Genomic DNA, 203,981 nt, shown 5'->3' on the forward strand with positions numbered 1-203,981 from the left:
AAAACAACTCTCATGGTACAAATTTGTTACCAAATTTTAATATATGTATTACCAATGCATTACTATGTGTTTTCATTGGTTAACCTAATGTTTAGTAATTATAGAACATAAAGTTTATATACGGAAATTTATATTAATGAAAAAAATATGAAATATAGTGGGCTAGAATGTGTGCATGCATATGTATATAAGGGTTCTAAGATTTTTTTACTTGAAAAAAAGGATTCCACTGCTGAAGTAGTAGTATGAAAACCACAGATAAAAACCTGTTTCTAAAATAGGAAACTACCAACAAGAGTAAGAGACTTTCTCAAGGTTACACAATCATCCAAGTGCATCTCCATGTTGATGTGATAGAGCTTCCAGTATTCTGCTTGCATAAACACCCAGTAGTGAGTGTTTAGCTATTTGATAATTAGCTGATCCTATCAGGAGTCAAGTTATTAGCCAGATATTTTTCCTTGAAATGGATTTTATTTTATTTGCATGTCCATTAATTTTTTTTTTTTTTTTGGTACTGGGGATTAAACTGAGGAGTGCTTTACCATTGAGCTACCTCCCCAATTCCTCTTACTGAGACAGGGTCTCACTAAATTGCTGAGGCTGGTCTTGAACTTGCAATCCTTCTACCTCAGCCTTCAGAGTCACTGAGATTACAATTGTGGACCACCATGCCCAGCCCTATTAAAATCTTAACGTTCAAAAATTTCTGTCATCAATAGGTAGCAACTTAAATTTTTGGTACTTAGAAAAACAGGAATATTTGTAACTTGTTAATAATAGGTCAAAATTTGCATGGAATGTTAAAATATTTTTTAAAGGAGACTTCAAGCCCTAGTTTTACTATATGATGAAATATTGTTAAAATTCATATTTCTTAAGCAAAAATCTAAAGAAATGGTTGAGGTGCTAATTAAGACCATAATTTCATCATTATTATATTCTTTGGGAGATTTTCAAAGGAAGTACAGTGAAGCAGTAAGAAAGCCAAATTATCTTCTAGTTTTCTGAGATGTTTTATGTAAATATGGTGAAAAAGCCTCATCCTATTTCCTTATTTCTTAATCTAAGAAAATCAGGGACTATGAAACCCAGAGAGATGCCTTCAAGTTAAAATAAAAGCACCATAAATGAACACTGAATGACTTATTATAATTTAGAAGTACAAAAGTTAGTATTTGTGATGAAGAAAAATTTCCTTCTGAAACTCCCCAAATGCATGAGCATTATAAAAGTCAATTAGATCAGTTATCTAGCTTTGGGAATGCATTTCCAGGACAGCCAAGAAGGTTCTCCAGCAGAAATTAATTTATAAGGCAAAGCCCCAACTTTATAGTCCTTAACTAAACTGTATCATATAACAAAAAAAAAAAATGGATTTTTAAGTAAAAAATAAAAAATACATAGTTCCAAAACACACTGAAGTTATATAAAGTTATGAAATAATTGTGGAACACTTCAAGTAAAATTGTAAAAGGAGCAATAATTCACCACAAGGGGGCATAATAAATACTCCTTAGATTCCAGCAGAAAGACGTTTTAAGTAGTAACATGCACTTTGATGTAGTCTGCATTTTTAGTCATTTAAAAATTTCTCTCAGATGGCTACAACTTTTCAACATTCAAAGTTTATAAACCTAACAAAAAAGATTCCAGAATACTCATGCCTTGAAAACCTGTAGTGTCAAAAAGCCTCTGGAAATATTGCTGTTATCTGCTAGCAAAGGATTCAAGAGCAATTAGTTCTAATACACATTAGAACAGTTAACTAATAGGGAAGTATGATCTACAATAGTAGCAAATTTTAGTTTACCAAAATGGAAGACATGGGAAGTTTATTTTAAAAAATGGGACATATTGTCACAATAGCAAAAATAAGAGGGTGGGAAAAATTGCTTTTTCTGTATCGTTGCCACAATATCCCTTCATTTGTCCTCCATGACCACTATGTATTTGTAGCCCACAATAGCAAAGGAAGATCTCCCCCCATGGAAGGTCATGACCTAAGGGGCTGGCCTGCTTCATCAGCCATGTTAAGAATATAGTTAGCCATATCATCTTCAGTAGGTGCATCTGACACCACCCAAGATTCGTTTGCTCCAGTCATCTGCAGGCGACAAATAGGGCAATTCCTGTGTCGATCACTCCTATAGGGAAGTCAAAACAAGAACAATTTGTTTTCTTTCCTTTTTTAAAAAATGGATTTGTTTGAAAAGTAATATATGCACATAAAAAAATAAACTAAATGTTTACTTGTATTTAAATGGAAGCCATTACCCTAGGAATAACTTCTTGGCAGTGGTAGGGGAATAAGGCAGAAGGAAAGGGTAGTACTAGTCATTTTTCTAAGTAATATCTTCATAACTCTCAATTAAGACATACAATTATGCTTAAAGATCTGACAGAAGGTCCTTTGGTTCATAAGCAATAAGATTTCTTAAGGAAACTATAAAAGTGGAGCATTCACATTTAAGAGATTAAATTTATATGCATTAAGATTTTTCTGATAGGCAGAGAATACATATATAATTACTTAAATAAGATTTTGTTTTCCAAAGGATTTTTTTTTTTTTTTTTGTCAAATACTATTTGGGAAACTTTTCAAATGTTACCATATTTTAGTCAGAAATATATCATACAAGGAAAAATGTTTTTCTTTTCATCTCTCTGTAAAATCTGAGACCAAAGAGTAATGAAGCTATATCAATTGCTCTTTGGCTTTTTGTTCAAAAATTTAGAAATATGCTCCAAAAACAAAATGTGAGAGCTCCAGCTGGCATATACCATTCAGGTTATTTCTAGCTCCCCAGAGATATCTTATGAGATACTTATATGTGCTCTTCTGGGCACATAACATCACAATTTAAAAACAACTTCTGATTCTGGCCAACAAGAACCAGATTTATCTTCCCACTAAAACAATTAAAACATGGGACAAAATTTATAAAGTAGTGCTACAATATAATGTTTCATATAAAGCACTGGACATTAGGCAACACGAACAGTGGTTCCTGAGAGGAGGTAAGCAAAGAAAGAGGGCCTGGACAGATCTAGATGGAACCTGACAGACACCCCAGGTTGAAGAGACAGGTCAAACTCTGCAGGCCAAGGAAGCTAGAGTTCACAGGGCAGAATACTGGAGAGGAGAGAGCTACAGAGAGAATTCTGGAGATCTACAAATAGTTTCCCCTTCAAATGAGGAAACTATGTGAGGCTGAGGATTTCAGAGAACAAAGCTTACAGAGGGCGTGGGATACTGCTTGTTGCCCACCAGTCAGACTGGAAAACCACATAATTTTTAAAGCATTGAGTAGAGTACTCTGAAAGGTCTTTTTTCACTAGTGGGGCATAACTAGCATTAAACATTGATAGGGTCCTTCCTAAAAATCACAAAAGCAAGACCCAAAAGGATCAAACTATTTCCAAGTAACCTAATTATATTCCAGAATGAAGCTCAAGAATATTTATAGTAATACAAAAATATCCAGTACCTAAAAAGGCAAAATTCACAGTATCTGGCATCCAAGAAAAACTACAAAGCATATAAAGAAAGAGCTGAAAAATATAACCCACAATGAAGAGAAAAAAACAATCAAAATAACCCAAAACTGACACAGATATTAGTGTTAACCAATAAGAAAATTTAAAAGTTATAACTATATTCCATGTATTCAAAACACTAGAGGAAAGACCAATTATATTAAGTAGTATATAGATGACTTTAACAACTCAAATCAAACTTCCAGAAATAAAAACTAAAATATTAAGGTAAACAAAATGATACTGGATGAGATTAATAGAAAGCTGGACATTGCAGGAAAAAAGGTTAGTGATCCAGGAGTCGCTTGGGAGGCTGAGGCTGAAGGATCACAAGTTCAAAGCCAGCCTCAGCAAAAGTGAGGCACTAGACAACTCAGTGAGACCCTGTCTCTAAATAAAATACGAAATAGGGCTGGGGATGTGGCTCAGTGGTTGAGTGCCCCTGAATTCAATTCCCAGTAACCCTGGCCCTCAACCAAGAAAAAAAAAAAACAAAAAAACGGTTAGTGAATTTGAAAGACATAGCAATAGCAACTATCCAAAATGAAACACAAATTCAAGTGGTCTAAAATATGGCAACTGGACTCCCAGAAGAAGGGAGAGAAAATAGTAAAAATTTTGAGAAAACAATGGCTGGAAACTTTTCCAACATTGATGAAACTACAAATTTAAGAGCTTGATAAACTCCAAGAACAAGAAACATGAGGAAAAAAAAATACATCATACTCAAATTTCTTAAAACCAGTGAAAAGATAAAAATTTTAAGGCACCAAGAGGAGAATAGAAGACAGTATCTCCAGAGGAAAAAAGGACCACAGATTTCCCATGGGAAAAGGATACAACCAAGATGAGGGTGGAACAACATCATTAAAGTACTGAAAATAAAAATATTCTCAGTCTAGAATTTTGTATTAAAAAAAACCAAACTTTGAAAAACTGTTGAGACAGTCAAAAAATTCTACAGAATCTATAAAAATACCAAAATGAACAAATGAGTGTAGTAAGAGTGCAGGACATAAGATCTGATGCACATCTATTGTCTTTTTATATGCTAGCAATAAAAAATTTAAAATGAAATGAAACCTATTTAAAAATAGCATAAAAAGGGCTGTGGCTGTGGCTCAGTGGTAGCGCACTTGCCTGGCATGTGTGGGGCACCAGGTTCGATTCTCAGCACCGCGGATAAATAAATAAAGGTCTATCAACAACTAAAAATATATTTTTTAAAAATAGCATAAAATATACAATAGGGACAATTTGTCAAAGATATGCATCACTGAAAATGTAAAAAATTGCTTAGAGAAATTAAAGAATTCTTAAGTAAATGAAGAAATACCTTGTGTATTGAAAGATTCAATATTATTAAGAAATCAATTCTCCCCAAATTGATCTGTTTATTCAACATAATCTCAATCAAAATCTTTTCAAGTTTTTTTTGTAGAAATTGATAAACTGATTCTAAGATTCATACTGAAATCCAAAAGACTATTTCCAACTTTGAGGCTTATTATAAAGCTACAATAATCAGGATAGTATAGTATTAGAATAAAATAGACAAACAGATCAATGGAACAGAAATGTTTAGGAAGAGGCCCATATTCGAACAAATGATTCCCAACAAAAATGAAGAGGCAATTTAGTGAAGAAAAAGTCTTTCAACAAAAGTTAACTCAGAATGGATTCAGATACCTAAATGTAAAATTTTTAAAAAACTATAAAACTTTTGGGAGAAGAGAGAGTATTTTTTTTTTTTTATATCCTCGGGTTAGGGAAAAGATTCCTTATATAGGACATTAAAAATCACTATAAATCACAACTGACAAATTTGACCTCATCAAAATGAAAAGCTTCTACTATTTCAAAGACATTCTTAAGAGAGTTAAAAAAAACAAAACAAAACAAAAAAAACTGGGCATGGCCGCTCACACCTGTAATCTGAGAGACTCGGGAGGCTGAGACAGGAGGATCATGAATTCAAAGCCAGGCTTAGCAACAGTGAGGCAATAAGCAACTCAGTGAGATACTGTCTATAAATAAAATACAAAAAGGGCTGGGGATACTGCCTCCCCCCATCCACCCAAAAAAGAGATTGAAAAAAGCCACAGAGGAGAAAATATGTGTAAAACATATACTGTGTCTGATAAGATATATATATCTGCTATACCTCACAAAAAAAAAAAAACATACAGATGGTAAGTAAGCATGTGAAAAGCTTCTTGATATCTTCTCTCAGTAGAGAAAGGCAAATTAGAACCATAATGAGATACTACTATATACCTGATTAGAATGGCTAAAATTAAAAAGACTGACTATAACCAGTGTTGGCAATATCTTGGAGCAACTATAACTCTTATGCAGTGCTGGTGGTAGTAAGAAAAAGTTACATTTTTGGAAAATAACTGGCAGTTCCTTAACAAGTTAACATACACACCTACTATACAATCTAGCTATTCTACTTCTATGTATTTTCCCAGGAAAAAAAATCAAAGTCCATAGAAATATTTATAATGAGCCAGGTATAGTGGCATATGGCATATACCTGTGATTCAGTGATGTAAGAGGCTAATGCAGGAGAATTTCAAAGCTGGGGCTAGTCTCAGCAATTTAGTGAGAATTAAAATAAAAAACAAGGGCTGGGGATGTAGCTCATTGGTTCAATCTCCAGTACCACACAAAAACAAAACCCAAAAAACAAAAACCCAGAACAAATGAATAAAAAAACGAAAAACTTGCCTATGAATGTACATAGGAGCTTTTATTTGTAATTTATCCAAGTGGATGTATCTAAAGATAATTATATCAAATAAAATAAGCCAGACACTCCCCCCAAAAAGTACATACTATATCATTCCAATTATAAAAATTCTATGAAATAAAAAATTACTTTTCAGCAAATGAAAGCAGATTAACAGTTGCCTGAACTAGAGGAAAGGTTGGGAGGGAGGTTTTTCAATGGGGTGTAAGGTAATTTTGGGGGGCAGTGGATTTGCTCATTATCTTGATCGTGATCATGATCATGGTTATTATGGGTCTATATGTATGTCAAAACATCAAATTGTACTTTACATACATGTAATTTATTGTATGTCATTTATAGGTCCTCCAAAATGCTTGATTCTTATTTTGTAAAATAACAAGTTTAGCTAGCTGACCTAGCTCACCAAATCCAATACACAAAGACTTACCTTCTAAGCACATATGAATATCCATTTTGAGAAAAAGAAAAACATTTGATTTTAGATTAAAATCAGGCACAAATTTCCTTATAACAAAAATGTTAAAACCAAGCTATAGTCCCACATTTTATAAAATTTATGTATAAAAATATTTTTAACTAGCAGCAGTTATATCATAAAATTCAAAATACTAAAGAATAGAAATCTCTTATACTTAACTACAATACTTTTGTACTTTTCAAAGTTTATTCATATACTATCTCATTTGACCTTTGCCTATCCCTGAAGGCAGTAGATAACTTACCATTTATCAATACACTTCTGACAAAAGCTGTGAGCACAAGGCAGGATGAGGTCAGCCCGCCCATCCATACAGATACAACACTCCTCCTCATCGGTCAGCTGCTTCACCCTGCAATGTGAAAACTGAGCTGGGACAAGGATATTCTCTGTCCATATGATTTCTACTTTGTTTTCATTGCCTTAAAAAGCATTAAAGCACATATAAAGTACAATATGACTTATGTGCAAAGTTAATATGAAACTAAAATTACCATCTTTTAGGGTAGCAAATTATATTAGGGAAGAAACTAAGGGATAAATTTCATAAAGACTAGATAAAAGATAAATTCTGTGATTATTAAAGAAAACAAAACATGGACAAAAACTGGAATTATTCATGTCTTTCTGAAAATGCCCATTTAATCTACTGAATTTATACAAATGACTTCAATCAATATATTATTTATCCATCACATAGGATACAAAACAGTAAAGTATGAACTGTGCATCAGAACCTTGCACTGCTGATACTGATAGTGGGCATATAAGTAAAAGAATAGCTTAGTCTTAAGTATCAAATGCTATGGAAAACACATAAAGGATAGAACACAAAATCTCTGTCCTCAAAAAGCCTTTTCATCTTCTTGGAAAGAAAAGAAATGTTGAAACTTCTGCCTCAGCCACAGTTCAGAGTGCCCTGAACTGCCTTTGCACATAGCAATTTCCTTTCCAGGATGCACTATGAGTTTTGTAAACTTCAACCTTAGTAATTCAACTCAAAATATCCATTGTCTCTTTCTCAAGGAAGATTAATTGGGAGTACAAAATGAGTGATGGTAGAGAAAGCAAAACCAGTTAGGACCTTATTTCAGAAATTCACTTGGGAGATAATTAGGGCCTGGTTTAAGGAGCATGATAGAAAACAAATCATTAGGATGTGGTAATAGATTAAAATTAAGTGTTATGCTTTAGTCATGGGAAAAAGAGAGCGGCCACTGAACTGAAAGGGTGAAATGGAATGAAAACCTAAATGAATATGAATCTGTTATATCTGATGATATATAGTCAGTTCAACATTCAAATGTCTTTTAGATCTATACCAGACCCTCATGAGTTAGAGTCTCTGATTCTGAGAGTATTAAAATCTTCATCTGGGATGTAGACTTGGGTGGCAGTTTCAGAGAATATAACTGAATCTACAAAGAGTGACAGAGTGTTCTGAAGATTAGATTTAAAAGTGAGGAGCACAGGGCTACAAAGAACAGTATTATAGAGATAAAACACAGGAAATACAGAAATAGCTAGTGGAACCTGTACAATGTACTTTTTTTGTTTGTTTGTTTTTTGGCCTTCCTAGCAGCACAGTGATCAGAAGAAGGAGCAGGGTCTTATTCTACTTGATCCTGTTAGACCACTTGTAAAGAATTAATTTTCTCTACTACCTCATACTCTGAACACAATATTGACCAATAAAGTATTGTCCAGGAAAACCTACAGTATGAAGAAGAGAGCCATATAAACACAGGCTAAGGAACTGGAAGTGCTTATTCTGGAGAACAGAAGATTCAGTGAGAATTTGATTCGTTTTTCAAATATCTGAGGGCTGGAAGAGAGAATAGAGTTTTTAGTGCAACCCCAGAGGGTCAGCCACTGAAAGCAAGGAATAGAATACTGCAACAATTTAATAAGAATGATAGTTAATTCTTTTAAAAATATTTTTCAGTTGTAGAGGGACACACAATATCTTTGTTTATTAACTTATTTTTTATGTGGTGCTGAGGCTTGAACCAGTGCCTCGCACATGCTAGGCAAGCCCTCTGCCACTGAGCTACAGCCCCAGCTCTGATAGTTAACTCTTATAAATATACTATGTGCAAGGCATTGAGAGATTTATATCTATTAACTCACAAAACTTTCTCAACATTCTTCTGGGACTGATACTATTATTCTTACCTCTTTTAAAAGATGAGAAAACTGATGAAAAAGTGGATCAAGGATTTGAATACACATGACTTGGTAATGGAATCTGTGCTGTGTCCAGAGAGCCAGATTTTCAATACTTTGAGGAACACAAGGCAAAAGGGAAAACTTCATAGTAATTAGAGTTGTCTGGGCATGGAAAGGCTTGCTTTTCAGAGACACTGAGTTTCACAGAACTGCAGGGTTAGCAGTTGTCCAATTTGCAAGTAAAAACTGGATTCTACTTGGTCAAGTACGATTAAATAGAATCTTTCTACTCCAAGTGTTATCTCAGGGTCAATAGCATTGGCACCACCCTGGGTCTTGACAGAACTTTAGGTCCCTCTTCAAAACCACTGAAAAGTAAAGTTGCAGAAGTGTAGTACTATAAGATCTTTGAGGTTAGAGCATGGCTGCATTGACAGGCTTAAATATGTCTCAGTGATATCAATTTCTAATCAGGCATTTATTTGTTTAAATCTTTCTTCATCTGACATAGGTCAATATTTATACTTCTATGGGGTTACTGTGGGGATTTAATGAGTTCTAATATCCTGTAAAAATAGATGTAAACCATTAATAAAATCTTGCACCAGATGTAAAACCAGACTGTATAAAGAAAGGTCCCTTAAGATCCTCTTCAACTTGGAAAGTCTTTTTCTATGAAATAGTATATCAGGGTGTCACTGTGAACCAAAAAACAAAGGAAGAAGCAGCCCTAACTAACCATTAAGCTACTGAGTTTCCCCATCTCAAGGGCACATGAAGAGATAACACTTTTACCTCTTTCATTAAGATGACTACAACAAGAAAAGAAGTATTACTTTCTTTTAATTTGCTACCATATGGCTTAAATATATAGGTAAACACCATCCTCAGCTTTCAAAACACTTAAAAAAATTTGCCACTATGAAGAGGGAGAAGAAAAAAGCAGAAAATTAGACCCCTGTCTTTGAAAAATTAACTTTATAAAGTAAAGGAAAGATAAGCCTAAATACTACCTACAACATTCTAAACCTCATTTGGCATGTCATTTGTCTAACAGCCTTAGCCATGAAAGCTACTAAAGATAAACAGGAAATGATAAATGGAAAATTTAACTGCAATGTAGCATTTGGAAACCAGTTGGTTAAGGATGGACAAGAAAATGCAAGTGCAAATAAAGCAATAAAAGAGAAATTCTTGATTATACACATTCCTAACTCTAGGAAAGGTCACTGTCAATACAGATTTCTGCTGTCTATCCAATATGACAAAAAGACAGGATGTCAACTTGTGTGGACTCATGCAACTCTTTTTCCAATGAGGTATTTATAAATTTAAATTATGGTCATGATTGTCAAATGGCAACAGGTGGGAGCTTTCACAGGCCAAAAGCATAATAGAGAAGGGAAAAAAACACTTTAGGTATAACGATAACATATTAGGCCTGAGTAAACAAGAACCATCATAGAATTCTCTGGCAGACTTCATTTCCTTCTGATAGTTCAGTACATGCAATACGTGAACCAATGACTTGTTCATTCCTGAATGGACTGCCATTATTTAAATTTTAATCCTTCAATTAGACACTTTCTGAAATGATTTGGCCAAATTCTTGAACCTAATTCCTTTAAAGGCTTTGACATCTAAGAACCCAAATTCTTATTAATATCTCCTTTATAATCAGATGCAAGCATATAGAAAGTGGATTCCTAGAGACTGGGTTGACAGAAACATTACCTGGTGTGAACCACTTTAATTTAGCTTTAATTTGGCACTGAAAAAAGAAAGGACAAAATGATCCAAAAGTGATATGGGATATAATACCAACTGAGACAAAAAGATTTAAGGTGTCAGAATGAGCACCAGCCAATATTTAATGAGATCTCAGTGGTTTGTACAAATGGAAATAAGCAAAACACAGTGATTATGCATTATATACCTTCCCATCCAAAGACTAGCCTGACATGATGTTACAGAAGATGAGTTCTCATCAGCTTCTTCAGAGGTGGAGCTCTGAGCCAACACTCCTGCTGCTTGACTTGTGATGTCCTTATAAAGCTGAATAAACTGGTATAAATTCATGATCCGTGATGCTTCCACAATGCCAGTGCTTTTGTTAATCTAAAAATACAAAGAAATGAAGGGAAAAAAAAAAGTGTGTGTGGGGGGGAACCACAAATATTTAGTCCAAATATCCTAGGAAACAGAGGTTTTTTTCTGTTTAAAAAAAATTTTTTTTTTAAATTGATTTAAAAAAAAAATGACAGTGGAATTCATTACAATTCTTATTACACATATACAGCACAATTTTTCATATCTCTGGTTGTATATAAAGTATGTCGACACCAATTCGTGTCTTCATACATGTACTTTGGATAATGATGTCCATCATTCCACCATCCTTTGCTAACACCCTGCCCCCTCTCTTTCCCTCCCACCCCTCTGCTCTATCTAGAATTCATTATTCCTCCCATGCTCCCCCTCCCTACCGCACTATGAGTCAGCCTCCTTATATCAGAGAAAACATTCAGCATTTGTTTTGGGATTGGCTAACTTCACTTAGCATTATCTTCTCTAATGCCATCCATTTACCAAAACAGAGGTTTTCGATATTTGTAAATTATTTGAGAAAGTAAGGGTCTGTGTAAATGAATAATACCATGTCTCCTTCATTTGTGGGTGTTTAAAATATATATACAAATGTATTGTATTTGATACATCTTATTTGAACACTCTTATTGTTGTAAGGACAGGCAAGGCAAAGCACCAAAGTTAGCAGCAGGAAACAGTTTTATTTGGCTGCAGCCAGGTTCAGAGGGCACAGCTTTTGCAGTAATCAATCAATCCCCTGAACCCTGAGTTCAGGTGGTTTCAGAATTTTATACCCAACATGTAAGGGGAGGGGCTCAGAAGTTCACATAAAAGAGGCTTTTTCTTTCACTGTTCTGGGCACATTAACCCTTCAAGGACAACACCTGAGAAGGGGAGAGCTTCTTCTCTCCTTTCTTTCCTCCCCCTGCTAGCTGTTACCATGGAGCCCACCTGGTAATTTCTCTTATCTTAGAAATGTAGACATCTCTGTGAAGCTCCAGCTCAAGGTCAGAGGCCTTGTTTGCACATCTACAAACTACTATACTGGATAAATGTGAAAAACTAGTAATGGGGTGTCCAACATCTGGAGTGCTGATTTCTTCCTGGCCAGTGGCCAAGTAAAATAGGGCAACACAAAAATAGGAAGTTTATCTACATTGAACTCTTTTGTAGAGACTCTTTTGCTGACAGTCCTAAAATCAGCCATGGTGAAGATTTCTGGAGAAGCCCAGTTAAGACTTTTTGTGGAGGAGAGGGTGCCACTGCATTATTATGTAAGATTGATTAGGCGATCATCTTATTAACAATTGATGAGGTTAAGTGACTTTTCCAGAGTTAAGAAATTAATTTTAGAGATTAATATTCACAATTCTTTCATTTTTATTTCTTAATTAAAGAACTTAAAATTAAGAGATTTACTTGAATCCAACAACCATATGCCATTCTACTATGACTAAAACAACTGAGTACTTAAGTTCTGCTCTGTACCCAAAGTTCTAAACTAAGGAAAACTACATTAAATACTAACAAAGAGTAGTTGAATTTTGAGCTTTAGCTCAAATGATAAATTCATCTTTACTAACTGGAAAGCTTATTGATTTTTTGGAAGGTAAGATCTATGTGGAGATGCAAATACATAATAAAAGACTGTACATGGAGAACAAATAAATAGAATTAAAAGGGACAGAAATTTATCAGTTTATAGAATAGGCCTTCACAGCTGGAGAAAGTAGGCCAGTCTTCCTTTGGAACTATAAAGTACAGAAGAAATTATGGAAAAATTTATATAAGCTTAGTACCATATTAGCAAAGTTTATCACACTAACTATTCCTATCATAGGATTCCTGCAGCCGGGTAGCTGGATGTCATGTGCCTATAATCTCAGCTGCTTAGGAAACTGAGGCAGGAGGATCATTTCAGCCCAGGAGTTTGAGATAAACACAGTGAGAACACATCAAAAAAAAAAAAAGAAAAGAAAAATATTTATATTTATTACATTTACTGATGCAGATTTTATAGTATTATGTACACCAGATACTAAAAATATAGGTATTAAAGACATAATGTGTGTAAAACAAAAAATTGCCCTCATGCAAGTTATAAGATAGGTAGGCAATACGGGCAGAATACAGATTAGGTTAGATGGACATCAATGTTGTGGATAAGATGAAACAGGGAGGAGGAATGTTGAGGGGTTGGAGGGAAGATCTCACAGTGAAGGTGACATTTAAGAACTTGAAAAAGTACAGGAATGAATCATATATGGATAGCTGTGGGTCATTTCTGGAAGTTTAAAAGCTGTTAGGCAGATGTATACCAAGCGAGGAGCACAAGGAGCCCAGAGTGCTTGAAACAGAATGAGAGGGAGGATTGGCAGAAGATAAGGTTAGAGAGTAAGGTAAGGATAGAATATATAGAACTTTGTTGACTAAAATGAATTGACTTTTATTCCACATGCATGGGAAGTACTGGAAGGCTTTGAGCCAAGAAGTAATATGATCTGCTTTACATTTTAAATTGTGATGTTTAATAGACTAGTTGTTGTGCTGAAAATGGGCACAGCAGAGAAAGAGCAGGAGCAGGGAGACCAGTTAGGAGATAAGTGGAATAATCCTGGTGAGAGGTGATGATCACTAGGGATAGAGTGGAAATAGAGTGTATATGGTAACAACTTGTTAGGTTCTGAATGTATTTTGAAGACAAAACTAACAGGACTCATTTATGAATGGACTCTGAAAATGAGTGAAAAAAAGAAAATTTAAGGACAATTAAAATTTTAGTCTAAATATCAAGAATGATGAAACATATAATTCATGAAGTTTCCTGATAGCCACTGCATCTGGATCTGCAAAAGACTTTTGATCACCCAACATATGCTGAGTTCCCATCAGATGCAAAGCACTGGATTACATCAGTAAGGCATAAAAGGATTAGTCCCTGCCCTTAGAAGCTTACTATCTAATTTTCAAGCCAAGAACCTAATTATTTTATTCTTAATGCTGAATTTAATTATGAAGTATAAATAAAGTGCTGCTGGAATTTAGAAGAGGAAAAGAATTCCTGTTAGGGAAGTTTTTATGGAAGACTTTATAAAAGATGGTGGCTAAGGTGGACCTTTAAGAGACATCAAGTTTAGACATGGAGAAACAAAAGATGTGTCAGAAACAGTTGGCTGATATCCAAGCAGCATTTCCTCTTTGCATCACTGGGAGAGCCTGATTTTATTTTGGCATTCGTAACCCCCTAAAATGACTCAGGAGTCAATACTAACTAGTATAATCTAAACTAGTCATGAGAAGCACATTCTTCCTGCTAATGTATGTGTATGAAGGGAATATGAACCCTAGGGTTCTTTATGAATTGGTCAGGAGTGGACTTAAAGGCATTTTTAATGTCCAACTTATAGTGTATATGCAAATGGACAATTTAATTGCATCTTTGTTTTAGAACAGAGGTTAGGACTTAAGGAAGACCAGTGAAATCCTTACCTTTCATTCACATGTCTATGGCTTCAAGAAGTTAAGAGTTGCCTATTCTAATCTACTCATTGACAGCTATCACTGTATTTTTAGCTGAGTTGAAATATTCAATTATCTAAAATGTAAAGACTTAACTATAGGACAGTGTATTGATGGTGAAAAATCCATTACTAAGAATTATCAAAACAAATTCATTACAAAGAATTAAAAAATAAATCAAACCTTTTAGTGAATTTTTTAAATGAACAAAACCCAATGTTTTGAAAGAAATGATCTTCTAAGATATTTTTAATTTTTAAAGTACCATCTTAGTGCTAAACAGGACTCCTCAGCCAGCTAAAACTCAAAAAAAGATAAAGGTTTACTACCATTTTCTTTGATTAGAAAAATCTCTATAATACATCAAAATTAGACAAATCAGTAAGCTGGAAGGCAATCAGTATCAAAACTATGCTTTACAAGACCACCAAATTATTAACATTTACTTCCACTATATGATGTTATACTTTAAAATGTGGTTTTAACCCCCAAATAGTTGAAGCTCAGAAACAGAAGTCTCTATCAGTCTCACCTTGGTACAGACCACGCGTACAACCACTTTCCAAAAGGCAGAAGAATCAGACCCAGGTTGTACCTCAAAGAGAAGATGTTTTTCCTGGCCAGAAGCCACTTTAGCAGTTCTGAAAAGAGACAAACATATTTATTAATTTATGAAAAGTCACATACAATACTAGAGCTATAAAACCAGATTCAAGAAACACAAACAGAGTAGAAAACAAAGAAAACACATAAAGACAAATGATAACCATGACTGTAATAATTAGATTCTTAAAACACAGGAATAGAGAATATTATGAACATAAACATACAACTTAATTTCCAAAGTTTTTAAAGCCAAGAGATTTATGGAGTAATACCTATAAATCTCTCTCTTTTTTTTCATATCTGTATCTCAATTATCTTTAAAGTCCTAAGAAAGATATTTAGGAAAAATAAGTCAAAGAAATTTAGTAACTAAAGAAATAGTCCAGTTTCACTTATCCAAAATCCAAATATTGACTGTTGAGATACATATTGAGAAATATCTTTCTGTTCATTGAGTCCTACTTAAGCAATAACATGAACTCCTCGAAAGTTTTAATTTTATAGACAATCTGGGGAGTGATCAAGTAAAACAAACCCCTTGAGAAACTAAATATGATTCTATTATCCTCTCCCAGCAGAGTAACTTTGAGAGCCCCAAAACATAACATGAAAACATAACTCTTTTAAAGAATAATTCAATATACTGTCAATACCAATTTAAATCAGTTCAAAGACATAATTAAACATTGAAGTTTCCATTTATAATTATTAACATTTCTCTCTGAGCATCAGTACGGTAAAGCACATTCAACTAAGTGACTTAGAGCTGAGTACAATGATACCATCAGAAATAAAGCAATTAGACTTAGGAAATAAAGTCTGCCAGTGAAAATAATTCTGTCCTGCTGGTTTTTAGTTCTATTTCCCAGCTACCAAGCCACACTTCTAAACAGGTTTAACTACAGTTGTCAGAGAGCACTCTAACCCACACAAATTGTTTTTTTAAACTTATAGATATACAAATAATGGGTTCATTTTGACATATTCATAAATGTATATAACATAGTTTAATCCACTTCAATCCTTAGTACTACCCCCTTCCCCACAAACTGATTTTAAGAACTAAATCCAGAGGGTGAGGTTGTAGCTCAATGATACAGTGCTTGTCCAGTAGGTTTGAGGCCCTAGGTTCAACCCCTAATACAGCAAAGCAAAAAAATATCAAATCCAGTTAGAAGTGTCCTGTGCTAAATAAAAGAAATATATTCTTTACCATTACTTTTGAATGACACAATAAAGTTGTAGGTGATTTTATAGGACGTATTTTATCCAATATCTTTAGGTCAATAGGCAAAATATTATAGAATAGACAGAGCCTGCACATATGAATTCTAAGACTGAAAAGATGGCAAGTGTTAACCAATCATTCTTAAGAGTTGAAACTAAGCAACAAACAAAAAGCACCCTCTTCTATGATACTACTAAATTCTCAATCTTACTTTATTCTTTAAAAATATGGTCACAGAAGTAATGCTTTAAACACTACCATTTGGATGATTAAAAATTTTTAAATATTAGAATTTTTTTAAACCCACAGTACATTTTTATAGTAAAAAAAAATCAGACAATACAAAAATATTAAAAAAAATACTTAGTAAAATGTAAAATCTCCCTGCACTGTTTCCTTGTTTCCTTTTCCAACCATCCCCTAATCCAGAGACAAGCACTGGAATAATTTAGTGCATATTCTTCTAGTTCATTTTTTATATATATATATATATATATATTATATTATATTATATTATATCTTTATACAAGTTTTCTTTTTCTTTTTTTATTCTTTATCACTGGCTAGGAACATCCAGCTCCAGTCATATCCATAAGGACAGTATATCATTCTTTCAATAAGTATGTCTCTTATCTAACACATAAGTATGTCTCTTATCTCACACATAAAGGGAGTAGGTTCATAAATCTAACTCTAAGCTATTTATAGTGACTAAACTACTACAAATTTATATACCAAGTGGTTCTAGACCTACAGGTAATTTTTTTCTTTTTCGGTCTCTTTTGGGTTTAAGGAAAAGTAATATGGAATAGTGGAAGGAGTTTCAGACTCAGAGCTGGATTCTCCATAATACTTGGGTAATCAATTTAGGCCTCAGTTAAAATGTCCAACCCTGAGCACAATACTTTGCATGTAATACATGGTCAGTAAATGTTGACTAAATTAAAGAGAGTAAGAGAATCTTTAAGATATTATTTAAGATATCTTATATAAGTTTTAATTATACTCCCAGGGGGATTGAAGATCAATATGTAATGTATATATAATAAAGAAAAGATATATATTAAAATACACATATAATAAAGGGCATATACGAAAAAATATATAAATATATATGCATGTGTATATGTGTATATATATACATATTTATGTGTATGTGTGTGTGTGTGTGTGTGTGTGTGTGTGTGTGTATATATATATATATATATATATATATATATATATAAATAAATGAAATAAAAAGAGGTAGAAGTGGGTGCTGGCAACAGAAAGATTTAATAGAAAGAATTGACATCTGCCTACCTGTCACTAAGGGAGAAAACAAACAAGCAGTATTTAAAAATCATAGTGGTCTGGGAACATTCAAGGATAAAAAGACCTGTGTATTTTAAGAATTTCTATACAAATACATATAAAAATTGATTAAAAAAAGAATAAACTCACAGAGAAAAGGCTAAGTTTTATTAGGTGCTTTTTAAGAAGGCAGAGACCTTTATAATCCATCTTAGATAAAAAAAATTATTCAAAAGAGCTACGTAGGGCTTTCAAGGTATTAATAATTAGAAAACATGAATAAGCAAAATTTTATTCCTAAGTGATGAAAGTTACCTATCACTATCTATGTATTTCTCTGGCAAAATAACGGCTTAGTAAACAAACACAGAAGGGATACTCTCCCTTCTCCATGCAGCAGAAGAGGCTGATGTACAGAAGACTTTTCAGAGTTACTTCTGACTATCCTAATCTTTCTTTTTAGTGGCTAAATGACATAGTTCCTTCTGTAGGGCACCCCTTTAGTGCTTTCAAACAAGTAAATTTACAGTCTTTTAGTATACAATTACTGAGATGTTAGGATGCATTATATTCTAGAAATGCTTCAATATATCTGTGGCCTGTGTTCCAAATTTCATTTTAAGTTCTTCTTTTCTATTCCCATTATCTACATAGTTATTTTAAAATAACTACACAGGAAGTCTACTTATAATAAAGTCAACAAATATTTGCTAACTGTTGCTGAAAACACTAAATCTTACCAATCAATATCTTTGGTTACTTCTTACACAGCCATGACATATGGTGCACACATGAAGAGGGAAAAAAAATAAAGTGAAAAAGAGCAAGCCTTACACATCATTTAGTTCAGCTACTCTCCCAAGAAATTCTTCATAAGTTAAGGAGCTACTTTCTCGAACCAATATGACGTGTTTTGCTACTTTTTCTGGTAACTTGCTAATAACCAACTGTGTCTGATCCGAAATTTGCTGTCCCATGATGAAATGATGTTTCTTAGAATCCAGAAAGTGTTGCTTCACATAGTTTCTGTCAAATATATAAAAAAGTTACTTTTACACACAACATAAAAATAGTGATATATCCATCCTTCAATTAAAGAAAAACTAGGAAGTAAAGAGTTCAGTAGTTTTATCTGAGTCTAATACAGAATTTTTTCAAATGACTATATTTTCAAGGTTAAGATTTATTTTATTTTTTCAGAATCACACAGGTAAATGAGAAAATGGCATTCACTTATAATTTTTATACAAGGGGGCAGTCAAGTAATTGTATTTAATAGGAAACTGTTTATCTTATTTAATTTTCCTAAGAACATTTCCTGACTGCTAACCACATGTCAGACTCCAAACTAAGTGCTTTCCATATATCATTTATTTATTACATCCTTTGAGGTAGATGTTATCATATTCCTGTTTTATAGATACAGAAATGGAGCTAAGTGTTATATAAAATGTATAGTACAGAGTGCAAGTGAACTTTGTACAGGGTGGAAGTGAACTTTGAACTCCTTTTTCATATTCTAATGCTCGAACACATTCTTAAACACTATGATACACGGGCTCCTGATAAAATTATATCAGCTTAAATCTTTTATTTATCAATATGCAACTTATTTGTAACTTAAAATACATTAAATTAAATAAGCTTTTGGCTTAAAATATTTAATAAAATGAAAATGTTAAGATAATTTAACCATCTCACAATTTCTGCTTGGGGGGGAAAAGAGAGCTCTTTTGCTCTTCAATTCTGCAAGGTATTTTTAATTTAGAATTTATGTAATTTGTTTTCTTTTTTTGAGATGTGAGAGAGAGAGAGAGAATTTTTTAATATTTATTTTTTGGTTTTCGGTGGACACAACATGGTTGTTTGTATGTGGGCTGAGGATCGAACCCGGGCCGCACGCATGCCAGGCGAGCGCGCTACCGCTTGAGCCACATCCCCAGCCCTGTAATTTGTTTTCTAAATATGAATATTTTTAGTTAAAAGGCCAGATCACTACTAATAATCTATTATAAATATTATAAATATAGAGTAATAATTCATTGAATTGGCTTTAAAATTTAACCACAAAACATTTATATAATAATCACGTACTCTAAAATCTTGAAAGATATAACCCTACGTATTGTGGCTACAGAAGAGTTGGAAGTGTTTATTCTAGAGAGTTCTTTTCCTTTGGTAAATAATGATTGAACAGAATACCAAGTTAAAATTAAGCTAAATTTTAGTATTTGTCTATGGTCATGTATTCAATAATTACATGTGATATTCCTACTCAATACAAATACTATTAATAATAGTAAAAGCAGTTCACATTTGTTGATCACTTCCATTGTATAACACATACTTCTAAACACTTTACATGTATTCATAGATTCAGTCATTTAAATTCCTAGAATAACCATTTTATGGATGAAGAAATAAGACAGTGAGGAAACAAGCGATTAAAGTAACTTGCCCAAAGTCAAAGAGCTAGTAGTAATTTTTTCTTAGTTTTTAAAAACAGATAAGAAATGAAAAATGAATAATAATTTTTAAAAATATGATCTCTGAGGAAATTCTATTTCATGTACCCATTAAAGACTATCATTTTATTTCACAAATTAACATCCATACCATATAAAGTAGATGAAACGGGAAAACTTTTCATAGGAAAAGTTTTGTCAGGAAATTTATTTCATCACTTAATGAAAATGAAGTTATAGCTTTAAATATAAAATGTAGTTTTAAAATATAAAGTAAGTAGTCCTAAGTGTGCAAAATTTGCTTCTGGTATTAAATTCTAATGCACTATATTTGAGGTTTATTCTCTAAGTTATCTTAAATATAGGAAGTGTACAGTTGTCAAAAACATACAAGTGCTATTTTGAATCTGAGCCTACTTGGCAACAATATTATAATATTAGATAGAAATGAAAAGACATTGATGAGGAAGATCCAGGTAACTAAAAACAAACAAAAAAACTCTGAAGGTAAAAATTACATTTTAAAATATGACCAACTAGATTTATAGCAACTATGTCCAAAGAGAAACAAGTAAAGACACTAACTTTGAGGGGGAATGTCTAGAGCATTCATCATCAGTGATTTCTGAGTATTACAGACTAGTATATGTACCATGGGGTCGCATAATTCTTTTTAGTCTAAGTAATCTAAATATAAACAAAAAAGAAACCTCAAAAATTGAATAGTAGGATATAACATTAGAATAAAAGTCCTTTCTAAGAAAGACAGTGACTCGGGCTGGGGATGTGGCTCAAGCGGTAGCGCGCTCGCCTGGCATGTGTGCGGCCCGGGTTCGATTCTCAGCACCACATACAAAGATGTTGTGTCTGCCGAAAACTAAAAAATAAATATTAAAAAAATTCATTCTCTCTCTCTCTCTCCTCTATCTTTAAAAAAAAAAATTTAAAAAAAAGAAAGTGACTTCACCCTAATGTTCAAAATATATATGTACACACATTAAAATGATATATTGTCCTTATTTTTCTTGTTCTAATTCAAACTTGTGAAAGCAATATCAGGAACTAATGGTTTCATACCAGCATTAGGCATCCACTGACTTACATTATCTTTTTAAAAATTAAGCTTAACAAGTACCATGTGCTTGGTGCTTATGCTCCAGGGATATGACAGAGAGCAAAAGAAACATGGTTCTTGTCATCAAGGAGCAAGAGACATTATTCACACAGGTAAGTATAAAATAACAAAAATGAGAAATACTAAGCCAAACAAGTGCAGGTGCTATGAAAGTCTATACAAGAAGGACCTGATCTAGTCCTGTGTGAGGAAAGAAGTTCCTGGGAAAATATTTTGAGTTCAGGACAGTCAGAATTAGTAAGAAAAGAGGGGTGGTGCATGGTGACAGCAGGGTATTCCAGGCTGAAGTTAAGGAAAGTGCCTGAGATAGGAAGGATCATGGGGTCTTTGAGGTAATTTTTAAAAAACCAAAGTAACTAAAGCAGAGAGACTAAGGGAAAGGGAGGCTGGCACCAAAAGATGGGCTGTTTAACATTTTTATTGATGACCCGAAGACAAGACTGCATGACTGTCTAACCTGCAGATGATCAAAATTGGAATAATATCCAAAGAATCAAGATTAGAATAGATACTGACCTGCTGAAATTAAAATTGTTTAATACAGCACAAAGTTAACTCCTGAATATGTTTTGAAATATCAACTGAAAAAAAAAATCTAGGTAAGATGCACCCAATTAAGCAGTTAAAAATATAAAAAAAAAAAGTTAATCAAAATAATCAAGAGTGTAATAGGGACACCAAAGACGCTAAAATAATCTTAAACTCTTGCTAGAAGCAGATGTCCAGAACAAGAAACCTAGTCCCATTGTGCTCTATAATGGTTTGACCACAATGAAGGTCTACATTCAGCTCTAAGTAGTCAGAGGGTACTAATAAATTAGAATATATTCAAGATGTTACAGGTCTAGAAAAGGAAACAAAATGATTTATTCTAGTATGGCTTGGTAACCCAGAGCAACATGATTGGTTTGCTCAAATATTTTAGGAGCTACCATGTAAAAGAGGAAGTAAGATTTATATTATAGTTACAAAGAGCAGAATGGTCAAAAAGTATAAATTAGAGGCAAATTTCAGTTGAGTGTAAGAATGTCTTACCATCCAGAAGTGGAAATGGTTGATGTATGTGAGCCTCTTCGCTGAAGTTTGAAGTGTTTAATTAAAATGAGAAGTTCATCTATTGACTAACAGATTCTTCTTGGGTGGGAAGTAGAGTAGGTGACCTTGAACCTAATATTGAGAGTTTTCCAAATGAAACTTAAACTTCTTCTAAATTTCCTGTACCAACTTAATAAAAATGTGATAATACTCTAATCAATCAATTGGAAACGGAGACCCAAGAAAAGCACAGACCAAAGTAGGGCTAAAAGTTTAAATGCTGCTTTGGACCAAGAGTAGTAATTTGTGAAAAATATGATGAAACAAAGGATTTGGGGCTACAGCAGCTAATTGTGGAAAAGTGAGAAAATAAGAGTTACTTTAAGGTTTGGTTGTATAGCTTTCTCTCAGCTTTGATTGCCCATGTCTGATGTTAAGAATGTCTTCCTTTCCCTGGTACAGGGAGAGTACCTTTACATTGGGTTTTATCTTCTGCTTTCAGGAAGAAAAAGGAAGGTAGAGTGCATTTCTTAAACCTCTACTTTTTAAGTGCCTATAACCCCAAATAATCCTTATACCAAAGTGGCATATTTTGCTACATTGATCACCAACATCTACTTACAAGGAAGCCTTAGTTGCTTGTTTTTTGAGTTAGAAAATGTTTCCCTTTGTTTCTTCATCTTTTCAATCTGGTGTTCTAACTTTGAATGATAAAGTTTATAATCTCAGGCAACATATTAACTTGTTTTTTTGTAATTCACTTGGTATCCAGGAAACCTCATCATTTGACTCCTTAGATTAAAATACAACAGTATTTAGCCAAGATAGCTGGAACAGTGATTCTCAATCTGGTTTAGGAGAAAGATCCTTGAATTTACAGTTTATTTTGAAAACAATAAAATATTGCTAAATATTAATGTCTAATACTAGCCTAAAAATATATCTGTTATTTCTATGTAATATAAGACTTCAACCAAGAATAAATGTTCACAAAGACAATCTGTTGAGGCCATCCTTTAGTCACTAGCCACAGCTTTTTCAGTATCTATCTTTGGTATTTTACCCATTTTTTGTCATATATCATCAGTTAAGTCACTTACCCATTCCCCTCCATGAGCTGCTTCAGGATAAGAGCTAAGTTTTCTCTTTTAGAAAATACATAGGTACATAATGTTTTCTAAATGAATGCAATAAATACTGTTGACAGCTTTTGTTTTTTTAATTATTCACTGAGTAATTCCTTTGACTTTTGTTAATTTGTCCAGTCATCTAGTAATGACTTGGAGATAAGTAGAAGTTAAAAACCCATATGGAAGAAAATAACACAAAACTGTAAAACCTTATCATTGATGTTTATATAAAATGGGAAACATTCACTATTTGAAATTAACAAAATACCTCTAAATCATTAAACAATAGTATTGCATAGGAACTTAATTTGCAAACCACTGGCATAAAATTCAGCAAAAAACCACAAACCTGTAGTCAAGATTTCTCAAAGAACTAACAACTCTCAAAACTACTTTGTCACTTTTAACATAGTCCTTTCTAGCAAGATAGAAATGTGCTTTCAGAAATATTTGAAGGTTTTTCTAGATAAAGAACTGTTATTTTGAAACTCAAAAGCTCATCAAGGATTCCAAAAATGCCATTCTCTAGTGGGTGGTACAGTTGATCACTTCTTTTTCTAACAAATGAACTGTTGTAGTTCAAATATTTCTTATAAAAATATAACAACCACATCATGGCTAATTGGCATACACACACAAAGATACCCCAGAACCAAAACCCAAATCAAAACCAAAAGTCCACAAAAACTCTCTGCAAATTTAAACCACAATCCATTCATAAAAGGATTAAAGCAAACCTGAAAGTGCAACAAAATGACTGACTAGTTGACAAGTAATGAAACATTTAGAAAACCTCTCTGAAATTTGTTCTCTATCAAATTAGCTTGCAAAAGATACTTATAATTGAAATGATCATCATCTATTTTCATGCCAACTTTAATCTCAGTAATAAGTACTAAGTACTACAAGTAGTTCCCTAAGGAAACTGACACTTATTGCTTAGTCAAACTCTACATCTCTAAGCAGGTCTCAACCACATTTCAAGATAGAAAATTAACACAGATACATAGTGGGACAATTAGCTAGTCAGAGTCATTAGAGTTTGGAATAGCTATTCTGGGATGAAAGATTTTTCCATATATTTTATTGGTGCATTACAATTATACATAATAATGGAATTTGTTACATATTTGTATATGCACACAATTCAACAACATGATTTGGTCAATATATGTCCCTAGTATTTCCCCTTTCCCTCTCCTTCTCTGGGCCCTGATGCCTTTCCTCTACTGGTCTAGGACTAACGACCTTAATCAGAAAAAAGAAAAAGAAAGAAAGAAAAATCCCCACTACCACAACAAAAACTATCTATAAAACAATCTTGAGAATTAGTGGATTTCTAATAGCATCAATGTGTTTACTAAAAACTTTTCATATTTAGAAAAACACACTACACTTGCAAGAATTCTGTGTGGATCTCCCAAGTCTTTTGGGGAAAAGGAGGAGAAAGGAAGTGTGTATTTAGATAAAAACCAAGAGGGATAGAGTGACAAAGAATTAACATATTTTTGAAAAATACAATCATATTCTGGAGGACAATATTTAGCAACTGAAGTCAGGCAGCATAAAGGAGAAAATTCCATACTATTTTTGAGTTCTGAATTCAAAAGGCACCACTTTTCTCAGAGGAATGTCTACAATATAGAGGACACTACTTCAGGATCTTTTGTAGCTCAGGCCCCAGGCAAATTCTGAACAGCTGAAGCTCACTTTACAGCCACAAGAATGCTGGGAGGTGAGTGGTAATGATAAACTTCTGCTGAGGTGTAAGAATTACAAAGAATTGGAGGTGCTACTGCGGCTTCGTAAATACACCAGAGGAAATAAATGAATGTTGGGCACTGTAAAACAGGACAGGATCAGAATATGACAGTGCCTATTTAAGGAAGTTGGGGCTATATTTCAACAATGATAGCAAATCCACATTTTATAACACGTCACAAATAACTGAAGAGGGAGTTTCAAAAACTAACAGGGGTTTCTTTCCCTTCTGTGTAATCACTACAATTATTATTAGCAAGGAAACTACCCCTCCTGCGCTGGGTCTCAAGGTAGCAGCTAGTTTGACAATCAAAGGCCTTAGGCTTTGGGTGTGCTAAGAACGACTTGGCTTTCCTGAGCTGAAGCCCCAAGTAAAGGGTTTCTCCTCAGGAGAGTGCCACTCGGCGAGGCGCAGCCCCGCGCGCCGTCCTGGTGCGGGCGCCCGCTCTCCGCCTCAGCCCCTCCTCAGTACACCTGCACTTGTAACCAACAGCTAAAACTGGAGGCCGACTGACTGCGCCGGCGGCAATATTCAAAAAAACGATTCTGGGCTCCAGGAGGAAAACCTTTTCTCCCGGACTCCCGGACCCACCTCCAAAGCGGGGCAAGCACCTCACCCAGGGCACTGGAAACGGCCGGGTGAAGATCGGAGTACACCGAAAGGCCTCCCAAGCCAGCCCCGCGCCCCAAGTCCAGGCCTGGAAAAGGCCTAGCTCCCCGAATTCCCGCTCGGCCGTCGAGGCCTTATCGGGGTTTCTACTTCCTGCTCGAGGGGCGTGGAGCAGCTAAGTTGGGGTACGGCAAGAAGACAACGCAGCGGAGCTCACCCAAGTTCAAGGCATCGCGCTCCAGGCGTGAGCGACGCCGCCTGGGTCCGGGGCTCAGACCAGCAAGCAGCGCCTCGGCGGCGGACCGGGTCGCACCTCAGTGACGCGAGGCCCCGCCCCCCGGCGCGTTGCCTGGAGACGGTGCTCCGATCTTTCCCCGCCTGGCTTTGCCCCACCTCTCCCGGCTCCCAGCCGTCAGCCCAGAGGTCTGAGCGCCGCGAACCTGCTTAAGCTTCTGCGGTTGTGACTGCCCAGGCCTAAGACTCCGAAGCACCGAAAGCCTGACAGGCTGCTCCAGGCACGGGTCCGTGGGGTAGTCTCGGGGACTGCCTGGCCGACTCTCATCTCCGCAGCGGAGGGAGGCAGCACTGCGAGTCCCGGGTTTGGTCGAGGGTTGGGTTCCAGGCTATCACTTCTCCCTGGGATCACAGGAGAAGACTCGCTTCTTGTTCCGATTACAGCTACACAAAGATCATCTCCTTCCTCCATTATGAAATGGGGTCGATCATGGTCACCTGGCTGGGTTGTTCAGCGTAAAGGAGAACGTGTGGAAAGCATCAAGCTTTATAAGGAACACATGTAGGCGATATCACTGCTTTTCAGAACATTTTAGTCAATAATTGATGTCCATTAAGCATGTGTTGTTGTGTTTCAAATACTGCACGAAGGCATTTTTACAGGCATCACTCTTGTTTAAGTAGTTTGCTCAAAGTTATACAGGCAGTAAACAGCAGAGCAAGGATTTAAACCGAAGTATGGCTGATGCTACTGTCTCTATGCCTAGCAGCTAAATTAATGTTTGGGCGCCTGAATCCTTTCATCAGTCATTTGTAGATTTACTAGGTAAGGAACTGACTCTGTTTGTCCACCATTGTTTCCCTGACAATCAGCACAGTGCCTAGCTTGCTGTTCAAAGTTTGACTACTTGATAAATATGTGAACACTGGTGCTGAGAGCCACTGCCGAGTCTGTATGGCCCCTGGCATTTTGCCAACAGTATTGATTGACAGGCGAGGCATTACTATCCGCCTCTGCCACAACTTTTGAGTTCTCGCACTATTTTGGAGTTCTCGCACTATTTTGGAGTTCTCGTGGGGATTTCAGGGGATTCCCCGAGAGTTCCCATTGGTTGGGGAAGTGCAGGAGGAGGGATTTCCCGGAGAGATATTTCCGGCTGGGGGTTCCTGGACAAGCCTCTTGGCGTTAGGGAGGATTCCCAGGGAGCTGTGTGAAGTGTTTTCCTGCAGTTTAAAAATAAAGTTTGTTCCTGCTTCAGTGGCTGGTGATTTGTGCCCAGCCAGACTGCGGCACACTGGGAAGGCAAAAAACTTAAGACTGAAATTATTAAAAATATTGAAATTAATGATTTGGTAAATAAAAAGAATATTTAATTTGCTGAGAGCCATAGCCAAGTAGGAATGATGCATGGCATTTTGGGTTGAAAGGTGACCCTGCTCAGGGATTAGGGTGGCTCGGGGTTTAGGGTGGATCCTGCTGGGAATAGGGCGCCTCAAGATTAGGACGGATCCTGTTGGGATTAGGGAGTATCCTGCTGCCTCAGGCGCCCGCTCCTTTGGAGTTCCCCTGGAGTTCTCTCCGGGTTCTGAGAGAATTGGTGCGCAGAGCAGTGTGGAGGCAGGGTGTTCATGGGTAGTGTGTGTAGAGTGTCGGTGAGAGTTCCGGAATAAAGAGTTGCTGTTTGAATCTACAAGGCTGTGTGGTGGCTCGGTTATTTTGTGCCCAGACAGACTGCAGCATTAATTGAATTCAACAAGTTCTGTATTTCAGCCAAATCTGGGCCTGGGAGTTAGAAATAATACTAAAAATTGCCTTTCATTGCCAAATGTTTTCTCTAATATGCAGATACTAATTCACAATAAGTGGGGGCACTAGGGAAGAAGAGCATTATCTTTAGGTAGAGGGAAGTGATGGGAGGGAAGGGGAGGGGATGTGGGCATAGGAAAGATATTAGAATTAAACGGACATTACTGTATGTATATATGTGACTGCATGACCATATGATTCTGCAACATGTACACTCAGAAAAATGAGAAATTATATCCTATCTATGTATGATATATCAAAGTGCATAAATGCATTCTACTATCATGTATAACTAATTAAATAAGGGGCTGGGGTTGTGGCTCAGCAGTAGAGCGCTCGCCTCGCATGTGTGAGACCCTGGGTTCGATCCTCAGCACAACATAAGAATAAGTAAGTGAAATAAAGGTGTGTGTCCAACAACAACTAAAAAATATTTTTAAAATAAATAAATTTTAAAAAATTAAAAAATAAAGACACTTAAGGGACACATAAAAAAATTGCCTTTAAACATTGCATTGTAGATTCTAGTCAGTGTAATAAAACAAGACTAAGAGATAAAAGGCATCCAGGCTTAGAAAGAAGATGTAACAATTTTCATTGGCATAAGAAAATACTATATTGGGGCTGGGGATGTGGCTATTGGGGCTGGGGATGTGGCTCAAGTGGTAGCACGCTCGCCTGGCATGCGTGCAGCCCAGGTTCGATCCTCAGCACCACATACTGTAAGGGTCCGGCGAACGTCAGAGGAAGAGACCACCAAGAGACCGGCTCATGCAAAAGCAAGTGGGGTTTATTGAGGATCCAATCCAGCGCGCTGGGGCTCTGTGCTCACTCAAGAAGGGAGAGCAGCCCAGAGCCCCGAGCAGGGGCTGAGCACTGCTTAAGTACACTTTTTGGGGAGTGCGGGGACTTCACATACATCACAGTCTCCTTCAACAAATCACCATACACCGCTGGAAAATCAAACAACAACTCCTAAACATAATTAGTTCATTCATTGGCGGGAACAGGTCGGGCGGGAGTGATAGGTCAGTTCTAAGGGGGGAGGTACATTCAAACTGATTGGTTTAGGCCCTGCTATGTCTACGTGCAAAGTCACACAGGATCCTAGGTTATCAAACAACCAGGCGATCAGGGGAAATATTTACTGGGCAGTTCCAAGTATTGTCTTAACAGCTACAGGAATTTCAGGTTTTTCGTGTAGCATAGGAACTTAACAATACCTGGTCCTTTACATTTTAACTCAGGCCTTGCAGCTTAGAAACTTTACAATGCCCGGTCTTTTACACTTTAACTTCAATTTCTTTTACCCTTACAATACAAACAAAGATGTTGTGTCCACTGAAAACTAAAAAATTCTCTCTCTCAAAAAAAAGAGGAAGAAAATACTATAGATCATGAAAATAGAAGGGAGACCATTAGAATAGATGAAAGGGACCAGGGGGAGGGAGGAGAAGAGGGAAAGGGAATGAAATTGACCAATTTATATTGTGTACATGTACAAATATGTAACAATAAATTCTAATATGTATAGTTATATACATTAATTAAAAAAAAGAAAATACTATGGAATTCTACAAAAAAAAAGCTACTAGAACTTAGCTTTTTGCTTAGTAGAAGTTGCAGGACATAAAGTCAATATATAAAATCAGTTGTTTCTATAAACTAGCAATGAGCAATTAGAAATTGAAAAATTTTTAAATGTCATTTAGTAGTAAAAATGTGATATACTTAGGGACAAATTAAGACCAAAGATGTGACATACATACTGAAAACTACAAAAACTTGCTGAGATAAATTAGAGACATAAATGAATAGAGTTACATAGTTTTTGAGTTAGAACAGTCAATATTTTAAAGATGTCATTCCTGTCCAAGTTGATCTAGAGATTCAAGGTAATTCCAGTAAAAATCCTCACAGGCTATTTTATGGAAATTACCAAGCTAATTAAACAATTTATAGGGAAATGCACAGAACTTAATATAGCCAAGACTTTGACCAAGTGTGAGGACTTACACTATCTGCTTTCAAGAGGTGTTATAAGAACTATGGCAATCAACACAATATGGTATTTGTGTAAAGATAGACAAAGAACAATGGAACAAAACAGAACCCAAGATACATCTATACATATGCAGTCAATTGATTTTCAACAAATATATCAAAGAACTTTAATGGGGAAAACGATAATCTTTTCAACAAATGAAGCTGGGAAAATTGGATAGCATATGCCAAGCTAAGGAGTCTAGATCCTTTCCTCATATCATACAAAATTAACTAAAATGTATCATAAATCTAAATATAAGAACTGAAATTACAAAACTAGAAGAAAATGTAGGAGGAAAATCTTAATGACCTTGGATTTGGCAGAGATTTCTTTTAAAAGTCACAAAGAATATAAGTTATATAAAAGAAAAAAATTGATAAATTGCACTTCATCAATATTAAACACTTCTGCTTTTCAAAAGATTGGTAAGAAAATGAAAGGGCAAGCTGAAGACTTGGAGAAGAAAGTACTTGAAAATATATATTTGACACAGGATTTCTATCTAGACTCTAAAAAGAATTTTACAAATCAATAAGCCACTCTAACTTTTTTATATGGAGGAAGATTTGAAGATCATCTAGGTTTATGACAAAAAGATAAGTGTTAGAGTCTGTAAACAAGTCAAAATAACACCTGGCATTTTGCCAGGGGAATGTTAGCGTTCATAAACAAGTCTGGATGGTGCCTGGCAAAATGCCAGAGGGAGTGGTTTGAGAAGTAACAAAAGCAAGCCATTAAGTGTGGAGATTCCTTATTGGTTGACTGATGTATCTAGTTTATGCTAATTAGATAAGCTGTGTGGAAAGTATAAATACTGCTCCTGTCCTGCAATAAACGGCTCCTACTCCTGCTGTATCAATGCACACAAGTTGTTCGTCACCCCTCGGTTATTTTGCTGCAGCTGGACTGCGGCAGATAAGTACGTGAAAAGATGCTCAACATCATTAATAATTGGGAAAGTGAAAATTAGAAGTGCAATGAAATATCACCATAAACACTAGCCAATAGAATGGTTAAAATTAAAAAGCCTGATTGTATCAAATGTTGACAAGGATGTAGAACAACTGAAATGCTAGTATATTGCATGTTGGGAATGTAACATGCTAACTGTTTTAGAAGAAAATTTGGTCGTTTAAAAAAAAAAATCTATACATACATCTACCACATGACTCAACCATTCCACTCCTAAGCATTTATCTAAGAGAAATGAAACCATGTATCTACACAAAGACTTTTACATAAATATTCATGCCTTTTTTGTTAATAGGGCTACACTAGAAACAACCCAGATGTGGAGTGTGTGTGTGTGTGTGTGTGTATGTGTGTGTAGAAAAATAGTGGAAAACCATCTCATATCTACACAATGAAATATTACTCAGCAATAAGAAAGAATGGTTATAGCAACAAAACAAACTATACTGTGTGATCCAAACTGTTAATGATAAAAACAAATCAGTGGCTGCCTAGGGATGGGGTGGGTAGGGAAAATGATGAGGAAATGGTAGGTAGAGTTGGGTGGCAGGATGGTATTATAAAGGAGGAAATTTTGGAGGGTGATGGATTTGTTCGTTTTCGTGATCATAGGTCACAGTTTCACAAATGTATATATAACATCAAGACTTTTCAAACTGTATACTTTGAGTACATTTTACAGTTATCAATAAAATTGTCAAAAAAGACTACTTAAATTTGAAAAGGTTTTGTATTTCAGTCTAATCTGAACCTACTAAGTTACAAAAATAAATCTCTGAAAGTTGCCTACAATTTCATAAAATGTCACCAGTCCTCCTTTTTGTAGTAAGTACAATAAGGATTGGACTATAAGGGAGGACTACTAGACTAAAATATTTAAAAATCAGTATTAAAATAGTATTGTCAATGATCACTCTATATAAATCCTGTAAACAAAAATAACCAACATGGTTTTGGCACCATAATGAAAATACAAAATACCAGTGTAAGGTCCTTGCTTAGCATCTGGGTGGCCATCTTAAGTGACAGCCGCCATTTTAAGGAAAGGTTTTGCTTTCTCGCTCAGGGGCCTTTCTGAGAAGGGCTCACCACTCCCTCATATCAACCCAACCCTTCACCACCTGCATTCTTTCCCGTCCAAGGGCATACCAATCCCACCCTTAATTCCCCACATTAGGACCTGCCTGGCTTTAATCTCTGAGCCACCCCCATAAAAGTCTCCAACCCCAAGTCTGTATTGCCTCTCTCCATCTATAAAGAGATGGCCTCGGTAAAAATGGGAGCTCATAACCCACTTGAATCAAAGTGTGAAATATGATATATCAAGAACTATGTAATGTTTTGAACAGCCAACAATAAAAAATTAAAAAAAACAAAAAAATAAAAGAGATGGCCTTTATTTGTCAGCTCTAACAAATAAACTCTCGTGCATCTCTGCCTGGTCTCCATCTTTCATTTCTTGCTTGCCCATCCTCAGTTCTTCGCTTTGCTTTTACCCAGGATGGAAGCAGACCTCAAATGGATCTGCAAGCTCTCCTTTATTCCAAAGCACAGTCAATCAATCAGGTGCTAAAGGGGCTGTGTGTGTGTGTGTGTGTGTGTGTGTGTAGAAAAATAGCTGCAAGCTGCAGAAGGAGTCTGAATTTATAGTTTACAATGAGGGTGAATTAATCGTTGGAGACTGAGGCAGGATGTGTTGGTTTGGGCAGTCAGGAAAAAAAGTTGTAAAAATCCTGAAACTCATTGTCACTGGGAAAAGCTCAGAACTTCGTGTTCACTGCTTCTTCCTCTGGGACCCATTGTTACCCAAGCTTCATTCACTATTTGCTTTTCTCCTTCCAGGACTCTTTTATGGGAAAGGGTAAAAGTCCAGTTTCAGTTTCAGTATAGACCACCTCCCGACTACCTCCTCTCTTCAGGACCCATTGTGGTTGGGAGGGAATGAATGTTTGCTTTTGATGGAGAGGCTGGGGATGAACCCCAGAAGGGATGAAAGTTTGCTTTTTTTGCCCTCAGGGCCCATGTTTTTGGGAAAGGATTTACTGGGAGAGGATTAATGATTGTCTTCTTCCTCCGCTTTCTTCCTCCATCTTCTTCCAGATCAGTTTTGGGGATTGTCATTTTCCATATCCTTCAGTTCCTTCTTAGTATAGCTTTTTTCTAACTTTACACAAGCATAATGAATTAACTAGGATGTAAAACAGAATAAGACACCAATACATATTTAAAACATCAGAGATTGGAAATCCTCCATGAAATAGGAATTATAAAGTTATTTTGTAGAAGGATAAGGAAATCTTTATTTTTCTTACACATAAAGTGTAGGAAAAATATTTGTAGGAAAACATAAATATAAATAATAAGAGTTATGGAAGAAGAGACCTCTAATTTAATTTTTTTAATAAGAAGGAGCCTTGGTAATGAATTTTGTAATTTGTGTATTCATAGTTTATATAGGTAGTTTCCAGTTTTTGAAAAGGTAGAGGTTTTCATAAAACTATAGTAAACATAGTCATGTAGTGAAGACCAGGATATTTTGACTTTTGAAATGGTATATTTTTTCTAGGAAGATATGTGCATGTCCAATGCCTCCTGTTTTTATAAGGTCACTAAACATCTGTGACAGGACTGTGGGAATATTAGAGAAAGACTGTGAATGGCTATGGACTGTTAACGGTTAACTTCCTGCATGTGATTCCTAAAATCATAGAGTTGAAATAACTGTCTGACAATCCTCTGGTCCAACATTCTTCTCTAATAGGTGAGGAAACTGAGATACAAAGATGGGAAATGATTAACCAAGGACTAAGCAAGTTAACTAAATTGGCTTAGAGTCCAGATTTCCTGGCTACAAAACTAGAGTGCTTTTCCTCACAATGAGCTGCAGCTTTTAATTATATCATTGCATGATACAGAGGAACAATTAGGTACCCACAACTAAGGTTAAAGCTTTATATCTTCCAGGATGTTACACTTTGAGGTTTTTATATCTTATTGGCTGCTTCTACTCAAGCTTTGTCCTCAACCCTCTGCTTTTATTTTAAGTATTTGCAGACCTCATGCATTCATAGCTTTAATTATTATGTATATTTGGATGATTTCCAAATCTACTTTGCCAGTTGTCTTTCCTTGGTATTTCAATCTTGTATTTCCATATTTACACAGACTATTTCCCGTAGGAATGATTTTACCATAGCAATGGGACCAGAACTCAATGATTTCCACAGCAAAGTGGCTTTAAGAGGGCCTCAGTGCTAATGTCAGCAACAGTAACTGCAGAGATGGCAGTGCCTGGAGAATTCTGAGGCCACTGGGTCAAAAGGCAGCAGTCATCAGTCATCAGGAGAAGTAGCATTGTTTCTTGGTAGCCACCATCTAGAATATTTCCAAGGAAGCAGCAGCAGAGTCTGGCAAAGTCGGCCTTCCTAGTATAGCAATGCCAGTTGATATAGCAGCAGTGCTTAGTAGAGTCAGTGGACCTGGGAGATACCTAGTGGAAATAGTCATGGTACTTGGAAGAAAGTAGAAAACAAATCAAACAGAAATGGTTGGGGTGCCTAGTGGAATATAGGACAGTACTCAGTGGAGTAGAATTAGACCAAATGGGAGCACATTTGAGTCACCTGCTTCGAGATGAACCTGGAGGATTGCTTTTTATTTTTCAGGGATTAGGCATCTGCTTTAACAAATCTAGAGTCATGAAGGTTACAAACCTTCTTGGAAGGAAGAATAAAGAAGATATTATAACAAGGATAATTATCTCTGCCTTCGCCCACACAATATTAATACCAGACAGTAACCCCAGCTCAGAGCCTTCTGGAGAACCTATTTTGAACATATGGCTTAACCCTGGAGGCCTAAAAAGGATAAACAACAGGGATTAGAGGTCCACTTATCCAACCATGTGTATAAAATGGCAAGGGTGGATCAAAATGACTAATCTGCTCTGAGGACCAGAAGGCTCTGCCAGGATTTGAGGCAGGGAGCAGACAATTGGGAGCCATGAATAGGTGCTGAGCTTTAAGACAAAATAATTTGACCCACCAGTAAAATTTGTCCCCCCACAGTAATTAGCCTGGTCTTTATCGTCAGATGTGCAGCTCCTCTTCCTATGAGGTGGGATTAGAAAGGGGACATAGAAGTGGGAGCAAAGATGGGAATATTTCTTTGAAGTGTCCCCAGCTCTTATTGACACCACATGACTTTTTTCCTCCATGTAGGTACAGATCCCCCACCCAGCTTACCCACTGAATTATTATTTTGTCATTTTGGCTGAGCATCTTAGTGGTCTGATCTACCTGCCCTGGGATCTCATATGGAGGGTGGAATCCCCTGCAAGCAAAACCTTGTTTCAGTCCAAACTGGAATCAGGTTTGCCTCTTGCCTCTGCCCAAATACCAGCCAATACCCATGGTGAGTTGGCGTTGTCTCTGAGGCTTACCAGGGGCATGACCCTCATCTCATCCTTCTTTTCAGATTTACTGCCCAGACATATTCTCATGCTGAATCTGCAGATATAAACATCTCCTCTCTGGTCCTATACTATATAGAAGTTTCTGTCATATGCTTTAACTTGGTACTAGATTATTTTTTTAAAAATCTACTAATGCAGAAAACTTGACATCATTTTAAGATTTTTTTCCTCAGAATACTGTAGTTTCATGAAGTTTTGCAACATTTAAATCTTTGTTACTATTATTATTATTTGCAGTGTTGATTGTTGTTGAAATAATCTGCATAGCACAGTAGAATACTCAATTAGCTATTTTGACATTTGTAAAGATTTTATTTTTAATTAATTTTGTCTCTTTTTTTTTTTTTGTCACTGAAGAATGGCAACATAGCTAAAGGCAAAAGCCGAACAAAATAAATTGAACAGTAAAAAAGGATCTGGAAGACCCTGAAAAGGGTTCTAGTTTTCAGAAAGTGATAGTGTTTAGTGCAGAATTCCAGACTTCCAAGAAAGCATAGACTTCAAAGGCTAACATAAAAATCTAGAGACCCATAAAACAAAAAATGTTTTTTTTTTAATTTTTTTTAGTTGTTGATAAACCTTTATTTATTTGCTTATTTATATGTGGTGCTGGGAATTGAACCCAGTGCCTCACATGTATGAGGCAAATGCTCTACCTCTGAGCTGCAACTCCAGCCCCACAAAAAACAAAAATTTGCCAGTATTTATTAGGTTTGTGATTACTGAGGGAGCTCAGCTTTCTCTGAATTGACCATAGTCCAAAACACACTAGTTTTCCTGTTATAAATATATGACTCAGAGAGGTAAATTAATGGCCAACTCAGTAAAGCTCAGATATATAATAGCCTTTATGCATTCTTCTGGTTTGTTTACAACTGCACTCTACACCAAGAGAAAGTCATCAAGAACAAAATTTAGGTGGGCAGGAATAGTGGGCCCTGTGTTGAATGATCTCAGCACTTAACACAGATACCTGGTACAAGATATGACTTGCAGCTCATGCGATCTCAAATATTGCTCACATTCACTGAACAACATTTACTGAGAGCTTTCTTTGTATATGCTAGCTTTGCATATACTACATGAGTGCTAAAAATGAAAGGAAAAACACATACAAAATTAACTGTAATATAATGTGGCATGTGCTAACTTGGCTATATAAACAAATCACAAAGGAAGGAACAAGAAGGATTTGGTCATGTGGTAGTAGGTAACCTCCTAAAATGATTCCCAAAACTTCCTTGATATTTATCCCTTATATGATCCCCTCTCCTTAACAGTGAGTTGGACATAAGTGACTTGCTTCCAATGAATAGAAGATGGCAAGAATAATGGGATGCCACTTCCAAGGTTAGGTCTAAAAGATTATGACTCTCATCTTTAATACTTTCTCTGGCTCTTCCGGCTTTCTGCCTCTGATAAAGCAAGCTGCCATTTTTCTGAGATGTTCCAAGGAAGATTTTACATGGGGAAGAACTAAGGGCAGTCATTGGCCCATGGCAAGCAAGAACTATGTCCATGTGAGTGAATTTGGAAGTGAATTCTACCCACCTTGAGCCTTGAGATGACTGTGACACTGGCTGACATTTGAACTGCAGCTTTGTGAGAGACCCCAAAGCAGATCTGGCTATGTGTTGTGGATTCCTAGCCCACAACACATGGAATAAGAAGTTTTGTAAGTCATTAAATTTTAAGGTGAGTTATATTGCAGCAAAAGGTAATTAGTACCATTAAGAAGAAAATCAAGGGTGATTGAAATGAAACAGTACTTTCAAAGGTGAGAAGAGGTAGTACAGATTAAACATTTCTCTCTCCTCATACATTTACCATTTCTTTATATGAAAACATTCAAAATCCTTTCTATTAGATTAAAAAAATATAGCATGTTATTGTTATCCACAGCTGCCCTGTTATTCAAATAGCACACAGAATTTCTTACTCTTATCCATCTATGACTTAATATACTCTCCCTATCCCTTCCTCCCCACCACTTTCTCCAACCTCTGGTAACCAGTATTCTATTCTCAATTTGTATAAGATCCACTTTTTTGGATTCTGCATATAAGTGAGATTATGCTGAACTTCTCTTTCTGTGTCTGGCCTATTTCACTTAACACAATAATCTCCAGTTCCAATCACATTGTTGCAAATGACAGATTTTCGTTCTTTTCTATGGCTGAGTAGTATTTCAGTGTGCATGTGTATGTGTGATATCTATATTGATATATACACACACCACAATAACTTGGGTTGTTTCCATGTTTTTACATTTGTGAATAGCACTTCAATAAACATGGGCATGCTTATATCACATAGACCTACTGCTTTTACTTTCTTTGTATACGTACCCGGTAGTGACATTGCTGGATTGTATAGAATACAGTAGCTCTATTCTTAATTGAGGTGTTTCCTCTTTCATATTTCGGTGCTTTTGCAAGACTCCCAAGCTCAGATTATTGTTCTCTTTTTTCCTATCAAAAATATTGCATATCCTTAAAAGCCTAGCTCAAATATTTACCATTTTCATGAAGCCTTTGCTGATAAAGTAAGCCAGAAGTGGTTCCTTCTCTGAGTTCCCATAGCTTAAGTTTTATAGCACTTAGTTCTGTTACGTCAAGATTATAGTGAGCTGTAAATTGTTCCTCTCCTCTTCTTAATTCTTTCCTTAATAGTGGTGCTCTCTGTATGCAGAGCACAAGGATGGGGTAGAAGGGAGGAATGTGGAAGGAGAGATGATTGAGAGAGTAGAAGGAATTGGATCATGCGTCAACATAATCCTGAATGTTTATCTTAATTGCAGGTTCAGTGAGTTGTTTCTTTTTTTCTTTTTTGATACTGGGTATTGAACCCAGGGGTGCTTTACCATTGAGCTACATTCCTAGCTGCCCCCACCTTTATTTTTGAGACAAGGTCTTGTGGTGTGCCACCTGTGAAGCTACTTGAGTGGTCTATAACTCGGTACTGAGCCATGGGGGACTTAGGTCTCCCCTTGGGAGTGATCTTGGTATTCCTGTTTATAGACTGCCCTAGGCGGAGATCTCTGCCTTCATTTTTGGGACAGCTCTCGGGTAGCTCCAGAATTGGGCGAAACCCACTGGGTTTGGTCAGCCCACTTCCTGCCTTTTTTGTGGAAGAACCTTCTGTAGAAAACCTTTGAAGTTCCCTTGTATAAATAAAAAAGCGGGCTCCCACACTGTCTTTCTCTCTCTCTCTTTCTAGTGTGGAAGCTGAACCCCTAAGGTTGTAGAGCCGTCCTGCCTTCGCTTTTCAAAATTACTTCCTGTGTATTGTGATTTCTTCTCTGCCTTTCGTTTTCTTAGCTTTATTTCACAGCCAGCCAGCATCACACAGAGGAAATCCAAATTCCATCACCCATGTTGGATGTGGGCAAGAGGGTCTCACTGAGTTGCTTAGGGCCTTGCTAAATTGCTGAGGCTGGCCTCGAACTTTCCATCCTCCTGCTTTAGCCTCCCAGGTTACTGGGATTATAGGTGTGTATTACCATGCTCAGCAGATAGTTATTTCCTTTCTAGTGGACTGAGAAATGCTAATCCTTTGGTGTTTATCATGAGTAAGTCTTCATTGGACCAGGAAAAAAAAAAGAGCAAAATTAGTTTGTGTAGTGAGTTTTTCATAAAACTAGACTTTTTAGTGACTTCTCTTTATTCTAATTTTGCATCCTTCCTCTTTGTTAGTTTTCACAATATGATGATGATTTTTAGATAGAAGTTTAATTTACAGATGTCAATACCTGAATTAAATTTGAAAGTTGGAAAGTAAGCCTGGGCTGCACCCCAGATTTCCAAAAGAATCACTGGTCTATGAAATTGGAAATACTTAGGACTCTTGTTCCCTACATTGCTTGGCAAAGGCCTAGAAGCAATGACATGCCCAGTAGCAAGAATGTGCATAGTGCCCAGATCTTGGCTTCTAATTCTAATACCATTCTAAAAAAAACAAAAACCAACCAACCAACAAACAACAAATAAGAATAGGCTCCTTGCAGAAATGAAATGGCTGATTCTAGAACTTGGCCATGAAATAGAAAAGATGAAACTGGAACATCTTATGGTGCCAGAAGTTAAGGAAGTGTCCAAGGGCAGGATTCTCTCTCTCGAGACAGCCTGCATTCTCCTTTGTGTATCTACTTTCCTAAATAAATCTCTGTCTATGCCTTTGTCTGGCTCCTGCTGAAATTCATTTCCATCACATATGCCAAGAACTCCCCTGGTCCTGAGTTCAGTTCCCCCTGTCCTCTGGGAACTCCTTGGACCCTTCTCTGGTGACATCTCTTCTCCTCTGACATCGGTGCTCAATGTGGGGCTCCAGAGACATCAACTTTGATTACAACAATTCCACATTGCCGAGACACATGACTGAATTAGTCAGGGACACTCCAGGTGAATTGGGCTGGCTACTAAATAACCACCCAGAGACAGAAAATAGCTTTTTTTTGGATTCAGTGATGGCTCCTCCACCTCAGCTCCCACAGGGAGGCCAGAGAGGCAGGAGAGAGAGAGAGAGAGAGAGAGAGAGAGAGAGAGAGAGAGAGCAAGAGAGCTTGAAACCATCCTATTTATTGGGGGGAGACATTCGAGAAAGTTCACTCAAATAAGGTAAGGGATTGGGTCTTAGGAGGTTGCTTGGTGATATCTTGGGGTCAGCAGATTGACTGACATCTTGGAAGGCCACACTCATCTCAGGTGCTGTGTGGGGATGCAGAGCGAGTGAAAAGGACACATATGTCACACAGCCCAGTCAAGAGCACCAACGTCAGTCCAGTCCCCTCAAGTACTCAAATGTGCATAGCTCACACACACATAGCCCATGGATGGCTTGCAGCATCATGTCAAGAAGATGGCAACATAAGAATATCAAACACATCCCTACGGCTGACAGTGTCTATCTCCTTTAGAATAGTAAGGATGAGACTTTGATCCCTGGCTAGGCAGGGTCATTGCCGCTTGCCAGCCTAAAGCAGCCATAGAAGACAGATCTTTACCCCTCACCAACCCTTAAGATTAAGGGATCAAAGTGTGTGGGGTGGGGAGATGAGGTAGGGATTTAGGATAAGGAGAGAGAAACACATAATCTTAAGGGAAACACCCTCAAGTCATTGAGATGCAGAAAACAGCTGCAAACCTTGGCCCATGCCTTTGGCCTGGTGCCCTTGTAAAATGAGGAAAATACACAAGTGCAGGAAACTGGCAAGAAATTGTGCAGCTCCACCCTGAATCCACCTCCAGTCCAGCCCCTGATACAGCCCTTCTATAAATATTGAACCTCTGGCCCAAGCTAGGGCTGCTTCTTACTCTCAAGAAAGCCCGCATTCTCCCTTAAATGTGCATCTATCTTCCTAAATAAAATTTTATCTATGCCTTAAAAAAGAAAGAAAGAAAGAAAAGAAAAAAACCCTTGAGGGCATGTCAAAGGGACACAGCATCAAACTGAAAGAGCTCCCAGTGATTGATGCTGGAACACACTGAACAACAAAATAAATAAAATGGTATTGAGTTATAGCCTAAAGTGGAAAAGAGATTTTCTCGAGTCTGTACTGATGCAAATAAATGATTGAATAAATAAATTAATGAGGGAGAATAGGTGACTCTACTGTGCAAGATAATTCCAAATAATTTATGTAGATTTTGCATCCTCAAGGAGGCAGGGCACTCCCTACTACCCAAGTGGGGGCTGTGCATAGGGTCTTTTTTCCAAAGAATACACTACAGGAAGGAAAAACACTCTATAGGGAAGAAACCTGGTACTCAAGGTTAACATCACATAGTGGTCAGTCATACTAATATTATGTACCCTTGATATGAAGGGATGAAAATGGCACCTTACCTCTGTGGTCTTCCTTCCCCAAACCTCTAACCCCAGTGTGCTTATGAGATGATGTCAGAGAAGTTTCATTTGAGGGACATTCTGCACAATACTTAACCAGTACACCTCAAAACCGGCCAAGTTATCAAGAACAAGGAAAATCTGAACAGCGCAAGGCTATTAGATAAAAACTAAGGAAATCAGAATAAAGAATGGATGTTGGTTAATAATAATATGTCAGTGTTGGTTCATGATTCTGACAGGGTACCATATTAACATAGATGTTAATCATTGGGGAAAGTGGGTGTGGATATATGGGAATTCTATATTATTTTTACAATTTTTGTTTCGTACATTTAAAACTATTTTGAAGTGAAAAGTTTTTTTTTTTTTTTTAAAGTAAATGTTATTCTAGATACTGAAGAAGGACATCTTCAATCACATTAGTACTATTTGAAATTTGGGGCATTTCCTGGGGTACATACAGAGGGAAGAGTACTCCCATCTGAGTACTCTCATTTGAGGCACGGTTGCCTCCATCAGGTCCTGTCCATGTCCCTCATTTGTACTACCCACCTGGCCCTTATGAGTTGGAATCTCTGGTTCTTCTGCTTTATCAGCTTTACCCAGTTCTTGGGGAGTAAAGAAGAAAAAGGAGAAAGCTTAAATACTCGCCTTCCTCTGGGTGTGTTAGCTGAAAAAACTCAGACTTTCCACACAAATGTGCGTAGTTCACACACATAGCCCGTGGCTGGCTTGCAACACTATGTCAAGAAGATGGCAACATAAGAATATCAACACATCCCTACCACTGAAACCAGTGTCTATCTCTGGTAGATTTTGCATTATAATATTGTTAAAATGCTCTTTGAACAAAAAGAAAGAAAGAAAAAGAAAACAACCCTCAGGAACAAATCTGATGGAAGAATCTGTGTTAGAATTGTTTTCTCCAGTTTTCAAAAGTGAGGATATTGAGTAATCTTTGATTTATAATAAATTTATATCCTTCTAGAGACAAATTTTCTGCATTATTCTATGATATTTCTACCACATCAGCTAAGGATGTTTAATAAATTTTAAGCAAAAGTTAAAAAAAATGCTCTTTGACTAAAACTGAGCCCACATATAAACCATTGTGGTGACAATTAAATTTTATTTATTTTCAACTAGAAGATTGGATTGACAGATAATTGAGAAGCTTAACACATTTTATTTTTGATTTGAGTGGTTGTTTCTTAGTAAGAATATATTTATTAACAGGTTGCTATCATTGTCCTTACAAACCTGTTCTTCCCTAGAATGACTGGGTTTGCTCTGGGCATTTACTGAAGGTCTACAGGCAACAAAATGTAGGATTTTTTTGGTCTGGAAATGGATGTTATTCAATTCTGTTCAAGCCCATGAACATTTATGGACTCCAACTATGTACAGCACTGTGCTGGGACTAAAATCATTGGCTTTACTCCAGTTTTCTGTCATTAGGCATCAGCTTGTCTTCATTGAACCTGTAATGATGTGTTAATATTTGACAGCAGCCTGGCCTTACACAAAACATGCAATTTTACAGAAGATTCCTTGGAACAGAATCTTTGGTCAAAGGAATGGATCTACTAAGTTTGAACCAAGGAGGCAGGCCTGAAGAAGAGGGATTTCTGGGCAGGGAGATGGACTGTAGGTTTGAACTGGGGTGATTTCTTATACTCTTCCAATTTCTTTTTATTCAGTGGAGAGTAAAGAGAACTTGACTAGGAAAAAGGAGACTTCTAGCCTCGGTTTTACCTCCAGGTATCTGTTACATTAGGCTTCGTATTTAAAAAAAAAATTTTTTTTTTGTTGTAGATGGACACAATATCTTTATTTTATTTATTTATTTATTTATTTTTATGTGGTGCTGAGGATGGAACCCAGTGCCTCATGAGTGTGAGGCAAGCACTCTACCACTGAGCCCAGGCCCAGCCCAGGCTTCGTATGTTTTACTCTGTGAAAAAGGAGTAAGAGAAGCTTGTCTCAGTTCCTTCTACCCATGCTAGCCAGGCTAAGTCGGCCCTGGTTGGTGTCTGCATCGATGAGGAAGCACTTCTCACAGTTCTTCAGTGGGTTTTCTTTTCTCCCCGTCATTGTCAATGGATTTAAGGAAGGATCTCCAGAGTTGACACTGGAGTCCTGAGTTGTTTTCCTTATTTTGCCCTGTTGTTTTTGGCAGGTGACTGATTTCAAACTTGCATGTTGGAACAATTTCCATCCATCCCTATGATGTCATTGGCAAGAAATGTTTTGTGGTTTAGGGAAAGGAGCATGGGTTCTGCAGTCACCCTTGGATCAAATCCTGCCTTTATCATTTAACTAGAGCTGTGACCTCCAAAAGTGATTTGAATCCTCTAAAAACCCAATATTCTAACTGACAAAATGTCAGTAATAGTCCTGACCTCTCAGGGAAGGTGTGGAGATTAATGACTGTCACTTTTTAAGTGCTCAATAAATACTAGTTTCCTCCCTTTCCTACCTTGCATAATGATGGGAGTTACATTTTCATTAGTGTGTTTGCAAATGACATTTGGGCTACTGAGTGATTACTATTGCTCCTTGGTACTTTCAGGGGATTGAATCCAGTCTCCCCCTCAGATGACAAAATCCACAGATGCCCAAGTCCATTATATAAAATGGCATATTCCTCCTGAATACTTTAAATCATCTCTATATTACTTATAATATTGAATGCAATGTAAATGCACAGGCACAATTTTTTTCCCAAATATTTTCAATCCACTCTTGGTTGACTGGATGTGGAACCATGGTGATGAGGAGCTATCTATATATGTGACTGTGTGGATTTTTCTCCTTCCACTTTCTCCTCCTGGGAAGAGCACACACTTGTCCAAACGAACAGAAGTAGGCGACAGCATCCTCATACATAGTAGATGCCCACAGATGGGAGATGTGTGGAAGGTCTGAGTTTTTTCAGCTAACACACCCAGAGGAAGGCCAGTGTTTAAGCTTTTTTCCTTTTCTTCTTTACTTCCCAAGAACTGGGTAAAAAAGATGATAAAGCAGAAGAACCAGAGATTCCAACTCATAAGGGCCAGGTGGGTAATACAAATGAGGGACATGGGCAGGACATGACAAAGGCAACAGTGCCGCAGGATCCTTGGGTTTGGCACCCTTCCTTTGGCATGAGGATGCAACTCAGTGATGAGGGCGGGGGAAATGAGAGCCTGCCCCCTCAAGAGGGACAGCATTGCTCTATCTCAGGTAATTATGCAGTGAGATAATATGGGTTCTCTATTCTAGATCTTTCCATTTTTTCCAAGGGAACCTAGAAATATAAACATAAGATTTCTGATTTTTAATTATTGACAATTGAATTAAGTGTCAATTGTTTAATTATAGGCCAATCCAAAAGAAGACCCCCAGGTTCTAACCTCTGGACTGCAAGGACTGGGGCTGCAGGGTCACTGGTGAGGGGAGGGAGATAGGCGTCTAGAGAGTGGGAGAGGGAAAGCTGGGGAGCCAAGACAGATGAGCTGTCCTGAATCCAGCTCCCTGTGAACCCTGTGTGGATTGGGATGTAGCACTTGAGTTGCAAGTAAAAGACTAATTAATACATGTGTGCTTGACCAACTTAACATGAGACTAACCGAAGCAAGGACGGTCCACATGGTGATTATATACTGCTGCGTTTACATGAATCTGAATTTTAGCAACCAAAGTTGTCCTTTCACTTTTGCAAACTACAGATTATAATTTGGTGCTATTTAAATTTTTCATGAAAGATATAATGCATCTATGTAAATAAGAGAGCAAATAAATTTTCTAAATGCTTTAATTTTTTTTTTTGGCACAAATAGTTCTGCACCTCTCACAAAGCTCTTGCTAGAAAAACAAGAGCTAGTGATATGTTAATGACATTTTAAAATTTGTGCTTTGGTATACAGAGGTAATAATGTTAGGTATGTTAATAATAAATTAATGTTATAATAGTTGCCATATTAAAGAAAATGAATGGATTAGTCTTAGCAAAACAAAAACAAACAAAAAGAAAAAAAAAAACACAAATCAATGCCCACAATTAGTTTGGAAGTAGGCAAGGAAGGCATATCAAAACTAGAAAAAAATTAGCTTCAGACAGCACTCAACTATATGCAATTTTTTGGTGAATAATATTCAGTTATAGAATGTAATATCTTGCACAGCACCTGATATGTACACATTGACCTATACATATATAGCATCCCTAATCCAAAAATCCAAAATCCAAAATGCTCCAAAAATCTAGAAATTCTTGAGAGTCAACATGACATCCGCAATTGGAAAATTCTACATCATGAAACTGTTTCAAGCCCCCAAAATTATTAAAAATATTGTATGAAATTACCTTCAGGCTAAGTGTATGAGGGATATATGAAACATAAAATAATTTTGTGTTCAGATTTGGAGTCCATCCCCAAGATAGTCAACATGTATATGCAAATATTAAAAAATCTAAAAAAAATCCAAAATACAAAACACTTCTGATCCCAAGCATTTCAGATAAAGGATAATCAACCTATAGTAGACATTTGACAACTAACTGTTGAATTTTATTACTTTTTAACAGTAATTGTCTTTAATAATAATTTCTTAATCCAGATAAAAACAGAAATTTGTACTTTTTTTGGGGGGTTGTTCCTTATAAAAGTCTATTCCTCTGGAGAAAATCAGAGGAATAGTAGAGAAAATAGTAGAGAGAAAAGAAAGTGTGAGAATGTTCTAAAAAGTGTTTCCAATCAATTTGCTCAGGGAAGAATACCTGGCCCTCTGTGTTTACAGTCCCTGCTGACAATGGTGCTGGCAGGATCCTGGCCTCCTTCTATCGCTCTATTTATTTTGGCTTCCCAGAGATTAGGTCTCAAACCTTTTGTGCCTGGCTCAAAGGGACCTGTCAGGTGATATAAGTGTTTCCCTTTCAGAGCTGCAGAGAGGCTCTGGGCTACGGAGCCAGCCTGGTCTCAGTGACGCGTCTGCCTGTTACTCCCTAGTCTCTGCCAACCCAGAAGCCAGTTTACAAATGTGTACAGATGAGTACTCCTGGGTCCTTGTACTTTGCAAAGCTCCTTTCTCCCAGTGGGATATTACTAGGACACAGGCAGGCTGGAGAGGTTGTGGGAAGTTTTGGAGGTAGAAAGATAGGGTCCAGAAAGGGGTGCGGTAAGAAGAGGGGGTCCCTTTGGAGAACATCATAGCCCAAAGGCAGCCTTGAGCTGATTCCCATTAGGAACCAATGGTGGACTTTCTTCTTTGGTTCTTTGGCCCTTTTAGATTCCCCACCTGGAGCTGGGATGGTTCAGGAAAGAAACTAGCCTCAGGTGTGGCTTTTCATTTCTTTTTGCATCTAAACTTCAGCTTCCAGGCATCGCACTGTGGTTTTGGGTGGACTCTTGGGCTCCTCTGGATTTTTATTTGTTTTCTTTGATTCTTCATTAGGACTGCCATCATCAGCTTTCTCCTCCTTCACTAATTTGGTTTCAATCATTTCCTTCTGTTGATTCTTGTTTGTAAACGGAAAAGCCTTCACATACCTGCAAGCATACGTAAAATTAAAGTGTGAGATTTCTATGTAACCCGCATCACAATAATCAACACCTCACCGGCAACGGTGCTTATTGGCACAGTCCACCAAATACCTTTATTTTGGAATGATGCTAAGGCACGCCCCCAAAACATTAATTTCCCCCACTTTAACGGAGTCATTTAAATCAGATGGTATGTCCATAGGCCCAGCTTTAGGCTGGACTCTCAACTCTTCCAGGAAAAACAAGAACCCGAAAATCAAATGTAGCATATAAATTTTCCCTAGATGTCAAACTTTCCTTTTTATATCCTGATTTTCAAAGGGACACCCATTGACCGGTGTCTACAGTCTGGACAACATGCCTATGCTGCAAGTGTAGGAAAGACAAGTTGGTAGGGAAGAGAGGCCAGATGAAGGAGAAAATTTATAGTAGTGCCGTCTCCGTTTTGACCAATAAAATGCCAATAACAATCCCAGAAAACACAAGGTAGGGATGTGACAAAGATGACAAGGCCAGCAATGTACCAACAATCTTACCTTTTGATGTAGCAAACTGCCAGACCAGCTGCAGCACCAAAGAAGAGAAGAGCAAGTACCAGCAGAGCCGTGGGAACACCTGGAGGAAACAGAGAAGGCCTTCAGGTCCTTCACGGAGCCTACTGCGCATCTCATGATACACATGATGTGGACAATAGGTAGTGCAGGAGAAGAGCCTTCTCTCTGACCCTCGCCACCCTCTTGGCTTCCTGCCTATAGATTCCTCAGCCTTGCCTCTCCGACTCGACTCTACGCAATTGCAGTTCAAAAGGTAGAGTTCATTTCCTAATGAACTCTAGTGACCCAATCTAGCTAACAAGTCTGCCTGACAAAGAGAGGTCAGAAATTAATTAAGTAACAGGCAGTTAAGGTGATGATTTTTGAACATATAATAACATAACAATGTATTTTTATAAATCTTGAGTTCCCAACAGTGAAACTCTTTTATACTCGTGATCTGTAGTTTAATCATTAAGGTTCTTTACGACTCTAAAGTTCTATGCCCTTATGAAAACTGAATTTGTGTTGAGTTTTCATTTTTATCTAGCAGGTGCAAAGTGCCTAATCTGAAGCAGACTGTATTCTATATTCATTGTCTGTTATACATCAGCACACATAAACACAGAACATAGACACAAAAAGCTTTTACCTCCAAACCCAGCAGCTTCATTCTTGAAAGCTTTTTCCCCTTCAATAGAGGGTTCTGTTTCTGTAGACATGAAACTAGTTTCCGTAACCAGCTCTGTGATGCAAATCAATTTTTTCCTCCGTGGAACAGAAGTGGTGGCTGGAGCAGGGGTAGTGGCAAGAACAGGTGTTGTGAATGCTTCTGAGTAGATGCCGTCACTGTCCGTGAACTCCGATGTGTATGGTGCAGTTTGAGTGTCAAACATGGGATCATCAGTGGTGATAATTTCTGGAACACACGAGTTGACCCAAATATCTGCCCAGAGAGGGAAAAATGAAACGAGAAGTAAGTATCGCAACGCATCCCAACTGTTCTTCCTCCCTCTAGTCCTATCACCCGCTAAACTGCAGCAGAAAGGTCTCACTAAAATGCAAATCTAATTATATCACTTCCTTCCTTAGCATCCTTTGGAGTCTGTCTCTACTTTGCATGGCTGTGCTTCTTGGTCTTGCCCTGCTGACATTGTAAGATTGATCTGCTCAGCTTGTCTCTCATGGCTCCTACCATACTAAAATTTCTTCAGCTCCTGACATGTTTTCTCCCACAGCCTAGCATTCCCTTGAGCTTCCTTCACCCTTAACCCAGTAAGTCCCTAATTTTCAAATCTGCAAATATTCCAATAAAATTGACACAGGTTGCAAATCATGATGTAGAGCTTATATTTATTATTATATTGATATTATAATTATTACATTATAATGTGATTATGTTCATCTTATTATTATAATATAATTATATTATATACTATGTTTGAGTTTTTATAGGTGTTCTTCATGTGGAATGATGGGACAAAATGGGTTCAGGCTCTCTGCCGGCTCTTTACTTACCTAACTCCTACCTATCCTTCAGGCCTCAGGTTGACCTTGGCTTTCTTAGGTAGACTTGGGAACTAGATTGGATCTGCAAACATTTGTTCCTGTACCTCTTCTAGTTCTCATTACACTGGTCCCCATTGGATTATGACCACCCCTGCAAGCAGGAACCCTGTCTTGCTTGGTCATCATGCTGTGTCCACTGTGCCTGGCCCAATAAATATTTGATAAAAAAGAAAGGAAAAACAACAGGAAAGAAAGAGTAGATAAGGAACCAAGACATACTTGTGATACAATTCAGGACAAGATCTGCTAAAACCAAATTTCTCTGTGCTCATAAAAAACAAAACAAAACTAAATCCCCAAATATAAAAGGCAGGGGGGAGGACCATGGGAGGCATGTGTATTTGTTTTCTAATCTGTTGAAATGGTAGAGAAGAAACTAATATTTGTTTGGTATTTGATTCCAAATCAACCATGGTACTAGGTGTTTAAATAGGTAACTCATTTAACAATTTTACCAAACCCTTATTTACACAGGAGATTACTAAAGTTGAAAGAAATTGAATAACTTGCTCAAAGTCAAGTATATGACAGAGTAAGTAGTAAATGACAGAGCCATGAAACATATTATAATATCAATTTGCATCTATTTTAAATCCCTGTTTTTTTTCCAGAAGTGGATAGCATCAGTTGGAATGTTTGTTATAGACAAAAAGTAATTCCATTAAGTTGATTTGCTTGAAAATTAAGTGAATTGCCAATCAAGTTCACGAACACAACTGATCAAACAATTTGACCACATACGCATTAAATTGTGTGCTATTTTTCTATTCTACTTTAAAAATACCTCCATTCAAATCGACATCATCCTTGACCTTCTCTGCCTTGAACTTTTAATCCCGTTTTGCATTCTTTAATCCCACTTCATTCTGAGGTTCTTTCCATGGAAAACGAACATTTCTGAATATCAGGGGGAAAACACTCAGCTCACCAGACTACGTTGGGGACTAGTATTAAATACAAACAAGGCATGGGTCTCACTTCCAGGATAAGAAAATAGGTGATCATCGAGGATTAAGGCATCTGGGCAGAGCATGGAGGATTGGTGTGTTCATAAAGCAAATATTTATGGAGCACCAACTCTGTGTTAGGTCCTGTTCTAGGTGCTAGGGACATGATGCAAATGAGACCTAGTCCCTGTTCTTTAGGGGTGTGTAGGATAATAAGTGAACAAATAAGCCAGAATTTCAGAGGATGGTCAATAGTGTAAAGAAAATGAGACAGGATGTGAATTCAACTGAGAAGGGTGGAGGAAGAGGGACAGATACTTTGGATGGAGCGATAAGAGAAGGTCTCTTGGGGAGGTGACACTCAAGCTGAGACCCAAATGATGAAAAGTGGCCAGTCATTGAAGATCTAGGGCAAAAACATTCAAAGTAAAGAGAACAGAAGGTACGAGAGCCCAGAGCTGAATGAACTCACCCATGATGTGAATAAGGCAGCCTGTAAGGCGGAAAGAGAGCACAGCTCACCTAGGATCAAAGGCAGAATCGGATATCCCAGTCAACAGGAGCAGCAAGATCCAAATATCCAGAAGCTGGACAGTATAGTCATGTTAGAAAAATAACAAGGAGTGCAGTGTGGCTAGAGTACATAGTGTGTGTGGAAGAGGGAACTTGATAGGCTAGGAGCAGGGTAGAAGACTGGGAAGATAGGTGGGGCCATGGTATCAAGATTCATAATTACCATGTTAAAGAATTTGGACTTAATTATGTAGGAGAGGGAATTTTCAACGGGGGTCTACCAACCTCCTAAATTTCATACAGAATTCTCATATATGTCCACCTTTATGTGCAAAAGCCCTCACAAATGGGAAGTCATTCAAGCCCGTGGTCAGAGAAGGAACATAGTTACCAGTGGACGTGCGTGGAGGATGAAATGTAGAGGGAGACAGCCCAATCCAGGGGCAAAGGAAGAGCTTATTGCAATTGCACAGAAAAAGGAGACTCTAGAAATACCTGGAATCCTAAAACTTAGACCTTAGGAAGACTGGAAACAGCCCAAATGTCCATCAATGGGAGAGGGGCTGAATAAGCTATGCTATAATCAGCCAGTAGACTACTATGTAGCCATTAAAATGAGAAATATCTCTATGAACAGATATGAAGTAATTTCTAGAATTTAGATGAAAAAGTTATGTGAAGAGTAGTGCATATAGTATATTGGTTTTTTGTAAGAAAGAAAGGGGAAACAAAACACACACACACACATACAAATACATGTATGCACATGCTCCCTTTATACACACAATCAGCGATAAACCAGAAACCCAAATGGTGAGTGGAAACAGTGTGGAAAGATTAGGAGGAAGAATTCTCTGACTGTACTTTTAAAAAGCATATTTTGGGCCATCGAACCATGTAAGTGTTTTATCTATTTTAAAAAACACAGGAAAAAAAGTTGAACTCTAAATGATCACAATCAGATACAAGTGAACTTAGCTTATTTAAAAATGATAATACAACCTTATAGAATAGAGATTTTTTTTCCAAGTCACCTTTGTACATAAGTCACTGATGACATTCTTTGCAAGGATTTGTTCTAAGGACTAAAAGGCTTGCAAAGAAATCTTAAATTCCACTCAGTAGGTTTGTTATTCTTGATGATATTGGTTTTATAATTTTGAAACTTGTAGGATAATAAAATATATAGTTTACAAGGAACTAAGATTTTCAATAAAGAAAAAAGAGATATAAATATTTAAAAAATAAAATAAGAAAAATAATACATTATTAAATTTGAGCTGGAATTATCAATATAAACTTATAATTTATATATGTATATTTAAAATTATGAGTCATATATATATGACATTCCTAGCTGCTCATTCAAAAAGGACCAAGAAGCAATGGAAACTTTAGTAGTAATGAGAACAACCTATATGCAGATCTTGGTTTCTAATTAACATTCTCCACTAAAAAGAACTAGGTTCTTTGTAGAAATGAGTAGCTGTTCTCTCATTTGGGACAGAGAAAGTACAAAGTGAGCCTGGGATACGTCATAGTGTCAGGGAGCAAGGAATTACTCAAAAAATAATAGGATAAGCTCGCTGCAGGGGCACATGTCTGTAATCTTAGTGACTCAGGAAGTTGAGGCAGGAGGATTGCATATTTGAGGTCAGCCTGGGCAACATAGTGAGACCCTGTTTCAAAATAAAAAGGGCTGGGCTGGGGATGTGGCTCAAGTGGTAGCACGCTCGTCTGGCATGCGTGCGGCCCGGGTTCGATCCTCAGCACCACATACCAACAAAGATGTTGTGTCTGCCAATAACTAAAAAAATAAATAAATAAATAAATATGTTTTAAAAAAAATAAAATAAAAATAAAAAGGGCTGAGGATGTAGCCCAGAGGTGGAGCACCCCTGAGTTCAATCCCCAGTATAGCAAAAAAAAAAAAAAAAAATTAAATATATTAGCAAAAATAGGATAGAGGACACAATAGTGAACTAGAATGTGCTCACACTTGCCAGAATTGGGACAATTTGAACATCCATAAGAATAATAATTGTAAGATTGACTATAACATTGAGAGCATTGTGAATAATGTGTCATGGTAGTATAAGTTGGAGAGAGAAAGTGCATTTAAGTGTCTGTGTGTGTGTGTGAGAGAGAGTTCTTCCTCTTAGGGAGTTCTCCTTTTCTTTGTGTGTGGTACTGGGAATTGAATCAAGGCGTGCTCTACCATTGAGCTATGTCCCAAGCACTTTTTTAAAACTTTAAGTTAGGTTCTCACTAAGTTGTCCAGGCTGACTTTGAACTTGCAATCCTCCTTGCCTCAGTCTCCAGAGTAGCTGGGATTATAGGCATGCATCACCACGCCCAATGAGATTCTTCTTTATCAAAGATGCCAAGCTTGGGGCTGGGGATGTGGCTCAAGCGGTAGCGCGCTTGCCTGGCGTGCGTGCGGCCCAGGTTCGATCCTCAGCACCACATACAAACAAAGATGTTGTGTCCGCCGAAGACTAAAAAAAAAATATTAAAATTCTCTCTCTCTCTCTCTCTCTTTAAAAAAAAAAAAAGATGCCAAGCTAATAAATGTAGAAGGAAGGATAGATTTAGAAAAATCATCATTTTCCAGTCCCCTACATAATAACTGATTCCAGCAAAGCTTATCAATAATTGGTTAAACTGTTAGGTAAAAGGCAGTTTGTGGGTCCACCTATTTTCATGGTGCAAAAATATCACATTATAGATTATCTATTAATTGCAAAAGGGAAGACATATCATTATAATTCCATTAGAGGGAACTGGCAGTCACCATCTTAATTAAATGATCAAAGCATAATTTAAAAATGGGACATATTTACATTAAGTGCCTTTTATTGTGATGTGATCCAAAATACACAATATGATATTATCATCTATAAAATATGTTTGCCAAAAAATATTGAATATGAGTCTAATCAAGCCTTTGGCTTAACAGATGCCAGCTAACAAATGTAGAAGGAAGGATGGATGGATGTATGCAGGAACCAAGGGGATGAGAGAACAAGTTAAAGGAAACCATGGGTAAACAGACGAATCCGAGTCAGAGGCCTGGGTTTCATACTGTCATGTTGACAGCTGGCGGGAAGGCAAGGCAGCTACAAGGCTGTTTGACAGGCATGGGCTGGATATGAGACAAGCAGGCATGTCAATGGCCAATTCCCTAGCCAACCATGACAGGCTGACGAGACAGAGGACAGAAGGACGGTGGTGAAAAAATGTTGGAAGAAGCCCTGTGCTCCAGCCGGGCTCTACCACTAACTGCAGATTTGTGCTGCCCCCAGTCTGAACCATGGTCATTTCATCCATGATGTGAGGGAACTGAACAAGGTGCCCTGAGGGCCTTTCCCAGGTTCAGGGAACTAACTGCTTGTCTTCCCTACTGCCTTTCTGGGGTTTTGCTCATGTTGGTTGGTGAACATTTATCTCATGGAACTTAGGGAATGAATTTAAAATCTATCCTGTATGGGACCACTCAGCACCTAATCTGAGGGTCAACTATCTGAGTATGTGTGAAAAGTAATGGGCCAGACAGTGGTTCCTAGGGCAATTGAGAGCAAGTAGGGATTTAAGGGAAAATGCTCTGAGAATTGACTACTAGACTGGTTGGGATTCAATTCCTTCTGTCATTAAATGGAGATTGTGTTTGTTCTTAAAAATGTCAAACGTTGCATCTGCATTTCCTCTCCTCAGGTGTGGAACAGTGAAAAGAGCAAGGTGTCAGAGTTAGACCTGAGTTTGAACCTTTATAGGGGTGAGACTGCTATAGTTTGAATGTGGTTTGAGAGAATCCCCAAAGATTCAGGTGTTGGAAGCTTGGTCTTCAGTGTGATGATGTTAAGAGGTGGTGGGTCGTTTAAGAGGCAGAGCCTGGTGGGAGGTCATTAAGGGTAACAGCCTTTTAAAGGAACAGATACAGTTCTCCTAGGAACCTGGTAGAGAGGGTTGCCATCCTGGATCAGGCTCTGGTTTGCAGGCTTGTTATTTGATCTCTCTCTCACATAAGCATTCCCACCGTTGGGATGCCATTCTCTGCAAAGAATTCCCTGAGCTGAACTGATGCTGGCAACATGTCCTTGAATCTACAGAACTGTGAGCTAAATAGCCTCCTTTCTTTATAAACTACTCAGCCTCAGGTATTTCATTACAGTAACAGAAAATTACTAATAGAGAGACTTTAGGGATGTTTTTACACCCTCTGGGTTGAATTTCTGTATCCTGTAACTGAGGATGATAAAACCTTCACAGGGCAGCTGTGGAGGTTCGGAGACAACTAACCTGCATAATGCTTCATCCACAGTGAATGGGTCACATACATGTGACATTTGGTTCCTTCCCTTCTTCCTGTTTATATTATAGGAAGCAGGGGTGGTAGAGATAATAATTGAGTCTCCTGGGATGCTCTCTTCTTAGACTGCCTTTCAGTCATTTTTCCCTAATTTTTGCTCTGGGGGGCACACTGCCCCCATGAGCTCACTCAGAGACAGTCTTAGGAGAATTGGCTGACCATTGCTATGGCTGCTTCTATTGCTGCTCAGGGTTACTCTTCCCAAACAGGCCACAGAGCTGTAGATACCCATAAAGGACATGCCACATGGAGAGGCTGCAGGGTGGACTCACCAGATGAGTTGTGACAATAGGCCCTGAACGTCTGGCTAACCGGAACTTTCCAACTCAGGACGCCTATCCCATTCTTCCCACACTTGGGGTTCGGGAGAATCCGAGGGATGACCGTGTACCCTTCTCCAATCCACCCATAACTGGAAAAGAACACACTCATTGAATGGACAAAGGATTAGAAAGCACCATGTCTAGTGCCGAATAAGAACACAGTGTCAAAGGAGCTCCAGCCGCATTAGTGAATCCAGTCATTCCTCACCTGCAGGTCTCAAAGCCAGACTTCCATGCTGCTTCCACCTGGTCTTTGCTGGCCAAAGTTAGTCCCAGCAGCCTGCAGGCCTCCTTGGCTTCTGTGAAGTTCATCTGCCGATGTACCTTTTTGTTCACGAGGGTGACCCCCAGAATTCTGCACGGCAGTGAGATGGAAAGCTCTGCAGGGAAATCACATAGGTGCTCAGTGCTTTGCCCTTGCCCCACACCTTAGGCTCTCCTTCTCGCAAGAGAATTGTTACTGTGCTGTGGCAGTAGGTCAGGGGGCTGGGATTGAATTTAGAAATAACAGGAGTTTCCTACAAGGACAGCCTGCTGGGTTAGATGGATGCTTGCTCTGGTTCAAGCTGCAAATCTCACCAGATCCAAATCCATCCTATCCATCTCTATTAAGGTACCTCATTCATTGCATGGGGACTTTGGCTGCTAGCTCCTGGGGTGTGGTCTAGGTAATAGAGCTGCTGCCAATCTTTTTGGACTCTGTAAAATGAAGCCTCTGAGGCTTTGGGAAAGACCGAATTCAGGCCTTGGGTTAATAGAATAATTATTAATATTAGCAATGCTCCCAATCAATGTAGTTGGGGACACCACTATTTCTGAAATAGACTGAAAATGTTGCATTCATTTTAACAGAATGTGGGCTCTCTCGGTTCCAGGTCTTCTCTGACCATTGGGGGGCAGGCTTACTCAGAAGTTCCTGGAGTTCCTGGGCAATAAATCTTGCATGGCAGAGAAACTAAATAAAGGAAATAGAATTTTAGAGTCAGACCTGGGCTGGAACTAGTCTAAGCTTCTTGCTAGCTCTGTGACTTCAGGCTAGTTACTTTATGTCTTCGAGCTTCAGATTCCTTATTTACAATATGGACAGTTACAGGATCTACTGGATAGGGTAGTGAGAATCACGTGAATGAATTTCTAGTAAAAATGTTTAGTGTAGTGCCTACCATAAAGTAGGTACTGATATGTAATCATAGATAACGTCACCTTTATGTCATCTTCAAAGCATTTTGGTTTTAGTCTGTTTAATAATTGATCTTCCTGGGGCAGCTGAGGCAGATGAACTGTTAAGATGTAGCTAATATTTTTACCCAAAATCTAATGGACTTGGGAACTGATTTGACCCTTTCCCTCTAGGTTCTTGGATTTATAGACCATATAAAATTACCATGTTGCACTATATTCAAGTACATTATTCCTATTGGGCTTCATCGAAAAAAAGGCATCAAAGGGCATTTTAATCTCCCAAGTAATTGGTTGTTCAGAGAGCTCTATGTGGTGGATGCAGAAATGTCTCCATCACTTTCTAGGTTGGTATTTAAAGGAAATTTCTTATTGTAAACATAGAAGGAACATCTCTAAGTCCTTTGTGTGATCTTGCTGTGTTCTGAAGCAGGGGCTAGAGGAAGGGATGTGTATTTGCAAGTGGCCTTGTTTGCATCCAGATTCTGCTGTCACCAAGAGAGACCAGAAAGTCAATACCCTAATACCAATGTTTGTGCCTGGGGCCACAAAGCGACCTATGACTGTATGCACTGATGTTCATGCCTATGCCAATGCTGATATTAATACTAAAATCAATAGTAATTCCCACACCTATCATCTGTTGATATTATTCTGTGCTAAACCCTGCTTCTTTTAAGAGAAAATTTAAAACTTGTGTAAGTGTCTTTTCTAAACCCAAGGACATAAGCAACTTGGGGGCAGATTCTGCCTTCCACTTTACTGCAGGGAGACAGACAAACACACATTCACAGACAGTTGTCCACTTGTCCTTGAATTTAGCTCCTTTGGCATATAAGCTTGCTATTGCTCAGACATCTTATCATTGCTTCTTTGGAAATTGACTTCAGAGACAGTCTTTGTTACACTATAAAGTGGTCTTGCTACTATTTAGAGTAATGCTATTATTTAGATAAATGATAGACCTATTTTGTGCGAATAGACCTGGCTTTAGAAATTTCTTCTGTTGTTAACTGGTCCTTAGGACCTTGGACAAGTTAGTGTTCTTGTCTGTAAAATGGAGATGGCTACATTATCCCAGGATTTTTATTTGGAATTAAATGAGATAACTTGTACCTCACAGAGACTGGATCCATAGAAAGCAGTCAACAAATATTAAGCAATTTCATGCTTTCCTATTTCATTTAGATATAAAAATAGGGAGCTGGAATCTAAGGGGCACTCTGCTAGCCCCTTCCTTAAATATTTCTTAGAAAACAGTAAAAATGTACCTGGAAATCAGAGCTGATTTCAACCCCAAGTTTTAGCATTTATCTCCTGCATAGCATTTGGTGGGACTGCTGTTTATTTATTCATAAAATGTGTTCTTGAGAGGATTAAATGAAGCCTTCTGTAATACATAATAGACCTTCAGAAAAGTTTTCATCACCATCACTCACCTTCATCACCTCTTGATTCCACAGTTGTTTAAGGTACTTTCAGTTGCTTCCAAACAGTTAATTTCCTTAGGAAAATTTTGTCATCACTGAGGACGGTGCACAGAGTGCAATGGAGTCATTGTTTTAGCATGATTTCCCAAATAGTTGGAATAATGGCGGCATTGAGGGGACAAGTGAAGTCTCCCCAGGGCAATTTCAAAAAGGACCAAGCTTATTTAAAAGAAACATTTCTCTAGGAGCCATGGCATATGCCTGTAATCTCAGCAGCTTGGGAGGCTGAGACAGGAGAATAGCGAGTTCAAAGCCATCCTCAGCAATAGTGAGATGCTTAGCAGCTTAGTGAGACCCTGAATCTAAAATACAAAATATGGCTAGGGATGTGGCTCAGCGGCCAGGTGCCCCTGAGCTCCATCCCCGGTACCCTCTCCCACCAAAAAAAAAGTAACATTTCTGTTGGGCTCAGTGTCACAAGCATGTAATCCCAGCGATTTGGGAGGCTGAGGTAGGAGAATCACAAGTTTGAGGCCAGCCTAGGTTACTTAGTGAGCTATAAAAAATAAAAAGGGCTGGGTATGTGGCTCAGTGATAAAGCACCTCTGGGTTCAATTCCCAGTATCTAAATTAGTAAAAGTAACTGTTCTGGTGAGGCATGATGGTGCAAGCCTGTAATCCAAGCAACTCAGGAGGCTGAGGCAGGAGGATCACAAGTTCAAGTTCAGCCTCAGCAACTTAGTAGGCCATAAGTTCCTTAGTGAGACTCTGTCTTAAAATTTTTTAAAAAAAGGGCTGAGGATGTGGCTCACTGGTAAAGCAACACTGGGTTCAATACGCAGTACAATACAAAAAGACCCCAAGTAACTGTTCTGATATTTGGGAGGCGGGGGCAAATATCAATCATAGAACTCTAAACTCCCTTATGAAATTAAAGTACAATATATGAGTCAATTCCAAGTGTCTCTCACAGTTATATTTTATATCTTGTGGCATCTTCCAACAGAGGAAAAAACTATTTTCCCTTTAATAAAAGTGCTCAGATTTTCATTTGCCCAGAGCTGTAATAAGTGATTTGTGGTTACAATTTTTTGCCTACAGTGCAGAATGAAATTTCCATTTAGACATCCCAAAAGCCCAGAAATCACTTTAAGTCATTCCTTTGGAAGGGAGCTGACGGTGAATTTTTAAACTTACATTTTCACAAATTTTTTTTCAGTTAATTTCCCGCATATTAAATTCAATGCATATTAATACATAGTATTTAATGTATAGCATGATGTACTTGGAATTAAAATAATTTTGCCAATACTTCTAAAAACACAAAATAGGACAATACTTAGTGACAGTTACCCATTTTTTAGTAATTGCTTCAAATTTTCTATAGTCATAGTTTGCTTCTTGAATGAAACACTTTTAAGAACAAATTATTTATCCTCCATGTTTTATTTATACATATTGTTATTAAAATATGCCATAACCAAAATAATATTCAAAGGGATATCAAGGCAAACACAATCATGTTGGTGAAGTTAACAATATGGTCAATTGCTCGCTTCTGGCTGAGCCATCCTATCATTAGATCTTCTGTGACCCCTGAGTGTTGCCCTCATTCCCAGTCAGTAGTCCTTAGTCAAGAGCCCAGTGGGCTTAGGACAGTTTCCAAGACCTTGCCTCGCTTCTGTTTGGAAATCTGGTAAGAAACCTACCTTGTACTCTGACAGAGCCTTGGGCCAGAAACCTCAAGGTCCAGATGGAAGCAAGAAGCAACACCAGGCTGAAGCACTTGGCCATTGTGCAAACCCCTCAGAGCCAGGGAAGCACTGCAGGTGACCACTGGCAGCAAGGGAGGCAGCAGCTCAATCACCAGGCTGGATGGAGGGTTCTGGAAATATGTTGAGGCCACTGCTCCACTTCATAGCTGAGACATCCGGATTTCCCTGCTTTCAAGCTCCTGACTTGTCAAGGCCACTGGGGGAAATGAGTGACGTCCTTTGAATGTCCAGGCTGTACTTTGTGGATGGCTTTCTGGAAAATTTAGCTAATGCTGACTCAGAAAACACACGAATGAGGAAGGCAGAGAGCACAGGGTGAGCTACCGACGGTTTTCCTAATTCCCATGTTCCCTGCCACTTGCCCTCCCCTGTGGGCTCAGTTCTCACACCATTCGTTGTTATTGCTGTGGAGCCCATTCATTCACACACTCATAGGAATGTGTCTGTCAGAAGGAGATTGAGCGTGGGTGTGCTTCTTTCCTCTCAGTGATTTTTTTTTTTTCCCCTCAGCAGCATCGCCTTATAATGTGCGGGGGAAATGATGAAAGTAAATTCCCACTTAAATCCCATGCCTTCCTTTGGGACTTCTTTTATACATTGGAAATCTCAATGCCACTACAGGGGATTCCTTTTTCAAAGAAATCAGACACACATAAAAATTCACATCTCTGAAACACAACTAGGGGGCAATTTACAAAGTTAGTCATTTTACATTTCACAAAAGAATTTTTGACTTTACAATAGTGATCACCACAGCAGTTCTTTATATAACTTCGCTTTCTCTTGAATAATTTCTATTATATACTAGTGGACCAAATTCTAATTTAGACTCTCCCTTCTCACTTGAGGAATGTGAGGGGTATTTGTTCTGTATTTAAGTGAGAGTACTCGATGTTTTCCCAGCAGTTTTCAGTGGTTTGCCCTCCATGGCAATTATGAAGTTCTGACTTGCAAGCAATGCCTTGAGCAAAAGTTCATAACTTTTCTCCAAAATGAATGTCTTTTATATGAAGGGTATGGATGACAAGTTCTTTTCTATAGAAGTGGTACTGGCCATGAAGTTAGATATCTGTGTGCAGAAAAAAAAAATAATGAAAAAAGAATCTGTTCTGCACAAATGCAGGCAACTTCCAAGAGACCAGGGAAATTGCCCCTAAATATTTGCAATATAGACTCATTCCTCAGGTGAGCACAAGTCCTAGGCTCCTAGTACCTAGAAAACATATGTTCCTCTCATTGCATTGGCAGGTAAGGTAGACAGGTAGAGAGAGAATCATGACCTCTTCAGAATTGTCCTTAACATCCAGCACCATGCCTAGAAAGATAGCTAGTTTTTAAGAATTTGTTAAACTGTTACAAAAAGGGAAAAGGAAATAAAATAGTAAGGGGGAAAAATGAATTATGCAGGGTAAGCATGGGTGAAATAGCTTATGAGAAATCAGAAGACACTTGATTCCCCCCACCCCATGTTTTATCTGTGCATTATAGTTATACATAATGATGGGATTGTTGTTAAATATTAGTATGTGCCTACAATATAACAATGTCATTTGCCTGTAGCACTCTGCGGTATTTCCCCCTTTTCTTCCCTCCTCCTGCCCCCACCCTGTTTCCTTTCCTCTACTATCTCTCTTCGATTTTCCTGAGACATCCCCCACCCCATCTTTCTTTTCCTTCCTCCTCTCTAACTTCCTCATATGAGAGGAAACATATAACCCTTAATCTTCTGAGTTTGACTTATTTTATTTAACATAATGGTCTCAAATTCTGTCCAATTTCCTGCAAATTACATAATTTCGTTTTTCTTTTTGGCTGAATAAAACTCCACTGTGTATATAAATTACATTTCCTTGACCCATTCATCTGTGGAGGGACACCTAGGCTGGTTCCATAATTTGGTTTTTGGAAGACACTTGATTTTTGAAGCAAATATACAGAAAGGGAATTATTGGATAAAGGGAGTCTGCATAATTGTGCTGATGCTTAATCATCCGTTTCTGGAAGGGAAGAAAAAAAAATATATATATATATATACCTCCTTTGAGAGAAGTTAAGCTGCCATTGGAAGGTAATTGGAAATTCTTTGTCAGAACTTGCTGCCTGTCTTGTTAAGTGAGAATATGTTCAGTCTGTTTCTAGATCTCCCACTTATGGTAAGTTCTGAAAGAATTTGTTGTCAAGAGCTAAAAAGCTCAAGTGGAGAGGCATAAAGAAAATGTTGCCAGAGAATCTCTCTTCACCATTTTGAGAGAGAGTGTTCAGGATAAGGAAATAGAACCAGCAGCACTGTCTACTTGTAGGTAGAAGTTTACACTGTCATCAAGGAGAATCCATAAAGAAGAAAGTTGCCCAATTAGATGTGCAAAATAAAGGAAAATAAAAAGGACAACCACGAAATTTCAAAGGAAAGCAGGAAATACAGAATACCCAGGCCGATTTTCTTATTCTCTGCATATGGAAAACAAGAGTAAAAGTCTGTAGGTCACCAGACCACAAAGTGCCACAGCCAGGCCTGATAGGGAAGACTGAGCCCATCCCAGAGGTCATGGACTTGGAGCCAGATGAGACCTTTGATTACCTATTTAATCTGACACATGAAAATACTAATTTAAACAGTAAAAAATGAGATGTGACACAAAGAAGTACTGGTAAGACCCAGAGTACTGGATCTAGGGTAATATCTTAATTTTAGTTTAAGTTCTAACACTCATAATCTATGTAACCTTGAGTAAGTCAATAATTTTTCTTTGTCAGTTTGTTATCTGTCAAAGAAGGAAACTGAATTATATGAATTTAGAAATAACACAATAATATAATTCTAAGGTACCTGATATTACAAGGATCATTAAAAAATGTATTAGCCAGGCACAGTCATGCACACCTGTAATCCCTGTAATTGGCTGGAGAAGCTGAGGTGGGAGGATCACAAATTCAAAGCCAGCTTCAGCAACTTAGTGCAGTCCTAAGCAACTTAGTGAGATCCTCAGTGGTTAAATGTCCCTGGGTTCAATCCCTAGTATCAAAATAAAAAGCATTAGTGTAGTCTAACTGCTATAACAAACATCCCCAAATCTCAATGGCTTAATAAATTAAGAATTTCTTTCATGTCACAATCCAATGGTGATGGTGGTAATGCTGGGTGTCTGTTTGGTGGAGAGATACTCCCACACAGTTATTTAGAGGCTGAAGGTCCTGCCACCAGTCTTTGAGTAGCTCTATTATCACCTAGTAGTACTTCTGGGTTTTCTCCAAGATCTTCACATAGAGCCAGCAACCAAAGAAAGAGAGTGCAGAGGATGGTGCTGGAAATTGTTTTAGGTCACAGGCCTGGGATATATAATTCCCACCAATAGTCCATTGGCCAGAAGTATGTAACATGTTGTACCTAACTGCAAAGGAGTTCTATCTAGCTATGTGCTCAGGAGTAAAAGGAAAAACAATTTGGTGAACAGAGAGGTCTCTGCTACAGTTGGTTCTTCCGATCACCTAATATTGGCTTTGCTGTTCCTCCCCCCATGGAGAATACGGTACTCTAGTCTCAAAGGAGGAAATCCAAGGTTATATCCTGCTCAAAGTACACGATATCTGTTATGCTCAGTCTTCCCTATCAGGTTTGGCAGTGGCACTTTGCTGTCTGGTGACCTATGAACTAAGCAAGTTATATACTACCCCCGTGCCCCAATATGATTGTAAAACAGGATGGCCTCAATAAAATTTCCCAGGGGTGAAGGGAAGAATGGGAGTCACAGCAGTCAGCAGGCCATAGTATTCTGGACTACCAATGAAGGTATACTATCAAGGTCACTTTTATAGGCTGGATGTGATTTGAATGTTCCCCAAGGATCCATTGTGATTAAAGGCTTGGTCTCCAGGATGTACTATTTTGGGAAGTAGTGAGTCCCTTGGGAGGTCCTTAGGACATTGGGTATGTAAGGTATTTCTCATGCAACGCCTTTGGGTAGTTCTCCTGAGCGGGTTGTTACGTAAGACGCAAGCCTGGCCCTGCCGTTCTTTCTCTCTGCTTCTTGGACAGACATGCTCCAACACACACTCTTGCCATTGCCACCTGCCATTCACCAAGAGGTCTCCACCAGAAATAGGCTTACGTAGGCACCATGCCCTTAAACCTCCAGCACTGTGAGCAAAATAAACTTTCTTCATAAGTAGTCTGTGTCAGATTTTTCATTATGATGGTGAAAAGTACATTAACACAGTCATATCAGTTTTCTATTGCTGCATAACAAATCACTACAGATTTAGAAGCTTAAAGCAACACCCAGTTATTATCTCATAGTTCCTATGGCTCAGAGTCTGGGTGGGCTGTAGCTGAGCTCTGCTCTGGTTCTCACCAGACTGAAATCAAGATATCAGCTGGGGTAGGCTCTTACTGGAGATGCTGGGGAAGAATCCACTTCTAAATTCATTCAAGTTGATGGAAGAATTCATTTCTTTGAGTTTATAGAAATAAGATCCTGATTTCCCAGAGGCCCTTCAGTTTCAAAACAGTGATTTTTTTAGCTTGCAGAATTGAAGGAGTTTTTCAGTCCTTCTCATCTCTCCAATTTCCACTCCTAAACAGAGCAAGCTCTCTGCTTTGAAAGGCTCATGTAACTACACTGAGCTCACCTGGATAATCTTCTATGTTAAGTTCAACTTACCATATAATGTGAAAGTTACGACATGACTTAAAGAGTTATATCTCATTTTCAAATGCTCTAGGGATTGGGGTGGGGCATCTTTGGGAACCCATTTTAGAAATTCTGCCTACCACCGTGACCTGCCCTTGATTAGCTCGCGATTCTACTTTGAAACTCCAGTGTCCACTGATCTCTGTGGCCCTTGTTTTCTTTCTAGGAGGCCTTTCATCATATATTTTTATTGGCCTTATTTGAAGCAACTATTATGGAGCACACCTTCTCACTGGCCTAAGCGCTGGATCTCAATGGTGGTTTTCTGAAGAGGTTTTCAGTTCTGGCTTATGTTTCTTTGTAAATATGATTCCCTCACAAATATAGATTTATGATCTATTTGCTTCCATGTGCCAATAATCATAGCCCAAATCCTCTGTCAGGATTATTTTCTAAATCTGTTTCTGCTTTACCTGTCCCAATACTTTCTTGTGGCTAACCTAACTTCGTTTGGAACCACTAATGGGAGAGCCACATCCTGCATCTATTCTTTTCCATAAGGCTAAGTTGGTCTGTTCAACTGAGACATTTTAGTGGTTCTTTTTCTCTCTAACTTGTATTTAGTTTGTTTGAGATATAGAAGGAATCAGGTTTTCTAACCCTTAAGTCCCTACAAGTTCTCTATATTGTTTTTTATTTCTGCTTCAAAATAGGCAATTCTTTCCTAAGTGCTTCTCTTTCTTTCTTTTATTTCTTTTTTTTTTTAAGTTACTTTTTTAGTTGTTGATGGGCCTTTTAAAAAATTTATTTACATGTGGTGCTGAGAATTGAACCCAGTGCCTCACAAATGCTAGGCAAGTGCTCTACCACTGAACCACAATCCCAGCACCGCAAATGCTACCTTTTCTTGAAATAGCTTGTCAAAGGCAGACAATAGAGGCTCACATATTCCAATGCTTCTGTTCTTCCACTCACTTCTTCTAGAATTATAAGGTACCCATGGAATGGCTTTCAAATTATCATGGGTAGGACTTCACCAAATGTTTTTGTTTTATTCACAACATGGGCCATTATCTTTCCAGCTCCCCAAATTAGCTTGTTGTTTAATACTTGACTGTTAAACCACTTTCTCAAATTTTAAAATTTTATTATTAAACCACCCCTATTTCAGTTACAAATATATACATTCTTCAGGATAGGTAAGTTGCTGTAACAAACTTTCTTGATTTTTAGTGGCTTAACACACTAAACTTTTACTTCTTACTCTTGTCACAGTTTGATGTTGTAAGTACGCATCAGAGACCTGCTCCATTCAGGGGTTCTGTTTATCTTATCAGGCTTCAGACGCCTCCTCAGAATCCTCTGATTTTGAGCAGTAGAAAAGAGAATGAACAAAGTGTGGAATATTAGGCAGAAAAGTTTGTTTTTAGGACACTAGATCCACATGGTCCACATTCCCCTGAGAGGGGTTGGAGGGATAGGGAAGGGGCATGGGGTTAGAAATGATGGTGGAATGTGATGGTCATTATTATCTAAAGTACATGTATGAAAACATGAATTGGCGTGAATATACTTTGTATACAACCAGAGTTACGAAAATTGTGCTCTATATGGGTAATAAGAATTGTAATGCATTCCGCTGTCATATATAAATTTAAAAAAAGAAAAATGGAAATAGGGTTGGTGAAAACTTTTTCTATCACATAGTAAAATATATTAATGAAAAAAATCATATACGAGGAAGAAACAGGAAACTAGAACCAGGAATGGGCAAAGAATGAAGGACAGGAACTGATCCAGCCCCTGTGAGGTAAACTCATATTACAATGACCCAATGGTTGCCTTAATGGTTTGGATATGAGATGTTCTTCAATTAGCTTATGTGATAGATAATGCAGGAATCTTCAGAGGTGAAATGAATATGAGAATTGTGACCTAATCAATTGATGAATTATTGATAGATTAATAATTTGAAAGAATTATTCTACAGGGTGGTAACTGTAGGCAGGTGGGGTGTGGCTGGAGGAAGTAAGTCTCTGGGAGTGTGCCCTTGGGGATTATATCTTGCTCCCCTGACTTCTCCCCTCTCTCTGTTTCTTGGGCGCCCTGAGCTGAGTAGCTTTTCTCCATCACACTCTTCTGTCATGATGTTCTGCCTCACCTCAGGCTCAGAGCAGTGGAGTTGCTGACCATGTACTGAGCCTCTGAAACTGTAAGCTGAAAATAAAACTTTCCTCCTTTAAATCCTTTAAGTTGCTACTGTCAGGTATTTTAGTCACAGTGATAAAAAAGCTGACTAACACAGCTGGGGACCTCTGGCTTGGTTCTGGGAGGAACTCATATCCAAAGGAATCCTGTTCAGGTTTGGAATAAGATTGTGGCTCCACTCCATAAAATGAAGAGGCATTTGGCTGCTGCCAAAGGTTTAGAAATGTGCTTTTATTTTTCAAACTCAGGTATGTGACACTTTATAGTTCAATGCTAGCACACCTGTGTGAGGCTTAACAACATTAGCAACTGACAGCCAGTGATACACAAATCCAGCGTCTCCCTTCCCATTTGACTCTGCCAGGCTGTTCATGGGGAGCAGCACTCACGACTTTGCGGCAGCCAGAAAGTGAAGGACTTTCAGGAGGTGAGGTCAACAATGATGCAAACCACACATCACTTTGTAACTGAAGGTAGGCAACCAGACATCTAAGGCTCCAGCAGCAATGTCAGAGGCATTTTGAGGGGAACTTTATTTCAGATCAATGTCATATTAGAAATACAGGTCTTCTTCCCTTTCACACCTGCTTTGGCAGCAGATACAACTACTTCAGGTTGATCTTTGCTTCCAGAAAAAAACAGACTGATGAGTACTTTTTCAGCCATACCTATGTAAATATGGCTACTCTTATGCTCCCTTTTGGAGCGTCCTCTTCCTCAACTTTCCTTACTCACAAATGGAGTATTGTGGGCGAGGGCTTGTGTCTGAAGTTCTCTGAGGGCCTTTCTGTAGGGGAAGCTGGAGGTGCAGAAGCTATCAGCACCAGCTCTCCTTGCCTTATCTCACCTGGAAACAGGGATGGGAACCTTATGCCAAGTGGGCAATGGGCCAACTCAGCCTAGTCCTTTTTTATGGGGGGCTGAGATTGGATGTTGGCCATTTAGAGTCTTGTTCTACAGCTGTTCTCTCTGGATTCTACAGCTGTTCTCCATTCACAGCCTGCCTTTGGCTCTGAGGGCCTTGTGTAACTAAAGCTTCTTCAGTTGTATCTGTGCCTGTTGGAAGAGGCCAGGTAAACCATCCACCCATGTCTCCAAAGTCCCTCCACTTTGTCTGTACCTCTTTACCTTAATGGCACATCCTTGGTCAACCCTGGTTTGGGCTTCTCTCTCAGTCATTTTCCAGCCACTATAAAGGACACCCCCTTCAATAAACATGCAGTTTTAAAGTGGGGTCTAAACTAAAGGTGACTATTTGAAGGGAGTGATTGTGTTGAGCCCATCCTTGAACTTGGAAACAGTGTTGCTGCTAGCCTGATTGCATTCCTGCTCTTCACAGAATAGCCTGAGAAATATTAAAACAAGCTCAGGTCAACAAAAATATGACTCTTCTCGTAGAGATGGAGGTGGTGCTGATGCTGGTACTGGGAAAAATGCAAAAATCTCAGCAGTCCCAGGGTGCTCTCCACCACCTTAAATGTTCCACTTCTTCTTTTGACCAAAATTTAATGACCCCCTCCCAAGCATCAGCCACCATGTTAGGTACCTACCCAACAGATGGGTAAGACATGGTTCTTGTCTTTGAGGAAAAATGCTTGGAGGAACAGATAATAGAAATAAATTATGGTGATAGATGGTGGGTATAGGTAAATAATGAAAATACTTAAGAGCCAGAAAGCACAGAGGGTATGAACCATTATTTTGGGTGTAGGGAGAGTGTGGGAAAAAGGTCATTAAAGCCTGTATGGAGGGGCGATTTTTGCACTTGGCCCTAAAGAGTGAACAAAAGAAAATAACAGCAAGAGAAAAACTAATCACTGAAGGTCTAGAACAGCATAATTTGGGAAGCAATAGTTTGGGAAACAGCCATAGTTTGGGAAGCAGAGGTGCCTTGGAAGAGCTGAAGGACCAATTGGGTGAGTGAGATTGGAAGGACAGGCATCTAGCTAGGAGACCACTGGAGAAGCAATATAGTGCGGGGGATTAAGGGTACAGTCCCTGGAAACAGTCCACCCTGTTTGGAGAGCTAGCTCCATGATTTACTGTTTGTTCTTAACAAGTTATTTACCTTTTTTGTGCTTTAGTTTCCTTATCTGAAAATGGAAAGAATAATATCCATCTCAGAGGGTTTTTTTCCCCTTGAGGACTAAACGAATTAATATTCTCAAATAATACTGAGAATAGTTCTTGGCTCAGAGTAAGTTCTATATGAATGTTGGCTGCAAAAGTAAATATAGCAAACAAAACCTAAGGCAACCACATAGAACCCATACTGAAGCCAACACCCACCACTACCACCAAACTAATGAGGGCTGATGAAGGCAGTGGCTGAAAAGGGGGGGAGTGACATCAAATTGGAGATTTGCTCCTTCAGCTCTGTGCTGAACAATTGGGAATGCTCTGGAGCGTATGCGAGGTTTGGAAATCCTGTTGCAACAGAAGCCCAAAAGTGCAATTTCCCCCTTGCATGTGGCCCCCCTAGAGCGAAAGCTTGAAGCTAAAAGCACACCATTTCTCCTTGCTCACTTGAGAGGTGGGTTAACTACTTTCAAAGGGAGAGAACAAATAGGAAACAGACTGTGCTGTACAGCAGCTTAGAGTTGGCATCTGACATGGAGACCAGCAAGTCTGCCATAGAAGCCACAAGTTTTCAGTGTTTTTCAAACATCTTCATTCTGTGTGGATAGTTCACTGTACAGGTGCTGTGACTGCCCCACACTGAGTGAAAATCTATGGGTTGGCTTGACACGCATCGTATTTCTTTAGAGCACACTTTTGGAGGGTTGTTGGCTTCGTGCACACGCGTGTTGTGGGTGTTGTGTTTGTGTACAGATGCACAGACCTTGATTTGCATCTTCCCATATTTCATTTCAAGCACTGAGCTAAATCCGGCCTGTCCATTTTTCTGAGAAACCTTTCCTATTCTGTGAAAAGAAACTGATTCTGAAGGGGAGAAGGAGAGGCCAAAGGAGTGTTATGGAAAATGAGATGGGAATTGGGAAGATATTCACGTGTGACTGGGAATTCTAGGTCTGACTCTTAGGGCCACTGTTAGCTATTCAGCACAATTCTTCCTGGTACCCAACTGTTGAGAGGAAAAGGGGAGAGTGAGCTTCTTACTGTCCCCCAGTGAAGGTGTATTAATTCTCCCTAGCCATCTGAGCTAGGATCAGGAGACCTTCCCTTTGCCTAGACTTCCTTGGTGACAGTCACTTTTTCATCCACCAGATGCTTTTCCAAGCAGGTTTGTTGATCCTCCAAGAACATCAAGTTACTGTGGTCTGAATAATTCCCACAGTGGTGCCAAGTGTGAAGAGAAGCCCTCCTCATCCCCCAACGGGAGGGGTGGCAGGACGTCCATGGACCTGAACCTGATGCACTAGACTTGGGGACAAGGTGGTGGCTGATGTCCTGGAGCAGGGCATTGGCTAGGAATCAGGTTTCCTACTGCTCTGTAGGCTGCTCATGCTGGAGTCCTGAGCTCCACCAGGAGTCCCTTTGGGCTGCTGAGCAAGTGGATCTTCCAAGGGGCCCATCAGCCTGCTCCACACAAGAGTTATAGGAATTGTAGAGTCCCAGCACAACAGTCAAGACCAGCATCACTGCAGCCATCATCCAGATCACTTGCCAGTGCTGACACAGTTTGGGATACATGACTTGTAAGAAATGGACCAATTCTTCAAGTTTGCTGTCAATGAAAAAACAGGTAGAGGGCTTAGTATATTGGGCCAATGTATGATGCCCAGACCCATGCTCTCTGTCTGGGGATTCCTCCTATGCTATCCAGAGCAGTGGTTCTCAGCTATGCATGGATCTTGGCAGCAATTTTTCAAAATATCTCAGGCCTACTGAATGAGAATCTCCAGAGTTATGGTCTAGGAATCTATAGTCACATTTCCCTAGATGGTTTTTTTTTTTTTGTAAAGATATTTATTCAAATGCATAATTTAAAATAGACATAATCATATGAATGTTTCAATATGTATGTTTCAAAGTTAAGTGAGCTATTTCTTCCCTAGATGGTTTTGACACCACTGGTCTATAGCATTGATGGTGAGAGCTACTGGTCAGGAACATTCTATTACTTGTTTGATCATTCACCCATTCACACATGCTCTCATCTATTCATGGGATGATCACTGATATCTGCACTCTCTTGAGCCCCAGAGTGCAAGGTTGGCTGATCCATACTCCCATGGATCAGATAGCACCAGCATGCCACTGCTCTTAGCTTTATTAGCTATCCGTTCCAAGTTCTAACCTGTACCCTGCATCAGTGCTAAGAAGCATAACTCATTGTTCTCAGTTCCATCTCCAACTGTGTCCAGAGAGGAAGAACTGTGCTAAGCTCTCAAAAGCAGCTTGATTTTCCACCAGAAGGCCTGTTGCTGAGAAGAAGGGAGCTCTCAGGCAGAGTTAGTAGAGAGTGGAAAACTTGCCATGAATTGAAAAACTCAACTCCTTAGAAAGGGGCCAAATGCTCAGAATGTTTGCCTCCCATATTAAGGCCTTAGGGAACAGTGAGTTGTTTCTTGTACATGTGAGAACCCCATCAGATCATTTCAGGCACAATTTAGCAATAAAAAAAAGAGCATGCTGGCTGATATGAAAACTACTAGCTATTTTCACAATTATTGAGAAGGTAGAGCTTGGAAATGCAAGCCTTATTTCCTTTCAGTCCTATTTAGATTCTTTTGATCCTTTTAAGATATGACTGGATGCCAAAATGCAGTCACTCTTTGGAGCTATATTTTCATGCCCCCAAACAGGTTACTAGAGTGGGAAGAATCCCACCCTAACCCTACGTTAAAGTGAGACTACAAAGGAGGTTAAGTCCTGGCTTTGGTGGTGCACACCTGTAATCCCAGCAATTCAGGAGCCTGAGGCAGGAAGACCACAAGTTCAAGGCCAGCCTCAGTAACTTAGAGAGGCTCTAAGCAACTAGTGAGATCCAAAAATAAGGCATAAAAAGGACTGGTGATGTAGCTCCGTGGTAAAGCACAACTGGGTTCAATCCCCAGTAGCAAAAAAAAGACCTCACTTTGTGACCCTTAGGTAGTTATCCATTTCTGGTCTATAAGAGAAGTCAGAGATTAAATTAGGTTAGCATGATCAAATTGTATTTTCATGTATGTATGAATATGCCACAATAAATTACCCATCATCCTGCACAATTGAGATGCAACAATAAAGAGTTAGATTAGAAAAAGAATTTCTATGGAAGTCAATTTTTTGGTTGTTGTAAATAAACTTGTTTTCTTAGAGTTAAGAGTAAAATAAAGGAACCTGTCTAAATATCATTTTAACCTTGTAGAGTGACTTGAAAAAATGTCAGGAAAAAGACAAAGTTTCATGTCACACATCATAAGTCTCAATTGTTCAATGTCTTATCAATGCCAGATGTATTCTCTGTTTGAATATTGTTAACATGTTGGATTGACTCACCCACACTTCTTTTAAACCAATCCTCCAGAAAGCAATGCTTATAACAGATTACATTATGGCATATAACAGAGTAGAAACTCAGGAAAAAAAAGACACTTGTGTTTCATGTTGAATCTCTATAAGGGGCCAGCTGCTGGACTTAGCTTTTATGTTTTTAAAATGCACTAAAATAGGACGTGGAATTTTTAATAACTTCTGACCTGGCTTGTTAGTGAGGTACCAAAGTTTCATGGCCACCGGATCATGTTTGAGAGCAGGTGTCTGCAGGCAACTGTGTGTCTAAGAGGCTCAGGTGGACAAGGATCACCTGGCATTGAAGACAACAGCTCTTGAGGCTAATATGATAGCAACCTCAGCCCTTATGGAGAAGATGACACCACACTGCTAGGCCTGAAAAGCTGAAGCTACATCCTTGTGCTGAAGGACGTAGACCCTTCTGAGGGCTGTGCTCACGCCTGGTATCTGTCACCTGATGAAGAGGTCTTTTCTCAAAACCAAAAAGCAAATCCAAGGGGGAGCAGAAGTTGGGAGACAGAACAAGCTCTCTCAGGATCAGAATGATCAAGAGGACACTCTTGAGTGATGGATGCTACAGGTGGTCATTGCCAAGTACTTATAACCAGCTGGCAGAAATGGACTCCAGGCAAAGCCTTATTTCCCCTGTTATGAAATGGAAGGGGGTGACAATTGCCTGAGATCAAAATAAGCTAGATAAATACTGCCTGTGCTTTGTAAACCAGACTGTTTATATTCCTTGTACTCTCTCTGTTTATTTCTCTCTCTCTTTTTTTTTTTCTCAGTGTTTGGTAGCGTTAGAAGTTCTAGCCTGTCTTCACTGTATTCAGGATGCCAAAGGAAGGGCTTGTCTGGACTTGGGCTTGATGACATTAAAGAGAAGAAAGGCAGTGTGATGGCCTAAAAGATAAAATCAGAGGACCCCCAAGAAGGAGGAGCCATAAGGAGAACAGCATCTAGCTGCTTGAGGTTCCTTCAGGAGAGGCCATGTGTCCCAGCATTGGGGAAGCACTTCCCCAGCTCTCCTAGATGCCATTTCCCTTGAGCAATGAGGTTGACTCAGGCAGGCTGAACCCTCTTGGTTGAATCTTTCCTTGGTTTTGGATTGTTCCTGAGTCAGGCTGAAAAATGAGCTGATCATGACTAGGCTGGGAGGGAGTCTATTCAGGATCCTTTACTCTCTCTCAGCTTATAAGAGCTCTTGATTGCTGTCTGTCCTGCCCATGACCACCTCTGACCCCTCAATTCTTGCAAATATTCCATTGTGAACTATTTTTTGCACTTAATTTCCTCTACAACCTCTCCATTTTAAGTGCCCTCTTGGTCTCTCTGTTGGCCATACTGGGGCCCCAGACCTACTACTACCCTGGACTGACATTTCCAGAGATTTTGTGCAATTCAGCAAATAAATGAAGCATAATCCATTTTCAGTAATCTCAGGTCTCCACACATAGCTTCCCACCTGCTTCTCGGGTCCTTTTCCTCTTCCTCAGTTTCTTCTACCTCCTCAGGTTCCTCAGGACTCTCACTCTTCTGTTCTTCTTCTTCTTCCTTCAGGCCTTGAAGTTCTTTGGTCTGCTTTAGACCTTCCTGATATCTGGAAGGCAAAAAGGAACAACTGGATCTGGAAGGGCCAGGCATGGAGGAGCATCCTTTCCTGAGTTCCTAGGGGAGGGGACTTGAGCACCTCCATTAATGATGCACTTCCTGTGATTCCACACAACAGGAAAAAGCTGGGAAGCTTCACTGAACCCCAACATGGCTCATGTCAGTACCATTTCCCCTCACTCCTCAGTCATCCTTCCTGTTTATGTGACACTGTGACAAACTGACAGGGAAAAAAATGCGGGCACAGGGTCTCCTGGATTCTTATCCTACAAAACATACTGTAGAGATAAGATTGCATTTGTTCTCTGTGTAACCCTTGGAACTTCATCTTCTCATTGGTAAAACAGAGAGGGTGAATCCCCATCTCAGAGGGCACAGGACAGTTTTCAGAAGTGCCAGGGCTCAGCCTAGAGGGGTAGTCGGTAAATATTCACAAAACAATGGAGGAGTTTGCCCCCACACATTCTGAGGGTAGGTAACAGTTGTAGGTGAAAAGATAGGCTTTCCCAAGAGAACCTTCTGATTTCCTTCTCCCAGGATCAGTATTGTCCTGAACATATGTTTACTTGTCCTATAGCATGGTGCTTAACTTAGTGATTTGGCTGGAACAGTCCCCCCACTATGTGTGACTGCCACACAGATGCTCCGGGGTTCTGATGGGCAGGAAGCTGTATCTCCCTCAGGAGCTGTGGGGGGGGGGGGGCATCAAGCCAGGTTGGAGGTGATTCTCTATCTTGGGGTCTGGGCCTGCTCAGTGCCATCTCCCCAGTGACTAACAGTCAGCCTTAGGTGCTCCTGCAGCTCAGTTAGAGAAGGGGATGGTTGGAAGCTGGAGGGGACTCTAGTTTAGAGGAGGAGGGGATGACAGGGCAGTTCTAGGAAGCAGAGTTGCAGCTGCCCCTGGGTAATGGTTGGCAGCAACATGGCTGCTTCTTGCATGTGTTGGGAAACCTCAAGCACCACCAAGAGGAACCTACCCTGAGCCCCTGATTTCCAGATCATTCCCAGCAGTAGTATTCAAGCCTAAAAAGAGAGCAGTCTATTATTGCCTAACCACACCCTCCTTCCCAGCTTCCTTCTGTTCTTCCTGTGGAATAGTCTTACACTTTTCCTATGGGGGTCAGGAGGCCCTGGGATCACTGGTTGCCTCCCCAAAACCTCTTAGGAAAAGAAAAGGCCCGTGGGAAGGTATCTTCTGAGATCTGCCAGGTGCCCCCGGGCTGGCCGAGGTCTGACTCACCCCTTGTTGTAGGCTTCTTCCTCCACCCTGGCCTTGGTCTCTTGGCTAATCTCCTCCAGACAGCTCGGGGGTGGCACAGGAGCAGAGGCTTCACAATCTGGCTCCCCATTTGTCTTTCCACTAGAGGGAAGGGGGAAGCACAGGGTATCATTTTAGGGAAAGGTTGAGCATCTGCAAACAAAGCCATGTCTTTGGCCTGATTCCTGATTATAAGTAAGAAAATCAGCTCTTTCTTCAGCTTTTAGATTTTTTAAAAATCCTTCTGCTCTGAGAAAAGATTTTATGAAGTTCTACTCTATGAATCTTTCCTAGACCATCAAAAACTGTACCAGCTTCTCTTCTCATGTGCCCAAATCCACTTTAATTCTTATTCCAGGGGATGCTATAAGTGGACAGATTCAGAGCTTCAAGGCACTGAGATGAGGAAAGTGAGGGTGAATCAAAATATTCTCATGACCTTATTTACTCTTTCAAACAGCTACTGAATTAATTATCTTAGTTATCTAAGCTGCAGGCAATTGCAATGTGCTTAGAACACATTAGGAAATAACAAAAGGAGAGCTGGTTGTGGTGATGTATGCCTGTAATCCCAGTGACTTGGGAGGCTGAGGCAGGAGGATCACAAGTTCAAGGCCAGCCTCAGCAATTCAGCAAGACCCTGTCTCAAAAGAAAAAAGGCTGGAGATGTAGCCTAGTGGTAAAGTGCCCCTGTGTTCAATCCCCACTAACAAAAAAGAAAATAACAAGATGGTTTTTGCTATTGAGGAGCTTCTCAGAAGAGAAAGACTCCCATCCCCATCCCCTCTCCCCCAAAAAAGGAAAGAAAAAATTTGTAATTTACTACATTATGATACTTATGAAAAAAACTATGTAGTGACAGAAAATAATGAGAGAATGTGTTTAGAGTGAATGGTCAGAAAAGGCCTCTCTGAAGTGCTGAAATCGAAGCACAGGCCTAAAAGATAAAAGTGCAGCTGTGTCTATGGCACACAAAAATCATCCCAGGTAGAGGATACAGGATATATAAAGACTGAAAGCACAAAGGTGCTGGGACATTGGAGTTGCGCAAAGAGTCATCATGGTGGGAGTTAACTTTTGGAAAAGATAAAGTTGCTGTGAATGTGAGGTATTCAAATGGAGAGGTCAAGAGGATAATTGTTCATGCCCAAGTGAGGCAGAGAAGAATTCTCAGCTGGAGATGTACATTGACATCATCAGAATATAGATTATACTTAAACCTATGGGATTGGTTAAGATTGCCTGGAGATAGCATGAGGAAAGATAAGAAAGGACCTGTGGACCAAATCTCTAGTATCTCCTCACTTAGGTGGAGAAGGAGGAACCTCCAGAGGCAATTCAGAAGTAGTTACTGGAAAGGCAAGAGAGAGCAGAAGAGTATGGAGCCTTGGGCACTAGGAATGGAGAGAGTGTTGCAAGGGAGAGTTCACTGTATCTCCCTGTATCTTCAGAGAGTCTGAAGGAACAAGTGACTATAGATATGATAATACAGAGGTCAAGAGGAGCCTTGAGGTACGGGTGGGAGCCAAGGACAGATCGAGTGGATTTAGGAAGGAAAGGGAGGTGAGACAGGCAGAGACACAGGCATTTAACTCGGTTGAGGACCGAGGAGTATTTTGGAGGAAGCAGTTAGCCAAAGAAGTGGCCAAGAATCGATATCACATTTGAACATCAAAAATCCAGGAGAGGGATTTTTTTTTTTTTTTTAAAAAGGGATGACCAAAGGAGCAAAGTCTTTGACTAAAGTAATGAAGACTTCTCCTCCAGGCAGCTCAGGGGTGGCTCAGGAGCAGAGGCTTCACAATCTGGATCCCTTGGTCACAACAGAGGAAAGAAGAAGATGGAGACATCTTGGGGGTCTGGTGAGGGAAGATGAGAGGGCTCCTACTGACAGGCAGCTTAAATGTCTCATAAAATGGGAGGTTATTTACTGAGAGGGAGAGATAGAGGGCCCTAAAAAAGTTGGAGGAAGCAGAAAGTATAAGAGTCATGTGGGAAAGTAGGAAAATAAACATATTAGAAAACCACAGCAGGTCGGCTGAGCAGTGCTGGGTCTTTATTTGAAGTATGGAGAGATCAGGTTTCAAGGCCAGGCCTTCCCTACACATCCTGCAGCCCACTGAGGCATCCAGGATCCCGATGGGAGGAATGTTGTCATGGAGGAACCGTCAAACAAGGCAAAACTGGGAGCAGGGCTTTCCAGCCAGGACTCTGAGAGATCGCAGCTGCCATCCCTCCCTGACCTCAGGCAGGGTTTATGAGTGAGCTTTGTATCTGCTCCTCATTCTTGGCATCAGTTTCCCATCTCTTAGTTTTTCCCTTAGACCTTGTAGGATTTACATTTCATCAGACTGGAAACCAAAACCCATTGTGGACAAGAAAGATAACACTCTAAAAATACCAGTTATTCATAACATTTCTCCTTTTGCAAATTACATTATCCACTCCCTTCCATGTGACCTTTGCCTAATGTGCAGTTTCCTATTTGTCCAAATGACTGGAGCAAGAGAAGAAAAACATAGCTACAGCCAAGGGCAGGGACAGTAATTCTTTTAAGAAATATATTTATATATTAGATATTTGCTATCACGCTTTTTCTTTTCTCTACAGCTACCAACCTTAGAGGTTTAGTAAAGTTAAGAAAGTTTGAAGGAGGACAGGTGAAAAGAAGGCACGAGGCAAGCCTGGGTCCAGATCCCAGCTCCAACACATGTGAGTTACTTAGCCTTCCTGAACTGCAGATCCTCAGCTGTAAAATGGGGGCAATAATACATACTTGATGGTGGTGGTGTTAGAGTTAATGGAGAAACATAAATATACTTTCTGGAATATGGCACTGGACAAATGATATCTATTAGTATTATTGTTACTGTTATTCAGTTGATGTATCGGTAAATGTTGGGAGCAAGCTGAGCTTCCTTCAAACCTCATCCAGTAAAAGAAAATAAAAGCTGATAAATTACCAGGTGATTATTTTTACATCTTCAAGGGAGAACTTGATATAGGTTACTCTGACAACTCAAAGTCATGGAACTCTAAATGTGAACTAATGTTAGGTATGGTATAATTTACATGAAATTTACCTAAGATTGCTTTAAATTTTTCTCAGTGCATGACTCACGTACCATAGCATACACAGGCACCTTCTAGTTTTGCTGACCACATGACCTTAAACAAATCTTAAGTCCTTGGGCCACCACTGCTCTCTAGAGACAAACTTCCTTGGTAGAGCCCAGAAGTCTATTTTATTCACCCTTCAACATGGACCTTCTGTCCTTCTGTCCATTTCAGCTCCCTTATGGGACTTTCACATATGTTCTCTCCCTTGATTTTCCCAATGACAAGAAGAGCTAACACTATACCAGGCTCTGTTCTAGGAGCTCACTTAGGACTTATGGATGACCCTATAAGGAATTACTGTTCTCAGTTTTATAGGTGAAGAAACCAAGTCTCAGAGAAGTTAAATGACCAGCTCCAAATCAAACTGGACCCTGTGTAGCCCAACACCTGCCCATGCTTTTGATTGCACCATCTGCCACCAGGCAAGACATGATCCCACCTGACAGACAACAAACCCAAGCTTGGGTTGAGTATGTGACTTGCCTACAAGTCACATTATTGCTGCTGGGACTCTCACTTTGGTCTTCTAAATTTGTGTCAAGACGCATTTCCTAGTCTCCCTAAGCCTCTCTTTCAGTAGAAGTCTTTCCCTGGAGCTCTGAGTAGTGTGTGGGCTTGTAAGAGTAAAAGAAATTGAAGTTAAAGTGTAAAAGACCGGGTATCGTAAAGTTTCTAAGCTGCAAAGCCTGAGTTAAAATGTAAAGGACCAGGTATTGTTAAGTTCCTATGCTACACCCAAAACCTGAAATTCCTGTAGCTGTTAGGACAATTCCCGGGACTGCTCAGTAGATATTCCCCCTGACCATTTAGTTGTTTAATAACCTAGGACCCTGTGCAGCTTGGCACGTAGGCATCTCAGGGCCCAAACCAATCAGTTTGAATGTACCCCCCTTCTTAGGATTGACCTATCACTCCCGCCTGACCTGTTCCCACCAATGAATGTACTAATCATGTTTAAGAATTGTTGTTTGATTTTCCCGTGCCTCATGATGATTTGCTCTGATGTATGCAAAGCCCCCGCCCTCCCCCAAAAGTGTACTTAAGCACTGCTCAACCCCTGCTCGGGGCTCTGGGCCGTTCTCCCTTGTTGAGAGCACTGGATTCTTCAATAAACCCCCTTTTGTGGTTGCATGAGTCGGTCTCTTGGTGGTCTCTTCCTCCGACGTTTGCCGGACACTTACAGGCTCCCAGGTACCTGCTGAGTTAAGCCATCCCCACCTGCAGGCTGGAGCACAGCCAGCGATGCTGTGCTTCTTTCACAGGCTGCAGATTTGGAGTGTGGAGGGCCTTTGCTTCAAGTGGGACAGGATCAATAGGATTGGAGGTGGGGCAGACACACAGTACGCAAGCTGTTCACTGTCATCTCCTAACCTCTAGACTGAGCTTGCAGTTCCCTACATATCTTCTCCAATTCCCTAGACATTTATCCTTACATATCTTTACGACTCAGTTCAAAACCTCCTTTATGAAGCTTTTGCTGATGTTCTCCCTTCCCCCACAAGCTCTGGTTAAAGTTGATCTCTCCCTCTCCCTCTGCTTTCTCACCCCTCCCATGACACCATGACACCATGGCTAAGACAGAGGGCATTTTTATATTCCTGTGCATTCTTCTGTATGACTGTTGCCACAGGGGGAGGGACTGTGTTTGAGTAAAAATGATGCTTGGCATACAGCAGGTACTTTTGGGAGTTTGTTGAGTTGCCCTGTCTTCTTCAAGATGTATCTATCCAGTCTCTGTCTACCAATCTTGTGAAATGGGCGGGTTCTCTCTGTGTTTGCTGAGAACCCAGTGTTTGGGTTGGGCTAAAGGAATCTTTCCATGTCTATAAATGAGTGCTGAGCACAGCCTGTGCCTACCACAGGGATTTTCTGGGCCAAATACTTACAGATCTTGGCATCCATCCCCAGCCTGAAATCCTATGTACCTTCTTTCTGGGGTGATTCATTAAAATGAAGCTCATTGTTCTCACATGTCCACCAGGTCAAAGTGCTTGTCAGTATCCTGAGCTCTTAGTAAAGTGAGGAGCTGTTTAGTCAAAATGTGCTGTTAGGCAGGTTTATTACATTCAGTTTTCTCCACATATTAAACAATATTTGAAAGTGACTACAATCCTTTCCAAAGGACAGATGTTATCTCCCTGGGCTCAGCAATATTTCTAAGCTACCACCATTGCCCTGGCTCACTCTGACAAGACCAGCCCAGATGACTGGAGTTAGTGGAACTAACTGTTATTTGGTCCCAGATTCCTGGGTCCAGAGTCCAACAAGTTTATTGGAGGACAATTTACTCCAGAATACTATCAGCAAGGGGGAGGGGTGCTTACTGTACAAATTCAATGGCATATGAAATATTTAAGTGGTTTACCCTAGTGTTTATCCTAGCTACTGCAAAAGTGTTAGAAGATTATGATTTTAGAGATTTTGCTTAACACTCTACCATGGTACATAGTATAAAGGCCCCTTTGAGCAACTAGCCTTGTGTATCATCCACATCATGTCTCTGCTAATCCCCTAGTGATTAATTCCACACATGCCATGCTCCCCACCCCTCCTCTGTGCGTCCGTCCAATCACAAGTTTCTTTAAAAAAAACAAAAAAGCTCTTAAATCCATCCTCTACCCAATAGTCACACTAAACTTCCCCTGTTTTTCTAGTGGGAGGGTCTATTAAGATGTTATGTCACATGAGCTCAGGTAAGTGATGATTTCTCTGAGCATCAGTTTCCTCACCTATAAAATATGTATGGGATTGTTGTAAGGATTAAATAAGATTCTCATGTAAAGCAATTAATAAAACACTTGGCACACAAAAAATATGCAGTAAATAAAATTATCATCATTATCTCATCATCATCATCATCATCATCATCATCATCATCATTCCTTAAACACTCCACACCTTTTTGCCTCAGAACCTCCTTCCTGTACTCCTTGCTAATTATATAACCTGTAGGTTTCACTTGAAAAGTAATATTCCCCCTCAGATGCACATTAAAAGTAAGTTCCTAGGGGGATTTTTTTTCTAAGCCCCTCCTTCCCGCTATCCTATACCAACACTGGGTTAGCTGCTCATTTTCTTGTGTGTTGCTCCCTTAGCAACCTGAACTTCCTTCCAGTAACACCCAGCACACTGGTGAAATAATAGGCTGTTTCCGATCTGCCTTTCCCACTGACTGAAGCTCCTTGAGAGCCTTCTATGTGCCTGGCCCTCTGTGATTAAATGTTACAGGAATGAAAGAATAAAAGGCTACAAATATTCAGCTCTTCTGAGGTGTGGAACTACTCTTGAGCTTTGTTGTTTTTATTTTTTAAAATATTTTTTAAGTTTTTGATGGACCTTTATTTTATGTATTTGTATGTGGTGCTGAGAATTGAACCCGTGCCTCACACATGCTAGGCAAGCGCTCTACCACTGAGTCACAACCCCAACCCAAGCTTTGTTCTTTTTAATCTCTAACTTTGAATACAACTCTCTACCTGTGTTTAAGTCCGCGCATTCCTAGGCCTAGTTGAATGAAGAAGAGTTTATCACCAGATGACTTACAAGACACAAGGCCCAGAATTCTCTCAAACCACTTTGTGCAGTGCAGTCAGCTCTCAAGAATTTGTGAACTAGCCACAGGCTATTCGATCTTCAACATGAAGTTGAATACGACAATCTAGAAAGCACTGGCTACTAAATTATACCACATTATTTTTCTTTAACAGTTTGGACAGGGTAGCTAGAATGGACTGCATCTGTGTCTAGAACAGAAGGTGTGAATTCATTTTCACTCACCAACTATCTCCATATTAGTCTAAAATGTTTCCAGTTTCATGAATTCAGATGGAAATCACTTAGCACCTTTTATAAATCTGGAGGGAAAAGCTGTTATTAGTCCCGACCCTCTCCTTTGACTCCTCCCTCCCCTCTTCACAGCATCCTTGCAGGACGGGTTCCCAACAGGGGAGTCAGCCTGCAGCATACATGGCGAGTGGCCATCTCTCTGGTCAGCCCTGGGAGGGAACTTCAGATACCTTCCTGGGAACCTCTTACTTACCTTACCTTGATTTTCACTCTGGCTCTTTCTCTCCTGATTCTAAAGTGTTGCAAAGCTGACACCATCATTGATCTTCACTCATTGACATTCTAGATATGGGGCTGTTGCCTGCCATCCCCGACTTTGTACCCCAGTTTCTCCTACCATCTTGTTCTTGATCTCCACTGCTTTGGACAGAAGCTCTCAGCTGCACATTAGTTTTACAGAGTTCAGGTCCTGCTCCATGCTGATCAGAGTGTGGGGGAACATGGGGACTCCCATCTGCCCTGACTGGCTCCATAGGTCTAGACTTGGGAATTAAGTGGAACTGGTGAAGGGAGGGTTGACAGAGGTTTATGTAACTCCTTATTCAGAGCCTCAAGGGACCATATCGGAGAGATTCAGAGACCATGGGCTAGGCACTATGACTCCAGGGACTTGGTAAGATTCTGTATCCTTGGTTATTTCACATGGTAGTTAATTTGTCATTTCTTTACAACTTCTCTACAGAGATGGAGAAGAAAGAGGAGGGGGAGGATGCCCTGCATACCAAGAAGGACCTGAAAGCTCATGGGGATGACATGGCAAAGGCGGGAATGCTGGGCAATCTGGGAGACTAACCCAGCGGGGTGTCAGTGCATGAGAAGGTGGTGACTGCACAGGCCAAGTCTGAGGGTGGAGAGCTTGGGGACTTGTCTGTACCTGAAAAGGGGCCCAACGTACACATTCCTTGCCAAGTCAAGCAAAACTTTTCTAACAGCAATGGAAAATGAAGGACTAAAGCTGTCTCAGGGCAAGGAACGAGAAAGAATAAGAGAAAGACGCAAGGGAAAGTTCTGAGAGGTGCCAGCTGTGATCCAGATGTTTTCCACCAAGCAAATGGAAGAATTAGAAAAGTAAGTTATAAACTCCCCTGAGTACATAGAAACAGCCTGTCTCGCTCTGGCTGAGGATGAAAAGACCTGCGAATTGCATAGGCGCCTAGAGAAGTCAGACAAAACAGACCCCCAGGCTACCAATGCAGCCCTTCTCTTCCTTCCTCCTAAGAGCAACACGATTCTGTTCAGGAATTTACTCCTCTTCACTGAGTCCTTGTGCTTCAGAGGAAGTTGACTGTCTCCCCAACTCCAAGGAATAGTTTAAGCCCACAATGGCGAGCTCAGTCCCAAAGCCTATAATTGGTTTAGAAAGGGACCATGTTCCCAATTTGCCAATGAGATAAGAGGGAAGACTAAGAAAATTTTCAGGTTCATTCTTTTTTTTTTTTTTTTTTTTTTAACAGTAAGACCCTCTCTTTTTTTTTTTTTTAAATTTTAATATTTTATTTTTAGTTCTCGGCGGACACAACATCTTTGTTTGTACGTGGTGCTGAGGATCGAACCCGGGCCGCACGCATGCCAGGCGAGCGCGCTACCGCTTGAGCCACATCCCCAGCCCTCAGGTTCATTCTTAAGAATGAAATAGGGAAGAAATGGTGCCTGCATTTCCCCAGATAGTGTCCTGTCTGGATGGGATGCCTGGACTTAGCATAACCATAATCATAAGCCTGATGATGAAGTAGCCAGAAGCAAGGAAACTGTAGATCCCTACCTCTGGACTTATATTTTAAGCCCTGCTGACTTGTGGCTTTCTTGTATCTATAGCCCAAGAATCCTAACCAGCAGCAGAGACTTCCGTTTCTCCTGGGCTCTTAGATTGGGTGCACTTGGCCTCAGCCATAGCATCTTCCTGGCCCAAGAATTTTACAAAGTGGATTGGAAATCTTTGTGGATCTCAGAGTCCCATTGATTACCCCTAGAACTTAATTTTCTTTTCACTGAATTTTGGGGTTGAGAACGGGAGGAAAGAAGGTAAGCTGGGGAAACTTTCCTTAGGGATCCCCAACATTAAGAGGAAAATCAACAAACTTACTTTTCCAAAAGTGCAGGCAGTGCTGGGACGACAGGTGGGTTGCCCTTCCCATTGGGTGATTCCGACTGGATGGGAAACAGGAGACAGAGGATTGAGGATGAGCCACAGAAGTCAGGGCTGCTGAGCCTCTGCTGACACTGGGGAGGGGCTGTTTCTCTCCCTTCCTCACTCCCTCCCCAACTTGCCAACCTGCATGGGAGTGCAGGTGTTTACCCTTTCCCTTGGGGCCTTCCCTGAGACATCTGAAACTTGCTCTTTTTCTTCTCTTTGTTTCCTTAAGACTTTACATTTTAAGGCTCCATTCTAGAGGGCAGCCCTCGGTTTTCCTTTGTCCCATTTCCTGACTGTGACTGAATGCCAGTAGGCAATGCTGGTCCTTTGTTCCCCGGGATGGGCTCACACAAGCCCACCACTGCCCCTAAATTTACAGCTCCAAGCTTGACTCTCAGGAGATGCCTGCCATTACTGCAGGCACCCACCAGCAGGAACACCTTTGTATGAACCATTCCCAAGGAGTCCCACCTTGCTTTGTCCCAGAGGGTATGGGCTGCACATTAGGACCACCTGGAAGACAAATGGCCTGGAGAGAGATTTAAAAGTATGGATCCACCCCATGGTCTTGGGGAAGGGGCCTGGGCATTCAATGGTTTCAAAGTCCCCTTATGATTTTAATGTACAGCCCTGGTTGGTAACCACTAGTCTAAAGAAATATATATTTGGAAACCACATTTGCTCCTTTAGGTAGAGTATGGGAAGAAATAGGTCTGTTAAATGTACTAACCAATCCTTCCCAACCTTTAAAACACCTTTTTTTAGGTTGCTTTGTGTTAGTGAAATTGAGGATCATTTCATAGATGATAATGCTTGAGTTGGGAAGAGGTGAAAGAAACTGAAAATATATTGCTATGTACTGCTGTGGCAATAGAACTTGAACTACCAATTGCTTACACAAATTGTTTATATAAAAATGCTAGTTACAACCGGGAATAGAGAAACCATTGGAGAAGGAATTACAAGCATTTTAGATAGAATTAATCAGATACACAGAGGCCTGGAATGTGGAAAATATTTTCATATAAATATAGAAACTGTATTTAAAGCAAATGAAATGGATTTTTTTCTGATTATCACTCATAAATTCATACTATAGGAATTTTAAAAAGCATCAAAAGGAAAATAAAAATTTCATGTTTTACCATTGTCCAGAGATTATTATTACTAAATTTTACATATATTCTTCCAGAATTTTTTTATGTCCATATCTAGAAATATTTTTTTAAAAACTACAAAACAGAATTAAACTATATACAAACTAATATATATACATATATATATATATATGTATATACATAATTGCTAATTATTTAGAATGCATTATGGACAAAAATTCTATTCTACAGAAACTCTTTAAAGCAATGTTCATAATTTGTTTACCAATTTCTCATGCATGGACCTTAGGTTGTTTCCCACCTTAGGTTGTAACATACAATGCTGCCAAGAATCAAGGCAGAATAACACTAGGCATAAGAATGCAGACTCTGGGATCAGAGAGCCTGGGTTTAAGGCTCAGCTCTCCCATTCCCATTCACCTTCAGCTCTTTAGACTCATTGCAGAGTGGGGAAAAAAAAATACCCACCTTGGAAAATTGGGATTCAGTATGAATGTAAGGAACATTTTCTGAGCTGCTTATGCCTTGCTCAAGGACACTGAGACCTCTTCTCAGAGCAGTGGTATACACGTGACCTAGTTTCCATTAAATGTTTTGAGATTACCACCCGAATTCTGTTCTGGTGATTTCCTTTTCTTATCAATCCTGCCCCAATCTGGATCCCCTCCATAGCCATGAGTGTGATGGAAAGGCAGACCAGGAATGGGAGGCAGGCCTCATCATACTCACCAGGACCGGTAAAGAGGGGATGGGTGATGAGCTGGGAGATTGGCCAGGCAGGTTCAGGGCATTAAACTTGGGAACCACAGCAACACTGACCCTCCGGCGGGGCATGTTCTGTAGGAAGAGAAGTGACCAGGCCCACTTTCTTGGAGATAATAACAGTCATAGTTCTGAATGGCCTAGAAAAAGCCTACTAGTTCCTAATGCTGTAATGATATTAACTGAATATTTTGGTATTGGGATACTGATGGTGTTGAAAAATTGGTGTGAAGTGAGTAGCCAAATTTGACTCAAATTTTTTCTATTGGTGGTGAGGGATCTCTCAGCATGTTCTTACTTTAGATTATGAAATCCTGGAGAAACAGAATGGAAATGATCCCCTGGTCTCTGAATAACATCCTAGATAGTATATTAAAGTTGCCCATAGCAGCACCAAAGTTTATGCACCATTTCATCTTCTTTAAAGGATGTATAGTCAGGAAAACTACATATGTACAAGACAGGTGAGATTCCAGTGGTTAAGCTAGCAAATATGGAAGCTCAATGGAAACTTTCAGAGGGTCTCTGGATTCTATGATCCATGAGTGAATGATTTCTTGAGTGACCATAGAAATTTCTGTCCTACGTTCTCTGGGAGCCCCAGTATTCCTTGAACATGCGTACCTTTCCCATCGTGAGGGACATGGACCGCGCCGTGCGAGGGACCCCATCTTCTATAATGGGAGGAAACAGAGAAAACTCATATAAGTTTCAAAGTGGGCCTCAGCAGGAAACAGGCAGAAACTAAGCCACAGTCAGAACTGGCCTTCAAAGGAATAGCCCAATGGTCTGGATGTTTGGGACAGAGTTTGGCCCTTCACTCTCTGAGATGATCATCTGCAGAATGGGAACTCTTTTGGATGAAATCTTTATCCTAGATCTACTGGACATTAATAAGAAGTCACAATCTGGAACCTTTGGTCTTCGTTGAACACTACACAATCTCTGGGTGTCGCTTTGGATAATGTGTGAGATCTACTCATAGCAACACCAAAGCTTATTGGGTCTTTCATGCTCACTTAAGGGAGTTATAATCAGAGAAACTCGGAGCAAGGAAGGTGTGGTATTGGTAAGAATGAAAACTTGCTAAAGAAGTAGTTTCAGTATATCACATGCCCAATGATTCAGAACAAAGGAAGCCACCACCCTAGGATTTTCTTCTCCTTAGTATATCCATGAAATGACATAATTTATATGAAGTGTTTAGCATCACACCTGCATAACAGTGCCACCAGGAAACATCTGACAAAGACAGGTATTTGCAAGGTTAATTCAGTTTGACCAATATCATTTAGCCTGTATATCTGTCTAGCCTTCATATCTATATACTTTAGGTGTGTCTCTTAAAAAGTGCATAACTACATATTTTTTCCCTTAATCTGAGGTTCTCTGTTAGGCAACAGGTTTATGCTGCTTATATTTCTTATGATTATTCATATATTTTTATTTCCATTATATTATTTTATATTTTCTATTTACCCTGCTTTATTCATTAAGTTTTTTTCTAATTTTTTACCTACTTCTAATGTTGGTTTGAAAATTATTCATTGTAGTTTTATTCTTTAGTGTATTCCTTTAACTTTTGAAATTTAAATTTGACTTTAAATTTAAAATTAATGAAGATCTCTATTCTTTTCCTGAGACTTTAAAACAGTAACAATCTCCCAATTTTAATTATATTTTTTCACTATTTTTCTTTTACCTTGTTTTATAGTCCAAAATTTTTCATTATCATTTTCTACAGTGAATGCTTGTTTAGATCTGCCCACATGCTTACAATTGGCTTGGTCACTGTACTTTCTTACATCCTGCTCATTTTACTTTTTTACCTCAATTTCATTCTTCCCAAAGTTAGTTGTTTTTTGAGCAAGGACTTGCGAGAGGTAAACTTTCTCATTAGTTGTCTCCAGATGTCTTGACCTAGCCCTCTATCTTTAATGATTTTCTTATATCTCTTTTTTATTTCTATGTTGTCAGTAATTTTCTCTCAGCTCATTGAAAAGGTTACTCCATGGCCTTCTGGTATCATTATTGCTTTTGAGACTTGCCATTGCTTTGTCAACTCTCTTCTTTCTCTGGTGACTTTTAAGATCTTCACTTTGTCTTTGTTCTTCTGAAGTTTCTCTTTTGTGTGCTATGTCTTCTGAATGGAATTCACTATGCTTACTGAATTCAATGATTTAGGTCTTTCTTTAGTTGTGGAAAATCCTCAGCTATTCTTTCTTTGAGTATGTTCTGGCTCTAATTACCTCTTAGGGGTCATCTAATAAATGGATTGCAGACTTTCTCACTCTGGACTCTACATCCCATATCTCATACTATTTCTTTTATTTCTTTACTCACTGTATCCCTCTGAATTGCCTTTTGGGTGACTATATCTATTCTATCACCAGTCAAGCTGGACCTTTCAGTATTCTGGAGCAGTGACCATAGTCAGGTCAAGAGGAAGAAAGTCAGGGCAAACTACACTCTAGTTCCTAAGGACCTCAGCTCAGATGTGACACATCTCACGTACCAAAGCCAGCCTCATGCCTAGCCTAACTTCCAGGGGATGGGGAGGGGTGCCCAGAAGGAAGATACCTAGAATACTGAGGAATCACCTCAACTACTGTAACTACCACATCTACCGCACCTCAGCTACTCAATCTTCTATTTCCAGACCCTATTTTTTGGGAAATTTTCTATTTCCATGAGAAAGAGGACCTACAGGCCACAGGCTATTGTGCAGGAATCAGTTCAGAGTTTTAAAATCAGAGAGCCCTGATGTGCTATAAACCTGAAAATGAAATCCTTTACTTTTCTCCATGAAGTAGGAAATCTAAGTCTCCCTGTCAAACAAGCAACCTGCACCTCAGTCACCTTTTCTGTAAAATGGGAATTTTATTTCCATTTTGGCCACTGGTATACTGTGATGAGGATGTTTTAATAAACATTGTGCACAATGTAATACCTCAAAGTGGAAGAAAGCCTTGTTCTTGTCCAGGAAGTACAGACACTGATAAGTCATTTGGGAGGCAGGAACTTTTATTTGTTGTCTTGATCAAAGTTAGCTTGTTTCTTTTTCCTTTCTTTCTTTTTTTCCGGATGGGGTTTCAACGAGGGTCTTATGCATGTTAGGGATGACCCTGTTTCTCATTTTGAGGAATTCTATTTTCTTCTTTTTGGATAACTATACCCTTTTATTCTCATATCTTCCATTCATCCTTTTATGTCTCTAATAATTTTAAAGGTATCTTTTTAAAAAATCATTTTCCTATATGATGTTCTTAGGCTACAATCCTGTTGTTCGGTGGATCTGATGATTCTCAGTGATGTAGTATTTATCATTTTATGTTGTGAACTCGTCTTCAGTGAGGTGCTATTTAGAAGGAGCCTGTGTGTCCTGGGTGCAGGGTGTGCCTCTCTGGAGTGGCTGACAGTGTTCCTCGAGGCCCCATCCTGCTGTTCTTTCAGCTCCCTGCACATTGCATCATTACTGCTCTACTCTGGGTATGTACTTTTCCTATGAGGAAGGAGAAAGTGTTATTTTCCCTACTAGAATGCAGGATGAAACAGACAGACTTCCTTATTTATTTCTATGTTGGTTGATGACAGTTTTCCCCTCATCCAAATTCTACAAAAGTACAATCTTTGGATGGTCTCTGCCTTCTGTGTGAATCTCAGTGTCAACTCTGTTGTGAGCAGCCACAGCCGTGGCCCTGGAGTGCAAACATTCCACCCCCAGATAACTCAGGCTGACTCTGTCCCCTAGGAAGCTGCAGGGCCAGCTTGGTTTCAGTTCTGTTTTCTTTTCTTGTATCTGAGTGTTTCAATTTCTTTTTCCTGTGGATTCAGCTCTTCTTTAAGATTGCTTGCTTGATTTTGTCCTTTAGAAATTTCTAAGTATTTGTGGTTAAAGGATTTTCAAGTTTCCTAGTCAGCCCAGTTTACAGAACCAAATGAAATTCTTTATGTCTTAAGGGTTCATGCAAATTAATAAAATACCAATCTTACAAGTGAGCAAACATCATAATTCAAGAATTTACAGAAGTGGAGATATAAATCTTAGTGAATATTTGTAAAATCAAAGAAATATAAATTAACACAATGAGGTTAAATTTGGGCCTATCAAAGTCAGACATATTTTTATAAATAAAGAAAAAGAAGGGCATCAGTGACACAGTGAATTGAGCCTCACTGTAATTCATTCAATGGAAATGAGTTATTTGAAAATAAGTTGCTTTAAGATCCTTATAAATCTTTCTTTTCCCTGAGCTAGTATTTATACCACTAAAAATCTATCTTAATATAATATACACATAATCAGCATGTTGCAGATTCAGAATTTTTTTAATGTACATCTTTTTTTAAAAATCAGGGATATTTTATTTCACTGAAGTCTTCAAAGTCTCATTGACAAAGATGGTCAGAAGTTATGTAAAGGCTTAAAAAGCAGTCTTTGGGAATGGTCATACATCTCTTAGGGACACACCTGCTGGGTGAGTGCTGACCCCTTCCCACCAGCTCAAGAGAAGGCACAGCTTAGAAAAACAATGGAAGGGAGGCCAAATATTGCCAAACCATTGATTCATCAGTCAAGACTCAGCTATCATATCCTTTCCTACTGTAAGCATTTTCCTATCCCCCAAGAGAAGATGTGGAAATCTGCTTATTTCTGCTAAGGCACTGGCCACAGCGTCCTGACCTCCCCACAGGTTGGGCGCTCCTTTGGGTCTGGGACTAAGTGCCTTAAACTCTATATTCCAATATCATATGGGGCACACAGACGATGCTTAATAAGTGTAGAATTAACGAACAAGACTGAAGTTCATCCCATGAATCCTGGATAAGGTGGTCCTCGGGAGACCTTGCACCTTATAGAACAATAATGTGATAACCCAGGTAAAAGATTTCCTTGGTGGTCCCTTCCCCATCTTCCAGCACTGGCTGAGAGTGGTTTGCTAGAAGCCCAGATCCCTAGGGGTCAGGAGCCTTGCTGCAAAGATCCAAAGCAGACAGCCTGGAGCGTGCGTGCACTGCCTTTGGACTCTGGGAAGTGTCACTGATGTTTCCCAGGAAACTTGTGAAACCTCCTGTTTATAAAGGTTTCTCCATCTATTATACTTTCTGCACTCTTCCTCCTCCTGGTGACATGGATGTTTGCATTCCACTGGGATTCCTGATGCTAAAATGTCCGTTTTCTCCACTCACTACCCTCATCAGCAGAGCCCAAGCCCTGGCAGGCACTGACAAGGCACTGACATCTCCCTCCTGCACTGAACAAGAACCTCCTAACTCATCCTTCCCCACTTGAACTTTACACTCCTTTAATGTACTGTACACACTGAAGTCAGGGTGATCTTCTAAAAATAAAATCTTATCATGTCACATGACAGACTCACCAATGACTCCTCTCTGGCTGGAGGACAAAGGCCTGAATTGATATCATCATGGCCTGACAGGCAGCCCTGTTCTGCCAGGTGTCATCTTCAACCTGTCCCCATCACACACCACCATTGCAACCACATCAAACTGTTTTATCTTCTCACCTACAACCTCCACATCTTTGTCCGTGCTGTTTTCTCCACCAGGAATGAATCTGCCCCTCTTAACTGCAGAACTCCTAGCTTTATTTTAAAATACTGAGGAGATGCCATCCCTCTGTGAAGCCTTCCTTGACTTCCTTAAGCAGAATCAGCAGGCAGTCCTCTGTGCTCCTATAGCAATTTGTGTGGAACTTAAAATATATATCTGAGAGGATTTCTTTAAAACATTGTCTTTCCCGGAGTCTGCTCTTTATCTCAGCAATACCTCCATCTGCCAGGCTCACACTCCACCCCCACTGTCCAGACTTTACCCCTCACCTGGGCCGTTGCAATATCCTCTCCATGGGCTCCTTGGCTGTGCTCTACCCCAGTAATGTGATTGATGCACTGCGACTGGAGGGCACCTTCTTAAACTACACATATGATTGCGTTATTTTCCTGATTAAAATCCCTAATGCTTTCCAAAATAAAGCCCAAGTTCTTTAGCATATGGTGCCTAAAAGGGGGTCCCAAAGCACAAAGATTTATGGGGTTTGGGGTCATTCTCACAAGGTAAAGAGAGCTCTTGCAGCCTGTATTTTTTTTTTTTTTTTGTCTGTAGACAGCCACTCTGGTAAATTGTGTTGGGAGTCAAGAGGTCATTCCCATTTCCTGGTTCCAGGACCCCAGGTTCCCTGAAGCAGCTGCTGCAAATGCCCTGTGGGTGACATTGGGCAGGGGAAGGGAGCCTTGCAATTGGAAATAGGTCCTAGGGCTGTCCTGATCCCTCTAGTCCTAGCTGAGAGCAAGATGGGAGCAGAAGCTCAGTCCCTTACCAGAGGGGCCACAACTGCGGCTTGAATTCTGATTTGCAAGTTTTTTAAACTCCATGAGTTCTGCATGGTCCTTCTCATAGGTCCTCTTCAGATTCTCCACATACTGCATCATCACTTCTGTTGCTTTTGACATGCGCTTTTCCTGCAGGGAAGGAGAGCATGTGTTCAGGGGGCAATTGGAGGAAAGGCATCAGCAGCACTTGTCTGCTCTGAGCCAGGCTCTGCTCTGTGAGATTGGGAAGGATACTGGGGCCCATCGGATGTGACAATGCTCCCTATGAGACTGCTGCCCGAGATGTAAACCAAGAGATGGACTCAGGTACCTGTGCTCAGGGATAAGGAGAAAGGCACAGCCTCGTGCAGCAGGAAGTGAGAGGAAGAAGGGATTTGTTTCTGCTTGCAGAGAATGGGTCAGGGGAGGGTGGGTGGGTGGAGATGAAACAAAGTCATGGATGCAGGGTGTGGGCAGTATCTGAGCATGTAGACACAGGCGGGGAGACACAAAGAGCATGCAGGCCAGGGAACCCCAAGGTGAGTCAAGGAAGGACCTCATAAGGCTTGAATGTAGGTGAGGAGTTATCCTCCAGACAGGAATCCTTTAGAGAGTGAAAAGGGGGTGCCATTACAAATCTCGCTGGGACAATAGGCATAAACCAGGGCTGTGCCATTGTCCCACTCAGGCAAGGGTCAGTTAGCAGCTGGGAAGAAGAAGTAAGAAAAACAGGTGAACTATAACTAGGCTGCGAAGGACCCTAGATGCAAAAATGGGGGAATTAGGATTATTCTGAATAAAAAGTGGAACCACTCAATTTCTTAAGGTAAGAGGCAATATGAGTGGAGACAGATGAAAGGGAGTGAGATTGGTGGCAGTGACAGCAACAGAGAAAGACAGGACAAGCACTCGAGCTAGTCCATTGGAAGCACAAACGAAGGCAAGGACTGGGACGGAAGCCAGGGAGGGAGAGCCACTTAAAGAAGGGCAAAGATAGAGTGAGCAACATAGGGGACAAAAAACACGTTTGGGAGAGTGGCGCACGTTTGGGAGGACAGTGTCTCTTTGTCCCTCAGAGGGTCTAGCTCAGACCCCATCTGGCCTCAGAGGGACTTCCCCATTGACTTCCCTGGAAGAGGTCCCGATAGCTCAGTGGCGCTGAGACGGGCCACTCCCTAGCATCCTCTCTGTGTGGCTGCTCCCAGCTGGGTGACTTCCTGGGCTACACTGCTGAGTCAGGAGCTCTATCCAGAAGGACACAAGGGTGGGTCAGGCCTGTGGCTTGTCTTTTCATTTCACAGGCAGTGCTCAGGGCTACACCCCAGGAACATCCTCTCATGCATCCAGTGCAGCAGGATGTGGGTCCGTGAAAATAGCAACCGTCATGACAACATCAAAGTACTTTACAAGGATTACAGCAACCCTATGGCAGGCCCATGATCATCCTCATTCACAGCTGAAGAAACTGAAGCGTAGAGAGCTTGGTACCCATCCCAAGGTCTCACAGCAAGTGAGGGGTGGAACCAGGACTAGAACTTGAGCAGTACGGCCCTATAACACCGTGCTGGACCATGGTGGACCAAAGTGACCAAGAGAGAGCCTTACCTGGGCCTGCACCCCTGCTTTGCCACTCACTGGTGCTGTCACAGGTTGAGTATCTCTTATCTGAAGCACTTGGGACCAGAAGCATTTTGGACTTGGGATTTTTTTCAGATTTTGGAATATTTGCATATACATAATGAGATACCTTGGGGAATGGAAGCCAAGTCTAAACATGATATGCATTAATGTTTCTTGTATTCCATTTACTTGTAGCCTGAGGGTAAGTTCATACAATATTTTTAGAGCATCTACATTAAGACTGTGATTTGACACATGAATTCAGGTGTAGAATTGTCCACTTGATGCATCATTATTGGTGCAAAAACTTTGGAATAGTTCAGAATTTGGATTTTCAGATTAGGGATGCTCAACCTATGCCTTTCAGATCTTCTACATCTTCATCTGGGAAAAGGGACAGATACTTTGGAGGATTAGTGGATGAATCAAATGAAACAAAACAGCTTTTCCTAAAGGATGTTTTTCTCAATCCTAGTTCCGTGGGAGTTAAATAGTTACTTTGTGAGAAAAATTGAGTGAGGGGTTCTTTAGTCAAATACATTTGGGAAATACAAGTTAAACTTTGTTTATTTTTTTTTAAGGATTTCTCCTCCTCTTTCTTCATTGTCTTCATCTTCTCCTTTTTTCAGTACCCATTCTTTTTTCCTACAGGACTTCTCAATACCAATATGCTTTAGAAATCTCCAAGAAGAAAAACAGTAAACAGTCATCGCCAAAGTTACGTGTCCACAGAAAGCTTTTTCCAGGAAGCATCCTGAGGGTTTTGTGGGTCAATAAAAATACTCTGAACAATAGGTCAATAACCTCCTCCTGGCACAGAGCAACACGTCACTGGGTGTTGTCTCTAGTTGTCCCTGCTGGTCATTGTGCTAGTTACCACAAGTAGAAAAGAACCAGTCAGCAAGGCTGGGGTTGGACGGACTCACCTGGCGGACAGCCCCCACCACCTCGGCTCGGCTAGAGAGACGGGCAGCCAGGCGGTGCAGGACAGCGATGTCCTCCAGCAGCTTCTGGTAGGTCTCACGATGCTCACAGTGGTGCCAGAGTGATGCTGAGGACTGAGAAGCAAGAAGGAACATCACCCAGTGTCCTCATGTAGTGCTGTGGACCCAGTGTCTGTGCCCTCCTCAAAAGCATATGCTGAGATCCGAACCCCCAATGTCAGAGTACCAGAAAGTGGGGCTTTTTTTAAAGAGATGATTAGGTCCCAAGGTAGAGCCCTCAGGAGTGAGATTATGTCCTTATGAAAGGGGCCCCAGAGAGTTCTCTTGGTTTCTTTCTACCATGTCAGTCTGCAAGCCCAAAGAGGGCCCTTGACCAGCACTGACCATGCTTGCACCTTCATCTTGGACTTCTAGCCTCTAGGATTGTGAGAAATAAATGCTTGTTGTTTAAGCTACCCAGTCTATGGCACTTTATTATAGCAGCCTGAGCTGACTGGAGTAATACCAAGCCTAATAATATGACAGGCTCATGAGACAAGCCCTGGGCTTATCTTCGCTAAGACAGGGCTAGGGCCACAGCATCTTCTGGAAATTGGAGAAGCCCTACGTAGATACTCTATACCTGGCTGGCCTGAAAGGAGTCATGTGCAGGCACCCAGCCCCTCTTGAGAAGCTCCCACGGGCTCCGAGGCCTCATTCACAGACCTAAGGTAATCTGGCCTCCAGGATCTATGCCTCAGCTCCCCCAGCTCTCTGAGGAAGGCCCTATCAGGATCTTGGCTCCATTTCTCATTTCAGAAGTCTCTACTTGGTGACCAAGAGATGTGTGACACTTGGCATGACCCTTGGAGACAGTCCCTCCTGCAAGAATTCCTTAAATCAGACTCCACCATTACCGTAATGGAAGCTTTAAAGTTTTCCAGTTCCTTCTCAGTGTTCTCCTCCGTCAGGTTGCGTTCCCTTTCAGCCTGGTTAATTCTAGATTCCAGGGTGTAGCTGTCATTTCTAAAGGCCAAGGACAGTTGTACAAACACGTTCTGTTGGGAACAAGAGTGCGGAAGAGGTGCTAGGAGGAGTTATTGCAGGGAACAAGGCTGCAGGTGTGTTTCTTGCTCAAGCATTTTACAACAGTCCCCAGAAAAAGGCACCAAGGCAGCCATGTGTAAGTGAAACTCACTTCATGGTAAACCACACAAATGATGGAGAAAAGCAACCCGAAGTCCAGGCCAGGCCCTTTCCAGGACCAGAAGGCCAAATGCTTTTTACCAAAAAATAATAAGAGAATAACACTCTGCTTTCCCTGTATTTCAAGAAAGCAACATCCTGTATTTGGGTTTAAATTCAGGCCAGTGAAGCTGATTGTGTAAGCAGTTTGGATTTATGCTAGGATTTATTGCACAGGGGATTTTGGAGATTTTGCATGAAACCTCTGTATTTAAAGAAACCCTATTTGAGGTTTAAGTTTTGTTGATTTAAAGCGAAACTTCAACAAGCATCTTGCCTGACTGCTCCAAATCTTACATCAATAGCAGCTTTAGGTAGCTGCCAGGGGATTAAATAAGGCCAGGTATGGTTCTGTTAGAATAAGCTTCCTGGAATAAATATTCCATGCCAAAAATGCATCATGGCGTTCATGAATACATTTTTAAAAGGTGGTATTGATCAGACATGGAAACCCTGGAGAAATAGGAAATTACTGGGGAAGACTAGACAGAAGGACTCCACACAGGAAGGCAGGAAGAGTCTTCAATTTTATAGCCTTCATCTGCCCGGCCTGAGTCCAGCGGTAGCAGATTTACATCCAGTGGTCACTAACTGTGCCTGAGCTTATGAAGTCCATGTCTCATGACCTGTAGTGGGCAGACGTCTCCAGACAGAATTGAAGGCACTGAACTTACTCCATATGATGACATTGGCAATATTGAAAAAGACTCCTTCTTGAACATCTACGTTATGCCAGAGCTGCTATGAGTTTACAAACCTTACTTTGTTTAATCCCTCAACAACCCTCTGGGGTAGGAACTAATATACTCATTTTGTGGGTAAAGAGAGGACCAGAGAGGTCATTAACTTGTTCAAGGTAACACAGGAAGTGGCAGAGCCAGGACTTAATTCTTGGACTGCTTCCAAAGTCTGTTTTACTTCCACCATGCTGGGAGCTGACTGTCAAGACATATCTGAGGATAGAATCTGGCCGTTAAACAAACTGCCCATGGCTCATGTTCACAAATGTCAATGAGTGGGCTTTGAGAGCTCTTAGCCTTGTGATGCGGATTCTCTGTTCTACTCAGCTTCTGTCAAAACTATGATTAATGCTCAATGCATAATTCTCTGTACCTTAATGGCATCAAGTCCTGAATTCAATGGAACACTTGGGCCCAAATCTTGGTTTTGCTAAGTACTGGATGTGGGACCTTCGGCAAGTTATTTGATTGGTACGTTTTTCTTCTTTAATTCCTGCTCCACTTGCTTTTCAGAGCTGTTGGGAGGATCAGCTGAAAGGACAGCTATGCATGCTCAAGCTATAAGTGCTGTGTCTAGAACAAGATTATTGTTGCCATCTGTGGCAGACATTTCATTTTATCTGTCTTCCTTTGTTTATCTGGTCCAGACCAGTGGTTTGCATTGTCTTACCTCTGATAGGTTCTCCTTGTGCATCTATGCCTTCACCAGAGTGAAATGCAAATTCCTCTCAGCTCACTCCCCACCCACCTTGGGATAAGAAGGCCTAAGAGGACTAAGGTCAAGTCAGGGACAGCTGTGCTACTGGCAGCTGAGCTGGCTTTATTGCAGCTAAAGCCCTCAGAAGGCTAGCACCTTTTCCCTGGAAACTAAAGTTTGAAACTTGAAATCTTATCTTTTTTTTTAAATTTTTTTATTTTTTTAGTTATCGGCGGACACAACATCTTTGTATGTGGTGCTGAGGATCGAACCCGGGCCGCACGCATGCCAGGCGAGCGCGCTACCGCTTGAGCCACATCCCAGCCCATTGAAATCTTATCTTGAAAAAAAGCTCCTCATCTCTAGAAATAAGAGAAATGAAAACTACTCTAAGATATCATCTCACTCCAGTCAGAATGGCAGCTATTATAAAGACAATCAACAAGTGTTGGCGAGGTTGTGGGGGGAAAAGGTACACTCATATACTGCTGGTGGGACTGCAAATTGGTGCAGCCAATATGGAAAGCAGTATGGAGATTCCTTGGAAAACTGGGAACTCTCCTCGGACTACACCCAAAGGACTTAAAAACAGCATACTACAGGGACACAGCCACATCAATGTTTATAGCAGCACAATTCACAATGACTAAATTGTGGAGCCAACCTAGATGGCCTTCAGTGGATGAATGGATAAAAAAAAAATGTGGCATATATACACAATGGATTTTACTCAGCAATAAAAGAGAATAAAATCATGGCATTTGCAGGCAAATGGATGGCGTTGGAGAAGACAATGCTAAGTGAAATTAGCCAATCCCAAAAAACAAATGCCTGAATGTTTTCTCTGATATAAGGAGGCTGAATCATAGAGGAGTAGGGAGAGAGAACATGGGAGGAATAGATGAATTCTAGATAGGGAAGAGGGGTGACAGGGAAAGGGAGGAGGCAGGGGATTAGCAAGGATGGTGAAATGTGATGGACATTACTATCCAAAGTACATGTATGAAGACATGAATTGGCGTTAATATACTTTATATACAAAGATATAAAAAATTGTGCTCTATATGTGTAATAAAAATTGTAATGCATTCCACTGTTGTGTATTTAAAAAAATAAGATCAATTAAATTAAAAAAGACTGTGGATATATAGTGTTAGAGGGTATTTGGGAAATCTCTGTACTTTCTGTTTGATTTTGCTATAAACCAAAACTGCTCTAAAATAATAAAAGCTATTTTTAAAAGACAAAAAAGAAATCTTATCATCTTTTACTCCTGCAAAAAATATTTGATATACTTCTGCAGCCTTCCAGCTGAACTCGTGCATCAAAAATGTACACTTCAAAAACATACACTCCTCAAAGGAACATGGAATTTCCAACTACCTTCTCACCTCTGACCAAATCCTCCATTAACAGGAGCAAGAGTGGGAACCTTGTTGGTTCAGCAGTTGGGTATGAATATCCATGTCATTCAGGGTCATTTGTTCTTGTTTTTTATGTAAAAATGTAAGGATCAGGGCTGGAGGAAGAGATGTTTTGAATAAGCTGAGTTAATCGCAGGCACTCAATTGCATAAAGCACCTGAATCACTTACCTCAACTTCCTTTTCAGTGAGTGGAGGGTTGCTGTGAAAAAGAGAGAACACACATATGAACTTTATCCAGCCCAGTAAAAATAAACTACAAGGTGACTTTGAACGACCAGCCGACAAGTGTTTTCAGAAATAGAGTAAGCTGAGTTGGTGAGATGGGAATACGGCAGAGTCCCATTTGTGTTCTCTGTCTTTTATGAGACTCTGATCCTTGCAGAGGTAGCATTGAAGAAAACATTAGATCCTGGGGTCAGTCCTCCAGCAATGTCACTTCTACCTCTATGACCTTGGATAAGTTATTTAATCTCTGTAAGTGCTAGCTTGCTCCTCTGTAAAATGGAAACAATATTATCTACCTTGCAGAAGTCTAATAAAAAATATGCGAATGTATGTAGTATGAAGGGGTATGTGCCCATAAATACAGGCAGCCCTCCATATCTGTGGGTTCTACATTCCTGGATTTAGCTAGCTGCAGATCGAAAATATTCAAGAAAATTGTGTCTGTACTGAAGACGTGCAGACTATTTTGGTCATAGTCTTTAAATAATACAGTAAAATTCTTATTTACATAGCATTGCCCTTGCACCAGATATTATAAGTCACTTAGAGATTATTTAAAATCCACGGGAGGATGTCTATAATATATGCAATACTACGTTATTTTAAACAAGGGACTTGAGCATTTGCAGATTTTTGGTATCCATGCAGAAGGGGGTGGGTCCTGAAACCAATTCTTCATGAATCCCGAGGGCCAACTGCTAAAGGACATCCACATTCAGTAGTACCCAGGAAATGTTAGCTACTGTCACTATTCATTCACAGGCTTGCTATGAGGAATTAATAAGTGCATATGCATTTGTAATTTACAAACTATGTACACATCCAAGTTGCTGTTACAGTTTTCCTTGGACGACCTAGGTCTGCAAAGTCTGACCTTTTCATTCTTGAGCGCTGTGACAAAGTTCCATGTGGCCAAAGAGTTAAAGATAGGAAAGAGTATCTTGAGCTCTTCTCCATGACAAGACCCTCTGATGGCAGGAATCAGAATGTCAAAGGAGTCCCAGTTGGTACAAAGGGGCCCTTCCAAGAAGTTGCTTGTCATGTGCAGGTCCCACAGCCTGTCCCCAAAAAGCAGTTCCTTTATCTGCATGCCCATGCTGTGTGGCTGCCACCTCTGTTCCTGCTAGTAACTAAAGCTGGACCTATTCTGAAACCCAGATAATGTAAATAATGCACAGGCCCTTTCCTGTGCTGGGTGGGGAGGCCGGGAGGGGTCCGACCAGTGTCACAGGACTTGGCAAGAGAGCTTGCCATCAATAAGCTTCACAGGAAACACAGCTTCCTCCCTTTGATGGGTGCAGAGGGACCTGAGATCAAAGGTAGGGGTCAGCCATCTCTGCAAGGGGCTGGTTCTCACCCTCCAGGAGGGACTGTGAGAGCCTTCCTGTTAGGATGAGGCAACAAGACCCCACGGCCACCAAGTCAGCCGAGAGCAGGACAGGAGATAAACAGCTGCAAAGATGTGCTATGTTACAGCCCTGGTCACAGCCTCACCCGGCAGGCCCTTTCCTCTGAGGGCCGACTCACTCTTACCACATATTCTTATAGAGCATCACACACTCTCTACATGATTTCTCAAAGCTTACTGAGAGTGCCTCTGACTCCTGGCTTTATGTATTATGTGCAATTCTGCCTATTTTCATAAATAATTAATCTAACTTTATTCCTTTATCCTCCTACTTTGTTGACTCAGAAACAACTACTTTGTTGACTGCTTTTTTGCTCTTGAACACACCCAACTGTGTTTTTTTATTGGTTTGTTTTATGGTATGTGGTACTCCCAGGTGGGCGCAGCAGGACTCAGGGAGGTGTGTGATTTAAGCCAAGAAGCCCCATGCCCAGCCAGTTCCTGAAGCAGAACTAGGCCTTATAAACTGGCGCTGGCAGCTAGGAGGCAGAGCCACACACCTCTGAAGGGACAGAATGTCTTTTCATGTGACTCCTTGTATATCTTCTTTGAAGACATGTCTATTTAAATCTTTGGTTATTTGAGGGAAAAGGACAATAATTTGTCCTTTTGTTGCATTATAAGAACTCTTGATAGAGAAACAAGTTCGTTATCAGATTAAGAATTTGTAAATATTTTCTCTCATTCTGTGGGTTGCCTTTCACTTTCTTGATGGCATTGTTTGTTAGCACAGAAGTTTTTTATTTGGATGAAGTACTATTCATTTGTTTGTTTAACCCTTTTTCTTTCTTTCTTTTTTCTTTTAATTTTTTTGGTGGTGCTGGGGATTGAATCCAGGGCCTCACACATGCTAGGCAAGTGCTGTGAGCACATCTCCAGCCCCTTTACCTTTTGTCTTATATTTTTGGCATCACATCTAAAAAAACATGCACTAACTCAATGTCATGAAGATTTATTCCTGTTTTCTTCTAAGAACTTTATAGTGTCATATCTTAAACTTAGTTCTATGGTCCATTTTGAGTTAAATTTTTTTGTGTGTACTGTGTGAGGTAGGGTTATAAGTTCACTCTTTTTTTAAATATTGGTTTTGGTTGTAGATGGACACACTATCTTTACTTTTATTTGTTTTTATTTTTAATGTGGTGCTGGGGATTGAACCCAGGGCCTCATGCATGGGAGGCAACCACTCTATCACTGAGCTACAACCCCAGCCTGTAAGTTCAATCTTTTGCATGTGACTATCTGTCCCACCACCATTTGTTGAAATTACTAATGTTTTTGGTTTGAAAAATTTTTCACCAAAATATTTGCCTGGATATCTTGTTTTGTCATTTCTGTATCTCAGATTTATTAGATCATCACAGAGAACTTCCTTGACCCCCACTCAATATTTCTCTCCTATGTCATTGTCTATTTGTGCCCTATTTCGTGGTCTTTATAGCATAGTATTTTCTCAAATACCCAAACTGTTCACTTTTTAGCTCAGCTCTCAAGGGCCTGTTATGTCATAACTCCCTGATCACACATGATCTCATTTAGCCAGCATCACACTCCACCAATGACAGAGTACTTATGACCTCTGTTGTGAAAGGAAGGAAACCACAGCTCAGAAAGCAAAGGCACTACCCTCAAGGAGTGGAAGAAGTCTGGTGGGTTTTTTAAGCGATCATTCTTCATGTGGTTGCTCCATTTATGCAAATCTCAGACCTAAACTCTCTCAGTTATAGGTAAGTGGACTATCTGGATTGAAACCCATCTCTCCCGTCCCAAAGCCTGCATCATCTGCTACAATGAGTTTCTGGTGGCCCTATGTCCAAAGGGCTATGCCCACCTGTGAATCCTGCATACTCTTTCAGATGGAAACTCCTAGTTTGGCCCTTTCTTATTTTTTTTTGTTTTGAATTCATTACCCCTTCCTGGACCACTGGACTTTAGCCCTTCTGGGATTAAGAACCAAGATTAGTTCTCTGTGTCCCACCTAGAATCTAACACAGGCACCACCCAATACAGCTCTTCTGCAATCCAAGTTTTGATTTTACCTTCCAGGGAGGGACTTGTGGACTCGCAGTTTGCGCAGCAGCACATCAGAAATATTTGGCATGACATCCAAACCACTCTTTGACTCTTCTTCCTCAATAGTTGGGGAGAATTCAGAAGGGATCCCTGAAAAATGAAAGTGCTTTCTTTTGAAATGTCTTTTTGAAATCACAGTAAAACTATTGGCAGCTACTTTCGGGGGTGGGGTGGGGAGGAAGAATTTTAACACTTATAAACACCTAGTTAGATGATAAGAGTTTTCATAATTATCATCTTATTTATCATAATGAACCAATGAGCTAGAACATCATCCTCCTGTTTTACAGGTAGCTTAGTCAAGGCTCAACAAGGTTAAGTAACTTGCTCAAGATTACAGGCAGAGTAAATGGCATAGCCAGACTTCAGACCTAGGTCTGCCTGTTTCAAATTCTTTCTTCCCATAGTTCCCCACAGTATCAAGCATGATCTTATGTCTGGGAACAGATGTTGTTTTTTGGCAACTGAAAACTGGTTGCCTGTTTGGCTATAATAAGTGAGTGGGGAAAAAACTCTCTACCTGGCAATTTCTCAGGAGGTCTCATATCCAGTTATTTTTCCTTATGTATATTAAAAAGTTCTATTTTCTAGTTCCCACCTAGAAATCAGCATTTGGTTTCAAAGCTTCATAGATAAGAAAAGAAACAGGGAATGTCTAAGACAAAGTTAAGGTCCAGGACCTCAAGGCCCTTTTACATATCTCTAAAATATAGATGCCTACTAGCAACAGAGCCAAGGAACAGCCTTTTGTTATATCCTGAAACCAGGCTGGATCTGTGCTGTGATCTCATAAATCTTTCTCTTATTTGAAGACACCTCTTGCATCTCTTCAGAGCTTCCCTTCTGCAGCCTCCAGCCCTTCTAGCTTCTCCGTGTGGCCGACCATGATCCAAGGTTTATGCCTGCATCCTGGTTTGTTGTTTTGGAGGCCTAGGTGTGCTCTAACAAGTTCAGCATAGGAGGACATTAGAAAGTGACTTTGACATTGACATTCGTTATTCATACAATGTAGACTTTCTATGCCTTGCTATGGGTTCATAGTTTACTAGGGTTAAGTCAAAGCCTCCAATTTCTTTTTAATTTAATTTAATTTTTTAATTAGGTATCCTAATCCCATACAATGATTGTTTTCCATTTGCATTCAGGAATTTACATTTATCCCTATCATGGGCTTTGACCTAGCAGATTTCCAACCTGCTTGGTCATTTTCCAGGACTGTAGGCCAGGCTGGAGATCAGGACTAGTTATAGCAACAATCCAAATAGCCCTAAGATTAGGAGCCATGTGAATAGAAACCTCACCAAAGGAGCCATGCAGAGAAAAGAGGATAGAGTTGGGCTCAAGGTTAAGAATTTTTAAATACTTTTAGCTTTCTAATAACAGAATGATGTTCATGGGTTCCCTGATTTTCAAGGTATCCAAGCACAGACTGCAGGGCCATCTGTCAGAGATCGTCAACAATGGTTTTTAGTTAGTTTGTTTTTTTGGTTTAACATTGACTAGATATACTCTTAGCTACCTGTCAACTCTTCGGTTGATAGGCAATTATTGCTCTCTGATATTTCCAGGTGACAGATGGCCAACCTTGTGCTACCTCTGGCATTGCTCCACCACACTCAGCAGAGAACCAATTATGCTGTGGGCTGCTGAGAACTGTGTATGATAGACCGAACAATGTGAAGCCTAATAATTGAGTGGAACTGTACCAGGGGCTTTTGCCTAGAAAAGTCCCTTAGGTTAAGGGGGAAGGAAGGAAGGATGGAAGGGAGGGAGGCAGGGAGGGAGGGAGGGAGGAAAGAAGAAAGAAGACAAAAGGAACTACTTAGTGATTCTAACTCTTGTTAAAATAACTCCCTTAAAAGTGATCCCAGAATTGGTGGATCTCAGAATCAACCACTCTCCTCCTGAATGGGACCAAATTAGCAACAAAAAATTTAAAAATCAACCAAAAATACACCAGCAATGTTCAAATACAGGAAATGGCAACACTCTTTAAAAATAATGTTTAGAGAAAGACAGAAATTACTATAATACACACTGAGCTCCCACCCTTGACAACTCTTTTTTTCGTCCTCCCCCAAAAAATGAGTTCTGAAAAGATGTGAGAGGAGAAATTCTGATGCAGTGCAATGACACAGAACAGCAGGGAAGTGGATGGAGGTGTGAGTGGCTGCCTGAGGAGGACACTCACAGGTTTTCCAGGTTAGAGGGTCTCCATCCCACCACACCAATGCTTTAAGGAAGGAAAAAGAGAGGAACAACTGTGTTGCCATTTAGCATTTCTTACTAGCTCAGAGGGGAGAGGAAAAGCAGAATGATTACACAGAATTCTATCTGAGTTGCTTATCTTGAACAATATAGAGGGATTTACCAGAAAGGAAGATTAAAAATAAGACAAGCTCCTCGGATGGAGTGATTGGCGGGGGAAACATGGAAATCCCCAATTGAAGCCATCCCCACCCCCACCCCACTTCTGAAACTGGCATAGTGACCAAATGTCTTGGATTTTGATGTTTTTTCCTTCCTTTGCCTGGCAGAGGAATGAGTGGCTCCTGGGAGGATGGGCCTAGTCTAAAGATAAACCCCTGGACAGGTTGTCTCTAAAAGTCCCCTGAGTTGGAGAAGCAATCCAAAGCTCACAATTCCCCATCAAGGAAACAGATACACCCCCCCAATCTGCTTTAATAAACCCAAGTTTGGGGGCTATAGAAAAGAGCAAAAACCAGTCCTGCAAACACTACTATTCACAGCTCTGTCTGAACTTCCCCTTTTCTCCACCAGTAACAAGCAGACAGACACAAAATACCCAGTCTTCAACTAAAGGGCTGAAGGAAGGGTAATGAGATCTCAGACGAGGTACAAAGAAGTCAATGAAAAATAACCCACACAATGTATGTGGGCAAAAGAAAATCGAAGTAGAAATGTCCAGATCAGAAAGAAAGAAAATGAAAACCAATGTATGGCAGCTATACAAAAATACTAAAGTTAAAAGAGGAAGGACAGAAGGAAGGAAGGTAAAAAGGAAGAAAAAAGGGAAACATGTAGGAGACAGATGTCAGGATGGAAACATAGCTGCAAAAAAAAAATCAAAATGCAAAAATGCATTTCTGTGCAAAATATATGCCAGAAATTTGTTGACTCTAGGAGAAATTAGAACCTGAAAAAAAAAAAAACTAAAATAAGAAAGGAAGGATGAGATGAGAAGATCATACAGAGATAAAAGAGGGTTTCTACATAAGGAAAGAAATTGAAGATCAAAATAACAGAACTGGAAAATACAGAAGTAACCAAAGTTTGGAAAATTAAATATAATAATATGAAATATAACATATAGAGCTTCAAATAGAATTAGTAAGGAAGGTGAGAGAGATTGAATGATCATAAGGAATGCAAGAAAGAAAAGAAAGAATGAAGCATGGGACTGGGGCTGGTGCTCAGTGGTAGAGCACTTGCCTAGTACTTGTGAGGCATTGGGTTTGATCCTCAGCACCACATAAAAACAAATAAATAGAATAAAGCATTGTGTCCATCTACAATTAAAAAAAAATCTAACAAAAGAATGACGTATATAGAGATGGAATATGAACCTGGAGTTGAGACACTGTTGACCACTGTATAGATTATGTTCTCTCTGGAATAGTGAGGCACACCAGTGAAACAAAGAAGGTATTTAAAGATATAACAGAAGAAAAACATTCCTGAAATGAGGGGAAAGCTGAAGTTGTAAGTTGACCTCCTATTAAAAAAATGTATTTCAATTTTAAAAAAAGTATATCTAGTCTCATCTCCCTCCCCCATTCCTCCTGAATTTGTAGGTAAGGGGCATTTGGCATAAGAAGATAGGTAGATAAAGAAATGCTTCTCCAGGAACCGTCACAGAAAAGTAAAATACCAATTACGGGGAGGTGATTGCTAAGGAGTGCAGGCAAACAGCTAGCCTTAGATTTCTCTACTGAAGTCAGTGGAGCAAATCTACAGAGCTCTAAGGGGAAGGATTTTACAATTGTGTAAGTTATTGTTCAAGACCTGAACAACATTTACAAACATGTTAGAACTCAGGGAATATAGCATCTCTCATCCCTCCTGAGAAAACTATGATCATGAAATTCCAGTTAACCAAGGAAAAAATCAAATCAATTTGGGGATGGTGAGCCATGGTAAAAGTACCAGTGGTGAACATGACATCCTTTTACATGTAAGTCCAAGGCTGAACAACTGTAAAAACCATGGCTGCAGAATGGAATATAAAAGCTATAACCTTGACAATAAACAAAGGAGAATTCAGCACATGTATAGGTAGTGACATAAAAGGCAGGAAGTATTATGAAGGTGGGAAGAAATGCTGCCATTTTCATCTTTTCCCCCAGGAAGTCACTAGGACCATCGTAGTGACAAAATGTTCTTGTTTTTATTCTTGGTGTCAGGCGTTTGGGGCCTTAATCCTGGAGATACTGCCTTTCCAAGGCTAAGTAATTTCTGGAGATAGAAGCCAAGTTTCTTTCAAGTTCAGCTTTAATATACAAACCAACCAATCCAGAACCTGCACCCAACCATTTCCTTTATCAAACTCACACACTCCAAGCCAGTAGTCTTCCTGCTCTAGAGCACCCAGGAACAAGGACCTGACGACCAGACACCTCCCCTCTAGCCAAGCCTGACAATATTATTCAAGCTATCCAATCCTAAGCTTACTCAGGGTACCCCTCCCCTCCCTTGCCCATTCCTTCCCATGAAAACCCCAGTAAAGGCCTTGGTTATATTCTCCCCTCCCTCCTCTGCCTCTTGACTAACCCTGGTCCTTGCCCAGGTGGCCTTGCGCCAAGGTGGGCTGTATCTCCTGTTTTGGGGAATCTGTGAGTATAAACATCTTCCTTCCTAAGAATTATTTCTCTGGTTTGTGTGTCTTACCTGGTTAAAACAAGTGCTGGGTACAAAGTTTAGAATAACCATCTGGATTTAAAACATGCAGAAACCGACCACAACTCCAAACCCCTAATGAATTTCATAATACAATTTCAAAACTTTTAGAAACTAATTTCTTCTCTTTGGAGGAAGCAATTACCAAAATTCAGCAAGTCCTATAGTTTCACTTCACTTTAATTCAAACTCAATTAAGTTGTAATTTTTTTTTATTTTGAAAAAGTTCATCTAGTCTAATCTCCCTCCTTTCCTCCTTCTGTATTTGTAGGGAGGGGGTTTTTGGTGTAAGCTACTTTTTACTTTCTTCTTTGTATCTTTCATTATGAGTTGAAATTCTTAATAATGAGCATGAACCATTTTTAACGTTTCAAAACATCTGCTTATACTTGCTCATCCTAATGAAAACACTGGTTTCTGGACATCTCAGGGATTTGAGGAAAATAAACTTTGGGGCTTTGTTAAAGATGTTCTGAACACAGGATGATCCTCCAAAGCCAAGGCTACTGGTTGGAATAAATTTTCTGCATATCTGTCTTCTCAGGAAGGGCTCTGCTCTGTGTGAGATATGAGACTCTGAGCCCACTCTAGGGCTATCTGGAAGGACTGCCCATCAATCTACTTCTCTGCCTCAGCCCACAACTCTCTCAAAATCCAGATCCAGATATCCAGCCACATCTTAGGCATGACCACCTGGATAAAGAGAATGAAATAACTTCAATATTCACCATTTATCATCAGCTACACATTAGATGCTCATTCTTATTTATCTCTCACAGTAGCCCTGCAAAGTAAATAAGCCCCTCGCCAGGGAAACTGAAGCTCATCTATGCTAAGTAGATTCCCCAGGGCCCACCTGGTTAGTGGGAGAGCCAGGATGCAAAAGCAGTTCTGTTAGACAGTTGCATCCCGGCTGTTTCCTGTGAGCATTCCTGTATCCAAATCCAAACACTCTGTCTATTCTAGCGAGCTCCCCTCTCATGCTCCAAGTCCTGACTAATGTCACCATCTACGACGTAGCTGTGCATGTGGATGCCTGGGGTCTTTCGGTCTCCCCTTCACCCTCATCCCCCTTGTCAAATCTGCTAAGCTTGCCTCTCCAACTGTCCTCCTGACATTTATACCATCTCCTCACTGTTTCCCCGTCCTCCTACACGGTGTCCCTTGGCCTCCAGCCTCTTCTGTCTCAAGCTATCTTTTGTAATCTGTCCAGAATGATTCTAACCGATGGATTGGATCCCGAGCTACCTCACCTTCAGGTGTCTCTGGTTTTCCAAAGTGTCCTAGATGAAGTTCAAACTCATCAGCTTTGGCCAGCAAAGACTTCAGCCTCCCTCATCCTGGCCCACTGCTCCAGCCCCACTGCCCATCTCTGGGGCCACACGGCTCACACTTGATTCACCTGGGATTCCTTCTGTTCCTGAAACATGCCAAGCACTAGATTATACCTACATATCTTTGTTCCCACTGACCCCCTGCCCAGGATGGTCTGCTCTTCCTCAGATGGAAGCTGCTCCTCTTGAAACCTTCCCCAATCCACCCCTACTGAGAGGGCTGCTTCTTCCTCTTTGTTCCTAAGTAATTTACATTCTATTTTTTTTTTTTTCCTCCTTTGGTCTCCCAGTTCAACAGCTTAAGAATGGCTTAGATTCTATACATTGAAATTGCTCTCCCAAAGAAATAAATCTGAACATTTGAAAGAAAAAAAAATGTACAATTTAAAACCATTGCCTTTTGCTCCAAACTATTAACCCTCTAGATATATGCCAAAATTGCTCAGTTGTTCAAACCTAATGGCAGGCTGGGGACTCTGTGGTCTGTGTTTTGAATTGACCATTTCCTCATGATACAGTGATCTAATAACTGTTGCTCAGGTCAAGAGAAAATAAAGCACTCAAGATGAGAGCTCGCATTGCAAATCTGTTTACTGCATCTATACAATTTTTTAAAATATTTTTTAAGTCTTATCACCATGAATTGTAGTGACTTTGTCAACCCTTGTATTAGTAAGCACATCTACTGAGGTGCTTACTAAGTTCCAGGCAAAATTGGCACACGACTGTCCTCTGAGAGTTTATTATCTGAGGGTACAGAGGTTAATCAGAAAAATCTAAACATTTCATTTTATACTCTGATAAATTTTACAAAGAAGAGAACTGGAGGTGCCAGAAAAGCCTTCCATAGAAAAGTGACTTTTGACTAGATAATTTAGGAATAAATGGGAGCTCATTAGGCAAAGAGGCAGAACATTCCATGTAGAGGGAATAGCATGTGCCAAGCCTAAAAAGGGTGAGGAATGAGCGGCTGAAAGAAGGACAAATGTTAACAGTGAGAAGGAGAGTAGCCCCAGAAGATGCTGGGAGCTAAGTGGGTTCACCACACGAGGCCTTATAGGTCCCACTAAGGATTCAAGTGCTCATCCTAAGAGCAGAATAAAGCCTCTGAACACACTGAAACAGATTTTTATTTCAGAGATTCCTCTGGCTCTGTGGTCATGGTCTGAGGTAAGTGAGGGGGTCAGGAGTGCAGGCTGAGGGACTGGTTGGGGTGAGGGGGTCAGGAGTGCAGGCTGAGAGGCTGGTTAGGAGGCTGTTGAGGTAGCTGAGATGACTGGATGATAGCTGGACAAGACCCTCCCCTTGAGAGTAGGCCCTAAGTCTTTTTCATCTAATGCATTGTATCATATAACGTAGATCATATAATGTGAGCCCTGGCTCACGTCAGCCGCACATCTTTGTCCTGAAATAGCCTGCAAGTGATCAAAGAACAAACAAAGACAAAGGAACTGGTTGGATTGTTGGACAGATCAGATGCAGCAGGGAAAAGAGCCTCCCAGTTCTCAGAAACTGAAGGAGAGCCAAAGTTCTGAAGACTCCAGAATGTTCTGATAAGAATCTACCCCATTTCCCAAAGGAACAGCCAGCAAGCATCTTAAGAGACTCGAGTTTTCCCCATGAGCTCATATGCATTGTTGAATTAAGAACCTGTAAATACTCTCTGGGCCAGCTCTCAGAGTGCTCCCAGAGACTTTTGTCCTGGTGGGGAAAGGGGCTTTCAGAATGTAAGAAAAGGAATTCTGTAAATGGCAGTCCAAATGTACAGCTGCCCACATCTCCTTCACTGACCTATCACTGTGGATCAGAGTTAAAAAAAAAAAAAAAAAAAGTCCCTTGGTCAACAAGATAGAGTTCTACAGTCAGGTGCCTGCTGGACTAAAGACTAGTATCACACAAAGCATTATACCAGCTCAGTAAAGCAGGTGCCAATATAATCCCCATTTTATAGATGAGCAAACTGAGGCACCAAGAAAATGAGAAACTTTCTCAAGGCTTTGCAGCTAGTAAATGATGAAGCTTGAACTCTTAACCATCCACACTATCAAACTGAGAGAAAGCTAAGAGGAAGCTTGCATTTATTAAAGACCTACCATGGTTAAATTTGTGCTAATAGGAATCATTCATTTACCTGATCATTTTACTTTTAAGATCCAGTTTATTCTTTAATAATATTGGATAGTGAGGTTCTGCTGTAGATAGTAGATGTTTAAATTGGCAAAATCTTTTGTAAGCTAATTTGGCACTATGTTATACATTTAAATGTAAATACCTTTTGATCAATCAATTGCACTTATAGAATAATATCCCTTAGGAAAACATGCATTTCTATAAAGATACATGTAGGACAATGTTCATTATACAATTTTTTAGTAATAGAGAAAAAGTAGAAATAATATAGATACTATTAAGAGGTCAGAATAATCAATGTTTATAGAGACTTAATTCACAATAACTAAGCTATTGAACCAACCTACATGCCCTTCAACAGATGAATGAATAAAGAAAATGTGGCATATATACATGATGGAATATTACTAAGCCATAAAGAAGAATGAAATTATGGCATTTGCAGGTAAATGGATGAAACTGGAGACTATCATGCTAAGTGAAATCAGCCAGTCCCAGAAAACCAAAAGGCTGAATATTTTCTCTGATATGTGGATGCCAACACACTATAAGGGGAGTGGGTGAGGAAACAATAGAAGTTCATTGGATTAGACAAGGGGGAATGAAGGGAAGGTAGGGGAGATGGGTTTAGGAAAGACAGTAGAATGAATCAGACATAACTTTCCTATGTTCATATATGAATACACGAACAGTGTAACTCCACATCATGCACAACTACAAGAATGGGAATTATACCCCCATGTATATATAATATTTCAAAATGTACTCTACTGTCATGTATATCAAAAAGAATAAAATAAAAGGTGAGTGTGGAAAAATATACGTATTTATATCAGTTCTTTGTGCAATACTATAAAACAATTTTAAAATTAAAAAGTTCCATATATGTTAAATATAGGTAAGTATATTTTAAGTAAAAAGACAATATGATAAGCACCTAGACACCCACGAAAATCTGCCCAACTGGATGGAGTTTAATTTGGGCATACAGCCAGCTGTCTGGCTAGCAACCAGGTCCCTAGATTCCCTTTCTGCTATTTATGGTCATGTGACATCAGCCTCTACACAATTGCAGATAAAAAGAGGTATGCAGTCCCTACCCCAGTTATCTATCTATCTATCTATCTATCTATTTTGGATCTCCACTCTTTCTCCTTCCATGTAGTGAGAACCAAACTCTGATTCAGCTTTGACTTTGTAGCTAGTCTAACACCACAGGCCATGGCAAAATGACAACAGGGAAGAAACCAGGGTCCCAGATTGCTTGCTTGGAGCAGCGGCAACTGATATTTGAACAGCTCACTTTGGAACTTTTACTCCAGAGTGAAACAACCTCCACTCTCCAACACGTTATTGTATTGGGGTTCTCTATGTTACAATAATTTAGATTTTATTTTACCTAAGCAGGAAAGTTGCACAATACTTTAAAAGAGACACCAATATTGAGAATTTGGTAGAACATATAAAAGAAAACATGTCATGATTAAATGAGTTTATTCCAGTACCCAGAAGTAAGAACACCAGAAATAAAGGTTTATTTCCATTTATGGAAAATTATTAAATAAATTATATAAAATAATTCATATGAATTTTTTCAATAGATATCCAAAGGACATTTGGTAAAATTCAATCTTGAAACTTGGAGGAGAAAACTATTACCTTGGGTAAATACATAAAATAATATAAAATATGAAACAATATCATGTTTTATATAATATGTCAAAATACACTGTACTGTCATATATATCTAAAAAGAATTAAAAAAAAGAGGTGAGTGTGGTTTCCCAGCCCAAACACCATATTTGTTTCATTCATATTTTATATTTTATTACTATTAGATATTGTATGATATCGAATAATATAAATATCAAATAATAAATAAAAATTTAAATAGTACATATAAACAAATAGTACATTTGTTTAATATGATTTTTGAGGAAAAAAAATTTAACTAAAAAGATAAATAAGGCAAATAATGTTCTGCCTGTCGCCATTATCAAATTAGAGAATGCTGCCAAAGTAATAAAACACACACAGGTACACACAGAGAAATGTACACACATGCACATACAACTAAGACAAATGGTGAGTTGGATAAAATAAAGAGAACAGGTGGGTTGATTAAACAAGATGTGCCAAGTGGCCCCTGAAGTTGTGCACATCTGGGCTTCAATCCTGGTTTTAGTAATTAGTAACCACATGACTTTCACCTCCCTAAACTTCAATATCTTCAGTTGAAAAATAAGCAGAAGGCCACGCCACTTTCTAAAGTCCAGCATTGTCCCATGCTTAGCCTGTAGCAATCCCTCTAGTAACCACACCAGTTAGTCACCGTAGTAATCAGTCCACCATGTTAAGTAATGTTTATTATGTAAGAAACTGAGCGGCATTCATCTGTGCCACTAATTATCAGCTAGAAAATCTAATAAAAATGACTCTGCTTCATAAATAAACAGGCGAAGTACAAACCATATAGAAGACACAAGGGTAATGCCCACAAAGGACCTCAAAATTTTTAGGGGAATACCTAAATTATCAGAAGGACAAATGCTGTGCCTGAATGAGAACTATTTGTTTGCAAATTTAAAAAGATCTATAAATTTTAAGACCAACAAAACTCTGGCAGTTCTTCTGAATACAATGTGTAGGTTTAGAGCAGCCACAATTAAAATGTTACACAAAATGGTATCAGTTTCTAATGCGAATGGAGACCCCGAGAGGTTGAGGAACATATAAAGATCCATTAATTGGTTTCTGGGTTGGGACACAAATTCAGATCTCCCAAGTTCTTGCCTAAGTTGTTCTTGCTGTTATTTTCATTGACTCTCTCTATTCTTGAATATTAACAAATATTCTGGGGGAAAAAAAGAGCAATGGGGGAGATTGAACCCCACTGCACTTATCATGAAAGCAGTGATTACAATGTGGTATCGATCAGGATCTGGGCATTAGTCTGTGATATATATCCAAAAGAATGTAAAATATAGCTGTCTATGCCACAGAAGAAATATATCTTTAAAAATATGACTGCAATAACAAGATCTACCTATATCTCAAAATGAGGCTCAGTGGTATTAACAAAGATATAGGTAAACCAAACTAATAAAAATAGAACTATTTCCCTACGCAGAATATTTTTATGATGATTAAAATAATGGAGGAATTCCCAAAGGAAAAGAAGCAAAAATGACTGTATAAAAACTTTATAATTTCTCTAATTCATTAAAAAGAAAAAATGATAAAGAAAAATTATTGAGAAAAACACAGCCAGCCAGGGTTAATATCTGTCACGTACAGAGTTTTCATTTATTACTAACAACAAAAAAAGCCTAGGACACAAATGGATTTGTGGACAAAAAAATGAGTAGCTGTTCACCCCAAAAGAAAAAAAGGAAGTAAATGTTTCAAAGTTTAAAGTTTTAACTTACTAGCAAATTAATACAATAATAATGAAGTGGCATTTCACACTAATAACAACACATTGTAATTGTCATTCTTATTATTGATTAGCTGGTTCTTACTATACAATATTCTGGTCAATAGGACCAAATACATAACAAAATCCAGAGCTGGTCAAGCTTAAGAGAAAAACATACGTATTCACTGGAGAGAGATAGCATTATACATGGGAGGCAATTCAATAAATGCAAAGATTTCTACACTTTTGAATCAGCGAATCTCAAGCCTGAGCATATGCCAAGGGAGTAACTTGAAGGAAGACAGAAAAAAAAACCCTACAAGTACAAAATTGTTTATAATAGGGTTGTTAATCATAGTTAAAAGAACTGTAAACACTAAAATGCCCAACAATAGATACATTAATACAAAAGGAAATATGTACCCTTTAATGATAAATATGAGGACAAGTCAAAATACATGGAATTAGTTATAAATAAGTAAAAACAAAGCAGAAAGGGAAAGTGTATGCACACTATCAAATCAACATATGAAAAATTATAAATGTGAGTAAATATTGGAAAGTATAACAATTGTCACTTTTTCATAATTTGGGGGTTGTGGATGAAATTTTAAGATAAGTTTTTCCAAGTGTTTCAAATCTGCTTTAATAAGCAAATTTTTAAAATTCAAAGTAGAGAAATATTCATTTTAAAAGATTCCTCTAAAGACGGTTCATTTAAAACAAAACTTAGTTTTTAAAAAATGTTGTCAGGAATTTTTCTTTCCTGAAACCTCCTTGTTCATGTTGAATAGGTAGGTGTTTGTTACTATATTTCAGACTGGGGCTTCCAACTCATTGGTGAGTCCCAGGACACTTGCACACGGCAATCCATGAACAGAAGGCTTCTGCGCTGTCACTAACCATGGGCAGCATGAAGTGGTCACTGTGAACCGAGAAGCTTGGGGTACACTGGGGTGCCTTAGTACCACAGAGGACAAAGAGAGTTCCATAAGGTACTTTTGCACCTGGAGCAGCCCTACTGACCTCTCCCCAGCTTACTGACCTTTTCTGTATCAGTTTGTCTGAAATATCATATGGAAAAAAAAAAAACATTTCAAAAGTGATCACACAATGGCAAAACGATGCAATCTGGACACAGGAGCCCTTGGGATCACCTTTCCTCAATTGTAAGATGAGAGCAAGAATTGCTGCCTTTTTAGTCTATTGGGAATAAATAAACCAGAGTGCAAAATGATGTATACTCCAGAAAGCACTATAGAAAATGTATATCATGATTACATTACAAGAGGTAGGATATAATATTGTATAAGAGTTGTCAGAGACTGAAAGTAGAATTGTGTTTGCCAAGTGCTGGGTGAGGCAGGAGAGGGGAGCTAGTGTTTAGTGGATGCAGAGTTTCAGTCTGGGGGGATGAAGAAGTTCTGGAGATGGATGGTGGTGGCAGTAGCACAGTCTGCTTAATGCCAACAGAACTGTATACTCACATGGTAAAAAAATAATCAAGTATATATTATACATCTTACCACTATAAAAAATTAATAAGTGCCAAACAGAGGAGTAGGATATAGGCAGTGATTCAAAAGAAAGCAAGGAAGCATCTGAGATTTCAGAACTGGTAGGACTTACCCACAGCTTTAAGGGGCAAGTATGTGATGGAGAATGGAGAGGAGGTGGCATATCAGGAGAGATATATGGTGTGGACAACCGCACAGAGGCAAGAGGGTGAGTGGCCCCTGGGAGGAGGTGTGGGGAACAGAGCAGGACAGAGCCTGGCCTGCTGAAACACTTTTCCCTCTGAGTATACCTTGTTGGTCCTCCCCAACTCAAGGCACTATGGTTAGAGATTATTTTTATGCTCCTGTCTCAACAACTTCCCTGCAATGACTTTTGCCATGCTGTACACAATTTCATTCATTCATTTATTCAAAAAATACTTATTCAGGACCTAGTAGTGCCAGGCATTTAGCAGTAGACACACACACACACACACACACACACACACGCACACACACAGATGGGGGGGGGGGTGTCTAGACAGATACCTGCCCTTGAGGGCTTCGACTCAGGGGTAACAGCTAACATCAGACAACGCTTACCCACCAAGCACTGTTCCAGGTAGTTTACAAGTACAGCTTATTTAATCCCCTAAATGACCTTTGAGGCAACCATGATTAGTCCCATTCTACACATGGCTTGAGGGAGATCAGGCATGGTGAGGTCAAGTAGCTTGCCCAGGCCATGTGGCTGGGCAGTGGCAGAGCCAGGACTTGAGCTGGACAGTCCTGACGTGTAGTGGGGCTAGCATATGCGTGCTGAAGAACAGGCCCGAAGATGGGCAAGGAGAGCGCTAGGATTAGGACCAGGTCCCAGGGGCAGAGGGAGGAGAGTCAGAACTCCACTAAGGCAGGTGGGAGATGAAAAGACTTGTTTTCCGATGAATGTGGCATGAGGGTGGGTAGGACAGTGGAGACCTGGAGGCCTGAGGAAGGGACTTGCAGGCACCCAGCAGGGCGAGGCTGGGGTATGAACTTTGTGGTGACAGCAGTTAGAAAGCAAGAGATGGTTCTGGTGACTTTGAAAGAGGAACTGGTCTATTTGGGAGGCTTCCTGGGTGTGAGGGGGAAAAGGCAGGGTCAAAAGTTCAGGCCTGGGGCACCCTTCCAGACCCACTGTTGCTCATAGGGCCCAGGCAGCTGGTGGAAAGAGACAGGTTTGGGGGTGCTCTGCCTGGGCAGGAAACACCATCTGTTTCCCTCATTCATCTGCAAATACTGCTCTGTGTCTGGAACACACCACCCTTGGGATGGACCAAGGCCGTGGGCAGGAAGTCTGGTGTTCACACATTTCCCAGCCTTGATGGGGCGGGGAGACAGCTCAGCCCTGGCCAGAGGAGCCCCTGCCCACCCACCTACCTACCTTTCTCCTGCTCGGCCGCTTCGCTCAGCTCAGGAAGCTTGAGCCCCACCAGGTTCTGATTTCTCATCAGGATGTGCTCCTTTGTGGGAAAAGAGAGACAGCGTTTCACATGGTGGCATCAGGCTGGATGCTTCTCTGGGTTCCCACTGTGGTTCTGCGACACTGAACCAGGCTAGGAAACACTGGGGCAGCAGCAAAGGGGAGTGAACAGGCAGAACATGGCACCAGTTCCTCCCCCAGCCTGCAAAGGTGCCTGAAACCCCGTTAGTGCCACATTCCTTGGCTCTTGTACTTGGTATAGCCTGTTTTTCTAAGAAATCTGTGGGCCTCAGTGCTCGGCCACACTGGAGGACAAACAGAACTGGGGGCTTGGGGACAGGAAGGTTCCCTGGGTGCACCTGTGGCTGCTCCTCCTCTCTGGTGATCTCTTGGCTGACTGCACCTTCCTGCCCTGCTGTTCTGGGCAGGGAGGATCACTCCAGGACTTGTCCCCTGCCCACCATTCGTTCCTCAATGGCCTTTATGGCACCTCCAGACAAATGAGGCCTGAGAATTGCTACCTTGGGGCCTCAGCAGGCAGAGCTGGGGAGAGGTGGGATGCTGACCACAGGTGTGTGGCATCGTTAGGCCCACACCTGCTCCAAGTCAGGTAGCATCAGACTCAGGCCCTCTGAGTAATGCCTGGCAGAGCGCCCACTTGACTTATGTCATCAATGGATTTTTCAGCCTCCTGGGTGGCAGAGGCCATGTGAGTTATTAAAACGGAAGGGGGAAAAAAAAAAAAAAAAGCAGGGTAAAGAAGGAAAGGAAGGGGCCAGCAGAGGGTGCTCATGATCCAAAGGGAAGCGGGGCCAAGCCCTTTACCTGTTTCCTTAAGAAGCTGGAGGCCCACAGTCCATCAGCTCTCAGCACAGTGGACCTGGGCAGTGGGAGGGTGTTCAGCTGCCGTGGGGGCATTTGGCAGCATGGGGCCTCCAGGTTACCTATAACTTTCTTTGCTAGGTGGGGATGGGGTGGCTTGTTGCCCAAGTCTTTCAGGCTCGTGAAGGCAAATCCCTGGCTGTGTGGAATCTTTGGCTCCACCTGCCCCCCAGAGATGTGGAACTGTGGCCCAACATGGGTAGCTCCTCCAGTCCCTGTTCAGCTCCACTGGTTTCTTAGGTCTTTCTGGCGAAGTAAGGTTTTATGTGTAAAATGTTCACACTGGCAGACAGGCCCGGCTCCCCTGAGCCTCCAACTTAGAGCACCATTTCTGAGTAGGACAGTGATCAGTATTGGAATGTGTCCTTCTAACACAGAAATACCCTCACTTGTGCTGGAGTGCTATTGGGTTCTTCATTTCCTTTACTGTCCCACACTCTCCTCTTAGGGTTACACTGTCCAGCTCTAGGCCCCACCAGGCAGAATCCCAGTTGCTTTGGTCTGTGTCTGGGGTGGCCCTCTCAGGAAGAAAGGACTGGGTCATATTTCTTTGCCTTGTTAGCTCTTCTCTCCCTCCCTCTGGCCTCTCTCCCCTACATCTCTGGACATCCCAATCATCCCTTGCATAATGTGGCAGCCCCGTGGATGGCCACTGTGCTTAGGTTGATGGCCAAAGGAAGTTGGGGGCACCAGGGACATTGGGAAAAATTCACCATGGAAGGAGAAGCCCTTCATGGTCCTCATCATATTTAACCAAGGGCCTTAGATCCAGGCATCAGGAAGAAAGATTGGGTGCTATTACAAAAGGGAAACCTATTTAATCCCAGTCTCGCCCAGTCCTAGGCATGACCAGGTTTGATCAGAGGGTCATTTATGAGTCACCAGCTCTGGCTGGGGAAGGAAAACAGCCCAGGACTGAGGGCCCATGTGTCTCTCCACACATCCACCTTACCCTGAAATGTGGCTTTGTTTGGTGGCTATATCCTAAGCTGACTTCTGCCTATTAATAAGTGCAAAGCATGCCTGAAACTGGCACTATGAAGAAGATGTCATGCATGTGGCCTGGCTTCTCTGAGTAGGGAAGTTTGGGGCCCTGTGAAATCCACGTCCAGGCCAGAGCTGCCCTGCCCCAGGGTCCAGCCTCAGCCCAGAGGTCTTCAGCCCAGGAGGGACCCAGCATTCTCACCCTGCCCAGCTGGCCCCTAGAAACCCACCTCACGGAGCTTGGTCAGTTTCTGCATCCGCACGGGCTGCACTTGTATCTGGAAGTCTTTAAGCCCGGGAGTCTTGGCCAGCTTGCCACTGGCTTTGCCTGGAAACCGCTTCTCTTCCTCTGCCAGAGGCAGCTTGGCAAGCACTTTCTGCAGCCGGGGCCCAGGCTCTTCGGGGCCACTGTCCCAGGACACTCCCCGTACCAGGGGTGGCCGGGACACAGGGGGACGCAGCTCAGCTTTGGAGCCAAACTTAGATCCCTGGGGCTCTCCGGCTGAGCCTTTTCCCTGGGGAGCTGGTGAAGCCACCCCTCCGGAGCCCTGGGCTGGACTTCTGGGCAGAGGGTTGCCCTCCCTGGCCGTCTTCAGGAGCTGCCTCCCCAGCTCGCTCTCGGCAGGGCCAGGCTGGGGGCTGTTCAGGGCCATTTTCCCACTGCTGCTTGTGCCAGAAGTTGGGCCCTGGGGTGTAGTCTCGGGGTGCTGAAGGGGATCAAAGTTTTCCTTTTGTTCTATTGTAAGCTCTTTGGACTTCTCAACTGTGGGAGAGCGAGGAGCCAGCCTGCCCTGAGACACTTTCCTCTGGTCATTCTGCTTCCGGTCAGCTAGCCCTTTGGGAATATTCTGAAAGAGACAAGGTAGAGTTGGGGTCCTGAAAGTAGATTGAAGAGGAGATACAGACGCTGCCAAGTGGCACATTGGTGTGTGTGTGTTGGTGGAGTGGACAAGGTGGAAAGCTTCTCATTCAGGCCAAGCCAGCCAAGGAGCACACAACAAGCCTGGGGTTTGACAGTGAGGACAAGGGAACCTTCAATTTAAAACTATTCAGGAACTTCTCCTTTGGCACAAGAATTAAAATCAAGAATCAATAAATGGGATAGATTCAAAATAAAAAGTTTCTTCTCAGCAAAAGAAACAATCTATGAGGTGAATAGAGAGCCTACATCTTAGGAGCAAATCTTTACCCCTCACACATCAGATAGAGCACTAATCTCTAGGGTATATAAAGAACTCAAAAAGCTAAGCACCAAAAACAAACAAACAAAAAACCAAATAACCCAATCAATAAATAGGCAAGGACCTGAACAGACACTTCTCAGAAGATGATATACAATTAATCAACAAATATATGAAAAAATGTTCATCATCTCTAGCAATTTGAGAAATGCAAATCAAAACTTCTCTAAGACTTCATCTCACTCCTGTCAGAATGGCAGCTATTAAGAATAAAAACAACAATAAGTGTTGGTGAAGATGTGGGGAAAAAGGTACACTCATACATTGCTGGTGGGGCTGCAAATTGGTTCAGTCAATATGGAAAGCAGTATAGAGATTTCTTGGAAAATTGGGAATGGAACCACCATTTGACCCAGCTATCCCTCTCTTCGGTCTATACCCAAAGGACTTAAAAACAGCATACTACAGGGACACAGCCACATCAATGTTTATAGCAGCACAATTCACAATAGCTAAACTGTGGAACCAACCTATACACACAATGGAATATTACTCAGCAATAAAAGAGAATAAAATTATAGCATTTTCAGGTAAATGGATGGAGTTAGAGAAGATAATGCTAAGTGAAGTTAGCCAATCCCAAAAAACCATATGCTGAATATTTTCTCTGATATAAGGAGGCTGGTTCATAATGTATGGACAGGGAGCGTGGGAGGAATAGATGAACTCTAGATAGGGCAGAGGGGTGGGAGGAAGGGAGGGGGTATGAGGTTAGAAATTATGGTGGAATGTAATGGACATTACTATCCAAAGTACATGTATAAAGACATAAAATGGTGTGAATATACTTTGTATACAACCAGAGATAGGAAAAAAGTGCTCTATATGTGTAATAAGAATTGTAATGCATTCCGCTGTCATATATAAATACAAAAATTAATAAAAAAAAATAAAACTAGTCATGAACTTGTCAAGCACTAGAAGCTAAGGAGGAGAGCTTTCCTACATTGGGAGGAAAGCTTTGGCTCCAGCTCAGTTGCCCACATTCAAGTCCTGGCTCTGCCTGGCAAGGCCTTTAACTCTTAGGGATCACATTTCCCACAGGTTGATGTACTCTGAAATTATATGCAAATGTGCAAATATATTTGTGGGTGTCAGGAGTATTTTTCTGGGAAGAAAATTCACACTTTTTAATCATTTTTCAGAGATGTCCATGAACCCAAAGAGGATAAGGGTCATATAACTAGGTGATCCTTGCAAAATAGCATCTTACTCCTCGGAAGTTCCAAGATTCTGCCCTCTTCTTTCATTGCCCTGCTTTGGGGGGAAACATGAGGGCTTGTGTGTGGTTATCTGCCATCTTGTGTAGGTGCTGAATCTTCAGAAAACTCTATCCAAGGCCCAGTTCCAGGCAAGACTGTAATCTTGCCTGCCCTCCACTCCACCTGGAGTGCTTAGCCACCTGCTCTGAGCAGCGTGGGCAATTCTATTGCTCATCAACAGAGATGAAATATTCCTGGCTGTTTCCAGCAGGGGCTGGGTCTTTCCTATACATTCTTTGGAGCTGAGAGGAGCATCAGTTGTGCCTGCCGAGCAATAGCAGGTCCTTGGTTCTGGAAGGAGCATCAGTTGTGCCTGGCTGCTGCTGGGCCTGGAGTTCCACTTGCCTCTGGCCAGCAACCTGACCGAATCCTGTCTCCCCACTGGCTCCACCTCATGGTAGGGCAGAGGAACCTGCTGTTTGCCCAGTCTCTACCTTCCCCTCACATGCCCACATGCACACACACTTGCAGGGCTACCCAGGGGCCAGCTGAGGTCATCCAAATGGGACAGAGCTCAAACTCACAGGCTCGCCAAGGTGAGGTGCGGAGACATCGGCGTCATCCCCCTTCTGCTGGAAGAAGTGAACACAGGTCAGCCTGGATGGGAAGAGGCTGGCTTCCTTTTGAAATGCCTCAGGAGGCCTAGCTGTGGTGTGAATTCCTGCCCACCCAGCACCCGAGCTCAGGGTCATGGAGGGCCTCCCAGCAGTGAAGAGGTGAGGGGAGAGGTCCATTGGCATGGAAACACCACACCCAGTGGACCCTTACCTGTGGAGGTGCTCCTGGCAGAGGGGACTGCGAGCCACCGCACACATCCAAACCTGGAATGGTTGACACAGGAAATGATGTCCAGCACCCCAGACCCTCATTTGTCCCTTTAGCAAAAACACAGCCTTCCATAGCAATCGTGGGCCTGGGAGCCAGAGACATGGCCATTTGTTGAGTGCCTCTCACATGCCAGCTAGTTCTTAGGTGGTGAATTCCCATGGAAATCATGAGGAAAGTGAGGCATACAGAGACCTCAAGGTCACATGGGCAGGAAGCATAGGTGCTGGATGTGACCCCTGGCTGCAGATGTGAGCCCAGGCTTGCCCGGCTGCACTGACAGGGCAGGCTGCTTTCCGGGGCACGCCATCCTTCCCCCACCAACCCCTGCTGGTCTGAGGGTGTGTGTGGCTTGGACACAGCCAAAGGACAGGGAAGAAATCAAATGCAAAGAGTGGCCCACATAAGAGCGCTTTCCAAATAAGCTCTGTGATAACTTCTCTCTGAGCAAAGAGCGCCCATCACAGCCCCCTTCCCATAACCTTGCCCTTGTCCTCACCCAGCCTGGGTGTCTTCAGTTATTCCTGCCTCCACACACTGGTCCCAAACCCCAATAGACAGATCGGCCTCCTCAGGGTGACCTGGCTGGGAGCCCCCTGAGAAGGGGACACAGCAGGAGTCCTGATCCAGAAGGCTGCAGGCAGGGAAAGGCCAGTGGGAAGCATCCTGGTCAGGCTAGGCCAAAGGCAGGATGGCTGGGCCTCACCTGGCGGGGTGGGGACTGTGAGTGAGCTGCTCCGAGAGTGTGCGGGAGAAGCTCCTGGGCTGTGGTGCGGGGAAACAGCTGTGGAGATAGACACAAAGAGGCTGGTGTTGGTGAAGGGTCAGGACCTCCACCTAATAAAATGTCCTTTCAGACGTTTCTCAACCCTGGGGACTCGGCCTGCCTTGTCAGGGGCCAATTCTGTCTGCCATGTAAATCTCCTATTGCAGAGAACTTTGCTGCCAGCCCAGCACAGGGGACCCTCAAGTCATTTGGGAAGTGGGGAGATACATTCCTTACCCTGACTTCAGAGCACCTTCCAGAACCAAGGACCTGCTATTGCTGGGCAGGTAAAGCCCCAAGGACTGTACTTTTAGATGTCCCAGGATGGCCCTGATTTCAAATGCTCTCCTTGCCCTTCTAAGTCCATTCAGACTTGTCCAAACCCTGTCTCAACTTTTTGCTCAGGAAGAAGAGGGACCACAGGAGAGCCCTGAAAAATCTTCCTTCTAACCCAGAAAATTTTCTCCAATACTGCCTCTCCTTCCCCAGAGTTCGAAGGTCCTTCCCAGTCTGCAGCTGGAGGTTGGGGGAGGAAGCCAAGGATGGCTCTTGGGACCTTTGCTGAGGAGGTGCAGAGAGCAGGGCCTCAGACTCCGCCCATGCAGGGTGACCTAGGGGTCTGCGCACATGGGCGTCACACAGAGGGATCAAGGGAGGTGGAAGCTGGTGGGAGAGAGGGGAAGCCCAGGTTGAGTTTGTGGGTATCAAGTGGGCTGACTTGTTGGCAAAACAGGAAGCCATGATAGTCACACACAGGGCTGAAAAACAGGAGAATTTTCCGGGCTAGAATTGAGCAGCATTTAGAGCTTCTGAAACTGAGCAAGACATTCTCCTTGTAGGGGTGTCTCCACAGGGCTCAGACTCCCTGAGGCCTAGGGACATGTGAGTCACAGTCTACCCTCATGGAAACAGGGCTGCGACTGCAGCTGGGGCCTGGGTTTTCCCTCCATACCCACCACCCATCCACCCAGCCCACCCTGCCTCACAGGGGTTCAGGGAAACCACCTGTAATTCTGGCCCTGCCTACCAGATGGGGAGTCTCCGGGGCCACTCCTGGACCTCCTCCCGCGGCGGGTCAAGAATCGCTCACTCACAGACTTGGCTTCTTCCAGCAGGGCCAGGTTTTTTTTCTTGTCCTCTTCTGAGATGCTGATGTCTGGCAGCTGGTCATTTACCAGGTCAATAACATGCCCCGCAGGGTCTGCAGAGGAAGAGTGAGCTTGGAATGAGAGCCACTGCATGCATGGTCCTAGGCTGAGAGGCCCTGCCACCCCACACCCCAGCCCAGAGATGTCGCCCAGAGATAACACAGACCAAAGAAACTCAGCTAAGTGCTGGTGCAGGCAGAGGATTGCCTGGGGACAGACAGCAGCTTCCTCAGCCAACTTGGTCCCTCTGTGCCCTATTAGCTTGTAGCCTATGGCTGTGGCAAGTTCTCTGTCACAAATGTCACAAGTAGTCATAAAGCCACGTTGGGGTTCTAAAATTTCCCTAAACTCTGTTGTTCAAGGAAGGGCATCCAGGCTCCCCTCCTCCATGCTATTCACTCCCCCTGTTGTGTTCTTCCTTCTGGTCTCTGGTTGTTTAATTTTTTATTTTATTTTATTTTATTTTAACAATTTAGTGAGGTGAAGTTGTAGATGAAGGAAGAAATCCAAGGATCAAGGGCCACAGACACGATGTCATGGCCAACTTCCCTCTTCTTTCTTCAACTCACATGGTCTACTTCCCTCCTTCCCCAACTGCCCCTTCTCCAGCAGCTCACCTAGAGAGTGACACCATCTCTCCCCAGCGGCTCAGGACCATGAGAGTGGCTCCAAATACCTCCTTTTCTCCCACCCACTCCACATCCAACCACCCAATCAAGTCCTGGAATTTACCTATGAAATCGCTGAGCCACCCCTCATCCTTATTCGTGCCCATGGGCTATTACATCAGCCACCTAATAGGTCCCTGTCTTCAGGTCATTCTCCTCCATTCCATCCTCCATTCCTAGGGGAGTGACCTCTCCAGCTGTCATGTCTGACCATGCTATTCTCCTGTCTCATCTCATGGGGACTCCTCAAGTCCTCAAGATAACACAAGGTCCACACTCCACACTGGGTCCAGCCCATTTCTCTGGCCCCACCTATTCCTTCCAGGCACCTCCACCCAAGCCTTCTGTATGGGCTTCCTGCAGCTCCCGTTTTCTTCCCCAGCCTTCATTCTCTTTCCTGGAAGCAGCTCCTCATTTTCATGGGTGAAACTCTTCTGTGGCCCACTACACTAGTTAGGAAGGAGCTAACCATCTCCACCCACAATCCTGTCCCAAGTGCCAAGAGAAAGAGTAGAAATATGTGCCAGTCTTGGCCAGCCAAGGAATGCCATCCATGTGTACACAGAGATCGACTCAGGGACAGACAAGTGAGACCAGGCAAAGGCAATCATGGGAATTGTGTGGGGCACATGTGGAAAAGAAACTCTCCTTCCATCGATAGGATAAAAGCTTAGAGTTGCTCATAGTCATTTGTTACCTTTGTATAAAGGACCTGCCCGAGAACTAACATACAAGAACGGAGACCTGAAAGATGGAATGGGACGATGACTAGTAACTTAGTTTGGGCACCTGGATCCAGCACTACCTAAAATCACAAGCCCTGGAATAATAATAATAATAATAATAATAATAATAATAATAATAAGGTGTAAGCTAGTGTGAAGTGGGTTCCCATCATTTGAAAGAGTCCTGATTAACACAGCAGAGAGTTCTGTTGCCAATAGGGTGCTCTGTGTGGCACCTGCTTCCTCCCATGTCTCTACTTTCACCTGCAATGCCTTTCTTTCCTCTTGTCTGTCTGTCAATTCTCTAAGAGGAAAATTAAGTATTATTTCATCTGGAAAACCGCTTCTACCCAGCCTTCTTACTCAAGAAGGAGAATTGGTCTCCTTGCCTTGGTTCCCCTAGCTTTTTTGTGAAGGCTATTCTGATGCTGTGTCCTGATTACATGTGTTCACTTTCTGGTGACCTCATAGCCTGTGACCAAGCTGCATCACATTTATGTTCCAATGGCCCAGGGAAGACTGACACACCTCTGGGGAATGAGCAGGTGACTGGGGCAGCCAGCCCAAACACACCCTGACCTAGATGTGGGCCTTTCTAGAAGGGTTGAAGGACTCTGCCCTCTGAGCCCCCGAAATGAGCATCACCCAGCTGTCTCTCCTGGACCTCCTCTTCTTCCTCCTCATGTCCCAGTCTTGTCTTTTTACCACAAGAGATGGAAATCCGACACAGTACTTCCCGAGGCAGACACAAGGGGCTGCTCCACTCTGCCCTCTGGGCTCACAGGGCTGGGCAGCCTTGAGGAGGCAGGCCGAGAGGTGCTGCATGGCCAGTGCCAGACCTTAGTCTTCCTACTCAAAAACGACCACCCTTACCCACAGAAGTCAGCGGAGCAGTGGACACCTTCAGGTGCCGGTGAGACAGCCTTCTGTGGGGACTGTGAGCTCTGAAAGATAGAACAGAGTCAACTCGTTAGGAAAGCAACCTGGAAAAGTTGCCAGCTTATTCTTTCCGTGTCATCCTAGAGCAACATCTTGCATACATAATATGTATGATATAATATTATGCATATCCATTTCTTGTATCCTCCTTTGAGTCCACTTTGCTATTCTTGCTGGCTCCCTTATCAATGAGGGAAGTAGGTCTTTGACATAGGCTCACTGTATATTTGTAGGATAATTCTCTCTTTAATTTTTTGGAAATTACACTTAGACAATCTCATCCCACCTAGACCAATGCATGGGCCAGTGCTGTGTAAAACACACAGTGACATTCCTGTGTATGTGAGCAGGGTCCCTCCCAAGTGACCATCTTCCATATGGAACCCACGATAGCCATAGGTAGGATTCTGCAGTCAGAGACACACTCCCAGGTTTGTCCACAAAATCTGGACAGTTATTATGAGAAACTTCTTGCTATGGTCCTGCTTTACTTAAGGGCTAGCAGAATGCAAAGGGCCAAATCAAGGAGAGAAACATCATTTTGGAAGTGAGGGAAAGATAATGGGAAAATCCTAACCTCTGTCTCCCATTGTGAAGAACATTTTCATCAAGAAAATGATGCAAGAAAAAACAAAGATTTGTAAGAAATATTGCAATCTGCTCCCCACATTCTAGGAAATCCTGCCCATCATAGCACAAGGATCAGGCACCTGGAATGTGTACCTGTTGGCCAGGTTTTTGTCAGCGTCTCCTTCAGGTGAACTGGCATCCCCAGTCAGGATGATTGTAGGTGGACTGTGAAATATTTCTGTGGAGGGAGGGTCCTGGTGGATTAGAACAAGAACACAGAGAGAGTTAGGCCTGGGTTGGTGGAGCTTCCAGCTGCACCAAGACACTCAACGCCATCTGAGTCAGTAGACCAATGCAGAGTGCTTGTTGGTTTACACTTTGTTGAGATATAATTGATAAATGAAAATTGTGTATATTCAAGGTGTACAATGTGATGTTTTGGTACACATGTGTGTTGTGAAATGATTATCATGATTCAGCTATCTAAAATATCTCCGTGTGTGTGTGTGTGTGTGTTGAGAATGCTTAGCAGATTTCAGGTATATACTACATTATTACTAGCTGTAGTCATCATGCTACACTTTAGTTCTCCAGAAGTTACTCATCTTATATCTGGAAGTTTGTACTTTTTGACCAGCATCTCATTTCCTCCACCTCCTGGGCCCATAATCTGTACAATTTCTGTGGAAATAGGCCCATACTAATAATAATACAGAGTCTCCTTTGCTACCTGCTTTGCAATATTTTCATCTCAGAATTATTTACAGGTGTATGTGGGAGACTCCTTGCCTCCTCTCCCATGTCCCTTCAAACATTTTCCTTCTCCTCTTTCTTGTCTCCTTGACATTTTGCTGTCAGCGCCCTCTGTGATCACCGTCCTGCCCAGGTTGAAAGCCCATCTCCTAATGCTCCAGAGCACCTCACCACCATCTCCTGCTGTTGGTGCTGCTTCCTGTACCTTTGCAGCAATGGATCCCAATTGTCCTCGTTGCTACTTTCCCTAGGGGATGAGTCTTCTGAAGCCCCTGAGCATTAAGCATTCTTGCCTCCAAAGGACCCCCTGATGCCACGAGCTTGGGGCTGCTGACAGGCTGGAGTCCCTGGGTGGAGCCAGGGCTGAGCTGCCCTCTTCTGCCCTCAGTGCACAGATGTTTCCTTGCAAGGTGGGAGGGGCTCCTCTTTCCTTTTCATATTATACCTTATTAAGCGGTCCTGTACAGTGTTGTGTGGACTTCTTCAAGGCCACAGTTTGCAGTGAACCCAGCTCTTCTCATTTTCATTTGCATTTCTTTTCTCCCTTAGGACGTGAGCTGGAGATATCACCAAGCAAGAGTCCACCCATGGAAGGCTGTGTTGCTTCCCTTGCAGGGAGGATGCTTTTATGTGGAAACCTGAAGCCAAAGCCCTGAGAAGTGATTCCCTGCGCTCTGTGTGTTATCTGGGTCCCTTGTCAGTGTGGGGAGGTGCAGGGTTTGGAAGAGAGAGGCATTTAGAATCCCCCAGCACATGGAAGGAAGATTGAGCAGTGACTTCGAATGGGCAGGAGGAATAGAAAGCAGCACTGTCTATTGGAGGGTCCGACAGACCAGGCTCATATTCTTGCTCATCAACTATGGGCATTGAGAAAGTTATTTAATATTTCTACAATCCATGATCATAAAATCTAATCCACAAGTTAGCATGAAGATTAAAAATATGTCAATAAAGCACCTTGCACATGATGGGCATTTTCAATAAATTATTATTTGACTTTCGGATTACTTACTCTCCCATTCAGCAATTTTTTGTTTCCATCATGTGCTAGGAGCAGCCATATATATATATATATATATATATATATATATATATAGAGAGAGAGAGAGAGAGAGAGAGAGAGAGAGACCCTCAAGAGCTCACAGTCAAGCAAGGGATAAAGAAAAAGTAATATAAAAAATTAAGATGATAAGAGATGGACCACATTCTGTGAAAACTCAGAGTAAAGAAGAAAACTATCTAATCAGGGAAACTGGAGAAGACTTTGTATTGGAGTGGGCATTTGAGTTAGGGGTCTTGAGGGATGGTTAGGAGCTTGCAAGACAAAGATATTAGGAGAGAGATCTGGGGCAAAAGAAATAGCAAAAGGCATTACTGAGAATTTGGGATTTGCCAATGTACCTGGAGCCGGAACATGGATTATGGGGTATGAGAGATAAGAGACGCCACGGGGCGGGAGGATTGCGACTAGGATAAGAGGTGGAGTCAGCTTCTGAAGGACCTTGAATTCTATTCCACAGAGTTTGGTCTTGTACTTTTGGAGATTGGGACCCCTGGAGGGTAGATTTGGGAGTAAATTAACTGCCAAAGAGAGAACACGGAAATATTGACAGCAGATCTGTCCACGAATCCCCATGATTCGCAGTGGTGGAGATGACAGAAGAGGCTGTGTTGCTAAAGCATCCATCCTCCTCCTGCACAGGAATTTTGAAGAGCTCAGCCATATGCTTGTGGCTGGAACCTAGATAGGCCCATCTGTCCTCATAACCCCAGAGCTCCAGTTCCTCCAAGAACACAGATACCCGTCCTGTTGTAAAAGACTCCTGAAAGTGATGCCCAGGGAGCTTCCCAGAAAGCAACTACTCATTCTCGGGACGTATTCCCTTGACGGCTGTTGATGAGCTGGCCATGGCTTTGTCCTTTTGTGGCATTATGCTGCCGTTCCCATGGTGATACAATGGTCAAAGGCCTGCTCTGTCTCAGATGAATGTTGTGCCAATAAAATAAAATAATGCACGGATATCCACAGTGATAAGCATCATAGGGTCTACAAATACTCATTAATTATAGTTGTTCTCAAAACAAATAGTGGCTCTGCTCTGAGTGACCAGTTCTCCCCATCTTTTGTCCACTAACCTCCCCTGGTAAGAGGCCAAACTAGCAGCAGAGAGGTGGGAGCTCCCAGGGTCCAGCAGGGAAGCGGGAGGACTTGGAATCACGGTGGGAGCATGAGGACATATAGTAGAACAGTATCCGGGGAAGTCAAGAAGGGAAGCAGTGTGTCAAAATGGCAGGTAGCAGGATGAAGACGGTGGAAGGCAGGGCCAGAAGTGGGTGAGATGAGTTTAAATGAGAAAGCCAGCAGAGGATGGAGTGGGTTTTGACTGTGTGGATTCGCTGGTGGGCAAGAAGGGCTGAAGTGTTTCCATAGTCTCCTCATCACATCATTAAATATGTCTGGCCTGCATTGTCTCTTAACTGTCAATCAAGGAATGAGCATCTTCTGTAGCATCATCTCTGAGCTCAGAGGTTGTTATGGTTTAGCCGTGGTGCCTCCCAAATGCTCATGTGTGAGACAATGCAAGAAGGTTCAGAGGAGAAATGTTTGGGTTGTGAGAGTCTTAATCTAATCAGCTAATTAATCCCTAATGGGATAACTGAGTGGTAACTGGAGCAGGTGGGTGTGGCTGGAGAAAGTGGTTCCTTGGGGACCTGGCTATGGGGTATATATTTGTATCTGGAGAGTGGAGACTCTCTCTGCTTCCTGATCACCCTGACGTGAGCTGCTTCCATCTGCCATCCTCTCCAGCCATGATGTTCAGTCTCACCTTGAGTCCTGAGGAATGCAGCCACCCTTCTATAGACTAAGACCTCTCTGAAACCATGAGCCCTCAGATAAATTCTTCCTCCTCTATAATTGTGCTGGTTGGGTCCTTTAGTTACAGCAGTGTAAAAGCTGACTTAAACAGAGGCACAAACCAGAGACCTGTGGGACCTTTTTCTAGGAGAAGTTATAAGTTTTTAAATTACTTACCAACAGTTCACATTGGAAACAATGTGCATGGAGGTCTGGATGCCCTGCTTTTCTTTAAACTGAAATATCAAGCAATCTCAGGTCCACAGTTCTGCAGAGTAACCCTTGGTTTAAGCCATTCAAGCTGTCTTGCTTCAATCATTTATGGCACCTGGCCCCAAAGGCATCTGAGTTATTGCCCTCATATAAGTGATTCTTATTGTGGCCTGGTTTTCTGGAACATATTTAAGGTTGTGCCTTAAGTATCCCCCACTAATATCATCTTGATGGCTGCTATGGTTTGGATATGAGGTGTCCCCTGAAAGCACCTGTGTTAATGCAGAAATGTTCGGAGTTGAGATGACTGGACTGTGAGAGCTATAACCTAATCAGTCAGTTCTAGTTTGAATAGAGTGACTGAACGTAACTGTAGGTGGGTAGGGTGTGGCTGGAGGAGGCAGGTCATCAGGGGTATTCCCTGGGAGGGTTCATCTTCTTTGCAGGCCCCTTCACTTCTCTCTGTTTCAGGGCCACCATGAAGTGAGCAGTGCCCCTCCACCATGCCCTTCCACCATGATTTCTGCCTCACCTTGGGCTCAGAGCAATGAACCCAGCCAACCATGGACTAAACCACAATAACCATAAGAAGAAAAAAAAACTTTTCCTCCATTAAGTTGTTCTTATTGGGTTTTTGGTCACAGCAACACAAGGTTGACTAATAATGGCTCATGCATGACTCTTGCTATAGGAACACCAATCAAAACTCTGACTATGCTCATAGTGTGCGTGGGATTCCTTCCCTGGGTGGATGCTATCCTGACTGCAAACATGTGATCTCCCAAAACTGCCTTCTTTAGGTTTGCCCTATTTATAGAGAATTTCTTTCCTGAGTCCTCTGGTAAACAAGAAGAAATGCATGTTAGCTAAAATACCATTCTCATACACGTTATCTCATACAGTTCCTGTCATCCCTGCGATGGGGCTTTCACAAATTCCCAGCATTCACAAATGCAGATGAGCTACATCTATATAAAGGGGTGGGATGGGCCAATCATGTTGCATTCCAGAAAAATAATTGTGGTGCTGGTGGTGGAGTATGTATCCATCTCTGAGAGTTTAACATATCAGTCTTCTAAGGAAGAAGAGTAACCGATTTTACTTATGTATGTATGTATTTTATGTATGGATGTACTACCTACTTCCCCCAAGCAATTTAAAGCATCTGACAACAAAATATAAGACATAAAAATCATAAGTCCTTAAAAATGGGGGAACAATTTGATGGACATAGATATCCAAAGCAGATAAAGAGCTCTTGCTCCTTCTAACCATCTATGGTTCGGCTCTGAAGTGAGATTGTTTGACCTGAAACCCAGGATCTGAGCAGATGGCTTTAAAGAACCGCTCAACAGGAAGAAAAGAAGAAAAAGAAAAGACAGAAACCTCCTTCTTTACTCTCACCTCTCAACGGACATGAAAGGGAAAGAAATCTTGATGCCTGTCCTCACTTCTCTTTTCCCCTGCTTTTCTTTCCTCCCTTTTCTCATACCCTTTCCTCTGGTGACGCTGGTTTACCTTTCCCACCCAAATCGTCTCCCTCTCTCTTTGTCCCTTTCTCTCCATCCATCCGTCTCTCTCTCACGTGGGTGGGCTTTCCCCACTCAGCTCCTTCCAACAATTGATCGTGCAGATCATCTGAACCTCTGCTTCTGTGATTGGCCCTAACCAGTTTACAAGAGTCTTGCAGAGGAAGGACCTTCTCTGAGAAGAGGGGCCCTGTGCTGGCAGTGATGGAATGCCTTTTGGACTCCAGGAAAGGGATGAAGTCTGCCAACATGACCACATTATTGCTCTTAATTCTCTCCATTCATCTAGCAAATATTTATTGTGCACCTATGTAGACATGGTCTGTGCTACGGCCTGGGGGGCAAAGGTGAGCCAGGCAGCCTCTGCAGTGCTTCCTGGGAGCATCAAGGGATGGAGAGAGGAAAGAGTACCTGCCCCCACACCCGATAGCACCCTCAGGGTTGGCACCTACAGGGCCAAAGGCCTGCAAGGCACTGGAGGGAGCAGCTTTCTACTTGGAATTTTCTCCGCCTGCTGGCTAATGGCCACGGGCCCTAAAGTAGTCCGATGGTGAGTGCCTTACCTGGGACAGCAGTTCCTCTCATTTAGAGGAGGGTCGAGGCAGTGAAGCCCACACAGAAAGGCAGACCCACACCACAGTGGTGAGTGCCAAGTGTATCACACAATTCTAGCTTCTCAGAAACCTGGAGGCAAGGCTGGGCAGAGTGGTGCATGCTTGTAGTCTCAGCGACTCTGGAGGCTGAGGCAGGAGGATCAAAAGTTCAAAGCCAATCTCAGCAAAAGAGAGGTGCTAAGCAACTCAGACCCTGTCTCTAAATAAAATACAAAGTAGGGCTGGGGATGTGGCCCAGTGGTCGAGTGCCCCCGAGTTCAATCCTGGTACCAAAACAAGAACAACAACAACAACAAAAATAAAACAAAACAAAACACAGGGGGCGTAAAGCAGTCAAGAGTCATGAAGCAGTCCCTGAACCACCTGACACGGAACATCCTGGTCTTCATTCTCTCCTTCCAATGTGTGCAAAATACACAAGCAATACAATAGAAGCTTCTTCCCTAATTTGCTCACAGAATGGTTGGGTACCCCACGGAAAATTCTAGTTTTCTGCAAAATCGTATTTGTGGGAACATTTGTGTCTTGTGTGGGCTGTCTTTGACTCTAGCAGGGACTAAGGAAAGAGTATTCTAGAGAAGAGAGTGTGGGAAGATTCCAGGATCCCTCTGGGGTGAATTATGCCAGGTTTTATTTATTTTTTTTTTTATGCCAGGTTTTAATGCATCACAAATACCTGTCCCTATGCCCACTCTGAGCTGCCTGACAGAGGCAAGCCTTCAAGAAAACTTGTTCAGGCGGGCAATGCATGTGACTGAATTTAGAGTTTGCCAGGCAAGTCACTTTGAAATTCAAGGGCCTCAGACTCAGAGGCACACTATTATGATACAGCTTGTCTCTTACTAGCTATGTGACCTTGAGCAAGTTACTCACCCCTTCTGGTTGTGAGCTATAAAGCATCTTCCCTGGGGCATCAGGCCACACAATCCCCAGCAGTCAAAGCCTCCCAGGTAGCCTACCCTGAAGTGCCCTTCACCTGGTCCACGCCAGCTCTTACTCTCCACTTGTCAAACAGTAGATGCCTGGTGCCGGTCACAGAGAAAGGAAGCAAAGAAACATGCAGGTAGAAGAAAGTGATCTGATAGTTACAGAGACCTCCTGCAGCTGGGTCCCGACTCAGATACCATCATGTTCTCTCATTTAATCCTCCCAGCAATTCTGCAAATGAAACTTAGGACACACACCTAGAAATTGCAGGTGATAAAACCTCCCGACCTGGAACAATCATGAGACAATAAAAGCAAAGCTTGTAGCATAGAGTTGACCATTAACATGTTTCTTTTTCTCCCCCTTTTTGGTCCTGGGGATTGACCTCAGGGGTGCTTATCTGCAGGGAGGTTTTTTTTTGTTATTGTTTTTGTTTTATTTTGAGACAGAGCCTCATCAAGCTGCTTACGGCCTTGCTAAATTGCTGAGGCTGGCCTTGAACTTGTGATCCTCCTGGCTCTGCCTCCAGGGTCACTGGGATTACAGGCATGTACCACCGTGCCCAACTCCTGTTTTGATTCCTACTTTATCAACAAAAAAAAAAAAACCCACAACTTGTCCTGGGGCTCTGCAGCCGATAAACAGTGGAGGTGGCGAAACACTGGCTGGGTCCCTCCACTGTGGCATCCCACTCTTACAGCCATCTTCCTCTTTGATGGCACCTCCCCTGGTTCCTGGCATCTTGCCTGCCTCTGACACTCCTCTCTTATTTTTCTGAGCTGCACACTTCCTCACAGAAGGTGCCTCTTCCTCCAGGAAGCCTTCCAGCCAACATGGGGTTGAATACACAGCTGGAGGAAAGACAGCTAGGGCCAGAAGTGTCTTGAGCACTGCCCCTGTCACGGGTCCAGAGGTGTCTTGAGTACTGCCCCTGTCACGGGTCCAGAGGCCTGTGCTCCCTGGGGTCCATTTCCCTTCCCTGAAGCCAGTCAAGTACTGTGGGGCTGGAGCACCTCCCAGCAAGTTCACTCAATAACAAGCACACAGGTCACATTTTGTTCCCCTTAAATAAATCTTATAGAAACATTTAAATGTTTATTTCACTCATAAATTCCCAGGAATGCACAACAGTTTCCTAAGCACCTGAGCACAGGGATAAATTTAGGCCAGTGTCATAGACGGGAATATTAGCTTTGACTCCCCAGTATCACATGACAAGACTCAGACTAGGCAACAGTAAGGAACAGCCCTGGCCCCCGGCGCAGGCGGGCATGTGCAGTTTGGCTCCTTGATGGGCCCTGGGTGACAGCCCTGGAGAGGAGGACCCTGTTGGAAGACAATGCCAGGTGGTGGAGAGGTAGGATGGGCCTAGACTGGAGTCCCACCTGGTGACCTCCAGGCAGTCACTTAGCTTCCCTGACTTTCATGTTCTCAAACATTATATGGAGCTAAGAATGCTCATTTTTCAGACTTGTTTTAAGGATAAAAACAAATACAGCAATAATGATGCCAAGTGTGAGCGTGTGATGGGTGTGCACTGTTTAGCCGTAGCCTGGAGGGCAAGCTGGGGTGCCTCAGTAGATAGGGGCCCAGTCCCAAAGAGGAGTTAGTGTTCTTACGGCGGGATGAAAGGACTCTCAGGGAACTTGCAAGAAAATGGTTATTCTAGTGTCAAGGCCTAAGGCCACAGGAGGAAGTGGCAGTGCCTCTGCCAAGGTCTGCTGGCCCTGGGCTCCTCCCAGCCAAGCACTGAGGACCAGTTCCCTGGCTCCTTGCAGCCTCCCCAGTATCCACTCTGTGGATCCTCCCATGTGCCGGTGCCTGCCCCGCCCCTGGTGGACCCTCTTTCCTCCACTCTAACCTTGGGCTTCAGGGGTCGATAGCCAGATTATCCTGCTTTCTACATCACGGTTTTCGCCTCATGCCCATGGACTTCGAGAGCGTGGAGGTGGACAGGATGGCCAGGCCTTATTCTGTGGGGTCACTCAGCCAATCAGCATCATCTTGTATCCTGCCTTCCTAACGCTATTCCTTCTTCCATCTCTTCCTCCCTTCAATCCAGCATCCAGTATCCCAGTTATCCACCCAACCTACCCCACATCCACCCATCCATCCATCCATCCATCCATTCATCCCTCCATCCACCTGTCTGTCCATGCTTCCCTAAGCCCCTACCATGCACTAGGGCCTCTGCTGAGAACATAGAATCGTGGGTGAAAGACATGGCTCTAAGTAGCTCATACATAGTTTCACAGGGGTGACAGAGAAACACAGAATGACAAGTTACTTCACTGCTCACAGTAAGAACTAAGGACAAATAATTGTCATATGCATTCCTGACCATCTGTAACTGCCAACTTTTCTGAGACACTGTCCACTTTGACCTAGGCACTCCCACAGCTATCACCTCATAGCTCTTACTCTGTCCCTTGACCCTTCCAAAATCCCCTCTCCAGGGAGAATGGAGCATGAAGCACCTGCTCCCCATGCCTGTGGCTTTTGGTACACAAGACACTGGCTTTACTGCTGGGGACAGTCAGAAGGTGGTAAAGCTGGTAGGAACACCTAGGAAGGAAACTTAGGTTTGAATCTCCTTTCAACCACGACACTACTATGTGACCTTGACAATTACATAACTTCCCAGACTCAGTGTCCTCCTTGATAGGATAGAGATAATAATACCCACTTTGGAGAGATGAGACCACACAGCCACTACCCAACATATGCCTCACACACCAGATCCCAATTCTTTGTTCATTACTTATTTGACGATATTTCATTATAGATCTTACTTGAGCTTGTTCTTACAAAGGGTGTAATGAGGTAAGTGGAAATGACTCAAAGGAAGATGAATTCAAAATCCTAGGTAGGAGCATTCAGGTACTTCCTTCCCAGTTTCTGGTGGTTAGACTGTACTTACTGGTCTCCATTTTCTCACCTGTAAAATGGGATAATAACAGCACCTGTCTTCTGGAGTCACAGTGAACTTACTGCATATTAAGAGCAGTGCCTGGTTGCAGGAAGCATGGTATGAGGCTCCTCACGGGGTGACTTTGTCAGGGGGAGGTCCCTACTCTACCCAGTCCTTGCAGGGATCCAAGTGTCTTCCATGTTTATCCATTTTGTCTTCATCTCATTCCTGACAGAGAATTGGTTCTTTGGGTCCTAAAACATTTTCCTCCAGTGGGTGAGTACACATTCTCCAAGGAGTCTCCAGGGAGGAGCAGACAGAACCTTTTTCCTGGCCAGTGAAGACAGGTTCTGGATAGCCCATGGGAGGTGAGATGCTATCATGGTTTAGATATGAGGTGTCCCCCACAAAGCTCACGTGCAAGACAATCCAAAAAGGTTAGAGATAAAATGACCAGATTATGAGACCTTTAACCTAATGGATTTAACCTTTAACCTGTGGATTAACTGGGTGGTAACTGTAGGCCAGTAGATGTGGTTGGAGGAGGTGGGTCGCTGGGGGCGTGCTTTTGGGGTTCATATTTTGTCCCTGGTGAGCATAGTTCTTCTGCTTCCTAATTTCCATGTCATCTGCCATGATGATTTGCTTCACCCTGGGCCCACAGCAATGGAGTTGGCATCTATTAACTGAGACCTCTGAAACCGTGACCCCAAATAAACTTCCTCTCTCTCCTCTGTTTATCTTTTTAGAATCTTTGGTCACAGCAAATAAAAATCAACTAAAACAGATGGAGAGAGAAGCTGGATACCCATCTAAAATAGTAAAGTGGAGCTTGTTAGGCTGTAGGTGATCTCAGGATCTTACAGAGCAAACATCCTCCGGTTCTAGAACAGAGAAGGTCGTGGGGGAACTCAGAGCAAATCAAATCAGAGAGAATGAGCACTCAGTTGCAAATCAGCTAAGATATGAGCATGCTGAGAGCAGGAATTGGTTAGTGAATGCTCAACAAACATTTATTGAAGAATTTCAATAAGCATTTATTAAGTAAATGTGCCTTCCCTCTCTATTTGTGAAGTGCTCACCATGTGTAAGTGAAGTCTTCTGCTGCCTGTGGCTCAAACACCACTGCAGTATAGTGGGATATTTTCTGGACTAGAAAGAAGAAAAGTAGTAAACTGTAACCACGTTTCTTTGACTTGGAGCTGTGAGACATTAGAATGCAGGCCTATAATTTCTTTATATGAGACTTTGGACAGCTAGTGTACCCTGTCCAAAACAAATTTCCTCATCTATAAAATGGGCACAGTCACTGCTCCTTTATAGAAATGGTATGAAATAAGCTGAGATAATAAGTGAAAAGGGTGTAGTCTAGAAAACGTTAGGAGCCTGTTTGTCAGTTTCTTTTCTTCATTTGGATAAGACGCCCACTGCTCTGAACTTCTGCTTTCCTAGGGAGATGACCTCTGCCCTGCTACCTCCCAGTGGTATAGGAAGGTCAATTGCTTTGTGCTTATTAGGGATTAAGCATCTACTATAAGCTAAGCACTTTGTTTAGCATTCTCTCTCTGTCTCTCTCTCTCTCTCTGTTTGTGTGGATGTATAAATATACATATATATGTAAACAATTCTGGTAATTGAGGGTTTCAACTTTTGTTGTATTATCCAGTACAAATTATTTTCTTTTTTCTGTGCTCAAATTCTTCACATAAATGGAAATAATAATAGTATCTACCATGCAAGAGTTTTGAGAGATTTAAATGAGGTCATACATACCATAAGCCTAGCATAGAGCCTGGCACACAGTAAGTTCTCCATACTTAGTTACTGTGTTCACAGCTCTTACTGGAATCCTCAGCCTATAGAAGAGGACACTGAGGCAGGATGAATTGTATCCAGGGTTGCCCTCAGGAAAATGGAGCCTAGCTTTCCCCCCTGCTATTGCTGTGACACCTGTGTACCTCTGACCCAGAGCATTTCCTGCAGCTTCCAGGACTCTCTGGATGCTTGAGGGGGGCGGGATGAACCGCTGGTCAATGCCTCTTCTAAGAGGATAGACCCCTATATTGGCTCTGGCCCAGCCCACTGATGGAGGGTGGGAGCTAGGATGGGTCTCTAACTCTGTCACTCCCATTTGTTATGGTGGCCCTTACCATGGTCTCCAATTCTGAGCCAAAAGAGTAGCTTGATGGATAAAGGTTCTAGACACCTTGCAAACAGCCCCCCCCCCCCCGCTTTTAGGGCCACATGCCAAGAATTGCTTATCCAACCTCATCTAGGACACTTAAAATTTTGGTGGGGAGGCCATTGGCTAGTCAGGAAACACAAGATGCTATGTCCTTCAGTGCTAAACATCTACCTAGAGCCTCAGATATGAAGCACACAGTGGCTGCTCTGGGAGACCTGGAGTGCCTCATGGACGAGGCCGTACCAGGCTGCAGCATGGTGGTCTGTGTTTCTCGGAGTCAGCGTGCATCTTGCTGTGCTGCTTTATGTCTGGCTGAGGGAGAATGAGGAAGTCACAGGGCAGCAGGATGTGAGACTGGAGCTTTGCTCCCTGGCCCCAAGGGGCTCCTGCAACTGAGAGGACAGTGAGCAGAGGGCCTTTGGTGTGAGCCATGCCACAGCTACAGTACTCGGGAGATCTCAGGACAGTGGATTGGCAGCCCAGGACAAAGTCCCTTTGGCCCAGACCCCAGAGCTCTCGTGGAGGTCCCGAGGAAAAGTCTGAGTGCAATCTCCAGGATCAGGTGGCCAGGGTTTAAATCCTGAACTGCCACTTGCTAGCTATGTGACTTTCGAGGAAGGTAGTCCACTTCTCTGTGCCTCCGTTTCCTCAACTATGAAGCAGGAAGGAACACATCATTTAACTGGGTGGAAGTTAAATGAGTCAATACAGTAGAATAGTACTTGGCACCTGATTAGCTGTCACTGTTAAGTGGCTTTGTGGGTAATGGACATGGGGGCGGGGTGGTAGTAGGGAGGCTGGGGCAGATGATGTGAAGAGGTCTGCCTATGAGTGACCTGCCCTGGGGGCTTCCAGAAACTCTTGGAGAGTAGAGTTTCTCAAGTGGAAGTCAGAGCCAGTGAAAAATCTGGCTCACAGTTAGTATGAGCCTCTTTGTCCCCCAGGTTTGCCAGGCACCTCTGAGATTGGTATGCTGTCCCCATGAGTTGGCTTCCAAACAAGGCTACTGGTCATAGGCCAGGGAATCCCTGATTTATTGTCAGACTGACTCTGGGGTCTGGGGCTGCACAGTCAAGTGGGGACAGGTTGGCACTTGCTTTCAGGCTCTGGACACTGTCACTGGAGCAAAGACTGAGAGACAATGGGAAAGGAGATTCTGGGAAGATCCAGAAACTGGCTATACAGGATTTCATCTGCTACAGGCAGTCGTCAGGGGTAGAACTGAGGGACAGCCTTGGGGAGGTGGATCCAACTCAACCAGGACAGAGGTGGCCAATCACAGCCCAAACTTCCTGTGAGATGGTGAGCCTCCTGGCATCAAAACATTCCTACAGATTCCCAAGACTCATCCCTGAAGATTCAGCAGGTCTGGGGTGCTCGAGAGCCTGCGGGTCCACAAGTTCCCTAGGTGACTGGTTTAGGGCTCATGTTACAGAGAGCTTTGCCTGTCTGGGAGGAGGTTAGATGTGATCTGGGATCTTCTAGCTCTGATGGTCTGTTATTTTTGGGTCCTCAAAGGCCCCAGACCTGTGTCCTGACAGCTTCAATCCTTCCAGAGCCCTTGGCTACAAACTCTTCCCTTTGCAAACTCTTTCCTTTGAGGGCCTCGCTATTTATGGGCCAACCCAGCAAACACTGCATGTGCGTGAATGTGCACACAGAGAGAAAACCAGAATCTAATCCCATAGCTCATGTGTTTTTGTGTGAGGAGGCTTCAGCTAGTTGCTCATGCCAGCGATGGGAAATGGGGGCTGGGGCCAGAGCAACCAGAACTAGGGCTGGACCCCGGGGAGCTGTAAACTCAGAAGGATGCATTGTGGGAATTCACACGGTACCAGGACTTCCGGCTACATCCTCCTGGCCAGCCCACTTCCCTGGCTGCCTGACTTCCATTGTTCCTAAGCACTCAGGATCCGGCCCCTGGAGGCTTCAGCCCAGCTCAGGAGACTTGACCCTCCCCCGAGGCTGAGGCTGCCTTAAAAGCCCAATGTGGATTGTCTAGTGGATGCAATAGCAGCAGCATTTTAGCTCTTTAGTGGCAATACCTGATTGGTTTCTAGGAGAAGTCTGAGAGGCTAGGGCCAGGCAGTAAGGGAAGAGAGTAAAAGAATGTTGAATCTCATGCGGTGGGGATCTAAACTGCCTCAGCAGCATGGTCCCCCACCTCTCTGGCTATGTTGGGCTGTGATCTGGGATCCTCTACCTTGGATCGTCTATTATTCTGGGGGTCCCCTAAGACCCCAGTCCTTGGCTACAAACTCTTTCCTTTGCAAACTCTTCCCTTTGAGAACAGAGTCCAGAGGCAACAGCTCAGTTGTCCTAGTTGACACAGGAGGAATCACAGACATGAAAAAGCAAACAGGTTGGTCTCAAGGTCTCAGGACTAGAGGCCATCAGAATTCATGCTATCATTTTGTAGAAATCTGGTTCTGGCTTGAGATCACAGGGATACTGAGCCTGTGGGAAACTAGAATCTGGAGCTCTTGCTGGTCAATCAAAGGTCTCCAACCCCTGCCTTTGCAGTAAGCCCATTGGTTCCTTCCCCTCCTAGACTTCCTCTAGAAACTCACCTTCACTCTGTCCTCGGGACCGGTACCTATGTGTAGCTTGAAGTCATGAGAGTTAGAAGGGCCAGAAGTACTCCTGAGGGTATGGTATGAAAGAACGTCTCATGAAAAAAACATAGAACCAGGAAGACTAGAACTCAATAGAAAATGAGTTTATCCTCCCTGACAATGGAGCTGTGTCTTTGCTGATCTTTCATTTCTGTTTTTAGGAATGCTTTTATTCTTGGGGAAGCTCTTCGGGGGAGTTGCCCAGGATGGGAGAGCTAGATTTCACATGAGGATCTGATTCAGGGCACTGCCATTGTTGGTGAAGGGCTAAGGGTCGGGTGACCATCAGGAGAGGAGCCCAGGGGAAGTCATGACCTGAGGATCTGGGATTAATCACGTTCCAATCCCATTGTGGTTTCTCCTTGTTGCCATTTCCTTCTTCAGTCCCCAAGCTCTTGGAACTTGGCAACCTTGAAGCTTGCTGATAAGCAAGGACCCACTCTGGCCCAAGATGTCCCAGGGTGGGCGTGGGGTGCTTGTAAAACCCTGAGCTTCAATCTGCAGACAGAGAGATGGGACTGGACGCACAGTCATTTAGACATTCAAGGAAAGGACACCTTGCCACCCCAAGGCTGCCAAGTTCTACAACATCTCAGACCCATGAACTTGGGATATGGGGATACAGGGACCATTCTTTTCTAAGTATTTGCTATCTAAGTTCCCACAGTCATGATGTATAAGAAAACAAATGTCATCATAACATGAACATATTCACTAGGAATCTGCCCATTTGGAACAATAACGCTCACTCATACATTCCTGCCTTGCTTAGCAAGTGTCCATCCCAGTGGTGCTGGTCAGTTTGGACGACTGTCAGATAGCACAGGACGATACAAGTTCAGTGCAAATCAACTGCAAAGTTCATGAAGTAAAGAAAACAAGGCTGGGAACCTTCATGTGCACAGTCTTTGACCAGCAAGGATCAGATGGCGCTGGATCAGTTAACAAATTAAGAAAAAATTATGAGGATGATGGCAAGACAGGTTCTTCAAAATTGGGTGGTTTGAATAGCAAAGAATTTAAAGAGATCCTTAGATGAAGCCCTTAAGTATTAAACAGTCTCTTAAGAAGGTGTTATAAAATAAATCTTAGGGAATGTGGCATCATGGGAACATATCATTTCGTTGGTATAAAAAAGAATAAACATATCAACACCCAAATCAACACTTGATTCTTTGTTCAATCTGAAAATTAGCATATAATCTACACTTTGTAATATATATAGCTAAAAACAACTTGTTTTCATAATTTCATTTGCTTGATGATATTATCTTCATTAACTTATTTTCCTCATGTCCCATTTTATAATAAAATTTCACTGAATACTCTTTTCACTATTTGCCATGAAATTTTGATCTCCATTTTAGGCTGATTCACTCTAAGTGGCCTTTGGCTGGTGCCCATCACCACCTCGATGTGACTGGACTCTCTGTGTGGCAGGTTTTCTTCTAAGCCTTTCTCCAATTCAGGAGGAGGCTGCGGGTTAGAGGGTTTGAATTCCCATAAAGCCTAGATGGTTCCACATGCAGGATGTCAGTCATGGTCACTTCAAATGAACTCAGGGTGATGTGTTCCTCTGTTTGGAAGCCACATACCTTCCCCAGGTACCACTGCAGACAACACAAGCTGCCTGAGAACCCCCTGACCTGCTGAGAGCTGAGGCTTCAGCCCAGGGCACTTGTCTTGGCCCCCAGCCAGGCTAGCCATGGTCAGGGAGGGGGGCACTTACTTGACTGGCAGGGCTCTGGGCTGCCTGTGGCTCTCCGGGGGGCTCCTCGTCCTCGGGAATGTGGGGCATGGCAGCCTCCTGGCTGGAGTGGCCGCGTGTGCCCGGAACCTCTGCTGCGTCAGCCCCAAAGATGCTCCAAGAGGCCTGGGCTCCGCAGGCTGGGGAGACGCCAAAAGGACAAGTCAAATTCCTTCCCATCCCTGTCCCAAGCTGGGTTCCATTTCCAGGAGCCAAGAGCCACGGAGAGAGCCAGCCTGAGTTTGCATCAAGCCTGAAGTCAAGCTAGGCTAGGAGAGGGCATTTGGAAGTGCACTTCCTCCGGCTCTCTGGCTTTGTTTACAAAGTCAGAGGTGACCTTTTGCATCTAATTTGGTCCTTACAGTAAACATGAGCTATTTCAGAAAGGAGAAAAGTGCTTCAAACTCCTCAAAGCTGTATCTCATGAAGGATACTCTGTTGGGATCAGGTTGGTATTTGTGCACCATTTATTGAGTGCCTACTGTGTGCCAGCCACTATCCTAGGAGCATGACTACCATCATCTGGTTGAATCCTCCTGAGGACCTCTGACGTAGGCATTGATGGTGCCATTCTACAAAACGGACTTCCTCAGAGAATGGAGGCTACTTGCCCTGAATCACACAAAGAACCAAGCGTTTACATCTGGATCTTCCTGATTGGAGTCCTGGGTTCTTTCCACTACACCACACAACCTTCCTTGGCAGTTTTCTGACCTCCTCCCCATGGAGAGAAGGACACTGTCATTTCCTGAGCACCTTCTAGGTCACAGGTTCTAGGTGAGGTGCTGCTGACTGCTAATTTGGTCAGCAGGAGGAAGAGCCAGAAAGCTCCACCACTTTCCATGATATTAGGTGTTCTTCTCGTCCACAGAAAGGGCTTGGAAAGGCGGAATCTGGCATCAGCCCCAGCTCCCGGACCCGACCCCTGCCAACACACACCTCCAGACCTCGCTCCCTGAGGAAGGCAAGGTGTCTGGCTCATTGCAGATATTCCAAAGACTCACAAAAAAAATGGCTGTTGGTTTAAAGAACTAGAAACCTTCAGCCCTGGGATTTGTCAAGGTGACCACCTTCTTGACGGGTGCTTCTCTGCTCTTAATTCAATAGCCCCACTCAGCTCAGAAACGGTAGGGGCGACCCCTGCTGGTCACCTCAAGAAATCTCAAGTTCAGCATGGTCTGAACATCATTCGTTCTTTCTCTACAAACACAATTTGCTGGGTCTGTGCTAGGCACTGTGACACCAAGATGCTGAGGACGTGGTCTTGGCCCCCCAGGAGCACGGAGTCCAGGGTTAGAGGCAGTCAGAAAACAGCATAATGGGGTAAACACTTTGGCAGTGACAAACCACAGGAAAGAATCCCTATCTTTGGAAACTGGGAAGGAGGACGAAATGTTAGTGAAGATTCTACTTTAGAAATAGTGCCAGGAGTGGTGGCGCATGCCCATAATCCCTGCATCTTGGGAGGCTGAGGCAGGAGGACTGCAAGTTCAAAGCCAGCCTCAGCAATTTAGCAAGGTCCTAAGCAGCTCATCAAGACCCTGTCTCTAAATAAAATACAAAAAAAAAAAAAAAGGGCTGGGGATGTGGCTCAGTGGTTGAGTGCCCCTGAGTTCAATCCCTAGTACCCTGCCCCCCAAAAATAAATAGCGTTTGAGCTGAGCCATAAATACTGAAATGCAAACGGAATCTATCTAGACAGAATAGATGAGATTAGAAGAAGAGAGGCCACCCGTGCAGATTTAACCTGGCTCTCAGGAATGAGAGTCATGGGGCCAGGGCACTGTGTTTTCCATCCCAAGGGGCTACCATATGAATACATTGAGAGGTTCTCCCAAAAGTGAGCTCTGTGGCTAATTTCTATCATCTTTACGTGGAACTCAGCAGTAATGATGTCAGTGATACCTAGTAAAGTATTTGGTAGCAGGGGTTATATGGTGATAGCACCACAGCAAAAAAGTATCCACAATCCCCAATTCTACTAACAAAGTTGGTCTTATCTCCCACTCAAGATTTGCAGGTCCTGGGTATCTTGATAAAAGTATGGTTTCCAAAACATGGGAGGTAACTGTTCCATCTTTCCTTTAGGTCTTAAACTATAAAAAGTGAATTGTGCTCCATAGCATAAGAAGGACTCAGACAAATTAGGACATGTTCAGAAAAGGGGAAGCAGGATGTTAAGAGGACAAGAACTTGTGTTTAAAGAACTAGAGGACTTTGACCTGGACAAGAGAAGGTACGGGGAAAAGTGTAATCTCTTCACAGAGGTTTGAAAGGCATTCATTTGAAGACTGTTGTTCCCCAAAGGACAGGTGCATGACCAGTGACACAAAGGTCAGAGAAGGAGGGCAAAGGAAACCTTGTAGTGTCTGGACTCTCTGAAGATGGAACAGGGCACTCTTTAAGGCAGAGAGCTCCCTAGTCCTGGGAGAGTTGCGGTAAAGGCTGGCGCAGGGGCCACAGGATTCCCAACCAATGCCAGGAGCTTTCCAGTCCTGACTTCTGAAATCCTGGACTCTTCTTAGTCACAACAAACTGCAAAACCTGAGGCTTCATCCCAGAATTCTGGAATCACGACATTCCACCATCACATCAGAAAGACCCCGATTTTAACCCTCTATATCCCTTCCCCGTCCCTCTCTTCACAAAAGTCCCTGGTCAGCAAAGCAAACAGCAATGACTGAAGATGGTCAAACACTGACGTAGCGGCCTGCTGCAGGAGGAAGGCAGAGTGGATGGTGGCTGAGGTCCCACCCTTGACAAGGTGGAACCCAAGCTGCTCAGAGGAGCCCTGGCAGCCCTGCCTGCAGCCATTCCCACGCTGCTCCGGCCCTGTTTGCTTTCTCTCCCATCCATTATTATAAACTGGCTGCTTAAAATAGCAAGGTAGAAGCCGAGTCCCTCCCCCAGAGTGACATCTGGGTTCCGCGGGAGCTCATGGGCACATGGACCTCACATTCATCACAGCAGAGTTTGGAATACAATCTCCAGGAAGTGGTGATCTAGAGCACCAGCCCAAAAAAGGAAAAAACATTTGGTGATGTTTGGTCTCCCTGCAGCTCCTTCTTTAACTGGCTTCCCGGCCCTTCTCGCTCTCTCTCCAGCTGGATCAGGAAAGGGTTAGATGGGACTATCCCAAGAACCAATCAGCTCTTTGGACTCCATAGATTATGCCTCTAGCCAGTGCTTAAATAGAACCTGGCCCATTTAACAGGAAGAGAAACTGAGGTGCAGAGAGGAGATACAACTTAACTGGGTTTAGTAACCTTTTCTAAAAGTGCAAGTTACCCAAGAGCCTCTTCTGGAGTAACTTTCCATCATTTGTATAACTCAAGAGGCTAGAAATACCACTCTTAAATATGCTTATCTGCCCCTGTTAGTGGAACATACTCTTGTTCATGCCTGCATGCATCAGGTATTTCTAGGTTTCCCACTTTGTATGAGGCCCTATGCTAGGTACATTTCAGGTGCTACTTTGCTATTTTGTTTAACCCTCATGGAATAGGTTGAATTATTCCCGTTGAAGATATTCAAGAATGAAGACTTAGAGAGGTTCAGCAACTTGCTCAAGATCACACAGATAGCAAATGGCAAGAATGATAAACCAGGCTCGTCTGACTCCCAGGCCCGTCATCTTTCTCCTCTGTCTTCTCCACCAGGAGTTCTGCTAGAGTGTAGCAGAAAAGCCTAGCACGGGTGCCCCACAACCCGCTGAGAACCAGAGCATCAGCTCCCAGGGGCAGGGAAGGGGAAGCAACACCAGCACCTTGGTTGCCAGTCCAGGGGTCTTCTGAGCGCAAAAGAGTGGGCCACAGTTTGAGGTTGCGTGACCCCCACCGTGTGGAGCTACAGGGGTGTTCCTTCATCCTTCTGTCCACTGCGTCAGCCATACACTCCCCCCTCACCTCCTGACTCTTCCATTCATACCACAGGTTTGTTCATCCAACCATTCACCCCAGGAAGTCCCACTCCAGGTCAAGAGCACAAGCTGTTCCACGAGCTGCAGAGAAGAGCTGCTGCAGGGCCCTGTGGGCTGCCGGAGAGGGCTGCCATGACAGAGTGACCGTGCAAGCCCCAGTGTGGCCAGCCACAGTCACCATTACAGATGAGGAAACAGAGGGCCCAAGACTTGCCCAACCTCACATGGTCTCTGAACGGCACTGCAGATCTGTCTGTCTCTCCAGCTCTTTGTGGGGCCCTCTGCCTTGTGAGTGGCATTCTCGGCAGGCAGTGGCCTCTCCCAGAGCTGTGTGACCAGCCCAGAAGAGATCAAAGCCCTCTCTGAAACCACAGTGTCCCAGGAGCACAGCCTGTGTGCCATGTGGCTCAGTCTCTCTGTTAATTTCTGTCACTGGGAAAGAGCCAAGAAGCCAATCTGGGAAAGCAGGGGTTAACCGGGCTCCGCTGACCTTCATGGAGTGACTCAGTCTGCTCAGAAGGGAGGACTTTGTTCTTCCAGCTTGGGATTTTGCTTTCATTTAGCACATAAAGAATGTGAGAGCGATTAGGCTGCTATTAATATCTGGTCTAGCTCTCTCTGGATGAGGAGCTGAGGCAGGGGATTGCTTGGGGTAACTGTACACATATTTCTCAACCCCTCTGAAAATCCAGAAGGGACAGGGAGGGTCCCTGGAGATTTGTCAGTGTTTCCTCTGCTCCCACTTCTGCAAACGGGGAACTGAGACCAGACAGGGATAAAGATTAGACCAATGCCATGCCTGGGAGGCAGGCAGCATCCGAGAAGGCCCCTCAACTCCTGGCCCCTGCTGCCCTGGAAGTTTTCTGGCATCTGATTTTGGAGGCTGGGCTTGTAACAGAGAATAAGCAAACGTGCTGGCACCAAGAAGCAGCACCCCCACCTTCCTTCCCCTCCAGATCTGTCTCATGCTCTTGAGAAGGAGGACGCTCCTACCCCGCCTTCACCTAGGGCAGACTTGGAGAACATCCTTGGGCACTGGAAAAGAGCTCGAGGTGTTGGGAGGTATTTCTGTGGTTCCTGGGCCTGGCCAACAGTAGAGCTGAGTCCTGTATCCCATAAATGTGCCCTGGTGGAGGCCCACCCCAGGACACCCACTCACTTCCTAGTCTTGGGAGGTCCCAAGAAGGCTTGAGAGCTAGACAGACGGAGCCGCAACTCTCGCTCTGCCTTTTCCTTGCTGGGTCTGTCTTCCCCAGCCTCAGTTTCCTCATTTGTCAAACGGAGGTAGTAGTACCCACCTTTTAGGGCTGTCGTGTGGATTAAATTAGGAAGTGTGTGCAAGGTGGCACACAGCATGTACTCCATAGGGTCCTTCCCACGCACTGAGCAGGCTGCTGAGTTCTCTCAGCCATGGCATCACGACCCAACCACGGCCCCAATGTCCTGCAGTTCATCCTAGGTGGCTCAGAATCCCCTGGCTGGTCTCTTGCAAGTCGAGGAGAAACAGTCCTGGCCTGGCCATGGGCTTCTCATCTGTACAGAAAAACAGATACCACATCATCAGACAGGCCTGGAATTAGAGCCCTCAGAGGCCATGCCATGCCCTGTGGATGAGGGTGCTTCTGCAAACATGACTGGGCTGGGAGACAGAGCACAGGGCTGTGGACAGCCCAGGTCAGTGCTGGGGTCAGTCCTGGGTCTGTAGTGTGGTCAGTCCCAGATCTGCACTGTGGTCATTCCTAGATCTGTAGTGTGGTCTGTCTGGTTTCACATCCAGTTCTTTCTGCCACCCCTGTGGTGAGGGTAGGCCCCAAAGGACAAGAGGTTTCTATCCACAAGTAAGAGGCGTGACCTAGAGCAGGTCCTGTCCTGGAAGAGCACAGGGCACAGTGCTGGCCAGTAGATGAATGACTGCAGAGGACATCACCACACCCAGTTGTTGGTGGGGGCCCTAGATTCTTTCAGAAAGCATATTTTGCTTGTAGGGCAGAATGGGGTTGTAGGGAGGGGTGGAGAAGGTGGAGGAGTGGGGAAAAGGCCTCCGGCAAAGAGAGGGAAGGATGAGGAATCGGAGGGCACTTTCCCCAGGACGTGTCCCTCAGCACCACCTCCTGTGGTCCATTGGCTGGAGCATAGGGCCTGACCCCAGCACCCTAGCTCCCTGGGATCTGCCCCTCTCTGGGAAACCTTGCAGGACCCAGTGTCTCTGGCCACACTTTTCACTCCCACAGATCTCTATAGTGGGTTGGGGGTTCCCAGAGAGAGTCCACACCTGCAGACCAGAGCCAGGCCACGTAAGGAGAGGCTGGACCAGGTCCTGGGGGTGCTCAGCTGTGCAGGGGGCTGGGAGGAAGTGCACCAAGAGAAGTAAATAGCCATGAGGCCCCTCACTTCCCGGGGTCTTCCTTTTCCCCAATGACCCTTATCTCAGGGCCTTGGAGACATCATTGTGCCCACTGCCTTGGGGACCCTGTAGCAGCAGGAGGTAGAAAAGAAACAGCCCAGTCCTACCTTTTAGGTTTCAAAGGGATATGGAAAGGGTATAAGACACAGAAAAAAGGATTTGGGAGAAAACATCCCAAGTAAAGGTAAGCCTCTCTCCCCAGGACTAGTATAGGATTGTGAGGAGAGGCAGCGACAGGGCAGACTGGGATGTCCCCAGAAGGGGCCTGTGCCTGCTTCCCTTCCTTGGGAAAACCCCAAGCTGAGCCCAGTGACCTTGCATCCCACTTCCCAGCCAGAACCTCAGGGTGAAGCCCCCAGTGAGAGGGAGTGGCCGCTGGTATGTCTACATAGGCCTCTAGACAACCTCACAAGGCCTTCATGTTCCAGGGGCAGGGGACAACACAATCATTTCTGTGGACCCAGGATTGGAGTTGCCAGATCCCTAGGTGCCCTGAGAAGGATGATTCAGTGACCTACTGACCAAGAACTGCTGGGGAGGTGAGGGACATGTTGTCAAATCAGGAGAGGTGACATTGTCCTCGCCCTGGTGCCCTGGTTCTTAGGAAGCCCCTTGGAATTTAGATATCTTCTGGAGAAAGAGAGGGGTTGAGGAAGCCCCGAAATGTCTGACATCCAGGTCCTGTACCCCTTGAGAAGCGGTCAAGTCAGGGTCAGTCTTCCCTTCCTCCCTCTTTCCCCCTCCCCTGGCCATGACAGGAAATAAGCCAAAACATCTCCCCAGGTTTCCTTTCCAGCTTGTTCACTTCAGCAATTCTTTTTTAAAAATAAGTCCACTTGAAAACATTTTTTTATTCTTGGAAATATGTGCAATTGCTCAATCGGAGGCAGTTCAAAGGCGCCGGGAACAGCAGAAAAGTATCTGAGTCTCCCATTTAGCTCTAAGCAGAAATAAATCTTGCCCAGTTCGCTTTGTTCCAGGCCATCCGTCCGGCCGGCAGCCTCTTCCCTGAGTCACTCACTGCGGGGTGACATGAGTCATCATCTCTGGGGTCAAGGACCACACGGTATTCCTGGGTCTGAGACCCCATAAAGGGCAAGGCCCCAAGGGGTCACCACAAAGAAATAGAGGCCAGAGAGCTGCTCCTAGGTCTGGGCTCCATTCTGCCTCCCTAGGCGTGTAACCTTGTGAGACCCTGAGCGTGGAGGAGTGGTAGGCAGGTTTCTAGACCTTTCTACCTCCCACTTTGGAGGGGCCTCCCAGTGGGGTGCAGGACCCTGCTTGTACAGTTCACAAGGCCAAAGGTAAAGTTTCTAGGAGTTTTGAAAGCTGGCTGTTAAACACATTATTAAAAATTAAATCAGGTTGGGTGCAGTGGCACACACCTATAATCCCAGCAACTTGGGAAACTGAGGCAGGAGGATCGAAAGTTAAACCCAACTTCAGCAACCTTAGCAAGGCCCTGAGCAACTCAGTGAGCAAGACCTTGTTTCTAATAAAATACGTATTTAAAGTAGAGGGAAGGGGGGGATGTGGCTCAGTGGTTAAGCACCCCTGGGTTCAATCTTTGTTACCAAAAATAAATAAATAATTCACACAAACTTAGAATTTAATAAGTTGCACTAAAAGAAATAAATACTCAACCACTTCCTTCTCATTTTCCTAGGTTTTACTATGATCTAGGACTTTGAGATGACTGAAGAGGGGACACACTGCCTATTGATGTGCACCACACATCTCTTAGCTTCATCATCAGTGATGTCCACTTAGCAATTGGTATAATGAAAGTAGTGACCTACAGAAGGAGAAAATGCTAGGCAGCAGGGCCCCTCTTCCTCCAGAGAGCTGCCTGTTAAACATCTGCCACCACAGATCCAGTACTCCCAGACCCCCTGTTTCTTGCTCCTGTCAGGGTACAAAAGGAATACAGAATACCACCCTGCCACAGCACTGTGATGGAGATTTGATGCCAGTTTCCTTTGGACAACGCTTCCCAAGTGTAACATGGGCCCCTCCCATGGGAGTTCTTGCTTCTTGCCCTCCCCAGCCCACTGCCCGGGTGCTCTAGTGCATGGCACCAAGCTAGAAACCCGAAGCCATCATGACCCCGCCATCTCCATCCCTCTCCACGTCCCATTACATTCCAAGCCCTGCCAATCCTAGCTCAGAATTACCTCCGATCTCTTCCCTGTTTCCCATCCTGCCATCCCTGCCAGGGCTCTGTGGGATCTGAGTCACTGCAATAACTTTGTTGGATTCCTTACCTCTGGTCTGGCTCCTTCCAACCACCCTCCACAATGATGCCAGAGCAGTCTCTCTAAAGCATAAATGAGACTGTCCTTCCCCTTTCTAAAATTTTTGAGTTTTGTACCAGTTCTGAGCCAACCTCAGTCTGTCTGCATCCTTTTCTCCTCTTAGAGCCGTGGCACACCTTGTGCTCCAACCATAATAGACCTAAGCCAACCTCCAAATATGCCCTGCTTTTTAAAACACACTTTGCATGTATCCTTTTTCCTATGCCTGAGCTGCTTTCCACCCCCATTCTCTACCTAATGAACTCATTCTTCAAGACCCAGTTCAAAGATACCCTCCCTCATAAACCCATCCCTCCTCTTTTCTCCAGGAAAAAAGTTATTCCTATCCTGTATTTTTTTCCTATTGCTTCTGTGACCCCACAAACTTGGTGCTTACAACCACACAAATTTATTATCTTACAATTCTGGAGGTCAAAAGTCCAAACTCAGTCTCAGAGAGCTAAAATCCAAGTGTTGGCCAGGCTGGGTTTCTTCTGAAGCTCAAGAGGAAAATCTGCCAGCAAAGGAACTGGCATCTTCTCTCCCTGCCCTCTGCCTCCATCTTCACATTTCCTTCTCTGAATTTGACCTTCCATCTCCTTTTTCTGAGGACTCTTGTGATTACCCTGAGTCCACCCAGATAACCCAGGGTAATCTCTCCATCTAAGCATCTCAGTTTAATTATATTTGCATAAGTTCTTTTGCCATTTAAGGTAAAATCCTTAGGTTCCAGATGTAGACATCTGGGGGGAGGGGGTTACTTAGCCTACTGGACTCTTCTCCCAGAGTATTTGGCACAGACCTCACCCCACCTTGACAACAGGGACCATGCTTTACTCATATTTTTTTATGTTAACCCTTATAAATATTCATCATTTAATGACCTATGTCCAGTACGGGGTCAAAAACAGAATAGCTCCTCACTCAATATTTATCAAATTAGTGAATGAATAACAGCAGATCTCTGATAAACAGATAAGAAGATTTTCTGTGAAAATAAGATTCATGCAGAAATAACACACTCAAATCCTTTCAGGGCCAGGCAGGCACAGTGAATGACAGAGCCACCCTGGAGAGATGGGGACAGTGGTAGGACAGAGAGTGCAGGTGCCATTGAACTGGGGCAGCTACCACTTTGTTTGGGGGTCAAGAAGAAACACCATTTTTTGTTGACCAAATCTCCCAAGTTTCCAAGAAAAGACCAAACCCTATAGATGTTAAAAATAATATCACTCAAAGCCAACAGAAAAATTTAGAGAAACAACAACAAAAAGTTTAGAGAAATATGAAGACCAAACAGATCTTCAGGGAATTCCTTCTGTAGCCACCAGTTGCCACCTTTGATTTTATACACTAAAATATGTTCCTCTGGGCCTTCTTCGCTAATGAATCTAATTTAAATCAAGCAGAGTCATCTGTGAGCTCTCTTCTGGCGGGGCCAGTGAGCTAAGCAGAGACCCGTCCTTCCTAAAGATTGATGATTCCCCATTCTGTCCACATGACTCCTGTTCTCCGTGCAGTTTGTGACACTGTGGGTCTCTCTTTGTCTCTGGTCCCCAGAAAAGTCACCTGAGGAGACATCCTTTGGTCTGTGTCTGCCTCAAACCTTCGTTGGACCCAGAGCACTCTCCAAGCAAAGGACCCCTGCACTCACTTCAGTGGTCATGCCTCATGCATATGAAAACGCCATCCTTCCAAAAGCAGCCCCAGAGAGATAGCAAACTAAGGCACAAAAGAACAGCAGGGATTGGGAGTGGAACAGACCAGGCTCCCTTATGGCTCTGTCCCTTGCAGCTCAGTGACTCTTGGCAAAGCAATGAACTTCTCGGGGCTCAGTCTCCATTTGTCAAGTGGGGATCAGATACTCTCTCAGAGGATTGCTATGGGGGCTCAAACAAGATAAAACATGTAAAATGTGCAGCACAGAATGGACACTTAGGAAGTGTTCTTTACTTGTTTCCGAGACACAGAACACTGGAAACACAGTCACCTTCACTTTTGCAATAGGGACTTCAGTTCTAACCTAGGTGCCTCCTTTCCACACACGTGTCAGGTTTGGGTTTCTGATTTTCCAACCCACAGCACACAAAAGCCAATAAGAAGGGGCAAGTGACCATGAGCAAGGAAGTGGCTGCACCCCGAAGAGCAGACAGACTGCTCAGTTTAGCAGACTCTGGCCCTACTCACCACAGGTGGGCTTCTTTCTCTGCTCCTTCCTGGCCACAGAGCCCATGCCCGGATTGCAGCTCAGCACATGGGTAAGGCATGAATGAAGTAAAGCTCCCAAACTGGCTGCTTGGGACAAACCAGAGAAAGAATAAGTTCCCTTTCAGAATGCTTTCATTCAAAATATGTAAAGATTTGTTGCTATACAACAAATAGTTGTTTTTGTTCTCAATATACTGAGTGGGGAAAGAAAACTATGATCAGCATGATTCTACTTCCATTTAAAAATCACATATCATTTTATGTATACACATTGTATGTGAAACATGTGTGTGTGTGTTTGGGGTGTGTGTGTGTGTGTGTGTGTGTCCAAAAGGCCAAAACCCAAATGTTAAGAGTGGCTATCTGCTGGGTGTGGTGGTGCATACCAGTTATTCCTGCAGTTTGGGAGGGAAGAGGATCACAAGTTCAAAGCCAGCCTTAGCAACTTAGTGAAGCCCCTAAGCAACTCAGTGAGACTCTATCTCTGAATAAAATACAAAAAATTGCAGGGGATGTGGCTCAGTGGTTAAATGCCCTTGAGTTCATCTCCAGAAAAGAGTGGTTATCTTCAAGCAGAATTATGAATTAACTTTATTTAAAATAGTTATATCTATGTTTTCCCATGATGAGCTTGCCTTATTTGCATACAAAAGAATGGAATTGTTAAAGGGAAAAAACATAGTCTCTTTGGTGTCCTGAAAAATGACTTAGAGTGAATGGTTGACACAAACTACTTTAGCACGTCAGTGGTCTTCATTTCAGCATGAGCTGGTTGAGGCTCTGAACCTTTCAGGGGAATTTCCTGTCTGGAGTTCCCTGGCCAACTCTTGCTCAGCCACTTCCTCTGGGAAGCCTGCCCATATGTCCCCCTCTGATGCCCCTCTTCTGGGTTCCACAGTCTCTTGCTGTCATTTTGTTTTGTGATCATTTTTTCAGTGGTTCTGAAAGGTTTTTGCCACTTAGTCCAGATTTGACAAATGTCTATCAACCAATAGAGGCATAAATCTCCAGGGTGGTATGAAGTGTGAACAGTCCTCCAGCTCATTGTGTTGCTGGGGCACACTCTCCCCACCACCTTCTCCCATTCCCTCTTCTCAACTACGCTTCATTTAAGAATCATGTCGGGGTGGGCTCCAGCATAGCAGAACCAGTGTACAGTCTACCTCCAAGGGTTTCTTGAACAGATGAATGAACCGATGAGTGAAAAAAAAGAAACTCTCACATACTCCATAAAACAGAGAAGTTAAAAATCCAAAACCTGGTTTCTGAGCATGCCTGGGAAGCCAAGGGATCCTTTCAGGGCTGATTCCACTTGTAGCCTGTTGCTCCACACACAGGAAATGGGGAGGATTTGGTTCTCTTTGAGGGATGTGAGCATGAGTCAGCTGGGCTGCTGTGCACACAGGTGGATGGCCTTGCCTGCCCTGTTCTCATCAAGCTTCCCCAGGTTCCCAGCTGGGTCTCCGGTCTTCTCTGCCACACAGATGTGCAAATTGCCCTGTTGAGAGCCACAGCTGAGTCAGAATGGCCCTTGGCATTTTGCCCTTTAGTACTGGTTGAGAGGCGAGCCATTAAGATGATGCTGGATTGATTCAATTGTATATTAGACCTTTACTGTCCACCTCGGGTGACCGCTACTTTGGAGTTCTCGCGAGGATTGCCTGAGGAGTTCGCATTGGTTGGGGAAGTTCCGGGAGAGGGAGTTCCGGTTGGTGTGTGGTGTTCCTGGAGGAGCCGGCGTGGGTGGCATTTGGGAGAGTTCCTGGGGAGTGTGTGTGGAGTGTGCTGGTGGAGTTCAGAAACAAAGTTTGTTCCTGCTTGAGTGGCTCGTGATTTGTGCCCAGCCAGACTGCGTGCGGCATTGCCCCATTGGATTCAATCAACTAGAACCTCACCAAGATCAGGGTCTCCTCCTCCGACACCTCCATGCCTCTGTTTTACCACCTAGGAGTCCTTTGAAACGTGACTTTTAGGATTAACTTATCAGAACTTCCAACTTTAACTTCAACTTCAGCAGGAAGACACAGAGCAGTCCCTCAAGTCCCTCCAGCTCCATTGAAGAAGCTAGCCAAAGCATCCCCAAGCAGCTGGTAGCGTAGGTCAAAGCAAGCAGCACCCTGGTATCTGCTGCTGTGGTACTCTCGAAACCATCTCCTTCCTGAGAGAGAGGACCGTGAGGATTTGCAATGTGTCCAATCTTGAATCAAACCTGGACACATGGCCCAACTCCTAATAAGGGGACAACCTGGCATTAGGGCAACCTGGCTCTCTAGCACCCAGAATCACTCATTCCTTTGAGGCAGACCTCTGGAAACCATTCTGTCTCATTACAGGGAAGCCAGATGCTTCTTGCCACCTTAAAGGGTTCCTCTCTCCTGCTTCCCTTCCTCTCCCCCTCTCTTGCCAGTTTTGTTCTAGAAAGTGTTCATCAGGATCTCTCTGCAGGAACTTAAGAAAGTCAGAAGATAAAGATGGCCTCCCTGATGCCTGCCTAAATCATCCATCCATTCAAAAAATGCTTGTTGAGCATCTGCCATATGTCAGGTGCTGTGCTATGCACTGGAGCTTTGGAGTGAGTCTGTCAAGGCTGCCTCCTCCAGGAAGCTTCCCTGTTCTTTCCTGGATATTATGTACATGGCTGCCCCTGTCTTCCATGCAGTTATTTCTGTTTCTTCCACATTCCTCTCATCTGCTGAGTCTGAGGATAGAGAGATTTGTCATTACCTTCACTGTGGGGACCTAGCACAGCTCAAGGGCAATGCTGAGTACCTGGTGGGTCCCACCTTTGAAACTGTGGACTCTTGGAATCAGACCTCAGTTTTCACATCGCCTGCTACACACCCAGCACATAACCTTAGCTGTGCTCTTGGATGTTTCCGCTCTTAGGAAACTATCATATCTCCATCTTAACAGATGAAGAAACTGAGCCTCAGAGAGGCAAAGTGAGCATGAGAAACAAAATCAGGATGAAAATTGGGTCTCCTGTTCCCAAAATGGGGTCTTCACCCAGTCCCTCAAGAGGGCTCATTCTGTTATTCTCTAACCTCAGCAGAGACAGAACAGGGCGTTGGGAGACATTTCCTGATGGGGCTTTTGATCATTCCAGATCACAGCCCTACTCCAGGGTCAGCACAGTCCACCAGTACCATTCCGGGTGAAGAACAGCCCTGCACCAAGGAACTGAAAGTCCTTCCACAGTGTCCCCTGGGGTCCGCAGGAAGCAACTGAGATCCTCTAAGGCACAGAGAAGAGAGAGCTTTTCCAGGAATGGTGGAGCACCCCCAGGTTCAGTGCTGCCCCTGCTTATCTCCATGCTGGGGATCCCAGTTCTCAGAAGCCATGGAAATAGGTCCAATAACCTGGGTGTGGCCTGGAGGGCAGAGTCTGGTTTAACCTGTGCTCCAGCAAACCAAAGGCAGGACTGAGACAGGGCCTTCTGGGAGACGAAGAACAGATTGTGACACTATCGCCATGTGGGAATGAGTTCTCCACCACGGTGGCCCTTGGCTCCCCATCACAGGGCAGGGTTAACCTAAGTTGCCTGCCTATGCCCCCACTTTCTCCCCAACAAGTTTAGGGTTCCCTATTGCCTATTGATAGCAGTCATGCCGTCAAAAGTGAGGTGCCTAGGTGGCAACCCCAGGGCCAGAGGCAGCCTTAAGACATCTTTGCCTTATATCCCTCTGGTCACAATGATTGGCTGGAGAGTGAGCATGTGACCTGGCCACAGCCAATGAGAAATAATAAGACTTCACAGGGCATCCAGGGAAAGACATTCTTATTCTTAACTGCAGAACCTGGATTTAAAGGGGTGACACCAGAATCACTCTTGTTATTATTAGACATAGAAAATTAAAAACCCCAAGATAATGTGGCCCAGGAAAAGTGAGTGAAAAAGAAAGCCATATGTTGATAACTTTCATTTTTTTTCAAGATAAATCCTTTTCAGATGCTGGCCACAGATGGGGAGAGAGTGTTTCATCAACCCTTGAATGATATCTCTGGGAAACATTAATCTCTTCCAAGATAAACCCTCTCCAGGTGCTGGCCACTAACCCCAAACCCAAAAATCCAAATTCCTGAGTGCCCAAGCTGACACGCTCACTAAATCACCTCTCCATATAACCTGTGTAAACCCAAACTCCTCCTTTGGGACTCAGGAAAGTGGGTCCCTCGGAGGAGCGTCACCCCATTCCTGTATACCCCATTCCTGCATGAAACTTTGCTCCTAAATAAAATTGCTGAGCTGATCTGTGAAGTTTGCGTTTGGCCTGGTTTTTATGGGCTAACAATTATGATGAAAAACTTGTATAAGGATGAAATCAAGATGAAACAGAGCACAGCTAAGAACCAAAAAGAAACTGAGGCTAATCTCCATCTAAGGCCCTGATCAAGCTGTGCCTGGTATCTCTGGGCTTTTGTGTTTTGAGAACAAATGAATACCACCCCTCTCCTTTTTCTTCCTTAAGCTAGCATGTGTGGGCTCGTTGGGCACTTAGGATAAAGAATTTCAGTTGGTACATACAGCCTAGCCTTCATAAAGCTGTCTGTACAAGGTCTTTCTCAGCACCAAAGACTTTTCTCTCCTCTCTGCTCTGTTGCTTACATGAAAGTTTAAACTGGAAAACTAAGATCCAGGGGCTGGGGTGGTGGCTCAGCGGTAGAGCTCTCACCTAGCACATGCAAGGCGCTACAATAAATAAATGAAGGAAGGAAGGAAGGAAAGAAGGAAAGAAGGAAGGTATTGTGTCCAACTACAACTAAAAAATAAACATAAAAAAATCCCGAAGATCCAGTACTAATGAGCTTGCCCTGAGCTAAAATATCACCACATTCCATTCTCAGAACCTGCTCTTTCTCCTGTATCCCTGCTCCCATTGATGAGTTCAGCATCCTTCAGAAACTCCAGCCCAAACCACTGGGTCTCAGGGCTCTTCCCCACTAAACACTTAGTCCCAGAGGAGGGACTGGGTTTGACTAACTTCCATGTTCCCAACTAAAAGATAGTCTAGAGGACAGCAAGACATGTTCATGCGTCAAGTTTCAACTTCCAAGTGATTTTCAAACATCATTGTTTCTTGGAACTGACTATCCACATATCCTCAGCTCAGAGTGAGTGAGATGGGCTCTGACTCACCTTCCCCCAAGAGCTACCCCAAGGTGAGACCCAGGCCAGTATCAGCTGTGGGAATAGGTTTGCAGGCCTCTGCTTGGACCCCTGGTGAGGAGTCCAGTGTGTGGACAAGAAGGAAGCCTCACCCACCATGACCAGTGGTCGGGTGGGGGCAGTTGTGGATCTTGTCCAGTGTCTTTGCTTCTCCAATAGATCCTGAGTGGGACTGTGAGATGGCAACTGTGTGCACATGAAGCCATGTGTTCAAGTAAAATTGAGAAGTCCCCTTGGTTATTCAGTTCTATGTGCAGTGTGACAGGATTTGAGTCTTTAGACACAAGTTGATAGACACAAGTTGAACCATAGTATGTGTTCAGAAATGGACCAGGAGAGGTGGAGAAAGGGGCCTGGGAAGGGTCCTCCCAATAGGAGCCTGAGGCACCTACATTTCAGCATCCTGCCACTGAAATGGGTGTTGTGTAACTGTGGCTGCTTCTTGATATGAGAGAGGAAGAAGCCACACAGAATTTCTGTCTGGAGGACTTGCTTCTCCCCAGTGGAGAGGTGGGGAGGGTGTGGGAGTAACTAACTCCAAGGCATCTCAGGAGAGAAGAGATATTTGCCAGCCAGCTGTCCTATCTCTTTCCATCCTTTTTCTTATCGAGTCCTTACAACGGCCCTGTACAGTACCATAATTCCCATTTTACAGGCAAGAAAACTGAACTTCAGAAAGGTGAAGTAATCTGCTCCAAGCATCGTGATTACTAGGCACATATTATACACAGGGTTCAAGCTCAGAGTAGTCTGATTTCAATCCCAGGTTCTGCTCAATAGTTCGTGATGAGGCCTCTGGAGCATCAGAGAACCAAACATCATCATCAACCACTTCAACCATAACCACCTGCCCCCGAGAAACACTGATGGAGGAGCAGAAGGAGTTCATGAGGCTGAGCCTGTTCTTGACCATCGGATCCACATTTGTTCTGTTAAGCTGCCAATTGTTCAATGTGCCTAGCTCTACTTCAGTTAACTGGTAAACATCACAGGGTTCATCCAGGGTGTTAAGCTGAGTCACATCACGAACTTTTCCCTTATCTGTATAAAGTCTATGAGTAATGAGAGCTGAAAGCCAGTTATGGTCCGGGCCAGGCAGGAGATGCCTCAGCAATTCTGCAGTGGCTGACATGGTGGAGAGGGCAGGCAGGCCAGCAGACCCCCTTCCAGGCTGAGTTTCAGCCCTGAGGAGCACAGGCCCTGGGAAGTCTCTGGTGTTTTGCAGGACAATGTCCCCGATGCCTCTGTGGACACACTGGGAGTTTCCATCCCTCAGGAAGCTGGGTGGCCTGTGGGCTCTGGACACCTGCCTCCACTCCCTGCTTTCTCTTCTTTTCTTTTTTCATTAACAATAGGATAGAATTGGGAGGAATATAAATATTTGTAATATGACCATGGATGGTTATAGAGCAGAATTTTAAGAAAAAGATAGCAATTCTGGGGTCACCTTGGATCTCAAAGGCCTGGGACACTATTTTCTTGGTCTTGCCTCTGGAGCCCTTTCCTTGACCCCTCCTTCTGGAGCCTCCACATGGGGCCCTTTCTCTGGTTGGCAGGGTTTGGGTAAAGTGAAGGCCTCCTTGGGCCTGCCCTTGGAAGTGCTGTCTGGGGTATGGCCAGCAGGTTCTGAGGCTGGGGCTGACACTTGGAGCAGCTCAGCTTTGCCAGCCTTAAGGCAGGCTTGGAAAGCCCAGGTGGTCCAGGAGCTCCAAGACAGGAGACAGGGGACAGCATAGATGGTGTTGGGCCTCCACCTACTGCTTTCCGGATACCTCTTCCTGCTTCAGGTGCCCACAATTCCCTCCTCATCAAAATCTAGCCATGCTACAGCCTTTTGCCTCTGATGAGAGGAGCTGATAATTAACCAGAAAAAGGACCCAGGGGAGGACTGGTTCTCCTAATAAAGTAACCAGCTTTTCACGAAGCTGAAATGGTCTCTCTACAACTGTGGTCATGTTTTCCTCTGGTTAAAACATTTCAGTGGTTTCCCATGCACTGACTTTCAAATCTGGCTGCTGACTAGAATTATCTGAAGCGTTTGATAAAATACAGTTTCCTGGGCTCATCCCATCTGCTGAATTGGAATATGGGAATGGGGCCTAGGAATCTGTCTGGCTAATAGCCCTCAGGGGAGACCAGAGCTGGAGAACCCCTGATCCGCAGTTGAAGTCCAGGTTCATTGACACGCATATGAGACTCTCTACTATCTACATACAAACGAACCTCTCTTGTTTGTTCTCCAGCCACTAGCACCCCCCCAGCACCATCTAGTGCCCCAGAATCTTCCATGTGCCACTCCTGCCTAGAAGGCCATTTCCCTTACCTGTCTCCATGGAAGGTTCTACTCATCCTTCAAGAGCCATTTCATGATCCTCACCAGATCCACCCCTTTTGTCCCATTTCCTTTCAACATTTAAAATAGTTTAGTCGGGAACAGAGTCTTAAACCTTGTATGTGCCATTTCCTAGCTTTATCTTGAATCTCAGTATCCTCACTAATTGCAAATAAAAATAGGATGTAAAGTGTATTATACAGTGCCTAGTGGGGGCCTAGCACAAAGTAACTATTGGAATGGTAGCTTTTATTATTATTATTCTTATTCCTATATTATTATGAGATTCCTCTAGCTCAGAGTTCAAAGAATGGCCTCTTAGCCAAATATGAATGACTGACTGACTGTTTTTGTAAATAAATCCTTATTGGAATATTGCCACAGCAATATTTTCATACTGAAGGACAGTTGAGCAGTTAAGGCACAAAGTATCTAACCCACAAAACCACAATATTTTCTATCTCTACCTTTCATAGAAGTTTACAACCATGCTGTAATACAGTGCAATTATTTGTTTTCAGGTTGGTCTCCGCTTGGCTGACAGCACTCAAAGGTCTTCATGGAAGACTAGTACTCTTCCCTCAGAAACCAGTGTTTCTCACCTTTGTTTCCTTAACACTTGATGTATGATTAGGGGTCAGCAAATGTTGAACTGAAGCAAATAACTCTCCAATCTAGTTTAAATGCATATATCTCCAGAGATCCCCTAAAGCAAGACTTCTGGAGGGCCAGGGCTAAAGAAATTGGGAAACAAAGGACAAATGGGAATTAAAATGAGGCATTTGTGGATCGTGGGAAAGAAGAGGTTCATGTTCTGAGAATGATGAAGTGGCTCCTGAAGGATGAGTAGAGTCTTCCATGGAGACAAGTGGGGAAAATGGTCCTCTAGGCAGGAGTGGCATTAAGTTTGACAGCATATGGAAGATTCTGGAAACTGGGGCACTAGGTGATGCTGGGGTATGGGGTTCTTTGGTGCTAGTGGCTAGAGAATAAACAAGAGAAGTTGGCAGGCTCAGAGTAGAGTCTCACATTAGTGCCAATGAACCTGGACTCCACCCAAGGACTCTCTCCAGCTCTGGCCCTCCTGAAGGCTGTGAGCCAGGCAGATTTCTGGGCCCCATTCACCATGGATCATGGAGCCTTGGTTCTGAGCCTATCTCCTGCCCTGGGGAAGGAGAAGAACTGGTCTCAGTGCATCAGGGACTCATTGACTCCCACCACCCAACCCCAGGAACCTAGGCCTTGTAATATTTTCCCTGATAGAGAAGGGACCAAAAATAAATAAGTAAATAAAAATATAAAGAGACTTTTAGGAAATTGTCTTTTTTGATGGTTAGTGTATTCCCATTTTCTAAGAGGGCATGTGTGCATGGTCCAAATGGTTCAGTGATCCCTATAAACCTTACAGTGGCGACTTGGTCTAGCCATTTCTAATAAACGAACTGATTGATAGTTCTCCTCTGGAGAGTTACATTTATTTAGCTTCAACTACCCATAAATTCATGTTTTCTGAGAAAAACTCCTTCTGGGAAGAGAACTAGGATTTCAAAGCAATGAGTCCATTTCTCTGTGAGATGATTATGAAACCACTCTGTGACCTTGGCTAGTTATATCCCTCTCTGGGCCTCACTTTTAGCTTCTGTACAATGACTTTCAGACTTTGTCAAGGGACTAGCCTCCCCCAGCTTCTGGTGACCATAGGCAGTGGCCAAACAACAAACATCTTGGTAGAGATTCTTGCCTCTCCTGTGCCTCTGCACTGTGGTAACACACTGTAGCCCTCCTCAGCAAATATGGAGATTCCCTCCTATGGTCCTTTCTTCAGGCTTAAAGAAGATACTTGAGCCCTGAAGCAGATCCTCAGAAGATAAGGAAACCACTGATGTGGAAAACTCTTAGCTGGGTGAAATGGAAACACTGAGCTCTCCCCTGAGGCTGGACAAGAAGCCATGGATGAAGGGAGGTCAAAGCTCATTCTTTTGTTCAGCCTCCCAGGAGTCAGAGCATACTACTGCCTTTTCAGAAGGGCCTCCCCCGACACCTTACCCTTTACCCTCTTGCAGACACCCCCATGGGCCCAAATCCTGAGCCTGCAGAGTCCTGCTTATCTGGGGGCAAATCAGTTTTACCAGAGATTGAACTGACTCTTATCAATTTCCTTGTGGGTGATTTATAACTGCCTGTTTCCTAAAAGGGCTTGTGGCCATATGTCAATAAAAACACCCAGAGACCAAGAGAGTTAAAAATAATGGTTGAAAGAGCAAGCAGAAGAAAAAGGGAAATAACTCCATGCTGAGGTGGAATGACTCCTGAGCTCTGGGACTGGAGGGGAATCTAGAGTCCCAGTTCCCGCTGACAACCACTTAAGATCAGCCACATTTGCTTTTGGCTTCCACAAGAATTGCAGAGCAAGGATACTTACATCTTTAATCCCCAGAACTGACCCTTAGCTCAAAAGAGCAAAATTGGAATGAGATTTTGCATTTCTTTTTTTTTTAACTTATTGATTTTTATTTTATTTATTTATATTTTTAAATTTGTTCTAATTAGTTATACATGGAGATTTTCCATTTCTGAACTTTACAGTTCTCATCATAGAAGCTGTCCTTGTGCAAATGTGTTCCCAGGCTGTTTACACAGTAGGATCTGGAGAGATTTTGCTTTGGTTTTTAAAGCAGGCAGTATAAATAGAGACTCCAGATGTCATGTGCATGTTTGAGTCTGATGGCTAGTCATCAGCCCTCCCTGATATGGCATTAGGGTAAACTCTGACTACAAAGAACTCCAGGAAAATGCAAAACCAAAAACCATATCAAGGATCCTTTAGCTCAGGGACAATAGCAGTGGCTGCAGGTCACTCTCATTGAGCAGCCATAGTATATGTGTTGTTTCATAAATTCTGCAACTAATCAGAACTCAGATCTCAGAAGAACACTAGAAGATTTTTGTTATGGGTTGAATTGTGCTCCTTCTACCCTAATTCTTACATTGAAACCCTAATGCTCAGTGCTTTAGAATATGACTGTATTTGGAGATACGGCCTTTAAAGAGGAAATTAAGTTTAAACAGGCCATCAGAATGGTCCCTAATTCAGTCTGACTACTGTCGTATAAAAAGAGAAAGTGTAGATGCCCAGAGATGCCAGGATTGTATACACATAGAGAAAAGGCCATGCGAAGACACAGCAAGAAGGTGGCCATTAATAAGCCAAGGAGAGAGCCTTGGAGCAATCACACCTGCTGACACTTTGATCTTGGGCTTCTCCAAAACTGTTAGAAAATAAATTCCTGTTGCTTAAACCAGGTATTTGCTATGACATCCCTAGCAAACTCATACAGCTATTGAAAGAATTTCTTAGCCATATCATATTTAAATTATAGTTTGTTTTAAGCACCTAATCTTTGGAATCAAGATCAATAAATTTTGGAGAAAAATTGCTTTAGTGTTTTCCTAGCCAACAACAAAGGTGTTTTTAGGATCTTTCCAATGAAATAAGAATGCTCTGGACTACTACCTACCTTTGAAGAAGTAAAACTATCTCTATTGGCAGATGATGGGATGATATAATCCACCCAAAAACTATTAGAACTGATAAGCAAGTTCAGAAAGTTTGCCAGATACAAGATTAATAAGCAAAAATCAATTATATTTCTATATACTAGCAATGAACAATCTGAAAGTGAAATTAAGAAAACAGTTCCATTCAAACAGCATTGGAAAGCATAAATTACTTAAGAATATCATCAACAAAATATATGCAAAAATTATACTGTGAAAGCTACAGAAACATTGTTAAAAGAAAGTCAAGAAGACTTAAATAGATGAAATGTCATTCCATGTTCAGAATACTCAATATTGCCCAGATGGCACTACTTTCCAAACTGATCTACAAATTCAACATGATCCCTATCAAAAATCCTAGCTGCCTTTTTGTTTTTTTTGTTTGTTAGAAAAGGGGTTTTTTGGGCAAAAAATGACATATAGAAAATTTTGATTTCATATGGAAATATAAGAGACCAAGAATAACTTTAAAAAGAAGGAAAAGTGAATGATTTGAAACTCCCAATTTCATAACTTACATAAAACTGCATTGATATAGTAACATATTATTCTAATAATACAGAGAGACATATAGATCAATAGAACAGAGTTGAGAATCTATAAATAAATGCTTTCATGTATAGTCAATAGATTTCAACAAGGGTGTCAAGATAATTCAGTGGGAAAAGAATAGTCTTTTCAATAGATGATTCGGGAACAACTAAATTTTTAGGTACAAAAATTGATATAATTCAAAAATAGGATAAAGTTGGATCCTTTCCTATGCCATTCACAAAAATTAACTTCAAATAGATCAAACACCCTCATGGAAGCACCAAAAGTATAATTTTTTTATAGAAAAACATATGAGTAAATCTTTGTGTCTTTGGGTTAAACAATGCCTTCTGAAATACAAAATCATAGCATAGGCAGCAACAGAAAAAGTACCTAAGTCAGACTTCAAGAAAATAAAAAACTTGCCATGCAAAAGATACTACCAAGCAAGTGAAAAGATAGCTCACATAATAAGAAAAATATTTTTAAAAATTATATAGTAAAGAACCAGTATCTAGAATAAGGAACTTAACAACTCAGTAATAAAAAGACAACTCAGTTTTAAAATGGGTGCAAGATCTGAACAGTCTTTTCATCAAAGAATGAATATGAATGGTCAAAAGCACATGAGAAGATGCTCCACATCAGTACCATCAGAGAAGTACAAGTTGAAACGAACAATGAAAGACCACTTCACACCCATTAGGATGGCTAAAATTAACAAGCCAGATTACAAGTGTCAACAAGGAAGTGGAAAAACTAGAATCCTTATATATTGCTGATAGAAATGTAAAATGGTGTAGCCATTTAGAAAACAGTTTGGTATTAACTCAAAAGATTAAACAGTTACCACATTATCCACTGATTCTCCTAGGTATATACTCAAGAGAAATGAAAATGTATGATCACATAATAACACAAATACGGCACACATAGCAGCATTTTTCATGATAGTCAAAAAGTGGACACAAACTAAATGTCCATCAATGGATGTACAAAATGTGGTATATTTCTACAATGGCATTGCAAAGTTATAAAAAAAAGATACAGTACTGCTAAAATATGAACCTTGAAATGAATGAAAGGATGAACCTTGAAAACATTATGTCAAGTAAAAGAAGCCAGTTACAAGAGACCACATGTTGCATTATTCCATTAACATGAAATGTCCAAAATAAAGAAATCTACAAAGACAGAAAGTTAGTGGTTGCTTAGGGCTGGAAGGATGGGGAAAGAAGAGTGGCTATTAATAGCACATGGTTTCTTTTTATGTGATAAAAATGTTTTAGAATTAGATAGTAATGACAGTTGCATAAGCCTCCAAATATACTAAAATAACAGTGGATTCTACACTTTAAATGGGTGAGATATACCATACATGAATTACATCTTAATAAAGTTTTTTTTATTTTTTTTTTTATTTTTATTTTTTTTAAACATCTTTATTTTATTTTTACGTGGTGCTGAGGATCGAACCCAGCACCCCGCGCATGCCCGGTAAGCACACTACCACTTGAGCCACATCCTCAGCCCAAGTTTTTTTTAAAATAAAAAATAAACCTTCTGAGAGAGAGAGAGAGAGAGAGAGAGAGAGCGCGCTAGGTTTCATCCTTACCACATTGTGACCTCTGTGGGTACCATTTTCTCAAACATAGAAGGTGAAAATTAAGCTAGATGATTTCTAAGTTTCCTTCTTTTTCTAAAATCTCTGAGTATACATAATACAGGAGAATACATGAGAAAAAGACTTGGAGTTTGTGTCTAGGATGGGATCATGTGGGGAAAAGAGAAGGAGGAGGAAACAATAAAAAGACTAAAAGAAATAGTATGAGATGAAGGGACAAGGAACACAGTCTCAGAGAGACAGACTCGTGGACCCAAGGAGAAAACACTAGAAAAGAAAGAAACTCACTATGCAGGTACAGATCACTTATCCATTCTCGCATTTAGCGAGAATTATTCACTGAGCACCTACAAAATGTGCAATGGAGTCAACCTGGCTGATGAGGCTGCTTAGCTCAGAAGAAAGAGGTATAGCAGTGACAGCCATGTCCAGATGTACTCAGTGACACAGTGCTAGCCATCACACAGCAGTTCAAGATGTTGCGGCAGCACACAGACGCATACGTGAGCATAGACCCAGGCGTGAACGCACACACTCGCAAACGCAGCACTTCCCAAACCAAAGTCATTTTCGTGGGGTGCACCATTGCTTATCTAAGGCATTTAGAATTCTGCCAGCAAAGACATTCGAGTTGATGTCATGTTTTCACAAGTATGGGTACCAATGGGGATGGCATCCTGTAGTTCTCACCCTGAAGTCTTTATGAAATGAGGTCAAGGACAGGATTCATCCCACAATCCAGAGATTCCCAGTGCGCTTTTCCCTTCATCAGTGAGCACTCAACTGGAAACAGGAATGTGACCTATTGCAAGCACACCAGTGCTCCTCCTCTGGGCTTTCGGCTGGAAACTTCCCAGAACACATTCTGTTCCCTGCTCCGTTCATCCCCTCCAGATGTAGCCAGAAAAGACATCACATGTTGCCCCTTTCTCCTGCCTTTGTGGATCCTCTACTGCTGACCGGCATGTGAAAGGGAATTTCAGCTCATAAGTAACTCCACTTCCCTCACGGTACAGGATCCCTGCCAATCAACCAACTCTGAGAAGTCCAGAGAAGTTTTTGGATATTTCTTGCTCTGGTCCCCCTTCTAACTCCAGACTTAGCTAGAGTACAAGATGAACAATATTCCTGGGATTGCCTGGAAGCCCGTCCTAAGATGGCAGTTCACCCTCTGCGTATGAGCTAGGAAAGGATTCTCTGTGGAGACATTGATGGAGGGTGCTTTGGGCACGGGGTACCAGCATATGTATAGGAAATGCACAGCAACCTGGGCACAGAAGGCCTGGACACTGGCCTGCAGAGTCTGGGAAGGCTGTAGCCCCACTGGGCTGGGAAACAGCCCCTGGGTTCCTGAAGGCCTCCCTGGCTGCCCACCATTTGGAGCAGTAGTGAATTAATGTGATTCAGGCTCCAAAAATAGTAGTCACAGCATCTAAAATTGCTTTCCATCCTGGCCTGGGCCTGTCCTCTGGGAATGTTAGCATTTTGAAGACATCCCTGTTTACCCAGTATGCCTGTCAGACCTCAACTTCGATCTGGGCCACCCAGATGTCCTCTTGGTTCTGTTTGCTCCTGCCGGTTCCTTCTCTACTCTGCATCACATGCACTGCTTCCCAAATGTGGGAAGTTCTTGAAATTTATGCCTGATGCCTGCTGTTACCAAGTCAGAGGACTTTAACCTGGCACATGGCTTAGAAGGGCAGAAACAACCCCTTGGAGAACTGGCCAGGGTAGCTCTGTCATTGAGTTGTGTCTTAATTCCTAATTAAGTCACAACTTAAGAATTAGGAAAAATGAAGATAGGAGAAGTAGAGTCACCTGGGTTATCCGTCAGCCTCTGGCCTGTTCAGGATGCTAAAGGGAGCTATTCCCCAAGGGTCTGGTCTTTCTTAGATAAATTGCTCTGGGATCCCTGGATCTTTGCTCATAAAGAAGACATGTTACTCCATGCACACCTTAGAGCCTCTCCTCATAATGTGCTCTTTGTGCAGAGTGTCCTTTCCTCCCCATGACTGAGCAGTGCCCTTCGCCCTGTTATATAGTGCCTTCCTAAGGGCAGGGAAGCTGAGTCTTCCCTGAGTTTGTCTGCACTGAATGCTTTTGAGCAGCCATCTTTGTTCTGGGCAAACTCGGAAATTCATACTTCCCCTCCTCCCCATCGCCCAGGGACCATGATTCCTGGTTGCCTTGCCCACAGGGCAGGAGTGATGCAGAACAAGTATCCCTCTGCCTCTTGGGAGACTGACCTCTAATTTTCTAACAATTAAGTGCTTGAGATTTATAGCCCCTGTGTGGATTTTCTGATTTAAATGTAGTTTGGTGTTTGTAGCCCAAAGAAAAGTGATTTGATCTTTATGACCCTGTGCTTCAGCTCTACTTTTCTTAGCTGTGACCCTTGTATTGCATCTCATTGGCCTTACTTTGCCTCCTTAAGAAATGCCAGTACCCCAGGATAGAAAGTTCTGGATGTGAGGGGCAGAGGGAGGAGCAAGCTAATCTATGCCTGTTCGCTCCATTGTAAAAACAGAAGTAACAGTCTCTATTTCAGACTGGCTTAGAGGATGAATCAAATGTTTCAACTGCTGGCATAGAGCTGGTGAACTGTGGGGACAGCTGCAGCTCTTGCCCATCTGGTGTCCAGTCCCCCTCCTCGTATCAGCAGCATCTTCGACATTCTTGTGCTTGGATAGAGGCAGTTGGCCCTGCTAGGGGAGTGTGCCACTGACACAGGACTGGTCCATCAACTCACCCCAGACCCCTGGCTCTGGTGATTAATCAAGGATGAGCATGTCATTCAGAGCAAGTCAACAAACCAACAAATTCAATCTGGTAACTTTTATTGGAATTTTTGGGGCAGTTCTTGCTGCAGGAATCTGAAATTGCCCTAGACTTCTCAACTATGTGACCCAGAAAATTCTGATAATTTTCTAATATAATTTGCATCTATTTCTGGTCCATGCAAACAAGAATCCTGGCTAATGCACAGTTCAAGAGAGTTGCTTTACCTTCCCCATTCCTTCTGCCCTTTCTCTGGTGGGGCCCTCCTTACCCCCACAGAGATGAAACCACAGCTCAACTCCCTGTCCTCTCTCCCTTTATTCACCATCCATCTTCTACCACACTGCTTGCTCTCAAACATTGGCTTAGAGGACTCCTTGACTCCCTACTGCCTGGAGAAGTCCTGACTCCCTCAGCTTCACCTCCAAAGTCTCCACCTAGATAGTCTCCTGACTATCTACCTAGACATCAAGGTCCTAAGTTCCTCAGCCCCACCTGCAAAGCCTGCCACAATCTGACCCTAATTGTTCCAAGAGTTTCTCTCCCATGACCATCTCTGTCAGCCTCAGGCACACTGCACCCCATTTATATCAAACTACTCCCATTCTGAAACACTCCCTCCATGTTCTCATGCCTCGCCCTTTCCCTGAAAGACCTTATGCCTCTTTCTTACCTATCTGCCCAAATTCCACCTATTCAACTTTCTTCTAAGATTTTACAAATGACCCCAGACAAAGAAATGCCTCCCTGTCTTGAACTTTTATGTATAGTACCACTCAGTCTATCTTATGTGAGGGTCGTTTATATACACTTTGAGAACAGAAGTATGTCTTACTCATTTCCAGATCCCCTTGGGGCCTTTGCACTGGATTTGCCCCCATAGGCCCTTGGTGACTCTGTTAGATCAGTCCTTATCTTCCAGCGGACAACTCTGCATCCCCCACCCCATTCCTTCAACACTTGAGCAATGGGAGCAATCCTTTGTTCATATTTTCTCTTTACCAGGAACCTTATTTTTTAAAATTTTGATAAAATACACATGACATAGAATTTATAATTTTAACCTTTTTAATGTGTACAATCCAGCAGCACTAAGCTTACTCATAATGTTGTGCACCTATCAGCACTATCCATCAGCCCAAATAGAAACCTCATGTCCAGTAAGCAGTCACTCTCCCTTCTCCCTACACCCAGTTCCTGGCAATCACTTCTTTCTCTATATATAGATTTACCTGTTCTGAATAGTTCAGATAAACAAAGTCATGCAATATGTAATTTGTGTGTGTGTGTCTGGCTTCTTTCATTTAGATAATGTTTTTCAGTTTTATCCACATTGTAGCATTGTATCAGAACTTCATTCCTTTTTCTAGATGAATAAAGTTCTGTGGTATGGATACACCACATTTTGCCTATTCACTCATCAGGTGTTAGATATTTGAGTTCTTTCTACCTTTTAGTTATTGTGAATAGTGCTGCTGTAAACATTATTATACAAGTTTTTGTTTGACCAAAAACATATTTCCAAGTATTTGGGATATATATCTAGGAGTAGGGTCACCCATTTGTATCATGTGGAAATTCTGTTTACCAGGAAGTTGCTTATTCTTGCTGTCTCCATTTCTCGCCAACATACTGGATTTACTTAGCTGACTTCACCTGGAGAGGAAGGGTTCAAGGCTGTCTAGAGGGAGCTATTTCACCTTAACCATCATCCCTCCTGGCATACCTTAAAGGACACTCCTGGTTTTCAATACTAACCTCTTGTGTTTAGAGCTTTCCATGGCCCAAGCTACTTCATGTCCACTATTGGATTTACTCCAACAACAACACTGCAGGGCATACTATTATATCTGTTTTCAGAAACAGAGGTTGAGATTCAGGGGGGTAAAGTGACTTGGCAAGGTCTCAGCCATTAAAGGTTGGGCCAAGTCTGATACCCCCAACCCCATTCCCTTTCCACACTACCATCATGGCCTTCTCTCCATTTGCTGTCTGTCCAAGGTCATTTGAAAATGATCACCTTCAGAAATCTATTCTAGGATCCACCATTGCTTACAAATGGCCCTTGCTGGGTGACTGGTCAAGATTTCTGAATATATTCTTGTAAGTTGGCACCTCATTTAGAATCAAAGCGTTTTTCCTGAGGCAGATTTTTGCCCAAAGCAAAGAGACTTTTGCCTTTGGGGAGTCTTTTGTTCCTTTCTGGAATCCTGGGGTAAACCTCCCTTTTGATGTCAATAGGAAGGGAAATCTGAACCTGTCCCCCAAGCTCAACCTTAACTCTCTGAATTTTCTCCTGTCTTTCATTCATCATGAGAATGTTCCCTTTACCTTCTTAGGAGGAAACTATCCCTTGGACCAAGGAGACCCCTGACCTCTTTGGAGTAGAAAAGAGGCACAAAACCTGACATGGTGGAGCTGTGTCCAGCATTCCTGTTGGAGACTTCTGATCCTCGTCTCCTACATCAACCTGGGACCATGCGAGGTAAAGAATAAAACAAGCAAAAAAGACAACAGGTAATAGCAGCAACTTCCCACTCGGCAAAGACACACTGTGTGCCTGATGCTTCAGGTATGTTTACTCAATCCCCTTACTTTCCTGTGAGGTAGGTGTTATTTTGTGAAAAGGAAAAGTGAGGCTCAATGAGGAGCTATAACTTCTCCAAGATAACAGATCTGATAGATGGCCAAGAGGGAAATGAAAGCCATCAGAGCCCTTGCTTTCTCCACCTCAGCCCACAGTCTGCTTCCTAGGGAGAAGCTTTTTGGGCTGACCAGGCTCACTTAGAGCCTCCTTAGCAGTTCTGCACATGGGGAGGACTCTCTAGATGCTGCAAGATCCACCCCACATCCACTCAAGCACAAATGCCCCAGTTAGCTTTTCCCAAAGCATGTTCTAGACAACCCTAGTTCTAGTGATGTTGTTAGGAGCTATGAAAAGAAAGGTTGTGTATCACTGCATTTGGAGATATCAATGTGAGACGGTTCTGTCCTGCAGGACAACTCAGAGCCTTTATGAAGCAAACCTGCAATATAAATCTCCAGGAATGAGCAACAAGATACAATGTTTTCCAATCTTATTTGACCAGACATGTTATTTTTCAAGGAGTATCTCAAAGTGGAGATCAATCTGGGTGTCCTAAACCCTTTATGGTTGGAGGCCATCTAGAAGTGAGAAGGTAGAGTGGTAACAGCCTGGAGTCACATGACTAATTCTGGACAATAGACCATGTCACCTCTGGGTGAAAGCCCTGAGAGCTGGTGCCTCCTGCATCCCTCTCCTTCTCTGCAGAGATGGCTCTGGAGGCCATACCGTGGGAAAACTGAAAGATTAGTTGGGAGAATTGCTCCCTCCCCTTGGTCTCACTTTTCCTGGGTTTCACTCCTTCCCCTGGGGTCAGGGAAACTGGGAGAGCATTGGTTGAGTAAGGGAAGAGAAGGGTTGAGGCAGACAGGAATTCTTGGCATTTATATAGCCATCTAATGATGGACATGTCTTCCATATAGGATGCTCTACCATGAAATTTCTTGCTATAATTTGGTGGAACAACCTGTGTCCTGTGATCCAGGTCTTCCCAGTATACCAGAGCTCAGTGTATAGGCAGTGAAGTCCCAGCTGTAAGGTGCAGATGGTCAGCTGGGGTATGGTTAAGGTGCAGGGTGTAATGCAAAAGATCTGAGGCAGCTCTAGGAATTTTGCATCTCTAACCTGCTTCCAGGTGATGCTGATGCTGCTGGTTCCTAGACAACACACTCTGGAAAGTAAGCTGGCAGGGATAGGGCTGTCAATCCAATGTGCAGTAGGAACAGGGACGAGGACCCATGAAAATGTTTCAATTCCAATATTTGAAGGAAAAAAACAAAAAACAAACAAGCTTTTAGGTCAAAGAAAAGCATTTTAATAAGTAATGCTAGTATATTTATCTTCCCGCCAGCACAATCATAAAATAAAATTTTTAGTGTTTTCATAAGGATGAAGGGACCCATGAAGGCAAAAATATCTGGGGACCCATAAAAATACTAGTGGGAGTCCAGGGATGGGGCAAGGGGTGGTAGGAGTGGTTCTGCCACTTAACACTTTAAAACCCAGAGAATTCATGAAAGGCTACCTAGATACCAGGCTCCATGGTCCCCCAGGGCGGATCAGAGAAAGTGCTGTGCACTTCTGTTGGTGAGCTGCTTGAGTAGTTTCCTGGGAGTCCTCACATTCATCAGATCTCCTCTACTCAGGGAGTTCCAAAGGGCACCCAAGGCCTCCTGGAGCCCCGTGCCCTCAAATTATGATGCCTATGATGGTCATCCCTTCTAAGACACTGACCCTCCCTGTCAATGTCCCCACCCCCTACTCCAGAAGGCACACCCATCTGCTCCCAGAGCTGGAGGCTTGAAGCAGCTGGTCCTACACACAGGGAAGAGCAACCAGGTTTTAGCAGCTCCCTTTGTTAGTGACAAAAATAAGACCATAGATAGGAAAGGTAGCAGAATACAACAGTCACTAGTATGGCAATACGTAAAAACGTGGATGTGTAACCGATGTGGTTCTGCAATCTGTATACGGGGTAAAAATGGGAGTTCATAACCCACTTGAATCTAATGTATGAAATATGATATGTCAAGAGCTTTGTAATGTTTTGAACAACCAATAAAAAAAATAAGACCATAATTTCTGATCTGAACAGTAAATGTCTAAAGCAAGAATCAAGAGACTCTTGCTTTAACCAAAAAGAGAATGAGTAGATATTCCCTTCAGCAAGAAATACTTTCTTAAAAACAAACCCTTCCATTTGCTTTGGACCTGATGTCAGTTCCAACTGTCCCCAAGACACTGCAGTATGAACAATTACAGAGACCCTTCTGACACACCTGCAGTCTCTCCCTTGTCATGGACCCAGTGTCTGGTAAAATTATTGCTCTGGGATGGCCTCAGTCATGTGATTGTTGGGGTGAATTCCTGGGCCTTGGAGAATGAATGGTTCACAGATGAGGAAACTGAGGCCTCAGAAAAGAGAATTGATTTACTGAAGTCACAGCATGAGTTGGAGGGAGAGCCAGGCCTAAAGTTTGGAACCCCTGTCCAGGTGCTGGCTTCCCTTAATACCTCTCTGTAAGCCTATCATGAGCTAACTTTTCTGAAATTTTATTGGCCCAGACTCTACTCGCTCTTGGCCTGGTAAACTCCCAAGTGCAAATTTCTCTTGTACTCTGCACCAAAGTCAATAAGGCCTTGGCTCTGGAACATTCCAACTGTGTGGTCCCGAGTGAATTGCTAGACCTCAGGAAGCCTCAATTTTTCTCATCAGTAAAACAGAGATATTATTACTGCCTATCTCTGAGGATGTTGCAAAATATGAGATGATATATGTAAAGCACATAACGTGGTTTTTAGCTGGTGCTCAATAAAGGATAGCTGTTATAGTAATAATCATCAATACAGTATTATTACTCTTGTTATTATCATGTGAAACAAGTTCTGACAGATTTCAGCAGTGGAACCTTCCCTTCCAGGCCTCTGAAAAGTTAATCTTTCTTTGCGTGAGGAAGCAACTTTTGTACTTTCCAATTGTAGGAACCATGATATAGGAATAATTTACCATGTATTTGGGGATCTAATGCACCAGATGCTTGAGGTCCATCAGCAACCATGTTTTCCTCTACCAGGCCCAGCAGGGCTGAGAAAAAGTCTGCCTCCAGATTAGGGAAAATCCTGTGGATCCCAGACCTATTGGGAATGTTGGCCATACACAGAGACAATAGCATATAAGGCTGTGCTCCAATGTATTTACAGGTGAGAAACCCACACACAAATGAACACTATGAGTTATTTGTTGAAATAACACAAGAGGTTTCCTGTGTATGTTCTGAGGAATTGGGGGGCTTGCTGGACCTCCAGGAGGCAGGACAGAAGGGCTGTTATAAGTTAACAGGTCATGACATCCTTTGAAGACACTTTTGTTTTTAGAAATTTCCCCTTCTTAGAAGAAACCCCTATATACCAGGGATGATCCTCATGGCCACATCTGTGTCCTATGATACTGACCACTGACCATGGCTATTAATTCCAAGCTAGGTATATCAGGATCTTTTTCCTAAGAACTAGGACAGAAATTATGAGCCATTGGAGCCTGGGCAAGCTAGACCTGTGCCACTGAGCAGTGATCTGCATAGTGGAGTTTATATGCCAAGGAATACAGATGGTTCAGTGAAATGTAGGAAGAAAATTCCAATCTGCTATTTCTATTAAAAAGTAAAAAAAAGGGCTGGGAATGTGGCTCAGTGGTAGAGTGCTTGCCTAGCACTTATGAGGCACTGGGCTCCATTCTCAGCACCACATTTAAAAAAATTTATATATATCTTAAAATAAAAACAAAAGTAAACTTGCTTAATATTTAATGAAAACATTGGCAATGGTGCCCTTATTCACTCTATATGTTGAGAGGTCACTTTCATGTCCAGTTCATGAGACATTCTAAGGTCTCAGAGGGAAATCCACAGTGGAGCCACTGATACAGCTCCTATGTGTTCATTTGCTTTTAATGCAGGGTGACACAGTCTGTATGTAAGTGAATGGATTAGTGAAATATATTTACCTAGTTTTAATCAAACCAACCTCCAGAACAGGCAAATGGCTTAAAAGACTCCCTGCCAAAACAGGGGAGTGAAGATACTGGCGCTGGTGCTAAAATGACAACCAACCTCAAAAATTTTTACAAACAGGTGGATAAAATAAGAAATTTTAGCATCTTCCACATGAGCTGGTTTTTCTCTACTTTCCCTCCCTCTCTCTCTGCCTGCCATGTCAGAGAGCCACCCCCCTTCTCCATGTTCCAGGATGACACCTGTGGACATACCACCTGGCCTTCCTTGCTGGCACTCTGAGTTTGACCAATGGACAAGCAGGATTGGAGGAGAGGGAGGTTGGGGCTTTCCTGCTGTCCCTCCTTGCTTTAGCACTACATCTTTGGCAGGAGGTCTGGGGGCCTGCATTCTTCCATAACCACAGCTTAGTTTAGAGAAACCCTCTTCCCTGGCTCCAGAACTCACTGGCTTCTGGTAACACAGTGTCTTTCTCTTGCCTTCCCAGTGGGGCTGGTAATACTTCCTGCTGTTGCTAGTTTGGGGCTTCTGGGCATCATCCCTTGTTGGCTCCCATACCTCTGTCAACTGTCAAAGTCTCTTGAGCCATCTGACTTGGATTTGGTTCCTTGCTGGGAACTTGACTAAGTGTCTCTTTCAGCCATGACAGTTATTAAAACCAGGGGTTATCCAAAGTGCCAAACCAAGATTTTCAAAATAATGAAGCAGGATTTATCACATGTCTCTTACTTTGGGCAAAGCAGAAAAATTATTGGCATTGTTTAAAAAAAAAAGTCATGATTTTCAATATTATTTATTTTTCTCATTCTAAAAAAAATTTTGTTTTATATCTTATAAAATATTTTATAAATTGAAACCAATATACATTCGTTTGAATGTATGATTAATTTTTTTAAACAAATAAGATGCACCATTAAAAAAAACAAAAACTTGAAGCTCTCTGCTCCAGAGAAACTATTGGCAACTTCCCATTGCGGACCGAGCTGCTCTAGGTCCTGCCTTCCTGAGGCTTGGCTGACTACTTCATTCTTGAAGTCTCTGGAATACCTTCCAAAAATCAAAACTTCCTCTTGAGTTAGCCAGTGTAGGTTTCTGATACTTGGTAACCAAAGAGTTTTAACCAACAAAGGTAGAAACTAATAAATTTCTGTGTCCTACCTGGGAACAGGCCATGTGGGTACCACCTACAGCAGAAAAAGAAAAGGCTCATCTATACTTCCAAGAAGAGAGATGCCTCTCTTAGGCTTTGGAGGAGTCTCTCTGATATGGGAAGAGATGGCTCATCAGAACTGTCTACCCACAACTGAAATCTCTATCTCCTAGGCTTTTTGATTATGAAACCAGTCATCTCCCACAATACATTGGCACATAGACACTTAGAACTGTGTCTACGGTGATGCTCCTTAGGATGCCAGTTTCCTCCTGACAAGCCCCAGCTTCCTCTTCTTCTTCTAACCTACCTTAGGATCAGTTGGGCCTCAGCTGGGAAAGAAGTCCAGGAGGCTATTACATTCTTCCTACCAGGAAGCCAATCTCCAAAGAGATTGAAAATATCAAGACAAGATAGCCCTTCAGGAAACCTGACCATCTAGGGCCCATGTGCCTGATGTCCATCCAGACACCAATCATCATCATCATAATTATTATTATAAAACATAGTAATAATTATTATTTGTATTATTTAAGACACATGTGTAAGTGCTTTAGATACAGTGATCTTTTCCATCTTCATGACAACCTTTTGAGCAGTCGTAGTACTATCCTCAGTCCTACTTTAAAGGTAATGGTAGTGAGACAGAGAGAGGTTAGATCATTTGTTCATTAGTAAATTGTAAAGCTGGGATTTGAACCCGGCTCAACCACTACTCCTGACTGCCTTAGGTGACCTTGACAATATTTATGACCTTGGTGAGCCACAGACCATGATTTCAGACTCATGACATAGGGCATGGCATTTCTTGTCAGTAGAAAGTTCATGACTAGATGTGTTTTCCTTCTCAATAGAGGAAGGATCTTGTTTGTGAATAAGTTTATGAGACCCGATAAAGACTGTCACATACTGAAAGAAGACAAAAGAAAGATGCAAAGCAGAGCAGGCCTAGGGGGCAGCTGTCCCAAGAGCTCAGAGCCTCTGTTCTGGGCAGGGGCCTCCTGGACCTTGTTCCTATAGGATCAGGACCAAAGGGCTGGACTTACTCGCTCTGTTCTGTGGCCCAGTGTGTAAGCCACAGAGAGATGCAAAGAGTAGGGAGTTTGGGAGCCTGATGATTGTAGGTTTAACTCTACACTCTTCGCTTACTAGTTACTAATTAGTGGTCCTGGATAAGTAGCCCAACCTCCTAGAGTCAGTTCACTCATGGACCTTAACAGCTAACATATGGATTTAGTGCATTATTTTACCTAAAATGCCTGGCACATACATTGTGCTCAGATAATTGTGGTTCTGTTCCCCTGTCTTCTTCACTTACTTGTGTAAAGTAACCTAGAAGGAGGGTTAAAAGATCATTTGCTTCCTTGTGTGGAAATGGAACTAATAGAACTTCTGTGAAAAAAGTAATCATTCCAGATCCTTCCAGTTCAGTGCTTGTGTTGTCTGAGGAAGGCCTGCCCCCAAACAATTCTCTCCCACCCCAGCAGCATCTCCAGGGGAGAGAGGGTGAGGTTCTTTCAAGTGGGAAAGGTGGGAGCTGGGACTCCACATGGTGGACCCTGTGGCCTCAGCCCTTCCCATCTCTCACTAGGGTATAGCACAAGTCTCACCAGGTATTTGTCACCTGAGAGGACTGCTTTGCAACTGGCCTTGGACCAGGTCCTTACTGTACTTCCCAAGAGTGTGATAGTCCTGGCTCCACCCAGAGGGATGGTTCTGAGAGAACCCTCGGGCACATCATCGTGAACTGTTCAGCTCTTTCCATAGGGAACACACCATCTTCTCTGCTTCTCCATGCTCCCAGGTTCAAAAGACCCTGCTTCCACCACAGGGCACCACAGCGGAATGGGGATACATCTGCTTTAATACACTGTTAGAAAGCCTGCTTGCCTGCCAATGGACCCACATTCTCCAACCCCAGTTTTTCCAGTCATGTGGGGGTATTGGTCCCTGAATCTCAACAAGCCTCAAAACATAAGGTAAACAAAGAGGTTATTTACTGGGTAAATAATCTCTTTAAAGACTCCATCAGATACCAAAAGCCAATCATCTAGCAAATAAGTTCCCCCATTCTCCTTGGATGTCTATAGAGGTACAAGTAAGACCCAGGATTATGGGTGGTCAGAATCTCAAACCCACTGAGAAGTCTCCTTGATGGAAACTCTGGTGGCAGACAGAGGAATGCTAGGAATAATAATAATTGTTGTATCCTGGGTGCCAAGAATAGACACTGGACTAAGGGATTTAACCATGCAAAGTAGACTCTGAATCACAGGAGAGGATACTGAGTCTCAGAGAGATGGGTGCAGCTTGAGGTATGTAGCTGCTCAGTGATGGTGTGACGTGGTCTGTCCAGGGCCCACACTTTACACCAGGGAGCTGTGATGGCTCCCGCGTGAGGCAGCAACGAGGGAGGAGCTGTTGGACACTAAGCCCATCTTCCCACTCAGCTCCAGTGTATATTTGGCCACACCTGTGTGAGCAAAGCCAAGGGCATCTTCAGGCTTTCTCCTGAGGAACCAGGGGCCTGGGGTTCTCTGGAAACATCCTCCTGTCAGCAGCAGAACTCTCTATAGCTTCTGTGTCCCTTCCCAGCAGAGCCACTCTGGGGACCACATCCTGCTCTTCTAGCTGGGCTGTGAGCAGTATGTGGCCTCCTCCCTCCCCACCTCTCCCACTAGCCCATGGGTCTCTAAACTTCCTTTGGTTTTACCGGGGCAAATCAGCTTTTCCCTCACCCTCCTCTTACTGATGCCCCAATTCCATCAAGCCATGTGTCCTAAACTTGCACACGGCTCTCACATTTTTTGCCACATCTGTGTTCCACTTTATATACTTATTTGTTTAATATCCTTTAATTTCACTAGTGTTGAGTCAGAAAGCCAAGAGTGAAATCCCAGCTCTGCCTTTTACCAGCTTTGTGTTGTGGAGCAAGCTCCTTACCTCTTTCTGTGCCTCAGTTTCCTTATCTGTATACCGTGGGCAATGCTGGTAACTACTTCCAAGGGTTGCTTTGAGGGCTAAATGACCCATTGCAGGTAAAGCCTTAGAACACAGCAAGCACTTAATACATATTAGCTAACATCACCACTACCTTGATTTAAAAGGGAAACTTTGGGCTAGGCATATAGCATGGTGGTAGACTGCTTGCCTAGCATGTATGTGCAAGGCCTTGGATTCAATCCCCAGCCCTACAAGAAAAAAAAAGGAAACTTTATGTCCCTGTCTTACATGGAAAAATCAGTACCACTTACTACAAATAGAGAGTTATGGTAAAAATAAATGTAATGAAAACAGTTATTAAATTCTTGCTATTGCCTACCAGACTACATGCCAAGAAGGAAGACAAGCAAGTGTCAGAAGGATGTTAAGGAACACTGGGCTCAAGGGAGGGCCACTAACTTCCAAGTCTTCCCAGGCCATCTATTTTTTTTTTTTTTTTAAGCACTGAAAGTCTGGGGCAACTCTCATTCCCAGAAAAAACTGAACAGCTGGTCACTGGATCTCCAATAGAAAATTCGTCCTTGACAGGAAGGACTGAAAACTCAAACAAAATACTGTCTTACCGTGTGATTTGGGGTGTTTGAGGCTGGGCCAGCATCTTATAATCATCTTGCAGAACAAGCCCACATCATGGCCATGAGGCACAAGCCCGCCTCTGAGAGCAGAGTCCCAAAATGCTGCAAATATTGGGAAGCTGTCACATTGTGTGTGTCAGTGAGATAGTCCTCAAAGGAAACCCACATTTGTAAATGCCAACCACAGGAAGAATGGTCAAACTGTTACACAACTAAAATTACTCTATGTTATACAACTATTGCAAACTCATGCTTGGAAGAATCTTTAATGATGTGGAAAAATGATTATGATTAGATGTTCAGTTTTTAAAAGGCAGACTACAAAATCAAGTTGCCAATAAGACCTGAGTTTTGTAAAGTATAGAGAAATTTAAAGAAAGAAACATACCATAATAATAATAGTATCTTCCTGAGTGGTGTGATTTTTCTGGAAAGTTTTTAAACCCTTTATATTTATCCTGAGTTTCTTATTTATATCATTTCTGCATTTTCCAAGAATGTTTAGCAAGGAATATATGTTACTTTATGACCAAAAAAATTGTGAGCTGGATGTGGTGATGCACACCTATAATCCTACTGGCTCTGGAGGCTGAGCTCCAAGCCAGTCTCAGCAACTTCATGAGACCCTGTCTGTAAGCAAAATATTTAAAAAAGGGCTGAAGATGTGGTTCTGTGGTTAAGCACTCCTAGGTTCAATCCCTGGTACCAGAGAAAAAAATTTAATAAAAATTAGAATTTAAAAAACAGTACTAGGAAGAATGTAACAGCATAGCAGACTGACTAAGTCTTGCTTTAATAAACATTTTGACATTTGTTGCTGGCTGGAAAAGGCTTTCTGTCTGTCTAATTTACTGTCACCTGATTTCTATCTCCCTCAGAGAAGGAAAAGGTGGGGGCTTTCAAGGTTACAACAGGTGTCACCTCTGCTAAGTCTAGGTCTAAAGGTTCATCAGATGAGGAGGTTACCCTGAGCTGTCATCTGAACTCAAGGTTCTCAAGGCAAGCATGATATTCCCTTTCCTTCTATTCTTGCTTCTTCCATGATCTGGTCTGTGACACTCAATAATTGCCTCTGAGACCCGATTCCCTAATTATAGTGTGACATCTAACACAGAAAGTGCCAACCAAGGCAGCCTGAGCTGGAATCCCTGCTCACCACCAGCAGCTGTGTGCCTCTCCTTGAACCATGGTATCCTTAACTCTAACCAGAGGATTAAATAAAAGATCTTGCCACAAAGTAGAAGCTCAATTAATATCAGTTTTCTCCCCTCTTTCCTTTTGCATTCACTACACCAGAACTCAGTTCTCCATCTCCTTCTTCTCACTCAAATAGCTCCTGAAGGTGCAGGGGCAGAGTCTTACAGCTCAAAGCTCTCTCTCCTCCATCCACATGGGCCTCTGTTCCTTCTTGGGCATCAAACAGAATCTTGCTGACCGTGAAGCCACAGTGAGGATGGGTGGGGTGCAGCCCAGTGTCTCTGTGGGGCCATGCAGCAGAGGTGGCAGGATGGGGTGGATAATTAGAGACCCTACCTTGCATCCCTTCAAACCAGACTACAAGAATCTGATCATCAGGAACATGTGCTTAATAAACCCAGGACCTTCATTAACCAGGACACATTTTATTATCATTGTGTCTATTTATTCAACCAAAAATAATTGATCCCAAGCACTTATCATATGCTTCTGCTGGGGGTGTGATCCATCTTCATTACAAAGGTGAAGAGGAAAGACATGCATTCTGTTTGGAAACCAGAGAACCATCCGGGCAGCTCAGGTAAGGTGTTTCATGCTTGCAGAAACCTTCATCCCAGAACCAGCCCTGGGACCCCTTTGGAATTCAGTTTCAAGTAGAAAGTGTCATGCAGCCCTAAATAAACTTACCCAAGATACTATTTAGATCTGTTCTGCTGCTTGGTGCCTGGGTGAGCTTGGAAAAGTCACTTAACCCCCTCCAGCCCCAGTGTCCTCACCTGCAAAACTGAAGTAAAGATTTATCTCTGCTAGCATTGCTGTAAGGGCCACATGGCCCCACCTGTGACAGCCTCACATGCAGTATGTTGGAAGAGCATCTGTGCTTCTCCCACTGTCCTCTCAGAAATGGAGCCAAGTAGAGGTGAACAGGGCTTAGGTGGTCAAGACCAGAGCCTCCAGAGATGGGCTGTCTGGGGTCACATGCCTACTGTGTGATCTCTCTGAGTTATAAGATGAGGATGGTGATAATAATCCCTGCCTTGTAGGGTTGTGGGAATGGTATATGGAAAGGGCTCAGAGCAGTTGTTCATTGCATACATGTTTGCTTCTTCTCTCCACAAAAAAAAAAAAAAAATATGCTTATGAGGATAATTGATCATGTTGTAGAAATTAGAATGGAGTTGTCCTTCCCAGATGATCTTAGAGAGTATATAGAAACACCTCACTTACCACCAACCGTGGAGGAAGGGACCTCAGCTGTGAATACAAACAGCCACCTCCAATGCACATACACATACCACACACACACACACACACACACACACACACACACACACCACTGAATTGTGGACCAAACAAACATGACAATGACAACTGTTTTGTCTATTAGGTAAAAAATTACAATACACCATTGGGGACACTCAGTTGTGCTGAGGAGCAGGAGCACTGAGATGGGAATCACATAGGCCAGGGTTCAAGTCCTAACTGCCCTTTCTTGGTAGTATCACCTTGGTCAAGTCACTTAACCTGAGTTTCCTCCTCCGTAAAAGAGTTGGGGTGAGGGGTAGGTAGCTCCACCTGCCTCACAGGCCCGTCAGCACCCCCTGATAGGGGCAACACTGTCCTTGGCAGGTTCTGCCTCCCTGGCACCCCCAGCCTAGCACACCTGGGCAGCTTCCTCCTTTTCCCTGCAGAACACCCAGCTCAGACAAGCCCTGGGGCTGCTTCACTTCCCCTGCCACTCCAGAGAGCTGCCTGAAAAGTGTAAGCGAACAGCAGCTGGAGCTCTGGCAGTTGGGAGCGCCAGCCAGGGGTCCAGGACCTGCGCTGCTGTTTACGCAAACTGCAGAGCCTCTCCAGCTTTTACAACTGTTTAATGCGCAGGAGGGATGGGGCCGCTGGGCCTCTCTCTGGCCTCTGGCTTCCCTAGGCTTTCCCTTTGCAGAAAGCCAGTCTGAGTGCAGTTCACTCTAGGAACAGCTTCAACACGGGCCCCTGGAAGGGAGCGGGACCAGGGCACAGGCCCAGACACATGTACCTCTCTAAGGAACAGGGAAAGGGCACGGGAGGCAGGGAGAGTTGGAGACAAAAGGAGAGATGGGGCAGAGATAAAAGCAGGGGCAGTGACCAGAACAAAGGACAGGAGGGTCAGGGACAAAAATGCCACAGGGCCAAGGATGAAGGTAAAATGGGCCAGTTCAGAATTCACATACAAAGGGGCACAGGAGGACAGAGGAGAGACACAGGAAACACAGAGGAGAGAAAACCCTGCTTGGCAGTCTTGCATAACCTCAAAACCCCCCTCTATTTCCACAAAGGGGCCCACACGAAAGCTTGGAATGGGAATCTCTAGTAAGAAGTCACATCCTCACCCCAACATGTGCATATTTTCCAACAGCTAACCAAAGGAGCATAATTTAGCTAAGTTAGTACCAGCAAGGTTCACTTCTTATTTAAGGCTTAAGACAGCAACAATAAAAACGCTCAGCTGAAATACCACCCAACAAAGCCAGCTCCCCTGGAAAGTCCAAGTTCAGCGCCCCCTCCCAGCACCCTGTACCTTTAAGGAGGAGAAGTTTCCCTCTGCTTCCCTCTCAGCTGAAGAGGCAGGTTATTCTAGGATATAGCAGTGACTTACCTAAAACTGAGTTATTCCCCTTTCCTCCTCTGGCCAGCCTCTCTTCACTCTGGGGAGCTTTTACCATTTAAGGTCAATGTTACATCTGGCTCTGGAGCTCCGAGCTGAGAAGCCGCTGGCTGCAGAGGGCCGCCCGCCTCCTCTGAGAGGGGCTGGGACTTGGAGCCAGAGCTCCTCTGCAGCCTGGCTCTTGGGGTCTAAAGGCAGGGGATGCCCACCCTTCCGCTCAGGGCTCTGGGCAGGCAGGGCCTGTGAGGTAGCCACTAACCCCAGGCCCCTCCCATGGCACCCACACAGCAGATGGCAAATGCCCATGGGTAGCTCATGCTGCTGGACACTGTCCTGGTCAGATAGGGACTAAGGGGACTCTGCAGACCCGCCTCCCAGCCTGGATTCTCTGGCAAGCATGTGAGCTGGGATAAGACCCTGGCCCAGCGCCAGGAGAGACTGTTTCCTGTCCCAGGAATTTGGGAGCGGGAGTTGCTCCTACCTTAAACCCTTGGGATTACCAGAGCCAAGGGACTAGGAGATTCTGCTAAATTCAGACCTGGCATTGGCCCCAAGGGCCAGTCCCTGCTCCTCCATTTAACAGCCCTGTGATCTTAACATCGTGGATCCTCAGTCTCCTCATCTCTCAAGTGGGAGTAATAGTGAAAATGCCTAACTCACTGGCTCCCTGGGGGCATTAAATGAGATACGTTCAAGAGCTACATCAGCATGAATGGGCTGCACCTACCCGGGCACAGGTGAGGAGGGGCTGCATCTCTGCTGGAAGTCCCTTCCAGCCTTCCACACTCACTCTTCTCCCTCCTCAGGTGCATTTCCCATTCAAGGTCAAGATCAGGGAGCACTAAGTTTAGAACGACCCCAAGGGGACTCCCTCCTGCGATTAAAAGAAACACCAAGAAGCTCTGGGTCGTGTTGCCAGATTATTGCAAGACTGGCAACCACTTAAATTTGAATCTCATAGCAACAACACATAATTATTTCAGTAGAAGTATGTCCCAATATTGTATAGGATATGCTTATATTAAGACTGTATGTTATTTATCTGAAGTTCAAATTTAATAGGGCATCCTATAATTTTATTTGCTAAATCTGGAAATCCTATCTCTGGGCCTTCACTGGCCACCCCAGAAAACATTCACCAGTCATGAACAAGAGAATTAGTGATGGGAGCTCTGAGGCCCATAGCTTCAAGCCCTCCTGGTGAAGTCTGCCAGGACCTGCACAGTCCCCATTCCCAGCTCTTGGCCACAGGCCAGTCACCCCAGCGACAGCAGGCATTATCCCCTGAGCCTGGCCCACCTGGCCTCCATCCCAGGCTTTCTTCAATGTGTAGCCTTGGATTGTCTCCCTTCCTGGGTGTTATGAAAGATATCCTGGTAGAGGTGCAGTCATTCTGCCTGTTACCCTCATGAGTAACTGTATTTTATATTTTTGAAACTGGGGTGAAGAGTGGCTGCCTTGGGTACTAACCAAGCTTTCTCTTGGTGTCCACACCTTGTCCATCTGCTGGTACAGGTTCCTGCCTGGCAGAGCCACATGGTGGGAACTACTGGAACTGCAAGCATAGGGACTATAAGGGACTTGCCAAACTTTTTAGCATGCTTTACCAACCTCAGTGGCATTAGAATCCCCAGTGTTAAGGTCTTTAGACTTCTCTTCCAAAAATTCTGATTCCATGGATCTAAAGCAGGAGTCTGGAATCTGCCTTTGAATTATGGCCCTGGAGCAATTCTCATGTAGTTGATCTAAGAACCCTACTTTGGGAAATGTTGCTGCAAAGGTTGATCTTGTGAATCCAGCTGCAGTTGCTACCAGAGATTGAAATGGAACTTAAGGCTTTGTGTGCATGTGAGTGTATATACATATTAAACTCTTAGCATCATATTAGATTCTTTATATGAAAGTATGCATATCTCTCATAGGTGTCTTAAGAAATAGAATTACTATATCTTCCCTTCAAAAGGAAGCCAAAGGTCAAAGTAGAATGACTTGGCTAATTTTCTGCAGCCTTGAGTATTAGGATAGATATGTGAATTTAGATGGTTTAGTCCTAAAACTCTTTCCTCTTTATCATACTGCTGCCCCTTCTGTCACATTTTTTAAACCTGAGGTCCATCAATGGCCTTCATGGGTCTCTGAGCCAACTGAAATTGTATGCAAAACATTACATGATTGTGTTTTTCTTGAGTAGAGGCCAATAACTTTTATCAGACTCACAAAGAGGTCACCAAGTAATTTTTTAAAAATTACTGCATTAAACACACATTTTATAAAACACATGACTTGTGGGTGTATAAAATGGAATGAACTCTATAGAGGACAATTTAGCACTATCAAGATTGTAAAGCTTATATACCCTTTGACCCAATTCTACTTCTAGGAATTTATTCTACAAACACACTCCCACACTTGGAAAATGACAGATGAACATGATTATTCATTGCGCATTGTTTATAAAAGCCAAAGGCTTAGAAATGACATAAATGTTCACTGATTGGGGGTCATAAAAGAAGATGGGGTGTAGCCACAACAAAAGACAAGGAAGCTCTTGGTATATTGATATGACAAGCCATTGAGATATATTGCTACATGGGAAAAATTGAAGAATGAGGTTTATCTAATGCTACCATTTAAGTACAAAAAAAAGTGTGTGGGCTCATATTTACATATTTGTGTGCACACAAATGTGTAATTTGTATGTGTGCATAGAATATCATTAAAATTAGTGCAAAAATGAATCACATTAACAATGGTTGCTCATGGGGAGAGGAACTAAGGGGCTGAGGTAGACTCTCCACTGAATACACTGTATAGTTTATTTATCATTTAACGTCTTGGACCATATGAATAAATCACATGTTTACATTCAATAATAACAGTAAAAATAAAACAAAAAGCCAGGTGCGGTGGCACACACCTGTTAATTCCAGAGGCTCGGGAGGTGAAAGGCAGAAGAATCACGGGTTCAAAGCCAGCCTCAGCAATTTATCAAGGCATTAAGCAACTCAGTGAGACCTGTCTCTAATAAAATACAAAATAGGGCTTGACATGTGACTCAGTGGTTGAGTGCCCCTGAGTTCAATCCCCAGCACCCAAAAATAAAAATAAATTAAAATTAAAAAATAAAACAAAAGCATTGCTGTAAGCAGGGATGTAGGAATTTAATCCATCCATCTCTGGCACTTGCCTCCTCCAAGTGTCAAGAGTGTTGGATGATTCTAACTAAAGGTTCCTGGTGGGTTTTTTAAAACCTTTTATTTTGGAATAATTACAGGCACACAGGAAGTTACAAAAATAGTACATAGTCCCATGTACCCTTCACCCGGCTTCCCTCACTGATGACATCTTATATTGCTATTATACAATATATTTCGAAACCAGGAAATTGGCATGGGACATTACTCTCAACGAGACTATAAATCTTATACTAAAGGTTATTTTTAAAACATAGGCTTCTCGCAGCTCTCATTCATTCATGTGGAAATGTTCGCTGAGCACCTGGATGAGCCGGGCGTAGTGCTGGCTAGTGGGGTGCAGTAGGAACACCTCGACCCCTGCCGGCCCCCATGATGTGTGGACCAGGGAGTGCCATCCCGTTAGTCAAGTGAGAGTAGCAGCACAGAGGCCTGGGATCCAGGGATACACAGGGAGTGTTGACCATGGCTCTAAAAAAGGAACTGTGTCCCTTGCTGTCCTGGTCACGGAGCTTCACAGCTTGCCCGAAAGCTGACTTTTAATCCTTAAAAGAGCATGAGCAATTATTCTGCTATATTTATCCTTGTTCCTGGAGCCACACAGGGATTTGGCCTCTCTCTACCAAAATTTTCAGCTCATCACTCATCTCATCAGGAACAATCATGTGTCCTGGACTTAAAAGCCACCGGCCAGCAGAGACCCACTGGCACACAGCTAGGGGGGGCTCTCAGAGAGGCCGCTGAACCAGGGCCAGGCAAGAAGTTTTAAAGTTCCAGGCAAAAAGCACATCCTGGGACTGAGAGAGGCTGGAGAGGGGACACAGCCCTTGCTAGAGCACTGCCAGCTCTGGCTGCTGGGATGGCCTCTCTGGGAGCTCTGAATTCCCTGCTCTTTATATGAAGGGACTCTGTGACGTGCTCAACTCTTGGTGAGCCTGAGCTACGACGTGGACACATGAGAGGCCGATCAGCAAGAGTGGCATGCAGGCAACAATGACAGGCACTGAATGCGGTGACAGGCATCGTGCCCACCACTTCACACCCTTCATCTGACATTGTCCTTGTCAGGACCACATGATGTGGGGCTCCTCACCTCCATATCCTAGATGGGGAAACTGGGATTTGGACAGGTCAAGGAGCTTGCCTATACCCCACACTTTATAAACCAGATCTTTCTGTCTCCTGAGGCCCCAGGAGTCAAGTTTGAGGCAGCAGACTGGGAACCTAGGTTCTCAGTCTCTTTTTCCCTCCTACAAGGAAGTCATCTCCCTCTCCCTCTTGTGATCCCACTAAAATGAGAGCCAAGGGCGCCTTAAAAAAGAAAGAAATCTTTAGCCACAAAGAGAACGGGAGGCAGGGGAATGAATGAGCATCTCTGGAAACTGGTAGAGAATGGAGGTGGTGCCTAGTGAGCAAATGAGCAGGGAGGAGGCAGACTTGCCTAGACACAGAAAGGGTTATCTGAGAGGGGAACTCACCAGCCCAGAGACCCCAATAAGCTCCAGACTTGAAAAAACAGGTGTGACACAGAGAAGGGACAGTTAAAAGTTTATGGACAGAAGGGACAAAAAAGGAATTAGTCCAAGTAACTTTTTTGTATTATATTTAGACTAGAGACCCTCAGGCTAAAGTGAAAAAGAACTATAAATAAATATTGAGTAGATTTCTGTTTCATAGATACATGGGATAGCAATTCTGAAAATGCTTTCTGTATATTCTAGGATGGAACAAATTAGAAAATGGATAATTACAGCCAAGTTTTTCACTGTCAAATACGAAAAAGAGAGGAAATAGGCTAAATCGTGCAGAGTTGTGTTGCCATTGTAGGTACTGGAGTGGACGAGGTAGACAGATAGATATGTACATGGGTGTGCATATACAGAGGCTCCTTACAGTGATATTGTATCCCAATAAACCTATTGTAAGTTGAAAATGCATTTAATTATGGCTTTTGCTGGTAAATGGATGGAACTGGAGACTATCATGCTAAGTGAAATAAACCAATCCCAAGAAAAAACAAAGGCCAAATGTTCTCTCTGATATGTGGGTGCTGACTCACAGTAAGCAAGGGGAAGGAAAGAATAGAAGTACTTTGGATTAGACAAAGGGAGGGGGGATGGGAAAGGAGAAGACAGTAGAATGAATCTGACATATCTTTCCTATGTTCATATATGGATACACGACCAGTGTAACTCCACACCATGTACAACCACAAGAATGGGAAGTTAGACTGCATGTATGTATGATGTGTCAAAATGCATTCTACTATCATGTATAACTAAAAGGAACAAATAAGGAATTTTTAAAAATTCAATGATATTGAAGAAAACGCGTTTAATACTCCTTATCTACCAAACATCATCGCTTAGCCTAGCTTGTTCCAAGTGCTCAGAACACTTAATTGGCCTACAGTTGGAAAAAGGTCAGCTAACACTATTGTATAATAAAATGTGGAAGAGCTCATGGAACTTACTGAATACCTGTATCCATAAAGCACTAGAGATTGATACCCTAGGGTTTGTGTGGCCCGCTGAAAGCTGAAACCCATGGCCACTGCCCAGCACCATGACACTGCATATTGCCAATCTGGGAAAATATGTAAATTTTAGATTCAAACTATAGATTCTCCTGGATGTGTGTATTGCTTTAGAACCATTGTGAAGTCAAAAAAACCATTAAACTGAACCTCATAATTCAGGGACTGTCTGGATATGCATTCACGCATATACATATATGATGTACATATGTACTTGTTTGTACATAAAAATTCAACTGTTTTCTATCTCTAGCCACTGAGAGGGCCTAAAAATAAGAGCGTTCCAATAGAAAAGAGCACACTTTACACCCAGATTTTGGCTTATAAATACCATTTTCCAATAAAAAGAAATCAAGGGGGCTGGGGATGTGGCTCAAGCGGTAACGCGCTCGCCTGGCATGTGTGCGGCCCGGGTTCGATCCTCAGCACCACATAAAAGATGCTGTGTCCGCCGAAAACTAAAAAATAAATATTAAAAAATTCTCTCTCTCTCTCTCTCTCTCTCAAAAAAAAATCAAAAAAAAAGAAATCAAGGTCTTTGGAGAAGTGGGTTATTCTAGAGTTGAGACAGGCACAGTACAAGACGAATTCAGCATCTTATTATGTCACAAAATAAACTTTCTGGCTGGACACAGTGGCGCATGCCTGTGATCTCAGCAGTTTGGGAGGCTGAGGCAGGAGGATTGAAAGTTCAAATCCAGCCTCATCAACATAGCAAGGCCCTAAGCAATTCGGTGAGACCCCATCTCTAAGTAAAATATTTTAAAAAGGTTCTGGGGAGGGCCTCAATGGTTAAGTGCCCCTGAGTTCAATCTTGGTTCCCCCCCCCCCAAAAAAAAAAAACCCACAAAAAACAAAAACAAATATTCTGAAGATGTATCAGGAGGACACAGGACCACTTGAAGGCTCTCCCATTGGCCAAATCTGAGACAATATGGACATCAAAATAATTAATGATAGTAACGGATTATAATCCATTGAATAAAATAAGAATCTGTAAGTCCATACTGATATAACAAACAAGGAGAAGGGAAAGTTGACTTTATAGTAGAAAGCAACCTTTAAGAAATATAATGCATTTTGCTGTCATATATAAATTTTTAAAAATCACTAAAAAAAAAAAAAGAAAGAAAGAAATGTGGAAGATTGGGGCTGGGGTTATGACTCAGTGGCAGAGTCCTTGCTTTGCATGCATGGGGCACTAGGTTCAATGCTCAGCACCACATAAATATAAATAAATAAATAAATAAAGTTATTTGAAAAAAATTAGAAGATTGACAGAATTCAAAAATCACAATTTGGCAATTATCTTGTTAATCGTTGATGCTGACAAAATATCATCAACCAGTGCTAAAACTCCTGGTCAAAAGTTTTAAGGAATAACAAGATATTTACATTGTTTCAAAGTATTCCCCCACAAAATGAGAATTAAAAAGAAAGGAGGAAATAGTAACTTTACATGGAAAAAACTGACCAATATCATCATAGCCAAGTGAACAAGAGTTAAGGTCACTAGTAGTGGGAGAAATGGACACAATGAACCTCCTAATAGTATGCAATAAGAATACAGCATGGATTCTGCGATGTTCCTGCAGAGGTGTGTGACCTGAAGCTAATCATGAGGATACATCCAAATCTAAAAGCAAAAACAAAAGCAAAAATCCACTTCTACTCTTCAAAAATCTCAGCATCATTATTGGATCCCCTATAAAAGAAGACCAAAAAAACAAGACAATTGAATGCAAAAAAAGATCTGGGGTTTTATCTTGCTCTAAACTACGTTATTACAACCATTGGCAAAAATCTGAATAAGATATGCAGACAGTTCTGAGGAAAAAGATGAATAGATGGATAGATACATAGGGCGAGCAAATGGGACAAAAGATCAATATTTGAGATAGTTGGGTGAAGAGTGTTCAGTAATTATTTGACTACTCTTGAAATTTTTCTGTAGGTGAAATTATGACAAAGAAGTGGGAATTGACATTTATTCGGCAAATTTCAATATTTCAGTTTTTTAAAAATCTATAGATGAAACATCAATCTATCCTTTCTTCTCACCTCCACTAGCAGAAGGCAGATTTGTACATGAAACAGCTGGCCTCAAAAGGTAGTTAAAGGGATTCCTTCCAGCAGAACTTGGGGGGGAAACTGGGCACAGTGGCACATGCCTGTAATCCCAGTGACTCAGGAGGCTGAGGCAGGAGGACCGCAAGTTCCAAGCCAGCCTCAGCAACAGCAAGGTGCTTAGCTCTTTCCCTGGTACCAAAACAAAAAAAGAAAAAAGAACTTGGAGGGGAGGGACCGAGACTTATTATAAGATTTTCTCTCTCTCTTTTTTTTTTTTTTTGGCACCAGGGACTGAGCCCAAGGGTACTTTATCACTGAGCCATATTTATCCCCAGGCCTTTTATTTTTTATTTTAAGACAGGGTCTCCCTAAATTGCTTAGGGTCTTGCTAAATTGTTGAGGCTGGTCTTGAACTTGCCATCCTCCTGCCTCAGTTTCTCGAGTCACTAGGATTATAGACATGCACCCGACACCCTGTTTATTTCATCCTTTAAAAAAATGTAAAGGTAATATTTTGGTTTAAAAATTCATTCAAGATGTATGCAGTGGTGCATGACAGTAATCTCAGGGACTTAGAAAGCTGAGGCAGGAGGATCGAAAGTTCAAGGGCAGCCTCAGCAACTCAACAAGGCCCTAAGCGACTTAATGAGATCCTGTCTCAAAATTTAAAAATCAGCTCGTGCCTGTAAGCCTAGCAGCTCGGGAGGCTGAGGCAGGAGGATCGCAAGTTCAAAGCCAACCTCAGCAAAGAGAAGGTGCTTAACAACCCCGTGAGAACCCATACAAAAATAGGGCTGGGGATGTGGCTCAGTGATTGAATGCCCCTGAGTTTAATCTCTAGTACAAAAAAAAATTAAAAAATTAAAATTAAAAGGGCTGGGGATGTGGCTCAGTGGTAGAGCATCCTGGACACGGACACACACACACACACAAAAAAAAAAAAAAAGGAGAGCAAGGGTCCTGGCATTCTGCATAGAAGGAATAACTACTTTCCCCACTTGGCCTCTGCGGGTTTCTGTTCTCGCGACTAAAAGGCTTAGGGGTCACTCCAGTTGAACTGAGCTAACTGGGCTGCGCAAAAATAACCGCACAAGAGTCATAAATACCTTTTTCTTTGGGGTCGCTGTGACGGCTCCTCTGACTTTAAGGGTCTGCGGGAAGAGAGAGAGGGAGAGCACGTGCTGACCCTTTTTATTGAGGTGAAGCTATTCAAATGAGGCAAGGGGTCAGGTTTCAGGGGGCTGAGTCTATCTTCATGATGTCCACTGTCAGCAGGTTGACTGACACCTGGGTAGGCCACACCCAAGGGCACAGTAAGAGAAGGGGACACACACAAGGCACTTCCATGGAAGATTCTATCCTAAGCAGGGCAAGGGGTTATATTAAAAAGGAACAGGTGAGCATAGCTTCACCGATGGGGCTATAGCAAGACACACCCATGCATGAGACACCAACCCTCAAACCCAAGAAGGGTGGGGAAAGCTCTGCCACATTTCTGTGACTGAGCGCCTCAGCACCCAGCCGGGGAGTGTGACTCAGTCACGTGTAAGGTTGGCCTCCCACAGGCCTCAAGGGTGTAACTTGTGCATTTGTTCCCTGATGTGCACTGTGCACATGTCTTGTTCCTGGGCCTCTGCTAGGCAGCAGTTACAGAGGTAAGCAAGACACAACTACCTCCAGGAGCTAGCAGATGGTTGGAGTCTCCATAACTAAACGAGTCAGTAGCATCTACAATACAAGGTGTGTGAAAGTGGGTGCAAACTCTTTGTCAGTGTGCTTCTGTGAATAGTAAAACTATTCTATGAGGAAGAATATGGTCAACAGGCAGGCTAGGGTGGGGTCACTGAACTTGAATCAAGTGTGGCAGGAGTCTCAAGGAAGAAGTGGGGCAATAGGAAGATTTGCTACCTGAAGGAGTTGGCATTTGAGACAGTCATGAGTCCAAATAGGTCAAGGTTTCAAAAGGTTGGAGCAACTCAGGAAGGGTGTTCCTGGAGGAAGAAGTGGTGCAGGCCTTACTATGGCAAAGCATTCAGGAATGGAGTGGTAGGGGTTCTGTCCTGAGGCCGACTGAGTAGGTTGGATTATGAAGGATCCTTGAACCCCAGGTCTAAGAGCTTGGACTTACCTCCATGAGGGCTGGGAGCCCCAGGAAGTTTCTAAGCAGACAAAGTACCTGACAGCTGGGCTTTGGAAGATTGCTCTTGGACAAGAGGACGAGTGAGAGAATTATTACAAAATATCCTGGAAAGACAGTGGGCTTTGGAACCAGATGGACTCCAAGAAACTGGGGAAATTAATTAACCTCTCTTGTGTCAGTTTCTATTTCCTCAAAATAAGTAACATTGGGGACTGTCTTTAAGATAAGTAACAACTGTTAAAGCCCAGGTACTGGCCAATTAGAATAATACCATGGCTGTCCTGTCAGAGCCATGTCCTGGAGGTCCCCTGCAGTACCAGGCATCAACCTTTTAATTGCCAAATCCTGGGGAGGTTCAGTGGGAGAGAGGCCAGGATGACTGGGGTGATAGGAGCAGGGAGTAGTGATAGGTCTCAGGGAAGCAGCTATTTGCCAATTGGCAGGGAAGTACCTCAATAGCTAAACAATGCCAATAGCTGACTATGATTGGGAGGCTAGTTGGAACCTAGTTTGAATGGATGAACTAGGTGGTGACAGTGGGCAGTTGGGGCATGATTGGAGGAGGTGGGTCACTAGGGGCATTCCCTAGAGAGGTTCATCTTTCCTGAGGCTACTCCTCTGCCCCTGCTTTGTGGCCAGCCATGAACAGAGCAGCACTTCCTTGCCATGTCCCTTCGCCATGAGGTCCTGCCTCACTCTGGGCCCAGAGCAATGGCATTCAGCCCACCATGGACTGAACCTCTGATACCATGAGCCAAAAATAAACTTTCCCTCCTCTAAGTTGTTCTTGTCAGGCATTTTGGTCACAGTGATGCAAAGATGACTAAAACAAGGGGTGACTTCAGAGTTTCAATATCTGGATAGAGAGAAGGTCAACACAGAAAGCAGGAGCAGGAGTGCATAAGCTAAGGAAGACATGAGTCCAATTTGAGAAACTGCTGGGCTACCCCTAGAGATGCCAAGCAGGTGGTTAGAAATGCAGAGTTGCAAGGCTGTTGTTTAAGAGAAGTCCTGATGGCCCCTGCCATCAGGGATCTAACAAGTACAGTTCTAGGAGAACTTTAGGTCAGAGGCCTTTGCAAATGACTAAGGGGCAAATATAGATGAAAGAGAGCTAAGGCAAGAACTTTGGGGAGAGAGCACATGTGAAGGGTTACAGTCTACGTGCAGGCACCTGAGGGACAATGGCCAAGACTGCTCATGGCTACAGCCAGTTGGTTGGGGGTTCTGATGGCCCCAGACCCTATCAACACACCCAAAGAACTGAGGGGAATTTATATCTTGGCCTAAAGACACCCCATTCATAGGCCATGAACATGCTGGAGTTCACAAAGAGAAACTGAGCTCCAGACCCTGACACTTGGAATTTGGGCTTTTCTGCCTCTCCTACCTAGTTGTGTGGTCCTCAAAACCAGGGACTTCACCAATGCATTTATATCATAAAAATAACTGCAGTGACATCAGGGAGGCATTGGTGATCGACATGTGTCAGGCTCTGTGCTAGGTCCTTTGTCTGGATGAATAATCCTATTCATCTCCTCTAACACCCCATGAGGCAGGCATGCTATTAATATCAACATCAACCCATGATAAAGGAGAGGAAACTAAGCCTTGGGATGCCCAGGGACTCAACCAAGGATACTGGCTGTCAGAAGAGCAAGCTTAGATTTTAATCCAGTAAGTCAAGATCAAGAATCAGCTTCTAAAACCGTCCTTATTTAATGGCCCCTATGCCTAGTTTAATGTCTGATACATGCTGGGTGTTTAAAGAACATTGGCTGAGTTAAAGTGGGAAGAATGAAAGAGCTAGTTATGGGCAGATAGTTTCTAGGGCTGATTTTGTTTTTGTTTTTGTTTTTATTTGTTCTAATTAGTTATTCATGACAGTAGAATGCATTTTGATACATCATACATAAATGGAGTATAATCTCTTTCATCTGGTTGTACATGATGTAGATTACACAGGTCATGTAATCACATATGCACATAGGGTAATAATGTCTGATTCATTCTACTATCCTTCCTACCCCATGCCCATTCCCCTCCCTTCACTTCCCTCTGTTTAGTCCAAAACACCTCTATTCTCACCACCCACATTGTGAATTAGCATCCACATATCAGAGAAAACATTCAGCCTATGGTTCTTGGGATTGGCATATTTTGCTTAGCATAGTATTTTTTAGTTCCATCCATTTACTGGCAAATGCCATAATTTCGTTTTTCTTTAAGGCTGAGTAATATTCCATTGTGTATATATGTATACCACAGTTTCTTTATCCACTCGTCTGTTGAAGGCACCTAAGTTGACTCCATGGATTAGCTATTGTGCTTCTATAAACATTAATGTGACTACATCACTGTAGTATGCTGTTTTTAAGTCCTTTGGATATATACCAAGTAGTGGGATAACTGGGTCAAATGGAGGTTCCATTTCTAGTTTTTTTTTAGGAATCTACACACTGCTTTCCGGAGTGGTTGCACCAATTTGCAGTCCCACCAGCAGTGTATGAGTGTACCCTTTTCTCCACATCCTCGACAACATTTATTGTTGCTGGTATTCTTGATAATTGCCATTCTGACTGGAGTGAGATGAAATCTCAGTGTAATTTTGATTTGCATTTCTCTAATTGCTAGAGATGTTGAACATTTTTTAATCTATTTGTTGACCGATTGTGAAGTTCTAGGGCTGATGTTTGAGAGGGGCAAGAGTCCATGGAAGGAGAACCTCAGAAAGAGCAAGGGGACTGTCCAGGAATCCAGAATAGTCTGGGGATTCCAAATTTAAAACCTCCTTGCTAAGAAAGAAGAGTGACCCAGGTCTACATGCTTGAGTGGCTGAGGAGATGCAGCCATTGGACACTTGCCTAGTAGGTTCTTCTTGGTTCCAGACCAAGCCAAGCAGGACATGAAATGACGTATAGCTTCTGCCTCCAAGAAGACCTCTACCTGGCCTGCCCATGGGAAGATGAGGCCAGGCTGGGAAGGCCAGAAAAACTGCAGAAACTCAGAGGAAAGAAAGGCCTTTCGGCCCTGGGGTGGTAAGGAAGGGACCCATGGGGAGGTAGGAGCTGGACCTGAGCGCTGGGAGAATTGAGAAAGTGAGGGGGGAATAAGGAACTGCAGGTTGTGCCTGCTGGGTGGGCAGGCCGTGCTGGGCCTGATGGCCATAATGGATGGCCAGAGCATAGGATTCTTGGAGGTGCAAAGAACAGAAACCAATTCTGGCTGAGTCAAGTGTAAAGGAACAGAACCCCCACAAGAGAACCAAGGTCAGGAGAGGAAGGACACAGAGAGCTCTCGGGAACTGAGGCCCTGCTCTCATATCCCACAGATGGTGAGGTACCCACTCCCCTCCCCTCTCCTCTCCATGCATTTTGCTTCCTCCTTTCCTCCTCTCTTTACTCCTGCTTTTTCTGCTTTCTCACCACATGCAGAAGTACGGCCCAACACGCCTCCGAGTTCTAACCCCATCTTCCCCACGACCGCCTGCAAACCATCCCTTGCTTCAGATTCTCAGAAGAGATCTGACCTGCTGGCTCGTCTGATCGGGTCTCCTGAATCATGAACTGCCTTTGGAATGGAAATCCCTCTCTCACAGTCATTGCTGGGCCTCGTGGTAACCAGGGGCACCCTTTTCAGAGGCTGTGGTGGGGTCAGGACATAAGAGATGTCACAGAAAAGGAGTGAAGGAAGGACCTCACTTTTACCAAAGCCTGTGCTGGGAGACCCAGTGAGAGAGATGTCCTTATTCCTATTCTACAAACGAGGAAACTGAGCTTTAAAAGAAATGGAACCAAAAGGGAGAGAGAAGGGAAATTGCATGGTAATGGAAGGAGACCCTCATTGTTATACAAAATTACATATAAGAGGATGTGAGGGGAAAGGGAAAAAAAGGGAGAGAAATGAATTACAGCAGATGGGGTAGAGAGAGAAGATGCGAGGGAAGGGGAGGGGGGATTGTAGAGGATAGGAAAGGTAGCAGAATACAACAGTCACTAGTATGGCATTATGTAAAAATGTGGATGTGTAACCGATGTGATTCTGCAATCTGTATACGGGGTAAAAATGGGAGTTCATAACCCACTTGAATCAAATTATGAAATATGATATGTCAAGAGCTTTGTAATGTATTGAACAACCAATAAAAAAAATAAAAGAAATGGAACCACTTGCCCAGGGTCTCAAAGGCAGAAGGGAGATGAATTTAAATTTGTCCAACTAAAAAATAACTAGTCTTTCCACAGGACCATTCCACCTGGGAAGTGGGGACATTAGAGCTAGTAAGAACTATCGAATTGGGCTGGGGTCGTGGCTCAGTGGTAGAGCACTCGCTTAGCACATGCGAGGCCCTCTTCGATCCTCAGCACTTCATAAAAATAAATAAATAAAACAAAGATATCAAGGGAAAAAAAAGAAACTATTTTTCTTAGTCAAGGAAGACCACAGAGGTCAAGCAGTTTTAACATTTTTAAGTCAAATAAATGAGTCCAAAAATATCATAAAAGTTATGGACTCTCTCCCCAGAGAAATACACACATGACTGTATGATTTGCCATAGACTTTCATGGGATTTACAGACCTCCATGGGATTCGCAGGCACCTCCTGCCAGTCTTCCCACCCCAGCACCCCTGACTACTGATCTCTTTCCCCCCCTACTTGAGAGAAAGCTCCATGCTGTACGTGGCAGCCCAGTCCAACAAGGAAAAGGGCAACCTCACTTTCCCGCCTTTAGTTCTCCCTGTGGGGACCTGTAGAACTAATCCTCCTTGTCCCCTGGCAGCCCTTCGAATACCCGAAGACACTGATTATGGCAGAGCCACGAATCAGCAGGCAAAAATCCTGTTGTTTGTTCAAATCTTTATCCCATGTTGGTTTCTCTGCACTGAACACCACATTGTTTGCCAAAATCTCTCTCATAATGCAGTGCCCAGCACAATATAAGAGACAGCTGGTGTCTTCCAACCTGTAGTCTCTTTACTTAGGGGACTCTGATTTCCTATGGCTGGAAAAACTAGATCTCTTTGAATTGGCTCTCGTAATAGCCATGTTATTATTTGGCTCATAAAACAAACAAACAAACAAAAAAACATGGTTCACTGAGACCCTCAGATCTTTATCACAGGGGCTGATATCCCTACTTTGTTCCCCGTTAAACTATCCTGAGCTAACACTGTAGCTTCAGTCTGCTTTTCCAACACAGCATCTCTATACTGGTGCCATGACATAACAGATTGTTTATCTCCCCAAAGGAAGAAATCAAACCTTTCTCAGATTCTCCCTTTTGGCTTCACATAGTTTTTCTGTTGGATGGAAAAGGGAAAGAGATATGAAGCAGAAGAGGATTTTTGAGGTTTTCAAGTTGACATTCCAGCATCAGATGAATGCTAACAAAAGCTCCATTCCCCTAATCCTGAAAGGATGCACTGGTCTTGCTGGTTCAGTGCCTGCACCACGAGGCACTCAGCCCCAAGTTTGGTGCTTTTTCTTTTAAAAAGTCTTTGAAGTTGCAAAGAGCACATATCAGTTTTTTGAAGAGCAAAAGCCAGAGAAGTTTTGTAAGCAGCTTTGTTCCAGTGAAGGCTAACCAAATTAAATAGTTGTTTTTCATGATGATAAAAAAAGAAAAAGAAGGAGTCAGAGGAGTGGGGGAGTGTGCATTTGTTCCTCCTCATCTCCCTGATTTGTAACCACAGGACTGCCCCAGGGCTTCATGCTCGGGCCCAGGTTCTTTTCTGTCTATGCTCACCCCCAAGGTGATCTTATTCAAGCTCTTGATTTTAAATACCACCTATACCCTGAAGACTCTCAAATGTTTCTCTCCAGCCTGAACCTCTCCCCAGACTGTCATTGTCCGACTGCCCACTCAAGACCTCCTTGGATGTCTCATAGATGCACCCCCATTTAATAGTCTGACCCCCAGTACCTTCTCTGCACTCTGTTTTCTCTGTCTCAGTAAATTCCATTTCAAGTTGCTGTACACAAAGCATGAGTCTCATACATTATTGCTCCTGCTCCCCACACACCCTTCAGGGAACCCCTCAGAAGATTCTGTTGGCTCATGTCCAACACGTGTCCAGAATCTGACCATTTCTGACCACCTTCAACAGCGCAGCCCTGGTCTAAGCCCTCGAAATTTCTCAGAGTGTCATCAATGTGATCACCTTCTAACGACTCCCCTGCCCCACAAAGCAGGAACAGTAATTCTTCTCAATTATGCTAGATCACTTCTCTGTTAATACTATCTTCAATGGCTTTCCATGTACTCAGTATAAAAGCCAATGTCCTTTTCATGACTCAAGAGACCTTTCCATGACTCAATCTGACCCCTACTTGGTCAGATCCTGGTCTCTTGGGCCTGGTCCCTAGCCTCACTATTCCTGCAAGTTCACTTCCATCCTGGGCCCTTGAGGTTACTATTCCTGTGCCTGAAATACTCCTCCCAGTTACCGTCTGCTGAAATCCCTCCCTCCATGTTTTGGGGTCATCTTATTCAGTGATACCTTCTATGATCATCTGATCTAAAGCATCGTCTTCTACCCTGCAACTCTCTGCAATTTTATTCCTTTCTAGCACTTGCCGACATCTAGTATGTTATATATTTATTGGTCAGTTACCTATGTCTTGCTCCAGGGATGTAAAAGCAGGAGTTTGCTTCATCAGCTGTCGTATCCCTGGTGCTGCGATAGTACCTGGTACATATGTGAGCAGTCAGTAAATACTTCTTGATTGGCTGAATAAGTGAGTTTACTGAGTACCTACTAAGTGCTACTATGACTCACATTTTACAGATAAGTCTGCCGGAATTCAAGGATCTCCTAGGTGATAAGAGCCAAGATTTGAACCCCGATCTAAAAATGGGAGCCATGTTGGGCATTTGTAAAAGGTGAAGAGGGAAATGGGGAGAGAAGCTAGGCCAAAAGGAAAACAAGCCATTGGGCATGGAAGACTTACCAGGCACCATAGATTGTGTATTCTCAGAATGCATTCCCAGCCCCCACCACCACCACCCTAAAGTGCTTGGTCTGCATCTTCCAGTTAAGAGAAGGAAGCTTGGTGAAACAAAGATCTTCTCCAAGATGACCCCTAGCAGCTGCCCTGCAAACTCATTCCGTTCAATCAGCAGACCCATCCATCCCCTGGCCTGGAGCTTCATAAAGAAGATTTCCGACCTGGCGCCCTGTGTGGGTAATGCCAGCCAGGGCCTCCCCTTCTTGGGTTGCAGGACCCTGTTCTATCGTTTATGTATTTCTCACATCGTTCTGAGTGCACGGTTCCACAGCCTCGGTACCTCTTTCATTTATTTCACAATGACAAAAATTGCACAAATCTCACTTCCTACACACATGGAGAAATGTCTATGCTCCAGAATTCACAAAATGCCCCATCCAAACCATTTGCTTTTGTAACCTTGAACTTTCGCATTTAAAATAAACCATGTACTAGACAAAGGAATTCATTTTGGATCTGAGCCTTCCTTTGTGATCTTCCTTCCCTCCTCTGGATTAAAAGCAAAAGACATCTTAAAATCATCTAAGCCTATTTTTGGATTCTCCAAAAGCTAGTAGGGGATGCTAACGACCTTCCTTATCTTTCTTGGGTGGAAGTGATGCCTGTCGAGCTTTTCTAAAAGTTGAAACCATCCAGGGCCCTGGGGACTGATACTTGGGAGATGGATCCCCCAAGGGGAGTAGGGGACTAAGTAGAGTGGATGATCCCTATCAAGTGCATAGCCTTTGGCAGCCATGTGGGCTCTGCCTGGGAGCACCCATCCTGCAGCCCAGAGATTACCCGATTGCGCTTTGAATGTGGATGTGGTGTGCTGGTGTGGGGACGTCGGTGGGCTGCAAACGATGTGAATTATATTGTTATGATGCAAAAGACAGCTCAGACTATAAGAGGTGAAGAAGTGAAGTTCACCAGAGCAGAGAACTAGTCTCAATGCCAGCTTGTGGATGAGCTCCCAAGCACCAGAGAGCACAGGAAAACCAGAGGAGCATCTCAGGGACTACAGTCACAGGGACTTTTGCCCCAGGAAGCAAAGAGTAGGGATCCACAAGTCAGTGGAAGAGATGGGAAGGGAAGGGTTTCACTGTTCCGGAAATGTGAAGACCCGCCTCCGTCTCTAGGGAGCATGGTGCAAGCTGCAGGGAATGGCCTGTGGCTGGAGCAGGGACCCAAAGCTACAACAGTACATCTGTTCAATAAGCATGTGCTTTTCTCTACCTCCTTCTAGCTTGTTTGTTTTTATTTGTTCTTCTTAGTTACACATGATAGTAGAATGTATTTTTACATACCTTTATTTTATTTGTTTATTTATATGTAGTGCTGAGGATCAAACCCAGGGCCTCAGACATGGGAGGCAAGTGCTCTACCACTGAGCCACAACCCCAGTCCCAATCGTAGAATGTATTTTGACACATTATACATACAGGGACTATCACTTCCCATTCTTGTGGTTGTACATGATTAGGCTAACTATTCTTTTTTAAAAATAATTAATTAATTAATTTTAATTAAGTATATATGACAGCAGAATGAATTTTGATTCATTGTACAACATTGCAGCACAACTTTTCATTACTCTGGTTGTACACAATGTAGCATCACACCATATGTGCAGTCATACATGTACCTAGAGTAATGATGTCCATCTCATTCCACCATCTTTCCTGCCCCCTTGTCCCCTCCCCACCAGTCCCTCTCCTTTGCCCTATCAGAAGTTCTTCCATTTTCCCCATTCCCCCTCCC

General features: G+C 42.4%; 3 protein-coding genes across 13 annotated transcripts; all 3 read right to left on the minus strand.

The window, feature by feature from the left end:
- Nucleotides 1-1,818: 1,818 nt before the first annotated feature.
- Rnf141 (ring finger protein 141) lies at nucleotides 1,819-26,182 on the minus strand. Of its 2 annotated transcripts, XM_048788326.1 has the most exons (7): nucleotides 26,033-26,182; nucleotides 18,514-18,705; nucleotides 15,085-15,193; nucleotides 10,882-11,063; nucleotides 8,494-8,601; nucleotides 7,021-7,128; nucleotides 1,819-2,147 (listed from the first exon to the last, which is right to left on the minus strand). In XM_048788326.1, exons 2-7 carry the CDS (start codon nucleotides 18,654-18,656, stop codon nucleotides 1,997-1,999), a joined length of 801 nt encoding a protein of 266 aa, XP_048644283.1. In that variant the 5' UTR covers nucleotides 18,657-18,705; nucleotides 26,033-26,182; the 3' UTR covers nucleotides 1,819-1,996. The 2 variants fall into 2 exon arrangements, with proteins under 2 accessions (XP_048644283.1, XP_015333110.1); XM_015477624.2 differs by lacking the exon at nucleotides 8,494-8,601.
- Nucleotides 26,183-44,974: 18,792 nt separating this feature from the next.
- On the minus strand, nucleotides 44,975-59,712 carry Lyve1 (lymphatic vessel endothelial hyaluronan receptor 1). Its single transcript, XM_015477625.2, has 6 exons — nucleotides 59,294-59,712; nucleotides 55,184-55,355; nucleotides 54,925-55,064; nucleotides 47,907-48,200; nucleotides 47,258-47,336; nucleotides 44,975-46,727 (listed from the first exon to the last, which is right to left on the minus strand). The coding sequence occupies exons 1-6, from the start codon at nucleotides 59,376-59,378 to the stop codon at nucleotides 46,541-46,543; spliced, it is 957 nt and encodes a 318-aa protein (XP_015333111.1). The 5' UTR covers nucleotides 59,379-59,712; the 3' UTR covers nucleotides 44,975-46,540.
- A 6,695-nt stretch (nucleotides 59,713-66,407) lies between these two features.
- Irag1 (inositol 1,4,5-triphosphate receptor associated 1) lies at nucleotides 66,408-185,647 on the minus strand. Of its 10 annotated transcripts, none has more exons than XM_048788328.1 (22): nucleotides 185,284-185,647; nucleotides 148,526-148,760; nucleotides 143,291-143,448; nucleotides 127,111-127,211; nucleotides 126,322-126,392; nucleotides 123,935-124,108; nucleotides 122,848-122,925; nucleotides 122,085-122,137; nucleotides 121,841-121,888; nucleotides 119,044-119,661; nucleotides 116,909-116,987; nucleotides 102,157-102,280; nucleotides 98,653-98,683; nucleotides 95,294-95,434; nucleotides 94,380-94,511; nucleotides 91,842-91,983; nucleotides 86,126-86,175; nucleotides 85,469-85,576; nucleotides 83,571-83,635; nucleotides 74,504-74,623; nucleotides 73,118-73,252; nucleotides 66,408-69,883 (listed from the first exon to the last, which is right to left on the minus strand). In XM_048788328.1, exons 2-22 carry the CDS (start codon nucleotides 148,590-148,592, stop codon nucleotides 69,640-69,642), a joined length of 2,739 nt encoding a protein of 912 aa, XP_048644285.1. In that variant the 5' UTR covers nucleotides 148,593-148,760; nucleotides 185,284-185,647; the 3' UTR covers nucleotides 66,408-69,639. The 10 variants fall into 10 exon arrangements, with proteins under 10 accessions (XP_048644285.1, XP_048644284.1, XP_048644287.1 ...); XM_048788327.1 differs by having other exon boundaries at nucleotides 185,206-185,647; XM_048788330.1 differs by lacking the exon at nucleotides 185,284-185,647 and adding an exon at nucleotides 181,440-181,688.
- Nucleotides 185,648-203,981: the final 18,334 nt, after the last annotated feature.

The sequence above is a fragment of the Marmota marmota genome, unplaced genomic scaffold (assembly GCF_001458135.2).
Source record: "Marmota marmota marmota unplaced genomic scaffold, marMar, whole genome shotgun sequence".
Lineage (NCBI taxonomy): Eukaryota > Metazoa > Chordata > Mammalia > Rodentia > Sciuridae > Marmota > Marmota marmota.

What these genes read in the sequence shown, in the direction of transcription:
- Rnf141 (XM_048788326.1), bottom strand. Translation starts at nt 18,656, where the DNA reads ATGGGACAGCAAATTTCGGATCAGACACAGTTGGTTATTAGCAAGTTA. An exon ending in GTAGCTGAACTAAATGATGT is followed by an intron (nt 15,194 to 18,513) that starts GTAAGGCTTGCT and finishes GTCTCTTTTCAG; the next exon opens with AACTGCTAAAGTGGCTTCTG. An exon ending in TACGCGTGGTCTGTACCAAG is followed by an intron (nt 11,064 to 15,084) that starts GTGAGACTGATA and finishes TTGTATTTTTAG; the next exon opens with ATTAACAAAAGCACTGGCAT.
- Irag1 (XM_048788328.1), bottom strand. Translation starts at nt 148,592, where the DNA reads ATGGAGTACATGCTGTGTGCCACCTTGCACACACTTCCTAATTTAATC. An exon ending in TGCCAGGAGCACCTCCACAG is followed by an intron (nt 121,889 to 122,084) that starts GTAAGGGTCCAC and finishes CACTTCTTCCAG; the next exon opens with CAGAAGGGGGATGACGCCGA. An exon ending in AGCGGCCGAGCAGGAGAAAG is followed by an intron (nt 102,281 to 116,908) that starts GTAGGTAGGTGG and finishes TTCATTTTTCAG; the next exon opens with GGATCCCTTCTGAATTCTCC.
- Lyve1 (XM_015477625.2), bottom strand. Translation starts at nt 59,378, where the DNA reads ATGGCCAAGTGCTTCAGCCTGGTGTTGCTTCTTGCTTCCATCTGGACC. An exon ending in TCTGGCTTTGAGACCTGCAG is followed by an intron (nt 55,065 to 55,183) that starts GTGAGGAATGAC and finishes GTTCTTTTCCAG; the next exon opens with TTATGGGTGGATTGGAGAAG. An exon ending in GCAGTTTGCTACATCAAAAG is followed by an intron (nt 46,728 to 47,257) that starts GTAAGATTGTTG and finishes GTATGCTTGCAG; the next exon opens with GTATGTGAAGGCTTTTCCGT.